The 265,764-nt window shown below is 42.2% G+C and overlaps 1 protein-coding gene, 1 long non-coding RNA gene and 1 pseudogene across 10 annotated transcripts; 2 read left to right on the forward strand and 1 right to left on the reverse strand.

Moving 5' to 3' along the window:
* Positions 1-899: 899 nt before the first annotated feature.
* Positions 900-124,929, reverse strand: C8H10orf90 (chromosome 8 C10orf90 homolog). Of its 9 annotated transcripts, XM_077350087.1 has the most exons (11): positions 90,304-90,469; positions 83,868-83,923; positions 76,863-76,940; positions 71,356-71,450; positions 65,621-66,728; positions 42,534-42,824; positions 38,159-38,355; positions 36,242-36,443; positions 9,760-9,823; positions 6,154-6,253; positions 907-2,886 (listed from the first exon to the last, which is right to left on the reverse strand). In XM_077350087.1, exons 5-11 carry the CDS (start codon positions 66,699-66,701, stop codon positions 2,848-2,850), a joined length of 1,974 nt encoding a protein of 657 aa, XP_077206202.1. In that variant the 5' UTR covers positions 66,702-66,728; positions 71,356-71,450; positions 76,863-76,940; positions 83,868-83,923; positions 90,304-90,469; the 3' UTR covers positions 907-2,847. The 9 variants fall into 9 exon arrangements, with proteins under 9 accessions (XP_077206198.1, XP_077206204.1, XP_077206196.1 ...); XM_077350085.1 differs by lacking the exon at positions 83,868-83,923; XM_077350083.1 differs by lacking the exons at positions 76,863-76,940; positions 83,868-83,923; positions 90,304-90,469 and adding an exon at positions 124,665-124,929 and having other exon boundaries at positions 900-2,886; positions 38,279-38,355.
* On the forward strand, positions 64,444-66,615 carry LOC143843649 (uncharacterized). The gene is made up of 3 exons (XR_013233630.1): positions 64,444-64,592; positions 64,998-65,048; positions 66,479-66,615. It is a non-coding gene; the product is annotated as an uncharacterized LOC143843649 (long non-coding RNA).
* A 67,522-nt stretch (positions 124,930-192,451) lies between the features above and the next one.
* LOC143844095 (U2 spliceosomal RNA) lies at positions 192,452-192,545 on the forward strand (annotated as a pseudogene).
* The last annotated feature ends 73,219 nt before the right edge of the window (positions 192,546-265,764 follow it).

Genomic DNA, 265,764 nt, shown 5'->3' on the forward strand with positions numbered 1-265,764 from the left:
GCTACATATATCTGGTGCATACCACCATGTGGGAAATCTGAAAAGACTGGGGAGCTGAGCAGAAACTAGAAGAGCACCATGTGCAGATGTTTGGAGCCCATTGACTGTTTGCTGCTCTTACACAACATTACTCATCACTGTCCTTGGACTCTTTGCAGGCAGTCCACCAAGAGTGGACAGGATAGACAGTATATAACTGTGAAGCCCCAGAGCTAGGGGCCACATTCCCAAGAGGAGGGATCAACTTTTCTCCAAGATGGCAGAGATAAGCCAATACTCCAGAACTGTGAAGCTTGTACTTTAATGGTCTGGTTCCTTCACACTGCCAACTCCAGGGGCCAACCATTGCCCCGTGGCTCAGCCAGCTCACAACTCCTCATCTGCACTTTTTTTATATCTAATGGCTAGGGATGCTTTCACCACCTGGGCTCTTTTCTTAGGCCCATAAGTCCCTGCCCTGTCCTCTGCATCCTTCCTGCAGGGCTAAATTAGAGACATCTCTCTGGGTCAGGAGTGCAGAGCTCCTCCCAGCCAGGAATGCTGACCACAAATGCTTCAGGAGGCAAAAATGTAGTCAACATGTAGTCAAAATGTGGTCAAAAATCTCAAGCCTGACTACCCACAGCCTTCAGTCAGTTTACCATTTTCAGCTGAGGCCTTCTATCTCTCTTTCCCTGACCACTCCTAGTTCCTATTTCCCCGCTTCTACTCACAAGCAAAGCCTTCCTCTCAAGGAGGCTTTTACCTCAGAGGAGTCTTGTTTCCTATTTCCTGAGAGCCAGTTTGGTGTAGTGGTTAGGAGTGCGGACTTCTAATCTGGCATGCTGGGTTTGATTCTGCGCTCCCCCACATGCAGCCAGCTGGGTGACCTTGGGCTTGCCCTGGCACTGATAAAACTGTTCTGACCGGGCAGTGATATCAGGGCTCTCTCAGCCTCACCCACCCCACAGGGTGTCTGTTGTGGGGAGAGGAATGGGAAGGCGACTGTAAGCCGCTTTGAGCCTCCTTCGGGTAGGGAAAAGCGGCATATAAGAACCAACTCTTCTTCTTCTTCTTACTTGTTACTATTCTCAAGCAATTCCTTTCTCTCAAGAAGGCTTTACCCCAGGGGAGACCTTTGCTTCCAAAGGAACCAGGACTGCAAGCCTTCCTTTTGCTTTCTCCTGCCTTGTTTTTGGTGCTACTCCTGGGTCTCCTCCCAGCTCTGCCACAGAACTGTTGCCCTCCTTAGGCCACATGCTCCTGTTGTACTGTATCTCCCCCCAAAAAGAATGGAGTCCTGGGCTGTGACAGTATCCCAGGGCTCCTGCAATTTGAGTAATAGACTTTTCTACAGAAAGTGGGTGTTTGTTCCCATCAGTTGTTGTGTTCTGTGTGTGGTTGGCAATGGTTTTAAAAGGAGGTGTGCCAGGATTGTTGCACTGTTTGGCTGTTTCCTTCTGGGTTGTCATAGAGGGGCTGCCAGCATGTCACTCCATGATGGGTTGGATTGCTTTAGACTCTGGATCTGCTTGGCTAGCATAGGATACCAGTTACCAGCAGTAGAGCCAATAACTTAGGTTTGGGCTGCCTGCCACATTACAAAAGTAACTGTGAAGCAATAATCACTCCATGTTACACGGAAGCAAGAAAGAGCACAGAAATATTTCCTCAATCAGATGTATAGCCACATTACTGTCCTGTCAGAAGGAAATTGATTTTGTTATGCTTGGTAACAACAGCTTTAAAATTAACAATATCAAATAAAGCTGACAAGATCAGGGACATTTTTCTATTTAGACTTTATTTTTTCCTTGTTCAAAACCTAGTTTTCTGTATTTCAGAATGTCCAATTTTAAATACTTTTGAAGGCAATATTACAGATGGTTTTAATTGTGTAATCTTTACACAAGCATTTTTCTTGGTGGAATCCACTGAGTAGATCTGTGTCATTTTTTAAAAAAATATGCAAGCCTGTAAATATATTATGCCATGTGAAACCAGGCAAAATTACATGGTGCAGGAAAGAACATGTTTCAAAAGCAGAATTACTACCTAGGTTCTAAAGGGTAGTTTAAAACATGTAAACCTCTTATTTGGGTTCACTATGCAAACAAGAGTGAGGTCCTTCAGAGGCTGAAATTTTGGTCCCCATTGCAATGTGAACCTTTAATTTAAAACTGCAGCTTAAATGATTAGGCGGTGGTGTTATTTTAGCTAGTTTCTAACCATAATGATATTCATTTTTCCTTACTTTTAAAAACTTTAACATGAAGCAATCAGGAATAAATAGGAATTATGGGTGGAATCCAGAGAATTATGAGTGGAGTTCCACTCAAGGAATGGATTTTTTTAATGTCTCTGTTCTGGCTGCAGGCCACGCGTGCTCTCAGGAGTCCCAGAGAAGCAAGAACCCTCACAAACTATGTACAAGGAGGTATAAGGAGCCAGTGCTGGAGCTGAGAATCTGCAGCATTTGTGGGATTCTACTCTTCAGCATCAGGGCCATCTGCTTGTGAATGGGAGCCTGGATCCAACCCAATATCTGTATACTGCAAACATACATATGTATTGGGAGTCAGGGTTAACTTACACAAACGTACCTCTATTAATAAAAATCTCTCTGTTAAAGGAAAGAAATACCTCATTAACTGCATAAAGCTATTACTCCATCGGTCATGGGCCACTATGTTCCAGTGATTTTGCACAACCACTTGAGCTTTTGTTTTAAAAAATGGAAGCTGTTTCTTGGTAGACAGGAATCGAATGAAGTCTCCATATCATGAAGTCCATGATAAGCTTGTATGGCTTTTTAATTAACAAAGGCACTCAACGGCCAAGAAACATGACCTGCCAAGGAATCTTTAGTCATTCTGTATTTCTTTGAAGAAGCTGGTCCAGTAATTGCTACAAATAAAACAAACAAATTAAAAAGAAGTTTTAATACACTGCTTTTCTCTGTTGGAAATACAGGATGAGAATCAGCAGCCAGGCTGTTTACCCATACTGACTTGAGAGCCAGACAGCCCTCAATACCCCTTTAAAAACATTATACACAAACATATTTATTAAGGAACAGAACTGTCACTTGCATGCAAATATAAGATGACCCCTCACTTTTTAAATGGCATTTCTGGGGCGGGCGACTTGTCTTGCATTTCAGTAAACACAGTAAATTATGGTCTAACCCAGTGGTCCCCAACCTTTTTATCACCAGGGACTGGTCAACGCTTGACAATTTTACTGAGGCCCGGGGCGAGGGGGGTTGTCTTTTGCCGAGGGATGTCACCGCTGCCTGAGCCCCTGCTTTGCTTGCTTTCCCGCCAGTGCCCCTGTCTTCCCACTGCCCACTGGGGGCTGCTGCAAGCAGCAGCTGCGCAGTGCCACGCTGAGGAGGAGCCCCAGCCATGGCGGCTGCTGGAGAGCACCAAAGGTGAGCCGGTGGCAGAGTGGCAGGGCAGCCCCCGAGGCAGCAGCCGGGGAGGAGGACAAGGAGGAGCTGCGGCCCAGTACCAACTGATCCACGGACCAGTACCAGTCTCTGGACAGGGGATTGGGGACCACTGGTCTAACCCATTCGCAGTCTGACCCTAATCACATGAATTCAGAAGCAAGTCCTTTGATGTAAGTGAAACCTGTTTCCAAGAAACTCTTCTTAAGATTTCAGTCTTGCTGGCATGCAGTTTATTTACTGGCCACAGTAGACAGTGGAGCTACTCGTGTCACTTCAGTTTACAAAGGGGAAGTCATTGGCACAAAAGCACATGTGAAAAATGAACCTCCGGTGAAAATGTTTAGGATCTAGCCTAATCTATGGCTTCCACATGGAAACCATGTGAAAATGGAGGAGGCAGAGACCTCAAGATGGCAGATACTTCAGATGAGACTGCACTCCCTTAGCTAAGTGCAATTGAACAAGCCTTGCAAACTGCAAGGTTCTTTGACCTCATTGGTGTAGTTTGACTCCTTAAACGTATTTATCCTTGGGAAGGACACTTCCGAGATATGCATGGTTCTGTTGATTCAGCATTTATTATTTTTTCTTTCACATACTTCTTATCCGTTCTCTCTAGAAAATATTTGGATTTTTACACATTGATACCCAACTGGGAGCAGAAATGTAAACAGGCTCACAAACCCATTTAAAGCGTAATTATTTCATAATGTCCTTTCTGCCTGGGGCAAGAGATTAAAAGGCACACATGTGGCTGCTGTTGAAAGCAGCAGCCCCATGTTGTCTCCTCCACTTTCTGCACTAATCTCAAGTAACCCTTGCACCACTTCATTGGCTGCCAGGGAAGGAGGGAGAGGGAGAGGGAGAGAGAGAGAGAGAGAGAGAGAGAAAACTTGCAATGTGGTAATACTGAGCCATGTGTTTTGTCTTACTAGATGTTATGGATGAGAGAGAAGGAGACAATAGATGTTGGCTTTTGAGTAGCAGCTGTAAATGCACACACATTCACAACATCGCTCCAGACTTAAGTCATCTGTTAAAGTGCCATTTTTAGCATCTCAATTCTACTATTTACCAACAGGAGCTCACAGAAAATTATGTGATGAATCCCTCCCTTTCCATTGCATCCAGGACCATCAGCCATTTTTGGGCGGGTTGACATGACCATATATGGACAGATTACTCATAAATGTTTATCAAATTTAGGAGGAGGAAGAGGAGGGGGAGGAGGAGGAGGAGGAAGAGGAAGATGAAGAGGAGGAGGAAGAGGAAGAAGAGGAAGAAGAGGAAGAAGAAGAAGAAGAAGAAGAAGAAGAAGAAGAAGAAGAAGAAGAAGAAGAAGAGTTGGTTCTTATATGGCACTTTTCTCTACCAGGAGTCTCAAAGCGGCTTACAATCCCCTTCCCTTAACTAACTCCCATCCATTTGGGAAACCCTTCCAGGACTTCCAAGAAACCACAGTGTTTCATAGAAGCCTGGTCTACGGAGACTGGAAGACAGTATGAGCATAGGACAAAGGTGAGTTGGAGTAATGGCAGTGCTAGTGACTGTACCTTCTTCCTTTGCTTTCTGCTGCTTTGCAGAAAGCAAAAGGAAACCTACTAGCACATAGCCATATTCCCTACAGAACTGGGCTGGGAACTGTGTTTCCTTCCACTGGTTCCTCAGAGCTTTACTATATATTACTTCCCAACATAGAAGCCCGTGATACATCTCAGGTTACACCTATGGGGGTCTCCCCTTTCTTGGAATATTGGCAGAGACAATGCTACCATTATCAGAGACAATGCTACCATCATTACCCAAGATACAGAAAATAAACTTATAATTGACCCTTAAAATATGGCTTTTTATTTCTACTTGTTCACTAAAGAGGTTGAAGAGGGATGCTGACAAACTGGAACGTGTACAGAAGAGGGCAACAAAGATGGTGAAGGGTTTGAAGACCAAGACATACGAAGAAAGGTTGGGGGAGTTTGGTCTGTTTAGTCTAGAGAGGAGATGACTAAGAGAGAATCTGATAACCATCTTCAAGTATTTAAAAGGGTGCCATATAGAGGATGGAGCAGAATTGTTCTCTCTTGCCCCAGAGGGACAGACCAGAACGAATGGGATGAAATTAATTCAAAAGAAATTCCATCTTAACATCTGGAAGAAGTTCCTGATAGTTAGAGTGGTTTCTCAGTGGAACAGGTTTCCTCAGGAGGTTGTGGGTTCTTCATCTTTGGAAATTTTTAAACAGAGGCTAGATAGCCGTCTGACAGAGAAGCTGATTCTGTGAAGGCAAAGAGGTGGCAGGTTACAGTAGATGAGTGATAGGGATGTGAGTGTCCTGCATAGTGGAGGGGGTTGGACTAGATGACCCATGAGGTCCCTTCCAACTCTATGATTCTATGAGGTATGATGGGAGATCTGAATGTGGAATGGTACAGTATAGCCCAATCTTATCAGCTAGAAGCTAAGCAGAACACCAAGGAAGACTCTGCAGAGAAAGGCAATAGCAAGCCACCCCTGATTCTCATGTGTCTTGAAAGCCCTTCTTGTGTCTTGTATTAGTTGAGACCTGATGGCAAATACCACTTGATTGGAGTAAGACTGTACAATAGGGACATGATGGAATGTTAAAATGTGAAAGGAAACCTGAGAACACAGTCCAGCTTCTCTTTTATTGAATGGTAAGATAAGATTTTGCACGATAACCATTCCTAGAGAATCATTACCTTCTTGAAGACTGCCACCCGCAGCCTGTTGCTTTGTAAGATGACCCTTTTCCGTTTCTCTTCCTGCTTCTTCTTCACTTCAGGCAGGTTATTATAAATCCTGGAAATTAAAAAAAAATCATATTTCATGTATCATTGCAGACCATCAAGCTTTACTGGCTTTTGAAAAGATGAAAACCTCTTCTGGCGATACATTTTATGGCACATTTCAATACATATTTTAATTATGTTACCATAAATGTTTCTTACATGCCCCTTCATAAAAGGGTTGGGCAAGTAAAACCATTTAAAGCAACAATAATGACACTTATAGATTGAAATATCTATGATCTCAAGAAAATTTCTGTTAAGGATGAATGGAATTTTCATTTGGGGGGAAAGTCATATTTTCAGTGTGGAAGTCTCGCTGTCACTGAAAACCCAAATTGCTTCTTTCAGCAACATCTCAGTTTACCCTTTCCATATGAAGAATGGCAGCCATAAAGCCTTCCTTTCTAGGGCCTGAGCTTCTGCCCAAGAGAACACCAGTCAATGATTGGCCAAAGCTGCTGCTTGCAATCAAGGGTGGCCCAAGACGTTTTGCTACCCCAGGGGCCCTCTGTAGTGAATTATGGGGATTTTATACAGATGCTGTGTGACCCACCATAAGCCATTTGGGAGTGGCGGGCAAACATCTAATAAACAAACAAACAAGACAATGTTGTATCTTAGCACATCTTAGGGTTACCAGGCTTGCGACAGGTGCAGCATCACATGTGATTTTTTAAAATGCAGCCTCGTGTACTTTCCAAAAATTCTAGCCAGTGACAGAACCATGTACTTCAGGCGAGCCCAACCGCTACCCTTTGTAATTTCTTGCAAGAATTTCTGGTAAGTACATAGGGTTGTGTTTCTCTGGCCTCCATTACAAGTGGTCATGGGGAATAGGAGCTAGTGTGGTGTAGTGGTTAAGAGTGGCGGCTTCTAATCTGGTGAAGCCAGGTTTGATTCCCTGCTCCCCCACATGCAGCCAACTGGGTGACCTTGGGCTCACCACAGCACTGATAAAGCTGTTCTGGCTGAGCAGTCGTGTCAGAGCTCTCCCAGCCTCTCCTACCACAAAGGGTATCTATTGTGGGGAGAGAAAGAGAAGGTGATTGTAAGCCGTTTTGAGATTCCTTCAGGCAGTGAAAAATGGGGTATAAAAAACAACTGTTCTTCTAGGACCTTGGAACAAGAGATTCTTCACACTCACTGGGGGCTTGGCAGCCCAAGTGGGACAGAAGAGGCTTGGGTGCTGAACATACTTTTCCTCTTGTGCTGTCCCTGGAGGTTCAGGCAGGTTTTAGAGGCATTGGCTCTGCCATCCATCTTGGATATCAGCTAGGTGGAATGGCAAGTATGAGAGGGACATACACTTATCCCCATGCTGCCCCTCCTCGTATGGCAGCTAAAGCATCTGAGTCACCTAAGTGTTCAGCTGGCCCTGCCTGTAACTTAACCTTTGCAGAATCGAAAATTAAAAAATACAAAAGGCAGATCAAGCATCGGCTTGTTGAAACCCCATTTCATTGTGAAGCTGCTTTGACAGGGATTCTGCATAGCCTTGCTGTGCAGCCTTGGCAAAAAATGAATAATTAAGAAGGTGTTACAATGAGAAGACAACAGGGGAGAAGATATTGTCTAAGCTGTACATACTTAAAAAGACACATTAATTTTTATGTAATACATGAAACCACATTACAGTTGTATCACTGGCATCATTCACAGAATTACCACCTATTATTAGATGTCAAAGCAGAAACATTAAGATTTGATAAGTGGTTCCTTGTCTTGATGTACTAAGTATATCATGTCAGATTATCTAAGTTTAGTCACGATAAACAAGGAGTACATGGGGAAATTAATAACACAGAGGAATTAATACATATGTGGAATACCTGAAGTAATACATGAACACATATAAAGGTACCAATAGTTCATAGCTTGTATACACTTTCTTGTTTGTGTAGGAATCTTCTGGGTTTCTCCCAGTGAATTCCAGGAAATTAAACTGAGATTGCAATAACATTTGTGTGTGGAAGTCCAAAGCTGAAATCTCTTTTCAGCTATAAAATTGAATGACTTTTAAAAGGCCCTACACTGTCAGGTAATCTTAATGTGTACATGAAATGTGCTATATACATTTTATATTGTCACAGCAGGTTTCCTAAAACTCATCAGATTTGACTATGATATGTAGATAGACAGAAATACTTTTACATACAGTAAATAATTCACTTTCAATGCACTTTGGTGATGATTTACATGTGGATTTTGCCATTTCATCTACTAAAATCCCATTGCAAAGTGCAAGGGAAGTGGACTGAAAGAACATTAATCAGCAAGTATGAAAGCACTGCTTTAGGAGAAGGCATGGTATAGACATAGAGATAGAAGCTGGTTGGATTGGTGGTGGCTCTAACGAACAATTTAGTCAGACATGAAAGAAACTGACAGTAATCAGCATGGAAGGTTCTGTGGGGGGAAAGTTTAGCCAGTCATATGTCTAAGTATGCACACTGCTTCCTCCATGATAAGTGAAAAGCTGCCAGCCACTCCTACATGGAAAAGTAAAGTAAAACACTTGGACTATTCAGAATTGGGAATGTGAAGAAGTGTGCAAGCCCACAAAAGCTTATTACCTTAGTTCCACATAATAATGGCCAGTATACGTGAGCCTGATGAACTCACTACCTGACTGGCTCTAGGGGACATCAGTCACCCCCAGGAGGATCAACCAGGTAGGGGATGCCCCATCCCTGACAGCCTCTGAACCCTGCCACTATTGCCTCGCCTAGCCTCAGCAGTGGCTGCCCGGATCAGGGGAGAGAGAAGGCCCCAGGCATGCTTCCTCCTGCCTGGGGCAGCCCTGCCACGGCCTCTGCAAGCCTTGGCAATGCCTGCTGTGGTGGGGGGGGGGGGGAGGATTAGCATCCATTGTATTTTTTCCACAATGGGCCATTATGCTAGTAACCAAAATAAATCTTTGTTGGTCTTAAAGTTGCCACTGGACTCAAACTGTGTTCTGCACTGAATTCTATTCATCCAAGTCTATGTTGTAAATTGCATGGAATTAGAAATGGCTATTTTTAACAACTTTCAGACGACGTCCCACAGAAAATTCTGGAGCAGTGTGTAGAACTGGCTCAGCTATAAAGACAAATCAAGAAACTGCCTAGAATGCCAAAATTTCAGTATTTTGGGGAAAGAAACATTTCCAGAATTTTAGAGGAGATACACAAAGGCATCTTAACAGTTTGCTGTCTGGGTGATACCCTCATCCAGAGCTTACATCAGAGAGCCTTCTAATCTCCATCAGGTACCCGGGGCATAACCACAAGAATAAAGGGGAAGAAATAAAGAACTGAAAACCATTAAAATGGGGAGGGGGACACAAAGAGCATCCTAGCCAAGTCTTGGCAATTTATTCTACTGTTCTACTGCTTGGCAAATAAACCAAGGTAGAGGGGAATTTCCATCAGCCAATAGCAGTTTTCTCAGTTTCTCCTCAATATTGGAATTCATGGTTAAGTATAGAAGGAAGATAAAAAGGTGAGATCAATGCAGAATTCAGATTTTTCTTACCTTTTTGATCGCATATGCATCTCTTTCTCTGATATGAATCTTTCTTTTGGCTTAAACAGGTTATCTAGTAACAGGAAAAGAAAATTAAAATTGCAAAGGGAAATTCCACAATAGAACGAATTACTCATTTACTTTTTGTATATGAACTAATACGCACTTAGACCAGTACCGCTAAAATGGTAACATATGCCTGCCAAGCTCTCTGACTCTGCCAGTTCAATATGCAACTGTCCCAACCCACTTCTGTGGACATCCAGTGCTTGCTTCTCTTCATGTGATTTTGTTCATCAATGTTACCTACTGGAAGGAACACACAGCATACAGCAGTTCATTCACATAATTCTTCATTGCTCAGCCTTACACAGAACTGTCCTGTAAGCATCTGTATCAGAAGTGTCAAAAGTACCTGCCTGTGATTGTTGCTTAGACTGGTTCAGTCTGGTCTTTCTTGAAGATGCTGACAAGTTACTTGCAATACTAAGAAGAACAACTGTAGTCGAAGCCCATTGATTTGGTACTGTGAAGGCCATCACATAACTGGAATCTTCACCCATCATGGCTGGTGACCTCCCACATCCAGCTGGTGCTAAAGCAGCTGCACTGGTTACCAGTTGAATTCCAGATCCAGTTCAAGGTATTGGTTTTGACCTTTAAGGCTGTCCATGGTCTGGATCCAGTATATCTGAGGGACTGACCGCCTATGCCCCCCGGATAGTACTCCACTCTTTGAATAGCAAAAGATCAGTTGTCTCCGGCTCTGTTCTGCAGGTTCTGCAAGATGGAGCACTTCCACCAGGATATGGACATAAATGTCATTTTGGGCTCCTCCTCTAAGACACTCCTCTTCTGGTCGGTTGTAAAGTGTACTCATTCATCTTTAATTCTGTAGACAATGCTGTTATTAGGGGTTTAAAATTTTTACTGTATGGTTTTAATGTCTGTATATTATGTAAACTGTTGTGAGCTGCCAAGAGCCAGCGATGCTGGGAATGGTGGGATAAAAAACAAAAATAATAAATAATAATTTTAAAATCTTCAATTAATTGGTGCTGGGTAGTTTGTCTGAATATGAAGAGGTCTTGCCTGTTCCACCCTCACTGTCTTGTATGTATCAGAGTGCCCAGAGGCTAATAGAAAGGGAGAAAAGATTTAAGCATAAGCCTCAAGATCCAGGTGTCCCCACAGATGGTCTGCTGAAGTACAGCCATACCTGGCAGCCTGAAAGGGTCACTCCCTCTAAGAATGTGACTATCAATTTAAAGTTACACCCCTTTCTCCAATCTCTTGTCTCTTAACAGAAATGGATGGAAGGATTATCATTTCCATCCCACCCATAACAAGAATTTGGGCTATAATACGGATGATTATTATATTGGATATTTCTATCAGAAAGATAGATATGTTTAAAGGGGAAAGAGTTCAGCTTATGTGTTCTAGAAGGGTGGAGAGAGCCCTGGGGGAAGATTGGCTTTGTCACAAAAATGATGCTATTGTATCCAAGAAGGTCCTAATAGACACCCTGAACTGTAGCCATTATTCATTATTCCATGAATCAACATGGCTGTGGATTCAAAACAAAGTTCTACACCACTGAAAAGTAAATAGCACGGTGATGTATTTTAGAACATTTTCTGGCTCTGGTGTTATTGAAGATTTTTTTTACTTTGGAATATTCTTAAATCCAGAGAACCATCTCCAAAAATTAGCTCTAGGGACTGTTTAACAGACAGCCAAGGTGGGGCAAGGAGATAACTGGAATCCATAGCCTCATAGTAATTCATAACAAATGAAATCTCTTTTTCCAACAGTTGTAGGAACTAATTCTATGATGTTCCCCTTTAGGAAAAGAATATGGGAGTGCACTATATACTCCTGACAGGCTGAATCAAAGTTTACTCAAAAGTAAGTCTCAGTGTTCAGTGAGCTTCCATGACAGTCTATTCAGAGTGACAACAATGTGCATGCTTCCTTTGAAGAAAATGCCACTCAGTATAATAGCACATTCTTGTGGGTAAATTCATTGTATTGCAGATATGCAATACACAAATGTGCTTGCTTGCTTGAAGTGAAAGCAAAGGGACATACTTCTAGGTTAATGGGGACATACAAAAGACTGTGAAACAAATATTGTAATTCTAAGCATAATAGTTAGGAAAAACCCTATGGAACTCAGGACAAAACTGGATGTGACATCTGCTGCAAATTGGACAATATTCCCAAGTGCTCTGGGACTAAAATCAGTGTGACAGCACAGTGCTAAGGAAGGAGGAATTTCATATTCACTCTACTGTTTTCTCAAAATGAAATGGCCAGCAAAGCAATCCCTCCCCCTCCCCCTGCCCTCCATGGCTATTTCACCTCAGGAACAGGGAGAGGTTATAGACCCAGAGTCATTAGATAAGCCCAGGAGCTGGGGAGGACCATCCGGCCATGCTCTGCAATGGTTGCACCATGCTGTTCAGTCTCCTGGGCTCAGGGAGAGCTCGGGGGGTGGAGCATCCTGTCCAAATCACTGCCTGGCCCTCCCACTCTGTAGGAGCAAGGGGAGCAGGGTGGAGGGGAAGAGTGGCAGGGCTCTTGCAAAGCACAGCAGCCCTGCCAGCAAGCTTGGGTGCCCTGCTCTATGCAGGGGCTCTCCCAATTATGAAAATAAAAGTATATATTTTAAAAGACTGTGGGGTGTGAAATTTAAGTTCCTAATTTCTAGGTATGCAAGTGGGGTGTCATCACAATACACACAGGGTCAGTTTGACAAGCAATGATCCTACGCAGACTTAAATCTGATTGAACTCCGTAACACATGTCCAGATATTTGTGCAGATCTTGTCATCCTGATCTGCCTCACTGGAAGTTCCAAACAAGTACATAAAAATGTCACACAGTTGTTTTTGCTTTCTGGTGAAGCAACATGCCTCTTAAAACTATGCTTGTAACAAGTCACAGAGCCTCTTAGTTTGATACAGACGTCTACGGAGCAGATCTGTGGCTCTGAATACAGATCTTCTCTCTGCAGATTCTGTTCCCAACTTTTAAAGACTCCACTTGTGTTTCATGGATATTTATGGAGGTTGCCCCAGGCAACCAGTGAGTACAGGCATTTAAAGGAGCCCCACCTAGTATATCAATTACATTCCATTTACTATTTTTCTGAAGGGAAAAAGACTGCTTTTTGTTTATGAACAGAGCATTTTTCACAAATCAACCCACATCTTCCTCCTCATACAGATAACATTTAATAATAAAGAAAAGGAAGTGCTAAAAATCAAACAGTTCTTCAAGTCCCTCTTTAACAATATGGAAATTCATGCTGCAAAACTTCAGAAAGTTAAAGTATACAGCATTAACCTTTTCACATTATAAATTGGATGTTTAGCCAGGTGTTACAGTTCAAATACATTTGCATAGATTTGGCAGAAATGGGAAAATGGCAAACAAATGTCCAAACACTACAAATCCCCAACATTTGTTGTCAAGATCCTCCATTTCTAAATACTTTTGTTAAGTTTTTTCAGGAACAGTGTCTGCAAATCAAACCATTGTTTTTATTCTGTTGTACCACTGGGCCATACTTGCCTGTCTCCAACACTTTGGAAGCAATCTTAAGTAGGCCTGTAGGGAAGTAAGACCCAGACAGTTCCACATAGAGGCGTTAAACTCGTGCTGCCTCCTGCTTGCAAACGAGCATTTGGAAGCTGCGCGTTTGCAAGCTTCCTTACAGGAGACCCCTCCCACGTTATCCCTCCGCTTCACTGTGTTTTTTCCCTCCTGATGAGGCACCGAGGGAAAACAAAGCAAACCTCTCCTCCCACTCCTTGGCTTGTCAATCATCGTAAGCCACCAGTACAGCAGTTGTTTCAAGGACTCAAACTTCTGTCCCTCCCAAGCCCTGAAAATTTTTTTAAAGGCCCCTTTCACGTTGCTATTCATTAACACCACAACAGAAAAGCATTTTTTTAAATTAACACTTCCATGTTGCTATAGAAAAACAGCACAACAATAAAGCATTCCCTCCTCTTTTGGGGATTCTTGGTATTATTGTCTCTATTTATGTTCGGGTAGATTTGTGAGAGGCTCAACATAGTAACTGGACCCTGATGAGTGATTGTGTGTGAACAGTAAACCTTAAAAACAAAGAGTATGGATGCCCAGCTGATTGGGAGAGGGCTGCTTCACCACACACACACCCTTTCCACATTAAAACCCAAATATCAGAAAACACAAACTGGAATGTATCTTGGCTGCCCAATTACAAAACCGCTGAGGACAATTAACAGAACATTTTATTTTAGCGTAGGGAATGTTGCTTTGCAAGCCTGCAGCAATGCGGACCATGACAATCTTTAAAAAAAATTCTAAAGCAGGAAATGGAGAGAAGAAGGCAGATGCAAGGGTGAGCAAAATGCTTTGGAGACTGTCACAAGTTTCTCCTTCTACACAGCTTGCCCCTGGCTGCTCTCCAATGTGAAGCGTGACAAGAAGTGGCAAATCCAGTTTTGGCGATTTCCCTCATTGCGAGGCAAATCTGGCCAAAACTCACACCAGCCCTGCACAGCCTTGGATTGCTGTCAATGTCATGTGGAAGCAAGCACTAAAACCTGCTAGCAATGCAAGGCTGTCCAGGGGCAAATTCCGCATGCAGAATTGGTCCCGTTTTATTCAATTTGGCATACTCCCTAGAAAATGCTATTAGGGTTGTAGACTAAATCTGTCAGCTGGCCAGAAAACAATAATAATCTGATCTGCTGTAGGTTTTAAAGGGTTAAACAGTAGACTTGAAGACCACTGATTCACGGGTGGGAGTGTTCTCTGTCCAATGGTATCATCTCTTGTGTTTGAGAAGGCCTGATATTTCTGCCTAAAGACCCTACTGAAGAATGAGCTTAACTGTGTCGATGTAGTGGTATTACAATTAGCATAATGAGAATGTTTAGGTCTAGTAGTGCACTGATTGCCAAGCTGTGCAAATTGACCGTATAATTTGACGTGAATCAATAGAAACTAGAGACAATATGACACAGGGATTTTAACTTTTCCTTAGGTAAGGAGAGCATAAAAATGGTGAAAGTGAAGGGATGGAAGTAATAATGTGAGAAAATGCCCCCAAACACACCCTACCCTTCTTTGGAATACAAAAAAAAAAACTATTCTGAGACAATTTATGCTATTGTATATATGCGATATATGCAATATAATATATGCAATATAAGTATGATAAATATGATAAAATATATGTGTGTCCTGTGCCTTCTACAATTCTTGTTCTGGTAGTATCTTAAGAAGAGATCAGTATACTATTAAGGAAAATAAAAGGACATGACAAAGGCTAAACCATGAGTGACTGTACAAGAGGAAAAGCTCAACTGTACCTCAAAAGGAAAAAGGAAAGCCGTTACTAATTCAACAGAAATTTGTTATAAGAATGTACTGCACAAATATGTGGTACCTCAGCTTCGTCTACAGCAAAGTCTAAAAACAAAAGTCATGTACAAACCTTTTATTAAGACGGACAAAAATAACACAATACAATGTTCAGGCTTTCAAGTTCACCCAGAACTCTTCATCAGTCTGGAAGGACAGGAGGAGAGAAAGAACAGATCTCTCAGACCAGTATTTTAAGACATGTTCATCATCATGTACAGCAGTGGTCCCCAACCTTTCCGAGGCTGGGGACCGGCAGGGCATCGGGCCGCGCCCCCGCGGACCGCGCCCGTGCGGGCCACGCCCGCGGATCGGGCCGCGCCCGCGGGCCGCGCCCACGCCGCGCCCGCGGATCAGGCCGCACCCGAGCCGCGCCCGCGAGCCGCGCCCGCGAGCCGCGCCCGGGCCGCGCCCACGGATCAGGCCGCGCCCACGGGCCGGGCCCGCGTGGCCCGCACAGGCGCGGCCCGGCCCTGATTCCCTCTCCCCGCCTCCCGCAGTAAGAAGCTTCCCGGGCCCCAAGCTTGCGGCCTGGGAAGTTTTTTACTGCGGGGGCGGGGCGGGGAGAGGGAGCCGCGGCCCGGTGCCATGGCCTTTGCGGCCCGGCACCGGGCTGCGGCCCGCAGGTTGGGGACCACTGATGTACAGAATGCAACTGCTGGTTTCAGTGGCACAGGGTGTGATATCAGTGTGTACCCTACACATGTTGGGATCAAAAAAAGAGGAAGCCATCTAATTGAAAAAATAACTGGTAGTTGATAAAATATCTCCCTGATGTCAAATGGAACACACAGGTTCCCTAGGGGCTGAGAGGAAAGGGAAAATGCATGTATTTACATATTAGTTACAATAATGATGATGACGATGATGACTCCGGCAAGTAAAGGTAGATCCAAATACAGATCTGCTTGTAGTGAAATTCAAGAGGAATACATATACAGAATCATAATAGGTAAGTGACCACTTGTTCAAAACTGTTAATACAAGTCTAATGTAAAAAATCAGTGAAGATTCAAGGAAGAGAATATGATTTCACAGAGGACAGGAATCATTTGGAAGAAATGGCATTAATAAGATTATCACAAGTTGGGTTCCTTGAACATAAAGTAAAAAAATAATCTGAGGGGACCAGAGGAAGATAACTCAGATGCTGACGTTTTAATAAACATTCAGAAAGAATACTTAGGCAACATGTAAACAGGAAGATGTTAGCCTGTTTTATGCAGGCTCTTTAACTCTGCAGAGATTCTGGTGTTTAACAAATACCCTGCCCATTAATAGTTTATTTCTGACGATTGACCAGTGAGGCGTGGAAGCACCACCAAGATCTTTGGCAGCAGACCAAGATAAATAGCTTTGCAATATATTTTAACAAATGCTAATGTTGGCCCTGAAGAATGGAGATGAATGAAGTGCAAAACACTTTAGCTAGTGGGGAACCCACTTAAAGCCACAGGGAAGATGGGTTGGAAAAGAGCAAAATAGGAGGAGGTAGCTGGATTCTTGCACTCAGTCAAAGTTGCTGACATGCAAGGTGAAGATTCACTGTATTTACATTCTTCAAGAAGAGCTGCAAATGTTGAAGCAAAGTATTCTTTTACCTGGAGGTTCTTACTCGTCATGTTAATTAGGTGGATGTAGGTAAAACAATCTGCATGTGCTCTTCCACAATACTTGTTATTATTTTGCATGTTTTGAGATTATGGAACTGAAGTCAGAATTGTTAAACCTTTGTCCACCTTAAGCTCTGCCAACGTCATGGCTTGCGACACTGCCCAGGTACAGTGATCATTTATTTATTTAAAATATTTGCTACTCACCCTTCTCACTTGTGGAACTCAAGGCTGCTTACAATGTGAACAAAACAGCATTCAAAACACAATAAAAACAACAATTATAAAACCTATCAAACTCCCAGTTTAAAAACAAATCAGATTAGGACTCCAATAATAAAAGCTAAATCAGTCAAAATGCAGTCCTAAATAAAACACCTTGTGACAATCATCCCGTGCTTTTCTTACATTCTATACATGGGAACACAGGCACAGAGAGGGCTTCTACAAGGGTTTTGAAGAATATGGGGATTGAAGGACGTAAGCAGCTATAGCACAGGGAATAAAGCCAGTGGGTACTCAGCCTCTGTACACACAGAAGGCTGGGGAGAAAGAGACTGAAAAGAATGGGAACAGTCACTTCCTAACTTGCACAGATCTTGCATTGGTCAGTTAAATGGTATTATAACCAAGCTTAGGGGGCAACGGTACTGTTAAACAAATCTATATGCCACTAGTAATTATTTTCTGAACAGACAGATTTTCAGATTCAGTGAGCAGGACACTATGCAGAGTACATTTTTAAAAAATGTGCCACCAGCCTGTTTCAACTGTGCTATAGCATTACAAGTTCTAGTTCATATGAAATCTGCTCCACAGTTTATGTTCTGAAATAATCAACTCAGGACCATACATTATTCAAAGTGTGTGTGTGTAAAGTGCCATCAAGTCACAGCCATCTTATGACAACCCCTTTTCCTTCAAGGCAAGTGAGAAGCAGTTTGCCATTGCCTTCCACTGCAGAGTCTCCCTTGGTGGTCTTCCTTCCAAGTATAACCCCTGTTTAGCTTCTGAGATCTGACAAGATCAGGCTATACTATGCCATCTTCCTTCCCCATTTTTTAAAATATATCCCACATAAATTAAGGGACATTAGTAAAGAGTCAAAATGTTCAGCATGACCATAATTTTTTCAGAAGGGTACTAGCAAAGCAGAAGGGCGAAGCCTTTTCTGCTATGACTTGCCACCTCACAGGTATGTTCCGAAGAGTAGCAAAGTGAGGCATCTGACAGGTCCCCAAGACCACAACAGTCCCACTGAATCCACCAGAGTCACTTTGTGTGGAGCATCAAGGATGTCCAAAGGAGCATGAAATAAATACTTGCTTGCATGTTCTGCTTCTTCCACCCTAAGGATACCAACAGTCCTCCAAAAACCAGGAGCCTAAAAACATGAACAATCTACAGAGGCATTAAATTGCTGGGGAATCTCTTCCTTAAAGGACTGTGTATAAGCTTTTCCCCAAGCTGTGTATAAGAGCTATATTTGACAATTAGATCCATGAAATATAACACAAAACACCTCCCCAAATTTCCCACAAGTAATTTATTGAATACACTAATGGGGACTGTCAATTCAGTTGCTTCTAAGTACTCAAGTAAATATGGATTCCACTCCAATAAATCCATAACAAGCCAATAGAAACTAAGAGGCATCAAATGCAGGGCTGGATAGCAGATTTATGAATCCCTATATTGCAGTTTTCAGTAAGGAAACAGACTCCCAGAGGAAAAAATGGAGGTGTATTAACATATAAAATAGCACTGACATATGCTCTTGCAAATTAAAAAAAATCTGTGCTTGTGTACACTAAGATCACAAGGCTGTTCATTATGAGGATTTAAAGTACTATAAACAGCTGGTAGCCCTGTCACTAAAGTAATTACATCATAGTTTTTGAGATTTAAATCCAGTTATTTGAACATTGTTTCTATTCAGTTCATCACACTAGGATCTCTAATTTGTTCGACGTAGTCAATGGCAAAGTAGTCTATCTTGGACTAATTAGCCTGCTTGAAATTACCCATAAAAATTATGCAATACAAAGGCTAGTAAGAGTTTCAGGTTGTTTGCCACTGGAGTGCACTTATATGATTAAATCTTCTGCTAACTAAACATGCTAATTTTTCTCAAATTACTTTTGGCATCCTCTGAAATCCTCTGCATAGATTACAACTACATTTAGAAAACAGCTTTCTTGTAGAGAAGGTAAACAGGAATTGCACAGATGTTGTTACTTACATGGAAATCGTAGTGGGTGTCAATTAGCACTCCAAACAGAGTGGACCATTAAATTAAAACATTTGCAAAATCAATTATATGATTCATGTGTTAGCCAATGATCCTATATATTTAAGAAGTGCTTTACACATTTATTTATTTAGAACATTTTATTTGCCTCTCCAATAATAATAATAATAATAATAATAATAATAATAATAATAATAATAATAATAATAACAACAACAACAACAACAAAACTTTAAAAGATATAGTTAAAATCCAGCATTTAAAAAGCCCCAGCATAGCAATAAAAACATAAAGCATAAAGCATACCTCCTCCATTTTTAATGCCCACTGGGGGAAAAGGAGAAACTGGGGGGGGGGTGTTACATCCCCAGACTCTGAGAACCTTACTTCCTGATGATCGCGTCCAGCAGTTTGAGGTAGATTTTAAACAGCATAAGGGACATAATAGAACCATGAGAGACCTCACAGCATACATGCAATGAGGCCCAGCAGTCCTCACCACATCTGAGAATTGGCCATTCAAAAAAGAGTGGAACCAACTACTGAAGTATGGTACCCCCTCCTCCCAAGTCAACCAGCCTCCCCAGAAGGATACTATAGCCCATGGTATTGAATGCCACAGAGAGCTTCAGGAGAATCAACAAGAACGCACACCCCCATCACTCTCCCTACTAAGATGACCAAGATGATCCCCCAACTAAAGGGATCAGGATAGCCAAGGCTGTTTCCATCCCAAACGCAGGCTTGAATCCTGTGTGAAATGGATCTAGAGATAATCCATCTCCTCCAAGACTGCTTGAAACTGTGTGGCCAGCAGCTTCTCAAGCACCTGTTACATAAAGAGGGACTACTCTCCTGGCACTGTTGTTTTTATAGCAGAACAACATTAATATAATTTTTTTAAAGGCTTATGTGTAAAGGTAAAGGTAAAGGTATCCCCTGTGCAAGCACCGAGTCATGTCTGACCCTTGGGGTGACGCCCTCCAGCGTTTTCATGGCAGACTCAATACGGGGTGGTTTGCCAGTGCCTTCCCCAGTCATTACCGTTTACCCCCCAGCAAGCTGGGTACTCATTTTACCGACCTCGGAAGGATGGAAGGCTGAGTCAACCTTGAGCCGGCTGCTGGGATTGAACTCCCAACCTCATGGGCAAAGTTTTCAGACGGTTGCCTTACCACTCTGCGCCACAAGAGGCTCTTAAAGGCTTATGTGTATAAACTGCTAATTTTGGCACTAGGTTGTTGCGATCCCATGCTTTGAGCTTCCAGGGGAAACAGCCTTTGCCCTCACTCTTGTGATAGGAGAAGCCCTGTAGGGACAATGCCAATGTATATATGTAATACCTATTGGTGTGCTGAGAGCATGCTGCAACATGTAATAGAGACAGGCAATAATTCGGCAAAGGTGGGCAATATGTAGCAGTGGGGCCAGCAGTCAATAGCAGGCTCTAAATGCGTTACCCTTCTTATCAATATCTTTCTTGGACCTTTATTTAAATAATCGGTTATTCCCATGACCAACGGGCTCAGAATACAATTCATGGATTATATATATACTCACAAGCCTTTCAGTCACACAAGAGTCTGACCAATGTAACAATATGATTTTGTAACAATCTCATTTTTGAAGATATGATAAAGAAACCAGAACTGCAAGGACAGGAAATAGCGAGAAACACATTTCTTATTATAAACAAACAATTAGAAAGAATGCATCCTGGAACTACAGGGCTCCATTAAAAGAGAGAGATTGCATAGTATATACTAAACGCTGGTTTCCATCACATCACCATAGGCTCCTCTGTTTTCTGAATGCTGTTTTTATAGGTATTGTTTGGAAAGAACATACAGTTCCTGACAGCCAAGAAACCTGTGGACAAATCATACTTGGCACGATCCTGGTTTTCCCCAAGCTGTTATGAAAATCAACACAAGGAAGGGATCAAATGGAGATAAGGAGCAAGTACCTTAGGAGGACATGTCATCCCTTTTTCCCAAAATCGTCCTTGTTGCCTTATTGTATTGCCTGTTTACATCTAAAATAACATGATTCAGTGGTACCAATGGGTAGTTTCTGCAGCAGGACATTCCAGAAACACTGTAGAGTGGAAGGTGGCTTCAAAGATATTTTTTTCTATTTAGCTTAGTAGGCAGAATCGCAGTGAGACCATTAAACTATTCCCTTGTATATCCCAGATGAACCTTAACAACCCAGGGGAAAGTTAGTGCATTTTTAAAAAGCAAATACCAAGTACCAAATATATCCACAGACTATATTGTCTCTCAAGACTTAAATTTTAAAAGGTTTAAATGAAAGAGAGCCAAATGGAAGAAAGATGAAATGGCCACTTGGAAGCACAGAGCTCCCCCTCCACTTCAATGGAGGTCAAAAGTTCCACACACACCTCTAGACTTCCCTCAAACAATTACTCATAGAGAGTTCTCTATATATGGAGGCCTCTTTATGAATCATGGTGTGAGTAGAACTATGGACCAGAATCATGGAAAATAAATCTTTCTGCTCTTTTTACCTATGTATATTTATAATTGTGAACAAAAAAGGTAGTTCGCATGTGGATTAGGTGCTTATTCACACACACTGATTTTTCTTTTCTTTTGTGATTCAATGTGGATTTAGAAATTTCCTCTACTTTTCTAAGATCCTTTTCACATATAAATCTGCTTTAGTGATCATGAGAGCTCTTCAGGTTAGTTAATCTGAATTAATAGCCAGTATAAGCATAGATTTGTGAAACTGCCGCCATAAGTACAGAAAATCTGCCCTCCCAATCACACTGTGAGAACACAATAGCAATTAACATGCAGCAAAAGTGGCACATAATATGGAATGGTGAATAACTGATAGACCACAAACCACTTTCATTTTTTTTAAGAATTGGGAAAGTATGATCTTGAAAGTTTCCTGAAATAATTCTAGACTCTTTGAAAGTATATATAAAAATTTAACTTGCTTATTGGTGTCAAGGTGCCCAAATCAGGTCCTGTCCCTTTCTGTCAATTAACAATCCCCTTTATTCCAGTTTTATGTATATACAGAACAGGTAACGGCCAATCAGGACCCATGAAAGGTTAAATGAGCCAAGGGGAAGAGAAATGGAAAAATCTCCTATACCAACCTGTGGGCACCACTGGAATTCCGACGCAAGGTGGTGGACATGACAATAAAATGGCTACCACAGGAGATGAGCTAACCACAAAATAGCTGTTGCAGGCAGGGTAGCCATGCATACAGAAGAAACCCAAGTGTAGGAGAGAAGAAGGCCAGAGCCTTCTTGGTCCTGGCCCCCACCTGGTGGAATGAGCTCCCTGAAGAGATCAGGGCCCTGCCTGAACTTCCGCAGTTCTGCAGAGCCTGCAAAAGGGAGGTCCTCCACCAGGCATTTGCATGAGGCCAACCGACTCAAACATCTGTTGGTTCACCCCCCTCAGACGCCTTTCCATGACTGACCAATCTGACCTGCCCAGGGATTGTCATTGTTGTTCTGTTAATATTGAGTCTGCCATGAAAACACTGGAGGGGCCTCACCCGAAGGGTCAGACATGACTAGGTGCTTGCACAGGGGATACCTTTACCTTTACCTTTATGTTATACCACCTTGCGTTATGACTGTTATTGCATTGTAAGCATTTGGCAACTTTCAATGTAAACCACCCAGAGACGTAGGGAAGGGCGGTGTAGAAATCTAAATACATAAACAAACAAATAAACAAAGCTGGCCTCACTGCTGGAGAGGTGGAGAACTAGAAGACCAGCTCCTTTATTAAACACCCCTTGTCTATGAATTTCAACTGTGGGCTTGAAAATGTTTAAACTTTAAACTTTTAACTTTAAAATGTTGTTACCCACCCTGAATGACATGAAAGGGTAGTATAAAAATAAAAATTCATTATAATTTTATTATAATGGCCAATCAGAAGCCCTGCTGGGCAAATGCCACACCTGGCCACACCTTTCTAACAATACTTGATGGGTGCCAGTTATCTCTTATCAGATAGTGTCTGAGTGTTTGGAGAATGAGACTGGAAGAGGATTTTGTCTCTTTGACTGTAAGCAGACTAGAACACTAAATCGTTCAAAATAGGGTTTGAGCTTCCAGGGAGTGAGACTAGGGTTGTGTCTCAGGAACCTTCTAAGTCCCAGGGCCTGGTTTTTGAGAGAAAAGAGGCTAAACTGAATACTAAAGAGGTCACCATGTTGTCTCAGAGCCTATTTTCTGCCAAAAGCTAGCTAAAGTAGAATTTTCAGGAGGAGGTCACAGTTCTACTGTGAGATTCCTAAGGACGGGGGAAGGCTAAAAAGTCACCTCAAAAACAGATGAGTGGCTTGTATATAGTTTCAAGACTCTTTCCTGAATTACGTTATTCCACCCCAAAATGTAAATAAGGGCTATTATTTTTCCTATTTACCTCAAGCTTCATCAGAAATAGTGGCATTTAGAAGCCATGAAGTTCAGTCTGTCAGGTGGAACTTGGGACAGAGACCATGCTGGTTAAATTTCACATCATGCTACCCCTATTCAAACATAATTTATGACCCTAGTCTTCACAGCATGCTATATCCATCTTTATTTTGTAAAATCATGTAAACTATGGCTTTCGTATTTTGGACCCCCAAATAGAGTACAGCTTGAACTTACTGTTATGAACCTTTGGCATGGTCAGGTTTTGTAACACTGGAATATTATCTGCATAGCTGTGCCTGGAACATCAGACAGTGGTGGCGGCCAGCAGTACATTTTAATAATCCCATTTCATATGAAGGCTGTGACCTTTCTATCTGATCAAGACCTGGCAACCAGTATTCATGACTGTTGTAATGCATTCTCTATGGAGCCTGGTGATTGTCCAGAAGTTTCATCTCAAGCGGAACTCAATGTTCTGCCTCAAAGAGCATATTATCTTGCAGGCACAACTTCACAATTCTATTCCTTGCAAAAATCTGTTAGCTTCAACTCCTCATCCTGAGTTCATACTGAGATAAATCGATGACTGTCTTAACATTTTTCAATCCTGTGTATGAAAAATTATGATTTGTGCGTAAGGACTCCAAGATACTAAGGGCTGATTCACAATACACAGTCAGAGATGCATTGAGTGAGTCATGGCTCTGGTGTTTTCGCACCATAGTTGTTTCAGCCTACTGTTGCTTTTTCAGACAGGTATCTTTACATTCCTGGCGGGCGAGCTGAGTGAATGATGGCACAACCAAATAACCCCTCACTGTTGAACAGGCTGCAAAATGGGAATAATAATTCCTTAACCGGTGAGGTTGTAGTGATCACTGCAAAGGTCGGACCTCTGAAAGAATGTATGTATCACCTAAGTAATATAGATTCAAATGGGTAGCTGTGTTGGTCTGAAGTAGCACAAGAGTCCAATAGCACCTTTAAGACCAACAAAGATTTATTCAGGGCGTGAGCTTTGAGTGCTTGCTAAGTAATACAGTCATTTCTGCCATTCTGACACTAGTACTTATATACAAATTTGTTTGAAGAACGAGGTGAGATAGATAAATGATGAGGAAGTTACTTGTCAGAGACATTTATCCTAACAGGAGAGAAACTACAACTGCTTGAATAATTAATACATGTATTCAATATTACATTTTTATTACTTAGGGAGATTTAAGGAGATAAACTTTATCTTCAGTAGTAGTGAACAAAAAAGGTTTAATTTTTCTGAAGAACCCTTTTCTATACCTGCAATTCAAAGGTTTTGCAACGTAATCTAAAACCAATCTTTTTTTCCTCCACAAATGATGTTTTATATTTTATTGTGTGAAAAGGATATGCATCTCAGATGCACAGGTCCTGCACATTAATGTTCTTGATTTGTATATTGTATTGCAAACTCTGCCCTCTTCTATTTCCACATTCTGTGGGGAAAAGGCTTTTACGTATTACTAGCAGCAGCTTAAGGGTTACCAAGCAGAAGTGATTTTTAATATTCATCACATGGGGCCATGAGTTCTGAAATGACATCAGTCAGATCTTGCAAGCACTTTCACAGAGATCTCTTACTGCCGTACAATTTATTCCATGTTTACCACAGACTTTTAAAAAGAAAGCAATGTAGAAAAACCTGTAATCAGCATAAGTATAGGATGGCTCATCCCATGGCAGTCACTATAAAATAGGGTATATAAATACTTGAAACAAATATTAAGTAGCAGTTTAAATTGGCCTTCATATGGCAGCCATATCATGCAGCAATGACCTTAAAAATAGTTGCCTGTTCTTGCTCTTGAACACATGGATAGATTCAGCCTTCTACCAGTCGTGGCCAAAATTATGCAACAAAGACGCTTACGCCACCTTAAAGACTAAGGTTGGTATCCTGTACCTTTTCCCCTCTTGTACTCCCTTAACAAGCCCAACACATTTATTGTGGCATATATTTTCATCCACCAGAGTCCACTTCACCAGATGGGAGAGATTTGGAATTTGCTATTTTATTTAGGTTGTAACTAAAAATGTTATTAACTATTACGCATCTTCCCACCTTTGCAGGGGCACAACTTAACATCTTATCCACAGCAAGGAACTTGGGAGTGATCCTGAACACCTCCCCTATGATGAAGGCACAGGTCAAAGGAGTGGAGTGTGCAGCATTTTATCATCTTTGCCAAACATGACTACTAGCGCCTTACCTGCCCCCAGACTGTCTGGCCACAGCAACCTCTAGACTAGATTTCTGTAACTCACTCTACACTGGCCTACCCTTGTCCTTGACCCAGAAACTATGACTGGTACAGAATGCAGCTGCTAGGGTCCTCACTGGTTCATCTTGAAGGACACACATCCAGCCAGTGCTGAGGCAGCTGCACAGGTCACCAGTTTTGGCCTAGATGAAGTTCATGATCTTAGTTCTGACCTTTAAGGCCATTCGCAACTTGGGCCCAGCCTATCTGAGAGACAACTTGTCTGCTTATATCCCCTGCTCTGTGGGTACTAATCTGTGGGTGTTTTCTGGCTCTAGAGAGATACACCTGGCCTCAACCCGGTGGACCTGGTGGAATGAGCTCCTGGTGGAATGAGCTGAGGGTCCTGACAGAGCTGACAAAGTTCCACAGGGCCTGCAAAATGGAGCTTTTCTGCCATGTTTCTGGTTCAGGCCAGGCCAGTAAGAGTGTTGGGCCCCCCTCAGGCTCTGCTATACAATCTTTAGTGCACCCCTTCTTAGATGACTATGGGAGGTATGAGAGACCTGGCCATCTTGGTATCTTGGGAGTTGTATGGGTCAGGGGTTTTTATAAGATTATATGGAATTTATATTTTTATGTAACCCACCTTCAGTCTTTGGAGGAAGGCGGGCTATGAATATAATAATAATAATAATAATAATAATAATAATGAAAGCCACCTTGAACCACAAGGAAATGCAGGCTATTGAGGTTTTAGTAAATAAATAAATGCACAAAGAAGACAGGAGTCTTTTAAGGCACCACAAAATTCTATGCTGTCTTAGGTGTAACAAAATAATACGGTCACAATTAATTTGTCAGGATAGGCAGTATTACATGGCTTGGGTGGGGAAGAGAGATGGACAGAACTATGTGCCATGTAGTGTTAAGTCTCCCAAAGAGTATTAAGATCTAGTGAACAATATTTGCTCAGGATTCCCTGGCCCTAAGGAAATTAAACTGGCCTCCACCAGGTGGTGGAACTCTGTGCTAAGATCAGAACCCTGAGGAATCTCAAACTGTTCTGCTGGGCTTGAAAGACAGAGCTGTTCCACCAGGTCTATGGTGCAGGCCTGCAATAACATCTAAATCCACTGGCCTCCCTATCACAATCCACCTCAAATAAAGCGTTATTTGTACTAACACCCCCCCCCCCGCTTTCCTATATGATAGAGCTTTGGCAATTTAGTTACTAATTCTTCTGTTTGTAATATTTTAAAACCTAATTTAACCTAATTTAAATTCCTATTTTGGTATTTGTGATTTTATATATCTAATTTATGAGCCTCTTGTGGCGCAGAAATGTTGTCTGAAAGCTCTGCCCATGAGGTTGGGAGTTCAATCCCAGCAGCTGGCTAAAGGTCAACTCAGCCTTCCATCCTTCCGAGGTTGGTAAAATGAGTACCCAGCTTGCTGGGGGGTAAACGGTAATGACTGGGGAAGGCACTGGCAAACCACCCTGTATTGAGTCTGCCATGAAAACACTGGAGGGCGTCACCCCAAGGGTCAGACATGACTCGGTGCTTGCACAGGGGATACCTTTACCTTTTTGAATATCTAATTTATTTCTGTTGTAATCCATTCTGAGTTCATGGAAAGAGGGTGGAAAATAAGTACAAATATAAAATGAATACTCCATTAGGAAAAAAAGTATTGCAGAAGGGTATTCTACAGAAGGGTATTCTACTGTATCAAAATTAACGTCCAGTGGCATCTTAAAGATTAATAACATTTTATTTAAATATGAACTTTGGGGTTTACAGCTGACTTCTTAATCCAAAAAAAAAATCTGTATTCAATTATAAAATGTAATTGAATTCATGCCATCAACCTCAGCTAGAATTATAAGGGGGGGGGGGATTCTCCCAACATCTACCTTTGCTGAGTCCAAATGTCAGTGATAACTGATTTGAGATTAAAGATATAATGTTTAGCTTTCCATTCATTTGTAACTGCTGCAGAGGGCACCTTGAAACAATATCCTTTAGGGAGTTCTCCTGCCAAATTTCATTAGTGAAGGAATGATGATTCAGTGTGTATTCTTACCCTTCTCTGCTGAATGAAAGGATGAACAAAGATTTACCACAGTAAAGCAAAGGAAAGAGGGGTTTCCTTGTCTGCTTACTGCAAGACTGTCATTTGTGTTTTTTAAAGTCCAAATTCATTTCTATTTCATTACACATCTTCATAACACGTATCTATTCCTAAACAGCCAGATCCTATTAAATTAAAAAGAAATCTGGATTGTTTTCAAAATAGGTTGTGTTATGGACAGAAAATGATTTGGCTCACAATAGGAAACAGGCCAAGTAAATATGCATGCAGGGCTTTGTATCTTCACCAGAGACTGCAGCACCAATGAGCAATCAATGTCTTTGTTTATCACAGCTGTGGCACATAGATCACTGTTCCTCCACACAACTGAGGTCAAGATACTAAAAGTTATTTAAATAAAAATCACAATAACAACGCTGTGTGGACAGGGTCAAGCGTCAGTGACCATTCAGCCAGCTGAATGAGGGTTTCATCCCATGAGTCTTCCAAACCCCCCAAAGTTAGTCACTGAGTAAATGTACATGCAATTACAGTCTCACTATGTGATCTCTTGAGTACATAATTAATTAGTTTGCAAAAGAAACATCTGCATTTTCACTACTTAAAGCTTTGTCAGCAGAATGAGTCAAGGCAAAATCCTCGTAACATACTTCTTTAATGAGGTATTTTTTCTCTAACTTGGCATATATTTTTATTTCAGAAATCAAGACCTTTTAAAATAAACTAAAAGATTAAATAGGGAAATTATAGCCAAGGTTGTAAATTCTATGCCTGATTAAAATGTGCATACTATCATGACAAATACAGATGGAATTGCCCCCCAAATCTGAATTGGGTTTGGGAAAAGTGAAATATTTCCCCAAACCCCTATCCAGTATTTGCCAGAAGCCCTATTCTGAGCTCAGTCAGAATAACTCATTCTCTTCCTCTCCATCCCTAATTTCCTCTCATCATCCCTATTTAATAGGTGGCAATTGGTATATGCTGGCAGCAGTGGACAGCAGCCAGCAGATCAACGGGCTAGCCAGCTGTTAGGTAAAAATATCATTTGTTTCCCATCTTCCCCATTCCTTTACCAGCGCATTTAACATTGTTTTGACAATCTCCCAGGCATGCTGAGGGATTGCAGTATTCCGGGTGCTAGACACCTAAGGCTAGAGGGACAGGAAGGACAAGATGGATGTAGGGAGACTTTTCCTGTATGCTAGCTTGCTAGCTGGCCAGCTTTCATCATTGACAGCTCTATTAGCATCCACTGCTATGGCATCAAGATCAATCAGGGTCAGGTCTTGACTGGATTGTTTCTGGACTGAAGCCTCCCCTTCTGCAGTCATGAGACTTGAAATCCAGTGTCTCAAGAACCCTAGAGTTCCAGGTCCACCACCCAAAAGGAAGATCCAACCTGGGGATTTAGGAACCAGAAGCCCCCAAATCAAACCTGCCTGCCTTTAGAACCACAGTGCTCATCTGTAGGACTCAGATGCTGATGCCATGTAAAAGCTTGACAGAATGCATGCCAAGAAACCCAGGGCATTAAATTGATTCAAATTAACTTCATCAGATTTAATTTAAAAAATCACTTAATCAGGTACATAAAGATTTGGTAATAATTGTTTCTTTGGGGATGTTTTCCTTTAGTTCTCGTTTTTTTTTAACGTTTCAATTAATACCAAATTTTTATGCATCTGATAAAGTCAAATCTGGCTCACAAAAGCTTATGCTACAAAAAAATTGTTAGTCTTCAAGGAGCCATAAGACTAGATTATTACAAATACAGTAATTGATTTAAACTATATGTAGAATGCTACTGGCTAGATATCGGGGGGGGGATTTCAAAGTCAGAGTAGTTCAGCAGTGGAATCAGATGCCTAAGGGAATGGTGAGCTCCTCTTTATGATGGTCTTTAAGCAGTGGCTGGACAGATACTCATCATGGATGCTTTAGGCTAATCCTACATTGAGCAGGAGGTTGGACCTGCATGGCCCCTGCAAGGTTGTGCATGAGGGGTGGGCTAACCCCCCCCATTAAAAGGCTACTAACTAAATCAATGAAAATCTGTTTAACAATGGTATGAGACAGAAAAATAATAGAAAAAGAGTTCAAAAATTCAAGAAAAAGTGAGAATCAATTAAGAAGTTTCACAAAGATTATGGACTATTCTAACTATGCCTATGATGAGTACACTTGCTGAGTTTAATAAATGAAACTTTTTTTCTCAATAAAAGTTCACTTTTATTTTCGACTCACAAAGATTCTCACAGTTAATCAGAACTAACTTTTGAGCCAAGTTATCCTACCCGTTCTACCACCATGTTGATGGAGAAAGGAGACTGGGACACCCAATCTACCGAGGCCGCTGGTGGGCAAGGCACCTCCAAAAGCAGAAAGGCAACAGGGAAGAAACTCGAGGCTCCTGAAATGCTGCGGTATACCACTTCAGTGGTGGTGGGCGACCCGGCTTGGAAGGGGGAGGATACTGGCCATTATGTTACCAAGCACTGGTGTATAACCAGGACCCAGGCAACTGGACTGGAGCCAAGGCCTGTAGCCATCCCAACATGGAAAACAATCAGTCACAATATCCTGAAGCTATGACAGGAGCTGGGCAAAGTGACAGGATTGCTTGCTGCGATCTTCACTGGGGAGAAGGAGCATGTGGGGGTTTCCAGACACCGCTTCCTTACCAGGTTCGGAACGAAGGTGCTGACGGACATGGCAAGGCCAAGTACCTAGTCCTCGGCGGCAGTGGCAGTGAACGGGGATGGGTCCCGAGAGCGGGAGCACTCCACGACAACAACAAAACCCACATGGATTCCAAGAACAGAGCAAACTCCATGCCCTTTTTGATGGATCAGCAGAGAAATTATCCTTCTTCTTGGTCCAGGTGCAGGCCTACATGGAGGGCTGTGACCATTTATTTCCAGACGGTGTGGCAAAGGTGCGTAATGTGGGAACCTTCTTGGAAAAGTGGCCAACTGGTATGTTCGGCTGTTCAACATGGAGACACCCGAGCTGTTGGATTACCACCTGTTCATGCAAGCCCTTCATGCACATTTTGAAGACCTCCTGTCTGTCCCCTTATAAATCTTGTACACAGGTCTGATTTTACGATTCTCTCTCCAAACAATAACTACTCTATTTTGTTGATTATGTTAATCTGTTTTATCAGACCACATTGGTCTGTCTAGCCCCAACTGGCACCAGTTCACCTGTGTTGCAAGACGTAAAAGGTCTTTCCTGCTACCCAAGATCTTTTAAACCATACTTTCTCAACCAGGGTTTTTTGACATCCCTGGAAGTGTTTCCTAAATGGGTGCAAATTAGTTAATTTTAAAATATATTTTTAAATATGTTAAAAATGTATCAGGTGATATGACCATATATGGTCATGCTGACCCAACCCCACATCCCAAAATGGCCAATGATAGATCTGGAGGGGGTGGGAAGGGGAAGGGACCAGATGGGCATGTACATAGCTATGCCTCCCAAACATATTCCACACGATTGCACCACTACTGTGGATTCTCGAATCCTGAAGGATGTTTCAAGGTTTTCTCAATGGTAAAAAAAGTTGAGAAAGGCTGTTTTATTCCAGGGACTGCACTGGTGATCCTCTGTGTGCAAAATAGCTGCTTTACAATGGAGTCATGCCTTTTCCTGCTACTATATTTTACAAGTGATAAAGAGCTTAGGTCTACACAATTTTATGCTTAGCTGTGTAGACTGGCTTTTAGTACACCATTAGCAAGTATTGATGTAAATGGACAATTATTGGAATCCTTTCTACTTAAAAGCAGTGTAAAACAAGCCTGTCTTCACTCTTGATATTTAATCTATGTATAAAGATACAATCTATTGCATATGGCCTGACATGAAAATTCAAGGCTTGTAAAAAAACAATGCAACTGAGAACAAGAATGCTGGTGATGTTTTTCTGAGAAATTCTGGCACATTCAAAGAAAGAATGATAGGAGTATTGATCAAAGAAACCAGACCTGTTAGGATTCCATATAGATTTAGTGAATAAAGAAGAAATTAAAATAATGCACAGTGTAATGTGGAAAGACAGAGATTAAATATGTAAGTTAAATTTATGGCATTAATTAAGTGGTTAAAGTTTATATTGATCTACTAACAAAAAAGCCAAGGCAAAAGTTAACTCAATGGTCAGAATTAAAGTTGTCATGGATGGGGAGAATTCCGATAGTAAATGAGTAACTTGGCTAATACTTTCTTCTATGTGCTGATTAGTAAATGTATTGCAAGAAAAAAAAGCTTAGCGTTATTTGATCTGTGATATATCATTTTACAGAGAACAACAAAGGTCTAACAATAAAAAGGGGCATCAGGCATTATAGGAGTTTAGGTCTACCAAATATAACAAAATATGACCATGTGATGGGAAGAGAAAGAATGGTAATCTGGCACATAGAATAATATAAAGTAAATCCAGCTAGTTTGTTCATTCAATCTCACCTATTTCCCCTCCTTATTAGTACAAGCTGTACCCAACATGGCTTTTGTCCATGCAGGTCCCATGTCCTAAGAAGAGTTGTTTTTTAATATCTTGCTTTTAACTACTGGAGAGAATCTCAAAGCGATTTACAACAGACACCCTGTTCCAGCAGTGCACTCTACCTGGCTGTACCTCCATTTTTATGCATCCTCCTGGCCTTCAGACAGTTGGGAAGGGGAGAGAAGGGCCAGGCCAGACTGGCTGTGCCATGGCTGGAGGGCCTGCCCAGGCAGCACACCTTCCCGGCTGTGCCTCCACTCTTCCACACCCTCTCAGCCTTCAGACAGCTCCAGTCATTGTGCTGGAACTTAACTGTATGCTGTGGCAAGTTAGACTCCTCAGGTTGCATTCACTGGAAGTGATTCCCTATGTGGAACAATTAATACACAAGACCTTATCTGATGAAGAATTGAATTTTGATATCAAAGAAACGGAATGTTTTTAAAATGAGAAAAGAAATGAATCTGAAGTGTTAGGATTTTACACATCCCTATTCAGAACTGTTTCCTTCTCACAAAATGGTTGAAAGTTTTGATTCAGTATGGCTTGGCTCTTTCCATTCCTTTTCAGGAATGTACATAAGATGGAGAATTAACCATATCCTCTTTTAGTGCTGAGCTAGTTCACTGTGGTAAACTATGACTTATCTTCTGTAGATTATGATTGCTTTATAAAGTGCTTCTGATAACCATTTTCATTCTGAGTGAGTAGCACTAATAGGTGATGAAACTCTCTCAGGTATCTTTTTCTCACAGAGCTTAGCACCCAAAAATCCTGTTTCACTTATTTCCATTGCGTTGATGATTCCTGAAGCCCAGTCATAATGTCATGCATGGAAACTGTAGGGAAGTCCGTGGCATCATCGATAGGCTGGCTTCTCCCCTTGCACACATTCAGGTATAGGACAAAAATCATGTTCTCTGGACAGCTCATCTATTCTACCTAGAGCAGCTGATTTGGGAGTCCTTAAGAGAAGCCAAGAAGTTGTGACACATAGAATATTTCACCACGCATTCCTAAAATGAAGCCCAAGACATCTTTAGAGTCTTCAGAATCCACAAGAATTTCATCTAGAGCTTCTCAAAAACCTTGTAGCCCAAGAAGGGTGATACTTCCTGGTCATTTTGTGATTTGGCATTCATTAACATCTCCCAAAGCAATATATGTTTCTTGAAGTAATTGCACTTGCAGTTAGGATCCTAACGGAGTATCATATTGAACTTGAAAATCAAACTTGCAAAAAAAATTTTTGAAAGACTATATCCTGGACATTAAACAGGAGCTGATATGTCCATAAATATGCTGCTCTAGCAAAATTACAGACCTAAAGCACAGTGCCCAAAGTGTCAGTGTTCTTCTTCAGTTGTAATTCTTCTTTCCTCTCACAGGAAACTTGTGGGGGAAGAAGTGTCATTAGCATCTGGGACCCTAGAACTGTGATGGGAGGTTGACCCAGAGTACTCCCATGACTTCTGTAAGGTCATTTGGGAGGCTGCAGAACCTACAAGTTACTTGAAGCTGACATATGATTTTTGCAGTCTGTGTTTAATCTTCCTTAAGTAGTTACTGGAATCTTGCTGGAAAGGAAACATGCATTGTCAGCTGTGCGGAACTTCAGAAATCCTCCAGAGAGTTGACGGGCTGTGCAGGACTGAGAGGATATTGGGCACGAGTATCCTGCTGAGGAGAGAGCTGAAGGGTGTAAGACAGTCTTGCCCAGAATTATCTCAAAGAATGCAGGGAAGTAAGTCCTTCCTGAAACTTTAGCAGGGCAAAACTGTACACACATAACTAGGAGTATGCCTCAATGAATATCATGGGATTAACTTATTTATCTATTGCATCTGTATACCACCCTCCCCTAAGGCTCAGGGCAGTTCACAAAGAACAAAAACAGAACAATACATCAAACTCAGTTTTGGTCCATCCCTCTGCAGCAAGAAAGAACAACTCTGCTCCATCTTATATGACTGCCTTTTAAATACTTGAAGATGGTTATCAGACCCCTTCTTAGTCGTCTCCTCTCCAAGCTAAACATATCAAGGTCCCCTAACCTTTCCTCATACGTCTTGGTCTCCAAACCTGTCACTATCTTTGTTACCCTCCTTTGGACACACTTCAGTTTGTCAACATCCCTCTTCAACTGGGGTGCCCAAAACTGAACACAGTACTCCAAGTGAGGCCAAACCAGAGCACAGTAAAGTGGTACCATCACCTCCCATAATCTGGACACAATACTCCATTTGATACAGCCCAAAACATCATTTGCCCTTTAACCACCAAGTCACACTGCTGACTCATGTTCAATGTATGGTCTACTAAGACTCCTAGATCGTTTTCGCACATACTACTGCCAGGACACATCTCCCCCATCCTATATTGGTGTATATGTTTTTTCCTACCTAAATGCAGAACTTTACATTTGACCCTATTGAATTTCATTTTATTCAGTTTAGACCAGTTCTCAAGCCTATCCTGCATTCTGATTCTGTCTTCTGCTGTGTTTGCTACCCCTCACAGTTTAGCAATTTTGGTCTAGTTTTTTAAAATTAATATTCCGAGGGGGGGGGCTTGGATATGAAAAGATGGCACTGAAAGCTGATTGGGCATTGATGCCAATTGACATTGGATAGCAAGCTGAGACAGGAAAAAAACAGCGGGAATTCCTGACTTCCAGTCCATGGCTGACTTGTGTGGAGGCAAGAAAGGAGGATAAAATGGATTAAAGATTCCCATGTGGTAGTGGGAAACATCATGGCAACCTGACATGGAGCAAATACCAGGCGGCAGTGCAGCTTGCCGACACTCATGCAGAAAAAGTATGCCAACAGAATGGGAACTGAGGCTCCAACCACAAGCTTTTAAATGTCATTTTGAGACAAATATTCAAGAAAAGTGCATACAGGGGGTTGGACTAGATGACCCATGAGGTCTTATGATTCTAGAAGCATTTTCACGTTTGACTCCTTTGGTTTGTATGCATATTTTATTTTTGTTTTATTCTGAATAAAGGGAACAAGCACTTTTATTTCTTCCAGAAATAAAAGGATCTAAAAAATCTCACTAGTGGGTAATTGCTCTGTTTCCTGTAGTAAAATAGAGGAATGCTCTTACAGTATAAGAAGAGAAAAGCTAAAGAATGAATCTCTTAGAATCCTGTTGATTCCTTTTGCAGAGAAAAAATAACTTTCTAGTAAATATCAGTTTTGTTTTATAGCTATAGAAGGTCCTTCTGAATAGAATAGCTCTGACATCCTACTTTACTATGGAAGAGAGATAATTTCTTTTGGCACTATAATGATTTTACACATTTTAGAACTCTGTGTTGGTTATTTAATGTGCGCAGATATGTGTCAAAGGAAGGTATGTATGACAGAGCAGACAGTTCTCGGGTTGTCTACAAAAGTGGAATTAGTTTATAATTTTTATAAAGCACACAGCTAGGTAAATCTATGTCTCACCAGTGAGGTAAAAGAGGCTAGAATGGGCTACACGGATAGACTGGCAAAGGCTTGTAGGGAATTTATAAAATGATAAAGGAATGTATTGATTTGAATCCCTCCTACTGTTTCTGCAGTCACAAGTATATTTGCTCGCTCCTTCCTCCTACAGCAGCTTAAAATGCCTCCCCCCCCCCTACTGCTCCTGGGAGATGAGAGTCGCCTAGTAATAATTTGGGAGGATCAGAGGTCTGCTGGAGGGGAGGTTGGTGAAAATCATCTCCCCCACACTCACACCTGCAGTAACTCAAGTTTGTATGCTTACTTTTCATGACTAGCCACTAGATTATATCAGTATAAGAACTAGTAATAATGGCATTTCTCACCCTTCCTCTCCTAAACTGGATAATTCTCACACAAAGCTAACATAAAAAATATGGTATACAAGCCATCACTTCAAATTCTGTGACAGCCCTGGTGAACTTACCACTGAGTGGATGAGGAACTGTGTATTGCTTCTTCTTGCTTGTAATTGAAGATGAAGAAAGGTTGCGGGAAAGAGTAGCTTCTTGTTTCTTTCCGGAAGCATCTCCCTGCAGGGTTTTCCTCAGCTGTACCAGTTGTTCAAGTTTCTTCAACCGTTCTTGTGAACGAGAAATAAAATCAGGTTTGTGAACTTCCAAAGCCTCCTAAAAGAAATGGAGGGAATAGTTTTAATTTAGGTTGTTGAAGAGGGCATTGTCTACCCCATGGCTCTGCCAGGACTGAGTGAAAGGACTGTTTCTCGGGCATTAGGGTAGCATCCAGAGTTTACAGTAAATACCAGCAACTTCTCTTACAGCCTGAATACAGGGGGGGGAAACCCTGCTGGAATAAGCAAGAATTATATTTTTGCAAAATCTGAGGGGAATAAAATGTCTTGCGTTTACAATTATCAGCTCATATGCATTGTCCACACAGAGAAACAACAGGACATAATCAATGGATTCCTTAGACAATTCTGGTATTTGGGTTCAGTAAAAGGGATCTGTTGTGCTTTATCAGAGTGGTTAAGAAAGCAGCAAAATCCCTTTATTGTTACAAGGAGAGAAAGCCAAAAAGCAATATATTGTTCATTAAAAGTTTTTACTACTTTTGCCTGTCTTCCACGATCTGCACTAGTTTCCTCATTGCCACTATTAAAACAGGACTTAGAGCTTTGGTGTGTGATTCGTAATATTAAAAAAGGAGAATGAATGTTTTTAATGCTAGTTTAGAATAGTCTGATTTCAAAGCAAAGCCCTGTCCAGATTTGGTTCATATAGTTATCCAGCCTTTTATTATGCAACAATTCCATAAACTATTCTTACTATTAGTGGTACGCTGTCCCTTCCTTCAAGCCATCTCAATAGCACATTATAAAAGGGCTTGCCTTCAGCTGTGAAGGACACCTGACAATAATGAGGTAAATTATTTCAGGGGTTGCACCTGGCAGATTAAGAGGCAGTTGAACAATCTGCTACCTTTTAATGCAGACATGAACAAACCAAGATCTTAAATTTACTTCATTCTTTCATTTATGTTCTGAATAGAGATGAGCTGTATTAAACCTACAAGCATAACCTAGTAATTATGTTTGCTGTGAAGAATCAAAACAGTATCAAGCTTTCATCTACATCAATTTTGCATTTCTCTTAGGAAGCTGATGTCTGTCCCGTGTTTTCTGGAATCCATTCCAAACTCCAAGGGAAACGCTAGCTGTTCATTATATAGTGAGTAGCACTACTCTCTTGCGTAGGCAGGTTTTCAGAGAAAAGCCTCCAGAAGCTGAATCATCCATACAGATGTTCATTTGCCAACATTTGGTATCCCACATGTAATAAACTGGCAGGGCCTTTGTGAATAGTACATTAAAAATGAATCCTGTCTTCTTGGATTTTAATGTTTTAATCTTTATTGATTTCTGAAAGGATTTATTTTTGCGAGTGCTGTGAACCGCCCCGACATGATCATTCATGCGGGTGCAGTATAAAAATCTCAAAATAAAATAAAAAAAATAAATGCCAACAGTTTCTTAAAATGAGTGGATGGCCTAATGTGATGATCCCAACTTCTCCAATAATTGGGCTGAAGGTGACAGGTTAACAATTTGGTTTATAAATGGGAAAGTAATATAGGATTAGTAAAGGATGGCCAAGAAAGGAGGGCTAACAGGAACATTCAGGAGACTTGATATATCAATTGCTCCTCTTCTCAGTAATCAAAATGATTTGGAAACAATGAAGAGCAAATCTAAGTGACTTCATTCTGTTACTGATTTTAAAAAGTTAAAAGAGGAAATGTGACTTTCTGACTCCAATATATTCCCAGGAAAATGGCCATTACAATATTGAGAGTTAGCAGAGAAAACATTTTGATATTGTACCCTGAGAGTCAGTGGGTTTGAAGGAATGTTCTCAGGCTCAGAGCTGAGCCCTGGCTGCTGGAAGGCTTCATGTTTCTCATGATTAACATCTGGTACATGAACTGTGGAGGTTGCTGTTACCTCCCTGGTCGTCACTTTCTTCTCACTTGCATTATGTTCTCTCAGCTTGTCAGCAGCGTCAAAGAATTTGCAATCACCTTGAATGAGATAAATGTATTTATTAATAAAATACTATTCTTAATATCTTTGGATACAGAGTTTAGTTTCTTCAACAAAAAATGTACAGGGATTAATTAAGTTGAAGAGGTCAGGCCATGTCAGATATGACTCATGCTTCTATGACCCAAGAACGGTTTCATGTCAAACAAGGTCTCATGATGAAAAACAATGACTTTGACTCCTCCACCATCTGGTGAGGGTTTGTATGCTGAAAGCTAAAATTGTTGCTTAATATATTGCTTTGCAAGAGAAAACCAGATATTGTTCTTGTTAAATCCATAGGTTTGAAGAAAGCCAAGATCAGGGGTAGTCAAACTGCGGCCCTCCAGATGTCCATGGAATACAATTCCCATGAGCCCCTGCCAGCATTCTCTTGCTTTGCAATCTGGCGGGCCGCAGTTTGACTACCCCGGACAAGATACTGGGAGTTCAATCAGCTCTTTATTAGGATCTCAGCACGGTGATACAAGAGGCAGAACTGAACCAAGAAACCCCTCAAGAGCCCCAACATATATGCACACACGAACAATGGATCTTCCCGCCAGTGTGCACCATTGTTCAGTTTAAATTTAAACTAACTGGATCCCAATATGGGAATCTAGCAACGCATTGGTCAGGTATATTGCCCGCACCAATCCTACCTCAGACCTCAAGCGTGGTCCTCAGTAGAGTCGTTAACAGAACCACATACATAACAGTTCAAGTTGTTAAGAACAAATTCTGATTGTGTTTTTTACAGAAAGAAGGCATTTCTGCCTACTGAAAACAAGGAGAACCATTTATATCAGTTTCCTCTTCTCTTTATAGACTCCCAAAATGCTTCTTATGCTGTTCTCAGAAATTCTGGAGGCAGGGTTTTAGGGAAAGAGAAAACAAGAAGTTCCTTCGTGTGACTGTTATGCTCATGGATCATAGGATCCAATTCACCATTTTGCATTTACATAGCACTTTTTAAATATTCAAAGCTGTTTGCTCACATTAGCACAAGAATTCTTATATCACCTCTGGAATTTAGGGACATGGGGGAGTCATGATTGTTGGTCCCAATACGATGCTGCAATTTGAATATGCTATAAACCTATTTTTGTGGCATTACTATTCTATTAAAAATTAATAAAATGGTAATAACACAATTAATTACAAAAAGAATCCATCTAGTATGTTTTCTTTATTAATCATGCTTGATTGTTCAGTTATGATCAATATTTCTTGCATAATTTATAACCCAAATGAGGAGTAGCTGTCCAAAATGCAAATAGCCATCTGCAAAATATTTTCCAAACCACTCACTAAAAATGCAGGATTAATCCAGACTAGCAAATTAAAATCAGTACACTCATAAGCACCACTTTAACAAGGTGACAATAAGGATGGGCTCTCCTGCCAAACAGCATGATTTGAAGCATAAAACATCTGGGAAGAAAGCCTACTTCAGATTGTTTCCAATGACCAGTCGCAGTAAAGAGAGAAGACTTTCCCTCTCGTATCATGCTAGAAACTTGATATTGTTCTCCAGAAAAACAAACCAACAAACGAGAATGGAAAGTCGGGTTCTGCACCTGCTTTACAAAGCCATCAACTCTCCCTTATATTAATTGTTTGCCTTTCTTTAGCACATTTGTACCAAGCCAAGAAACTTGTTCTCCCTGAAGGGAGGCTTGCAAAGCAAATTGAAAACCTGTCACTTTATATTAAACAGTTCCCCAAAGACAAAGCTCCATGGACACTGAAGTTTGCATCAGTGAGCACTTTTGTCCATATGCATGTAATTCCACTGTGCGTACAGGTCTGCTCCAGAGTTTTATGCTTCAGAGCCCTCATCTGTATGCAGAGTGTCTGGATGCAGAGTGTGGGCATGGCTGCCTGTGTCATTCAAGGAAGGAAAAGGGCAGCAAGGATGCGTGGGGAAACAGTTCAAGAAAGAAGTTGAGTAGGCAAGTAGTAAGGTGTCCTGCTCAAGACTAAAGTTGAGAAGTCTGGGTCAGAAGACAGGGATATATCCCAGGATTAGAAGGCTGGCTCAGCCTCCTGGGGCTCCACTTACGCCTCAAAAGAGGTACCTCAGTGGCAACTCCTCTTGCACACCAAAGGAGGTCTCTCAACTGCCTCATATGGTGTAATCAGGTGCTCAGTTCCCACATTGTCCACGTCTTTTGTCTCTTTGTCTGACAAGGAGGAATCTGTGCACCAATCCATGTCATGAGGCAGTGGCAAGAGAAAGAGGCCAGCTGATGAACCTGGGTGCTAAGAGTACCAGATATTTAGACAGGGAGAACATCCATGGGACTACTGGCTCCTTTGGAGCTCAAACATCACTACTGTGCAGTGCCTGCTTCCCCAGAAAGTCCTATTTCCTAGTAAAAAAGGAGGGAGGGGAGGAAAAGGACAGGTAAAGAGAGGGTAAGTAATCAGCCACTTAAGGGAACAGGGAAGTACCTAAGCAAAGGATGGACCCTAAAAAGTAACACACCCTCTGCATCCTACCCATTGTGCAGTTCTTTTTGGGATGGAGAGTCAGTAGTATGACTTGGTGACTAAAAAGGCAAATGGGATTTTGAGCTGTATGCGAGATGATGTTACCACTTTACTCCACTCTGGTAAGACCTCACTTGAAGTACTGTGTTCAGTTTTGAGCACCACAATGGAAGAAAGATGTAGAAAAACTGGAGACCAGGTCACATGAGGAAAGGTTGAAGAAGCTTGGTCCATTTAGCCAGGAGAGAAGGCAACTAAGAGGTGATATGATCACCATCTTCAAATACTTGAAGGGCTGTCATATAGAAGATGGAGTAAAGTTGTTTTCTGATGTCCCAGAGTGTCGGACCAGAACCAATGGGTTTAAATTAATTCAAAAGAATTTTCGACTTAACACCCAGAAGAACCGCAGAGCAGTTCCTCAATAGAACAGGCTTCCTTGAGAAGTGATGAATTCTCCTTCTTTCGAAGTTTTTAAGAAGAGGCTAGATAGTCGTCTCACTGAAATGTTGGTTTTATGAATATAGGCAGATTGTAAGTGGGTGGGCAGGAAGGAATGTTTCAGTGTTTTTCTTTTGTGGCCCTTCCTTGCATACCCAGGGAATTGCTAATTGCCACTGTAGGTAGTTAAATTTCCTCCTGGCCAGACTGGGTTCTGAAGATTTTTTGGTGGAAGGATCACTTGGCATGAAACTGGGATTACCGTGGGTGGACAGGTAGTTGTGAGTTCCTGCATTGTGCAGGGGATTGGACTAGAGGACCCTGGAGGTACCTTCCAGCTCTATGATTTTGAGGCTTAATTAATTAATTAATTGACTGATATTATAGGCTGTTCCTCTCAGACCTGCCATTTCACGGCAGCTACCAACAATAAAATATACACAACAGATCTAACGCCACAAACAGATCTAGCAGCATGAGAAGTGCCAACCCATCTCTATCCAGCTGGTGCCAGAGATTATTTGTCAGGATTACCAGCACTGTCTCCACCCCATAGCCAGTTTAGAAGCCAGTCCCATTATTTCACCTCACCAAAGAGCCAAGGTGATCCAATCTCCCGGGGAGGAGTTATATTCCCTAGATGCAGCTTCTCTCTCCCTCTCCCCCAAATGTGTGTCTCTAGACAGTTCTAGGGCTGGAACTCACAAAGATTTTAACCTACCCCAGCCAATCCCATAACTAAGCACCATGGAAGATTTGTCCATACAATAAAAGAACAGGTAAAAAGGAAAAATAGACCAATTCCTTCACTCTTACGTGAAGGACAAAGTAACAAGCAAGAATGCCAGAAGAGAAAGGAGGTCAGGGAGTAATTTCCCTGTTAGTTTTTCATGCAAATGGGGCAGATTAAAAAAATAATATGTTGTTTCTAAGATTGCTGTATTTCTATTTCTTATTTGGTCTTGCAGGCTATGATCAATATCTACAATTTATGCCCAAGCATTTCTGTGAAACATGATGCAGTCCTAAAGATGCTTACTTAGAAGTAAATTCCATTGAGTTCAATGGGTCTTACTTCCAAGTAGGTGTGCTTAGCACTGCAGCCTGATCCTGTCTCTGAACTGCTTTTCAGCAGCATTTAAAAGAAGACATGCTCCTCATTAAATCTCTTGTACCTCTTGGTCTGATCTCATTTTAACATTCAAAAAACTGCTCGCTAAAAGCTAAGGATGCAGCTTACCTTTTGAAAAATGATCATTCCCGTGGATATCATTCTCATCCAGTGCAGTTTTTAATAAAGCCTTTCCATGACACTCATAATCAGAAACAGATATTTTTGGTTTTAGAAAGCTTATGGCCTGAATCTCTTTGGACTTCAAAGTGCCTTTGAATGGATATTGGTCTTTCAAATAACTCCCACCTTCTACAGGGAGCTCGTGCTTGGATGACTGGTCCAGAAACAAGGCAGGTGCTTCATGGCATTTGTCTCTCTTGCACTGCTTTCTATTGCTTCTCGAGAATGCCTGTGAGTCTATTAAAAATTCAGGAGGGAAAAATCAAAGCAAGACATAGGTAGCAATGTTTAAAATACCCCCTTCGCAGTCAGGGTTCCTTATGCAGACTTTCTTCTAATGTTATTTGTAGCACTGCTGGTATCGTTTTTATTAAAAGTTTTAATTCATTAATATATCCTCATGTATTCGAAGTGCTGATGCTGTGTCATTGCCACCAGAAAGCAGCGTGAGATCATTAGCCTCTTCCCTTTCCTGTTCCCTAAACTGCTTTTAATCATGTTATCCCCTTCTCTAACAAGACAACCTGTGATTACAAATTAATAGCTTCCTAACCAGCATATATACCAATGCCTTGCTGCCACAGTACCAGATTGCACGCTATACAACTTTAAGAAACCCACTGGGAAAAATAATTGTCAAGAACATAGGACACGCTTCATAAAAGGCACACTGACAGTATAAGTCCAGATTTATTTTGTGAGCACATTCCAGTGGTTCACTGTAGGTTTGATCCAGGCATTCAGCTGCAATTTGGCTTTCTCCAGCAAATTTCCTAACAGAAATTTGCCACACATAAACTTTGACATGTAAAGTTGTCATGTAGGTGTTAGGAAGGTTAGGCGAACAATATTTACATATTTTAAAATGTGTAGTCTAAATTTAGATCCCCCCACCAATATTTTGAAGTGGCTTATAAAAATTCACACCATAAATCACATTGAAGTTGGCTTTCAGCAATAGAAACAAGATGGTTTCCACAGGATGCTAGTGTCATAGGATCGCAGAATCATAAAATCAGAGTCAGAAAGGACCTCCAGGGTCACCTAGTCCAACCCCCTGCACAATGCAGGAACTCACAACTACCTGCCTATCCACAGTGACCTCAATTTCATGCCCAAATGATCCCCCTTCCAAAAAATACTCCAGAATCCAGCCTGACCTGGAGGGAATTCACCTACCATCCCACGGTGGTGACCAGCACTCGCCTGGGTATGCAAGGAAGAGCCACAAGAGATATGCACTGGGACATCCCTTCCTGCCCACTCACTCACAATCTGCCTAAATTCATAAAGTCAGCATTTCTGTGAGATGACTATCTAGCGTCTGATTAAAAAGGTGCTGCCTTTTTGGGAAAGAGTTTCCAGACCTTCCCCTTAATCTTCCTGCTTGACACTTTGGCTTAGAACACAGTTTACCAGGCAAGAACCAGAACTTGTTCAGCCAATCCTCCCTTGTTAGCAACTGAAAGAAGGCAGCACCTTTGAAGACTTCTAAGGCAAAGAATTTGATACAGAATGTAAAGGTAAAGGTATCCCCTGTGCAAGCACCGAGTCATGTCTGACCCCTGGGGTGATGACCTCCAGCGTTTTCATGGCAGACTCAATATGGGGTGGTTTGCTAGTGCCTTCCCCAGTCATTACCGTTTACCCCCCAGCAAGCTGGGTACTCATTTTACCGACCTTGGAAGGATGGAAGGCTGAGTCAACCTTGAGCCGGCTGCTGGGATTGAACTCCCAGCCTCATGGGCAGACAGCTTCAGACAGCATTTCTTTTGCCTTAGCATGCTGCGCCACAAGAGGCTCATGTAATCAGAATGTAATCAAGCAATTAAAAGGAAAACTCTCAATGGTGACTGTCTTGGCTGCCAAGAAAGAGGATTACTGGGATTCTCAGGAATGACAGTTGTCTAGTTCAAGGGTAGTCAACCTGTGGTCCTCCAGATGTTCATGGACTACAATTCCCATGAGCCCCTGCCAGTGAATGCTGGCAGGGGCTCATGGGAATTGTAGTCCATGAACATCTGGAGGACCACAGGTTGACTACCCCTGGTCTAGTTCATGAAACACTGCTGAGGTACCCAAATCTCATGATTTGCTTCCCTTGATATACTTGAAGGGAAACTTGAATCAAAGATCCAAGACAACAGAATGCCTCTTCTTCGAACAATTCAGTGTGCCTACTTCTGCATATTGTAACTAAAGATGTCCCACTGCATAGGACTACAAGGAACATAAGACAGCATCAATGGCAACTCCAGCTGGATACTTTTGAAGGGCCACTTTAGGGCGCAGTTCAGTCAATTAATTGTACAATTAATTGCACTGTACATTAACATTAAGCACTACAACTCAGAAGTCCTGCATGCAATGTAGTCCCTTTCTAGAACCAATTACCACATTTCCATCTCACGCATTTCTGTATCCAGCTAAAGTGCTATCATGTGGCTCCCTCACCCCTCTTCTAAGCCAGGCTTCTCAGTATGTATCTGGGTGCAATACTAGGAATCAAAAACATATCAGAAGGTATTGATCAGGGGGTACATTGGTGATTTGTAAATGCAACAGCAGATGCATATAACATCTTCTCTAGTAATAGTGGCTTTAACAGCAACGTTGAGGGTTGCAACCTTAATTTATGGAGCTGGATAGGAGCTGTACCAACACTCAATGGTGTTTTCTCCACATTCACAAACTACATTTTAAAATCCTTTGCCTAAGCTTTAGAAGACAAGTTTGGAGGTACAGTGAAAAAGACAGTTCCTTCCTCCCACGTATAGCATTAGTTAATATGTATGGGGGTGGCTGATTCCACAGGGTTCAATTAGGCATTTTTTGGTGTCTTATGGTCCTAAGGGGTTCACATATATCTTGATGTCTTGTACATGGAATTGAAGAGACACAGAAGGAGCCAGGCTAAAAAAGGAATATTTCGCTAGATATAAAGTTAGTCTGAACTAGGCAGCAGCCTTAAATTTCTGTTAGTTTACTTGGAAGAGAAAGATACAGGTTTCCTCTAGGGGTGTACAAAAAAATTGTTGGATTCAGGTTGTTTTTCTCTTCCTGTAGTCGTTGTTTAAACATTATTGGATTAAAGTAATAGCTCTCCTTGTCAAGATAATATACTACTCTCTTGGAGACAGGGATTTTCAAAAGGCTTTAGAAGAAGGTAATTATTTGGTCTGTACGGAAAAAGTTGGCTTTGGCAAAAAGTGAACATGGAAATCAAAGGCCTGTCTCAACCTTCCATTATTGGACAAGGTGGCAAAGCTACTCCTGGGATTTCTAGATGATTCATCCTACCATGACCCATTTCAATGTTTTATTCCTTTCACCCTTGTGGCATCTATGAATATTATTCCAGCAAGAGCCACAAGAAGTCAGTGGCTGGTTCAATAGCCTCCTTTCTTAACGGGATTAGAGTAAGTTGCCCCTTAATTACAGAAGCTAAGCAGAAATAAACCTTAAAAAAAACATGAAGAGGCTCAGTTTGCTTGGCAATAAGAATTCTCTCATGCTGTGATTTCTATTAAATTGTAATGGTTTCGCAGCACATTCTTTCTATAAGAGAGCTAGTTCAGGTTCTCTGGAGCCTCTCAGCTGGAGCTTCATTCCATGTAATCATTCACTTCCCTGTCTACTATGTTAAGACTAGTTCTGTAATTTTGCCTGCACATTCCACATGAGAGGATGTGGAATGTGCAGGCAAAATGTGTACATGAGAGGATGAATATACCCAGTTAGAGGGTATATTGGAATCGGATGAATGAAGCAATGGTAAATGGAAAGCTGAAACAGACAAATATACGATTTCTAAATTTCTTTCAGCTTTTATATGTATTCATAACCACTATTGTATTTCCACTTATTTTTCTTGCTAGTTTTCCAGTTTCATTTGTTTCTTTTGCAACATTTTGCAACATTTTTGTGGCACTATAACTTTTATGCCTTTAGACCACTTATACACAAGAAGAAAAGGCATCAATTTTAATGTCAGTTTTACGACTAATTTTCATTTGTTTGGTCAGGACTGCGATGACCAGGATTCTTTGCCAAATGCTACAAAATCATAAATGAAACTTCCAGGGTTTGGATCAAATCAGAGGAGTCATGAAATTAGATAAGAGCCACAAGATACTCCCAGAATGTGGAGAAAGCATATTTCTTTAAAAGTTTTAGATGTTCCAATCAGGAAAATATGGCAGAGAAACAGACTTGATAATCCACACCTGCTTGTAGAAATGGCACAATACTACAGCTTGTAACATTGTGCTAATACAGCAATCAAGTATATTCCAACCAGGAGTGCCCCCACAAAAAAATCATTTTTTCCCTGTCTGAGTCTACCTGACACCCACAAAATTCATTTTTTTCTGAAAAATCCCAGGTCTGAATAACGGTATAATATTCTGACCTGGGATTTTTCTGAAATACCTTTTCCCCCCAGGTCCATAGACAACAAGAAGAAAAACCTGTTTTTTTTTTAAGCTAGCCTGTCTCTGGGGCTGACTTGGCTTCTCCTGCTGCATAGTATAAACTGCACTGCAGGAAAAGGGGTCTGCAGGATCTGCATGCAGCAAGGAGGTCTCTCACGGCCACATACAGACCTGAGAGGATCAGCTGGGACGTACACTCCTGTTCTCAATCTCAGAATTTATTAGCTGGTTTGGTATGAATCTAAAGCAGATGGTAACGCTAAGATGGGTTGCTATGTTGGTCTCAAATTAATGTTCAAATGGTTAACATAATAACACCAGGGTCAGCCAGATCTTCAACCAGACATTTCTGATTGGTGTATTGAAGTTTGTCACAATGAGACACTTGAGGCTTTAGAGTGGGAAGGGATAATATTTTCTCCAGTATGACTTCACTTCCATAGAATCTGTCGGTTATCCCTAACTCGGCTTGACTATACGGCTTCCAGGTTAGACATCTCATCTTATGTCTTTGTAAATGCTTTTGCTTCTCTACTTGCCTTTTCTCACCTTTATTGGTCTCCTTTCTGCCTTTTGTTTCCCAGAATTCCTTCCCAAGTTCCTTTGGACAGAATCCTATGATTAGGGCCAACCTGCTTATGAATTGATTTTTATTCTGCTAAATTATATGGAACCACTTCATGGTTCTGCCTAGTACATTCTGTGGAACTTGAACTTGTACTCCCTCTTGAGTCTAATTCCATGTTGCCAGGCATCAACAGTGTGCACAGCTGCTTTTCACTGAAGCATCGGTAGGGTGACAGGTGTTTGAGCTGCACTAAACATTTCTTCATGGAGAATTGAAGACAGGCCTCTTAAACAGAATAAACAAATGAGATTAACTTCACTATCTACAGGTGCAAAGACTGCACACCTTTCTTGCATTCCTGCCCCTTCCCCAAACTCCTTCCTAATCCCAGAAAAGTTTATTCTAATAGTCATGCAGGTTGGGAGGGGGAAAGGGATGAAATTGCCCTCTCCTTCCTCCTTCCCTTCCTCTTTGCCAATGCATCCACCTACCCTATGGGACTGTTAGTCAATGCAGGTCCCATAGCTCCAGGTAAGAACTTACCTGGGGTCAGAAAGGATTGCTGGAATGTGGGAAAAGATGAACAACGAATAGCAATTTCTGTTGATGGATAATGGGATAGAAGCCAGTGTTTTTTTAAACTAGTTCTGCATTGATTTTGCTGAAGCCTTGTCCAATTGATCCAAGTTACAGTCTGATATACTTGCAGAACAGGGATGGGAGAAAACCCAGTGCCCAAGCCCACTGAATAACTGAGGAGAAGGGCCCCAGGTGGTTTACACCTGTTGTATACCTCTTTGAATAATTCTGGCAGTAATGTTACTTAGGTCTGCTGTTCAAAACCATTCCTCCAGATAATCCATCTATGTTTAGGAGCAGATTATCAAACATGGACAAAAACCTCCTCAATATTAAGCTATCAAAATGTATATCTTACTTTATTTGTACATATTTATGATGTATTTTACCTGTTGCTTTTGAAACCATACTGTCAGGATTGTTAGAAAACCCTGTCATAAATTAGCCTGAGTTTCTCCATGACAGTTAGATTGACCTTTGCCGCTTGATGCCTGGGAGCTCCAGGCCCCTATATCATGCATGCTTGTTAGAAGTGAAACTATGTTGATGTAGTCATTATCTCTGAATGTTCCTTTCCTTGAGGCCTCTCGGCTGGGCCAGCTTCTGCTAACCATAACACCTTATCTAAGCCTGAAGACAGCCAAGGACATGTGAAAGTAACACTGTTTTTAATTGTATCTGTCTCCTCTTTCTTGCTCCCCTCCCTTGGGAACTTTCAAGTTTTGGGCGGGAGAATTGTATTGATAAGGAGTAGCAAATCTGTCCTCAGGCAGATTTGACTTCTCTAGTCTAGGTGTATGAAGTACTTCTCAATAAAACTTTCTATTTCTAAGAAGTTGGTTGTGAGTCCTTGTGACGTCTGACACATACTGCATAAGATCTAGGACCATCCATTTATATTTTAGGTCTTTGATATTTCCCAGCAGCTCTTAGATCTCCATATTTTCACCGCTCTCTACATTAATATTTTCCCCTGAAAATAACCAATGTAGCTTGTGGCCCCCTGTAAATGGTGAGACTTGCAGGATTTTCAATAGTTCTCATATGGCACAGAAAGGCCTCATGCTCTCTGATTTCCCATTGATTTAAAAAATTCTTTCCCTCATGTTATTCAATATATAAATTACCTCCCACAGTGACTAGTAATCTAACAAGGGAAATCATGCATGTATTTGTAATACCACCTAGCAGGCAGGGGAGTACAAGAACAAAGTGTTAAATAAACACCCCCTCTCAGCATCACTCTTTGATCTGATTTCCAGCTCCCAGAAGTTCAAATCCAAAGGATCTTCTGCATTTTACCTCAGAATGAGAGTGAAATATGTAGATGTGTCTCTTGCCCAACTACTAGTACAATTCTAAACAGTTACACCCTTCTGAATCCATTTAGAAGGATAACTGTAAAGGTTGCAATGAAAGTCTTTACCAGGGCTGCCAACATGGGGCCCCTGGAACCACAGGGCCCACAGATTGTGCTACATGTGCTACTAGGATAAACTGCTTCTTATCTCCATGTATTTTGAATTATTTATTTAAAATATTTATTCCACTTCTCCTTTAGAAAAGTGTCACTTTGAATGGTGAAATGCATGGCTTTATACCTTACCAGGGTCTTTCCCCTCCCTAAATTCTACTCTTCCAGACTCCACCTACAAATCTGGGACCAGGTGTTTCCAAACTCGGAGGTAGCAACCCTGGTCTTTACTGCTGTAAGCAGTCTTACCATTATAGTATTACTGTAGTAAAACTGCTGATGCTAATTTGATTCATGCAATGGTGGATGCAAACAAGAACACAAACTTAAGCAAAACTAATGTAACAATGAATCACTTTAAAAAAACCCCAAGAAACACATTGCCTAAGAGATAAATGAATCAGTAATAGAAAGTGCTGAAATACCAGAGGTAGGAAACCAGACAGGGAGGCAATGGGACATAAGATTGCAAAAGACCAAAGTGAATATTGGAGGAGAACTGGGATTTTCAGATAGATTAACAATTCCCAAACCATGTGCTACAAGAGATGCTGTTGTGACTTGAAAGATTAAGCCACCATGTTGGATGTGCTATTCTAATCCCCTAGAGGGAGGAGACTCTGTGAAGCATTGATTTTTTTCCCATCACTCTGCCAAAGTACAGACGATGATATCACTCTGATGGTGGCAATATAAATGTACTGGGATTCCCTGCTACACTCTGCACTATGGTTGACAGTTGGGAAGGGACTCCCAGTCCCAGAAGCATTACCACTGGTTTGCCAGAAAAGAATGCAAGAAGTGAGAGACCAGAAGGTAGCACTTAACTGGGGCTTTCTGGCCGTTGCAAGGAAGATGCCTGGTCATCATCCCAACTGTTGATTAAGAATATCTGTCAAGTTTTTATGACTGCCTGATGGCTGAAGTGTTTCTGAAAGTGTGCCTCCACTTTTAACCGAAAGAAAACCTGTTCCTAAGTACCTAAAAGTCTGTGAAATGAAACGGTTCTAAAATTTCATCTGGCTATTAATATAAATGCACTCAACATTTAAATTTAGTGAGGAAAGGTTTACATTTTCAGTCTTTAGCAGACTGTAGCTCTCCCCCTCTGGCAAGAATTAAATTTAACAGATCCATGAGGAATTGACCCGGACAAGAGATAAACAACATGCATTCATTGATAGCTACAAAATGAAGCAAACTATCCAGTGGCTTTTTAGCTCTCAAGTAGTAATGCTACAGTGGTGACACTTGGAAATATCCCAGTTAGTGTCACATACCTGGCAAACACAAGAGTAATTTGTGCAGTTGCATTGGGTAAATATTTTATTTTACTGATTAATGACCAAAACCTGGCTCTTCCCTTCCTATATAGTAGAAATAAAGCAAAATGGCTGTCAATTAGTTATGTTATGATAAAGCATGCAGATGCAAATAATGTACAGGAAACAAAAGAGCAGAAAGCTGCTCAGGAAGCTGAGAATCATAACATTCACTTTTACATATTCTGGGAACATTTTCAGTCTGTTCTTTGGGGAATAAGGAATGTTTAGGGAATAAAGAAAGTATCTCTCATTAGGACTATCTAGAGTGGTATTTCTAGCTCTCCAAGCAACAAACTGGAAATATATGCAACCCGCAGAGAACAGCTAGAAGTGCAATTGGATGGAGATAGGCTTTTGCTATTATCCTAGTTTCAGAAAGGCTTTCAAGCTAATGAAAAAAGACATGACAGTCTAATGCAGCAGGAAATGTATGAGAACAAAACAGCTAAGAGAAAAGGCAGGATGCTTCCATTAATAAGAGGTTGAGATTATATATATATATATATATATATATATATATATATATATATATGTATATGTATATGTATATGTATATGTATATGTATATGTATATGTATATGTATATGTATATGTATATGTATATGTATATGTATATGTATATGTATATGTATATGTATATGTATATGTATATATGTATGTATGTATGTATGTATGTATGTATGTATGTATGTATGTATGTATGTATGTATGTATAAAGAAAAACAAAATTTATAAACTGTATGACCTATACAGTTTCTTAGTGCACTCTGATTTTCAAGTTATTTAGAGTTCTCAAACTGTTATTCTAAACATCCTGGGTTGGGGCCAAATATCTCTGGACTGGATCTTTCCCATGTTTTCCTTCATTTAGCAGTAACTGCTAAGAAAAGCTGAAGCTGAATCTTCCTGAGCAAGCACTATATGGCAGTAGTCCCCAACCTTTTTATCACCGGGGACCGGTCAACGCTTGACAAATTTTTTTGCTGAGGGACATTGCCACTGCTCGAGCCACTGCTCCACTTCCTTACCTGACTTCCTGCCACCCGCTGGGGGGTGCTGCCAGCAGCAGGGGGAGCCCCAACCATGGCGGCCACCAGAGAGCACCAAAGGTGAGCCAGCAGCAGAGTGACAGTGCAGCCCCCGAGGCAGCAGCCGGGGAGGTGGACGAGCAGCAGCAGTGGCCCGGTACCGACTGATCCACAGACCGGTACCGGTACCAGTCCCCGGACCGGGGGTTGGGGGCAGCTGCTATATGGCATGGGTAACTGACAGATGGTGAGACCTGGGCAACATCAAATGCCCTCTCTCTTGTCTTAGCAATGTGAGTTTGGATTCTACACTTGCTTCCCTATCATCCTGAAACTCTCCACCCAATGTTGCATGGCTTTCTGTTCAAAATGGACCCCTTCAGCAGATTTTCATGGGGGCACAAGAGAGCTGCAAGAAAAATGTGGAGGAGATATGTTTCCACCAAGCCCTTCAATTTTGTAGAAATTTAGTTCTATCCCTTTGTTTCTTTTGGAAACACAAAAGCTCTCCCACCAATTAATTCTCCCAAGTTTATGTATCTCAAATAAACACAAGCTATTTTTTTTCTTTTTCAAGATAACTAGTCATAACCTGGACTATCTTTGTGGCCTTCCCCAAAATGGCGTTTTGATCATGCAGTAGAATAGAAACCTCTTTTATAATGCAGCCAACATAATCTTTTACAAAAGCAGACATTTTCAGGCAGCTAGTCCTTAGGTTATGAAGGTTTTTGCTGAATTTTTTTGAAGAAAAATTCTTGTTAAGCAAAAAGGGTATCACTGACGACTCATTTATAGATCTACATTGAAAAGTTTGAAGTGAAGTTAGATTATTCACATACCGATAGCTTTACTGGAATCTATCAAACTGCTGGACATGACAGAAGTGTATATAGAGCCATTAAGAGAAACCTTATTTTCAAACCTGCAAAGGAAGTGCTGTTGTTCTGTAGGATAAACAAGATTACTTCAAGTAGGCGTACTGGCAATTAAATAACAGTTTGCAGGAATAAGAAATTTCTGAAGATCCCATTGTTAAGATTAAGAGACAGATGACCAGTATTCTTGATTAACTTTACTTACAGGATATCTGTTTAGATTTACTTTTTTAAAAAACCACAAACTGAAAATAGGACTCCACAATTTTATCTTTTACACAAAATTCAAGGGAGGCGCGCTTCCAGCTCTTCTCTAGTGGCGGGAAAAGTGGGTGTAGCACAAGACGCACCACACATAGAGGCAACATGGGGCAGGCTCAAGGCACCCTTATAAAAGGATCACATGCGTGATCTCAGCCTCTTTCCCCCAGAGCAGCCAAGCGGAGCACTTCCCACCACCCATCCTGTTATGTATTGATTGCTGTTGAGGTGTTTCAGAAAAAAATATGTTGGCCTGCTTGTATGAATCGGTCACAGATGAGGGGTGGTGGTTCCAGCATGGGATGGAGCCTGTTGGGGGGGTTCAGTCGGGGGTATCGAACACCCCATGGTTAGGGCCGACCTGGCGGGGGGAGGCAAATGGGCTCGCAGGGCCAAGTGGCCTGGGGTTGGTCCAGAGGAGAAATTGCAGCAGGATAAGTGTTAGGGATAACTTGTAACATATCCATTATTTTTGTTGCATGTTCTTTGTATTCATTGTGTCATTTTATTCAACTTTGATGCCTTTTAATCCTAATTTTACTGTGTTAGTTTTATATGCCAATAAACAATTTATGATTCTGATTCTACTATTAAAATTTGGACATTTTACTAGCATTATACATGAGATGAAAGCTTATCCTATATAATAAAATGTGCAGAGTCCCTCTCACAACATGTTGGCCCTCTGATTGCCCTTGGGGAGGAGGGCCCTCTCTCCAAGAGCCACTCAGAGAAGCTGGTGCGCTGTCAGTCATCACTCTGCAGCCTGATTCTCCTTCTGCTATCTCCCTATCACACTGTTTATTGGATGAGCCTTCCTGTTTGTGGTAGCGCTTTTATGCTGCGTGATCCGCCTTGAGTCTCAGTGAGAAAGGCCTTTTATAAATAAAATGGAACAAAATGAGTAAACACCAAGTCTTCTTCAGCACCACTGCCTTCAATGGTACCCGGTCAGCAGATATCAACTGAAATATACGTCAATGCTGCTATGAATTAGAAAAACCTAGGCCCATTTTCTGTATTGCATTGGTGAAGTGAGGTGCAGTGATTGAATCCTCCTGTCAAAAGAAAATTATTCTGATTATAATCTCCAAGCTAGTTTGTACTCTATTTCCTTCCACTCAAGTAGCAGTATATCCTTGCCCAGTATCATCACTTCCAAATTGCCCATTTATAAATTCACTCCCTTGATAAAATGCAGGGCTTATTTCTCTCTCCCTCTCTCTCTCTCTAACTCTTTGATTCCCCCCCCCCCACTTCCTAGGCCACATTACCTGGTTGATAATTCATGGGTAGCCAGCTTATCTGAGCAGCTGCTCACAGGCTATAAAGCAGCTAATTTAAAGCTATCAAGAAGAAGAACTGATGCCAAAATAAGCCCCATGTTCATGGCAGAACTTAACCAGTTAAGCAACAAATGACTGAAAGGACCTTAGGGCTGCCTGCTGCCTCACAGTGTTGCTTTTATATCTTGAGGACTGAACAACTATGGAATGCATTTGGAATAATGAAAATTATTACAGTATGGAAAGCTAAGTGTGTTCATATATGCATTTTTGTCATTTACTGCTTATAACATTAAGAATAACATACACATGTGCAGGGCAAGTGCCCAGTGCACCATTCTCCCTCTGATATAGGATGGTGGGATTAGCTGGCCATATTACCCTGCTCCCAACCCATGAATGGCAATATGGCACCACAGTAAGTAGCAAACTCCAGGCACTGTGCCTGCTCCACTACAGCTATGAGCAGGCCAGGGCCAAAGCCTTCCATCGGGGCCTAGAGGATGGCTGTGGCCCAAGAAGCAGCCATATGGCCAACACACTGCTGTGCCTGGGTCAGGGCTTTCTTTCTCAGGCCCTGGAAGCTAGTTGAACCAGCAGTTCTGGGCTGCTGTGTGCCACAACAAGAGGCATGAGTGCAGGCTAGATAGAGGGGTGGGCCAGCGTATCAGTGTGTATCCCTTGGAATCTGGCTTAGGGCACGAAAAGCACTTGAGCCAGCCCTACAAATGTGAATGAAAATTCAGTCTACCAATAAAACACAACTTTTCTATGCTGCCTAATGTTAAGTCCTTTCTGTGGAGTAATTTCATATAGTATGGAGTAGTGGTTAAATAAGTAAGACCCAGATTTGTATCCCAATTTGTGAGATGGAAGCTCACTGGGTGAAGTTGGGCCAGCCATACTCTCGCAGCCTAATTTACCTGACAGGGAAGTTGTGAGCATCAAATGGAGGTGAAGAGAATGATGTAAGCCACTTTGTGTCCTCCTTGAGGAAAAAGTTGGGGTCTAAATGAATTAAATAAATAAAAAATAAAATCAGTCAAGTATTGTGTAATCAAGTGATTAGAAATCAAGTGATTACATAGGCATGTATGAACTGACCTTTCGTTTCTAAGATTCCAATTTTGCATACAAAGCAGCCTAAATTCAGTCCTGCTCATAATTATATCACTCTGGTTAGTACTAAACTGGCTGGCCACTATATGAGTGAAAAAGCAGTCACACAACAGATAAAGCTGGGGTCTACATACTCCTCAGCTATGCAGAAAAAATTGTCACTTTCTGTACTGGAGGCTTCACACCAGGCTGCAGGCTGGAGTTTGAGCAGGTTACCCCACCTCTTCCTGTTCCCACATGGGAAGCACTTGGCCCAGTACACCTCATACACCTCGTATTTGTGCTCCTACACAGGAGCTGGGGCAGCGAAGTTCCTAGTGCAGAAAATTAAACTGAACGGGGGGAAGCTTAATGAGGACTAAATATGCTATGGAAGAGATGGAATGTTGACAGCAGATGGAATGTTAACTGCTGCTATCAAAGCTATCTGCAACCTCATCTAGGCAGTAACCTGAATAAAAAAACACCTTAATTTATAGCCAACAAGAGTTTCATCTTGTTTGGATTTTCATCTTGCCCAAATGCAGTCCTTCACAATCTCCTTGCTCCCTAGAGTTTGATGGAAAGGAAAAATAGAGTGATGTGTGCCATCCCTGAGCCTCTGGGGATGGTGGTATATAAATATAAATATAAAATATAATAAATAAATAAATCCATGTATTGAGAGCATTCTACCCCCAAACCTTCTGGAAGATTTCTCCAAATAGCTCCAGAAGCCTCTTACCTGACTCCCTTCCAAATTCCATAATGATTGGTCCACTTCTAGGGGCTCCCAAAGAGGGTGCCCCATCCCTCCATTTGCTGGCAGTGGCTCATGGAAATTGTAGTCCATGGACATCTGGAGGACCACAGGTTGACTACCCCTGCTTTAGCATATAATGGAGGGATGAGGGCATCCTCTTCAGGAGCCCCTAGACATGGACCCCTTGGACCAATCATTCTGAAATTTGGAGGAGAGTCAGGGAAGAACCCCCCAGAGCTACCCTGAAAGTTTGGAGGCTCTACCTCAAACCCCAACCCTACCCAGGTCCCAGGAAAGGCAGAAATGCCAAAATTCCCATTATAGAATATGGAGGAAGGAGATTGGATGCCTGGTGGAAGACAGTCACATATAAGGTGCGTTGCTCTCATCTGCAATTTCCAGCAGCACACATGGAGTGTAAGAAGTGTAAAACGGCGACAGACAAGGTGAGACAGCAGAAAAGCTGAGGAATGGCTGGGAAGTAAGATAACATTTAGTGCTTTGCCATTTAACTGGCAAAACGCCAATTTTACTGATGTGCAGATATGCCCTTGTTTTGTTTTGCAGAGGTCTTATAACCATCTCCTTTAAATATTAAACGTTCTCAAAATAAGAGTTATCTGAGCAATCCACTGAGTCAACCCCTCTTTAGCAGATTTAATTAGCCAGGCAAGAATAATATAGACCATTCAATGTTTCCACATTTACAAACTGCAAACACTGAAAGTATCCATCTCAAACTGACTAGCAAGAAACATCTGGATAATTTGTTGATTTCTGAAATGCCAGCTTTCTTTGAATAGTCTGGTTAAGGAGAGTTAGATACAACATCCAGATATTTATGTAGATGCTGCATGTAATGTATTCATCAACCTGTTAAAAGGGGAGGGGAACAGTCCATATTAATCCTTCCAACTTCCAAGAATAAAGCTAGTGTGGAAGATATCAGTAGGGTATCTTTAGAAGTCACAACAGGGCAACAAAAACAAATAGAACTTGATCTAGGCATGATGAAAAGTAAATAAAGACCAAAGAAAATAGCAACAAGTGAATGGGACAACTACAAGCCTGGGAAAAACCAAAGCATAGCATAAGTAGAACAGCATCTGTTCATTTTAAACCAAAGAGATAAGAATTATATCATATATTGAACAAACTATGATTTCTATGGGAAAGGAATCCTACTGGCAGTGAAAGCATTAAGAATCTATTAACTCTAAACGCTGCTTATCTGCACACATAATGCTAATTTGTGCCAAGAGTGTGAATCAGCAATTTAGCACTGGACAGCTGGTAGAGAAGATGACACAACCTTATTATAATTATTATCCTCAGTGCATTCTGGTTTTACTGTTTTTGGTCAGGTAAAATGAAGTCAACCCATTGCTTCAAGGATGAGGATATCAGATTATTAGGAGGCTAATCAGAAATATCCAAAACATTAACAAGTGATTGTTAAACATGTAATTCCATTTTAAAAGCAGCTAATTCCAAATTGCAAAAACTGAACTATCAAGTTATAAGACAGTCAGGGCAGACCCAGATTATCATGGCCACAAAGAATTCAAGTTGGGATTTCCTGTTGAGAAGCTGACTTTTTTGTGGTGCACTTTTTACTCTTTCCCTTTTAAATGAGTGGTGGTGCCAGCAGCAGGAGCATATGGAGTAGGGGAATACATGGAAGTAGGAGGGAGGACAACCCAAGTGAAGGGAACGGAGCCAATTTACGGTTGCCCAGTAAAAGTTATCTCTAGAAAGCAGAAACTACCGTCAGACCTATAACACAGTATAGGATCAAATAACCCTATCTCAGATCTTCAATTAATGCGATCAGACCCATAAGCATTAAGACTACAGAACTCCCTCTACCACGAGTCAAGTAATATATGGTCCAGCAGAACTGTGACTGATGCTGAAAAGAGCAGCTTCATCTCTCCTCTTGCTCTCCCTGCCCCATAAGAAACACAATGTGATTTCTCACTCTGGTAGGATGGAATGCAGACCCCATTTGATCTATCCACCGATATAATGCCTTTCATGGTTATCTCATGTTTCTTCTACTACTGTTGCCATCCTGTTTCCGTGGCTTCTGCTGGCCATCCTATGCTGCTAGTCTTCTGGAAGTTAAATTATGCACATACATGCACAATGCAATCAGCCAAGTGTCAACAACATACTGCAATGAAAAGGGCATTAGGACTCGGGATTCGGACCCGAAGTAAAACATCATCAGGACCTCCTCTCCACCCGCTAGTAGTGGGAGGGGGGGGGAGTTGAGTTGCCGTTCTTTGCCATGTCAGTAATATTGGTAACGTTATTATTGTTTTAATTGGGTTTTAATGGGGATTTTGGGACGCTGTTACCCGCCACGAGCCGCAAGGGACCGGATCTGAAACCTGAAGCAGGCACTGAAACACAATCAGTGCTTTCCTGAAGCTCCTCCCCTAATTTTCTAACCTGGAGTTGGCAACCTGACCTAAAGACAGGCTCACAGACAGACTGATTTCAGGTTTACAAGTGTACCCAAAGGAAAATATTTTCAGTTCACATTTTTCTCTTTCATACTTAATTTTACTTGCATGCATTCAGCTACAGTTAATGAATTATAATAAATCCAAATGGCCACTAAATAGGATCTAATGTTTTCATAGGTGACCAGAAGCATTTCTTTTTCATTCTTTCCTTTGCCCTTGCCAGTGAAGTCATAGGATTTTAAATTGTAGGGTTCTGTAAAGCCAGGAGATAAAAGTAAAGCTAAAGAGACTTTCTCATTCTGTACACCACAGCCTTTAAAGTCGTGGCTAGAAAAGAATGCTAGCAATTCTTCCCAGCTGTTGAAGGGAGAGGGAGAGGACATCCCTACTAAATAGGGGTGTGCAAAACAAAGACACACCCATTTTTTTTTTAGTTTGGGTGTATTGAACCCGATAAATATCAGTATTTCCCAATATTCCAGAATTCCAATACCAGCAGGAGTGTGAAAAGCTAGGCACCCCAAGTCATTCCCTGAGACTGGTACAAATCCCCCAAGGCAGAGTGGGTGCAGGGGGACAGGCTAACTCACACAGACCGCTCCCCAAGGAGAAGCAAGTCTGTGCATGTACATGGGGGGGAACCACCAAGGAAGCAGACAAAAGGAAAATCCTGCTAAACACAAATACTGTGAAAGAAGAATTCAATCCTGATTTTTCCACCCTTCACAGCAAATAAACCAAAACCGAATTAACAACTTAGAGGAACCCAGAACAAAGCAAACCTCTGGCCCCTGACTGAGTAAACTAGATAAGCAATCCTCCTCAAGCCCACCAGCAAAGCTCTTTTGCAAGTATACCCTCTTCTTCTAAAGCTGCAATGCTAACAAAAAGAATGTGCACTTATCCTACCCTTATATAGATATGTCCCACAATGAACGGGAACTTTGTTATTGGCAGGAAGCAGTACCTATAGAACTTTGGAGGGTCCCTATTTGTGTTTGCAAGGCTGGAAACTGCCCCCCCCCCACATACACAAACAGTTTTTGGTCATTTTAGAGCCAGTTTTTTTTTTGGGGGGGAGGGGGGAGCTTTCATTTTCCAAACAGCCCTGAACCACAACCAAAACCATATAACCTCCCCTTCCCTCCTATCCAGCCTCTGCTTAAAAACTTCCAAAGAAGGAGAACTCACCACCTCACAAGGAAGCCTGTTCTACTGAGGAATTTTCGGCTAAACATCTGGAAGAAGTTCCTGACAGTTAGAGTGGATCTTCAGTGGAACAGGCTTCCTTGGGAGGTGGTGAGTTCTCCTTCTTTGGAAGTGTTTAAGCAGAGTCTAGACAACCATCAGACAGAAATGCTGATTTTATGAACTTAGGCAGATTGTGAGTGGGTGGGCAGGTAGTTATGAGTTCTTGTATTGTGCAGGGGGTTGGACTAAATTACCCTGGAGGTCCCTTCCAACTCTATGATTCTATGATTCTTAAAAGAAAAAAAAGATTAAAGATATGGAACAGCAACCAGAAGAAATATCAAATTAAACTTTGCAATTATTCAATGTTCAGCTAATTTATATTTATAGCAACATTATTATGAAATTCAAGAAGCTAGCAGAACTATCCAGGTGCATATAGTAATTACATTCTAAAAGCAATCTTCATTATATAATTAAAAAGTACATGAAAAATGTTTTCTTAGTTCTTTTTACTTCACTTTAAAATACAATCTGTAAAACAATATGTAAAATAAAAAACTGCTATAAGCTCTCATGTTCTTATTCTATTGAAACAACCCCCCCCAAAAAAACTCACTAAATTATCCTTATCACCTTATCCTGATTGTTAATTGTCCTTAACAATTATTCTCATAGATCTGGTATAGCTGACCCTGTATTTCCTAGACTCTGGGTAAGCAACACTTCAGTACCCAGATTTTAACTCTTATCTATAGCAAATCTGTGCTTATTTAGGGAAGGACAATGATAGACACTAGACAGAGAAGTAAACATTATTCATTTGGAGCAAAGCATAAAAAGAAGCTGATGTCAATGTAGTCTCCATAATAATGAATCATAGAGTTGTAAAGGGACATAGAGGCCATCTAGACCAACCAACTGCTCGATGAAAGATCAACCGAAAGCATGAAGATGAAAGCATTTGTATTATCATCCCTACATGACCAAGTGATGGCTTTGTGGTCAAATCTTTGGCTTGGAAATGTTCTACTGAAGTACAAGTCAAGCTTCCTCTGTCTAAGTGTCTTCCTTGTTTTACAAAGTTCACATTCATGATTATGTCTTTTACATGATGATGTATTCAAATATGCCATTTTGTATTTTGTTGAATGTAGGAATAACAAGCTAAATGGAAACATTTACAGAAACTGAACCCTGATACAAATGATATCTGAGGCAATAATTGCTCAGCTAACAGTTGTGACGACAGGTACTTACTTGGCAGAGATATCTGCAGTGATAAAATTGTGATGTTGGCATGAATATGGAAATAATTTCCTCCAGCCCATAACAATAGTCTTCTTCTAGATGTAGCCCACCTGGTAAGAATTTCATCATCCAAATGGCAATGTGGCCAATACAGAACTCAAGTTATAAATACTGTGATAATAACTCTGGTGTAGATTACCTCCTTTATACTTCAAATACACCAGGTTCAATCTCTGACATCTCTGAGTGAAGTAGATGAGCCAACACAGGTGCCTAGGGAAATAGTGAGGATGCAGGAATGGGTCGTAACCCTAAGTGTTAACTCAAACTGGTCTGAATAGCATTGACAATTAAGATATATCTTAAACTGTCATTGAAATTTTCTGTTTTGTTTTGGACTAGAAATACTGAGTGGAATGGTACTGCCACAGGTTTGCTGGCTGACACCCACTGGGGTGGAGGTGGCCCTCAGGACTGTATTGCCCATATAGTTGCAGGAGATGGGGGGGGGAAGGGGGGTAAAGGTTTGCTCTAGGTTTGCTCTAATCAAGGACAGAATCTGGAAGCAATTTGATAGGTAAGGATTTATGGAAGAGTTTCTGGGCACATAAAGGTGGTGATCCCTTAAAACACGAGTGTAAAAAAGCAAAGCTCACTCTCCAAGCCCTCCAAAGAAAAGCAGACTCTAGATTTTTAAGAACAATCTGTGTTCCAATCCAATATGTCAGCATTTCCCTCCACTTCAGTTGCCTCCAAGTTTCAGATAAACAAAAGTTACTATTCATTCTTTAAACTCTCAGGAACCAAAATTCAGACTTTCTGGTGTTTTTGCTTGTAAGAAAAGATATTTTTCAATAACCCTGACTCTCTGATTAAATGGGGCTTTTCCATTAACACTTTTGAGTTCTATATTTGCTTCTCACAGTTACATGCCAGCAAAATCTATCTATCAATACTATACAAAAATGATCAGGCCTTGGCGATCAGTCACTTTATATCTTCTGCAAAAGCACAAGATGTGTTCCTAATTGACAGATCTTCAGCTGCCACCTGCTATTAAGCTCCACTGTTCAATTGTAAGTCAAGCTCCATTTGCAACCTGCGCAGTCTACTGTCAAGAAATGTGACAATAAAAATTAAATGGAGAGCACTGGATGAAAAGCAATTGTATAAATTCCCCACTTGTGTATAAATATCTGCATATTCAATAGTTTAATACTTCTCACTCAGAAAACACATAAGGTAGTTTCTGAAGCTACTAAGCTCTGCATTATTAATTCTAAGGAGTTTCAACCAGATCTTTGCTAAACAGGTCACTGTTTTGTACCTTAGCAGCACATTGGCCTATTATGCACGGCCGCTGAAACGGTGGCATGGAGAACGAGGAGGAGGAAGAAGCGAAGCAAACCGATTATGCACGGGACGGAACACAACGGCGGCAAAACCCAGAGTATCCGATTATGCACGCAGATACTCCAGAGTCGCTTCTGGTTTCGCCCTGGTCCCAGGAAGCTCCACTTTCTTCCGCATCTCGCTAATGTGGCTTTTTCGGCGGCATACGTTGACTCTGCACCAGGTTGCCGCCTGCAGCGTGCATAATTGGTGATTTTAGCCGCCGCCATTCCACCCCAAATGCAGACTTTCCACTTCGTGCATAATGGGCCATTCAGATGCATTGGATCTAAACCTCCTGGAAAGCTGTGTATCTTCTTAAAGAATTTGATCTCTGCTTTTAAATGGTTAACATTATGTTTAAGTGTCTCCATAAATATCTTCCAACACTTCTTTCCTCTCTTCTTATCCATAACTAATTATCACCTAGCTGTAAGCACATCAGCTTTCATGTTTCACATTTTTCCCTCCCCAAACCTCAACCGTGATAACAATATATGAAACAGCAGTGTTACTTTGGGGACAAATATTCAAACATGCTGTATCGCAGGGAATGCGTTCATCTCTTACAATCAACATTAGTCTACATTGTCTAAGTTATTAGACAGTAGAACCATGCTGCATTTTATATGCAATTAGATTAGATCTTTCCTGTCTTTCATTCAAAGGTATAACTCAGAACTAATTTTAATGAAGTCTCATGAATATTAACTCATTTCCTATCATCTATCACTGCTAAATGGCTGACAAGTAATTGAGTACTCATTAATTTTTTTGATCCTAACAAGAAAGACCACAATCTTTTGGGTCATTATTAATTAGTTCTATTTATAACTTTCAGATATGAAAGAATGTAATAAGGTTGCAAAAAAGAAGTTACCAGATGAAAATCATTCAAGAGGCACATCCACATTTCTGAAACTTATAAAATTGTCTTATAGTGCACAATGACTATTGGTCCATATGGTCTAATATTGTTTCTTCTCCAATGTCTCTGGTATATATCTTTCTTACTCTTGATACCCAGGGTTCTTTCACTGGGGATGCCAGGGCTGAATCGGCAAACCTCTGCAGGAAAAGCACGAGATCTCTCACTGAGCTACAACCACGCCATTGTTTAAAGGAGGATTTAATAGGTCCACAACTAAAAATGAATGTAAACTAGATACATTTTATCCCTGCTTACCACAATTATTCCAAAGCGCAATACAGTGGCAAGGTAAGAAGGTATCAAAGGCAGTCAACTAATTCACCCTCTTATCTTTGATGCAGCACTAAAGGTACCTTTACTATGGCATATAATGTAGAGATCTTGCTGATCTTTATTGTTTATTTAAAAGCAGCTATAAGAGGGGACCCTCCATGGCAATTTCCCTTCTGGTTTTCCTGTTCCATGGAAGAAATGTGTATTTTTCCATTCTCATGATTGCTTTGTCAGGAAGTCTGACCACAAATTTACCATACCTTATGCAGTCTTAGTTCCATTTCACTGATCTCCATCTTTGTACATTACCCAAATATCCTTACGTCTAAGAAACAGTTTTCAGCAATCAAAAAGCCTACCTTTATATAACTGTATGCAAATCCTAAATTTCTTTTCTTTAAATAGCAAGCTGTCAAAGTAGAATTACTTGAAGATTTTTTCTCCATTACAACCCTTTTTAATTGCACCAAATAACAAATCTGTGACATGTCAGAAGAAGTCCCGCAGCCACACAGTCTTCTCTTAATAATGTTTAACATTAGGGGGCTAAAGTGTGCAGCTACTGAGATCTGAGCTCAGCAGCGCAAGTTGGACCGCAGCCAGTATTCATGCTCACAACCGCGTATCAACATTATTAAAAGGAACAACACTTCAAGTCTACTTTCACATACGTCCATTAAGGAAGCCATGGCAAGGCCAGAACAAGTTGACACTGAGCCGTATGGAGGATCTGCTGATATGGTGTTCTCCAGCCTGACTGGACATGACCCAAATTAATTCCAGGTCACTCAAGCAAGAACGTGAGTTGTCTTTTCATTTCTCCTGTACATGTTTCTTTTCCACCTCCTAAAATTCAGGCTATCTATATGTTCCCTGTACTTCTTCCTAGCAGACTACTCTCTACACCTATTGCCATGTACTGCAGACCATGTACTACATTCCATACCAGCTAGTGGAAGGTTGTAGGGTGAGCTGAAAGCAATAGGAAGCTATCAGAAGCAATGATTGGGCTTCTACAGGATACCTTTTACTTCCCTATATCACAGGCATACTGTGGATTACTTCATGCCAGTCTTCTAGGGATGCCCCAACTTCAATGAGTGCCTAAACATTCAATTTCATTGTAATGATAGCTCTCTAATGTCATGAACTATAAATAAAATGGTAAATGTAGAAAAGTAAAATACATTTTTGGCTTTTCCTAGGAAAAAGAACTACAGGAGATATGAGCCAATGAAAGATTTCAAGCCAGAAAGGTAGGCTTCACCCTGTGGTTCTGTATTGTGCAGGGCAAGGGCCCAAATATCCTGTCAACCCAGCTCTCTACATTGGTGGGATGCCTGCATTTGTTGCCCAGCTGCCTGTTTCATCAGCATAGCCCTGCACTTCATCAATAAAGATCCTACAATCCTAGTAATAATTTCCTTTCCCGGGTCAAAAGCAATTGCAGGGGAGAGAGGAATGTCAGGGAAATCAAGTATGATCTGCTGCCATTTGTAGGATACAAACTCTGACAGCTGGACATTTACATATGCTTTCACAGCTATTTCCTATGTTTTGTCCTTGGGAAGCAAATTATAGTCCTTTTAAGGCACATTTTGCAGGCCAAAAAAATCATGTTTTTGTTTGGGCACCGTGCAGAAATGCGGTGTTTATGTGTGTGCCGTTGTACTTGGAAACTGGCTTTCAAATACAAAGTGTCTATATTATTTTTTTACAATACCATGTTTTCTAATTACCTGCTAGTACAGTCATAAAAGGGTGATGATGGATATACTCTGGCCTGGATATCTGATCCAACAAGCTTGAGTTGATTTAAGGTACTCACCTTCATCATCAGTCCAGTGAGGAATGAGGAGAGACAACGTACTGCAATTGTCACTTGAATTTTTGTCATTACTCTTTGTTAGTTTTAAATTACAACGTCCTTGAAGGCTATCTGGAACGGACAGAGTTTTAGTGGGAGAGGTACATTTCCAGAGATATTCAGTCCCCAAAGATTCCGTTTCCAAGGTCTGTTTTCTATCCAAGTAGATCTCCTTCGGCTCTGCATTCCAAATTGCTCTGAGCGGAGTCTTGCTATCCTCTGGGAGCTCTGTCTTAAGTACTTCTGTGATTAGTTTTCCATTAGCTAAACCATCTACTCCATCTGGCGTTAAACCGGGAGAACTGCAATTTATATTGAAAGACACTACTGACCTATGCATTTTTTGGCTGTTATTCTGAGTTTGGTTGATGGGCACTGAGAGTGACCTGTCTACATAATATATTGTATTTGGACTCTGTTGGGAAACATGAAGGTGAACACTTGAAATAAAGGACGATGGTGCCTTTTGGTTATGGCTCCTTTCTGGGGAGACCATCCTGTTCTCCTTGTTATCAGAGCGAGAAAGCCGATCAGAAGGCCCCCTGGATAGCTGTGGACAGAGTTCAGGAGGCTTCATAAGGGCAGTCTGGTTTTGAGATCTCTGATTGTGCAAAGGTCTAGATTCCTGGTCGAGCCCAGACACAGCTAAAGCAGTAGCCTTGCTCATTAGCAGCTTGTCGCCCTGGCATTGTAAAGAAGAAGGGTCAGAAGCACCCGCCTGTGTTGTCTGGTAATACGGCGGAACAACTCGTCTTGCAGTGATTGTGATAGAGGTAAAGCCCTTCTGGTTGTGACATTGTCTCTCCTCTTTGGTTTCAGAGTCTGCTCCAAATACACTGCCATCCGAAGTCATCTGAAGTCCTAATCTTCTGGGAAGCAATATGAATGCACTATTAATGTTGACTGAGCTATGATTAACCAAAGATTGGTTCATGTGATAAGCATCTGACTGGGTGATTACAGACTGCATAGGGAAAGCCGCCTTATTTTCTTCTGATTTATTCTCATCAATCATCTGTGAAATGACTATAGATGAACTCATTTTCGTGTTTTGTGCCAGCAGAGCATCCTGCAAAGAAAAGATCCAAATAATTATTAAAGTGCTCCACAGTAATACATTATTAATTATATCTAAGGAGTTTGTGATGACATCTAATAGGCTTACAGGAGCCTTTTTGTTACATCTCCATGCAGCCTCACATTAGGCCATTTCTAAAAGATGGATAAAGCAAACTCAGAAATGCTTACAGGCGTACGAATGAATATATGGCCAATTACATGCACCAATGATACAGTCATAACACTGTTTGTTTGAATGATTAATTGATTTGCTCTGTTGGGGTACATGATCTTGTGTTTGTTTAACAATGTCCGTGCCAATGGCAACTGTCAATTTCAGATTATAACCTACGCCACACTGTGCTTCCATGCCGATCTGCTGAAATATTAAAGTGCTTTAAGCACTTACTGCCTCCAAATGCATTGCAAAAGGAATTACGTAGGTGGGCTGTGATTTTTTGTGAAGTGTTTATGTGGGAGTTGGGTCAGTGCTGTTGCACAAAAACATCAAGAATGATGGGGGGGGAGGGGTGCTACTCTAGTCTCCCTCAATCTGCATGGAAATTCTCCTGTAATCATTTCGGGTGCCATTTATTTCATTCTATCTGCATTGTTGAATACCCCTTAACTGAAAAAAGAAATAAAAAACGGCAATAGGCATATACCTAATACTTATTAATGGTGACTATATATATTACACACACACACACACACACACACAGCTATCACAGTCATCATCACTCTTGGCAAACAGACAGGGTTTCTTACAGACAATGTAGATATCCTAAGACTGCTTGCTGGATACATATACAACAATGAACCATACAGCCAAATTGTCCAGAAGAGGCAAACAAAGCTGAGCAATTCGATGGCTGCAGTTAAGACTGTATTATCAGTGACTGCAGCCATATGTTTTCATATCCCTCCCTCAATGCTACGTTTGAAATGCAGCATACATCTTGTTATAACCTGGGATGTGAATCAGGAAGTGCACCTTTATTTAACTGCACGTTCTATATTGAGCTGTGATCTTGACTTTAGCTCTGATTTTTCTGTCTAGGCAAATCACCTCACATGTACCTGCGTGCTCACTCCCCCTTCCCCCAACTTTATGTTCCTTTTACAGGTTCCAGTCACCACAGAGCAAAAAAGATTATGCTATGAAGATGGCATCAAATGGAGAATTACTACTCTTTGTGACATACATCAGATTTAATGGCAAACCATTAAATGTGCCTGGGGAATCCCAAAATTACTACTCCTTCCATCTACATCGTCCCCTCATGCACAGCAATGTAATTAAAGACTTCTGATAACATGGCAAACTATGGTTTCTTTGCAAAATAAGTTCCCAGTCATAGTAACCAAAATGCAGTCTGAGGTGTGGACATAATGAAAGCTATAGTTTGCCACCACAGGCAAAGTCTTTAATTAGACAGCTGAATGTGAAAGGGACAGGGAATGGGAGAGAGTGGATAAGTAGGACATTTAAGCAGATGACGTTTTACCCATAATTCAGAGCCATGACAGAAAAATGTTTCCTCACTTAACATTCGTATGTCATGATACTGTGAAGGGCAGAGGAACGGGGTCAAGAAAAAGTGGCAACTCTATTACATGTACAAGAAGGCTATAAGGCTAGAAATAGTCAAGACCTCCTTCATATAAAAGTAGCTTTCTTGTTGGCCTTCTTGTAAAACAGTAAACAATTCTTAGCAATATGTTTCCCCCCTTGGTGTTTATGATTTCTGCCTAAACTAAGCCAAAGCAGATGATATTCTTTCTAAGTTTGTTAGGTGGGTAGTTGGTCTTCATTAAAAATCTTTGTACAACACAGAATTCATATCTTTGAAGACGCTGCATTGCTTTCACCTGCCTTTTAGTGTGGCTGCAATGACAAAAATATTGCATTCTCCACTAAGTGTAACATACATGTGTTGCTATTGGGGGAAATCACATAATTTTGAAAATATTTGTGTTCTAAACAGGCAGAATGAACAAAGAGAAGAACAAGGTGGATTTCAATGAAATATGGGCAGCAAAGCCCCCTGTGGTTTTCTAAAAAGTGGGTGGCTGTTCAAGTTAGTTATAAAGTTGATCTATTATCAAGGTGTTGGACCTGTTGCATTCCTAGAAATTAATGATATCTCCAAATTTGTTGCCTTACACTGTTTCCTTTGTGTGTGTGCACCGGCCGGTGTGCCGGTACCCCCGCCTCCCTGCAATGCTGGCTGCTTCGGGCGCAAACGGTCATTTGGGATACCAAATGGCCCACCCCTAGTTACCACTGATATAAACTCTGTGGTATGCAAGTGTTTTGTGTGAAGTTTTGTATAGTCCATAGTTTTACTGATGTAACATCTGTGTGATATTGTAGGTGGATGTTATCATTTGAATGCTGATTGCTGTTGTTGTTAGGTGCAAAGTCATGTCTGACCCATCGCAACCCCATGGACAATGATCCTTCAGGCCTTCCCGTCCTCTACCATTCCCCGGAGTCCATTTAAGTTTGCACCGAGCTGATTGTTGACATAGGCTAATTTTATTTATATTCCCATTTTTCTTTTGAACATCTCAGGACCCACTGTGGTTAATGATAGTGTCATGACAAACTTGGAGTAATATGTGTCAAACAATCCTATGATTAGGGATGGGCAGAAGCTGCATTTTTGTGGTTTGCTTTGTGGTTTATGGCTGAACCACAAGCCATTATACCAGTTTGTTGAACGAACAGGTTCACAAACCATATAAAGTTTAAACCCCTGGTTTCTGCGGGGAGCAGAAAGCAGGGGTTTCCAAACAACTGAATGGCAGGGACTGCTGTTCAGCTATTTGGTTTAAATGGCTATGAACCATCTGTCCTGCTTTCCACTCCCCATGAAAAGACAAAGGGAGCAGAAAGCAGGGTTTTCCAAAAAAGGACCGTTGCTCAGCTGTTTGGTTTAAATGGCTCCAAGCCATTTAGGCCACCAGCACTTAATGCATATTATCAACATCATTTTTACTGCCAGCACAGAGGGTACTTCTTACCAATCAACACAGTCATGAGCCAGTTGCTGGTACAGTAAGTAAAATCCATGCAAGGGAGGGAATGTATAAGAGTTATTTTAGTATAGTGCCACTTGCCTGGGGTGAATTAAAATTCTTTTACAGTGAATCAATAAGAGGCAAATTCATCATCCATCTACCCACTGGCATTGTTGCACTACCTAAGGAATGTGCCTTAGCCATTAAAAACAGGCCTGGAAACATAATCACTCTTCTCTGAGCATCCATTTAAAGCAAAAGGATATAGAATTGCATAGAATTACATCAGGACTGCCTGGCATGCTAGAATTAAGTCCCACTGTATTCAGTAAAGCTCAATTCTACAAATATGTATATAGAATTGCAGCTGATGTCAGCTAGGTCCACAGATCTGTCTCAAAAGGTTTCAGGAAAGTCCTTTCACACTGGAGCTCTTCCAGTAAAGGTAAAGGTAAAGGTATCCCCTGTGCAAGCACCGAGTCATGTCTGACCCTTGGGGTGACGCCCTCCAGCGTTTTCATGGCAGACTCAATACGGGGTGGTTTGCCAGTGCCTTCCCCAGTCATTACCGTTTACCCCCCAGCAAGCTGGGTACTCATTTTACCGACCTCGGAAGGATGGAAGGCTGAGTCAACCTTGAGCCGGCTGCTGGGATTGAACTCCCAGCCTCATGGGCAAAGCTTTCAGACCGCTGCCTTACCACTCTGCGCCACAAGAGGCTCTTTTGCGCCACAAGAGGCTCTTTTGCTCTTCCAGTATTCACTATCTAATTGCTGGTCACCTTCTGGTCGCCAGTTTGGTGTAGTGGTTAGGAGTGCGGACTTCTAATGTGGCATGCCAGGTTCGATTCTGCGCTCCCCCACATGCAGCCAGCTGGGTGACCTTGGGCTCACCACGGCACCGATAAAACTGTTCTGACCGAGCAGTGATATCAGGGCTCTCTCAGCCTCACCCACCTCACAGGGTGTCTGTTGTGGGGACAGGAAAGGGAAGGCGACTGTAAGCTGCTTTGAGCCTCCTTTGGGTAGGGAAAAGCGGCATATAAGAACCGACTCTTCTTCTGTGTTTAGCTGAAACAATATAATGGCAATGCAGTGGCAACCCTAATATATGATGCTATAAGGGTGCAAAGAATCAATGATTGTGTGTGTGTGTGGGGGGGGGGAACTCTTACATTTTCTATAGGATTGGTATTTTGATTACATAACAAAACAAGACCCCAGGAAAGGAGAAGCATTTGGAATTTGCAAGCTTCACTTTTGAGCAAGACAGGGAGCCCTTAGGCTACTTTTTCTGGGATGTAATCCACAGTTTGGAAAATCTGCCAAATTCATTGACTTGTAACATTGGACCAGTGATTTTTATATTTTTGAGATCATGTTTTTCTTTAAACCTTGCATGTTGCTTAGTCTTCCACAAGAATGTGACAAGTCTATGAATTAATAAATATACTGCCACTTTATTTACTCTTTCGCTGAGTAAGTAAAGTCTGACTAAACTACAAACAAATGGTGACACGCTGAATTCAGACAAATGATCATTTTTAAAGCTCAGTGCATTCTGCTGACTACTGTGGAAGCTCAATGGAATCCCTTTTTTTTTTTTGGTACCTTTGGGAAGCTTGCCTCATATTGTGCTGCATTATTATACTGAATGCTTCTGCATGGTTTCCAAGCATTAATTCCATGAAGATTTTCTCTTCTTCCTAAAGAAAAAAGATGAAAGATAACAAGTAACTTGCAATCACATGAAAGTCTAGCTTAAAAGTGAGATAAAGTTCAAGCCTAGCAAAAGCCTGAGAATATCCCTGGTTGATTAATATTATCTAGGCGTTATGTGAGAAAACATGGGGATCTCTGTGCTCACAGTCGCAGTAGCTAAAATCGTGCTGGGAAGCCATTGTCAGCATTTTGAAGTCTCGCCTTCCTCCTCATGGGCCAAGAAGAACTTCAGATTTACATACTTTGTTCCAGTAATTTAATATATGTAGCTTCTTAAGAATAATGGTCCACCTTTCATTATTTCAAACATGTTTAGCTAAATCCTACTAGGAAGCTATTGTTGCCATTTTGAAGCCTGGTACCAAAGCCCACCCCCTCAGGATGGCCCAAGAAGAGTTATGGAATCTCCCTGGATGAAATTTATTTTGAATTTACAACCTAAATAATTACCATACCTTGGACCAGTAATTTAATATATGTAGCTTCCTCATAATGTTGGTCCATCCCTCTTTATTTAAAACATTTTTTTATTCTGCACACTCAATTAAAAGCTCACAAAGCACTTCAAAAATTAAAACACTAAAACCATGATAGAATTAAATGTAGCAGGATAAAATCAGCAGCATATAACAAAGAATATGTCACTACATAAAAACAACGATCCAAAGTTGAGGAAGAAAAAAATGGCTCTCATTTTCCCTTTGAAAGTAGAAGCACAGAGAGCAGAGACTTTAAAGATTTTTGAGCAGAGGCTAGATAGCCGTCTTACAGAAATGGTGACTTTATGAACTTAGGCAGCTCATGAGTGGGTGGGCAGGGAGGGATGTGCCTCTTGTGACCCTTCCTTGTATACCCAGGGAACTGCTGATCACCACTGTGAGATGGTAGGTGAATTTCCTCCATACCAGGCTTGATTCTGGAGATTTTGGGTGGGGGAATCACTTGGTCATGAAATTGGGGTCTCTGTTGGTGGGCTGGTAGTTGCAAGATCCTGCATTGTGCAGGGGATTGGACTAGATGATCCTGGAGATGCCATCCAACTCTATGATTCTATTATTCTATGAGGTCCATATGGGTGAAAGAGACCATTTAGATAGCCACTCCCATACTAGTTTTGAAGGTAAAGATACTTTGACCTGTGTCCAGAAACAACATGACAGCCAGTTTTCTTACAGCTTCAGAAATATACTGTTCCCTACACCATCCAGTAATCTTGTTGCTGTATTTTGAATCAACTGAAGCTTGTGAAACAGAGCTACTAAGGCCCACTGCAGGTTCCAAATATTCGCTATTAAGACCCCCTTTAACCATTCAGAACAAATCTCGCTCACTTCTACAAGCCCTACATTGAAAGGAGCCAGATAATTACATCCACCTATTTCTGCTGTCTCAGTGGCCCTATCAACAGCAATCTTCCATGGTTATCTCATACAAAGTTCGAGAAGGAGTTTACCGGGGCCCTAGCCTATAATGTCTAATGCGACTGTCAGCAGCTCAGTAAGGTCTCAGGTAGAGGCTCTTTCTGCCCTGCTACCTGAAATTCTTTTAACTGGAGATGCCAGAGAGTGACCTTGGGATCTACAGCATGCAAAACATACCCCAGACCATCTGAGCTGAAGGCCTTCCTGAAACTGAACATTCTTCCCCGGTCACATTGCTTTACAATCATGGAAGTTATTGTTGTTGCTTGTCCCCTGTAATACAGAGCACAGCTCACTTGCTTGAACTTTTTATCATTTTACTACTTTTCGTACAACATAATATTCCTTTCATGCCAGTCGTATGCTACAGAGCACGATTCCCGGCTGTGCCTGGTCCACACATGCTGTAGGACAGAGTCATTTTAGATTACATTCTTGAATGTTCTGCTATATAATAAAATCCTTGCAAATAAGAAACAGAACAATAAACAAAGGCTAGACAAAACTAGCCTGTATGCTAGTTTTTTCTTTCTGTTTGTTTTTTGCAAGGTGATTGTCTAAAACTATAGAAATTTCAGAAGGGTTCATACCTGTAGTATGAAATAGCAGGGTCCAATCTACCTCTTCAGCATTTTACGATGTCATGAAGACCAAGCCTGTCTTCTAAAGAGGATGTGGGTAGAATGAACAGATGAACAGGGCAGGGCTGGCTTTGATGATCATTCAGATCCTTCAGGCCTTATGACTCTGAATATATATATTTATAATTTCTATATTTATAATTTCACCCTCTGTCAGAGCCTGAAACTGGAGAGCCCAAGGGTAAATTGCAAGGAGCAGAAATTTGACTGTGATTCATAAACTATTTAAAGAGCACGAAGAGCTTGAGTGTGAATTTAAACATCTTTCCCTAAATCCTTCTCTTAAATTCTTGGTTTGCAGTCTACAACCCACTAAAGTCAACTGCAGAACTATACTTGTTTTATAATACCTGGAGCAAATTGATTCAGTATAACAATAGAGTTTCCAAGGAAGACATACATCTGGCAATGGGATTAATGGGAGCACTGACAATGTGCTCCAGGGTGCAACCATCAGAAATACTCTTTTTAAATAAGGTACACAACTATTTTATGTGCCTAAAAGTACACCTCCCCACACACACACCCATGATACACCCATGCACAATAACAAGCCAAAATAAACTTTTCAGTCTGGATTACTAGCTTGCCACGTGCACAAAGCAAAACCTAAATTTTATATACTTCAAGCAGGAAAGAAAGCTGCAGTTTAAATTTTTACTTACAAAGACACCATGTTATTAAGCACTTCCTATTAACAGTTAAGAACATGTTCTGGAAAATAATCCATTTTCATGGACACGGAACTCAGTGTTTCAAACTTAATGAATAAACCCACAGTAGAGAAATCAAAAATCATGCATGGCAGATCTTAAGAAAATGCTGCATGGCAGACTATCAGAACTCAGCAAAGTAGCACATCACTCAAGAAAGTAAGCCAAAACACAGAGCTAGTGAGGTCACAGCGCAGGAAACTCAAAACCGATGAAAAGCACATCTCTCAAGAAAGATCTGTATTTTATGGTTTTAATGTCAGGGGTTCTAATGGGTTTTTTAAATATTTTATCTGACACTTGTAACCCACCACAAGCCTTCAGGGAGTGGCGGGAAATAAATAAATAAATAAATAAATAAATAAATAAATAAAGAAAGAAAGAAAGAAAGAAAGAAAGAAAGAAAGAAAGAAAGAAAGAAAGAAAGAAAGAAAGAAAGAAAGAAAGAAAGAAAGAAAGAAAGACATTATGCACGAATACCAAAACAATATTCAAAACCATTGCAAAGCAGCTAATCATTTAAGCAAGTGAGCAAAAGAATCTGCATGGCAGCGTCTGTAACTATTAACTTATAAATAAAAATGGTAAGGTGTCCTGGGAGGAGTTGGTGTGAGGGTTATGGTAAGGTGACCAGATTTTAACATTGGTAAAATGGGACACCATTGACCAGGGTGGGGGGGGGGTTCTTGATTAAAAATTTGGTCCATGAGTTAGCACACATTGTATTACAGCATACAATGGGCTTTACTACTTGTTCATAAATAAAGACCTCCACCACCACCACCACCACCCTATCTCTCCCTCTGAGCATTTGATGGATGCTTCTGGAGGGTAGTTGTGTCTTATATTTTAGCATAGTCATGCCATGGTATTGCCAGGGTGGTACTGCCCCAGGCTCCATGTTGCGGGTGTTGCCCCAGGCCACTGTCAAAGGGGAAAAGAAGAAAAATGGGAGGATCCCATGACCACTACTCACAATCATCCTGTCCAAAGCTCAAGTCATCTGTTTGCAATGACTACCATTCATGCTACCCCACCTGATGTTGAGCAGTTGTCTTGGGAACTTGCCCCCATTCTCATTCTAAGGCTCAGGCAGCCAAATTCCAATGTCAGCTCCCATCTGCTTCCACAGCCCTTTCTGGGAGTGGGACCACAAGGGGAAATGATTCTGGAGCTCCATCCTGGGCTTTTGTTGAGGGCCCCAGAATCACTAAGACAGCCTCTTATGCTTGTGCTACTATTCCATTCATTTGAAGCAACAATATAATCCCAATCAGCCCAGTTACTATTAGCATAACACCATGAATAGCTGGACCACAAGCCTGTAAGTGGTGGATGGGCTTGATAGCCAGCCTTTGTTTTCTACTAGCTAGCTTTAAAGTCCAATCACATCACAAGATACTTAACAATAAAATAATTCAATTCTTTAACAAATCAGATTACGATTCTGGTACAAATACAAAGAATGAAATAAAAAAGTGAACTTCAATCTTATCTAAATTAATGCACACTTGAAGTTGATTTTACATAAAAGCTGTGATTAATTTTAAAAACCCTTTTTACAGCAAGTTCAAGTGCTGTACAACATGTACATTTTCTGCTAAAGAAATTTTCTTTCAAAAGAGGGAGGACATTTTCAAGCAATCCATAGCTTCTTTATTTTGATGGGTTTTGCCGGTTCTACAAATACACCTTCTATATAGTCTTTGAGTTTATTATGAACTCTCTCTATACTCACTGTTACAAAGATTAAATTCATATCTAAAATAATGTATTATAGAAATAAATAGAACCGAGAGGTTTCCTATGAACTGGGAATTGTGTGACACTTAAAGAGAAACATATTTTCTGACGGCATGGTCCACTTTTTCAAATACAGTTTTTACAGTCTGAGTTGGAAGGAACAGTTCAGTGGTAGAACATATACCGGTACTTTGAATCTAGAGAGAAAGTTCAGATATGGGCACTTACAAATAAAATCATAGGAATGACCTGTAGCTGAGACCTACTGCTAATCAGAGTACACAATTTAGGGCTATATCATAGATCTCAAATCTTGTTGTACCTGTGGGCATGTCTGGAATTCTGAGAACAGGAAATGGTACCATGACAAAATGATTTGGGCCAAGGAACATGAAGGAACAGGACCAAGCATAAAATGGCTGCTTTAGGGTACATACGGCAATCACAAAATGTTGGGTAGTTGCAAGGCTAGTGTCATCCAACTAGAAATGAGTCATTTATGAGTTCTCCTGCTCTGATGATGCAAAGGAAAGCCAGGACTGGTTCTTTGCTTTTGGAAAGCAGTGTTTTTGGGAAGAAGCAAATGGGCACCAGACAATTAATAACAAAGTGCCAGGGGGGCTGCATCTTGCTACTGGGGATGATGAAACAAAAGTCTGAGCAATCATAAAGTAGCTTCATCTTTTTAATTAATCCTATACATAGTTATATAGAAATAAGCACCATTAAACCCAGTGGGACTTACCTCTAAGTATGTGTATAGTTAGACAAACACTTTTGGAATTCATTGGCTACTGAATTTGGAAACACTTTGAAATCATAATAAAACTGCTAACTGCAAATAGCAGTTTTAACAAAGAACAACAGTTGATTCTTACCTGTCAAACAGGTACACAACAATAGTGCTGTTCTCTGTCCCTCCAAGCAATTTCTCACTCCTTCCTCTTTCTTTCAGGCTGAAGAGATATCAGGAGAAGTTTGTTTGTGAGGCACAGAAAAGCATCCATTGAAAATGAAACTAAAAATTGCTGCAAGTACTAATCTGCAAAGCTCCTGAAGCACACTGTAGTGAATTCTTTTTGAAGCGTTTCTGGATTTTTATACAATTTTTTTTCTGGAACCAGAGACTATTACTATTCATACAGCATTCAGTTTCACTCTGTACCAGTAACTAAAATATGTGCAAGGTAAAATAAAAATATGATTCCATGAAGAAATGCATTTTTTTTTCTTTAGAGGTTTGTAATGAGCAAAGCCTTCACTCTGAGTTTTAAAATGTTCTTTCCCCGTCTCCCTTTCTGGGCAGAGAACAGGCAGGAAGGGGGGAAGAGTGCAACTACTTTCCAGACTTACTTCAGCACATCTTCATACAAATTTTTACTGTTGAGAAATCCCTGAAGTTTTCTTCTAGAGCAGTGGTCCCCAACTGCTGGTCCGGAGACCGGGACTGGTCCGTGGATCAGTCGGTACCGGGTCTCGGCTCGTCCTCCTCAGGGGTTGCCCTGCCACTCTGCCGCCGGCTCACCTTTGGTGCTCTCCGGCGGCCGCCATGGCTGGGGCTCCCCCTCAGCGTGGCACTGCGCAGCTGCTGCTGGTAGTGCCCCCTAGTGGGCGGCGGAAAGTCAGGGGCACTGGCGGGAAAGCAAACAGAGTAGGAACTCAGGTGGTGGCAGCTATGTCCCTCGGCAAAAGACTACCCCCCCCCCGGGCCTGAGTAAAATTGTCAAGCGTTGACTGGTCCCCGGTGATAAAAAGGTTGGGGACCATTGCTCTAGAGGTCTTACAATCATGCAGAATAGGCTTGGGAAGCATAGCTGTGAATGTGTCTGTCTGAAGCCCCTCCCTTTTCACCCCCTCCAAGCCCATCATTGGCTATTTTGGGAGGGGGGCAGGTTGACATGATCATATAAGATCATATCACCCAATAAATGTTTAACAAATTTAAAAAATATATATAAATTAATTAACTCCCACCCATTCATGGAACTCTTCTGGGGTTGTCAAGAAACCTCAGGGTTTCATGAAACCCTGTTTGAGAAAGCCTGCTTTAGACAATGAGATGGTCTCCCCTGCCCCCCCCCCCAAGTAAGGAACAAACATTTGGAGGAATTAAATACTGGAGAGACTATAGGAAGTTTCCAGAGACTTCCGGAAAAGCCTCTGTGACCTATCCTGTGTGCCTCTGTGACCTATTCCCCACCTGTTCAGTGGGTGGGGAAAAGAGAGGTGATAAGAAGGAGGAAGGTCTCTTTAATGCTGAGGCCATCAAAGCAGACAGAACTAAGGTCTGGCCATGTGTTGGCCTGGACATCTGAAAGGGGTTTCAAGGTAACACAAACTCTGTAGAGATCTGTAACTTCCTAAGATAAGAAGCTTGTCCTATATATTTACATCTGAAAGGGCATGTAATGTGAGAGGGACAGAGAAATGGCATTTTACCCATATCTTTTGAACCCCTTGCTCCATTTGGTGCTGTGCTAAAAGAATGCTTGTGAACATTTTCTTTTTATAAATACTTTATAACTTTGAATGCTGGTAGTGTTTTCTGTACCACAAAGATCTCCCTCATCTTGGAGATGCTGTTTTTAATGGAGCACATGGCTATTTCTCTAAGGGCATACAAAACAGGAAAAATTCTTGTGGTAACCAGGCAATGAGCAGCAGGAGACACAAAGGCAAGGCCTCCGATCAGAGAAGGGAAGCTGGAAGTTTTGCCCATCTCAGCAAGCAATCCTTCACAAAAGTCAAGTGGTAGCAGTGGATCATCCAAGAGAAAAATAAAAGAATCTCCACTTATCAGAAGAACCTTGGAAAGCACAGTGGTATAGGGCCTGCAGGCCATTCAACCACAGATGCATTGTACTAAGCAATAGAGATCATTTCTGAGACAAATATGGGAATGAAAAAAGCAATGCCATTAAGGACCCTATCAAAATTTTCTGTCCCAGCCAGCATCTGATGTGAACTCATGATTAGTTGTGCACCCAATTGTAAGCAGAAGCATGATGGGAGCCAGGTGTCCCCTTAAAGGTAAAGGTAAAGGTATCCCCTGTGCAAGCACCGAGTCATGTCTGATCCTTGGGGTGACGCCCTCTAGCGTTTTCATGGCAGACTCAATACGGGGTGGTTTGCCAGTGCCTTCCCCAGTCATTACCGTTTACCCCCCAGCAAGCTGGGTACTCATTTTACCGACCTCAGAAGGATGGAAGGCTGAGTCAACCTTGAGTCGACTGCTGGGATTGAACTCCCAGCCTCATGGGCAAAGCTTTCAGACGGCTGCCTTACCACTCTGCGCCACAAGAGGCCCTAGGTGTCCCCTTACTCATAGGCTAACAGGAAAAACAGTGGGGGTGGAAATAATGTCACATTACACACCAGCATCAGAGGTCAGACAACACTCTATGTGTATTGGCATACAGTATGATGTCATGTCTGCTCCTTACCCCCCCCCCCAAAAAAAAAGCTTCTACAGTGTGCAACCCTGGTAACCCTGAACGACAGATGAACGACAGATCCTGGCAGCCAGTAGGAATTAAAAAGCCTGAGCAAACAGACAGTTGTGAGACACAGGTCTGAATCTATTCCCCACTCTGCCATGGAAACTGTGGAGGACCTTTGGCCAGACTTTTTCTGTCAATCTAACCTACCTCATGGGGGGAGGGATGTAAGAATAAATTGGATGAGGGGCTAACAATGTTGTAAGCAGCTCTAAGTCACCTCTGTGGAGAAAAGCAGTGTATAAATAAATACCTTAAAAATAAATCAGAAATCATGACTCAGTATGGCTCTAACAGTTTACCCGGTGCTGGTTATTATTATAGGCACAGCATATTGTAACTGCACCAAGTTGTCGCAAGAGGAAAGCAGACTCCAAGTATACTGAGGAGGAATATTTCTTCTTCAGCTATGCCAAAATACAGAAAGTTGATATGAAACCGTTCAGCTGGTGAAAAGGGGACTGACTTTTATTGGCAACAGTCCCATATTGTGGGAATTGACCCTAACGCTCAGTAGACGGGAGAGATCGAATGAACAGCCCCTACTGAGGCACAATCTAACCTGAAAGTACCCCAAGACACACAGATCCCAATGAGTTTGAAATAGGAACAGGCACCATCAATGCAATCATACTTAAAAAAAATTCTTACAGGAAAGAAAAATATAAGAAGGAGATCAACAATAAGCTGCTGCAGTAAATATAACCCTGAGTTTCTTACATATCAGGAAAGAGCTTTTGTTGACAGATTTTTCACAGACGTATTCCTTACTCCACTCTCAGCAGAAATTATTGGTTTGTAGCTTCCTTCGTTTAAAAGTAAACAAACTACAGATCAGGCATGCTGTGCAAAAGACTTTCTGATTTGGCTCACGTAATGAAAAGCACTTCCAGCTTCAAAACACTGATCCATTTGTAGGCAATAGTCACAATTCACCCCAAAATTCTTCTGCAAAAACTTCAGTGAATAGATGTTTTTTTTGTGAAACTCCAAAGTTGCCACAAGAGGAAAGCACGTATTCAGAGTCTAGGAGGAAGGTTTCTTCTGCAGTCTTGCCAAATACAAAAGGTGGATAATATACAAAACACTCTGGGTGGTGAGCAGGTGATCATTTAAAAGGGCACATACGTGTCCATGGACAAGAAGGAAAATTATCTCAGTATTGGATTCTTCATGTTTACCTCACTTGATAGCAGTCTGTTTTATGGTAAAAAGCCCCCAAAACCTAAAGACCTCAGCTTCATTCTGTGGAATGGGGTATCTGCCTGTCAATCCTTAGTGCATGCTAGGATGTCCATTTGGATATAACTAAGCCAGATGTTATGCCTATTGGAACTGTCCATAGAGTTTTCATGGCAAAGATACTGGAGTGGTTTGCCATTTCCTTCTCCAGTGGCAGAAACCACTCTAATGGCAGAAAGTGAAGAGGAACTAAAGAGCCTATTGATGCGGGTGAAGGAGGAGAGTGCAAAAGTTGGCTTGAAACTCAACATCAAGAAAACAAAGATCATGGCATCCGGCCCTCTCAATTCATGGCAAATAGATGGGGAAGAAATGGAGATAGTGACAGATTTTATTTTCCTGGGCTCCAAGATCACTGCAGATGGGGACTGCAGCAAAGAAATTAAAAGACGCTTGCTCCTGGGGAGGAAAGCTATGGCAAATCTAGACAGCATCCTAAAAAGCAGAGACATCACCCTGCCAACAAAAGTGCGTTTAGTCAAGGCTATGGTATTCCCAGTTGCAATGTATGGCTGCGAAAGTTGGACCATAAGGAAGGCCGAGCGTCAAAGAATTGAGGCTTTTGAACTCTGGTGCTGGAGAAGACTCTTGCGAGTCCCTTGGACTGCAAGGCGAACAAACCGGTCAGTCCTAGAGGAGATCAACCCTGACTGCTCTTTAGAAGGCCAGATCCTGAAGATGAAACTCAAATACTTTGGCCACCTCATGAGAAGGAAGGACTCCCTGGAGAAGAGCCTAATGCTGGGAGCGATCGAGGGCAAAAGATGAAGGGGACGACAGAGAATGAGGTGGCTGGATGGAGTCACTGAAGCAGTAGGTGCAAACTTAAATGGACTCCGGGGAATGGTAGAGGACAGGAAGGCCTGGAGGATCATTGTCCATGGGGTCGCGATGGGTCGGACACGACTTCGCACATAACAACAACAAAGCCAGATGTATATCTGAAAAATACCTTATTGCTATTTTCTGAAAAGAATCAGGTCTCCTAAATATATATACAGATTTGGACCCCTTGGTTCAGTTGACTTGAAATTTCAAGGATATTTAAAGGACAGGAGCCAACAACTCTCCTGCAGTTTGGGTGCCAGCGTCTTTAAAAACACCCCCTAGCCCCCCATGAAAGATTTCCCATAGAGAATAATGGAGTAAAAAAGTATCAGAAATCCAAAACAAACCAACAAACCAACCAACACTGGGTCTGAATACTATATCAGTATTTGGAAACCTGGAAACCAGGAATGCCAACATTTTTACTCCAATATATCCAGCTCTGAAAATAAGAACAATTTTGCTCCATGCCACTAGTAGCTAAGAAGCTATTTGATTTATGGACAGTTGTGTAATATGATTTCAGCAGTGGCTTCTTAGAAGTTATAGCAAACCTGTCATCAAATTCTACATATCTGGATAATTCTGTATTATCCCTTTATGACCTGTGGGGAAAAAGTCAGACAAACAGTGACCTTATAAAGGGGAGTTTGTAGCTTCTTGTTTAAGAGGAATCTGGTGTAACACTGGAATAAGCATTTTATTATGTTATGGGGCAAATGTCAGAGGATCAGCTATGGGTCAATCTTGGTGATAACATGTGTGTTGTCATAACAAATAATGTGCCTCTATCAGTTTTTGGAGACTAATGGCAAAGAAACACACTCCTCCTGGTCTTTCTCCACTGTCACTGCTGTTCATTGGGCTGTTGCTAGGCAACCTTGGGCTCCCATTCCCTCCCCCCCCCTACTCCCAAACAGGAAGTTATCAAGCTTGAAGACTTTCATGCATTGAAGAGACTGTCACTCTGAACAATTTATTCTTAGAAATGGCTGGTAGCTGATTACAAGGCTTCCCAGTGGGGGCCCAAATGGCTGCTTTACTTCTATTAGTCTTGCATTTAAAAACCTGCTTAGTTGATATCCTACCTGGAACCCTGTTATTCTTGAATATATTTTTTTCACTTGGACACCTTCACTCTCCTTGTCAAAACAGCATGCAATACCAGAAGTTCACATACAAAGAATTGGCAGGCTATATCAGACTGATTTGGGAAAATTTTACCTACCACCACTACCACTGGTACTTCTTGATCTATGTTTCACCCTTTAGGGTGGCCAGATCATAATACTGAAGAGATGGTAGTAACCACATCTGACAGAACTCCCCCTTCCTTATGCACTAAAAATGTATCCTACACCTCCTAAACTTCTTCCCTTGTTTTCCCTCTTCTTTCACGTATGTATATCTTTAAGCCAGCTTACTTCTTTATTTAAGACTTAGGAACTCGTATGTGAGACCTCAAAAAAGCCTGAACAAAAATCAAGAAATGCCTCCCAGTTCACCATCATTGGGAGAATATTTTGGATAAAGTGTGAGAAGGATATAATTACTCATTTTATGTCCCTTTTCTAGGGTTGCCAACACTGAATTAGTAATATCTGGAGGCTTTGGGGAGTGAAGTCAGGAGTGGGTGGAATTTGGGGTGGTACGGGATCTCAGTGGAGTAAAATACTATGGAGTCCACCCACCAAAGCAGCCATTTTCTCCAGGGGAACTGATCTCTGTCGCCTGGAGAAGAGCTATGATTCCAGGGGATCCCCAGGTCCTCCCTGGGGACCAGCACCCCTACCCTTTGCTCAGTAGCTCAGTTACACATTTTCCCTTTTCATATTGATTTATGGAATACAACAGCAAAGCTTTTTTCCCGTAATGGGCATTAGTGTTGTTTGTATTTTGTTAAAACCATCCATACCATGATATAAACAGAAAACAGAATTATGCTAGTAAGTCTGATTTCAAAGGTCTTTCTTTACATCTATGGTGGTTTAGAATAATAATGTGATGTTTAATTTGAAGAGAAGTCTCTTAAGAGACATAAACAAGAGCATCTTAGTTGCAGGTTATTAGTGTAGCATCAATAAAATTTAGCAGCAAGCCAGGGCAAATAAGTTTTGAGGCAAATGGGGAAGACATTTCAGGGTTGGCACTTCTATTATCAGCCCTGGTGGGTTCCAGCAACCATAGACATGTCGGTAATAGCAAAAAACAAACAAACTTTAATGTTAAGTAATGAGGGAAGCTTCAACTGAGAAAGGGTGGGAGGTAACAACTGGGTTCCAAAGGTAAGTCTTTAACACAGCCTTTTATGCTTACCACTTAAGCTGCAGGAATGCCCTTCCGAGTTCCACCCCCTTCCTCCAAAGGCTCTCCTGGTACAGTAAATATAACAAGTCTTTGCTGTTACTCAAAGAGGATGCCTCCTAATTAGTTTGGGGAATTTAGCTTAAGGAAACAGGAAGAGAGGGCTATTCAGGATTTCCAGCAATGTTTACAGGGATTGTTCCCTTAGATAAACTCAAAATAACCAGTCAGATGTTAAACTGAAAGCTTTTATTAAGGAATTAAAGTGGTACAGCAAAAACACAGCAAACACACAAAACTACCTTAGAAAATAAATATTGAAAGGGGATTAAATATTTTCAAGAAGGTGATATTTACCAATCTAGAAGATGAGAGGTCCATAGCAATTCACAGAAGAAGGAAGAAGGGGTCAACTTGTTGGTTGTATGTAGGGGTCTAAGAACACACATACACAGCTCTGGTGGCTGGGTGCTCTTGATACAGAGAAAAAGTTCCCTGGGGCCATGATGAAATGTTTGCCCCCATTACAATGGCCTGATGGGATCTCCAGAGTTGGACAATGATCTGGGAGAAATACTGCTAGGTTCCTAGGACACAGACAATGGTTGTGATAGCTTTACCTGAGGTGCTGCCCTGCACCTACTCATCCAGGTGGTTGTGCTGAGACAGAGAGCTAACCAGAGACCAAAGTCCAGCCAAGGGAGACAGAGTACACAGCAGGCAGGGCAAGAGCTGAGTCTCTCCTTATCCTTTCCCTACTAGTGCTAAAGTATTGCCCCAGTGCAATGCCAGTACTTCTGGGTGACACTGAAAATAATATCACATAGTGATAATAACCTTCTCCCCATTTGGCCAGCCAACTTCCACACACTGACCACATGAGAACTGGCAGGAATTGGCAACAATTACCAGGAGTTTGCCTACCATTAGCAAGTACCTGCTAAGCCTGTTTCCCTCCTTTTTCTCTCCTCCGGGAAAAGACAACTATTACTTAGGACAGGGCTGTTGGCAAATGTAGTTCTTCAGTAATTTCATTATGCTAGACATTATATTTGGTTTGTTTCTACAGTTTTTAAATAGGGACACATGTCCAGCTGTAACATGTTTTTTTTTTTAGATCCTGTTTGGGCAACCATTTTAAGGAGTTGTACTCGATGATAAATACATCATTACTGATATATATCAGGGAAACAGTGAAAAGGATTCCAGTTCTTAGGTAATTAAAATAAAAGTTTGGGAATTTAAACAAAATCAGACCTTGTAGTAACTTTAAAAATTTACAGAGAATGTGGTCAGATACATGTACCCCAAAGGGATTTTCATATAAATTGGAAACAATTAAAGGATAGAATAATCAATAATTAAAGTATAAATCAATGAAGACATAAAAGGAAAGAATAATCAATCATCATCAGAAAGAAATCCATCATAAGAAAGCATTTTGTTAGTCATCAGAGTAATGCAAATCTGTGCTCAGAAGGAAAAAGACAGAGGAGTGATAAAGAGGTATGAAACTGACATCTACAAAGCAGTCATTCAATCAATACATCCTAACAAGATTTCTGGTATACAATAGGACCATTTCTCCTCAGTTCCTGAAATTTGGCATACAAGGTCCTTTTTGTAAAATCCAAAATGGATAGGGAAAAATGAGGTTACAACCATGTGGTCTATAAAGTTTCAGTCTGAAATTTGATGGGCATAATCCTTTCTGGAAGGGGTACAATTCTCTATCTTTAACCGCTCCTAGCGGAGCGGAAGAAATAAAACAGTAAGGGCCCCGAGGGCGGGCCCTGTCCGGGATGAGGAAGGGTGCCAATAGGCCCCTTCCTCTGGACTGACAAGCGGAGGGCCCAATCGGGAGGCGCGAAGCGCCGCCCGATTGGGCCCTCCGCTTGTCAGTCCAGCCCCAAACTGTCAATCAGCAGCCGCGCACAACGCGGCTGCTGATTGGCTGTTTGCCTGGACTACAGCCAATAGGGAGGCGCGAAGCGCCTCCCAACCCGCCCCATCCCCGACGAGGGCTACCCTTCCCTGCACGGCGGCCATTACTCTGCGGGCCGCCGAAAGGGAAGGTAGGCCTGCGGCTCGCTGTGCCTTCCCCCAACTGGGGGAGTACAAAGGATTCTGCGGGCTCGGAGACGGCGCTGGGAGGCTTGCTGAGCCGCCCTGTGCCGTTCCCGGGCTCTCAGAAGCCTTTGCCGCTGGGGGGTGGGAGGGGAGAATGGCTTCTGCGAGCCCAGGAACGTCGCAGGGCAGCCGAGCCGCCCTGTGCCGTTCCCGGCCTCTCAGAAGCCTTTGCCGCTGGGGGGTGGGAGGGGAGAATGGCTTCTGCGAGCCCAGGAACGTCGCAGGGCAGCCGAGCCGCCCTGTGCCGTTCCCGGCCTCTCAGAAGCCTTTGCCGCTGGGGGATGGGAGGGGAGAATGGCTTCTGTGAGCCCAGGAATGTCGCAGGGCAGCCGAGCCGCCCTGTGCCGTTCCCGGCCTCTCAGAAGCCTTTGCCGCTGGGGGATGGGAGGGGAGAATGGCTTCTGTGAGCCCAGGAATGTCGCAGGGCAGCCGAGCCGCCCTGTGCCGTTCCCGGGCTCTCAGAAGCCTTTGCCGCTGGGGGGTGGGAGGGGAGAATGGCTTCTGCGAGCCCAGGAACGTCGCAGGGCAGCCGAGCCGCCCTGTGCCGTTCCCGGGCTCTCAGAAGCCTTTGCCGCTGGGGGGTGGGAGGGGAGAATGGCTTCTGCGAGCCCAGGAACGTCGCAGGGCGGCCGAGCCGCCCTGTGCCGTTCCCGGGCTCTCAGAAGCCTTTGCCGCTGGGGGGTGGGAGGGGAGAATGGCTTCTGCGAGCCCAGGAACGTCGCAGGGCAGCCGAGCCGCCCTGTGCCGTTCCCGGGCTCTCAGAAGCCTTTGCCGCTGGGGGGTGGGAGGGGAGAATGGCTTCTGCGAGCCCAGGAACGTCGCAGGGCGGGCGAGCCGCCCTGTGCCGTTCCCGGCCTCTCAGAAGCCTTTGCCGCTGGGGGGTGGGAGGGGAGAATGGCTTCTGCGAGCCCAGGAACGTCGCAGGGCAGCCGAGCCGCCCTGTGCCGTTCCCGGCCTCTCAGAAGCCTTTGCCGCTGGGGGATGGGAGGGGAGAATGGCTTCTGCGAGCCCAGGAACGTCGCAGGGCAGCCGAGCCGCCCTGTGCCGTTCCCGGGCTCTCAGAAGCCTTTGCCGCTGGGGGGTGGGAGGGGAGAATGGCTTCTGCGAGCCCAGGAACGTCGCAGGGCAGCCGAGCCGCCCTGTGCCGTTCCCGGGCTCTCAGAAGCCTTTACCCCTGGGGGGTGGGAGGGGAGAATGGCTTCTGCGAGCCCAGGAACGTCGCAGGCCAGCCGAGCCGCCCTGTGCCGTTCCCGGGCTCTCAGAAGCCTTTGCCGCTGGGGGGTGGGAGGGGAGAATGGCTTCTGCGAGCCCAGGAACGTCGCAGGGCGGCCGAGCCGCCCTGTGCCGTTCCCGGGCTCTCAGAAGCCTTTGCCGCTGGGGGGTGGGAGGGGAGAATGGCTTCTGCGAGCCCAGGAACGTCGCAGGGCGGCCGAGCCGCCCTGTGCCGTTCCCGGCCTCTCAGAAGCCTTTGCCGCTGGGGGGTGGGAGGGGAGAATGGCTTCTGCGAGCCCAGGAACGTCGCAGGGCGGCCGAGCCGCCCTGTGCCGTTCCCGGGCTCTCAGAAGCCTTTGCCGCTGGGGGGTGGGAGGGGAGAATGGCTTCTGCGAGCCCAGGAACGTCGCAGGGCAGCCGAGCCGCCCTGTGCCGTTCCCGGGCTCTCAGAAGCCTTTACCCCTGGGGGGTGGGAGGGGAGAATGGCTTCTGCGAGCCCAGGAACGTCGCAGGCCAGCCGAGCCGCCCTGTGCCGTTCCCGGGCTCTCAGAAGCCTTTGCCGCTGGGGGGTGGGAGGGGAGAATGGCTTCTGCGAGCCCAGGAACGTCGCAGGGCGGCCGAGCCGCCCTGTGCCGTTCCCGGGCTCTCAGAAGCCTTTGCCGCTGGGGGGTGGGAGGGGAGAATGGCTTCTGCGAGCCCAGGAACGTCGCAGGGCAGCCGAGCCGCCCTGTGCCGTTCCCGGGCTCTCAGAAGCCTTTGCCGCTGGGGGGTGGGAGGGGAGAATGGCTTCTGCGAGCCCAGGAACGTCACAGGCCAGCCGAGCCGCCCTGTGCCGTTCCCGGGCTCTCAGAAGCCTTTGCCGCTGGGGGGTGGGAGGGGAGAATGGCTTCTGCGAGCCCAGGAACGTCGCAGGGCGGCCGAGCCGCCCTGTGCCGTTCCCGGGCTCTCAGAAGCCTTTGCCGCTGGGGGGTGGGAGGGGAGAATGGCTTCTGCGAGCCCAGGAACGTCGCAGGGCAGCCGAGCCGCCCTGTGCCGTTCCCGGGCTCTCAGAAGCCTTTGCCGCTGGGGGGTGGGAGGGGAGAATGGCTTCTGCGAGCCCAGGAACGTCGCAGGGCGGGCGAGCCGCCCTGTGCCGTTCCCGGGCTCTCAGAAGCCTTTGCCGCTGGGGGGTGGGAGGGGAGAATGGCTTCTGCGAGCCCAGGAACGTCGCAGGGCAGCCGAGCCGCCCTGTGCCGTTCCCGGGCTCTCAGAAGCCTTTGCCGCTGGGGGGTGGGAGGGGAGAATGGCTTCTGCGAGCCCAGGAACGTCACAGGCCAGCCGAGCCGCCCTGTGCCGTTCCCGGGCTCTCAGAAGCCTTTGCCGCTGGGGGGTGGGAGGGGAGAATGGCTTCTGCGAGCCCAGGAACGTCGCAGGGCGGCCGAGCCGCCCTGTGCCGTTCCCGGGCTCTCAGAAGCCTTTGCCGCTGGGGGGTGGGAGGGGAGAATGGCTTCTGCGAGCCCAGGAACGTCGCAGGGCAGCCGAGCCGCCCTGTGCCGTTCCCGGGCTCTCAGAAGCCTTTGCCGCTGGGGGGTGGGAGGGGAGAATGGCTTCTGCGAGCCCAGGAACGTCACAGGCCAGCCGAGCCGCCCTGTGCCGTTCCCGGGCTCTCAGAAGCCTTTGCCGCTGGGGGGTGGGAGGGGAGAATGGCTTCTGCGAGCCCAGGAACGTCGCAGGGCGGCCGAGCCGCCCTGTGCCGTTCCCGGGCTCTCAGAAGCCTTTGCCGCTGGGGGGTGGGAGGGGAGAATGGCTTCTGCGAGCCCAGGAACGTCGCAGGCCAGCCGAGCCGCCCTGTGCCGTTCCCGGGCTCTCAGAAGCCTTTGCCGCTGGGGGGTGGGAGGGGAGAATGGCTTCTGCGCGCCCGGGGAGGGCGCAGGGCGGCCGAGCCGCCCTGTGCCGTTCCCGGGCTCTCAGAAGCCTTTGCCGCTGGGGGGTGGGAGGGGAGAATGGCTTCTGCGAGCCCAGGAACGACGCAGGGCGGCCGAGCCGCCCTGCGCCGTTCCCGGGCGCTCAGAAGCCTTTGCCGTTGGGGGGGTGGGAGGGGAGAACAGCTTCTGGGCGCCCGGGGAGGGGTTCCCGGCTGCCCAGAAGCCTTTGCCGTCTTCTCCCGCCCTTGCCAGCCACCAAGCGCTGTCCCCAGGGACAGCAGCTAGCGCCCATTTTATTCTAATATAAAATGGGCTTAAAATCTAGTAAGTATATAAGAATAGCAGCCCTGCTGGATCAGAACAGTGGTCCATCTAGTCCACCAACCTGTCTCTCACACAGCGGCCAACCAATTCCTCTGGAAAGTGGACAGTTTGACCCAGATTGGACATGGAAAATTATATCACAAATTTATTTTTAGTTTGAAATCAACATAAAGCAAATCAGATGCAAAAAAAGAAAAAAGAATGAATATGGAAACACAGGCGAAATGAATTTATAAAATGGGGAGTCAAGTACAACATAGAAGGGGGGAGTGATGTACACGCTGAACTCTTAACCCTACTTATGTATTCTATCCATAGACATTTGTCTGCCAATCAGCATAATTTTCCCCTTTAGGGATTTATTAAATCCTGCCAGGGAAAATGGAGAGAAGCAATTTCACAAGTGGGACATGTGCTAAGTTCAACTTGCCTTCTGTCACTTAAATCATGGTCCAAGTCCCTGTTTGTAGTTTCAGGGATGAGATTCATGGATCTGCTGCTAATTTGTCCACTTCAGCCTTGGTGTTGGTTCAGCAGTGAGAGGCTGAAAGCCATGAAGATTATTCTTCAGAAAAGAAGAATCGTGTGAATTTTGCCACCTCTCATATGCTCAGGACACACATGGCTTCCAGAAAAAAGAGATTATTTTTATTATATTATGGCCTTCTGCTTTTGTTCCTCATCACTGAAATGGTGAAGTTCTTTCAAGAGCAGATCGCATGCCTCACCTCTACAAAGTCCTTAAAGAAGTTGCATTAATGGTAAGCAATCCTAACAACCCTCAATCTAGAGTCCAAGAAAAATTATTCCTTTCCTAGTCTGTCAAGTATTTCAAAGATAGTGGGAAATTAATAATTAATTGAAGAAAAAAATCTCACCTTTGCATATTTCACGGATCATATTTCACTAAAGATTTAGATGCAGAAGGAAAATAAATGGTACATTCAATAGATGTAGTCACAGTTAAAGATCTGAAACGTCACCAAGACAATTCAATTTTTCAGCCTTTCACCACTATGGCAGTAGTATACCAGTGAGGGCAAGCTTGTCCTGGAATGTTTACAGTATTACGTTGCCATGACATTCAAGCTAAGATTCCATCTTTAGAACTTCCATGAACACAAAGGATAATAATTTTAGGTCCACTTTTAAGTCCAATGGAACTTTTAAAATGGACAATCATTCTTCATCATAGACCAGTCATGAAAGGGTTGCCCCCAAACAAACAAGGCAGAGGGTTTTTATTATTTATTATTATTATATAGCCTAACTGCTACATGTAGTCATGTTGTTTAATAATAGTTTAATAGTCTAAAAACAGCATTTTTTCTACAGAACAAATGCTTTGATTCACAATTATTAAATGTATATAAATACAATTGATTACTATTAATCAACTAAGTTTTCTCCAACTGGATAGCAGTCTCACTTTTTCTAAACTTGGAACAGAGCTTGAACCACTATTTGAAAGCCAACACAAAACCAGAACAGAACAAAGCAACAAAAATCCAGGTTGCCAATTCAAAAATCATTTTCTCAAATAATGGATGTACTGGTAAATTCACTGGTTTCTTCCAGAATTAATCAGAAATACATTAGACCAATATTTGAGAGTGTTTGGAGATAATTTTTAGATACTGATTCATCACTTTCATAACCCATTCTCAATCTTCCCAAAGGAAGAGGCCAGCTTGCCTCAGCATTGCTGGAGGAAGTTTTACCTATCGCACATCCGATCCAGGCCTCCACTATGTGATTCCTGTTGGTCATTTAAGCTGGCCTTCTTCAAACTCTCTCCTACTCATCCCTTGCTGGATCAGAAGAATGTGCACTGCTCATCATGGGGCCAGGGATCTTCTGGATCCTGGCATTACACCCCAGAGGTACTGGAAATGGTATCACAGTCAATGAGGCACTTTGCTGGCAAGTACCTGCAACTAGTGTATGTATGGACAGTAAGCAGGTGAATTCTTGATCTGTGGCAAGTGGCTATGACTGACTAGAAAGGGGATTTGAGCAAACTGAGTATTTGGATGGGAGCTGCAAACAAAAAGCCAAAATGCTAAAAAGAAATTTTATATAGAGAGGAAGATTAGATCCAGATGTAAATAAAGCAATGCAGAGCTAAAAATCTGGCTATCGTCTTCAGTGGGGCACATCACTTCATAGAGACATAGCGGAGACAAGGATGTGTGTTTGTGTGTGTGTGATTTTTTGAATAGATCTAGGAGGCCAAATCATGCCCTGCAAGCCTTTTCAAACAGCACCTAAGAGGGACCATCACAACAGGTACAGTCAAACAATCCCTATGGATTGGTTGAAGTTGTAAAAAAGCAAAGCACAGGAATTAACTGGGTGAGCTAGGCCTTACAAGAGAATGAAAATACTGTCAAATAACCGGAGCCACAGATAATAGGAAAAAAAAAAACGGAGTCCCCAGTACCTAATTTTTTTTTTAATAAGAGGTTCCAGACATCATGCTTCAATGTGTGGTGTGTGTGTGTGTGTATGAAATCTTCCTCCTCAATCTCAGACTGAAGTAGATGCAGAATGACTTGTGGATGTTTAATGGGGAAGGCAACCTGCACCTATTCAGAAGTACCCTGGACTTTTATTGTGTTGGAAAGTGCCACCAAGTCACCGCTTGCATATGACAACCCCTGGTGCTGGTGGGGTTCTTAAAACAAGAGATGTTCAGATGTAGTTTGCTATTGCCTGCCTCTGTGTCATGACCCTGGTATTCCTTGGAGGTCTCCCATCTACATGCTAGCCAGGGCCATCCCTGCTTAGCTTCCAAGACCTGATGAAATCAGGGTAGCCTGGGCTGTCCAGGTTCCACAACTAGCAACGAATGTAAGAGGTGATGCAGTGTGAGTTGCACAAAAGGGAAATCTACACACTTCAGCTCAGTCGGGAACTCACCATTGGCCTTCCGCAAACAACCTCGGGGCCTCTCCCTGCTCCGTTGACAATATTAGATTAATACTGTAGGATGATGAAAGGCTTAGCGAGATGGGATAAATGAAGTACTTTGAATATTCTAAACGGGTTATGTAAATAATAAGTGTTGTTATTGCTTCATAAATTCCAGGACTAAATCCTGGTACTGAAAACAAGTTATGGGCTAAATCTTCACGAGGCTAGAGAAATCATTTTCGTGTTACAGGAAATGAAGCAACCTGAAATGAGCTCTGCATATTAACAAACTCATCATATAAAAGAAAGCAGAGGCATGTTTCTCTGAGGAAGATGTGTAGCAGATGAGCTTGTTTCTATTCTAAAGAACATCATGAGATCTGTTAATGGGGCTTGTGCAACTTGAAGCAATAGCTGACTGCCTGCAGAGATGATTATAGGATCCACTGTGAAACAGACGAATGAGCTCTGTTCAGCTATCAAAAAGCCAGGCATTGTAAATCTCTTAATATAGGCACCATTAGAAGACAAGCTCTTATCAGGGGGCTACCAAAAATGTTATTGGTCTAGGTCCCATTTCTAGAAGGCCCTGGGCAGAAAGAAGCATCTCATCTTCCTCTACAAAGCCATTCTCTTTTATGCCTATTTAGTAAGATGAACAGCGCTCTTTACAAAAAGCACTAGCAAAATGTCTGACTACCCAGAACATTCAAACAAGGTAGCAACTCGTTTTTCCATCTCAATGTGTTTTGCTTAATAATCACTCGTTTTAAAAATCCTATTCCTAGTCTATTAACTAAACTGGTTTAATTCTAAAATACAGAGAATAAAATGATTTCAGACCAAGGAAATAGGATGTTTGTTCAGTAGTGAAAGTTCTGTTAGATGCCCAACTTGTGGAAGAAGAAAGGTATTAGGGGCATTAAACCAATATGCACTAATTTTCAGGCCATGCATATGATGAAGAAGAACTGGTTTTCATACCCACTTTTCTCGACCTGAATCAGTCTCAAAGTGGCTTATAATCACCTTCCCTTTCTCTCTCCCCCCCCCCACAACAGACACCTTGTGAGCTACATAGAGCTGAGAGAGCTCTGAAAGAACTTCATCTGGCTTAAGGTGATTCAGTAGGCTTCATGCAGAGGAGTGAGGAATCAAACTCAGTTCTCCAGATTAAAAGCCACTATTCTTAACCACTACATCATGCTGGTTCTCTGGAAATGTTCTAAAGATACTTTTTACAACTATAAGGACAGAGGGCTTAAAGCAGGAAAAACAGACACATATCAAACTGAAGCACCACCAAGGCCCCCTGAATGCTTTCTGGTTCTTCCCCTCTCTGGTTTCTGAGCCGGAGTACTAGATACAAGCCTCACATGAATGTGTTTTCTACACAACACAAAAAAACATAAAAGATGCCACTGTATCATTTACTTACTTATTTGAGGAATTTATATGCTGCCTCTCCTGAGTCTTGCTCAAGCTAGCTTACAAGTCAAAACAATACCATAAAACTATTGAAAATCATGCAATCAATAAAAAATACCAAAACCCAGTACCAGCAATACTGCTTGTAATGCTTGTGCACATTCAGAAAGACTACCTATGGAAATTATGTGTGAATGTAGTTAAGCCATTTTGAAAACCATTAAAGGTGTTATGCTTTCCTCAGTCTCCACTTAGCACAAATAAAAGCCCTGAGCAAACATTCTGGCTGCATTCTCACTCACCACACAGGGAGGAAAAGCAGGCATGAGCGTGCTGCCCACCTAACTACAGTCACTGAGTGGTCTGTGCAGGGCAAATGTTGCAGAAGAAATGCCTACAAGCACACACACCCTTTCCAGGGGATCAGCGGTGTTCCAAAACCAGAGTCTTTGATCACAGGAAAGGGGCACAGGGTTACTCTTCCTTAGCTCATCAGCTCTCAATTGGATTTGAATCGTGCAGCTGCAGAGTAGAATTCCAGCCTAGGCATATCTTTTGGAGAACTGAGCAAATGACAGGACACCCATTTCTTTTCAAGGTTCCTTTGCAGGTATGTTTTATTTTTAATATATGCAACATGCAGTTCTGGATCGGTTTTATCTCGGAAAGCATCTATCCCCCCCCCCTTTCACTGCAACAGGTTAGGAAGCACAGATGATCTCCCAAGATTAAACAAAGCACAATTGTATAAAAGTAAAGTAGAATGTAAGCAGATTTTGTGCTTATCTGCAGTTTCAACAAAAGATAACTGGTAATTGCTTTTTTTATCACTTGAGCTTTACATCTAGAAGTGGAGAGTACTGCAAAGCTTGATATCAGCTTAAATACTAGGGCCCCCAGATCCTTCACTTTCTGTTCTAGTAAAGAGACAAATCATCAACCAAGCTTAATTTAAAAAATCATGAGTGACAAAAGAAGCAGCAAAGGATAATGTTTCAATCTTCAGAAAACATGTTTGGCTTTGGATCTGCAACAGAAAGTTCTAAATTGTTAGCCATACTGTCCATGTTTGAGCAGGACATCTCAAGTTAGCCAGCAATGCTAGCCTTTCCCAGACCAGCCCCCCCCCGTTGCTTAGCAACAAACAAAAACCTCATGACTGTATGTTTCTCACAAACCAAAGTATCCAGAACTCAGAATCATTGCCTACAAATGTAAGGAAGAAAAGGACTAATGCAGAGAGAGAAATAATTTATCCATTTGCCTTCTTGCATATTTACATTGTGCACAAGCTGATATGACGCTGAGGGACTGAATACATGCTATATTAAATTAAGCTCCCAGGTTTGGTTGCAATGTCAGACCCAGACAGCAAAACTACAGATGCAATGTACAAATGGCTTCTTGGTTCGGAATGGAACTATGACAAAACTGGGACATTTTGGACAATTGCTCACCTGCTGGCTGTGGAAGCAGGGATACCATCCTCCTGATGGCAGCAGCCAAAAATAATTGGCAAAGTTTTGCCCAAATGCTAGAGCATCGCCAGGGTCCCCCAGCAACCTCCTGATGTCATTTCCATAAGCAAAGGGGTTTATAGTCAGCCTATTGCCAATGATGTCATAATGTTGCTAGTGGCCCCTTTCCCATTAAGTCCCCTCGCTAGTTGCCAGGCTAGTCTTTGCAATACTAAGTGGCAGAATTCAGTCTCTCTGTCAGTCCAGTCCTATGTCTCAGAAACACCTATCATGTTCACGAGACTTATTTCCTGTTAAATATGCTTTGGATAAGCAAACTTAAGGAGTGTCATGGTGCAAACATCAAGGGGAAACATGCATAACACATGCTGGGGAAAACTGCCTGTAAGCCTCTGTTTTACTTCAATGCTAACCTTTTGAGATGTATACTCTCAAGAAGCCCATGGCATTTTTGCCTGTACCTAAAAGTTGCTGTTGAACCTGGAGTGCCTTTTTCGACCATGAAAAACCACTAAAATATATTTCAGGCGTCAAGGAACCCCAGAGGTTGTGTCAAACCCATTCAGAGAAGTGGGCACAGAAGTAAGATGTGGGAGCCAGCCAATCAATCATCAATCAATCACTCATTTATCATTTGCATTGTCGGGAAAAAGACTAGAGCAACAGGGGATGTGGACTCCAATAATGTGAGGTAGGTGAGGCTGAGAGAGCCCTGATATTACTGCTTGGTCAGAACAGCTTTATCAGTGCTGTGATGTCAGTGGCCTGAGAAAGGCCTTGTAGCCCCTGGGGAGCTCTTGCATAACCCCAGAGTGCCTTGGGAACCCAGGTTGGGAATCCCTGACCTAGAGGCTGTAGTAAATATGAAGGCCTTTCACAAGAATTCACAGTACAAAGTAAAGTCACTCATATCCACAAACACTGAAAGTATTTCCTTCACCAAAAAAAGTATCTTAATAAACAGAAGACTAATTTAAAAGCGATGTAGCAAAAACGCCCTGACAAATACGTATAAGAAACTCCTTAAAAGGCAAATGTTGATCAGAAATGTACAGCAAATACACGCCCTGGTTATGGCTGAGCCAAGCATTAACTACCATAACAGCCAATGAAGCAGTGTTAATAAGCCAATAGTGCCTTAAGGCAGCTGCCTATTGGTTTTTGACCCATTTCTGCAGAGGCTCGCAGAGCCTTGGGCTGGAATAACTTTATTAATCATGGACACATTCTAGAGTTTTGTGAGGCAGGAGGGTCACTTAACTGAAGTGCAAAGTTTCTTTCCTATGTAAAATTGTTTGGAATCAAATGCAGAACAGCAGATTTCAAAATAATGATGCTTAGACTCCATTTGATGGACAAATGTCTCAGTGTAAATAAACGTGAAAACGTTTGAATCAGCTGTACTAGATACAGCACTTTCTCCAGTTGCATTTCTGTTCACGGGGATTGTCCATATTGGGATAGGAGGATCTAACTTGTGTCATGACGTACATGAAGAAACTCAGGTCGTGTCCTAGGCTTAAAGCAAGTGGTATCTATGTAGCTTGGACAGTGTTCTGTGGATCATGATGGTCTCTGTGTGTTCTTATAGTGCACAAGCGGGAGACCAGCAAGGAAGGGGGGGCATTTCATTTCCCCCCCTTCCTCACCATTTTCTCTTGCCCTTCCCTGAAAGACCCCACAAACTCTCCCTCTTTTCCAGTTTCCTCCTTGCCTTCCCACCAAACAGCCAACCTACCTTTATTTGTCCTTATGTCTTTAGCTTTCCGTCCCCCACAGCAGCCTGTACCTAGGAAAACTATGGCACAGCCATGTGGTTACAGCCACTGGGCAAATCCTGCTTGTATGGCAGGGCCCACTCAATGATCTATGGGAGGGGCACACCACATTCCCTGCATCCTCCCTCCCACAATATTTCCCCTTTCCCTCCTGCTGGCAGCCCCCATATCCCTGCCTCATTCTATCCTTTTCAACCTTTCACTAACCTATCTTTTAATTTCCCTGCTATCTTTGCTTATATTTGCTTTGCTTATATGTATTATTTACTTACTTCATTTATACCCTGCCTTTCTCCACTGTGGGGACCAAAGGAGCTTACATCATGACCCTCTCCTCCTTTTTATCATCAGATCCCCGTGAGGAAGGTTATGCTGAAAAAAAGTGAGTGCCCCAAAATCACCTAGACCTTATCCAGGAGCTGTAATTAGGCATGTGCAATTTCTTTTGGATAGCCTGAAAAGTACCTGAATTGATGTTGATTCAGATACTTTTTGGACAAATCCAGTCCAAGTCACACTTCCCCTAAACTGTCTAAAGCTGCCCTGGCTGAATCGCTGAACCGCGATTCAGGCACGATTCAGCCATATGGAAATTGGGCAGTTTAAAGGGACCAAACTTTCCCTTTTCCATCTATTCTGTGTGTGCGTGTGGGGGGGGGGGGGAGTTGAGGTACAGGCACCAAAGTTGCAATGAGGAATATTTCTTCCCTTGCCATGGGAAACAGTGGAGATGGGATGGGCACCCATTTTGGATGCCTGTATAATTGGACCCCGTGGTCCACTCTTCCTGAAACTTGGGGTTGTTTTGAGGAAAGGCTCCCAAAGCTACGCTGCAAATTTGGTGCCTCTGCCTCTAACCCTCCCCCCCCCACCAGGTCTTGGAATAGACGGAAAGGAAAAAATTCCCATTGACTTTAATGGTACCATATGTTATTATGGTGCCAAACTGATTCGGATTGGGCTGAATTCATACCAGGAAAGGGTGCTTTGGGAAAGGAGGCTTTGAATTAAGCCTGAATTGATTCTTCCTAAATCTGAAACAGTACAATTTTTCTTTTTTTGCTTGTCTAGCTGTAACAGCTACACTACACTGGTTTTCATAGGATGCTGCTGCTGAACAGTAGCAACCAACCACGCTGAGGTTGAGTCATGTTGTTGGGTGGTATCAAGTCACCCAGTGGTTGCTGTAAGGCCTGGCCCTGATGAATCCTCCCACAAAGGCCAAAGCAGCCCTGGAAATGGCTCTCCCCCTCCCCAGTCTTTTACTCGTAGATATCAAGCCTAGGATACTGTGGTTGCCTAGGAATTGCCACTGAAAACTTTTAATTTCTTATAATCATAGATGTTCCTTTTATAAGTTGGGTTTTTAAAAATCCCTTCATAGTTGGGGTTGTTTTTTCAAAGGAGGTGGATAAGATTTTTCCACTAATCTGGGGCATTATTTTTTAATGTTTTGTGATTTTTCTGAAAACTGGAAATTCCCTCAAATTTGTAGAAAAATATTTCCCTCAGTGTGGTCCCAATATGAGGACTTAAATATCCATAGATCTACTCACACTTGAGAAATATATAAATTATGATGTGACAGTCCCTATTTAAGGTGTGCATTGGGCAAGAAATACAATTCCAGTGGTCTTGGGTAATGATCCCTAGCACACCTATAGGTGTGACAGGGACCACCAATGTGATTCCTGGTGCCCACTAGCTTCTTGAGATTCTGTTGATGGTGTTTAAGAGATAGTATAACTTTCTAAATAACTGATAAGCTATAGTGCACTTCTGCAAGTTTTTTTTAATCACAAGATGAGACAGACTCAGTGCTAGGGGATTGTGCTTTTTTAATGCAATAGTTTCTTTCTTAAATTCCAGAATAATAGAATCATAAAATCATAGAATCATAGAGTTAGAAGGGATATCATGGGTCATCTAGTCCAGTGGTCCCCAACCTGCGGGCCGCAGCCCGGTGCCGGGCCGCAAAGGCCATGGTGCCGGGCGGCGGCTCCCTCTCCCCGCCCCCCCCCCCCGCAGTAAAAAACTTCCCGGGCCACAAGCTTGCGGCCTGGGAAGCTTCTTACTTCGGGAGGGCGGGGAGAGGGAATCAGGGCCGGGCCGCGCATCGCGCATGCGTGGCCCGTGCGGGCGTGGTCTGCATGGGCGTGGCCCGATGCCCTGCCAGTTCCCAGCCTCAGAAAGGTTGGGTACCACTGATCTAGTCCAACCCCCTGCACATGCAGGACACTCACAACCCCATCGCTCATCCACTGTAACCTGCCACCCCCTTAAGTCTTCACAGAATCATCCTCTCTGTCAGATGGCTATCCAGCCTCTGTTTAAAAAATTCCAAAGATGGAGAACCCACCACCTCCTGAGGAAGCCTCTTCCACTGAGAAACCGCTCTAACTGTCAGGAACTTCTTCCAGATGTTGAGACGGAATTTCTTTTGAATTAATTTCATCCCATTTTAATCATTCCAGTATCTTTATTTCACAAGGAAAATTAAACATTCTAGAAAAATATTTACATTTCTAACTTAAATGTATATAACCCAATATGATTTGCCCCTATGCATATTTTCATGCCACATACATGTCATGGTCTTAGCGGCCATTTTGACATGATCTGACCAAACAGCTACTAAGATGAGTTCACAGTTCTGGCAAAAAAAGCAGAAGGAATAGGATTAAGCTGGGAGATGTTACTAAAGTCGGGCTGTCGTTTTCCCATTAGGGGCAGGGCAGATCCTGTTTACCACCACCACTCCTACAGCCAGTGGAATTATAAAGTTAAAAAAAAAACACCATTGTGATGGTGGGATGTGACTTTGGAGGGAAACCTGAAGGGATGTCCATGTGCTCAAGGAACCACTGGACACTACTGTAACAATTCCTAGATGGGTGTGATGTCACATTGTCACCAATGATACCCCACATTTCCCCTCCACTCCAGACAACCAGTTGGCAATCCTATGCTAAGATGGTCTTCCTCTCAGAGCTTTAGGCCGATTTTACCTTCTGACTACAAACTAACAACACCGATGCATATGTAAAATATTTACCCCCCTCTTCCCAGTGAAGCCCAAATGTGTGTAGACAGGTTTGTAGATGTTGGTAGTTTGCATTTCTTTATTTTATTTTCCTCCCTCCTTACAGAAGATCTGCATATGATGATGACCACTGAGTCATAAAACCCTTTTGCATGAATACATGGCTGCCTGGTAGTGAATCAGGCCATTGGTCAGTTGAAGCAGTATTGTGTATTCTGATTGGCAGCAGTTCTCAGGTTCTCCCAAGTCTTCATTTTATATCATGTTTTGTAAAATAAATAAATAGGCTATTTAGCAATGAGGACATGGTGATCACAGGAAGTAAGCTTCAGTTCCTAGTGATGTCACATGGATTTAGGAGACTTTCAGATAAAACAGGCTCTTGAGTAGGGACACTAGAGATTATAGTATGTCCATGCCGCTTTTCAAATTTGTAAATCTGAAAAATATTACCTTCACAATTTTCATGCTGATTTCAGGTTTCTTTTGGAAACCATAGTGTTACAAAATGTACTCTCTCTTGGACTTGTAAATAAAGCTCAAATTCCCTTGCAAAATCTCACTGACAAATTTGTTTCTCTCTCATTTTATTGAATTGATATTATCTCTGCTGCCACCCTCAGTAGAATCATAAATATATCACTGAACATACCCTCATACTGTCTCTTATAACAACACAGTATAGAATATTCCAAACCTTTGCTTTCTTGTGTACCTAGAAAATGGACTTTATATATCTTTGGAACAACTATGTATATATCATGCTGGTCTTTTGAAACAGTAATTTCCAAATCGTGACCTACCTCTATAACCGCATCTTCAGAAGTCTTATAATTTAAGTGAGCCACCACTGGACTGGCTGCTGATGTTCTAGTATTAGAATCATTACAGTGAGTAAGCCTACCTTGTAAGATATTTTCAAGAGCAGCATGAATATCCCAAGTAATTACAAATCATTTTTTTCATTCAATGTGACATTGAATCCAGAGACGTATATAATCTTAAGGGTCCTATTCATCCAGCAGGGGTAATGATTTATCATGAACTGTAGTCTTAAGAGTCTGGAAAAGAGACATGGTATCCCTGTGGATTAGAACAATGAATGTCAATCACATCTCCTTGTAAGAGCTAACTTTTTCAAAATGATTTGCTAAAGGCACTGTCTGTGTTCACTTATGGATATCTTTTGATGATGTCACATTTGATCCTTCACCCTTCTCTTTCTGTGCCCAATTTTTGGTCTGTTTAATCCGACACTGGCCACATACATTTCAAAAGCCATTGCAAAATTCATAAGACTTTAATTAGACCCTTCTGAAGTCATCAAATTCAAATCTTGGGGTGGATTCCAACAGTTTAGAAGTTATTTGGGGTTGAGGATATAACTATTTCTATTACAAATATTATTACTGTGTTCAAGATCAATTACATGGAACCATAATTTAAAATTCCTATGCCTTACAATATTTTCATTATGCTTATTTTAATTATCTGTACACCGCCCGTGGCGCCGCGGGCGCCACGGACTAAATAAAACAGTAAGGGGTTCTGAGGCGGGATGTGTCCGGGATGAGGAAGGGTCCGGATTGGACCCTTCCTCATGACAGACAATCGGAGGGACCAAACGGCAGGCGCGAAGCGCCTGCCAATTGGTCTCTCTGATTCCCAGCAACTGCGAGCCGCGCGCAGCGCGGCTCGCTGTTGCTCCCGGCCTGACGCGGTGAGAGGCGCGAAGCGCCTCTCACCGCGTCAAGCCGCCGCCTGAGGTAGCCCCCACCACAACAAGAAGATGGCCGCCGCAAAGAAAACGCCGCTCTGGAGCCGCCTGCCTTCGCTCAAGGGAGACCCTGGCAGTCGCGCGAAGCGCGGCTGCCGGGGACTCCCTGGCCGGCGGCTTGACGCGGCGAGAGGCGCAAAGCGCCTCTCGCCGCGTCAAGCCGCCGGCCAGGGAGTCCCCGCCGCCGAAGGACACACCGCCGCGTCCCACAAGGCAGCCTACAGCCAAACATCTCAACGGGAAAGCCTCGGGGAAGGGGCTGGGCAGCGTCTGGGGAAGGGCCTGGCCGCCGTCCTCGGCCATGGACTTCCACCTCCACCCCCAGCGCGCAGAGAGCCCGCCCGCGACTAAGTCCGTGCTGCCTTCCCGCAGCCGGACCCCCGAGCCCAAGCAGCAGCGGCAGCAGCGGCAGCAGCAGCAGAGGCAGCGCCGTCCCCCAAGCCAGCCAAACGACGCCTGCGACGAAGTCCAAGCTGCCTTCCCGCAGCCGGACCCCCGAGCCCAAGCAGCAGCGGCAGCGCCGTCCCCCAAGCCGAGCTGCCTTCCCGCAGCCGGACCTCCAAGCCCAAGCAGCAGCAGCAGCAGCAGCAGCAGCGGCAGCGCCGTCCCACAAGCCAACCAACAGAGCAACAAAAAGCCTCGGAGAACGGCCTGGCCAGCAGCCACCTCTACGGGGCCGCGTCTCCTCTCTGCTGCCCGCCCAACTCGCTCCTACTCCTCCACCAACGGCGCGCCGAGAGGGGCGCGCAATACCAACACCCACAACAACACTCACCTTCCGCTGGTCCTCCTGCTCCCTGTCCCTCTCTTCCCTGGGCCCTTGCATACACACTGCCGACCTGCGCGCCCTGCGCGCAGCCCGGTATGCCAGCCAAATGAACCAGGCATGCGCGGACTCACGCGCATGCCTGGTTACTCATGCTGACGCCCCCCCAACACCCCGCCCCTCTGCTCCACCACGCATGCCCGGACTCCTTAGCATGCGTCCTTCCCTTCCCTTACCCAACGCCCCCCCCTCCAAGCCGAGCGTCTTCACTGCCTGCCTCCAGGAGCTTCCTCCCAACGTCTCAGGTAGGATGCACTCGCCCTATGCCCCTTTTTACGCCCATTTTTATAAATGGGCTTATTTACTAGTTAATGCATATTTCTGTGAAATGGGGGGAGATATGTGCTTGCTTCTGGTTTTCATTTTTTAAATGTACATTAAAATATTAGCAATGGGTATTTTTTACTTTCTTTCTTTTCCAATAGTTTTACTTCCTATCACTTCTACCTCCACACTTCAGCTTCCCCCTTTTCAGTTGTTGTTGGGTGTTAAAATCGCCTCAGGTTTTTTCCGATGTTTAATTAAGCATTTCAAATATGACTGGTTTGAGCTGAATGGTGAAGAGAAGAGGGCAGAACCTTCTCCTGTCTGTCCAACATCTCTCCTGCTCAAACTAGGAGGACAGAACCACTGCAAAAATGGAGAGATCAGTTTGCTTCTCCCCCCTCAAGATGGGCAGAGACAGATAAAATGTTTTTAATCTTTGCACTGCAAAAAGGGAGCGTTCATTTCTTCCCCTCTCCCAACTAGGCAGAGTCTGATAGAATGTTTTAATGTCTACATTGCAACAGTGAGAACAACCCAAGTTCACAGGATGACATAGAGAAAAGTGACAGGTGGCTCATTACTGCCCCCCTTCCCTAAATTTACTACATCTCATCAAGTCTGGGTGGCAGGAGAACGAAATTTCCAGGATGGGAGATCTTAGTTGTGAATCCACTTCTGAAAAACACTTTCCAAAAAACACTTTGCTGGGTATGGAGCAAAATTTTTCCAAGCAGGAGATCCCTCAACAGCTAGGAGTTGGCTTCTAGTAGATGCAAGTAGCTGTTTCTGTGAATATTCACAAATAGACTGTGAACAGTTGAATGACCTGTCAACTCCAGACTGTGAACAGTTGAACAACCTGTCAACTCACTGGTCCGCTCTCCAGGGATGAATGAGAAGTGAGCTGACTTGGCAGGTGTTTTCAGAATCCCTAGGTATAATACCGTTAGTGAGACACACAACAGACAGGAAATTACTATAGCTTGCACATGTACAAAGATGTATGTATCATTTTTATTGCTTCATTATTTACAGAGGTGAGTCTTGAATTGACACACTGAGAGCCAGTGCAGTGTAGTCGTTAAGAATGATGGAGCCTAATCTGGAGAACTGGGTTTGATTCCCCATCCCTGCAAATGAAGCTTGCTGGGTACCCTTCGGTCAATCACAGTTCTCCCACCTACCTCACAAAGTACCTGTGGTGGGAAGAGGAAGGAGACTGTAAGCTTCTTTGAGACTCCTTAGGGTAGAGACATCCTGGAATGTGAAGTCAAATGGGCCTCAGGAAGTCTGAGCAACAATAAAGCTAGCGGTGGTGACAGCATTCCAGTTGAACTATTCAAAATCTTAAAAGACGATGCAGTAAAAGTGCTACACTCAATATGCCAGCAAATTTGGAAAACTCAACAATGGCCATAGGATTGGAAAAGGTCAGTTTACATTCCAATCCCAAAGAAGGGCAATGCCAGAGAATGTTCAAACTACCGCACCATTGCACTCATTTCTCATGCTAGCAAAGTTATGTTCAAAATCTTACAAGCTAGGCTCCAACAATATGTGGACAGGCAGGATTTCAAAGAGGCAGAGGAACTAGAGATCAAATTGCCAACATACGCTGGATCATGGAGAAAGCTAGGGAGTTCCAGAAGAACATCTACTTCTGCTTCATTGACTATGCGAAAGCCTTTGATTGTGTGGAGCACAACAAATTGTGGCAAGTTCTTGAAGAGATGGGAATACCAGAGCATCTTTTTTGTCTCTTGAGAAACTTCTATGCAGGTCAAGAAGCAACAGTGAGAACTGAACATGGAATCACTGATTGGTTCAAAATTGAGAAGGAAGTTCGGCAAGGCTGTATACTGTCGCCTTGCCTATTTAACTTGTATGCGGAGCACATCATGAGAAAGGTGGAATTAGAGGAGTCACAAATTGGGATCAAGATTGCAGGGAGAAATATCAACAACCTCAGATATGCAGATGATACCACTCTAATGGCAGAAAGTGAAGAGGAACTGAAGAACCTGTTGATGCGGGTGAAGGAGGAGGGTGCAAAAGCTGGCTTGAAACTCAACATCAAAGAACATGGCATCTGGCTCTCTCATTTCCTGGCAAATAGATGGGGAAGAAATGGAGATAGTGACAGATTTTATTTTCCTGGGCTCCAAGATCACTGCAGATGGAGACTGCAGCAAAGAAATTAAAAGACGCTTGCTCCTAGGGAGGAAAGCTATGGCAAATCTAGACAGCATCCTAAAAAGCAGAGACATCACCCTGCCAACAAAAGTGTGTTAAGGCTATGGTATTCCCAGTTGCAATGTATGGCTGCGAAAGTTGGACCATAAGGAAGGCCGAGCGTCAAAAAATTGAGGCTTTTGAACTCTGGTGCTGGAGAAGACTCTTGTGAGTCCCATGGACTTCAAGGCAAACAAACCGGTCAGTCCTAGAGGATATCAGCCCTGACTGCTCCTTAGAAGGCCAGATCCTGAAGATGAAACTCAAATACTTTGGCCACCTCATGAGAAGGAAGGACACCCTAGAGAAGAGCCTAATGCTGGGAGCGATTGAGGGCAAAAGAAGAAGGGGACGACAGAGAATGAGGTGGCTGGATGGAGTCACTGAAGCAGTAGGTGCAAACTTAAATGGACTCCAGGGAATGGTAGAGGACAGGAAGGCCTGGAGGATCATTGTCCATGGGGTTGCGATGGGTCGAACATGACTTCGCACCTAACAACAACAACAAGGGTAGAGAAAGTGGGGTATAACAAACAATTGTTCTTGAATTTCAAAAGTGGATTTGAGATTGAGCCATGGCTCATATTAAATTTTGAACTGAATCAGCAGAAATGATGTCCCTCTTGATTCTCAACTACCACACTCTAATGTTTAGGAACTCTTGCCATATGGACAGCTCCCATACAGTAATCACATAGAAACTATTCTTGATTTTTTATCCAGAATGACTTCTGGTGGAGATCCTTATTAAATGGTCAAACCAATCAATTCTAAAAGGTGAGTAATATGCAGTTTTCTACAGAATCCATATGGCAAGTCATCTATGCCCCGACTCTAAGCGTGTTCAGGGCCTGACACAAACCTTTCTCTCTCCAGTGCAGTCCTCTTTGATCTGAGTTGTGGGACTGGTATGGATAGAAAATATATTCCAGAAGTGATGGTTGTAAAGAACTCCATTGCTCAGAAGAGCTGAAAATTAAGCATTGTGTTTTGCAGTGGCAATATTTATAGTAAATCAAAAGCCCACTAATTAAAGCCATCTTGAGTGGATTAACCTGAAGTTCAGGCATTACTTGGGTTTTAATTAATCATAAAGACTGAGTTCAAATAATGTGACTAGCCTGACAGATACAGAAGAACAGGAAAATCTAAAGGTTGCTGTGTGTTGTTCAGGCCTTAATGCATTCTCCTCTTCCTAGACTTGACAGCACATAATAATGTTATGTAAGGTCACATATTCCTCGGCTACAGCTATAATAGGAGATACAACAGGCTGAACCTCAGCGATACAGGAATTCCTTTGCTTTTAAAAGTGCATTACCTCCATAAGTAAACATATACAATTTTTCCATGAATGAAAAAGTGCTCTATAAAATATGTGTTTAGAATGTTTGTGTGATATATGCATGTTCTCATAGATGCAGATGTTCTGCAACATATTCCCTCCCACAGCTAAATCATTTGAGGTACATGAATGAACTCTCAAATCCAAGCTCTGTCTACCCAGATAGAGATAAATAGAAGCTGGTCTCACTGCTTTGGAAACAAATCACCAGCATACTGTGGTATGAAGCAAGTGGTTTGATGGGCAAGCCAGCATCCCCCCCCCCCCCCGGGATCACTTCTAATTAGTACAATTCACTAGTTGTAGAAATATGTTGACAACCATCAACCTCATGCTGTAGTATATTCTGGACCACTTCCTGGGCTGCTGGCTACCCTGGTAGGAAACTGAACTTCACGTTGTTTATATTACAACTCTGAGAAGAAATTATGCTCTGGCAGACTGACATGGTGTCTGAATCTTTTGTAAAGCCAATGAAATACCTAGACGGTTCCTAGTCTCTTACTACTAATGAACTAGCAGAAGGCATTAGTAAATCATAGTATTAAAGCCCGCAGGAATGAGCCTGAGAAGTCAATAGAGATACGCGGTGTCAGCAGTAAAGGCAACAGTCATGGTAGAAACCTTGAGAGCCAGTATTGCTTAGGAGTGCGGACTTCCAATCTGGCAAGCCGGGTTTGATTCCCCGCTCCTCCTCCATATGCAACCAGTCGGGTGACCTTGGACTTGCCACAGCACTGATAAAGCTGTTCTGACCGAGCAGTAATATCAGGCCTCTCTCAGCCTCATCTCCCTCACAGGGTGGCTGTTGTGGGGAAAGGGAAGGGAAGGCAAATGTAGGCCACTTTGAGACTCCTTCGGGTAGAGAAAAGCAGCATATAAGAACTAGCTCTATTTCTTTTGGGTTCTCTCTCAAGGATTCCCAACCAGATGTCTGTAGGAGCTCTGAAGTGGCTTGATCTGGGGGGGGGGGAGGTCTGGGCTGACTTCTCACCTGTTATTCACAGCTTACATGAGGCAGAGTTGCCATCATAGTAGTAACGGTGGTGGAAGGGAGCAAAAGGGGGGCCGAAGGCGTGGGTAGTAATGTCACGAGGCATGGCCATCTGACATCACTTCCGGGGCTCCTCAAAATCTAAAAAATTTCAGGGACTCCTCCACAGTCCAAAGGTTGAAAAAGGTTGCTCTAAGCATTCAAATTAGAAAAGATTTTACACAATGCTAGATTCCATTCACATATCCAGGAGGATTCTGTACCTCTCATCAATCATATGACCACCAATTTATATTGCTAGTATTCTAGTTCAGATTTTAGATATTTCAATATTTCTATTCATTCCCTGATGTTAAAGCTAAAAATGAGACAATTTGGATAATATATTTCTCCTGACTGAAAGGCTAATCAACAACCTCCTGCAAATTTAAGCTCGCTTTCCCAAACAGGCACTCACTCAAGAACCCTGATTTGATGGTTCAGCTCCTGAAGGGTGAACTGAAATGCCTCCTTAGGTAGATTAGGGTTAGCAGCACACTAGTCTGGCAACTAGTCTGGCCCAAAAATGATGTGCTTATCATCATGGGGGATTGGAATGCTAAAGTAGGAAGCCAAAAGATAACCGGGATAACAGGCAAGTTTGGCCTTGGAGTACAAAATGAAGCAGGGCACAGGCTGGTAGAATTTTGTCAAGAGAATACCATGGTCATAGCAAACACTCTTTTCCAGCAACCCAAGAGACGACTCTACACATGGACATCACCAGACGGTCAACACAGAAATCAGATTGACTATGTGCTCTGCAGCCAAAGATGGAAAAGTTCTATCCAGTCAATAAAAACAAGACCAGGAGCTGATTGTGGTTCAGATCATGAGCTTCTTGTTGCAAAATTTAGGCTTAAATTGAAGAAAGTAGGGAAAAGCACTAGGCCACTCAGGTATGAACTAAATCATATCCCTGACGAATACACAGTGGAGGTGACAAATAGATTTAAGGAATTAGATCTGATAGACAGAGTGCCTGAAGAACTATGGACGGAGGTTCGCAACATTGTACAAGAGGTAGCAACTAAAACCATCCCAAAGAAAAAGAAATGCAAGAAATCAAAATGGCTGTCTGAGGAAGCTTTACAAATAGCTAAGGAGAGAAGGGAAGTGAAAGGCAAGGGAGAAAGAGAAAGATACACCCAATTGAATGCAGAATTCCAGAGAAAAGCTAGAAGAGATAAGAATGCCTTCTTAAATGAACAGTGCAAACAAATAGAAGAAAACAATAGAATGGGGAGGACCAGAGATCTTTTCAAGAAAATTGGAGATATGAAGAGAACGTTTCATGCAAAGATGGGTATGATAAGGGACCAAAATGGTAGGGACCTCACAGAAGCAGAAGAGATCAAACAAAGGTGGCAAAATTATACAGAAGAACTATACAAGAGCGAGCTTAACATCCCTGATGACCACAATGGGGTAGTTACTGACCTGGAGCCAGACATCCTGGAATGTGAAGTCAAATGGGCCTTAGGAAGTCTGAGCAACAATAAAGCTAGTGGTAGTGACAGCATTCCAGTTGAACTATTCAAAATCTTAAAGGACGATGCAGTAAAAGTGCTACACTCAATATGCCAGCAAATTTGGAAAACTCAACAATGGCCACAGGATTGGAAAAGGTCAGTTTACATTCCAATCCCAAAGAAGGGCAATGCCAAAGAATGTTCAAACTACCGCACCATCGCACTAATGTCTCATGCTAGCAAAGTTATGCTCAAAATCCTACAAGCTAGGCTCCAGCAATATGTGGACCGAGAACTTCCAGAAGTACAGGCAGGATTTCGAAGAGGCAGAGGAACTAGAGATCAAATTGCCAACATACGCTGGATCATGGAGAAAGCTAGGGAGTACCAGAAGAACGTCTACTTCTGCTTCATTGACTATGCTAAAGCCTTTGATTGTGTGGAGCACAACAAATTGTGGCAAGTTCTTAAAGAGATGGGAATACCAGAGCATCTTATTTGTCTCTTGAGAAATTTATATGCAGGTCAAGAAGCAACAGTGAGAACTGAACATGGAATCACTGACTGGTTCAAAATTGAGAAAGGAGTTCGGCAAGGCTGTATACTGTCGCCTTGCCTATTTAACTTGTATGCAGAGCACATCATGAGAAATGCGGGATTAGAGGAGTCACAAATTGGGATCAAGATTGCAGGGAGAAATATCAACAACCTCAGATATGCAGATGATACCACTCTAATGGCAGAAAGTGAAGAGGAACTAAAGAGCCTGTTGATGCGGGTGAAGGAGGAGAGTGCCAAAGTTGGCTTGAAACTCAACATCAAGAAAACAAAGATCATGGCATCCGGCCCTCTCAATTCCTGGCAAATAGAAGGGGAAGAAATGGAGATAGTGACAGATTTTATTTTCCTGGGCTCCAAGATCACTGCAGATGGGGACTGCAGCAAAGAAATTAAAAGACGCTTGCTCCTGGGGAGGAAAGCTATGGCAAATCTAGACAGCATCCTAAAAAGCAGAGACATCACCCTGCCAACAAAAGTGCGTTTAGTCAAGGCTATGGTCTTCCCAGTTGCAATTTATGGCTGCGAAAGTTGGACCATAAGGAAGGCCGAGCGTCAAAGAATTGAGGCTTTTGAACTCTGGTGCTGGAGAAGACTCTTGCGAGTCTCTTGGACTGCAAGGCGAACAAACCAGTCAGTCCTAGAGGAGATCAGCCCTGACTGCTCTTTAGAAGGCCAGATCCTGAAGATGAAGCTCAAATATTTTGGCCACCTCATGAGAAGGAAGGACTCCCTGGAGAAGAGCCTAATGCTGGGAGAGATCGAGGGCAAAAGAAGAAGGGGACGACAGAGAATGAGGTGGATGGATGGAGTCACTGAAGCAGTAGGTGCAAACTTAAATGGACTCCGGGGAATGGTAGAGGACAGGAAGGCCTGGAGGATTATTGTCCATGGGGTCGCGATGGGTCGGACACGACTTCGCACATAACAACAACAACAAGTCTGGCAACCTTGGAATATCAAAATCAAACTATGAAAGAGGGTGTATGGGATCATGTGAAAAGAATTATTCCCATACCAACTTCATGTCACAACTTCTGGCACTGGTATAGTTCTTCCTTCTTTCCCACAATGCTCGTGCAGTCCTGCATTACTGAAGCAGCATGGAATAGAGGCACAGGCATTGCAGTCACGCTGCTTCTATAACATAACAAGTGTCCAGAACACTGCTTAGGATATTTAATGGCAAAATAAACCCTCACTTTGAATAAAACTAATAATCACAAAACAAAATAAAAGGATGCAGAGCAGACTCTAAAGCTGTAGGGAGGCCAATCAGCACTCAAACAATTGGGGTCCAGGCCCCTCCCTGGGCAAAAGGGGAGTTTATTAGCAAACCACCATTTGGGCAATGGTACCTGCATCTCACAAATATAGCATTGCTTGGCCAAAAATGTACACATAATTGTCAGTTTCACCCAGGAAACTGACACAGCCATATTTAGGCTCTTGCAGAAAATGAAATGTACATTTTTAAAGTTGGAAGCCAGATCCTTTTGGGAGATGCCTGGAGTATACAAGGTGACATTATTATACTCACAAAGAACATTCTTACTGACCTTTTTTCTCACCCCAGACTGTTAACACTGCTTATTGATAGGCAGATTCGGCTAATCTGTTGATTGCCTAAAGTGCCTAACGTGCTTTCCTCCTTTTTCAAACCCATGGTCATTCCCTAATTAATTGGGTCATCAGTCCTTAGTCATTTCCCACCTTCGATCACCAGATCACCAAGCCCTCCTTAACATTTTGCCCATCAGACTCTAGCAACTATTCAGGTGAGAATGCAAATCTTGCAATTCCTTAAGAAACCTTTCCATGATCTCCTTCACCCTGAAGTTCACTGGTAACGCAAAGATCTTTGTTTTCAACCATGCCAGGACCTTCTGTCATCCGCTGGCGGGAGGAGGATTAAGGCTTCTGTGGCCCCACGAACCCAGTCCAGGCCTATGTAGAAGCCTTTGGGAGTCGGGCCCGGGTCCTATGGCATCTAGCGCCCATTTTATTTTCAATTAAAATGGGCTTTAAATCTAGTTAGCAAATGTTTTCGTAGTATCAGTATCAGTGGCTACAGGAATCCATTGATTCTTCTTTTTATGATATTATTTTGCTTTATATGTATGCTACTGGGTGCATGTGACCTAATGACCTAGTGTTAATCTTATAATTTAAGGGGCTTTCATACTGAAGGACTGTACTCCTAGAATAAACAGCTATCTCCTACATTAGTAGAGTTGCCAGGTCCTTCCTGGTAACTGGCAGGGAATGGGGTACTTACAAGGAGAAACAAAAAGGCCTAAGCCTCATTGCCAGCATCACATAGGAAGTGATGTCAGCACCCCGATGCTGTCTGGACAACACTCTGGTATATGTGCCAGAACTCTATGGCAGCGGTTCTCAACCTTCCTAATGCTGCGACACTTCAATACAGTTCCTCATGTTGTGGTGACCCCCAACCATAAAATTATGCAAGTGTTCTTTCACAGAAATTAAACCGAAACTGACCAATGGTATGAAGATCTATTGTTCATGATTGTATATAAAATGTTTTTTCCCCTGGGGTTTCTCAGTTCAGTTCTGCCTCTTGTCCCACCATGCCGATCTTGCTCTTTTCCACTGCTCCAGACAGACGAACGCTCTATCTCGATCTACCCCGCAAGGCTGTTTGAATGGCAACACCCCCCCCCCCGGCCAAGCTGCTTGCCCTGCCACGACCCCTGTAAAAGGGTCTTTCAACCCCCAAAGGGGTCCTGACCCCCAGGTTGAGAACCACTGCTCTATGGTAAAACTGGCATCTACTATCGAGTTGTTGCCCAAATACCAGAGTGTCATCCAGAAGTTGCTGTCATGATTACATCAGATCCTGTGCAATGTAGGCAATGAGACTTTGATCTCTTTTTTCCTGGTAAGTCCCCCCTGCTGGCCAGCTGATTGGTGGCTAGGGTTAGGACCTGGTGGCAGGAAAACCCTGCCTCCATGGGGGGGGGGGGGTTGGCAAACCTAATCTTGAATCATTTTTCAGCAATTTATTACAGAATACTAGGATGGAATCTTTAGTCAAAATGATTTTAATGATAGATAAGAGAAAGTTAAACCAACCTGTTAAGTAATCTTAAAGATAAAGATGTGTTGCTATTTTTTTAAAAATCTTCATAGTTCAGTGCATTTTATTTCAGAAAAAACACCTTATAAAGCAACACAGGCTGCATTTAGATGATGTTCTAAAAGGTATGCTTGTCAAATACAGGATGATAAAAAACTGGAAGACACTAAAAGATTCTTTTGGCCATGGTACATTCTACATTATTCAGATATGCAAAAGATCTGCACTTCTTTCTCCTTTCATTTTTGTTAACAAACTGATACGCTGCTGCTTGAATAGAATGGAATATCATATTAGGTGGTGCTGATTACATTACAGACCTCATAAATAGCGTGAGAGAAGAGACTGCATAAAACTTCAAACCTTTGGTGGGGAGGCTTGCAAAAGAAAAACAACTTACAGTTCCTGAAAGTAGAACTCTCAGAGCTTTTACAAGAAATCACTGCACACGTCTCTCTTTAAAAGCATTAGGCATTTTCTTCATCCTTTGTAGTAGGACAAGAGACAAGCAAATGAGCAGTGATTGGCCTGCCTTGTGTGTTACCTCCTTTGTCCGGGGAGTACTATGGAGGACAATTCCAGATGAATAGCTGTGTCACAGCAAAATAAAACAGAATTCCAGTGGCACCTTAATGACTAACAATTTATTCCAGCATAAGTTTCCTTGAATCAGAGCTCACTTTGACAGTTGCATGAGCCGTCCATCCATAAGCAGACCCATTTTGGAAAAGCTGCCAACAGAAAGGCAATGCAATGTGCATGAGAGGTGTTAACTTATCTCACCCCTTACAGATGTTCAGCTATATCACGCAGAGGTCAGGGGATGAGAGAACATGTGGGTCAGTCTTACTAGGCAACATTTTACTTTGTTAACAAGCTGACTTCATCAGGATTGATCATTAAATTGTCAGCTGGAGTAACCCTCACAGACAGAATCTGAAATAATGCAGCAGCAATCCAAAAGCACATGACATTCAGATTAGCGCAGTGTCCAAATGAAACGCATGGTCTGATACCCTTGCTGAACTTAAACAACCTGAACAGCTTCAAAAAGGTAGGTGTGCTGAGGTGCAATGAAATTAGCATCAAGTCAAAATGGTGATTATTTTTCTATTCCTACTTGGGAAGTGTCTAACGTCACAGAAGATACTTGTCATGCATCATAAATGTGAGCGAGGGAAATTGCAATAGAAATAACTCTTCATCTATACTCAAGTCAATTTCACATTCTAATCTACCATAAAACTGCTATGAAATTACACAATATTTGTGAATGCCTATACAGTTGTAAAAGAAGAGATCCATATTTCACCCAGAACTGGTAAAAGGACACCACGCTCAGCCTCTAGCTAGGAATAAATCTCCATAGCATTATCCCTTACAATACCTGTAAACCAATAGTATAGTAGCTCTCTCTGCAGTATGGCCAAAAGCTTATTGAAGGGGGAGTGCATTGTATCTCACTGTGTATGGATTTCTTATTTTACATAAGAAACCTTAGAGCAACAACCCACACTTTTGCCAGAAGCTTCTTTTCACTCTGCAACTCTGACATTTAATTCCTTTCACATTAGCTCCCTGTGATGTGCGTTCCAATAGTCATTTTTGTAAAAATCCATCAGAGTGAATTTAAAGTAGCAACGTTCTTTAGAACAGTACACATAGTTGTAACATTTTAGACAAAGAGGTAAAGATAACTTCCCCACTTCATTCATGTGTCTCTGTTCTCTAATTAATATACCCATCAGTCTCATGTAATGTACATATGTATTTATTTCATGGACACCATGTAAATACAAGTGGCCCTTCTTTCAAAAGAAATCCTGACCCAAAATCTATTAAAACAGAACTCTATAGTATAGCAGTTTCCCCCCAAAATATGCATTATATTCAAACTTTGCTAAATTATTTACTAATTTAAAAAATGCTAGCAGCATGGGATAGCTTTCAGTCAGTACTAAGAAATACCTTACAATATGACCAGTCTCAAAGCAATAGTCTTATTTGTGTTGTGGATTTGGACCTTGGACCACAGGATACTAGCAATATGGCACTCATGAGATTTTGGCTATGTTTTCTTCTAAGATATGGTAGGAACCAATGGTGGGGCTACACATTAAGAGAAATATGGGGCTGCCGGCAAAGAAGTACCCCATTTTAAGTTTCCCTCTTCATAATGTACTCAAAATATTAATATTTCTCTTCTTCTGCTAGCAACACTGCTGTGGAATGTGGGCAGGACAAGTGAATTTTAATATCAAGAAATAGGTTAAACTTCGCTATACATGGTAGAGACTCTTGACCTGAACATCCTGTTCACTGACAACATTCATGTGTTTCTTCTAATGTACAGAAAGGGTTCCCAACCTTGTTGAGTCTGTGGGCACTTTTGGAATTTTGAGAATGGGGAGTGGGCATCACCTAAAATGGCTGCTATGAGGGCCAGGACCAATGATAAAAATGTCAGGAGAACCAATCAACCCATCATGACAGAGACAGTTTTTCCTGAAAGCTTACTGCAAGGAACAAAGGGATGCCTCTTGGAGTCCTCTCCAATAAGGTGGAGTAAAGCCAGTGGCTATTTGCTTTGGGGAAAAGAAATGTGTCAAAAACCTGTCAGGCAACACAGGATCCATGGTACAAACGTTAAGGGATCAGCGATGTATGCTTTCATCCTGAAGTGAGGACTGAAAGCCTATTTCTTACTGAGTAATACACAGCACATAATCCTGACTTTGCTAGTGTACCAAGCCTACCCTCCCATTGCTTCTGGCAAACTTAGCCTTCTGGCTGGACTGTTCTCTTCTGGAACATGCCTGGCTGGATCTGCCCCACAAACCCAGACTTGCTGCAAACCTTGTTAGGGAAGGACATTCTTAGCTGTTTTGACCTCTGCTGCCCCCTCCCCAACTCCAGGAATGACATGTCCAGGTAAGGCTTCAGGAGTGCGAGAGGAGTAGGCAGCCTTCAGTCCAGAGCTGTCTCCAGACAACATCCCACTATTTGGGGAGAACGGCAGGCTTACACATGTTTAAAATCAATAACTACAACTGCAGACTTCTTGAAGGGAATACTACTGGTGCACACAAGTACAAAAGCAAAATAAACCTTAATGTATTGGTCATGGAGTCTGCTGCTAGTAAGGTAAAGGTATTCCCTGTGCAAGCACCGAGTCATGTCTGACCCTTGGGGTGACGCCCTCCAGCGTTTTCTTGGCAGACTCAATACGGGGTGGTTTGCCAGTACCTTCCCCAGTCATTACCGTTTACCCCCCAGCAAGCTGGGTACTCATTTTACCGACCTCGGAAGGATGGAAGGCTGAGTCAACCTTGAACCGGCTGCTGGGATTGAACTCCCAGCCTCATGGGCAGAGCTTCAGACTGCATGTCTGCTGCCTTACCACTCTGCGCCACAAGAGGCTCTTGACCTGCTGCTAGTAACAGTGCCCCCCCAAAAAAAGGGTTGATACAAATCCCCACCCTCCATTTTTTTTTCTGCTGCTAGTAACAGTGCCCCAAAAAAAAAATGGAGGGTGGGGATTTGTATCAACACTTTTAAAAAACAAACCTGGTTCTAACTGCAGGTGGCCAAGTCAATCCACTTGCAAAAGAACACGTACACACAGTAGAAAAATAAGAACTGTGCATAGCTCGTCAGGACAGTTCAGCCCTGCACCTGCATTGCACTGACACTGGCCATTGGAAATGCTAGCTCAGACTCCTTTGAACTCTGGCTCTGAGAGTCCATTGGCACCTTTATGGACAACAAAGTTTTATTCAAGGTATGAGTTCCTGTGTGCAAGCACACTTCCCCAGACACAGTCATGGAATGGAAGTAATCAGATCATGCATATAGGCAAAGTGTGAGAGTAAATTAACATACAGCATGACTAAAATGGTTAACAGATTCCAGAGATAAATAGGGGGGAGGGGGAGCAATTTGTTTGTATTCACTTGAGAGTGAATTGCATGGGGAATGTTCTGTGTGCAATAAATATGTCCGCATTAAGAGACTAATGAGCAAATAGAGCAAATCCATTGCAGACAGCAGTTAGCGGAGACCCTGCCCTTTTGCCCCCTTCCTGTCCTCTCAATATGGAAGCATTTGGCTGTTCATAGACCAGTGCAAAGCATATATATATACATATATACATATATACATATATACATATATACATATATACATATACATATACATATACATATACATATACACACCATTCCAAACTGCATTGCATTATACTAGTAATAGGCATTGCAATCTACTTGTTCAAATCAATTATTCCAATTAAGATATGCTGTATATCAATTTACTCTCACACTTTGCCTATGAACTGATTACTTCCATGACATTAGATCTGAAGAAGTATGTATGCACACAAAAGCTCATATATCTTGAATTGTTGGTCTTAAAGGTGCCACTGGGCTCTAACTTTGTTCTGTTGCTTCAGATCAACACGGCTACCCACTAGAATCTGTTTCTCAGGAAGATAATGTAGTTCTTCTGTCTTGCAGCCAGATACATGCTGGTACGGATAATCCAAATCTTGGTTTGGATCCAATGGTAATCTATGCTGACGGAAGGCATTTCCATCAGTGGAGCACAATTTCTTCCCCCTAGAACGGCATAGGGAGCCTGCAGCAGGAAGGGGAAATTCATAAATTCATAAAAACTGCTACTCCTTCCATTCATGGAAATGTATTACTAGATCCGACTCCTTAGTTCAAGTAGTTTCTCAGGCTCTCTCACTGCCTCAGACTTTGACCTAGCGAATTAGATAAAAGCTATTGAAGTCCACTGCTCACATGGTCAGAACTTAAATGCAGGACTCTGTAAGAAATTGGGCTGAGTCCAAATGTCCTTCAAGACTTCCTTCAGCCTCAGCTGACTTCGTCCAATGTAAATGACTCTTCCTCCAACAGAAAAGCCAGTTCTGGTAGAAGAAAGCCCTGTAGGCTTGAGTAAGGCTTCAGACTTTGCTTGAGTCTTGACAGGACTGCCACAATCCATTTTGGTTCCCAGGGGTTTTGCAAATTTTACTAGTCTAGCATAGAATCCAAAAAGGTGCTCCACCATAATTATAATTTTTATTATTTGAACTGTCATGCCTTGAAACTCATGAACAGAGGAAGATGCCTTATACTAAGTCTCTCCAGTTCAGTATTTACTATGGCTGCTAGTGACTCCCCAGGGTCTTCATGGGTGCCCACTATCTGAAACATTGATAGGACAAATGCACAGGTAGGTTCAGATTTCTAATGAGGTCTGAAGATTCCTTCTTTAAACAACTTATCACTTTGCTAACTCTTCAATCCACTATATTTGCATTTCTAGGATATTTCGAATGGCTTGAGAAATGCAATAGGAAGTTCCCCCTAATTGTTATTATTTGTCCTCCATACCTGATGACTAAATCTGAATAAAAGTAAAGGTAAAGGTATCCCCTGTGCAAGCACCGAGTCATGTCTGACCCTTGGGGTGACGCCCTCTAGCGTTTTCATGGCAGACTCAATACGGGGTGGTTTGCCAGTGCCTTCCCCAGTCATGACCGTTTACCCCCCAGCAGCAAGCTGGGTACTCATTTTACCGACCTCGGAAGGATGGAAGGCTGAGTCAACCTTGAGCCGGCTGCTGGGATCGAACTCCCAACCTCATGAGCAAAGCTTTCAGGCGGCTGCCTTACCACTCTGCGCCACAAGAGGCTCAGTTGTTCAAATGCCTGGTTTGAAAGTGCTACATTCTCAAACTTTGTTTGTAATAACAAGTCACCAAAAAACTACAGTGGTCATTATATTGATAGCCAAATATCACATATCAGATCTACTGATTCAATGTACTAATAATCCTCCTTGGCATTTAACAAGGTATCTTTTGAGTCAGCTAGAATGTTTCAAAGTACATTGTACAAGCCATGCCAAATGAGCTGAAACATAGAAGAATGTAGCACTTTCAAAAACCAAAATATAAAAATTGTTTCATACAGTAATACCCTGTGACATCAGTTTCCTGTTTTGTTTCCTTGTCTTTATATCCATTTATCCTCAACCCACAGGGTGATCAAAGCCACTGACTGCCATTTTTGCACACAACTTAACTGCCAGTTACCTTTTCCCCAGTAACTGAAGACCACGGGACTGCCAACTCCTGCTGCTTCACCAGAAGAACTTTGTTATCATTGCACTCTGGCGCGCACAACCAGATCCTTACTCAGTTGTGCTTTGGAAGCGGCACTGCAGGGAAAGCACTTATGCTTCGAAACTCAGCACTAATAAACTTCTGCCACAGCTGCCAGCCTGGTTCAAAGACAGGCTTAGGAGAAGAAAGAGCCGGAGAAAAGAAATAAACAGAAGGAAAAGATCCCAAGAAGTTTAAGGCACTGGATGGAAAATAATGGGTGAGAAGACATCTGAAGGAAAAGACCAGCACAGGAAGGATGAGGGACAAACAAATAAGGAACATATTCTGACTTCCTTTCCTCTAGAGTTTATTCATACTTTCTGCCATCACAGTAGAAACGTGTTATGATATTTTTTCAGGCGGTCCCACTAATGAAGGCTTCTGAACAGCTAAGGCTTTTATAGAGGTTAATTATTGGAGGTATGATATCGTGAATGAACAATATAATCTTGGGTTGGCTGACAAGGATATGGAAACTTATATTTCTTATGTCATTATCTCCTGCTCACTTTGGGGTTACTGTCATGTTTATCTCCCCCTCTGCTCAACAAAACAAGGCTGCATGGCTGAATCTCTATACATTATGCTAAATCCTACAGTACATACAAGTGCCTTAAAAGCCTGGAGTGCCACTATAAGAGAAGGATTCCATAGTGATGAAATTGTGAAAAGCCAGAGTAACAGGAATTTTGCAGTCAACTAAAGATCTTGTGGGTGTGAAATTGCAGGCAATTACACTTGATCACTGTGTCAGACATTGCTACTGAATTTATTCAAATTTGCTGTAGAAATTGTTCCGGAGTACTTCAGAATACCAAGGGCCTTGATTAAAGCAAATTGTGTCTACAATACACAGTGCTGCAGAAAGAGAATCTAGTCCAACAAGAGTTGTACATGATTAGAAAATGTCAAACATCACAACAACAACAACAAATTAACAAAATGAAATGTCTCAAAAATATTACTTAGGAGTTCCAAAGTCTTCCCAGAAACCAGTTACTAGCAATGAAAGCAAAAGAGAAAAGCAAGAGCTGTTTTTTTGCATCCCGCTTTTTACTACCCGAATAAGCCTCAAAGTGGCTTATAAATACCTTTCCCTTCATCTCCCCACAACAGACACCCTGTGAAGTAGGTGAAGCAGAGAGAGTTGAGAGAAACTGTGACTAGGCCAAGGAGATTGTGAGGGAGCTTGGTCTGTTTAGCCTGGCTAGAAGACAACTAAGAAGTGAGATAACAGCCATCTTCAAGTACTTGAAGGACAATCAAGAGGATGGAGCAGAGTTATTTTCTGTTGCCCTAGCAGGTTGGACCAGAACCAATGGGATTAAATGAATTCAAAAGAAATTTCGGCTTAACATCTGGAAGAAGTTCCTAACAGAGCAGTTTCTCAGTGGAACAGGCTTTCTCGGGAAGTGGTGGGTTCACTTTTAGAAGTTTTTAAGCAGAGGCTAGATAGGCATCACACAGAAATGCTGATTCTGTGAACTTAGGCAGATTGTAAGTGGGTGGGCAGAAGGGGTTGTATCTGAGCTTGGCTCTTGTGGCCCTTTTTCGCAAGCCCAGTGAAAAGCTGATTGCCACTTTGGGGTCAGAAGGGGAATTTCCTCCAGACCAAACTGACCAGGGATTCTGGCTTTGGAGGGGAGGCATCATCTGGGCATGGAATTGGGGTCACTGTGGGTGGGCAGGTAGTTGTGAATTTCCTCCATTCTGCATGGTGTTGGACTAGTTGACCTTGCAGGTCCCTTCCAACTCTTATGGTTCTATGATCTAATAACAGGAGTCCAATCCAGCTAAGGTTTCCCATAAACCCTGCATATTCAGTGGCCTAGTTCAGGTGCTGAGCCCAATTATGAGCAAATGAAGGGAGTAAGCCAACAACACAGATTAATTTTTTTGACAATTAGTCCTCATACCATCTATAACAAGCCTTGATTATTGACTGGCCATCTCCACAAATGTCCATATCAGGAAAAATATGCATTGAAAGAACTAACAGATTCAGGAGAAAGAAATTCTACAGTCTTCCTTGATATCATTTTTGCCCCATAATTCTATGTAGTTTGCTTGTTCTTTAGAAAAACCTGAACAAGAAAATTTCTTAAAAAGAAAATGTTTGTAAGCATACTTGTAGCACAGCACCAGATTGAACAGAGAATCCAAAATAATTGGATAGAATGCAAATGCTCTGTCCCTCTTGCTGTATATGCCCCATCAGATGTTAAAATATAGGACCAGCTCCTCAGTTTCAGAAGTTACAGATTTTTAAAGTTTCCATTATCATAAAACCTTCTATAGAGTTCCTATTACTAAAAAGTTTTCCAGGCAACTGCATGGCCAGTGGCTGCCTGCCCCAAACTTCAGTTAAGTGAGCTGACTGCCCTGATGCTCCACACCAAAAAGAGTTCTTCCTTTCTGACAGGAGTTTTTATTACATCTCTTTCTCCACTCACTAACCAAGTCAAACTAGGTCAAAGAAGCACTTCCCAGACATTATTCCTGGAGGCTGTTTAAAGTCCTCCAAGCCTCCTTTCCCTGCTTGGAGGGAAGAGCTTGACCCACTCATTGTCTCTGGTCAGACCTATAAGCATTTGTATGAAGGTGAGCTGAGGTACATTTGGAAAGCAATTGACTGACCTCTCCTCCCTGCCTGGTCTCAGCCCACAGGGGAAATAACCTGTTAAACACTCAATTCAAAACCTCTACAGAAAAAATGCCTTTCTCCACAGGGTGCTGTATAAAAACAAAGCTCAACATTAACAGTAAGTTTTATATCAGAGGAAAGGAATAATGCCAGTCTTTCCACGTTAGCAATTTTCCTGCATACAATATGTGGACAGGTTAGGTCATCCACATATTTATAGACACATGTATCAAGATCATTCATTTTAAGCAGGTGAAAGCCATATTCAACAGACGCTAAATGTAGCTTGCCTTTATCAGGATGGGAAATTGCTCATTGCACCTACCAGAAAAGAATCAAGAGCAGCTTCATTATCTTTTGCTAGGACCCACAGGCATTTCAATAAAACCTCATGATCAGCCCTATGAAAGAATGCTAAAATATCTAATAAAATCAGCATGGATAGTTGACCTCTGCCCACTGCCAGAAGGCTAGCATTAAACAAAGATCGGAAAGAATTCAATATCCATAATGCAATTACAATGGAATGAACCTACAGCTGTGCCATCTTCCCTGACAGCCCTCCAGCCACAGCATGATTACAGCTCACCAAGCAGGGAAACAAGTTGTCCAAGAATGAGGGAGACTTTGCAGTGCTGAAAGACCATGGGTTGATTAGGATGCCATGATGCAAAGTTACATGTACATTCATGGGACCCGGGACCTGGGATTGAGATTGGGGATTAGTACCATCAGTATCCCCTCTCCACCTGCTTGTAGTAGGAGGGGGAGGTTGATTAGCCTATCTTGCCAGGTTAGCTTGCTAACCGATAATGTTATATTGTAATTGTTGTTGAGGGATTTTAATGGATTTTATTGGGGGTTTTAAAATGTTGTAACCCGCCACGAGCCGTAAGGGAGTGGCGGACAATAAATCAAAAGATAATAATAATAATAATAATAATAATAATAATAATAATAATATTTTTAAAAATGCCAAATTATTTCCAGGTCCATTTCTTTTTTGCTTTCCAGGTTCAGAAATAATTTCTGGTTCAGTTGCAATCACTTCGTAGATACCCCAAAGTTTACCAAGGGACATGCGGCTTCACTGAAAAAAATGTATATATATAAGCTCTTCCAGTCCAACCCACATTGTCTCATTGGTACCTTAAAGACTAACATTTTGTTAGTCTTTAAGGTGTCACTAGACTCCTATTTTGTGTAGCCGCTACAAACAACTACTCATATGGAACTGCCACTGGATATCGACTCACTTATCCATATATTGTAACACTAATGGCCAAAGTGGTTTCTCCTCTCACACTGTTTTCATGTCACTGGATGGATAGGGATGTAGCCTCCCGGGAATTCAAGCAAAATAATTACTTTAGATATTACAGCATCAGCATGTGTATGTGCATGTGTAAACACACATGTGTGCAAAGTGAAATCAAATCACAGCAACCTCATAGGGTTTTCAAGGCAAGAGACTAAAAGAGGTGATGTTCCGTTTCCTTCCTCTGCAAAGTGTTCCTTGGTGGTCTTCCATCCAAGAACTGATCCTGCTTAGCTTCCGAGATCTGATGAGATTGGGCTATGCTATACCACATCACTGACACATTCTCAGATTTCATACTGTTATTTTCCACCCTCACTCCCACTTGACAGAAACCCTAAAGCACAGGGTTATCTTCATACTGATTGGTGAGTGCTAACTCCCAACCCATGATCACGTATATAGTTGTTTATTATCACCACCAAAGGTCCCTTTCGCAGCAGCCACTGACAGAGCTTATGTCCTAGAAAGTCTGTGTTATGCTTTACACCAGGGGTAGTCAACCTGTGGTCCTCCAGATGTCCATGGATTACAATTCCCATGAGCCCCTGCCAGCATTTGCTGGCAGGGGCTCATGGGACTAGTAGTCCATGAACATCTGGAGGACCATAGGTTGACTACCCCTGCTTTACACAGTAAAGGGGGCACTTTGGCAAAGACCTACTAAATCCACTCAAGTCTCAAGTTTAGAACGCTAATAAACTGCTTCCAGCTACCATGAGTAGATGCCAGTTTTCTTCCAGTCCCACATTTCTAGCCACAACCCACATCCATGCTACCCAGTAGCAATGTGCAATGACTTAGTGTTGCTTTACTATACTATTAGCAGCATTTGTAGTCTATACATGTGCTTTTGTAAAAAAAAAAAAATCATACTGCCTTTCAACACGAAGATTGCTGTAGAACAGAAATTTGAAGGAAAAGCCAGTAAATTTGAAGCAAGGGATATGCTAATACTATTTTCATATAAGAAGATTAAGCCCATTTTGATTTGTCTTCTTGTCTCGGGAGTTGTTTATTTCAGTCTATTTTTTTTAGTGTTGTAATGGGATAAAAATCTATTTTGCAAGTTGGCATGTGAGTTGTTCCAAATTAATGCAAACCCATTATTTACATTTTGAGATGCTTGTCTTTGCTGTAGCAAGGCATATGGGAAAATGTTAACAATTTCACTGATGTTGACTAACAAATCAAAACTTTCGGGAGTTTTTTATACCCTGACTAATGGAGATAGATGCCTAACACCGCCCTCCCACTGTTTTGTGTCTCACAGACACAGCATCTGTCTTTTTTGCCATTGGAAAAACAAGATTCATTAATAACGTTGCTTTCAAATGATGTATAGCAGAACATACTTCCTAGAAGACAATCGTTCTAGAAAGCAGTATTAGACTACACAACAAACTAACAAATTCAAAAAATGTTTAATGGCTTTCTCCTTGTACTATTACATGTTAAACAAAACATTGCACAGATATATCTGGGCACAAAGAAAAGCAAAACGAGTACCTGAATTGTTTTGTTTTCTCTTACAAGAGTTTCCTTTATCTATAACAATGGCCAGAATCTGGTACACTTTTGGCTTTCCAGAAATTTCCTTTACTTCTTTTGTTAAGACCCTGTTAGCCTCTGATTGACCAGGGAAAATATTTAAGATTTAAGAATCTGCTATTATACTCCTATTCCATGTTATCCAGTACCAAAGTGCTTTAAGTACTAATCCTCAGTATTTGCTTTTTAAATTGCTCTGTAGACACAAAACTAGCCATCCAGGTTTTCAAAAGTTGATCAGACACAAAATGGTATTCGCAGCTTCCAAACTCGAAAAACCCTGCGAGACTTACCGAGGCCATGCGTTCCCCTCCAGCAGCAGTGGTTAATGATGAAGTAAATTTGTGATACGAAGGACTTCCTTTCCTGGTTCCAGGCTACCAGGGGCTTTGCTTTTAAATCCAGCTGGCTGTGTGTGATGCAGAACATGGGCTTCCTTTCCTGAGAAGGCATCTTGTCTCTGCGAGAGTTCTGAATGTTTCCCCGTCTTGCCCTCGGTAGGCCGGCGGCCACTTGTTGCAATGGTAACAGGCAAAGCCAGGAGCTGCTGCCTTCTCAGGCTGCTGGCATGAACAATTAACTTCCCCTCCGCCTCCCCTCCCCTCATTAGCATTCCATTCAAGCGACACAAATGAAGCAATTCATTTCTTTCTTTTGTCCTTCGAAGCTCACTGGATTAATGAGGGTTATCTATGAAGATAAGGCTTGGGCCTGCAGATTCATTTAGCCTGATTGGTTTGAATTGGGATAGGGTAAAAGCTGGAAAGGCCCAGAACTGCCCTGAATAGGCATTAAACAAACAAGGGTACCACAAAAAAACAGTGGGATGTATTATAGACATTTAGGAACAATATTTTAGAAATGAAAAGGCAGAAATCCTGCACCTTTATTCACCCTTACCAGGCCAAATGACTTCTGGACACATGGAACAGGCATTAAACAAATGAGAGTATCACAAAAACAGTGGGATACATTACAGACACTTGAGAACACTATTTTAGAAATGAAAAAGTGGAACCATAACCTCTTTATTAACCCCTTCCAGGCCAAAATGCCCCTGGAGCCCCCGGGAATGGGCATTAAGGAAACAAGAATACCACACACACAAAACAGCAGGGGTAGCGAATGCTGGCAGGGGCTTCTGGGAATTGTAGTCCATGGACATCTGGAGGGCCGCAGTTTGACTACCCCTGCATTAGAGGCACTCAAGAACAATATTTAGAATAATAGAATCATAGAGTACGAAGGTACCTCCAGGGTCATCTAGTCCAACATCCTGCACAATGCAGGAATTCACAACTACAAGGGAAAAAAAGGAAAAATGAAAAAGAAGAACTCTCACCCCTTTATTAGCCCATTTAGGACCAAAATGCCTCTGGAACATGCCATAACAGGTATTAAACAAGCAAGAATACCACAAAAAATAGGGGGATGCATTAAAGACACACAAGGAAAATATTTTCAAAATGAAAAAAATTGAGCTCCCACAGCTTTATTAATCCTTTCCACGCCAAAGTCCCACTGGAACACCCTGGAACAGGCATTAAGCAAATAATAGTACCTCAAATAGCAGTTGGATATATTTAAGGCATGTCAAAATAATATTTTGGAAATCCAAATGCAAAAATATTGTGCAGGTAACCTGTTCGGGGTTGAAATACCTCCAGAACACCCCAGAACAGGCTGGAATGAGCATTAAACAAATCATGTTATCTTAAAAAGTAGTGGGATGCATTCAAGGCATTCCAGAATAATATTTTGGAAATCAAAACACAGAAATATTGGGCACAGTTTAACCCTTTTCAGGCCAAAATGCCTCCAGAACAGAGGGAAGGGGAGGAAATATTCCACAGTTAAGTGGCTGCATTCCATACTGAACAGAGGTTTCAAGAGAGGTGCTGGATAGTTGTTGCTCATGAGTTCAGGAGTGGACAGAACACATCCTGGGCCAACTAGAGGTGTCAGATTTGCAGTTGTTGTCTCCAAGGCCAAGTTGTTGCCTATTAAAAGTGGAACACCAGTTCACCCCAAAGTCTCACTGTCTACTTTCCTGTAAAGTTAACTCCACTTGACATTCTGGGTCATTAATGCCTTTGATTTTGTAGGACACTCCTGATATGCCCATAAAAGAAATATGCTGAGCCAACATTCCAATTAACATGACTCTGAGATTCGTTGTTCCAGGCAGTTTGCTTTAAAAAAGAAAAGAAAAGAAAACCCTCCATCCTCAGGAGGTGGTTATGAGGGCAGGCGCTAGAGGCAGAGATAGCGCTACTTCTGGAGGCGGAGATAGTGCTACTTCACCTCCACAACGTTCCTTAGCATGTGTTTGCTGGTTGCTCTCCTCTCGCTTATGCTACATGATTATAGCGCTTTAAAATGGAGGATGTAGCTGCCGGTTTACTGCTGGGATGCTAGATGTTGACGACGTCATGTAAAACGCCAAAAATATGGTGTCAGCAATTTATTGACTGGGTGTGGAATGGCCCTCAGATCCCACCTGGAGGCTGGCATCCCTAAACTTCAATGGGGTACAATGCTACAGAGTCACCCTCCAAAGCAGCCATTTTTGCCTTGGGAGCTGATCTTTATAGTGTGGATATGAGCTGTAATTTCAGGAGGTTGATATGAGCTGTAACACCTGGAGGCTGGCTACCCTTGGGTTGGAAATATTCCTTGAGGTTTAAAAGTGGGGCTTCAAAACAGCATAATGCCCTGTAATCACCCAACCCCTGGCCTATTTTCGGGTCAAGAAAACATTGCAGAGAGGAGGTAAGGTTGCCAGATAGGTGTAGGTTCATGTTCTGGAATTTAGATGTGCTTGAACCTGACTAGGGACAGTTGTGCACAGAGAGACTTCCTCTTAGAGTTGCCACCTTCCAAGTGAGGCACTAAACCCACACCAAATCATGAGCTAGCAGCCATTGCGTTAGAGAAAACAATGGGCTTTACTACTAGTTTAATAATAACAGACAGACAACCTTCCTTTGCCCGCCACAGGCTTCCTGTGACATAGATGATTCTAAGACAGCTTTAAGAGAACTATGAGTGGCTTTGGTCACCCTGTGGACTATAGGGGGAACAGGTGAAGGCAAAGACAAAGACAGCTGGCCACCGCCTGCAGCCAGTCATTAAACAGGAGTGCCACAAAAACCTGTGGGATGTGTTATAGACACACACCTTGCAGAGGCATTCTGGCCCAGAACAGATTGTTAAATGTGACAGTTACACTTCTTTGTTTCTAAAATATTGTCCTCAGGTCTATAATGCATCCTACTGTTGTTGTTTTGTTTGTTTTTTTGCAGTACTCTTGTTTGTTTCAAACCCGTTCCAGCTGTTTCAGCTTTTATCCTGTCCTCTTTGAATCTGTGTCTCTAAATGCTGGGCCCTCTTTGCCCACATATCAATTTTGGCACCTGCATTTTTCAGTCTTCTGATGGCAGGAGATCTCACATTCAGCTGGCAAGAATATCTCTCTGGCTGAAACACATGAATCTTTCATTCCTTCAGCTCCAATACTTAAGCTGGTGGTATGCTTTGTTTCTGTGTGATTTGCAGAGCAAAGGCAAGGATTGATGAAGCACTAGAATGCTTGTTTCATACTTTATGTAACTTGCTTTTGACCTGGCAGCTTGGAGATAAGGCATAGGGATAAGGTACAAACTATCTGTCCGGATCTTTTGTGCAAACTCAGTGAAATAATCAGAAACTTCCCAAGAAGCTATCTGTGCCTCAATGTATGCCAGTAGAGTTTCCTGCTTTGTGCTGCTGGCTTGTCCACAATGCACATGGAAGCACAGCAGATGGCAGGAAACAGAGTGGGATCTGGCAGTTCAAGAGAAAGTTCCTGGTATCTTAGGGATGGAGACTGAGAGGAATTTGATACACCATGGGTGGCACCTGCAAAATTTAGCTGGATATCTATATATCACTTCCACATGTGGGGCAAAATTGCATGATATTAAATTCAGCCATTTCTTTGCTCCACACTCTGCCACGGCGTTTTGCGTTTCCCCCCTCTCACTGGTGGTGAAAAGGCACTAGCGAGAGCAACGCACTCCTTTAGTCACTGCTCCTCAGCCTGTCAATCAACCGAGGCAACCAATCAGAGGTTTGGGTGCCTCCAAAGTTATCCCAAGCATGATTTTTAAAAATTGAAAGCTATGCATGGCAACAAATATGCATTGCCATGCAAGACAAAGCACACACACACAAGAAATACAGTAGGGCGAGGGAAACGGATTCATCCCCGTGTAGTAGTTCAACTGCCATCTTTAATTAAGTAAATGCCGCCACCACCTCACTGCCCAAGTTGTCAAACCCCCATCCCTTCCACTCCTCACCCCCAACGCACCCCACCCGCTGGTCTGTGTGCCTGCCACTTAGCCTTTCCCACTTGCCTTGGCCTATGCCTCCACAAACACTTCTGAAGCATGGGCTCCGCTACTACCATCTCCCCCCTGCATATGCACACAAACTCGTACATGCTTACCCATGAGGCCTCACTGCTGCTACTGCCACCACCCCACATGCACACATACTTCCTAGCAAGGCCTTGCCACCCCTGCGCGCACACTCACACTTTGTGGGGAAGTGTGTGTGCATGCATGGGAGGGGGCGGCAGCAGCAGCAGCAGCAAGGTCTCATGGGGAAGCGTGTGTGCATGTGCATGAGCAGGGGAGAGGCAGCAGCAGTGCCACATGCTTCAGAAGTGTTCAGGGAGGAAGAGGCCAAGGCAAGTGGGGAAGGCGAGTGGCAGGGTCACGGACCAGCAGAGTGGGGTGGGTTGGGAGTGAGAAGAAGAGCAGAAGGAACAGGGGTTTGACAGCTTGGACAGTGAGATGGCCATGGTAGTGGCAGTTACTTAAAGATGGCTGCTGAACAGGAAATTGTGAGAAAGCAGAGAGGACAGGACAGCGCCCAACAGACTAAAAAGTCTTTTCCCCTCCATGTGTTCCTATTCTTGGCTGCTGGCTGCTTGCTCCCCCCTGGGGCATGTGATAGAGGGTGGTAAATCCACTTTCCAGGATTTACCACATCAAGCTTTAAAAATGGCAGCATCGGCAAACAGCCTCCCAGTGTTGTTGACGTCATTTGGAGGGGGCTCAATAAGCTGTCAACACGAGGTGGCTGTGACACAAAAGATTCCTTGTGCTGAAATTGTTGCAGATTTGGGGTTTGGGTTGCCACCCTCTAGGTGGGGCCTGGCAGTCTCTTTGAGTTAGCAACCGTATTCAAAATGGACCTTAGTGGAACCAGACAGGGGCAATTGAACTGGTCTGGCAAGATACGAGCAAAGGCTAACAAAAACGTGAATTTGCTAGTTTCTCAGAACCAAGCAACTGTTACCTGCCAAATTCATTCTGCTTCAGTTTCACGAGACCAATAAAATACAGGCTGGTTAGCAACTCTGTCTGTGCCCAAAGACATGTGAAGAAAAGAAATGAAACAGCAAGACTTCTAAAATTATGGGTAACAAATCATTTGGTTTTTTATTATCATTTTACTAGGATGTGTTACTTAGGCTGTCATTGGTATATAGAACACAGTTTAATCTCATTGTCACTGTGTTATTCTGACCACATTGTTTACTTTAAAAAATCTTCTTGGGAAAGTGGTAACAATTAAATTGGGATATTTCATTTTGTTCCATTTTTTGTGCCACTTTATTTAGTTGTGTCTGCAGGACTTCTAGTTTTTGAATAATCAAAACAATCTGTCATTGTGTCATGTGAATGCAAAAATGGATACATGGCATTAAATGGCAAACTCAGCTTTTAAATGGAAGTTTCTAACCCTTAATCTCAGAAATCAAGCAAAATTTCTAGAATTAGTGTTACCAAATCCTTCCAGCCTCTGGCAAGGATTTCAGGGGGGGGGGTCTAGAACCTCAGTGAGCCACAACGCTGTAGAATCCACCTTACAAATAACCAATGTCTTCAGGAAAACTGATTACTATAGTCTAGACATGAGCTATAATTCCAGGGGATCCTCCAGTCCCACCTGGAGACTGGAATCCTTCTCTATAATAAAGGAGATGTACCCTCCTACTTGGTCAGGAAAAACAGAATTCATTACATAAATAAACAGCCTGCTTAATAGTCACTACTGATACAGCTTGCAGAATTCAGGTTACTATTTACAATTTTTAAAAGATCAGATACAGTATATGCACAGCTCTGTATTTCCCTGTGTTCTCTCATATGCTCTAAGGCTAAGCAACAGCCAAATTCTATTAAAGGGCAGAAAGCCACCTGTAGCCTACCTTGCCAAATGGAAACCACTCTGCAGAATGCATGTGTTTGTTTACATCAGAAAAGCCACTTCCGTCTCCCACGTGTCCACTGTCTAGACATGGATTTGACTAAACTGATCCATGTGTTTATCACTACCCCAGCATTAATAGCGTGTGGTAATTATTTTCCTGTTAGGCACACATGAGAATCAAATGTTTTCAGTATGAAGCCACAACGTCTTTTAAAGGGAAAAAAAGAGGTTAAAATATAATAAGCTATATTGACACCTGAAAGATTTATTGTGTTGTAAGTCCAAATCTTCACTTCAGATCTTCCAAACCATGAGTGACGTACTAACACCTATAGGTATAACATCTATTCACACACACCCTATACCTGGTGCTTCTCCCCCACATAAAAAACTGAACCTAGGTTTTTCTTACCTATAAATGACACACTGTTGACAAATTTCAGTGGCATATTGCCATAAGCATGTAGCCCTATGCTGTTGTGGTAAATATCACACCTGACCCCTCCAAAATATAGTCTCTTAGATGAGTGCCCCGCAGGGCCTTGCACTCTATGGGTTCCAACTTCTTGGTCATTCCTGGCCCCAAGGAAGCTCACCTGCCCTCAAACAGGGACAAGGGCTTTTCAGTCCTGGCCCTTACCTGGTGGAATGAGCTCTCGGAAGAGCTATGGGCCCTGCTGGAGCTGTTGGTTTTCCGTAGGACCTGTAAGATGGAGCTCTTCCACCAGGTCTCTGGTTGAGGACAGTGCAGGAACATATGGTGCCCCCCCCCTTTAGGACATGCCATCTGTCAGGATATGTGTGGGAGGTTTTATTGATATAGCCGGCTGCTGCCCCAGGAGCAGATCTACCAGTATAGGGAGTATTTTTGCCACCATGTGATGCTTTGTAATACTTTTATTGAGATTTTAATGGGATTTTATTGTTGTGGGTTTTTATGTTGTTGCCTGCCAGGAGCCAGGTCACCAGGAGTGGTGGGATATAAATTTAAATATAAACAAATAGGTGCATTTTTAAACAACACAATGCAGAAAATGTGTGATCCAAAGAAACAAACATTGTTCAGTTATACCTTTTGTTTAATGTTCACAGCTGTATTTCCCCATACTTTGGCAAAGCTGAATCCTGCATTATGAATTTTTCTTTTAAGCCTTTGGGATTGTGCTCTTTAATCAGGAGAGTCATGATTGAACAGGCCATACTCTCAAAGCTAGTCACAATGAGCTCTGTGATTGCATCTGTTGTTATAAGTCACCAGCAGTCCTGCTCATGAGTCCCTGTTCACAGTCTGTCAGGGCTAGTTGCCTTGTGCTGCCAACACAGGGCCACCCATTTTCCAGTCCTTCCTATTTGGCTGGTTTTAAGCACAATAATTGTGCAGTTGATAGGTTGTGGTAAGAATACAGATATTGCTCATGTTGTGGGGGAAACAGCAGTCAAATTGCTCATGTTGTGGGTTTCCAGTGGTCATATTACCATATACACTTTTTCACCAGAAAAAAATGCAGTATTCTTTCCAGTGAACGCATTTACTATGCCCAGGAGTATTATGAAGAATCTGGGGCTACTGCGAGATACAGAAAGCATTTAAATCTTGCCAGTGTTTGATATACATAATGTTGGATAGTGTAAAGTGACCAGAAATCTGGGGCCACGCAGTGTCACCCCCGCAGTGGTGGAGGCAGTGGCAGGCGGGCCATCCCCCTCCCCCCTTCCCCCCAAAGGCGGAACATCTGGCCACCTTAGGATAGTGGCTCATATATTCTGTGTATTCAGGGCTGGTTTATCCATGTAGCACAGGTAGTACATGCTACAGGCCCCATGCTTCCCAGGTGTCTCCCCCTCATGGCTCAGGGCTTTTCCCTCTTTAAGGACACTTGAAGTGACACCCCTTTTCACTGTGGGGGCCTCTCTGTCCCCAGTCTGGCTCCTGCCACAATTGTACTCTGCTAAAGGGAAAGGGAAAGGTATCTCCTGTGCAAGCACTGGGTCATGTCTGACCCTCTAGTGTTTTCATGGCAGACTCAATAGGGGGTGGTTTGCCAGTGCCTTCCCCAGTCATTACCGTTTACCCCCCAGCAAACTGCATACTCATTTTACTGACCTCGGAAGGATGGAAGGCTGAGTCAACCTTGAGCCTGCTGCTGGGATTGAACTCCCTGCCTCATGGGCAGAGCTTTCAGACTGCATGTCTGCTGCCTTACCACTCTGTGCCACAAGAGGCTCTTTCTGTACTCTGCTAGGGCCCCACAAATCCTTAAACTGGCTGTGATACTGCAAAACCATAAACCACTCTTGTGCAGGTGGAGCCTCACAGAATTAGTTAAGAAGAGTTTGATAAAATCCAAAAGATTATGAGTAGAACCAGGAGACAGAATTTTATAGATCATAGATGTAGTATTTTGGGTCAGGTAGTAAAGGCTCAGGGATTCTAGCCCAAAATTATGAAGGCCTGTCTACTCACAGCAAATAACAACAAAGTACAAGTTGTTTTCAAATAAATGGTTTTTCCCCTCAGAGCTAGCACAGTTCCTCAGGCAGTAGTGTTGGGTATTCAAAATGACAGGAAGGAGTTATGTTTGCTCTTGCACCCATAAATCCTCGCTGCAATCCAGCTTCCTTTGTTCTACCATCACATAGTTGAAGCATAGTTGGCAGTCAAGCTGGCACATGCCTTTCATGCATGTGGATGCTACCACTTTTTCATCTTGCTTACATTCTAAAGACATTGAAGATGAATACGAAATACACACCAGATACAAAAGTATTTTGAACAATAATAATGCAATATCCCAATAGATTTCAGCATAACTGCTCTTTTTTTAGCAGTACCCAGTTACATACACGTTGTACTAATTGTATTCTTTTGATAAAGGGAAATGATAACTTTGATTTACTGCTGATAAAATAAATACTTTTCTACCTTCTGCCTTTGTTTTCTTGATGTTGAGTTTTCTTGATGTTGAGTCAACATCAAGAAAACAAAGATCATGGCATCCGGCCCTCTCAATTCCTGGCAAATAGAAGGGGAAGAAATGGAGATAGTGACAGATTTTATTTTCCTGGGCTCCAAGATCACTGCAGATGGGGACTGCAGCAAAGAAATTAAAAGACGCTTGCTCCTGGGGAGGAAAGCTATGGCAAATCTAGACAGCATCCTAAAAAGCAGAGACATCACCCTGCCAACAAAAGTGCGTTTAGTCAAGGCTATGGTCTTCCCAGTTGCAATGTATGGCTGCGAAAGTTGGACCATAATGAAGGCCGAGCGTCAAAGAATTGAGGCTTTTGAACTCTGGTGCTGGAGAAGACTCTTGCGAGTCCCTTGGACTGCAAGGCGAACAAACCGGTCAGTCCTAGAGGAGATCAGCCCTGACTGCTCTTTAGAAGGCCAGATCCTGAAGATGAAACTCAAATATTTTGGCCACCTCATGAGAAGGAAGGACTCCCTGGAGAAGAGCCTAATGCTGGGAGCGATCGAGGGCAAAAGAAGAAGGGGACGACAGAGAATGAGGTGGCTGGATGGAGTCACTGAAGCAGTAGGTGCAAACTTAAATGGACTCCGGGGAATGGTTGAGGACAGGAAGGCCTGGAGGATCATTGTCCATGGGGTCGCGATGGGTCGGACACGACTTCGCACATAACAACAACCTTCTGCCAGTTTTCACTATGTTGTCTACAGGTGATGGGTCCCTTTTTTGGATCACATCCAAGTTGTCTACTACTCAGGATCTGACCCAAGTCGGCCGGTCCTGTCATTAATTGGAGACATTGTCCAAATTCATATATTCCTCAGAAGCCAAGAGCTCTTTGTTAACAGCTGATTGGATGGAGGTTCTGTTGGGTGATATATTCCCCCCAAGAAATTTGAAGGACCTATCAAAATAGAACATTTGGCTGATTGATCTATTTAGGCAAAAGTCCCAGATCACATCCAAGTTACCAGTTTGGTAGACAAAAGGGCTCAGTTATACCACTTATACTATGTTATTTCCTCACCAGCTCCAAAATCTGGCTCCTAATTCACTGCTTAGGGTTAAAGCCATGATAGGAAACTCTTCTACCAGATGTGAATGTAATCCTATATGGGCTGGTACAGGATACTGGTAAGAAAATGGCAGAAGTGGTATCTCTCCTCTTCTGCTTTGAGACTCTTGAGAGACCCAATCTCTCCGGTAAGAAATTCAGAAGAGAAGAAGAGCTGTTTTGTACCCCACTTTTTACTACTCAAAGGAGTATCAAAGCAGCTTATAATCACCTGCCTTTCTCCACTCAAAAGTTGTTTCCCTCCCCACAGACACCCTGTGAGGTAGGTAGGCTGAGAAAGCTCTGAGAGAAATGTGGTCACTCAGATGTCTGTATGGGAAGGAGTGGGGAATTAAACCCGGCTCTTCAGATTGGAGGCCACCATTCTGAACCACTACACCAAACTGGCTGCCCATTTACTTTCACCCTTGCTCTTTTCCAAGAGCTCTGTCATGCTGAGAACCCTCTTCTTTTATATCCACAACCATTATGGAATATAAATAACTGCAGCTGATTAGAAAAAACAAAAACTCTGAACTTTAATTTAATCAAAGAGTGCATTTATAAAGCCGTTTGCAACCTCCCAGAAGACTGTGACATAGAAAGTGGGCTAAATCAAATTAGCATTCTATATAAAGAGACATGTGCCTGCCTACCACTTAATGATTATGCTCATAAGCCATTTGTACAAAAGAGGATAATAATTTCCTTTTTGTCTTGTTATAATTCTCTATAATAAATAGGAAAAACATAAATCAAGTGAACATTTATTGTCTGAAAAGATAAGGCACCTGAAATCGCCTCCATTTATTAATTTATTTTTTCTCCTGAAAACGTTTAAATTTAATACAAGCCATTTAATTGTCCAGTAAACATTTCCATTCTAATTTGTTCACAGCTATTTAACAGAAATATCTACTGCAGGTAAAAAACAGAACAAATGCCAAACTCTATGAGCACAGAACACAATAGCTTGGCTTCAGAGGTGGTTTCCCCACCCCCCCTAACAGATTAACTCTTTGTTGTTCTTGTTATTGTTGTTGTTTATTAGATTTTTATACTGCCATTCTCCCATGGTTGGCTCAAGTTTTAATGACATAGGTGGTTAATGTTTCTGCATTTTACATCTAGAAACATGGTACGGCAGACTTGCATAATCGTAACATGTTTAAGGAAAAATTATGTGTGATGGGTTTTCTTTTTCTCAATTGTGTATTTACTGTTTTGGTTATTTTGTATGTTTGAAGAAGGGTATGCTACATACACAAAAAGAATCTGAACCATATATGTACAGGGCTGTCATGTATAACTGTGAGATCATATGGCAGCCTGGAAGAAATAAAATATCACCCAAAGTTTGCTGGAATGCTCAAAGTATGCTGGAAGCTATCAATGTTAAGCACAGGCGAAAGATGTTGGACACATCTTCTGGCATGGCCCTTGGATGAAAATGGGTATGGACATGACGTCCATAGCCCAGCTCCAGGGAGCACACCACAAGAGGCTGGGTCAGCTGTAGGGGGCTGCGGCAGAAGGTTGGCTGGGAAAGTGTGAGTCATTGCAGGAGGAGGCTGGGCCACCGCTGCACTGCCCAAGAAGGGGGGGAGGGAGAGGGAGGGGGCATTACTTCTAGCATTACCTCAGGGAAGTGTTCACCTGTCCCATGTATTTCCAGTATTTGTTTATGGCATTGTCCCCTCAGAAGGCCTGTAAATGCATCCTCAAAGCGAGACTTCCTGAGAAAGAAGTCACTTCCACAACACTCTTCCAATCCCTTCATTCTGATGTTTTACATCTACTGACCTCCATTTATGAAGCAGCAGAAGAAAAAGAGTTGGTTTTTATATATCCTTTATCACTACTGGAGGAGTCTCAAAGCACCTTACGATCACCTTCTCTTCCTTTCCCCACAACAAACCCCTTGTGAGGTAAGTGGGGGAGATAAACAAGACTGCTCTGTGAGAATAGAACTATCAGGACTGTAACTAGCCCAAGGTCACCCAGCTGGCTGCATGTGGAGGAGCAAGGAATCCAGATTAGAAACTGCTGCTCTTAACCAGTACACCAAGCCAAAAGCCTTAGACCTGTCCTGTGAAGCAATACCTGATCAGATGGCTCTTACAACTTTCCACCGTTTCAAGCAACTCCTGCCAACTAATGCTTTCAGATAACTCAAGCTATCTCATCACTGGTTACAACAACAAAAGCAGCTAACATGGGCCTATCTTATATTACATGAACACACTTATTATGAACCTTTTGCTTTTTACTGGTAGTGAATCAGAGCAACCCTCTCAGATTGCCCCCATCTAAGATATCTTAGAGGTGTTGCCACTATCCACACTTTGCACTGCAGCTTTGATGGTTACTGATAGTCTGCATTAAGGCAAGCAAGGTACGGCGAGATGGAGCCTCTGAACACTTTATTATTTCTGAGATCAGATTCCATTGGTTGTCAACGACCCAGAGGAAAGAAGATCCTATCCCTTTGGTAGAAGCTTAAAATGAAGAAATCTTCAGCTGAAGCATTTCAGGCTTTGGAGCTAAATAACATCACCTGGTAATTGCTGCAGATCAATGTGATGTTAAAGGGATTGCAAGAGGGATCAGTTTTTAAAGTTTGCAGTCCTGCTCAGAATTCTGTCTTACAAAATAACTCTTGCTTTCTGACCTGAAAAACTGCTAACCTGTAGCATAAACTGCAGGGGCGGGTTGGAGAGACAACCCAGGGCTTACCACGTCTCAGCCGAAACTGTTGCTAGGCAGGGCAAAACTTCCCAGGGAGCTTAGATGTCTGGAAGGCCTATTGTAAATTAAAAACTTAAAACAGGTCAATTAGGCTGACTGTTAGGATTATGTGCTGAGATGCATAAAAACAAAACAACAATTTGGAGGATAACGCATACATTTCCCACTCTCATTGGAAGTTAATTTGAGAATTTCACAACTTTCCTGATATTATTTTTATAGTGCCTCTGATGTACATGGAACTTTACAAGGAAGGTGCCTGCCAACCTTTTTCTTCTTACTGAAAGGCAGCCAATTTGATCAAAGCAGCAAAACAGGAGTAGAGGAAGATTAACCCTTTCCCCGGAGGCTATTTTTCTAATCAACCTCTGCTCGCAATTTTCTCTCTGGGAGAGCAGAAAAGGTATTGGTATATTTTAATTCATGGAGAGAAAAACAGGTATGGATGTGAGGGAGGGTAGGGATCAGCCCTGACTCCCCTCCCCCAACATGCTTGGTGGGGTGACATATCTGTGGGCCGTGACTCGTGAAAACTAATATTGAAATAAATACTTCTAGCCAAAATTGCAGCTAGATTTTGTTTTGATGAAGAAATAGCCATTGTTAAGCAGGCTTTTCTTTCCACAGTGCCTACCAAACTCTACAGCTGCATTTCATCATGAGAAAAAAAACCCAAGAGACTGTTAATGGAGCTGATACATTAACTTGACCCTAAATTTGGAGAAAGCAGAAGCCACGGTAAAAGTGGAAGAAGGTGTACACATAGATGTACACATACTCAAACTCAGGAGTTTTTAAGGGATAGGAGTTCAAAATCAAAGCTTTATAGCTTTGTTGACAAGATGGATTTCACAGCATATTGCTGTAATATCTTTTTTTACAAACCCATTTTAGTTTATAAATGACAGAAGGATATACAAGTTGAGAACAGACATCATGATCAAACTGCTTTTCTTCATTGGGTGAGCTCAATGTTAGAGCTATCTCAGGGCTGATGCTGAAAATGGCAGCCTCTGTTTTCAGCTACCTGGCTAACTTTTAGGCACGCTGACTCTAAAATTCTGGTAGGTTAGCTGTTGTGCACAGTAGTGTATAGTGGTTAGGGTGCCCCAGTGAGATCAGGGTGTCCTAGGTCTCAAGACCTCATCCATCATAACAGAATCACTGATTCACTTTGGGTCAAGGTGACATCAAGCTGCCAGCTCCAGGCTGGGAAATACCTGGAGGTTTTGGGTGTAGCACCTGAGGAGGGAAGGGACTTTAGTGTGGTATGATGCCACAAAGTCCACTTTCCAATGCAACTATTTTCTCCAGGTGAACTGATCTCTGTCATCTAGAGATAAATTGGAATCCCAGAAAATCTCCAGACAACACCTGGAGATTCGCAACCCTAAAATGGCACATATCTTTCTGTTTCAGTGCACATAATGAACTCCAAATGCTTAAAATTGCTTTTATCATTTCTTAAAAGGGAAGTATAGTTAGCATGGTGACCTTGGTTGGGTGGGAATTTTGTAACAATAATAGGCAGGACTGAGATTTTGGGAAGCAGGTAGGAAACTAAGATGATAAGGAGAGCAATCCTAAATAAACTCCACTCAAAGCCATACTTAGTTATTTCCAGGAAAGTGGGGGGGGGTCTTTTAAAAGTGGGGGGGACTGAGAACAAAAGCTTTGTGCAACTAAGTTTTTTTAATTAAAAAAAACATAAATAAAAAGACAAATATCTAAAAACACAATTACCATCTGTATGCCATGTGCTCAAATGCTAATAAGATTTTCAAGTCCTCAATCCATCGATTTACCAGAAGTGGGCTTTTATTTTTCCAATGTTATGAATCTTTTAGCTGTAGTAAGGTCATCGATGTGCCGCTTCCATTGACTATCAGTGTGGCTCCAATAAATGGGCAAATAGTTTTAAATTACCTAAGAATCTTCAAAAAATCAATGAACGTTCTAATATGAAATTGATATGAATAATAATTTCTTCCCAGAAGAACCAAATGACTGGACACACCAAATGCACATGTTTAAAGGATATATGCTGTAAGTTACAATGCCAACAATTAGACAGTTTGCTCTGTCCTTTGCTGAAAAGTTGCTGTGTTGTCCAGTACATTTTAAACATAATTTTTGTTGAATAATTCTCAACGTAAGATCCATAGAGAGAGTAGACCACAGCTACAGCCCATTGTTTGGTAAAACAGGGTGATCTAACTCCTTATTCCATTATCTTCTAAAACTGTACATCATATATGTTAATTGACAGCAAATATTGTGGGTTTCATTTTCTGTCCTTATTCAATAGAATTTCCAGGAATAAATGGGGTTTTTAGGATTGCACAGAAAGTGTCCTAACCAGGTCTCCAGACTGAAGATACAGGCCATTGCAGTCAGCTAATCCAATAGACAGATAGATAACAATGCTCCTATCCCAATCATGTTCATGCAATAGGATGAACTTTAGGATACTTTAGGATGCTTAGGGCTGATCCTGCGTAGAGGAGGGGGTTGGACTAGATGGCCTGAATGGCCCCTTCCAACTCTATGATTCTATGATTCTATAATAGTAAAATTAACAGATTTCAGAGGATTTATTTCCAAGCCATGTTTTACCTGTGATGTTGTATCCATCACTTTTCCTTTAGTTCCCATTTATTTCAATAGGATTAAAGCTCAAGTGATTTGTGTTCATTTATAAGGACATCTTGTATCAGACATCACTGTACATATAAACTTCCAGATCCATTTGTATTATCACTCACTTAAACATCATGCTGATTTGCTAACATCATTTTCAAAAACACATTTTAGTATTACCTTCTTTTCAAAGAGTTATTTAATTAAGTGACTCTCTTCAGCATACTGTCTCAGTTGATGCTGGCATGTGAGTTAGTCTATTGGAAGGAAGCAATCATAACCTCTAATATGGGTTTATTCAGCTGTGGCATTTCTAAGCTGATTTAAGCACTGTGTCAAAAGTGAGGGGAATTAATTAGTTTACTACATGATTTTACCATCTCTAACAGCAAAATCTGATGCAAACTTAGGTCTTACCAACCTAGAGTTACATGATTCAATTCTTTTCCCCTTCCTCAAATTAAATACTTCTTTTTATGGTGGTGGGTTAACTTCAATTTTATACTCAGTCTATGAATAGGATGCTTATGTACACATATGATGGCCCCCTCCATACTTCTCCACCCTGAGACAAGTTTTCCCTCCAAAATAAAATCCAGTTCCCTCACTGTACTCACATCCCCCCCCCCACTGTCGATCCTGCAGAATTCTGATCAATCTAAATTGAATCTTGCCACAGATCTGCAATATTCTTTTATCCCGACTGGAAACAGTTTTTACTACGATACTATATTCTGCACTTGAATCATTACAATTGTCAGCTTCCTATCTTCTTCCTGCTTTATTGGGGGGGGGCAGCCATGTGCACTTTCATCTCCTTTCCTGGCCAGCTATGAAGCTGGGGAGAGGGGAGCACCAGCCAGCATTGAAGGAACACAAAAATGCAGGCATCTACACTTGTAATACTGGGCTCTCAGAATGCATTTCTCAGATTTAACAGATAATATCCACTCCCAGATAGCCTGGAATAAAGGTGGTGCCACCATGGAGTCAATCACAGATGCTACAGATGGAAAATTTAAAGCGATCAAAATAGAAATCAGAAAAGCTGCAGTTTGCTTTTTAAAATCTGGGTTGATAGAGGATAAAAATCCCACTGCAGATAAGACCCTGAGACTGTTTTCACAGTACAGACTTTTTTTTTTGTCACTTGTTTCACTATAGGACTTCTGTATCAGGATCAGACCTGCCACATATGTTTCTCCATTTATCCCATTCACTTCAGCATGATGCCATTTTAATTTTAATGTGCATGCATTGGAAGAAGGAAGAGGAGGAGTCAGAGGTGGTTGTGGCTTTTCACTACCTAAAGGAATCTCAGCAGCTTACTATCACCTTCCCTTTCCTCTCATAACAGACACCCTGTGAAGTAGGCGAGGCTGAGAGAACTCAGGACTGCTTGGTCAGAACAGCATTCATACCTAGTCCTGGAGAGGGGATATGTTTTGTGGAACTTGTGACATGTTTTTATCATTAAGAAAGCAGAATTGGGGGTTTAATGTACTGCATAAACGGTCTTACTGAACTGCCCAAGTAACATGGCTTTTTTTTATTGAGATTAATAAAGCTGGCTATCCAACCCTGCTACTGAAAGATAATTCGGCTTTTAACACAGTCCTGGAACATCAAAGGAAGGTGCAGAAGGAAAGTGCAGGAACCCTTTCAGAATGGCACTTGAGGCACTGTTAAACAAAATAAAGCATTTTATTTAACACAGAGGGAAAGGTCAGGTGGAATGAGAAGTTGGAAACGTTGTGATTTTTAAATCCAGGCTATTGAAAGTTATAGAAGCTTGTTTCTTTAGTTTCTGAATAGTGACAGGCTTTTGTATCTGTTTTCCAAAAACATTACAGCTTTCTTCTTTGAGTTTCCTTAAACTCAACTGGTTTTCTGAAAGCTGGTACCATCTGTCAGTAGTATACAATCTTCCTTTCTTTGAAATACCAGTTTCTCTCTTACTCCTGGGGTGTCTGAAGCAGTATCGTTTCACACCAGACCAGGGCAATCCTCAGAACTAATTTCCCTGTTTAACTGGGTAAGGATTTTTCTTCTGTCCCTAGAAGATACATCTACTTTCATTAGGCCTGACTGGGAGTCTCAGTCTATTACCCAAATCACTATTATTCCCAGTTCTCCTGTCTGTGTAGACCTTCAAACCCTGCATCTTGCTGGCACTTCACGCAGTCTAGTTTCAAAATGCAGTGTGGCAACATTTCAAATATTGGAGTAGGACTTGAGTAGCTTGTGATACCCCTCTTTAAATGCCTATACTGGAATTTTCTCAGTTTCTGTGTACAAATATATATCATCCCCTTGAACCTCCTTATGTCTATGCATCATATTCTGATAGCTGCCTGTTACCTTCGCTTTTTCAGCTATGTGCTACCTTTACCTGTCTGAAACTTCCTCTTCCTTACTACCCATTATGCTAAGGATTCCTCCTAAGAACATCTACACTGTCTCTTCTCCTTTCAAACTGCAGCTCAAAGCCTACTTATTGGCTGAAGATGATTATTTAGGTCCTTTATTTGCAGCCCCTGATGAAACAAAATGCATATGCCTGCATTTTTTAATCATTAGTTCCATCTTGCTTCTGTTGTTCTGTAGTCTGGTGTGATTTTCTTTACTGAAATTCACATTGCAAGCTCATTTGGCTAATTTAATGTTTGTTTTTTATCCTGGATAAATTTCCCTGCATGAATGGTGCTAAATAAACAAGCTAACCAACAGAGTTTGAAACTGAGAGATTGACTTGAACAAATCATGGGCTGCAATACTAGGTGGCTTTAGAAACAACCTGTTAACATCAGTCCCAGCAGGCATTGCTTCTTGCAGTTCCACTGATTCCATATCAGCCTGGAACCAGATTCACAAACAGATCATAAATCATAACGGGAAGACCAGGCTACCGAGGAATATGTGGCATATAAAATATGGAAGACAGGTATTGTCATGGATGAAAGCAGGAAAAACTGTTTCATCTTAGAAAGGGATGAGATTTATGGAGATGAGCCAGTGAAGAAGGAGACCACTAGGCTTGCAAATCTTGGTCTTGGTTCAGGCTGTTCTCGCATCCTACAGAGAAAATAATGAATGCCTGTGTTGTGAGTAATACCAGCCCATTTGTTGCTGTGTGCTCGTGGGCTTCTGCAAGCAGGTACTCAGAGCTCACGGCCATTGCCATACCTGGGAGGGAGAAAGCGATATTGCCAAAGAACTCTTTGTTTCTCTGTGTGTGAGAGTGCATCTCTGTGCGAGAGAACATCATTTACCATGCACTAATTTGCTCCAGCCAAAGGGAAAGGACAGCAATAGTTTCCGCGCTAAGTTAGAAATCTTTTTCTGTTTTCATTTTCTTTCTAAAGAGCATAAGAGAAACCCCACTGTATCACTGTCTAGTCCAGTATTCAGTCTCATACAGTGGCCAACCAGACATACATATGTCATGTAAAAAGGAGTTTATCTGCGTTTGTGCGCCCTCCTTCTCTCTCTCTCCTCCCTTCCTTTTCTGCCTTTCTTTTTCTGCCTTGTTATTCTGCTCCATTGAGTACCTTTTTGTTATATATATGGAGATTTGAATGTGCATGATGTGTGGCTGAAGAAGAGTTGTTTTTTTTGTACCCGCTTTTCTCTACCCGAAGGAGTCTCAAAGCAGTTTACAATCATCTACCCTTCCTCTTCCCACAATAGCCACCCTATGAGGTAGATCGGGCTGAGAAGGCTCTGAGAGAACTGTGATCACCCAATTGGCTACATGTGGAGGAGTGAGGAATCAAATCTGGTTCTCCAGATGAGATACTGAATTTATGAAAAAGTCACAAGATCCATGGCACGTAATTGGAAGGAACTTTTAGGGAAAATTGCATTTCAATGGATAAGCTGAAGGGGGAAGGGGGGATACCCATGTAATTGAGCTACCTTTTGCTGATATATTCAAATAGATAGCCATGTTGGTCTGAAGCAGCACAATAAAATCAGAGTCCAGTAGCACCTTTAAGACCAACAAAGATTTATTCAAGGCGTGAGCTTTCAAGTACATGGACTCTTCCTCAAACTAAGAACTGCCTGCCCAGGCCCAGACACACAGCTGATTTTATTCTGATTTTATTTTGCTGATATGTTCATAATAATAAAATATAAAGGGGTGGATCCCTGCTTTCTCCAGGGCCAAAATTATCCATTTGAATGTCTTTATATGAAAGACTAGAGACTGCTGACATTTTGGTAGCATCTGCTTCATTTAAATATACGCTGATAGCAGCACAGTGTATTGTTTGTTTGTTTAAGACTGCAGACCAGCTTTCCTACACCAGAACCTCAGAGACTTAACAAGATTTGTCGTATGACTACACATCTTGATCCAGAACTTCAGAAAAAGAGAGATTGAGCCTGCTCGTCCTGTGATGCCCATCCCTTCCATGCTTAAGGAAACTGCTGCTTCAAATAAATGCTCACTTGCCGTCTTCCCTCAGCTGGGAGGGGTCACCTTCCGTGAGGTATAACTAAGAGCCTTGTCACACCTTAAAGATCAGCAGATTTATTGAGGCATAAACTTTTATGAGCCAGGGCCACTTTGTCAGAGCATGAAGGTGAAGTGGGTCCTGGCTCATGAAAACTTATACCACAATAAATTCACTAATTTTTCAAGTACCACACGACTCATTATTTTTGTTGCAATAGATTCATGGGGTTACCCTTGTGGAATCTGTCTTATCCAAACTCTCATTCAAGAACAGAGCAATCAGCAGACTATTGCCTAGTGATTAGCATCTGTTCAGGAACTTTAACATCAGTTTCTTAAAGGTCCAGCCTTTAGTCCCTTTAGGACAAACCCATTCAGCACAGCACTGCATAACAAGGTTTGTGGTGTTAACTTTAAGATTAGAGTTGCCACCTCTTGTCTACCAAGTCTCCAGGGCAATTAACACCTACCAGATGAGAAGGACTGAAATGGGCTATGCTTTCTCCAGCAGCAGGTGAAAGAAAGTCTTACCTGCTGATTTTATTTTTTAGGTACAGAGGCTTTCCCGGAACAGAGACTAGCAGGTTGTGTGTGTGTAATTGTGCTTGTCTTACAGAACATCTTTTTTTCCAATGTGTTTGTTTTTTGCTTTGAACATCTGAAAACTTAATCACAATTATATGTGACTCAAAACTTGTTTCCTAGATTTTTAAAGAGTAGTTGAACCAAATAACACGATTGTCTCATTTGCTCTTTGTATGTGGATATCTGTTCATGAGATAAGAGTTCATACATCTGAGCTTGTTCCAGGATCTGGTTCCTTGGTCCTCAACTGCGATTCACTAGAATGTTTCAAATGGCCAAACAGCAGAGTGTAGCCAATCGTAAGGATGTATTAACAGCTGATAAAAAGGTAAAGGTAAAAGTATCCCCTGTGCAAGCACCGAGTCATGTCTGACCCTTGGGGTGACACCCTCTAGCGTTTTCATGGCAGACTCAATATGGGGTGGTTTGCCAGTGCCTTCCCCAGTCATTACCGTTTACCCCCCAGCAAGCAAGCTGGGTACTCATTTTACCGACCTCGGAAGGATGGAAGGCTGAGTCAACCTTGAGCCGGCTGCTGGGATTGAACTCCCAGCCTCATGGGCAAAGCTTTCAGACGGCTGCCTTACCACTCTGCACCACAAGAGGCTCATTTAACAGCTGATAATACAATTTAATTATATCAGTCAGTTCATCCTTTTTGTTGGTGCTCAGGGCTATGTATTGACTTACACAAAGAGTCAAATAGGAAGCCTAAACATACACTAATGAACACTATCGATTTATTTGAGGGCCCTATGATCTCTGGTGAATGGGCCCTGTAGCACCAACTCCTTTTGAAAAGCCTTCTTTTGTATCATTGAGAAAAACAGTAAAAGAACAATCGGTATTATTTAGTCGTGAGTGTTTCACTGAAGCAACTGTATGGAATGGCAGGACTTTAAAATACTATCTTCTTCTTACGAACTTCTTATGAATGTTCAGGGGCTGTCATGTATGGGGCAGCATGAGCAATTTCCCAGGATCCTGTGCTGGGGGAGCAGCAGGGGCGATATAATATATCACTTACTAAAGAAACCATCAAGTATATACAGTGTATACAATGCAAAATCTGAACATGTATGTCGCATTTTCTCTGGTAGCACAATAAATAAAATAAAATCCGACAAGTACTTACAGAGGTCCATCTGACCATCATAAATTATTTACTTTACCCACATTCATAGGTGAGGTTTTTTAAAATAAATGACACCCACGTGCAATTGATCTAGCAAGATCTCTTCATTGGCTGGAATAGTTTCCTCAGTAATGATGCACGATGTCATCAGCTGGCTAAAGTTATGTTATAGCCTAGTTTGAAAAAGTTAGCCAGAAGAAATGAAACTAAAGTATGGGGGGGGGGGGAGAGAGACATGAAGAAGAAATGGCATGAACCTTATGTTCAGGGTCCCAGATTCACTAGGGTTACCAGGCCCCCTGGCCACCTTTTGCCAGTTCCTGGAGATTTGGGGATGAAGCTTGAAGAGGATAGGAACTGCAGTGAGGTACAAATATCACGGAATCCACCCTCCAAAGCATCCATTTTCTCCAGGGGAACTGATCTCCGTAGTCTGGAGAGATGAACTGAAATTCCACAGGATTTCCAGGTCCCAACTGGAGGGTGATACCCCTACGATGCCTTCTACCCATATTCACATTATTTGAATCTCCTAATAATCATAAAAATAATTGCCATTATAAAAAATATTGGCCATGGACTCACCTGGGATTACTTTGTAGCCAAAGGGTGTATAGCCAAGTTATCTCTTATCTCTGGTTTATTAAAGAGGATTTGAGCATAGCAACAGGTTGGGATTAGTAAGGCTGCTCCAGAAAGTGTTCCACATGTGCTAGGGATATTGTGAGGGATACCCTCCCCCATTAAATGCTGATGATACCAAGTATATATTCAGCAACCATTCAGCCCAGGATTGTGCCTGTAGATCTCTTAACTGCAGTTACTATATATGTGAACAAGAGACATGTTGTAGACTTCACAGGGCCACCCACAAATCCCAGGGACCAATGCCTTCCACTCGCCATAGTCAACAATTCTACTCTGATTTACTTGACGGTTCATTCCAGGTGAAATGGGTAAGTAAGAAACCCTAATGTAGTTACTGCATGCTAATACTTTTATAACTCACTCAATTTTCTGAATGTATAAGCCAATTAAAGATTGATGGGAGGCCAGCAGGTGTCATCCAGGGAAAGTGATTTTATTTCTAGCCCAGGTGTGAAAGGTTTGGGAAAACACAGAGAAGTCAGAGTGACCTTTTGAACTGTATGGAGGATATAGCAAGTTTGAGAGATCATATTTGGTCCTTTTGGATCGCCTGACCATTCTGCTAAAGCTCCATACGGTTATGTGTGTTTTTCTCCCTGAGAGAGTCAGTGCAAGATATCCAGTATATTAAAAGTATTATTTTTAAGAAGTCATTCACATGTATTGCATAATGAAGGGGGAAAGCACACTTTAATTAATATTAACAATTGAAAGAAGATTAGAGCAAAAATCCCCCATTAGCAGTTTCTCTAATCCACCTATAATTGTGTACCAAGCTATCGCTGAAGCACTTAAAATCTTTAAAAGCTTTAGTCAGAGCCAGAAGGCAGTTGTCTGTTCTAACATCTCAGAAGAATGGGTAGGAACCTTGTAAAGCTACCAGCCATTATTTTTTTCCTTGTATGTTTTCCAAACCATTTGGCAATCAAGTCATTTGGCAACCATACTATTTCAACAAACAATTGGGATAAATGTAAACCCAGCTTTTAACCCGCAGTACAAAAAAGATTGCTTTGCATTCCAGCTCTTATATTGAACAGCAACAGTAATTGAAATCAATGGCTGTTTACTGTGATTGGACGGGAACAGGGTCACAAGGAAGGGATGTGTATTATTGGGATCTCACCACCATCCCCCAAGTCAGAGTATTAGACTCAGTCAGGACGCACGCACTTCAGCTCCAACACAGAAAGTGCTTTTATTAACAAGTTAATAAAGATCAAATTATTTATTTTACTTTTGTTGTTGTTTTGATAGATTTAGTGGGGAGCAAGAACTTCATTAAGGTGATAGGATGGGATTAGAGGGCTATGGCCTCCATATGTACCATGTTTAACAAAGGTATTGATCTAAAACAGAACCTCAGCTCTGCTTCCCAATCTTTCTCCCACAGGTAAGTGTAACTAATCAGTTATTTTAAAAGCATGTTTGTGGTTTTTCTCAATAAGAAGTAAATTGTTGACTGAACTCCATTCTTGAAAAAATATATAGATTTTACCCTCTGGCAGGGCAAGCAAGCAATACTATTTGCCTTTGAAATTGGTAATATCCACAATGGTATGGTATTCCCTTATCATCTTGTCCTAGCTGAAGTATATAACAACAAAAAGAAAAATCCAGAAAACAACTACAAAAAATATATATACTGTTGTAGGCCTAATTATTATATTGCAGGCCACTTACACAATAGTGAATGAGTTATGAAAATACATTTTTCACAGTCTGAAATCCTATGCTTATTTATTTGGGAATAACTTGCTGAGAGCCAAATGCGCCCAAGGTCAGTACGTGGCAAATGGGTTGTATTTTTTCTGCACAGGCAATCTTATTTGAAAACCTTGCTTGGGGCAAAAGTTTCCATTCTATCAGCCTGTTGAGATCCAAGACCATTCTCAGAGCTGAGGGTTGCCAACTGACAAGAAAATCAAATCTGATCTACTCCTTTGAAATTAGGGTTGCCAACTGGCTTGCAGATAATCCTTCTAGTAAAGATGTAATGTGTGGAAGCTTTACAATGCATGAAGATCAATAATATTGCCTAGGAAATAACATCCAATGAAGCCTCTAATAAAGGGGCAGGACATTTTTCTCCCAGCCAGTTGGCAACCTTATCTGAAATAGAAGCACAATCGCTAAGCTGGAACACAGAGCAAAGCAGGGGATAAAAACATAATTGAATCACACTCAGGGAAATTCCTCTTCTTTGCAAGTGAAGTTCTCTGTCTCACCTTGCCACTCTGCCTTCAAGGCAAGACACAGAATCATAGAGTTAGAAGGTACCTAATGGGTCATCTAGTCCAACCCCCTGCACTATGCAGGACGCTCACATCTCAATCGGTCATCTACTGTAACCTGCCACCCCTTTACGCCTTCACAGAATCAGCCTCACCGTCAGGTGGCTATCTAGCCTCTGTTTAAAAATTTCCAAAGATGGAGAACCCACCACCTCCTGAGGAAGCCTGTTGTTGTTGCTGTTGCTGTTCTTAGTTGCGAAGTCGTGTCCGACCCATCGCGACCCCATGGACAATGATCCTCCAGGCCTTCCTGTCCTCTACCATTCCCTGGAGTCCATTTAAGCTCACAGTGCCTCCATCCAGCCACCTCATTCTCTGTCATCCCCTTCTTTTCCTCCGCAGGAGCAAGCATCTTTTAATTTCTTTGCTGCAGTCCCCATCTGCAGTGATCTTGGAGCCCAGGAAAATAAAATCTGTCACTATCTCCATTTCCTCCCCATCTATTTGCCAGGAATTGAGAGGGCCAGATACCATGATCTTTGTTTTCTTGATGTTGAGTTTCAAGCCAACTTTTGCACTTTCCTCCTTCACCTGCATCAAAAGACTCTTTAGTTCCTCTTCACTTTCTGCCATTAGAGTGATGTCGTCTGCATGACATGTTATTAGTTACTATTAATTAAAAAATCATTGTATTTATATACTTGTTTATTGTATATGATGCGTTTTGAAATGATGTGTCTATCTCAGCATTCTTTACAACAACCCCATAAGGTGGGCCCATACTTTAGTGATACAGATCTTTGCCCTAAGGACCACAAGCTGAATCACAATAAAATCCCCTGAGATGAAACCACTCAATCATTTTCTAGCTAACATTACCCTGGAAAACATTCTTGTATCTGATAGGGTTACATTCGGATCTGACCCAACCCAGCCAGTGGAAATTTCAATTTGTCACCCATGGGCGAACTAGACCAGCAATATTACTATTATCTTACTTTATTTATTTACTATTATCCTGGGCTGCATATTTGGGTGAGAGAAAGAGCTGAGGCCAAGAGATGTTGACATCTTATGCCACCTAGAAAGCATGTGGCCAAGACAATATTGCCGCTGGGGAACCTCATTGCTTTGAAGCTCAGTCTTTTAGCCATTGCCTATGCTGCATTACCTATGGCTGTGGGGAATTCGTTCTGCCGTAGTGTTTTACATAAGTGTGACATTTGGAAGTTAACAGGGAAACAAGCATGCATAGAATCCAGCTTCCATTTTATAAGAGCAAATGAAAGCATTACGTTGGACAGGCTCCTACAGCAGTTCATCACCCTAGCATTGCTCAGTGGCTTTAACAACTGCATAGCAGGTCAGTGCTTAACAGCATCTGCCAACCAGGGAATGGGGGGAAGGCACCTGCTGAACTTTTCTATTGCATGGACCAGCTCATGGCACAGAAAGAGTAGCGCTTCAGTTGCTATTGTGGCATACACTGTCCATCTCTTCCGAAAGCTCAACTGTGGCCCACACAACAACACTGCACATCGTCAGTGCAGTGACGATGCATCCACATCCACATTCCATTGAAGAGCGGAGTTCTTTTTCCTTTCCTTTTTTGCCTTCCTACATAGACAGTGGCACACAGGTATTTTTAATTAAAAGAACATATCCCTTCTGGTTGATGGATCACTAATATTTTAAGAGAGACATATTCTCCTTCCCAACCAGTCTTCTCAAGGGCCTGGTGTTCTGCTTGCTCTGAGGGGCTTCTCCTTATTACAAGAATAATTAAAGTTGGATTTATAGAGAGCTCTTCTCTGCTAAGTGAAAGAGAGAGAGAACGCTTCATGAGAGAGGGCAGTGTGCAGAAAAGGTGGGTAGGTTTCCAATGACTGATTTTCATACAATAACATTTGTTGGCTCATGTTGTGCCCAGTTAATTGTAGGAGATTCATTACATCTGGAAGAATTTGGTGGCTTGATTGCTGTTGAATAGGCTTATCTAAAGGCAACTAATGGCTGAGCAGGGACTGTAACACACGAATGTTAATGTCCATTGATGACTAGAAATGGAACCTTTGGAAGGCAACACCCTTCAACATATGAGGGAAGAGGAGAAGTAGTGAAGAGTAGTTTGGTTTTAGGACAAAGGGACAAAGTAAAGTCTTTGCTGAGGCATTCTTAATTCTCTTTGCTGAAAAGTTTGTTTTGACAGGGGGAGGGGTACATGCCTCCAGGAGGTTCTGTTTGTATATTTGTAAATAATTCAAAATACCATAACTTTCCTGGGTGTAAACTCCACTGAATATACCTGAGTAGTACCATGAGTAGACCTACTTAGGCTTCCTCTTGGTAGTTACAATCTTGAGGACACTTTCCTGGAAATAAACCCCATTGCTAGGATGCCTCCCTAAGCCTTCCAGGCCGTTGCTGTCATCCAAAAAGAAAAATACATTTTGCAACATTTCTTCTGCATTTCTTGCTACTCAAGGTAGTGATGAGCACCTAGTAGTATCAAATGTAGGCTTTGTCTTGTGTATCTTAGAAGATATGGTCAGATATCCCTAAAATGAGCAATTCTCAAACCCTAAGTTGTAAGTACTGGTTGGGGATGGGCGCAAACTGGCTGACAAACTAAGGTTCATTACAAATTTTGGCTGGTCCATGCTTTGTGAAGTCAAGTTCATGGCAGGGTGACTAGCATGAACTTTCTATGAATTTTCAAGCTGTTCATGGAGGTTCAAGTTAGTCCATGAGCAGATACATTCCCAGACATTGTCTCTGCTCAATCAGAATGTTTTTCCTATCTTCAGGCTTCAACCGTTAACTTATTTACTATGGACAAAGTCCCATTTGACCTCAGTGATACTTCTGAGAATACACCCTTAGGATTGAGCTGTCAGTGTGGAACTACCACTGTTAGCTCAAGTCTTTTGCATATTCACACTTGGAATGTCTCTGCCCTAGGAAATCTGGGGTAAATAGTCATGTAGAAGAGACCCATTGCCACTAGTCGAGAAGCTGATGCCCAAAGCATGCTTTTGCTATTAGAAATAGTTACCATTGATTGAGTATACAAGATGGGAAACAAACAGTGCTACTAATTTCCAGCATGACCTTACCTGCGGCATAGTTTTAACACAGAAATTTGTTCAGCAGTAATTTCAGTGTCAGATGAAGTGCTTGTTAGCATGCAAATGGATCACTTGATTCCGGTTGTACTTTTAATCCAAGCTTTCAAGTCAAGTGAACTATTGCATTATTTTATGAATCCGTTAAATGGTTAAAAGCACCCTTCTTTATTCTCTCACTGTTTGATTGGCTCTTCTGTCTGTACTAGCCTATCGGCATCTGACTTTCCTAACCCCTGGAAGATATTTTTACTGCTTAGCCTTGTGTGAATCTTTCCATGAAGGGGCTGGTGGCCCTCTCAAACTGACAGGTGTGCCTGATGCACAGATCTTCCCCCATTCAACAGGCCTGACATTCATTGTCAAGGTTAGGCCTTCATCTCCATTTAAAAGCATTTCAGGACATTCAGAGTTTTAGATCATTTTTCATGGAGGAGGGAAAAAACAGTTTTCAGGGGAAACTAATATATTTCCTCTCCCGCCCCAACCCGCCCCTTTCTCTTTTTCTATTTGCTTGCTTTCATCAATCACGGCAATTGTGCCAGTCAACCTCTTCTCATTGTGCCTTCTCTTTTGTTTGTTTGTTTGTGGGGGGTTTTGTACACCGTTATCTTTCAAGTCCCCTGACCTCTTCTGTCAGATAGTGGCTGTGTGCAGCATGACCTCATTTCACTGTCGGGCTGACACAAGATCACCTAATCTTGCCTGCCTGCTGTCCAAACACCTGCTGCATGTTTCTTTCCCACTGAATCAGCGGTTTGTCTCCCTGGCCTTTGTGCCAAGCCCATCTTCCTTTTTGGCTTAAATTCTGTCACTCTGTCACTTTCTAGGCCCATCACACCAGCAACTTTGATATTCCAGGAGGGCCTGTTTGAAGCTGATGTTAATATGAGCATCAGGATTCTGCAACAGTGCCTGATTTCAGTCAATATATAATTTATCAAATATGCTCAAGCAATTAATTTTAAGTCCATGAAAGATTACAGATTAATTTAGTTTACCCTTTTTAAAAAATAGCTGTTTTTGGAGTAGCAAAGGAAGGGCTTATCGGAGATTTGTGAGAGTGGAACAAACAAGAAAATCATCTATTTCTATCTCTTCTTTAAGTCAGAGTCCTTCATTTAAAACATTACAAAGTAGTGTCATTGTAAAACTAGATTTGGCATTCCTATGAGACTTCCAGGCTAGGCACATCTCCCAGTCTTATTTCTCTAAGGACCTAATGCATACTTGGAAAACAATGTTACTTGAAATTTCACTGCAAAATACACATGCTGTTGTAAATGTGAGGAAAGCATTTAAATAGCCTCATATACAGTATGAAAATAAAAGGTGCAACCAGACAAGAGCAAGGCTCCTGACTGTGTATTTTCTTGTGGGAAAAGTAACAGTATCCACTAGAAAGTTTGGCAGAAGCACCACTAAAATAAAGACAGACAAGAGCACCACAGGATTATTGTACACTGTGCACAGCAGCACTGATGCATATTCCTGAATGGGCACTTACTTGTGAACTGGAAGCTGGAAATGCAGGTAGAGGGTGAAGGGCCCTCTGCACTTCCTAAACAGCATCTTTGAGCAAGAACAACCTGGGATGTAATTATGAATGAACATGAACTGGAAAAATGCAGTTCCATTCAGTTTGTGGCATGCCTCGTTCATGATATTTATTACATAAAGTGCATTAATTCAACATATTAAAAACATAGTCATCATAATTTTAAAATTTCACATTTCTAACTGCACATGGAATCAACCAATATAGGATGGACCAAAAGTGTTTTGACCCTGAGGGAAGTGTAGCTATCAGCCTTTGAAATGGGGCAAAAATTTCCGAAGAAATATGGGAAAAGCCATTGAGAAGCAAAATTGAAATGTGAGAAAGCCCCAGGAAAATACAGGGCCATTGGCCTACATTTAACTATACTATTAATTCATGGTTCCTCTGACTGAGTCCAGTGAGAGTAGGTCTGTGTTAAATTATATGTGTAGCTGTTTACTCTCAAGATTGGAAACTAGAACCACTTTTGAAGAAATACATTATTGGACATACCAGTCATTCTAACTTCAACCTCTGTTCCAATGGATAATTAATATATCACATAACTGATATATTAAATTCTCTGAGGTATAGAGATGGACATTGGCTTTCAAAAGACAAATGTATGGAGGGTAGGCATTTATCTATAGCTTTTAGCCTTGGTAGCTAAATGGAACTTGCAGGTCAGAGACAGTGTTCTCCTCAATAACAGTTGCTAGGATGATAGGTAATGGCAGGGTATATCTATTGCCTTGAAGTTATGCGAATGAGTTTCTTGGAATTTCCTGGAAACATTGTGGAAAATAGAATGACAGAATAGATGCGACCCTTGGTCTGGGCTGCCCTGGCTGTTCTTCTGTTCTTAATGGAAACTATGGGATAAAGTGTTCTTGGTTGCTAAGAAAAAAAATATACATGAAGACAAATGCACAAATGCCATGGGGCAAACTTAGAAGAATAGCTACATTCCCAGAATGTAGCAAATGCTCTTAATGTTTATTCTGTCTTGCAGATATTACTCACTGAAACATGATTTCAGAGAGGTTATCTTTGAAACATTTCAGCAGTGCAGCAGTATGAAGTCTATCTGGGTTCATATCAGATCCAGTAACATTAGCACTTGGCGTCAATGCAGGTATGTCAAAGGCTAGAATCTTAATCTGATCACTTCTCTTGATGCCCTCTGTCCTGTGGAGAAAGTTTGCCCTTGTTTTCTGACCCTGCTCTGTCAGAAGGATGAGGAGACCAAACTATTTTTGTGTATTAAGTTGCTTGCTTGCATTAGGTGCACAGACAGTTTGCAGCATTATGGCAACTGCTTAGTTTCAGGTTTGTTTGTGGGATTTCATTTTCCCATTAGATTTTCCTTGCTTTTTCTTCTCTGAACCTAAGTAAAAATCACTTCATCTTTATTGCAATTAAAATGGATCAGGAAGAAGAAATGCCGAGTGATCCTTGAACCAGTGTGCTGAGTTGTTAAATGTGTTTTGTGCCTGGAAGCAAAAACCCTGAATCACTGGGATCAATAAACTTATCTGGAGTCATGCAATGACTACAGAATGCAGTTGTAGGTTGGTGCAAGCAATTAATAAAGTTGGTTGATTCTGCAGGTCTTTGAGCAGAAACCTTCCTTCATCCTGTTGCTGTTAGTACTATGGTGTGAAAACCACTCATCTCTAGCAAGTGCTTTAAATGGCACAGGTATCTTCACCATGAAGCAGAGGTATGTAAAGCAATTTCTTGAATGTCCAGCCACTCAGATACATTGACCAATTCCACATAGAGGCATAAAACTTGTGCCACCTCCTGGTGCAAACATGCAACAGGAAATGACGGGTTGCATGCTTCCTGATGGGAGATCCCTCCTGTGTTATTCCACTGCCTCGTCATGGCTTGTTGCCTCCCAATGAGGCAGCAGAGAAGCAGGAAGTGTGGACAACCCAAACGTCTCCCCCTGCTCCTCGGGTTATCAATAAATGGAAGCCACCAGTCCCTTCACAGCGATCATTTTGGGGACTCAAACTTCCTTCCCCCCTGAGTCCTGAAATTAATTTAAAAAAAAACATTTCAGTGTTTCTATGATGAAATTCCACAACAGTAAAACATTTTTTAAATAAAAACGTGCACTTCCTAGATTCTTTGTATAATAGTCTCTCTTTATGTTCGGGTAGATTTGTGATAGGCTGGCCATGGTAACTGGACCCTGATGATTGTGTGTTTACAATAAAGATTTAAAACACAGATCATGGAGGCTAAGCTAATAGGGAGAGGGCATCTTCATTAAAAAAATAAAAAATAACAAAACATAGTTGCCCCTTTAGTGCTTATGAGTATTATAAGTAATTTCTGTATTTGTTTCAGTCAAGATATCATATCAGGGATGGGTTTTCCAATGATGTTTAATTTCTAAATAGAGGATCTACATTTGTTTAGCATGGTAAAATTAGCACCCATATATTAGGAGAATATGTAGGGGCTACCTTTAATTATAAGTAACACCTAAAGTACATTAATTAGTATGCAGATTTGTAAGTTTTGTTTTATTTGAGAGTGGCATAAGGGAGCCCTGCTGGATCAGACCAGGGCAGAGTCTGCACTTACTTTGTTTATTCCATTGTCAATCCTGTTGAATTCAGATCGCTTTGAACTCGGGTCTTCCTCTCCCCCCACCCCATTGAAACAGGAAAGTCTTCTACACGGTTAGGGTAGTTCAGAAGGGGGGGGGGGAGACCAAGCCTCTTTCTTTCTTTTCTTGAAGGGGGGGGGAGAAGAGCCAAGCAGGGAGCCTCTTTCTTTTCTTGGAGGGGGGGGGGAGAGAGGATCGAAGAAGGCAGAGGAGGGAGAAAAAAATCCAAGACCGACAGAAGTTGAGATAAATTAGGGGCTTCTCTTTTAAGGCAAGCTTATCTAGAAAGTTAGCAGAGTGCCTTGGTATGGCAATTAATGCAGTGGGAGGCAGAGTGCATGTAAGAAAAAGGCAGTCTAAGGGATCTGCCCAGCAACTGCCAAAACCAGATTGCCTTTTTCCTGTTGGTCAAATATCCCCCACTCAGACATCACTGAGACTGGGCTGGCTACAAAGTTGCTCCAAATCCAGCACGAGTCCCCACTCCATTCCAGACCTTGGCAGGAGCTCCTTCCTTCCTTCCCCCATGGGCAGCTCTGGGTTCCAGGCCCCACTGGGCCTTCCTGCCTCTGTGCCTCTTGGCTGGCCAGCCTAGATCACACCTGGACTGAAAGCCTTAACTGAGCCTCTGCAGGCCAGTGGAACTGAGGTCAGCCCCTTCTGGGCTGGAGATAGAAGCTGTGGCCAGCTCCCTGTGCAGATGAAAGCCTGTGCCTGCTGTAGGTCCAGCAAGCAGGAGCCACTCACTGGAAGATGCATGTTGTTGGGGTAAGTTGGGAACGCTCAACAGCTCACTGACTCACCTCCTTAAGCCCAGCCAGGAAAGCCCAGCCTGCCCATCCAGCTCTGGACAACAGCTCAGAATTCCTAGCCCTGTGCATGTGGCCCAGTCCAGGAAGGAGTGTGGAAAGGCCCTTGGCTACCCTCCAGTGGTGGCCAAGGGCCAATGTGGGACAAGCTGATTCAGCTTCATTCTTCAAAGGGCAGAGGAACAGAGAGGAACCTGGCCTTCAGGGTGAAGGATATTAAGCATTAAAAAAAGGTAAAGGTATCCCCTGTGCAAGCACCGGGTCATGTCTGACCCTTGGGGTGATGCCCTCCAGCGTTTTCATGGCAGACTCAATACGGGGTGGTTTGCCAGTGCCTTCCCATATTAAGCATTAGTAAAGTGTTAATATCTAGAAAGTTAGCAGAGTGCCTTGGTAGGATAATTAATGAATGTGGTGAAAAAAACAACAAATAAAGAAAGACACATTTACAAACATGGTACTTAACTAATATAACAACTATTTGATAAGGAACATAATACTACAGGTAAAGATAAGGTTCCTATTCTAAATAGTTGGATGGAGAGAGATGCTTCAAGCATCTCCCTTCCATCATGTTGCAGGTTTGAGAGATGGGAGGAGAAAGAGGAAGGAAACTGGGGAAACAGGAAATTACTCTCTAGGGGCAGGTCAGTGAAATCAAAGGTGAGTGGTCAGTGCCCTTGTATCTCACTAACTCTATGGTAAAGAGAGTTCCTGTTCCTCACAAGTCAGGAGACATCATAAAGAGAGCTGTTATCAACACAGGAGATAAGTGGGAGTCTCCCTCGTGCAATACGAGGGAACAGCATCCAGGCCAGGGGGAAGGGGGAGGACTGCCTGGGAGGGACCTTGGAGTTCCCAGCAGGCTTGGGCAGATGCAACAGTTGTGACTCAAGAGTAGTACACTTTCTTTGCTAGGGAGCATCAATGGCTTGCCATGGGCCAAGAGACATGGGGGGGAGCATGTGCAGATGTTGGGATGCCCCCTCTCCCATCTTGCTATGACTTCCAATGGCAGCAAAGGAGACATGTGTTTTATAGGGTGCCCCCTGTCCAAGGATGACAAGTATTGAGTGTAGGTCCATCCACCGTCACCCACTTTTTGACTAGGGAAAACTGTTCTGCCCTCCTTGCTGATCTGGCTGATGAAGAAGCACCTTTCCCACAGGTGCTATGCGGCTGAGGGGAATAGTAGGCAGGTCTGGGGAACCCCACCCTACTTGGGTAGGTGTTGGTAGAACCCAAGGACACTCCATGCCCCCTGCCCACACCATTCTTTTTGATGGTTCAGATCCTATCCCCAAGCAGTTTGCTAGAACCAATTGTATTTTTTCACACAACTATTGCTAGTTGCTAGTACTATAATCTGAACACCGCCCGTGGCGCCACGGGCGCCACGGACTAAATAAAAGAGTAAGGCGTTCTGGGGCGGGATGTGTCCGGGATGAGGAAGGGTCCGGATTGGACCCTTCCTCATGACAGACAATCGGAGGGAACAATCGGCAGGCGCGAAGCGCCTGCCGATTGCTCCCTCTGATTCCCAGCCCCAGCAACTGCGAGCCGCGCGCAGCGCGGCTCGCAGTTGCTCCTGGCCTGACGCCCGAGGGAACCCACGCAGGCCGCAGCCCCCGCGCACCACCCCCTCGCCCCCAACTTACAATGGTCTCCGCCGTCCTCGCAGCCGCTCCCGGTTCCAGGAAGAAACACTCCACCAGCGGCCCTGCCAGCAAGCGGCCCGATGTGCGGGCGCGGCTCGCGGGCGCGGCTCGGGCGCGGCTCGCGGGCGCGGCCCGGGCGCGGCTCGCGGGCGCGGCCCGGGCGCGGCCCGGGCGCGGCTCGCGGGCGCGGCCCGGGCGCGGCTCGCGGGCGCGGCCCGGGCGCGGCTCGCGGGCGCGGCCCGGGCGCGGCTCGCGGGCGCGGCCCGGGCGCGGCCCGTGCCGGTCCCCAGCCTCAGAAAGGTTGGGGACCACTACTTAGGCAGAGAGCCGCCGCCCGACAAGGTCAGTTTCTAGCGCCCGCTGTATTCGGCATACAGCGGGCTTAATTACTAGTATAGTAATAATATATAAAATACAAAGCGTACTACCCGATGACTTCTTAAAACAGGAAGTGATTTGTTCAGAGCTCTGGAGGAGACACTGGACTTTGGCGTATGATTGCCAAGCGTTCTAGTGGCTATTTTTTCTGGTAGTGGCTGGGTTAACAGCTTCTGGGCTGCTGCATTTTTCTGCCATAACATTTGGGGGACAGTTTGCTAGAACCTGTTAGATTCCTTCACACAATGGGCATTATTGTTAGTGTGTGTGTGTGTGTGTGTGTGTGTGTGTGTGTGCGTGTATTAGAAAACAAAGTAGTAGTATAGAGGGGCTACAAAAGGATAGGGATACTATAACATGATTGTATATATCCGGGATAGTTATATATTACAGAGTGTATAAAAATGGTATTGCCTGTTTATCTGATTGTTCTGAGGGATAAAAAGTTGCAACAATATTCTTAGCATTTATGATGACGAAAAATTGCAGAACAGATAATTCTGATAATTCATTTTTTCCTTAGGTGACGAGTGAAATAAAAACAGTTTCTTTACTGAAAATTGCTACTCTTCTAGGTTTCTTGGTTCAGTTATTCGGTAGGAGTCTTGTTGATTTTTAGTAAGAGCTCTGTAGGCATAATTCTGTGTAGGGCTGCAATATAAAACTCTGATCCTAAACACTTCATGCAGGGGAGGGGCAGTCCAATTTATTTGGGAGAATTACTTCTACATACTATGATACGGTGTACACGGGTTTTGCAATCCTATTGGATGCTTGGTTGCACCGAATCTCCAAAAGCAATTCCAAGAAGTGGGAGAAGACAGATCCTTCTCAAAGTGTTAGTTCCACTCCTTTGCACACACAAACTCCTGATGCAGTGACCGCCTCTAGGCTCATTATCCTGCCTCACTGGTGCTCCTTAGAACAGGGGTAGACAAACTGCGGCCCTTCAGATGTCCATGGACTACAATTCCCAGGAGCCCCTGCCAGCGAATGCATTCGCTGGCAGGGGCTCCTGGGAATTGTAGTCCATGGACATCTGGAGGGCCGCAGTTTGACTACCCCTGCCTTAGAAGGATGTCAGAATTCACAATTAGTTTTTCAGTCATTCCTTCCTTCATTCAATATTTAATTATTTACCAGTTTCAGAGAGTTGACAATTCTGTTTACTTTGCTGCCCCCTTAAGTAAAGTAATACAGACACTTTGCCTTAAAGATGGGTGGATGTTAATTAAGAAGAGCTATTTTTTGTATCCCATTTTTCACTACCCAACAGAGTCACAAAACAGCTTACAATTGCCTACCCTTCCTCTCCCCACAACAGACACCTCATGAGGTAGGTGAGACAGAAAGAGTTGTAAGGGAACTCTGACTGACCCATGGTCACCCAGCTGGCTGCATGTAAAGGAGTGGGGAATCAATCCTGGTTCTCCAGATTAGAGGTTGCTGCTCTTAACCACTACACCAAGCCAGTTCTCAACAACAAGCTGGATTAGAATCAATGTGGTAGACTGTGAGTCATCAAACCCCTTCTAAGAATCTTGTGCTTCCCTTTCAACCTACTAACCTCTTCATTACCTCTGCACTCTTTGTCTAACCCCACTTTTCTTTATTTAATTGTATGACATCTGTGGAGACAATTGACCAGTTTTTGCTTGTCATGCATTTGTTAAAAGCATAAGAACCTAACTGTGTTGCATCTATATAGTCTATATCATTGCATTTACATGGTTCTCTTGGTATGTAGTTGGCTGGATCTGCAATGCAGCTAAGATATTTTAAAAAATCTATGCAGTCAAAGTAAATAAAATTAGTCCAGTAGGCAGCAGTAGAACAGACTGAAGCAGTATTAAAATGAAGGGGCTATGGTTCAGTGACAGACCATCTGCAAGGCATACAGAAGGTCATAGGTTCAATCCAGTGGGGGTGCTCTTACTTGCATACAGAAATCCCCAGATTCAATCCCTGTATCTCAAGTTAAAAGGGTCAGGTAGCAGGTGATGTGAAAGATCTCCTCCTGAGGCCATGAAGTGCTTCTGGCAGTCAAATTGGACAACATTGACCTTGAAAGATCAATTGACTAGTTCAGCTGAAAGCAGCCTCATGAAATCATGTGTTCATGCACGTAGTGCGACATAAAAACATACACAGTCTTCAGCCTACTTCTGTATCTGACATTTTACTGCCATCAGAACTCACTGGCTCAGGATCCTTTATGATTCATTTAGTATTTCATTGAAATAAGAATACTGCCTCCTCACTTTCAGAGCTGGATGTGATGTTAAATGCCTCTGGGGCTGCCTATAACTCATCAACCAATTTAAATGGATACCTTTCAGGAGTACAGCAGCCTCCCCGGAAAATCAAGGAAAGACAATGAGAAAAGACATTTCGCTGGAAATCCAGAGCAACATTATTTTGTGTCAGTTGTAGAATGAGGGATGAGCAAGATGCATACATTTACTCTCTCTTTGTAGTACTTTTGTTTCTGATCTGAGGCCAAACTGACTCCAGGGCTTAGTTCAGTAAGGCTTGATTCAAATTAAGCTAAGTATAGCCTTTAATTCCTGTTTACCTGATCTTACTGTTCTGCCATTTACCCATTCCACTTATATTAATAGTTTAGGTTCTGCTGACTACTGGTACAAATATATTCTGAATGTTAAATCCCTAATTGTACGGTGTTTGCATACAGATTTATGTTTACTCCATTTATTCTCTACTTTTCTCCCCAGTGGCTAGTAGGGATGGGCATGACCTAGAAAATAAAACAAACAACCCCACAAAAATAGCCCAGGTCATGGAAAACCACAAACCCTGAACCAAATTGGAATTTTCCAGTTTGTGCCCACTGGTGGCCTTGAGTTGCTAACATTATTACAAAAGAATGAATAGAGTGGAGTAGGTATGTGGGCCTTTCTTCCCCGACTACACATTTAGGGACTTGCTAATCAAAATTCAGCACATGGCATCCCGTTGATCTGAATGGGAGAGTTTATTTAATTGAATGTTATATCTGAACATATAAATAAAATGGGAAGGGGTAGTGGGAGGAATTGGGACTCATTGCCTACTTGCCAATCAGATAGGCTGTCCCATCCCTGATTGGCCATCCATCCAACAAACTGCCAAACAGGTAGGATGTCCTGCCTCTGGCCACATCCCCCTCCAACATCTTCTGTGTGGAAGACATGCCAGCCTGTGGTAAGCTAGAGCAGCGGGAGCTGGGAGGTAGGGGGAGGGCCTGGGACTCTGGCCCTGGTGGGGGGGGAAGGAGAGAGCCCTTACCCCAAGAAGCCCCAGCTGTGGCCTCACCAGGCTTTAGTGGGGCTGCAGGAGAAGAGGGGAGGGAGCCAGTCCCCACCAGTTCTCCTACTACCTGAGCAGTCCCAGCTGTGGCCTTGCCAGACCTCAGCAGGGTTGATGGGTGAGGGGAGGGAGGGAGGGAGTCTCTTCAAGCACTCCCTCCTGGTCTGAAAAGGCCTGCCAAGGCCTCTCTAGGCCTTGGCAGGCCTGCCTGGGGCAGGGGCAGGGGGAAGGAAGGCTATTGCCTCTTGCATTTTTAAGTACCATGGGCTTTTTTGCTAGTATTTACAATATTTATAGTTTGCGTTACTCACTGATACTCATGAAAGATTACACTGCAAGTCACTGCAATCCACAGAAGCAATATAATTGTGGAACTATAAAACCAAGCAGAAAACAGAAACAACATTGAAACAAAGCACAAGAATGAAGCTGACGTGTTAAATAATAAAGAAGTGTCATAGTGGAATAACACAAGCATGTATACATACAGAGGTGCTAATAATGGGTTGCGGGGGGGGGGGGGAGATTTGGCCCAGGAAATAGAATATCTCCTGTTCTGAATGAGTTGAACTCCCCTAAAGGTACAGGTTTGTAGCTTGGAGATGCTGCTAGACCTGGGCCTCCTGTAGAATAAACAAGTGGCCGCGGTGACCAGGAGTGCCTTTCACAACTTTCAGCTGGTAAGCCGGCTAGGGCACTTCCTGGAAAGCAAAGATTTTGCCACTGTGGTGCAGATTCTTGGCAACATCTAGATTATATTACTGCCCTTCAAGACTGTTTGAAAGCTACAATTTGTACAGAAGAATGTGGCCACTGGAGCTATTGGGACCATATCATTCCCGTCCTGTTCCATTTTGGGGTCAGCATAACTTAAGGACTTCCTTCTCCCATATGAACCTACTTGTCTACTCTGGTCATCTTCAGAGGCCCGACTTTGGTTGCACCCAACAATTGAGGCTAGATGGGAAGAAACCTAAGAAAGGTTATTCCAAGTCATGGTGCCAAAATTTAAGAACTCCCTCTCCTGGATGATTAGTCTGTTTCCCTCTATCATTGTCTTCCACCAGTGGGTAAAGTCCTTTTAGTCTGGTTTGGTATATCACCAGGAACTGGTTCAAGTGGGTAGCTATGTTGGCCTGAAGTAGCACAACAAAAGTCCCATAGCACCTTTAAGACTAACAAAGATTTATTCAAGGTGTGAGCTTTCGAATGCATGCACTCTTCCTCATACTAAATGAATAACCTTCCTAACTGTGGCGATATAAGGCAAAAGCAAATTGTGACAAATTAGTAAACTGTGTCATAATATCCAAATTAAGTCATATGATGCCATATGATAATTCTTTGCTAAAACAGCTAATCAGTCCTCTTGAGTTCAGTTGTAGTTCACAAAAACAGTATCTGTTGTTGGCCTTCCTCAGTTATCACAGTGCTATGTTTGTACACCACCCTGAGCCATATTGGGAGAGGAGTATAGCAATTTAATAAATAATATGGTTTAATTGAATTATATATATATATATGTGTGTGTGTGTGTGTGTGTTTTAAATAGTGAAATGTTTCAGTGTTTTGATGTTTGTCCCCATTTTGGGGACTCTTTTTGGGTGGAAAGAGAACACAGAAATGTTTTAAATGAAATAAAAACGGCACTAGATAGTACATGCTATACACAGCATTATAGTCCATAGGCTCTTTCCCTATATTAAAGCAGCTTCCTGAGCCATTCAGTTGTAGTAAAGCCCTATTAATTTTGTAAAAATGTCTACCTGAATCATTCAGATTTGCACAGTTTGCAAAATGCCAGGAGGGTTAAGAGCCTTCATGACTTCTTCAGGCAGACCATTCTATCAGGTTGGGCCCACAACAGAGAATGCACTTGCACAGGTACTTGCTCTTGCCAATGTGAAGGTAGTACCTACAGAAGGCCATGATCAGATGAGCAGAGTTGCCATGGCTGAGCATAGGAAGAGAGGTGGTCCAGAAGATATCAGGGTTCAAGGCCATGAAGAGCTCTGTATATGATAGCCAGTACCTTGAACTGAACTGAAAGGCAACTAACAGAATGGCTATCAATTGTAAGTATGCTTCGTCTAGATCCCTGAGTTATGGCCATCTGCGTCAAGTGGAGTCTCCAGGGTGACTATGAGCGGAGACTTGTGTAGAGTACATTACAATATGGAAGATGTGGCTCAGTGGTGGAGCATCTGATTGGCATTTAGAAGGGCCCAGGTTAAATCCATGGCATTTCTGGTTAAAGGATCTGGCAGTAGGTTATGTGGAAAAAAATCTACCTGAGACCCCAGAAAGCTGCTGTCAGTCTATTTTGATGGTCAGTTTTTATATCCACTTTTCTCTACCCTAAGAAGTCTCAAAGCCGCTTATAATTACCTTCCTTTCCTCTCCCCCTAACAATTACCTTGTGAGGTAGGTGGGGCTAAGAGAGTTTTGAGGGAGCACCCAGCAGATCATGTGGAGGAGTGGGGAATCAAACCTGGTCCTCCATATTAGTGTCTGCAGCTCTTAACCACTACAACACGATGGTTGTCAAGAATCCAGGTGCCCAGACAAAGTTAGGTAAAGGTAGGGACCATCATACAAGTTAAACTAAGCTGGAAGAAAGGTTTGTGTGTGTATTCATGCACACATTTTTATTATTTTGCTTTTCTTCCAATGTTGGACCCAGTATAACCTCAAAGCTCTTATCCAAGTCAGAAAAGGTGAACTGAAAACAATCAGAAGTGAGAATCTCTCCCATTGAAATCAACAGGGCTGTATCAAAGTGTTTCCATACTGCATCCATTGGACATATATTCTGATTTATATTCTACATATTATAGGTAAAGGTAAAGGTATCCCCTGTGCAAGCACCGAGTCATGTCTGACCCTTGGGGTGACGCTCTCTAGCGTTTTCATGGCAGACTCAATGCGGGGTGGTTTGCCAGTGCCTTCCCCAGTCATTACCGTTTACCCCCCAGCAAGCTGGGTACTCATTTTACCGACCTCGGAAGGATGGAAGGCTGAGTCAACCTTGAGCCGGCTGCTGGGATTGAACTCCCAGCCTCATGGGCAAAGCTTTCAGATAGCTGCCTTACCACTCTGCGCCACAAGAGGTTCAGCCATAAACCCATGGATGAACAAAAGTGTAGATTGTAATGAAAAAAATGGCTATATAGGCATATGCTCTTATTTATTCATTCATTTAATTTATATATCACCCCTCACTGCAAAACAACACATGTACAGCCACTGCCCCACTACATAATGTATGTATATCTCCCTATGCTGGCCTGGATCTGTCACTCTTCATTGCTTTGAAGCAAGCATACTCCCACTTTCCTTTTAGCTGGGGCCCATTATATAACAGTAAGCCAAATTATTCACCCCAAACAATTTCACAACCATTTACCCATGTGACTAACTGGCATCATGATCCTACCAGCAAGGCAGGATGTCATCGCTGTTTTTTTCACAAACTGCTACCACATACACAAATTTTGCCATTTTTTTCTTACACTGTACTGTAGAAGCTATCACACCATCTGCCAAGATGAATACGCTGCTTCTAGGCTGCAGCATCCATATTTTTGTAGAAGGAAAGTAGAGGCAACAAAGCAGCATCTTTAGTTCATTGGTTTGCATCCTATGAACCTCTGATGAGGTTATGCTTGTTTTGGAATAAGCATTCACAAAATGATCATTTTGGGTTATGGATCCCAGAAATATACAACATGAGCTCATCAGTGGCTCTTTCCAAGCAGTGCGATATTATTAACATTTCATTAAAGCAAGCAATCGAGCTGTAAATAACAGGAGACTTTTTAATGACTCGTGTATAATAATTCCTTCGCTCTTCCCCTCAAAATGTTTGAGAATGAATCAGCTACTTCTGAAGCTTCATCTCTGCAAGTAAGGATTTTTCCCCTCCCCCACCCTGGCTTTTTTTTTTCCTTTTCACACTTTAACAGCTCTTGTTCAGCCTGTGGGGAATGAGTCAGAGTATTTTTATAAAGGTAAAAAGATCAGTTCCGTACAACTCAATAATAATTGTCTTCCAATGAACTAAAGTCACCTACACCCTTTAATTAAACCCTGCAATGCTCTGGAGGAACTAGGACAAGGGAATCTTTGAAATTTACAAAAGGGTAATTTGAGAGAGGATTAAGGCCCTAATACTAAGCATACTTCTTGATTGGCACTTAGAATTTACATGACTGTCTTTAGGTAATAGCTGCTTAGTGAAACCTGTGGCAGAATACTAGTTACATGGTGACTAGTTTTGTGAGTGCTTCAGTGTCTTCGGGAACCACAGCCAGACTGTGACATTAGGATACATTATTGTATCTATAATATCTGGAATGCACAGAAGAATAGCCCCCCCCCCAACTCCCTCTGTATTCCTTTAATTCAGGCATATTCTAGGCAGTATGTCTGATGGAATAAACATCATTGTTCCACTAAGATCTTGGTGCATTTGCTTCATCCCATACTCTCAGGGAAAATGTTTGGGGACCTAAATGATAAAAGTGGCATGGATCCCACCCCTGTCCAGCTGTTCCATTGAGAAAAGTCTACAGCCTTCCTCCAGCAGAAGACTTCTTCCAACCTCAGTAGCTCTTCCATTTAGGCTACAGGAGGGTTCCTTGGTGGATGGGTTGAATTCACCCCAGTATGTATGCCCCTGAATGATCTAATATAGTTCAAGAAGTAGCCCTCTTACCTTATTGAAGGCCAGACCAGATATTTTGCACCATTGTCTTTGGACTTTGTTATCTTCATCACTCATAGGTCCAACTGGGGGGGGGGGTTGTAACAAGGTTGCCTAGTATTGTTGCACTGCAGGCCGAGCTCATTCCTGAAATGGTGTGTGAGTCCACAGGTTGACCCCGTGGACCCTGTAACATCCATTTTGGTCCTAAGTCAACAGCCATCAAAGTCTGCAGATCCTACTGACTGCAACCACCAGCAGGAGTGTGCTAAACTGAGAACCTGGGAACCTTGAGAAGATAGAAGCAGAAGTTTCCCATCTACCAAAAGAAATTGTCAACATTGAAAATTGCTGTTATGCTCAATTGTGCTGGAAAGATAGTTTAGAAATGTAGAACAATATGGGGAACATCTGTGCAAATCCTGAAAATTAAACCCTTGCAGAAATTCTAAAAACACTCAAGAGATATTTGTGAACCAAGGAAGAACCAGTTTAAGCCTCAAGGTAGAGAAAAGTTTCACCATGAAGCAGGAGTAGATAATTTCAGCTTTGTGCTAAAGGTTTTTTGTTTTGTTTTTTACAAAGCAACAGATTGCAAAATTGGCTCTATAGAAGGCTTCCCCATTTTGTATGCCTTTATTCTTCATTGATCATTTCCCTGGATTACTCACACAACATACTGCCAGCATCTTTCCTTAGCCTCCATCCTCTGAATGAAGACTGAGTCTTCATTGTCTGAGAAGGTATAAAGCCCTCATTTGTTCCACCATCAAGACTCTGATCGCTGGCAAGTAGGTTGCCTCTTCTTAAACCTAGTGCCTATCCAATCTCCCCCTTCCAATCTCTTTCAAAGCTGAGAGAGAGGTTCAACTCCCTGGAACAAGGAAGTTCTGTACACATTTTGTACAGGGTTCAAGCAGAAGCACTGGGTGCTGTCTGTGCAACATATCACTTCATTAGGCAAGCAAGGGGCGACCTGTCATGATTACTGGAAAACTAAGTCTAGAACCACTAGCTAAGGTAGATCTAGTCACATTGGGGGGGGGGGGGGTCCTCTATTTGTTTGCTACTTGACCCCATCTGGTCATTCCCTGTACCAAACCCCTGATCCTCAGTCTATTTGTCACAGTCCTCTACATGCCTTTACATAATTTATGCACCTCTATCTGAGAGAGAGGAGTCGGTTTTTATACCTCATTTTTCTCTATCTCAAGGAGTCTCAAAGTGGCTTACAATCGCTTCCCTTCCTCTCCATGCAACAGACACCTTGTGAGGTAGGTGGGGTTGAAAGAGTTCTGAGAGAACTATGACTGGCGTAAGGTCGCCCAGCAGGCTTCATGTGAGGTGGTAGGGAACCCAACCTGGTGCTCCAAATGAGAGGACGCTGCTCCTAACCAATATGCCACTAGGGCTCTCTGGTAACAAAAGGCTAATGGAGGACATCTCTGGCTTGCTGCTCTGTATGGGTGCTAACAATTTACTTGCCAGAGTAATAGCTGTGGATTATCATAATTGCAGCTGTGTTTGTGTAGCAGAAATAGGAGAGGCAGACAGCAATGGAGGCTGGAAGAGAAGTGGAAGAATGGGCAACTGGGGTAGTAACTAATACTGCCCTAGGAAGTCTCTGGGGATATTTTTTCTACTTCTTGTCCACTACAGCACTGCTAAAGAATGATATTAGTGGGCATTAGGAACCACAACATCTGGCTCAAGCAACAATTTTCATCCCGGCAGTGCAAACTGAAACTTCCTACTATAATATAGATCTATTTTTACTGATAGGACACCCTAACCCCTTGCAGCTCCTCAAAAGGCCAACCTGTTAACCTGGAGGAAACATTTTGCCTATGGAACTTTGTGTAGCATTACTATGCCCTCATGCTGGTAACTTACCTACCACATTTTCATTATGTGCAGGGTAGAGGGTGAAAATCATGTGGAAATCATGGCTATCCAAAAACTTTGTCAACTACTGTGGTGATACTAACTGACAGCTTGTCAGAGTCACTACATGCATCATGGATAAGCATGCATGGACAGATGGAACAAATGCAACTGTGTATTTCATCAAGTTTGTCCCTATATTTGAGATGATTTTATGAAACAGAAAACTGAACTTTGTTTAGAATTAAGAGAGAAGAGTTGAGTTGTTTATACCCCACTTTTCATTACCCAAATGAGTCTCAAAGTGGCTTACAATCGCTTTCCCTTCCTCTCCCTGCAACAGACATCCTGTGAAGTAGGTGGGGCTGAGAGAGCTTTGACAGGACTGCTCTGTGAAAACAGAACTATCAGGACTGTGACTAGCCCAAGGTCACCCTGCAGGCTGCATATGGAGGAGTGGGGAATCATACCCGACTCACCAGATTAACCACTGCACGAAGTAACCCCAATGATGTCATCTTGTTAAAATGGGGGCTCCCAGCATCCTTATTGCCACTGGAGACAAGGGTTCCTAACAACCGTTGAATGGTTTTCCATGACCATTTAGGTGTGTCTGTCTGTGACCCTACCCATACCCCATATGCCCAGATATTTTGTACATTTTATGCCCAAGAATTCCAGCCTCAAGTAATTAAATAGAGTATGGAGTGCATCTTAACTGTATGCCAAAGATAGATTCAAGTGGGTAGCTGCATTGGTCAGAAGCAGCAGAAAAAAGTCTGAGTGGACTGAGTGCAATGGCACCTTTAAGACCAACAAAGTTTTATTCAAGGTGTAAGCTTTGGTGTGCATGCACACTAAACTCCAACTGTATGTCAAGTTTTGTGACATAGGACCAAAGAATCAACTCCCCTTGGGCAGGCTTATCTGTAAACAGTATATAGAAATGGTTGTAGAGCAGTGGTATAGTTAATATATCCAAACCCCTTTTGCCATATGCTGCAAAGAAATGGGGAAAGCTCTCCGTCTCACCACTCACAATAGCATGAGGCAAAAAAAAAAATCCCTTCCCTCTGCCTAATAGAGCAATCTGTTATGATTCACTGACATAAAAGGAACAGTAGATGTGAGTCTCATTACTGCTCATAGAAATGAATGGCATAAAGCTTTCCTACCTGTGTGGTACCAGATTTTAAAGGCAGATGCACGTCACTATGTTCAGGGGAGCCAAAGGAATCTAGATTATATAATGAGCCTCTTCTTTAAAATAAAAATTGTAGGACCAATCCATGCTATAATGGCTTACTTTGCATATTGGGTGCATAATAACTGAGAATGTGCAAGGGAAATGACCGAACAGAATCCGAATACAGCATTCAAAACTATTCAACGGGAGCAACGTTCCTCAAGATGTTAACGCAATCTGTGCAATATGTTATATAATTACGAAAAGTAGGCCAGAAATTATATCCACTCTTCTGAGCACTGTGCTGGCCTTTGTCTTTGGGGATTTACTAAATGGAAAGGGGGCACAAAGCAAACTGCTCTTCCAAAGTCAGAATAATGCAGACTCTGGATTTTACTGGCACTAGAATACTTCTGAAGTTCAAGGATGTCAAAACCATGTTTGGAATTAATGTGAGGTATTATTGGCACCAGAGCAACCCACGTCTTCTGGGATTTCCTCACAAAAAGAACTGATAGAATGCTTCGTAAGGGAACTGGGATTTTCTCAGATCTCAGATCTATAGCAGGTACTGGGGCATTTCTATAGCACCATCTATTGTATACTGTTACATATTCCAAAGGCAATGCTGTTACCTAGGTTGCTTCCATTAAGATGAAAAAGGACTATAGATGCAAGGTATTGTAATATTTACCTTAGTTACAAATATAGAATTATAGCACGAGGGTATGTAGGGAGATTTCCTACTCTACATCATATCCCCAGGAGACAAAAGAGTAAAAAGCAACAACATAGTTATATGTAAGTTTTCCTTCGGGGAGGTGGTCATAATGATGGGAGATGGCCATAATGATGTGTGGGTTTTTGATGTGGGTCACATCTTTTGGCGTGGCCCCTGGAATGGAAATGAATATGGATGTGATGTCCGTAGCCCCACCCCAGGGAGCATGCCAGAAGAAGCTGGGGCAGCTGTGGGGTGCAGCACAGGTCATTGTGGGAGGAGGCCAGGCCAGCGCTGCCCCACCCAAGGCCAGGGGACATTGTGAGGTGGTGCAGAGGAGAGGGGAGTGGGAGGGAACAGGGAGGCTGGGTGGTGGGGAGGCCTCTGGGGTCCAAGGTGGAAGCTGTGCAGATGGTAGAGGCCAAGGTGCCAACTTGTAGGCCTCTGGGGTATAGGGCACAGGCTGCAACACCAGCACATGCCCAGGCACTACCCTCCAGGCTGGAGAAAGCCAGGGCCCTCCTGGGAGAAGATATAAGGGGGGAGGACTCTTTGTGTGCATGTTTGTGTGGGTATGTCTGAGGGGGAAGGAACCGGGAAGTAGGTTGGGGAAGGAGAAGGGAAGGAGCGAGAGGGCAGAGGGAAGTGGGGAAGGCAGGGGTTTGTGTGTGTGTGTGTTTGTGTGTGTGTTTGTGAGAGAGGGAAGGAGGGAAGGGGGATGGATTAAAGAGCTCTGTCCCACATACCTGAGAGAGCCTGGATGTCACTCCTTTTGTTTCTAGCAGAAAAATGGCAGAGGAGGAAAGGGTAAAAGTGTTCTTCTCTACACCATTCTTGTATTCAAAACCAAGCAAGCAAGAAAGAATTGTTTCATTTGGGAGGGAGAATAAGTGCTTTTTAAAATGACCTCAGAACGTATGTAACATAGCACAGTCCAAGAGATAATACTGTCAAGATTGCTGGGGGGTAGACTGCCATATGTTTTGTATATTTACCTCTGCTGCTTTATGTATGTGTTTGTTTATTTTTAAAGACTTGTATTGTCAGGAAGCACAGCAGGCACAGACGGGTCCACAGTTAATGCTAGCATCTGTATGGTATTATGCCGCACAATTTTAAGCCAACCTCTTTACAGGAAATGAAAGTGATATGGCAACAAGAAAGCGCAGACACCTCTGTCCTACCTACAAGAAAGGTAGGGCAAAGCAAAGACCAGTAGAAACACTGGTTCCCAAGGAGGCCTATAGTTCTCTAAGGTCCAGAATGCATGAATACATCTATGACTCATGACTTCGGCACAATTTTAGCATAGCTCTTAATAGGTGATGGTTTAGTTCATCAGAAGCAACTTCAGATAAGTGGTTTTCAGGCAGACATGTTTTAGTAACTTATTTACTTTGGAATTCTTAGAAGACATCATCAAGCATTTGCATTAGCATCAACAGCAACCATTGCATGATAACCAGGTCCCATGAAACAGCAAACAAGGACAAAATCTCCACACTGTTTTCCCAATGAAATGGGAAGGTGATGTGTAAAAAGTTTAACATTCCATAATGATCACTTCAACTTGTATGATAACTGGCTGTAGGTAGTCCTCACCAGAAGGAAAAGAGGAATACCCAACATGAGATGGATTGACTCAATCAGGAAGCCATGGCCCTCAGTTTGCAAGGCCTGAGCAGGGCTGTTAACAATCATATGTCTGGGAAATCATTGATTCATGGGATCAGCATAAGTCAGAAGTGATTTGATGGCACTTCACAGAAACACATTTACACAGAAGCCTCCCAGGACATGAATACAAGTGAAAGCTGAACTTTACTGAATTCAAATACCATAGATGTAACATGAGAAAACATTAGGGGTGCCATGAAAACTGGATTGGTAAATGATATAAGAGTCCAGGGCTTTAACTGTCAGATCAGGGTTTAGAACTAATAGATGTGTCCTGAATACGGGCCTGGCTATATTGAAAAATATTCTTGCTAAAATTCTAAGGGCCATTCCGCACCGGGATCAATGTTGCAAATTGTTTGCGGAACGGAAAATCGCCATTTTAAATAGTGGAATTCGTTGTTATGCATACCTGCCTTTGTAGTGGAATCCAGTTGCGTTTCTATCGTTTCCCACAGGGTTCTGGTCTCTGCAAAAATCGCTAGCCAGGAAGTGCTATTGCTAAGCTGTGTCCCACCCCTGGCCATCAAGTAGCCAATGGGCGGCTGTTATCATGCTCCCAAACAGCCCCTTTCCCTTTAAAGAAGGTTTAAAAAAAACACACCCGTTGCAACGAATATGCATTGATTCGTTGCAACGGAGAGACCCATCCAGCTAGCAGGTGGTGTTTGAGCCGCCGTTTCATCGTTGCCACGCTCCCCCCGAGTGAAAAAAAAATCCCCTCCCTCACGGGCGCAATTTTCGGCCGAAAACAATGTGAAAAATAAAGGGAAAATAAACCAGCAAACGGGCCTCTGTGTTGCTTGTGCTTGGTGACTTTAAACAGAGGGACTGCAGCTGGGGAAGCTTCACTGGGTAAACAAAGGCTTGCTGGTGCGTTGATCTCCACTCGCTCGGAGGAAAAAAAAATGGCGATCGCTTCGCCAGAAGATCAGAGGAGAGAGCCAGGGGGCGGGACTTTGCAGAAACCGCAACAATGGTAACGCACAGAACTTTCCCGCTAGTGTTGCAGATTGGTTGCAGGAGTGTAGCGCTTTCCGGAGGGTGAATCCACTTTTTGGGATTTCCCTGAAAGTGCTACAACGAAGCGCTTTTTGCGGATCGGTTTCAGGAGTGTTGCAGATTGTCAACGACGTTGTGCATAACGGCAAAACTGTAGCAATTTCATTTAGTAACCATTGTGCTATTTTGGACGAATGCGGAACGGCCCTAAGGATTACTGTGGAAATTTATTCCAATGCCCTGTTGATCTAAAGCAGGCTTTCTCAATCAGGGTACTGTGAAACCCTGGGGTTTCTTGATGGCCCTAGGAGAGTTTCCCAAATGGGTGGAAGTTAATTAATGTTTAATATAATTTTTAAATTTGTTAAACATTCACCAGGTGATATGGCCATAAATTGTCAGGTCAATCCACACCCCTGTCGAAATGTCGAATGATGGGCCTGGGGAAGGGGATAGGAAGGGGAGAGCCTCAGGTGACCATGTACATAGTTATATTTCCCAACCATATTCTGCATGATTGTGCCACTTCTGGGGTTTCTTGAAGCTTGAAGAATGTTTTAGGGGGTTCTTAACTATTAATACCAAGGGTTAAAGCTGCACATCAAAAAATAATTCTTGATCCTAGGATGAATTCCATAGTTCATTCACCTCATCCCCATTCCAGATGCATCCCTATTATTTTGGCTTTATATCCCACTTTCCAGATATGGCTCCCAAAGTATCTTATAATTAAAAGAAAGCACTAACCAATAGAAACTATAACAAAAACTCCAAAATAAAATCAGGAAGGATGATATTTAATGATGACAGAAAATGTAGTCATTGAGACATTCCTTTCTTAACAGATAAGGCATACAGAATTAAGCAAAACAAAATATTTCATCATACCAGGCGATTCCCCACACATATTTTCCAAACTGGATAGGGTCTAGGTAGATAAAAGATTTATGGTGTACTCCTAAATATACTTAATCTCCTCAGTCTGTAGGGCTTAAAAGGGTTTAGGATTGCCTGTTGGTGCAGCCAGACAGGAGCATGACAAATGGAAGAGGAAGTATGAGGTGGAAGATGATAGAAAAACAATGCTGATTCAGTCAGAGAGTAAGATCTGCATAGAAACGTGACACCAAAGCGATCAGGGAAATTGCATCAACTGAAAGCTATGATTTACTGGGGTTCAGGCATCATTTTAGAACAAGGCGATCTGCTTGATCAGATTTCTATTGATGTCCAGGTTATCAAGCTATATAAAAGAAGGAAGCAGGCAGTGGAGAAGCCAGAGGGAGAGCCAAATCAGCATTTATTTGAGTGTTCCTGTCCTCAAAGGTTTGCACAATTTTACAATCAGCCAGCTAATCAGCTGTCTATACAATCTCTTCCCCTCTGTTATGTGTTTCTTTTTTCATTTATTTAATAATGCAGTTCTGCAAGGATAGAAAATTACTGCACCCAAGTGTTAACTAGTGCCCATTCCACAGGATACTGCATTGTCACAGCAGCTATTCAGTCTGGGTTTACTATTCCCAGTTACGGCGTACAGGCCTAAGCAGTGCTTTGTGCCAGTGCAAATACAACAGCAACCATCAACGTTGATGATCTAGAGACTGCATCGCCTACTGTCATGTATAAATGCTCCTTAAGTGGTCTAGCCCAACAGGGCAAGATGGAGTGAGAAAAGGGTAAAAGCCCACAGCAAAGTCATGCAGAATATTTTGCAATGGTCATGACAAATTGATTCCTCTGATTGCACTAGGACTTCCGAAGATCTAACTATGCATCATTTTCACTTAAGAAAAGCAATTTGGGAAGGGTGTGTTTGAGACCTGAGAGAGGATGGTCATCATGTCTTCGTTCCATTTCCCTCTTTCACATACATGTGACTTTTCCCCTAGTGATGGGTTCAAATACAGCACAAATCTCTCCTCTGCCCTCAGTTGTACCATACTAAAGTTGCTTTTTGAAACATTTATTTTAATATTTTATACCCCACTTTTCTCCCCCAAGCAGCTTCCAGCATTATTCTTCTTTCCTCCACAGTGACAGCTCCGTCAGCTAGACTGAGAGAAAGTTGTTTCCATGGTGTACTATGGATTCATACCATGATCTCCTAATCACTACACCACCCTGGATGTCTAGAAAAAAGTTTAGTTCCCAAATTTCTGTGGTTTGAAGATACAGCCTGTTTGTTTTAAAAAGAGACTTGGCCAACTGGGATAAATTAGAATTTATATCAACCTAGATTAATACTTTTATATGAATTAGATCTTAATATTTTTGTTCTCCAGTCTTCAAAATACCCTTTTTGATCCTTTGACCTGAAAATTGCATTTAAAGTATAAAATCTTTGGGCTTTTGATGTTAATAGCTGGTCTAAATCCACCACATGGGTAATTAGTTGCCATTAATTCCTCTAAATGAAAGCTCAGAAAATGCTAGCTATGCCTACCCTATTCAATCTGTCTTACAGATGTAGGAATCTTCTTTCAAAAGACCTAAATATGTTCCCTAGTTGGAGCAAGTTGTCTCAAGATGACTGTCTTGTGGAACAAAGTTTAATTCTAGTGGCACCTTTAAGACCAACAAAGTTTTATTCAAAGTGTAAACTTTCATTTATACATGAAAGCTTACATATCTTTAATAAAATTTCATTGGTCTTAATTGTGCCACTGGGCTCAAATTTTGTTCTGCTGCTTCAGACCAACACAGCTATCCACCTGAATTTGTTTGTTTTGTGTAAATATGCGCATATGCAGACAGACACATACACATTAAAGGACAGTTCTCATAGCAGACCTTAATCTGTCACCTTAAGCAGTCACGAAATGGAAATGCTTCATAAATCCATCACCTCCCTGTCCTGCTGATGTGCTTCTTCCACATTTATTCTATCAGGAATCCCTGAACTGAGAGATTTCATTAATGTAATAGCAACACATGAGTGCGTATAAGACGGTATGGCTCACACACCCTGGGTACACATCTCATTAAAGGCAGGAATCTTAATTTGCAAACAAACTGACACAATCCATGTATGTTATTAATAGTTATAATTCCGCTTGTGTTGCTTGTGCTTCAAGAGATTAAACTGGCATCTTGACTTTGCCAATTTGTAAAATAAGGAGACTTTGGTTATGATCCATACGATGTGTGTAGTAAAGATGGAACTGGAATTCCATCACCTTGTGTAACAAATAGCAACCTTGATATGTACTGACATGTAAAAAGTGCCTCCTTGTTACAGGTTATCTATTTTGGTTCTAACATGATATAGGACAAAGCGGTTAGTGACAATGTAGCGTACATCCATATCCTAATGCTACTACTGCCATGAATAATATTAATATTTCAACAGCATTTTGAAAGTGCAAAGTACTTCATATACATCAGTCCTAATCATACTGTTTGCATCATTTATATAATTCTAATATATTGAACAAATTATTTTGGTAATATAAATGGTCTCCAGGGTTCAATGTTTAGTTTTTGTCTATTCTTTACTCTCTTAGCAGAATGGAGATGGAAAGTGCCTATAGAGTTACATAAACGTCTAGTCAACTCTGCAGACAGAATGCTAGATCTACCTCAAACCTTTTTAGAACTATAGTATACATCAGATGACCCCCTTCAAGGATCGCTGCCTTGTTGTGGCGAGGGGGCTTGCGTAGTTCAGTGAAGCTATGAGCTATGCCGTGCAGGGCCACCCAAGACGGACAGGTCATAGCTGAGAGCTCTGACAAAAGGTGATCCACTGGAGAAGGCAATGGCAAACCACTCCAGTATCTTTGCCATGAAAACTCTATGGACAGTTCCAATAGGCATAACGATATGACGCTGGAAGATGAGCCCCTCAGGTCGGAAGGTGTCCAATATGCTACTGGGGATGAGCAGACGGCTAGTACGAGTAGCGCCAGAATGAATGAAGCAGCTGGGCCAAAGCCGAAAGGACGCTCAGTTGTGGAAGTAACTGGTGGCGAAAAGACAGTCCGATGCTGTAAAGATTTTTATTCCATAGGAACCTGGAACGTCAGATCCATGAATCAAGGCAAGCTGAACGTGGTTAAACAAGAAATGAGAAGACTGAACATCGACATTTTAGGAATCAGTGAACTAAAATGGACAGGAATGGGTGAATTTAATTCAGATGACCATCAGGTATACTACTGTGGACAAGAATCTCGCAGAAGAAATGGAGTAGCATTCATAATCAATAAGAGAGTAGGAAAAGCAGTCTTGGGATACAATCCCCAAAATGACAGAATGATCTCAGTTCGAATCCAAGGCAAACCATTCAACATCACAGTGATCCAGGTCTACGCCCCAACCACTGCTGCTGAAGAGGATGAAGTTGATCAGTTCTATGAAGCCCTACAACACCTTCTAGAAGCAACGCCCAAAAATGATGTGCTTATCATCATGGGGGATTGGAATGCTAAAGTAGGAAGCCAAAAGATAACCGGGATAACAGGCAAGTTTGGCCTTGGAGTACAAAATGAAGCAGGGCACAGGCTGGTAGAATTTTGTCAAGAGAATACAATGGTCATAGCAAACACTCTTTTCCAGCAACCCAAGAGACGACTCTACACATGGACATCACCAGACGGTCAACACAGAAATCAGATAGACTATGTGCTCTGCAGCCAAAGATGGAAAAGTTCTATCCAGTCAATAAAAACAAGACCAGGAGCTGATTGTGGTTCAGATCATGAGCTTCTTGTTGCAAAATTTAGGCTTAAATTGAAGAAAGTAGGGAAAAGCACTAGGCCACTCAGGTATGAACTAAATCATATCCCTGACGAATACACAGTGGAGGTGACAAATAGATTTAAGGAATTAGATCTGATAGACAGAGTGCCTGAAGAACTATGGACGGAGGTTCGCAACATTGTACAAGAGGTAGCAACTAAAACCATCCCAAAGAAAAAGAAATGCAAGAAATCAAAATGGCTGTCTGAGGAAGCTTTACAAATAGCTAAGGAGAGAAGGGAAGTGAAAGGCAGAAAGAGAAAGATACACCCAATTGAATGCAGAATTCCAGAGAAAAGCTAGAAGAGATAAGAATGCCTTCTTAAATGAACAGTGCAAACAAATAGAAGAAAACAATAGAATGGGGAGGACCAGAGATCTTTTCAAGAAAATTGGAGATATGAAGAGAACGTTTCATGCAAAGATGGGTATGATAAGGGACCAAAATGGTAGGGACCTCACAGAAGCAGAAGAGATCAAACAAAGGTGGCAAAATTATACAGAAGAACTATACAAGAGCGAGCTTAACATCCCTGATGACCACAATGGGGTAGTTACTGACCTGGAGCCAGACATCCTGGAATGTGAAGTCAAATGGGCCTTAGGAAGTCTGAGCAACAATAAAGCTAGTGGTAGTGACAGCATTCCAGTTGAACTATTCAAAATCTTAAAGGACGATGCAGTAAAAGTGCTACACTCAATATGCCAGCAAATTTGGAAAACTCAACAATGGCCACAGGATTGGAAAAGGTCAGTTTACATTCCAATCCCAAAGAAGGGCAATGCCAAAGAATGTTCAAACTACCGCACCATTGCACTAATTTCTCATGCTAGCAAAGTTATGCTCAAAATCCTACAAGCTAGGCTCCAGCAATATGTGGACCGAGAACTTCCAGAAGTACAGGCAGGATTTCGAAGAGGCAGAGGAACTAGAGATCAAATTGCCAACATACGCTGGATCATGGAGAAAGCTAGGGAGTACCAGAAGAACGTCTACTTCTGCTTCATTGACTATGCTAAAGCCTTTGATTGTGTGGAGCACAACAAATTGTGGCAAGTTCTTAAAGAGATGGGAATACCAGAGCATCTTATTTGTCTCTTGAGAAATTTATATGCAGGTCAAGAAGCAACAGTGAGAACTGAACATGGAATCACTGACTGGTTCAAAATTGAGAAAGGAGTTCGGCAAGGCTGTATACTGTCGCCTTGCCTATTTAACTTGTATGCAGAGCACATCATGAGAAATGCGGGATTAGAGGAGTCACAAATTGGGATCAAGATTGCAGGGAGAAATATCAACAACCTCAGATATGCAGATGATACCACTCTAATGGCAGAAAGTGAAGAGGAACTAAAGAGCCTGTTGATGCGGGTGAAGGAGGAGAGTGCCAAAGTTGGCTTGAAACTCAACATCAAGAAAACAAAGATCATGGCATCCGGCCCTCTCAATTTCTGGCAAATAGAAGGGGAAGAAATGGAGATAGTGACAGATTTTATTTTCCTGGGCTCCAAGATCACTGCAGATGGGGACTGCAGCAAAGAAATTAAAAGACGCTTGCTCCTGGGGAGGAAAGCTATGGCAAATCTAGACAGCATCCTAAAAAGCAGAGACATCACCCTGCCAACAAAAGTGCGTTTAGTCAAGGCTATGGTCTTCCCAGTTGCAATGTATGGCTGCGAAAGTTGGACCATAAGGAAGGCGGAGCGTCAAAGAATTGAGGCTTTTGAACTCTGGTGCTGGAGAAGACTCTTGCGAGTCTCTTGGACTGCAAGGCGAACAAACCAGTCAGTCCTAGAGGAGATCAGCCCTGACTGCTCTTTAGAAGGCCAGATCCTGAAGATGAAACTCAAATATTTTGGCCACCTCATGAGAAGGAAGGACTCCCTGGAGAAGAGCCTAATGCTGGGAGAGATCGAGGGCAAAAGAAGAAGGGGACGACAGAGAATGAGGTGGATGGATGGAGTCACTGAAGCAGTAGGTGCAAACTTAAATGGACTCCGGGGAATGGTAGAGGACAGGAAGGCCTGGAGGATCATTGTCCATGGGGTCGCGATGGGTCGGACACGACTTCGCACATAACAAATACATCAGATGAAGTCAAAACAGATCAACAAAGCCAGAATGATACCCAAAGAAAACTGACTATAAGACAGACCCAAAAGAGACAATACTAGTAGTTGTATACAAACAGCCAATGGCTCTTGACAGTACTGAAGGTTTAAAAACAAGCTGTTGAATAGTGCTCCATTGAATTAAGAAAATTGACTAATTGGAGGACTTCCCACTGAGGAAGGTTGTTTTCCATTGAAAATGGACATTACCAGGAAGTTGTTCTGGTAGAAGTACTGACAAATAAAGAACAAGTGAAGAAAGAATACAGAAGAAGAGTCTGCTCTAATTTTTTTATTTCATAACATTTATTGTTTGCCTTTAGGATAGACTTCTTGTTCTGTTCTAGTATTCACCTTGAGACCACCCTGTTTTGTTCTTGTTATACCGAAAGAGACAATGACAGAACACCACTAGCGGTCACATACAACTCTCAACTCAAAACAGTTCAACACATCATCAAAAGCTTTCAACTTCTACTGAAAAATGGCAGTTCTCTTTCACAAGCACACCTTTTCTTGCACACAGACAGCCCCCCTAGTCTTAGACAACTCTTCACCCACAATAACACAGCATCCAACTTGAACATTGACACTGGTACCAGAAATTGCAATAAGCCCAGATTAGAACTTAGCTCTCACATACATACAGACAACATGATCACTGGATCTAACAACATTGAATATATTGTTATTCACTTGTACATCTTCAAAATTACATTATGCCATTAAGTGCCAACACTGCCCTTCAGTTCTCTACGTGGGCAAACAGCTCAAACCATATGCCAAAAGAACACTTCCAGGACACTCTGTGGGTGACTCCAACATAGCTGTTTTATTGCTTCAGGAACAGACTAGAAAGGGAATTTTTTGAGTTGCAAGTTGTTATAACACTCAGAACAATGAAAACCCCAGGACTTAACACAGATATTGATTTCTTATCTCATTACATATGCTAACATTATCCAGACATCTATATTCTCACCAAGAAGGGCTTTTTATTTAATTTTATTTGAAATAGTAAATTGGAATAGTAATTATAATGTAATGTAATGAATTACTATTGTGATTCAATGTAATTGTGATTCAATGTCATGTAATATAATTTGGAAGGGTAGATTGGAATGTATTTCTTTGGTCTGGGGACAGAGGAGATATGCACTGCATAGCCAATCATCCCACCTCAAAGAAAAGGATGCTGTAAAATTAACCTCCATGCCTGAGAGGAGATGGGTGTAACATAAGAGAATCTCAGTTAATTACTCTCAGTATTCCACAATTAAGGATAGATTTGCCCATCTACCCATAATTTTGATATAGTTATTTCAATCACTATGTTTTCCTTGGAATTAAAGCCAAACAGAAGGGTGAACATATAAACATACTTATTTCAGTTTGATCTTTGCACCTGTTAAATACCATTTTTATGCTTATGCTGATTTTCTGATCACCTGTTGCCTATATATATGGACTGGTAACTTCAATTTCAATATATCTAAAGAAGTGTGTATGTACACAAAAGCTTAGACGTTGAATACAACTTTGTTGGGCTTGAGGGTGCCACTGGACTTTGTTGTTTTAGCTGTTAGGCCTCATTTTAAGCAGCAGTTGATCCAAGAGGAGAATAGATATGGTTCAGGAAAAGGTTCAGAATGTGGTTCAGAATGTGGACTGTGTCGTGTCTCCCACCCCCCTCCCCCACTTTGCTCATCTTACTCTCACTAGGATAGTTCACCTTGGCTATAGATCAAGCTTTCAGAGCAGAGCACCATGCACATGAGCCCTGAGACAGATGTAGAAGGGAAAATGCTCTCCTAACCCATCCTGGCTGGGGAGAAGACAAAGTCTTTGCATGAGGAACCAACCAACCCCAGCCTCTGACAAGATAAGTAACATGGCAGCGTTGGAGGACAGGGCATAGAAGGAGAAGCACTACTTGAACCAATTTGCTTCCTTCCCCACCCTTTGCTGGATTTTGAGAATTCCAATAAATGCCAGACCTAGGTTTTCAATTCTTAAAATTTGTATCTGGGAGTAAAAAATTCAGGTGACAATCCTAACTCCTGTTGTTCATTTGTATATCTAAAATAACGGAACTCATTTAGATTGCACTCACATTCTTGAACAATGGGTAAGATTTATATTCTACCGCTCACCTTGGAGAAATACATGGGAGTCCTGTGGACCAGATCTGTTCCTATGTAACTTCTTCTGTGACTATATAGCATCATGTAATATTCAGCAGTACCCAAGACCTAAAATTAAGTAAGTAAAAAGAATCTCCCCCCTCCCCCAACAATCAAAGTGTTCCATACACTGGGCTGGATCCAGCACACAATTTCTGCTTGCTCTAGAGCTTGCAGTTGCAGAAACAACTGCGGCAACAGACAAATGTATTTTACTCCCACTTGTGAGTCTGCTTCTGCAATCAACTTATGGATACTCTAATATATAGGGAGGACAATGTCTTCAGCAAGTGAAACTACATTAAGACCTGTTTGTTTTCTTCATCAGTGGCTCCAAGACATTAAATCTGCAGTTCATCTAGAAGCACTGTATAGGACTAAATGAATCTCTGCATATTACAGATGGAGAGATGAGTCTAACATGCCATCTATTGTTAAGTCTAACATGCCATCTATTGAACAAATGGGTGAGCTGAGATTTCATCTAAGGGTATCCAAGCTCACAGCCCATTTTCTTAACTTCTGTAGTACATCATAGCTGCAGTAGTGAATAAACGACTGCATGAAAACCAGAGAAGGTGGGCTGAATTCACCAGAGCAACACCAGGCCAACTCCTTACAGGCTGCTCTGAATAAATTACATGGAAGGAAGTAGTTTATTACTGGTGTTACTGGCCAGCAGAACCATTTCCTTCTTCCACCATACCTTCCACCAGCAAGACCTTTCATCTCCACCTATGCCTTGTTATGAATGTGGTGGAGGGAATGGGGAACAGGAATGTGCTCCCAAGAGAAGAAGAAGAAGAAGAGTTGGTTCTTATATGCCGCTTTTCCCTACCCGAAGGAGGCTCAAAGCGGCTTACAGTCGCCTTCCCTCTCCCCACAACAGACACCCTGTGAGGTGGGTGAGGCTGAGAGAGCCCTGATATCACTGTCTGGCCAGAACAGTTTTATCAGCGCCGTGGTGAGCCCAAGGTCACCCAGCTGGTTGCATGTGGGGGAGCGCAGAATCAAACCTGGCATGCCAGATTAGAAGTCCGCACTCCTAACCACTACACCAAACTGGCTCACTACACCAAAGAGAGAAAGGCTTGAGACCATTCTTATGTGACACTGAAGAACTTCATGAGGTACAAGCAGTATAGTCAAAGAGATGTGAGAGGAAATGGTCTTACTGAAATCAGATACCACTATCTGTGGCAAGAATATATTTTGGAGGTTTTACTTAATTATTTGATTCCGCTTACCATTCTTTTTATCCATCATATTTAGCCCACTTCTCCTATAATGTTATTGCTACTTGTTTTCCTAATAATCATTCATGGATGACTCTCTGAGCAACTTGAACATGATAATAAGTTATTATTATGAAGGTATTTCCATGAGCATTTGGATAAATGTTCAAACAAGACGTTTGAACAAGTATGAAATGGCCCTGATTTCTTTGGATCCCCCCTCCCGCCTTTAATTTCCTTCTCTTTTGAAAGCTTTTATTTTGACTTAGAAATTCTAATCTGCCTCACACCTTGCTATTACAACAGCATTGCCTTTGGACTGCTTCAAAGAGTGCATCTCATTATTAATAGTTAAAAAGAGAAGAAGTAAATAAATGTTTCAGGAAATATTTTCCCCCACAGACAGAAAGTTATTATTTTTACCTGAATAAGAAAAGCTTTCTTTTCTTCTCCACAGAGAGTGATCTTTCAGTGATGAGAAAAATCTGCTGTGTATCCATATAACCTCCCCCCCCCACAGATTCTCCCTTTCTGTCTACTAGCTTGCTAGAAACTGCTTGAATTATGATGCTCACTCTTAAAACCAAATGCTGTCCTAGAGCACTTTAGCACTGGGAAACTAAGAATGACAGGATCACACCCAATGAAAGCATTTTGTTGAGAAATAAAATGCATCATGTACTTCTTCTTTCTCCCCTGAGCTAATGCTCCCGGAAAATGAAACTGGAATTCTGATGAGTTCAAAGGAATGGTGAAGACTAAATAACAAGTTGCAATCAACCAATACATTTAAATACCCTGTAATGGATCTTATTCTATTACAGTCAAAGCAGAAAACGGTTTAAGTGCTTGGCAATTTTTTACAAGGTATAATGAAGATAGTAACCACATACAGATCTGTGTAATGCTCTGCAGACCGCAACAGCAGTATGGTGGGACAGTTTGGTCCCATTTTTCACTGGATGAAATTATTACCACAGAAATTGCTATTCTGATCTAGCCACTAGAGCACTGTGGATTGTTGCTGAGGAGAAATTTAAATTATAGATTACAATGAATCCCAGGTAGCAGGACTGGTAAACACTCTTTTCTGCTTGAGATCCTAGAGGCCTGCCAGAGCAAACACTAAATGAACAAATGGCTTCTTTCTGGTGTCTTCCCATCTAGTTTGGGTGCAATGTGAAGTCCCTCCCCCCTTATAACACTGTGGTACATTTGGGCAGCTTTTATTTATTTATTATATTTCTATACTGCCCTTCCCTCATGGCTCATGGCAGTTAACAAAATATATAATAAAACATAGTAACAATCCTAAAAATGGTACGTTGCAATTATAAAACTTATTACAATTTTAGAATCCTGTATTGTAATTTGAATTCCAGGTGCTGATTCGCATTCGATTAGGAGTGTGTGCCTACCTCCGGAGTGTGTGGGGGGCAGATGGTAAGATTTTGGTGGGTGTTAGATCCATGTGTTAAGGAATGCAGAGGTACTGGAATTAGGGTTGTGCGCAGCGGCGTCCAAATCGGCCGTTCCAGGCCGACGCAGCCAGCGCCACGCCGAAGGGAAGCACGGGCGCCAGTGCATAACTTGGCGCACGCACTCTGTGTCGGCAGAGAACGGCCGAGTTGGACATCGCTGCGCACAGCCCTAAATGGAATCTTTCAGCTCTTTATTAGCGATCAGCTCATGGTACAAAACTGTACTGGAAAACCCCTAAAGAAACCCCCCACATATATACAGATTGGACAAAAAGGATCTACCTGTAGTTGCAGGTGGTTGGTTAACAGCTAGACTTAAAGCAGATCCCTGGTGGATCTGGCCGTGAGCTTCCCAATCAGGAGCAAACACCTTTTGAATTAACTGGCTCCTGCAGGGAGATCAGTCAGCATAAGTGTCTCTGAATTACGATCGGTCCTCAGCAGATCTGCATATACAACAGTGGCATATAGTGTTATGTCTACTAATATGAAGTTAAGTATATGTAGGGAGGCCAGTATCTTTGGTGTTTTAAGAGCCCCAGGTTTTGGCTTTTCCCAGGTTTTCTGCAATCTAAACCTGCTTTGCTACAATGTTTTTGGAAATTTCACAGTAAAACCTTTCTTGGCTTGCCTGCATTGGCACCATTTCCTCCTGCCCATTTCCTTGTGGTGGTCATCCCTTTTACATCATGAAGCTGTTCTCTGTGTTGTTGTTTTTTTAAAAAACAGTGATATTCATATTGCTGTAGTATTATGATGCATTATAACTGGTTTTTTTTTTTAAAGTACAAGAGGAAAAGTACAAGTGAGCCTGGAGCAGGGACATAGTAGGGAAACCCACCATAGGGCAGCCCTGTTTCAGTAGCCACAGCAACAACATTACCTCAAAATGCATTCTGGTAGACCCTTCAAAATTCAACACTACCTCCAAAATTAATTTTGGAAGACTCTCCCAGTACAAGTCACTTCCAGTGTAGTCTTGAACCATTATACTTTTAAAATTTACTGGTCAATGGTCTAGGAAGGGATTAACTTTCTTTGGGATCTCACTGTAAATACATTGGGCTTAGTCTAGGTTATGGTCTCTATGAGTAGGAGCTTACCTACTCATTTGCCACACATCATCTGCTTTTCATATTTCTATGTCTCGTGTATTTGCATGGCTGGGCTACTGGACTGTCTGGAGCCCTTTACCTTCCAGAAAGACTGTGTCTTTTCTTAATAGAAAGCCTGAAGTTCCTATCCCAACCTGAATATTTCTCTGCCTTCTTCTTTCCCTACCCAAACAGCTGTGTTATAAATTACCTTGTTAAAAATAATAAAGCTCCTTGTCTTCTAAGAGTCCCTACATGCCTCTCTTGATTGTTGACCATGTCAATAGCTCTTGTGGAAGCTCAGTTGTGAAAATATATGACTTTTGTATCCACAAGCAAGTAAGCAAGAATATTGTTGGCAGGCAATTATATAGTCTATCATCCTTGCTGATTAGCTGCTGTCCCCCCCCCCCCCCGCTGGCCTTTGTTTTCGGATTTCTCTTCAGAGTTTGATGTGTGTAGATGTAGATATTGGAACAACTCCAAATTTTATACCAGTACAAATAAAAATAAGAAGGAGGGTGAGGTAAGAAATTGAGGTACAATGGGAGGTTATCCAGAACACATTGGACAGGACAATACTAGACAAGAGACAGCAACAAAAGAACACTGTCACAGCTGGTTCCACCCATGAATAATAGCTGTAATGTCAAACTTCGAGCAAGATTTCTGTTTCATATTGTGACCTAAAATAGTATACATGAAAATATACCTAAATGAATGGATGTTGTTATCATACAATATTATTTGTGCTTCCATTCTACCTTCAGTCTCTTGCATGCTCAAAACCTGAACAATGATAATTTAAATTGAAGGTGCTTGGTGGATGCTACTGTGCAGCTGTAGTAGGGCAACTGCGTGTTTTTTTTAAAAATTGGACTCCACTTTCACACATGTCACAAGTGACATTTCACATCGATTTAGAAAAGTGTGGTTTTTAAAAATTATAGCTGCAGAATAAATGCACCAGAGGGGAAAGAATGGTGCATAAGGTGGGCACAGAATTGAAAGTCAAGATTAAAGACTTACTGCTCTGAAAATCTACAGTAAGATGTGGGTGCATAACGGACCGTGGTGATGGAAAGCAGAGCAGATATACATGGCATAAGCTTGCAGTGTATATGAATACCCTTCCCCTTACTCACTAGCTGTTCTATTGACTGCAATATAACTATAGAAATAACCTACAGGAAACAGATGGGAGAAATGGCAAATCCAAGTTCCATAGGAGGTGAATTTGCTGGAAGTTATGTACTCCATGCAATATTGCTTCTCGGATCTAGGAGAATTTGTTTTGTATAACCTGATGAAGCTACCAAGGCTTTTTGAAAGTTTATTAACCTGTGAGAATGGCTTATCCTTACATAATTAACACATTACAATTGATTCCTCATTTCTCCTTTCAGAATCCATCCAATCAGCCTGTGCTTAACTATACTAGTATCGCAGACTGTGTCATTGCCCAGTTCATTTATCACTTAAATCAGTCTAATTTGGCTCCCAAGGAAAAAGAATGCTTACTTTTAAAACATTATCACACGCTCTTTGCTTTCACTCAGCAATGGTATGTTGGTATGTTGCATAATAAGGGAACATTAACATCTAATCAGACATCTCTGTTGCTGGCTTTGCTAGTTCCGTAGCTCACAAGCTATAGGTTGTGAAATGACAACCTCAATGGAATGGGATGTCACCAAACTCCCATGGAAGTAAAGCCCTCTCATCTTCTCTGTGATTCCCCTTCTGAGTGCCATCTAACCACGCTTACATCAGCTTTAAATTTTGCCAATCTAAAGTAAGCAAGCGTGCAAAAAGCATTAGATTTTTCATTTCCATTTTCCGTTGCTTTTTATCATCCAGATGATATTCCTTGTTTGAAATTAAATGGCAGAATTATTCCCTTGTTTGTATATGAATAAAGATGCTATGGTCCTTTCACCCATGTAGCTATCCTTATCTTTGTTTGTAGTTCTTTATAGAAGTGTTGTGACTTTCCTTTATAAGTAAAAAACTTGCAAAACATAAAACATAATGCAAATTACAACCACAATCCTGGCGGTATTTCACACATATACAGACTGTCCCAGCTTGTTTTGATGTGCCGAAAGTGGGTACTTTAAAAAATGTTGCTGCTAGACTGTGATGAATTGTATTACATAATCTGTATTTTCCATAAGTTTTGCAGACCTCGATAGCTGTTCACCTCAATTTGACACAAAATGTACTTTCCTTTGAGGTGAAATGAAGCCTTTGCAGCAGATTTTTCACTTTCCCAAAGAGCCAAGATGTCTTACACCACTTTAAATTATTCAAATAGGCTTCCTTCTCACAAAGATCTAAACCAAGGAGCTGAAATTCACCCAATATGCAATATAAGCAATCAAGGGCAACTCTTTTGTTAGTTTGCCGTCTTACCTTGGCAATATGCCAAGAGATATATTAGTTCTTAAATATTATGCATAATTTGCTAAATGAATAAGTGGGTTGTTAAAAGATAACCCTCAGAAGGCTTCTAAGCAGCCGGGGACTAAGGCTGTATTCTTCTGCACATTTAGGCTGCTTTAAACCCCTCTGCCCTCAGTGAGATGTATACCGCCAAATGGTGTACAGGACTGCAGTCTACATTCACAGTCATGCATTGGCATGCAAAATAAACACTTGGTGCCTTTTATCTTCTCTTCCTTGACAGAATTAGTCCTAATTTCAATAATACATTCTCTGCATCAGTGGTGCATGAGCAAACCCAAAGCTGTGTAGCAAATATCCCTACAAAAACAGCACAGTGAGGAAGATATTGTTTTTCATGATTTGCCTAGGATTCTGCTACACAATTAAGCAGACCAGATTTCTCTTTTGATACTTTTTACCTCCAACAGATACAAACATAATTCGATAATCGTCTAGCCATCTCTCTCATATCAGATGAGTGAAGTGGGGTGTGAAGTGGGATTTAGAGATGGCCAGATGATTATTCCACGTGATGAAGTGGGATCTAGAGGTGGCTCCTCTTCTTTAAACAATACTCGTGGAACCCCCATGGAAAACCAAGGATAGCATAGGCAATGCAAAGCTTACTGTTTCCTTTGAGCTCTTGCTCAGGCTGTCCAACTCATCCATTACAATAGAAGCAGCAGGTCCACCTGTGCAAAGAATAGGCATATATTGTGGATATGTTGCCTCCCTTGAAATGAGCACAGCAACCTTTGAAAGGAGATGGGATGCGCATCGGTTCAAGCAACCATAAGAAATGAAATTACTAGGTAAGGGCAACTCTTTTCCCTTTTGCAACTTTTAAGTCATACTGCGATCCTTTTAAAATCATTGTGAAGGAGCTAGGAGCACCTTTCCTATAACAACATATGCTCAAGGTGAAGTAACATTTGTGAGTAAAGACAGGTGACAAGACTTCTTTTTACTGGATGAGTGATTATTTTCTCCCTTGCAAGGCAACCGTCATCATGGTGCAATCATGATCTGCTCCAAGACATTTTGATCGAGAGGCTTACTTGACAGCTGCAGTGGAGGAAATAATATGCTCTTGTAATTCAGCTTGGACTCCTGACCCAGAAGAGTTTGCCATCTCCCACCTGCAATGATTCCTTGCTTTGTGCTACATTTAACTTTGTTTTCGAAATAGGAATATATTTTCTAACATAACACAGGTTTTATGAAATAATGCCTTCTCCTTTAAGTATTATTTGTCCTCCCCATTAAAGGATGGTTTTAAAGCTGAGGGACTTATACAGTGATTCAATGATGAACTATGATTGTTGAATGATAACAGTGCAACCCCCCCCCCCCCCCCAATATTCTACATTTGTTAAGCAGGCAGCTTAAGCACTGTACAGCTGGAAAAGTATCCATCCTAACAGTAAATTATAAAACACGAAATTTTGTAATATTTCCATTTTCCATAAAATTATTAGGGGAAAAGGTTAGATATGTCTCTCCAAAAAGCAGCAGCCTTGCAGAGAGAAAATATGAAAATGTAAGAAGAGACTTGATAGATCATCCCACTGACCTATCTAATCCAGCATCCTGTTTCACTTGGTAGCCAACCAGCTACTCACAAGGCATACAGCCCAGGGCTTGCCCCAGATTCAACGTGTCAAGACTATCACATGTCTCATGAAGCTGAAATATTGATAAGCAGCATACAGGGGTACCATCAGATAGGAGCAAGGGGTTTTTATTATTCAGGAAGATCTTTTCCTCCCTTTATTCCTATAACCGCTCTAGCATGGCCTCTGGATCTGATTCTGCCACCCCCCCCCCAAAAAAAAACATTTTCATTATTTAAGGGATTGTAAAGCACTCTAAGGGAACATGAATCCTTAGCACTTTCAGTTTTCTATCACTGGACTGAAGAATACTCTTTGTCCCTCAGACCAGATCTCTTCCATAGTATACTTATGCTTTTGATATTGTAATTAGATGATATGATGAAGAATTACCATAATGAACTATATAATTTGGCGCTGATTAAATTTCTTTCTGGTTCTGTCTAATGTAAGGTCCTTGAATTTCATAGTAAAGATATCAAAATGCATCACAAAATACTAAAACCCTGTCTATTACTTTGTTCAGGGGAGGTGAGCAAACCACATAAGAGTCTATCAGATTGCAAAGCTTTGCATAATTTAGTCCATGTACAACGGAGAGCTGATCAGATTTCATACATGTTTACTCTCTAGAAGATAACTGCCTGTCTGTTTGAATTAGCTGTAGAGTACAAATATGGTTGAGACTAATGTGTTTATTTCCTCAACATTTTAATCTTTAAAATTTCTCCATTCTTGTTGTTTTTTAGAATGCTTTTTGGATGTCTACAATAATAGCTTCCTTCAGACATGAAGGAAATTGCACTACCTAAGAATACTGTACTTATAAAAAATACAGTGTTTATATATGCTTTAGAACTTCCACATGACTCCTGAAAGCATTAAAGGAATTCATGAAACCTTTAGCAACCATGGGCTGTCGATGCTGCTTTGGTTTCCTTAAAATCAATTTCACAGGATGCTGGAAAATCTGTGGCTGATCTCATGATTTTTATTTATTTATCTACTAAATGCTGCAGGGGAAATGGGGGCAAGGGGAGTACAGCTGGGGGAGGCAGCAGTACAAATGGTAGAAGGTTTTAACCTACCCTTTTCCTGATCTGTGCAATCTTGCACAGGGCTACACACTCCTAAGTCCTTTGAAGTCAGTGAGCTTAATACAGTGTAACTCTTCAGGACTGAAAATCACCTGATAATAAGCAGGAATTTGTGGAAGGAGGGTATTAATGCCTCTATCCCTTCCCACCATAGAGCAAAGAGCAGAGTTAGAACAAGTATATGGAAAGGGTAGAGTTAGAACAAGTAAATGGTACAGAGAAAGAGATTAGGACTGATTCCATATGGAAGAGTAAAACTCTTTCCCCCCCCCTGCTTGCAAATGCGCAGTTGGAAGCCACACACTGGCAAGCTTCCTGACAGGAGACCCCTCCCTCATTTTCCCGCTGCCTCATCGCAGCTTTTTGCCTCCCAACGAGGCAGCAAGGGAGAACAACCCACACTTCTCCCCCTGCTCCTCAGCTTGTCAATCAAAGCAAGCCACCAATCCCATCACAGCAGTTGTTTCGTGGACTCAAACTTCCCCCCCAACCCCCCCTTTTTTTTTAAGTGCACTGTGGCACTGCTGAGGGGAAACGCTACAACACCAAAACATCTTTTTTAAAAAACTAACATTTTGCGGGATCACGCCACAACAATGAAACATCCCCCCCCCCTTAGTTCTCTTTTTAGGATTCTCATAATGGTCTCTCTTTATTTTCAGGTACATTTTTGATAGGCTGGCCATGGTAAATGGACCCCAATTGTGTGTTCATCGCTTCTCGGCCTTTTGGCTAAGATCAAGTGTAGTATCAGTAGAAATTGTGTGTTCACAGTAAAAATTTAAAACACAGAGCACGGACGCCAAGCTAATAAGGAGAGGACAGCTTTACCACATGGCCCCCTACCCTGTTCATACCCCATCACCAGAAAGCACAGAAAGGAATGTGTTTCGGTTGCCTGATCATAAAATTAACGAGCACAATGATGATGATGATGTTGATGATGTTATCCATTCAGTCAGGTCCAACCCTCGGCTATTCTATAGGAAAGTTTTTGCCGTGCACCCTGTCTCTGACTGCTTCTTTTAAGAGAACATTTTATTTTTATGGAGGGCATGTAGCTTTGCAGTCCCACAGCAATGCGGACCATGGCAATTTTTTTTAAATACTTGATCCGGAAAAAGAGAGGGGAGGGCGGGTGCAAGGGCAGGCAAAATGTTTCAGAGACTGTTATGCGTTTATTCCTCCACCCAGACTTGCCCCTGTTTGCAGTGCAGTGCAGCAAGAAGTGGCAAATTATGATTTTGCGATTTCCCTCATCTCGAAGCAAACCTTTGGAAACTCGCACCAGACGCTTGAGAAATCTGGTTGCTGCTGAAGTCATGTGGAAGCAGCACTAAAACCCGTGAGCAAAGAGAGGCTGTCTAGGGGCAAATTCCTTGTGTGGAATCGATCTAAATGTCAACAGCCTGTCCCCACTGTGCATGTTAAATGCAGTCAGATCACTTTTGACAAGGTGACTTCCAAAATGTTTTGTGAACGGTCGTCCCCTGATCTTGCCAACTGAGGACCATAGCTTCCTTGATTGAATCAATCCATCTCATGCTGGATCTTCCCCTTTTCCTGCTGCCTTCAGCTGTTCCTAGTATTATTGTCTTTTCCTTCTCATCATGTGACCAAAGTACAATAGCATCAGTTTAGTCAATTTAGCTTCTGGAGAAAGTTTAGACTTGATTTGATCTAGAATCTACTTATACCTCTTAGGCAGTCCATGGTATCTGTAAAACTCTCTTCTAACACCACATTTTAAATTAATCAACTTCCTTCCTGTCAGCTTTCTTCATTGTCCAATTCTCTAAGTGGTAATGGTGAATACTATAGTATGAAGTATCTTGATCTTGGTCACCAGAGACACATCCTAACCCTTAAAGATCTTTTCAAGCTCCTTCATGGCTGCCTTTCCCAGTCTCAATCGCCTTCTGATTGCTTGGTTGTAGCCTCCCTTTGAGTTGATGATTGGGCCAAATTATGGGATTTGGGGGGGGGGGCTTCTTGCAGCTGGCAAGTCAGGAGATCAGTCATGGATTTTCTAATATATAACATATAATTTGCCTATTAATTTAGGTATATTTTACCTTATTGCTAACTCTAATGCATACCTAGTTTTCACTGAGAAGGTAAACATTGCACTATTTCATGCAATATCATGTACCATATTCATGCAGTCATGTGAGACTTCACCTACAACCTGAAGGGCTAAAGTCCATACAACAGGTTTACCACCTTAGCAAGCAATTGGCCTTAGAGTTACACATTACTGGTACAAGGCCCTGTATCCTTTACCTTTTGGACAGACAAGCAGCTAGGGGAGATAAATCTGTGCTTCTAAGCAGACCAATGACTGAGTTGGAAAGAGTGAAACTTCCCCCTGTCAGTTGTCGATTCAGTCTGATGCCACCCACAGCTGCTTTACCTGATTAATGAGAGCCCTCAGGGGAAAGAATAATGAAGTAAGTATAACACGTCTTTGTACTCTTACAGCATCACCCTAAGGAACATTAGGAGTCTACTGAAGTCAGTGTGCTAAGGATGCTTAGGGTGGTACTATTAGTCATACTTACATCAAAAAAGTGATTTGCAGTTTGCATCCTGAAGTGTACCATTGTAACTTCCTTTGAATTCCTCTGAGATTAGCATTCCAGATCCAATTTGGAAGATCTGAATGGTTGATTTGAACAAACCTTTGTTCCAACAACTGTATTTCATGCAGAGGAGAAAAAAAACCCTATTTCCCTCTGCAGTAAAATATGTACATTTTAATTTATTCCAGTTAGAAACCTCACTCTTGCTTAAGATGCTGTGCACCTTGATCACAAGTATACTATTTGTTGATTATACACTGAATGACAATAGACTGTAGTTCAATAAGATACAAAAATGAACAAAGGGGGAGAGAAGGAAATGGCAACACAAAAAGCAGCAATGCCCAGCATTTCAGTATTCAATAGCAATTATTTAGTGTCTTAGACAGACTAATTAGATATAAAGCTAACAGCTTTATGATCTGTCTAAAGCCAGAACAAAGCAAGTCACTCATGGGAGAGCTTTCCAGAACTGGAGAGTGGTAACTGTTCTCTTCTCCATACCCATAGGTCTCCTGAATTATAACAATCTTACGGACTAGGACATTTCATAAAGGAGCAATCTTTTTCTTTGAGTATGCTGGACCCAGATATTCTAAGAGCCTTATAAATAATAGCAAAATTTGTTTCCTGCACAAGCCTTGCTACTGCGTATCTATCTATCTATCTATCTATCTATCTATCTATCTATCTATCTATCTATCTATCTATCTATCTATCTATCTATCTATCTATCTATCTATCTATCTGATTTATTACCCACCACAAAAGAATAAAAGCACAATTTAACAGTAACCAAAAATAAACCCCCTAAGCCACACCCTCTCCCACAACACCCCATGCAGTTTGATTAACCCAACCAGATTCTGTTCCACAAAATAGATGTTAGATGTAATTTAATATGATGTTCAAAATTTGGAGTTTTGGAGGAGGATCCATATAAATCACCTATGCCCTCAACCAACTGCCTGTCAGAAGAGTTCCATCTTGCAGGCCCTGAAGAATTGTAGTAGCTCTGTAACGGCCCTTCCAGGAGCTCATTCCACCAGGTAGGGGCCAGGACCAAAGAGGCCCAGGCCATGTCAAGGCCAGGCATACCTCACATGGGCTGGGGATCACCAACCTGTTTAAACTCGCAGAGTGAAGAGCTCTATGAAGGGCACAGAGAGTAAAGTGGTCCCTCAGATATGCTGGGCCCAGACCATGGATGGCCTTTAAGGTCAAAAACAGAACTTGAACTTGATCTGGAATTCCACTGGTAACCAATGCAACTGCCTCAGCACTGGCTGGATATAGGCTCTCCAACCTGTTCCTGTGAGAACCTTTGCAGTTACATTTTGCACCAGCTGCAGTTTCCAGTTACTACTTCCAATCAGTTTTCAAAGGCAACCCATCTTAAAGCAAATTACCCTGATCTATCTGAGAGATTACAAAAAAAGAAAATGAAAGTTGATGACTATACGAGCCCTGTCCGCCAGCAGAAGGTATAATCCATAAAGATACCGACAGAAAACTATACTCCTACCAATGACCACAATTTGCCCAGGCAGAAAGATAGTCAGATCCAGAAATACTCATAGAAACATGGAGGAGAAAAAGTGATCTATTCCAGCCTCTTGCACAACACAGGAAATTCACAGCTCCTCCCATCCCCACATTCCCCCAGCAACCCCTTGTCTATGCCTAGAGGAAGCCAAAAAAGCTCAAAGCCCATCCAGGATCCTTGGCCAATCTGGCTTGGAGGAAAATTCCTTCCTGACCCCATAGTGGCAATTGCCATTACTCTAGGCATGTAAGACACAAAAGCTGAGCACTTGGTCATCCCCTCCTGCCGTCCCTCTCATGAACTGCTACTATGACTCTCTTTGCTTTGAGACCTCCAAAGAAGGAAAGTCCACCACCTCCCAAGGAAGCCATTCAAACTGTTGTTCCTCAGGCTACATTCTTCTCAAAGGACTGCGTGATTCTGAACAGCCGTCAAGCCCACCTTCTCATGCCCTTGCTATCATTACTGCCATCTTTTTGAGCTTGAAACTCAGGTTGCTGTTTCTTTGCCAGCCCATTAAAACCTTCAAACACTGGTTCAAAGCCCCAACAGCTGTCCCTAGATCAGTCGGAAAGGAAGCAGCATTGGACGTACTGCTGATGAGCATGCACACGAGATAGATATTCATGCCCGTAGCATTCCGCGGGATAAATTCCATAGAGAGAGGGAGCAATCACATAAAACTACTCTGTGCTGCCATTCTGTAAGATAGGAAACGGAACGGCTGCAAAGCAGTGCCTTGAATTGTCAAGCTCTGTTAGATGATCCAGCACCATTTGACAGTCGATCGTATCAAACAGCTAGAAATGGATATGGTCATGTTCCCTTTGTCCATTTGCCGATTGCTGATTTATGTCTTCCGCTCCTGAAACCTGATTGAATTATGTTCTGAGCTGCCCTGGTAGTAGCAGCAGCTTCAGTTTAATACTTATGTCAGGTTTTCTCTCTCTTTTATTTTCATTCAACTTCACACCCCCACCCACTCCTATGCAAGCATGGATGAAATATGGTTAGGCTGGGTTGTGCCTGGGAAACTAGTTCCTTCCCCCAGCATCCTCTATCATGACATGCTCTGTCACTCTTGTGCTCAAGATTTTTGATCTGGCATTTCTTGACCACATCACATGACAGGTATTCTCGTCACAGACGCAGGTTCAGGGACGGTCCCTGCTGCTATGAATCTCGCTGTTGAGAGGTCTGCCAGCTGAACAGGAGCCCCATTGTTCTCACGTTGGGAGGCGGAAAGCTGCTTGAAAAGCGGCTGCTGCTGCTGCTGCTGAAACTTCTGTTCTCTGAAATATTTCCAACCTGTGAAGCTCTGTGCGCTGTTAAAATCCAAAGCCATGAAAGTGAATATGTAATATAAAAGCCTCCACTGCAGCATTATTAAACTGTTCTAGGAAGCTCCTTCAGATCATGAGACAGGCTCTGTTTCATCTGCTCGCTTGCAGGCTGGCCTCATTGTGCAGCAGCTCTCAGGTAACTGAAAAAACTAATCTCCAGTTTCAAAGAAGCTGTTTTATTCCATGTAACGGCAACATGTTTTCTTTTTTGTCACGCCGTTACCAGATGCTACAATTCATGAAGACTTTTGAAGCCCTTGAATCCAACTGTAACAGAATCCTGACCAGTCATGTAAAAGTACAAAGATTTTTAAAAAAAATGCAAACTAATTGAGAAGGTGGACTCTAGTCACAGCTGATGTTTGTCATGATGAACAAACTACAGCAATTGTAGCATAGTACTGAGTTCAGGGATCCACAAACCTAGTGCTGGAATTGCAATCGGCAAGTAATTTGGTGAAGTCAGCCTTGAAGGGCTGTTGTTAGGCTGTTTAAGTAGCTAAGCTGCACCTGGGTGCTAACTTGTGGTGCCGGGTGGTCAGAGGCTTGCAAGTGTGCTGCTTTTGGAACAACTCTTTAAGCTTTTGTACTCTGCTTCAGAAAGGAAATAATCTTTCCGGTAAAGATTCTCTCTTTTAAACATCAAAGCACTTTGAGTCTCAATATGTGCCTTATCCAAAAAGCTAACTAATATCTCTATATTTTCAAATGTTCTGTAATTCTACAGCTCTAATTTCTCTGGAGGGACTCAGGACTGAGCCAAATCCAAAAGCTCCAACACCTAACCATGGGTGACAGAGATTCCATGTAGCCAAACCCTGCATGACCCACATCTGTGCTGCTTAGCTAGATTTTTAATATGGAGCCAATTTAGACAGTTTGACCTTGAGTAAAATGTATGATTGTTAAACTTAGGCTAATACGCATGATCCCTGCCACCCTGACCAAAATACAGTCTTGCATTCCACTGGCCATAGCACTTTCAGAAGATTCTTTCAGCAAAATATAATCCCATAGCCTTTTGCAGAATCCCATGCAATCACTTTTCTTTATCCCAAAGTGAACCCTGAGGCATGCAGGAAGGAATGGTTATTTAAGAAGAAGACCTGTGTTTTTACCCCGTCCCAGTCTGCCAGTATCTGCTTATGTCTGACACATCCCTTATTTATCAAATGGGTGGACATATAGCTAATTTGTAATAAAACTATGATGCCAGATCCTTCACTTTGATTTGAATTAAATGGCTCATAAACTACATACATTATGAATTTTCGCTTTGCTGCTACATTTACAGAATAAGGAAAATGATAATTCAGTTTTTACAAAGAAACCATTTGAAACTTGAACTTACCTTGTTCACAAGGATCAGTTTCTCTAAAATGTGGCTTTGTGGTAGAGCATCTGCTTGGCATGCAGAAAGTCCCAGGTTCAATCCTTGATCTCTCCAGTGAGGAGATCTGGCAGCAGGTGATGGAAAAGACCTCTGCCCAGGACCCTGAAGAGCTGCTGACAGTCTGAGTAGACACTGTTGACTTTGATGGGCCAGGAGTCTGATCCAGTATAAGGCAGTTCCGAGTATTCATGCTGTGGAAGTCTCCACTATTGAGAATAAACAGTTGTTCAGAGTAGTTTCATGTTTGCATAATTGGCATCACACAGCATGGCAGAGATCCAGCAGCCACTGCTGGCACATACTCATCATTCACCAGTTTGGATTCCATATGTCCCAATGATAGCCAAATGACCTAATTAGGGTTCTTTTGCTCAGCCCCAATTAATCACACTGATAGAAAAACCTTTTTTTATATTTTTACTGCAGAAGAAATATAGACACAGAGGAGTTCCAAAATCTGTGCAGAGGGCAATAGGATTAGGTAAAGGTAAAGGTATCCCCTGTGTAAACACTGAGTCACGTCTGACCCTTGAAAATGCCCTCCAGCGTTTTCATGGCAGACTCAATACGGGGTGGTTTGCCATTCCCTTCCCCAGTCATTACCGTTTACCCCCCAGCAAGCTGGGTACTCATTTTGCCAACCTCGGAAGGATGGAAGGCTGAGTCAACCTTGAGCCGGCTGCTGGGATTGAACTCCCAGCCTCATGGGCAAAGCTTTCAGATGGCTGCATTACCACTCTGTGCCACAAGAGGATTACATAGTGTTAAATACCCTGTTCTTGGAGGTTGGGAAAGATGATGCCCTTGCAGGATGATCCAATAGCCTGGTGTCTCTACCTCCCCACTCAACCTCCCGGGAACACTCTACAGCCATTACACCTGTCCTCCAGGAACTGCTGACACATCCAAAAAGCTGCTTGCATGCTTCTCCCCCCCCCCCACAACCACCAATTGTTTACATAAACATTAGTGACACACTCTTCTTCCAGGACTATCTCAGTTATAAAATAAAGTTTGGTTTTGTGAGAGAGCTTATTAAAAACTACATTCCAGAGAGGAACAGGCCATTTTCCCTGCCGGGTAAGAACCAAAGACTTAAACCAGGACAGACCAGGATGTAGAATTATAGTCAATCCCTAATAACTGTATGATCAATCAGAAGGTTGCAGTCATTTCCTTTACCACCAGGCTTTCACCAAAGTCATCATGAGTAAATGCATCATTCAAAATCAGCTCCATTTCCATTGTATGTTGCTTTTGCATGTGTGCAATTGATGGCATTCATCAGCCAGCAGCATTCATCATAAAACCGTAGCTCAGAGCTTTACTGTCCTTAACTACAGCTCCCAGGTATCAGTGTAAGAATGCACAAATTATGTATGACTCAGTGTAGAACACCAGATGAACACATCTAGTGTGAGAGTCAAGTGGGCAAAATGAATAGCATTTGCATTAATTTTTTTTAAATATTAAATATATAATATTTATAACAATTTCATGGAAAATTCATTTTAGTGGTTATTGCAATTGTTTTTCATTCTAAGGAACTAAAAGGAGGGTTGTGGTACTTCAGATAGCAAAAGATCTATTGTAGTATGCATAAATAATTTGCTGAATCAGAATTTTGTGTTAGATTTAATCGTATTGTCCAGGGTTTCAAATGTTTAGCTATTGTGAATAATCATTATGTTTATCTTATTAAAAGTACATACAGTTTTGCACAGAAAAATCACAAATTTAACTTCCAGCATTTTTATGTTGTTTTAACATCATTGTTAGCAACCCGGCCTGCGGCACCCACTGTGCCAGGCAAAGGAACGCCGGCAAACAAAAGAATGAGGCAACCTTGTTATACCACACTTTACACTACCTGAAGGAGTCCCCCAGTGGCTTAAAATCACCTTCCCTTCCTCTCCTCACAAGGCACTTTGTGAGGTTGGTGGGGCTGGGAGAGATCTGAGAGAACTGCGATTGAGTCAAAGCCACCCAGCTGGATGTATGTAATGAGTGGGGAATCAAACCTGGTTCCAGATTTATCTTTTTACTTTATTTTCCTCTACTTTAATCTATTTGTTTACTTCATCTATACGCGGCCTTTCTCCCCAATGAGCACTCAAAGGGGCTTACAATTTTTCTCCATTTTCTCCTCATCCTCACAAGCCCCTTATTTCTCTTCTGCTCCCTACAAGAGGCCACCGCATTGCAAAAGAGAAACACAGCGCATTACTTCTGCTGTCAGTCCTGTTTCTTACTGAAGGCCAAATGGAACTTGAACTTGCTCACCTGCAAAGTCATCCAAATAAAGGAAAATGCCCAGAAGAAAAAGAAAACCTATCAAACATTCCCTCTAAGGAAACCAAATTACCAATTCATGAATTCATCGTAATCTGTTTTATTGCTGCTTAATGCTTTATTGGATCTGTGCAACCCCCTGCAGATAAGCTCAGAAACACTGTGTAACTTACAGTAGAACATTTTTCATGGCTGTAAATGTTAATCTCATTATAAAACAGATTAAAAATTCACAGACATGAATTTCTGGCGTCTTGTAGCTATGGTTCCTTTTCTTTCCATAGAGCACATCCCTTAAATACCTAAATGCACATCATCTATGGCATATCTAAGTGCACCACACACAAGGAAAGTCAATTAATTCCTTAGGCACTAGAAGAGAATGATTGGAGCTCATTTAGGTTGATTATCTACCATACAGCTACAATTGCAACAATACAATACAATTGTTTTATGGTAGCATTAAACATCCAGTTTCTGGGAAATTTAGGGCCAAGCTAAACAGGCACTATAAAGTGTTCGTTTTCTACATACACAGACTTCTTCCTATATATTTGTCTTGGGACTGACTCATCTTGATGCTAACCACCACTGACAATAAAAACAGGCCGTTTGCTAAGGTGAGGTGATGGTGATGTTGTCATGAAAAGAAAAGCTTGGGGCGAAATTCCTAAGCATGTTTACTTGGTAAATAAGTTTCTCTAAACTCAATAGAACATATTTGGAATCTAAGATTCAGGACAGCTGGCCATGATCTTTTACTTCCGTTTGCTGATCTTTTTAGCTTTAGAGGGGGGGGGTGCTAAAATAAGAAAGCTCATAAAATAAGAGCTATGTCAAGGCGAAATTACAGCATCATGAGGACTGTTCTTGCTTTCAGTATCTTCTGCAAGACAGAGATGAGGTGAGAAAAGAAAATAATTTCCTCCTCTTCCTTCCTGTCCTGCTGCTCTTTAATGACACTTACTCTCCATTTCTCTACAGGTGACCCTATCATCTGAGGTGTACAATCTATTTCAGTCATCTTACTTCTGATTCTCAGAGCTTGGCTTAAAATGATTGCCTGGTTTCTTTCTTTCTTTTTTTTTTTTGGGAGGGGAGGAATGACTTTTACCAGCCAAATCTGAATTGCACCAAGTAATTTGGTAGAGCCGAAGCCAGAGCTTTAAAGTACAGGACTAATACAACAGGTGACTTTGTTGGGGTTTTTCACTTTAAGGCCCAAGCTGGTTCTCAGAGAGGCCACTGATACCTTTTCCACACAGCAGAAGCTGTGCCATGCTGCCGCCTGGAATTTGTGATGGGGCTGTTTGCCCTGCTGCTTCCTGTGTCTCCATGGGGGACAGATTTCAGCTGCGGACTCCATCCGCCCCAGATTTCTGCCTTCACGTGAAGCAACTGGGGCGGAGTTACTTCAATAGGCAGTGAGATACTGGCTCATCTAGGAAAGGATTAAGTGGTGGTATTAGGAAAGAGTAGTTCGGTGAAGCTATCAAAGGAACAAAGAGGACTACTAAAGCTAATGTGTTTTGGAATAAACAAAATAAGGAAACCTCTCAGCTTAAAGAAATGATAATATTTGTAAGAAAAGCTTAAGAACATTCAGAAAAGCCTGTAACTAAGAATTAGAAGCTGTGTGAGCCACCTGATTTGTATAGATAAGACAGATTCCTCATTCCAACATCCCTTTCCCTCCATTCTAAATTAAATCTTTTATTTGTTTGTTTGACCAAAAGCCTCAGTGCCATTCTGACACAGGGTTTTTTAAAAAAGAAAAGGCCTCTCTACACCTTCCTATAAACTCCCAGGGCTGAATAAAGCCAAAAAGACAGGGTGGGGTAGCTAGCTTCATTTTTATAACAAGGAAAATCATGCTAACAGGCTAACTCAGTATCTGAGGGAAACAACACTTATCCCAGTGTGGGAAAGGATATAGAGAGGTATTCATCATACCATCACTCAAACCTCTTCCAATTGCCCTGGCTCTAAATTGTATTTCCTGCAGAAAAGAGACCATTGGGCTAACATTACCTCATGTAATTTAGAAGAAGTTAATTAGAAGAAATTAATCCAGGAAATGTAGCAGTCCCTTCTAACAAGGAATGTTTAATCAAAAGGATTTAACTGTGCATCCCATTCTTGTTCACAGGAACAGGTTCAAATACTTTTTACCTTTCTTATATATGTTTTGTTCTTCATAGAGGCTTTTTTGTGTGTGTTGCCATTGATTAGAAAAATGAATACAAATCTACACCACTCCCTCCTCGAAAAATTTTCCCCCTCTCAAACTTTTCTATTGCAACCCATTCCCTCCTCAATTTTTAGTTAGTTTCAATACACGTTTATAAGCTTCTTTCCTCTTTCTGTAGAACTATACCCCTCCTATTTATTTTCCTCTGTTTGCTCATGTTCTACCTTTTAAAAGTGTATATAAGAAAGGGAGTCTTGGAGACTTCTTGTACTGCCACTTCCCAGAAAATTATCTTTGTAAGCATAAAATAGAGGGATAAAGATATTTATCACATAGGCTGCTTTCAGATGTCACACCAAGATGAAATTACAATCCACTTTGCTGCAATGGACACAAGTACAGCTTGTTTGTCGTATTCTGGCTCCCCCATCCATCCCTGTCGCTTTGTGGGGGCAGCGCCACAGAAGTGATCTAGCTTTACAAACAAATTCAGTTTATGATATCTAAATACAGGTGCCTGAACAAAATGGAGCCTGGTTATCACTCAAAAACTGGGAATCTATAATTTCAGTGGGTGGGGGGGGGAGGGGAGGCTTTATAAGGAGAACAGCCTGGAAGCAGGAGCTCATCCTGTTTTCTGTCTCCTCCACTCCAAACAACCTCAAAATATGAATACCACATCAGGGAACAGTTTATGATTTACTGAATGAATGCTGTAGACACATAAGAACCATGTCAAATAGCTAAGTAAAATAGACATTCAAATATGTGTTGAACTATTATTTTTCAGCTGGAGACTGGAAAAAATTGAGGGGCTTTTCGCACACCTTCAAAATCGCACAATGGTTGCCAATTGAAAACGCTACTGATTTGCCATTATGCACAACGTCGTTGACAATCTGCCACACACCTGAAACCGATCCGCAAAAAGCGCTTCCTTGTAGCGCTTTCAGGGAAATCCCCAAAAGTGGATTCACCATCCGGAAAGCGCTACACTCCTGCAACCAATCTGCAACACTAGCGGGAAAGTTCTGTGCGTTACCATTGTTGTGGTTTCTACAAAGTCCCTCCCCCTGGCTCTCTCCTCTGATCTTCCGGCGAAGCGATCGCCATTTTTTTTTCTCCGAGCGAGCGAAGTTCAACCCACCAGCAAGCCTGTTTAGAGGCTTCCCCGGCTTCAGTCCCTCCCCAGAGCTGTTTAGTCACTAAGCACAAACAACAGAGAAGCCCGTTTGCTGATGTATTTTCCCTTTATTTTTTACACTGTTTTCGGCCGAAAATCGGGCCCGTGAGGGGGGGGGATTTTTTTTTTCACTTGGGGGGAGCGTGGCAACGATGAAACGACAGCTCAAACACACCTGCCAGCTGATGGGTCTTTCCGTTGCAACGAATCAACACATATTCGTTGCAATGGGTGTGTTTTAAAAAAAAAAACCTTTCTTAAAGGGAAAGGGGCTGTTTGGGAGCATGCTAACGGCTGCCCATTGGCTGCTTGACGGCCAGGGGCGGGACGAGCTCGGCAATAGCGCTTCCTTTCTAGCGATTTTTGCTGAGACCAGAAGCTTGTGGGAAACGATAGAAACGCAACTGGATTCCACTACAAAGTCAGGTATGCATAATGACGAATTGCACTATTTTAAATGGCTTTTCGTTCAGCAAACAATTTGCTACAAGGATCCCGGTGCGGAAAGCCCCTGAGTCTCCTGTGACAATAGTGGGCTAGTGTCTCCAAAGGCAGCGGGTGGAGACGCAGAGCCAGTTTTGTTAATATTTTTCAGTACCTGGAAGCCAAGTCTAGTGTCTTAGTGATTGCAATTTTAAAAATTAAAACCCCCACACACTTGACTACTTTCCATACTATTTAATGTGCATGGATAATCATGTAATTGTTAAAAGAAAATAAGGTGCAAAGAAGACGGAAAATGACAAATGTCTCCAGGAAATAATGTGGGGAGGAATAAACTACTCTCTGTAGCCTGCCTTATTTCAAACAACTTAATTGATAGGAAAAAAGTGGGAGTTAGACAAGACAATACAAATGTGTAACTTGAACCCATTAATCAGATTAAACAATAAAAGATGCACAGTGGGCCTCATGGAGTGAAATAAGACCCCATGAGGACAAAGTATAGGGAAATCAGATAGGAAACTGGAAAAAGGAATTGTGGATTCATTCAATATTGATGATTCAAGAAGAGACTCATGGAAGCAATGCTGATAGCACAAGATGGTGTGAAATTTTAGCTAACCAGAGTTTTTGTAAACCTATCTGCCACATGAGGAAAATTCAGGCCAGACAAACATATTTCAGTCTCTCAGCACATACAGTAAAAGCAGTTTCCTTGGTGGCGGACTCTAAATATCCTGACTAAGCTCTGAATTGTGTTGCTTGTGGAACAGCAGGGAACAATCTACCTTGTCAGACATGCATATTCTCTAAGTAGGCAGGCTGCCCAGAAAAGGGGGCTGTGATTACAGCCTTTATAAGTGTCTTGTGTATGAAGCAACAACCACAGACCCACTAATGAAACAAGGAGAATTAACTAAATTCCACAAAGCCAAATTGGCTTCTGGGGTAGTTTTTTCTCACCAGAGTTTCTTCATACCCTATCAAAGCAACTGCAATGGGCATTACATATTTTGCTTTCAGCAGCATAAACAGAATCATACGACCCCCTGTGAAAACACAGAGAAACAGTATCCCATCCTATAGCTAGGATGTTATGGATAGAGACTAGTGGGTTTGCGGTACCAACAAAGAGAAGCCTTCTGTCACTAATTTTTTTATTTAATACATTTTCTATACTCAAAAGACAATCAAGGTGTTTGTCACTAAATAGAATAAAATATAACTAAATAGTCAATAACTATTATGGCATAAAGCTTTACATGGCAGAAGTTACACCAAAGTGTTTTATTATTGGACTCTGTATAGGCTCGGAAAACACAAATGACTCCTTATTGATTGACAAAGGAAAGACACAGGACAAGCATCTTGTCAAGTGCAGAGTACTTCAGTGCTAAGGAATTAAAGGTAGCTCTGGCCTGAGGAGAATAAAGAACTACGAGCTCACACTTCAGTCAGAGAGTCACAGCTAGGATAAAGAGCACAAGATGCCAGTGAATAGGAAAAAAACTCATCCTTCAAGACAGGGTCTGCCAGAGTGGACAGGATAGAAGTGATAAACCCACCTGGACATGAGGAACAGATATCTGTTTTTGACAAGGTCTCCTGAGAGGCGCTCCCATGAATCCAACATCCATCCTGGTACAGGAAAACAACTGTGACCATGCTAAAGCATCAGGGAAACTCAAAAACATTATTTAGTTAGTACATTTCTGTTTCACCTTTCTGTCCAATGGGGACCAAAAAAACTTTCTCCTTCCCCCAAAATTATTTTTAATGACACTTCTGCATTGCAATGCAGTAATGCCACAACACAGAAGCATTAAAAAAATTAACACTTCTGCATTACTATAGAGTAACACCAGAACAATAAAGCATTTACACCACCCCTTTTTGGGATTTGTGATGTGTCAGACTCTATTTATGTCTGGGTAGGTTTGTGAGATGCTAGAAATGGTAACTAGACCCTGAAGAGTGATTTTGTGCAAACAGGGGCTTAAAAACAAGGAGCACGGATGCCTGGCTGATCAGGAGAGGACTGCTTCATCATGCGCTCCCCCTCTTACCTTGTTTATTCCCCACTGCCAAAAAACACAAATGGGACTCTGTTTTGCCTGCCTGATCCCCAAAAGACTTTACATTAGATTTTATTTTACCTTTGACAAAGTAGCTTTGCGGTCACGCAGCAATGCAGACCACACCATTTTTAAATTCTTAGGGTAGGAAATGGTGAGGGGAGGGCAGGTGTGCGGGCAGAACAATGCTACAGAAATGGCAAATCCAGACCATTTCCACATAAGGAATCTTCCCCTGGACAGCCTTTGAATTTTGGCAGTTTTTAGAGCACCCTCCACATGATGTCACCTGCATCCTGAGGCTGTCAAGGAGTCCAGTTTTGGACATTTTAAAATCACAATTAGGGGAATCACCAAAACTGGACTTACAACTTTAAATCATTTGTCCCAACGGTGAGCAACCAGGAAAAAGCCTGTATGGAGGGGGAAAGCTGTGATAGTCTCTACAGCGTTGTCCTGCCCTTGCACCTGCCCTCCCCTCTCCATCTCCTGCTCTGAGTAATTTTTTTAAATGACATGGTCCATGTTGCAGTGCAACCACAAACCTAGGTTATCAAAGGTAAAATAAAATCTTCTTTAAAGTGTCCATGGCTGGCAAAACACAGCCCCTCTTTTGTTTTCTGGAGGTAGGGAATGAGCTGGGACAGAGGGGGGGGGCAAGTGATCTAGCACCCTTCTACCAATCATACAGGGGTCTGAGCACTATGTTTTAAAGCCACATTAACACAAAATGTCATTTTGGGCTCCAGCCTTCTCACAATTCAAGCAGGCAAAACAGCCCGTTTCTGTTTTCTGGAGGTGGGAAATGAACTGGGAAAGAAGGGGGGGGGTTAATCTAGCATTCTTCTCCCACTCAAACTCCTGTATGATCTATGTTTTTAAGCCAACAAAATGACTTTCTGGGCTCCAGGGACCATGTTCAGCATCTCAAAAATCCACCCAGACAGAAATAAAGGCCCAAAAAATATGAATCCCAAAAAGGGGAGAAGGAATCTGTATCAGTCTGGTGTTTTTCCATAGCAATGTGGCCATGTTGATTTTTATTAAAAATGTATCTGTGCTGTGGCATTGCCACATGGCAACGTGGAAGTGCCTTTAAAAAAAATAATTTCAGGGCTGGGGGGGGGGATTTCAGTCCATGAGAGCACTGTGATTGGTGGCTTGCTGTGATTGACAAGCCAAGGAGCAGAGGGAGAAGTTCATTTTGCTTTCCCTTGCAGCCTTGTCAGGAGGCAGAAAGCTGCGATGGGGCAGAGGAAAATGGGAGGGGGCTGCCATGAGGTGGCTGCAAATGCAAGATTTATCATCCTGTGTTTGCAAGCAGGAAGCCACTCGTGTTTTACATCTCCATCAGGAATAGTCCCAGTTTTGGAGATTTCCCTCATCTCAAGGCAAATCTGGCCAAAACTCGAGCCAGCCCCTGCACAGCCTTGGGATGCAGACCATGTCATGTGGAGGGGGCTCTAAAATCTGCCAGCAGCCAGGGACTGTCCAGGGGCAGATTCATCATGTGGGAATGGTCTATGATGCAGTAGCCTATCCTATTTTATCATAACTTAGGGTATTAAATGGTAAAGAAAGAGAATTATTCCCAATTTCTTTTATCTTCGCTCTTTTAAAGGTTGTTCATGATTTTTATTCCCTTGTTAAGCTTCTTTTCAAGCTGACTATGCCTGGTCTCCATGATCCACAAAGTTTCAATTGATCACATTTACCAAGAAAAAGTGGAAGGGGCAGCTATGAGCCCTGTTCCAACTGCAAGTGCAAGGGGGGATACCTAATCCCCTCAACAACAAGGTAAGAGAAGTAGGAGACATGTAAGAGCCTCCAATGAGTTACCAGAGGAAGCTATTTAGGTGGAAATTTCTCTTTGTTCATTGTCTCTGCTGGCAGCAGACTTTAACAGTGCAGAACACTGGAGCACAGAAAGGGGAGTAGTGGGGTTGGGTGAGAGACCTGGGAAGGCTGAGTAACTTTTTCCCTTCCATGTGGCATGGAGCAGACCTTGCAAGACCATTTTTTCACAGCTATCATTGCAACCTATGGAATAATCATTAATTTACCAACTAAAGAAGCAGCATAAAGCGTTAAAAAAAAACAGATAACTTAATTCAAACTTAATAAACCCTTCTTGATGATCAACCCTCCACCCCCCCCCAAAAAAAAAACCCTCCCACTGAGCTACCAAAATCATGGTCAAACTTGGGCAGATTTTGCTGAAAAGCTGTCAAGGATGATGCTGGACATATATCTCTTAGGAGGGAGTCCCATAAAAGAAACTAACCTCTGTTAAGTAAACACTACCTGCTTTCTCATCTTTGAGAAGATCCTCTGATTATGATTTTAAATAGTGGGCAGGTTCATGCTGGTCATACTTCATATACCCTGGTCCCAGACCAGTTTGGGGCTAATACTGATTACTTGTCTTTGATTTTTCTGGACAACAAGGCAATGGTTTGGCTGACAACCATATTAAATAGCACCAATTTTTATTCACTATAACTCACATATTACATGTCACTGTAGCATGTAGATTTCCTTAAAAATCAAGAACTATACACTGAAAACACAAATTACTCTTTCTGCTCAGGAAGTACCACTGAGGACTTTGCCAGCAATCCAGGACAAAGGGTCTCTGCCAAATGAAGTCCCTGTTTACTCAGCGGGGCTTATTCCCAAGAAAGAAACTTTAGGATTACAACCAAATTAATTTTGAAGCACAGTAATTTTTCATACAGGCAAATACCAGGGTTGGAGGGTAGTGGTGGAAATTGCTCCGCTTCTTGAATGAACAAGGCAGATGGCATGCTAAACATTAAACCTCCAGTCATATAGCTCTTAATTAAAACAAGGAGACCATCACAAGGTTAACCTAATTCACTAGCTACTTAATAAAGCTCCAGTTCAATGTAATTAATAGTAATACTTCACAGTCCTATGATGCTTTCCCTGATCAGCCTGCTTCACATACCTTTTTTCAGGGGCCTTATAAGGATACAACTCAGGATTCAATGTACATTTGTATGCAAGTGCCAGATCTGGCTTTAGGCTTTTAAAGCAAATGGTTTGTCATTGCCTTCCTTTGCAAAGTGTCCCTTGTGTCAAGAGCAGACAAAACTCAGAGAGCAGGGACTGATCCTGACACTGTGATGGTCTCTCATCCAAGTACCAACCATGCTTAGTTTCCAAGCTCTGATGAGGTCCAACTATTCTATGCTGCCTTACTTCTCCATGTTCAGAGTAGTACTTCTGTATTTCCCATTACAGCAGGAAACAGGTGCTCTAGCCCATTCTTGGCCATCTCCAGTCTAATTACTCACTTCTTCAATCAACTTTAACATGCAGGATCCCAAGAATCACATTGGCAAAATGCTCATAATCGTCTGGGGATTTCATAAAGTGCCCCAAGGGGATACTACGACTACTACTGTGACAGTATATTGGAAGAGCAACCACTGACGAAGATAAAACAGAAAGTGGGTCACTTAACCTAGGATCCCATTTTGGTTGACTCTTTATGTTTGATCATATGTTTGACCATTTAGACTTTATGTTATAACCTTTTCACCTATAAACATAGAGAAGACTACTATGTGCCTTGTGATTTCCTTCTGGGACCAAGAACATGCCTGTGGATAATAAAACCAAGAGAAGAGAGGACCCAAATGCCTGTACATTGTAACATTGGCAAATTGGCAAATTGGCAACCCAGGATCCCAATAACCCTTACAAAAATCACACGAATTAAGGAAAGCATTATTATCTCTGTATAACAGAAGGCAGTCAGGGAAGATAGAAACTTGCCTTTAGCCGCATGCTGAATTGATTGATTAGCGAAAATGTTAACTGGGTGTTAACTAGCATTTGTTTGTTTGTTCATTTATAATACCTGTAGATCTCTTTTCTCTTAAAAAATGGACTCAAAGAAGCTATAAATCAGAACAAGAGCATACCTAATACCATAAAAAGACATTAAAAATACAAGAATTGTTACCAAAGTACTGCTAGCTGCTCTCAAATGCCTTCCTGTTCCACACATCTTTCTGAATGCCTTTTGAACACACTCGGAGAAGCTGTGCCATAGCTTAGGGGCCTGAAACAATGTAGTGACCATTCTTTGCTGAACAAGATGGAGAAAGGAAATAAGTATCTTCATGGACTGGATATCATTCATTGGAAACAATGGATCTTAAAGTATTGACACATTAATATGCTATAGATGCAGGTTTAATTAATAACTATATCCTGGAAAATATATTGACTATTTCTACAATATTCATATGAAATACCATGCATCTAATTCTGAACAATGGCTCCAGAGTGTGGATTAGAAGAGCTGGGTTTTGGTACCCTACTTTTTACTACTCAATGGAGCCTCAAAGTGGCTTACAATCACTTACCCTTCCTATCCTCATAACAGACACCCTGTGAGTAGGTGAGGCTGAGTAAGCTTTGAGAAAACTGTGACTAGCCCCAGGTCAACCAATTGACTGCATGTGAAGGCGTGGGGAATCAAATGTGGTCCTTCAGATTAGAGGCCACTTACGCACTACACCATGGGGGAGGGCAGGAAGATTCATTGGTCCAGGTTCAGATCAATGTGCTTTTTCTGCAATCCTGGGAGGACGCCAAGTTCATGGGGGAGGGGGATTTAAAAGTTTTTTTTTAAGTTTCAAAACCTCCTCAGACAGGAGAAGCAAGGTCTGCACTTGCACCAACTTAGCAAGTCAAATGTAGGAAAAAAGGCCTGCCAAGATCACAGCTTGCTTTTTGATGATCTTTTAAGAAACTCTTCTGAGGGGAGATTGAATGAGGAGGAGGAGGAGAAGAGAAAGGAGCGGACAGCAGAAGGTGGCGAGAGAGGAGGGGGAGGCAGTGGCAGCAGCAGTGTTGACTGCAGGGGGTGAAGGAGGACTAAAGCAGAAAGGACATCCTGTTTGCCTGTTGCTGACATTAGCAAGAGGGATGATAGGGAGATCTCCAGCAAGCAGGCAGAAGCTTAGAACATAAAGTATCCAGGATACTCTTTCAATTTCAATTCTTCTTCTTCCTTTTGCTGCTCAATTCTTCTTACTTTTGCTGCTCAGTAAGTTGGGGGTCTGGCTGGTGAGGGAAAGGGGTAAACAGAGAGTGGGGAGAATGACATCTTCCTCCTTTGCACATCTCACAGGTCTCCTTGTCATTATCAAATGCTCTAGACCAGTGGTCCTCAACCTTTTTATCACCGGGGACTGGTCAACCCTTGACAATTTGACTGAGGCCTGGAGGGGTGTAGTCTTTTGCCGAGGGGCATCGCCACCTGAGCCCCTGCTCCACTTGCTTTCCCACTGGCATCCCTGACTTCCCGCCGCCCACTGGGGGGCGCTGCCAGCAGCAGCTGTGCAGTGCCACGCTGAGGGGGAGCCCCAGCCATGGCGGCCGCTGGAGAACACCAAATGTGAGCCAGCGGCAGAGTGAAAAGGCAGCCCCCGAGGCAGCAGCCGGGGAGGAGGACGAGGAGGAGCCGCGGCCCAGTACCGACTGGTACTGGCCCCCGGCCCAGGGGTTGGGGACCACTGCTCTAGACTGTTGTATATAAAAAGGTTCACTTTTTGAGTGAGTAAAACCTCTGTAAAAGCATTTCACTAATTCCAAGAGACATCTATTTCACAGCTTCTCCCTACCCCCCAAAATGCTTCTCCAATTTCCTAATTTTTCCATTGTAAAAATGGAGGGAAGTCATTAAGAGACTGTATCTCAGCCACTTTATTACAGCATCCAGACATAAACCAAGGCAGAGATGGTTGTTTCCCAGACTTATTTCAAGAAGCACTGTGCTCATAGTTCACACATCAATCCAGGACTGGTTTCATCTTTATTTTTGAAATAAATGTACTAGCAGGAAGAAAGGTGCTAATTTCATCAGCAAATACTGTGAGGTAGTATTTCACTTTCACCCCATGCTATTTTCATAAGATAAATCACTCCCCCCTCTTGAGATCCCATTTGCTCTGCCTATATTATGCCCATATTTTCCCCCTCCCACAGAGAATTTAGGCCTTAAGAATGGCATGACAGAAATGATTCCCACTCCCTAGTTCTCATGCCACTTCCCTGGTCAAATTATCAGCTGTATTCTGGTTTCATCATTTAAAAAAAACTAAAGTTAAAAGATAAATCACATCACAGTTTTCTTGGCATTGTGGGTACTTTGGTGTTTAATCCTATACAAGAAAACAGTTCAGTTAAGTGCTCATATTATACTATTCCAAAAGCATTAGGAAATAAAATTTAACTTCTCATCCCGCATTTGGAAAGTACAAGGCTTCCTATATACCAAATTAGGGATGCCATCTGAATGTCATTAAATGTTTTATTATAATAATCTAGACATATACAAGATAAAATGTGAGGTTGCCATTTTCATTTATAAAAGAGTAAAGGGAAAGTAGAAACCTATTAATCAGACTAACAACTTAATGTATAATGGCTTTCATAAATACCTTTGGGATAACAGATCATAAAAATATGGTATATAGATTTACCAATACCTAGTAATATATACTTCACTGAGGCAAGGCAGAGAGCCACACATTAGGATCAATGGGCAATTAAAAGCAAGACCAGTGTTTAAAGAGCATTAAATATTCCCATATCACATTTTCAATGACCAGGCAAAAATGAAGATAAAGAGACTGGAATGAAAGTGATCCACTATGTTCTCATTAGGTATCAGGTTTAACGTTCTGCAAAAGGAAAATGAAGCTACAATTCTTCATGCTCTAGATATGTGAAGATGAAGACATTAGGTCAGACAATTCTTTAAGTGCTGGAATCTGTTTGGTTTAATATAAGTATGGGCTGCTCCGACTCCTACTATATCAGGTTAATATAGAAGGCTAAATCAGGCCTACTTAATTTGTGGACCACGACGCCAAATTCAGACTACCAGCCAGGTATAGTGGTATACTAGGGACTGAAAAGAACTCTGGTTTATGATTCATGCCAAACATTTGGCAGGGTATAATACATCGCTGGCAGGCTACATTCAGCGGAAAACCTAGGCTAACGCTCTGTTCCCCGAGAGCTCTAGAATTGTCCTCCAAATGACCAATTATCAAACCGAGAAGGAAGCCATGATGATTTATTAATATGGTTGTTCAGTTCATAGAAAACAGACAAAATGGTTTACCACCCTAAAACAAAAAGAAGCAAACCAGTAATGCACCACAATAAAACTCTAGTACAAAACAGGGATGCCAGGACCTGAGGACCCCCCTGGAATTAGAACATGTCTCCAGACCACAGAGATCAGTTCCATGGGGAAAAATAGATGCTTGGCAAGGTGGACTTTAAGGCATCATACACCACCAAGGTCTCTGTACTTCCCAGGCTCAGGCCACAAATCTTCAGGAGTTCCTCAGCCTGGACCTGGCAACCGTATCCCCCTACCCCCTCAGGTGATCAGGGGAGACCTGGCAACCCTATGTACAAAACACACAAGGCTACCCCTTAGCCCATTCTACACATGTTGGATAATGTATTTTCAATGTGCCTTTGCAGCTGGATTTCTAAAGTGCATTGAAAGTGCATTATCCAACATGTGCTGATGTATCTTGTTTGAAATTACACCTGCCTCTAGCCACAACTTTATAATCCAGCCACTGGTTTCCAGGATATCAGAAGTGGAGGGTGGGAGCTGGGGGGGGGGGGGAGAAAGAGAAAGCTACATGTATGTACAAAGAGGGAAGGGTGGCTTTCTAGGGACCTAAATTGTAACTTTCCTGACCTAAATAGCCTGGGCCAGACCCCTCTTGTCAGCTCTCAAAAACTAAGCATTTTTGGCCCTCATTATTTAGATGGGGCACCTCCAAGGAGTCCAGGGTCATTTTGTAGAGGCTGGTAATGATTTAAAAAAAAAAACTCCTGACACTCTTTTACCTTGAAAACTGAATGGTAAAAAAGTTTTTAAAAACCATAACTGTCATGGTCTTGGCATATCTCAAATGAGAGTGTGGGGAGCTTTTTCTCATGGAAGAATGTCTCAGGCCATATTGAGGATGTCACAGCAATGACTCAAAGCACAGAAAATTCCATGAAGAAGGGAATCACTTCTGCTTTGTAATTTGTTTGTCATGCTCTGCAAGCAATCATAAAAACTCATTATAGAGAAAGGAAAAATTAACACTTAAAAGGTGTCCTTTTCCAAATCAATCCAGGATTTGGAGTATTGTCTTTTTAGTATTTCCCCCTTTAAATTGTATCTTTGTATTTTGTAAGCTACTTTGAGCCCCTATTGGGTAAAGATGTTTAAATAAAAGCTAAGTATCCCCAGGGATAATGTACAAAGCAGAAGCATCCATTTTTTCATAGCAACAGCTGGATTTAGTATTACTTTCCTTTTTTAAAAAAAATACATGTTATAAATTACATTAGTGCAAGAGTTCTTGTACAGCTCCCTGTCTTTGGAATTGATGCTTTGTGACAACACATATTTATAATGCAATATGTCAGATGTTTGTAATCTTGGCAGAGAATCATGCCTTCTGTGGCAACTTCTCCCAGAATAAGGTGGCAGGGGGCTTTGGCCTCTGAGCCCTGCTTATGAGTCTTCAGGTAGGGTTGCCAGCTCCAGTTTGGGACAAACCTGGAGACTTTGGGGATGAAGCCTCCAGAAGATGGAGTTTGAGAAGGGAAGAGACTTCAGTGGGGTACAATGTCATACAATTCACCTTCTAAGTGGCCATTTTCTCCAGGGGAACTGCTTCTGTTGCCTGCAGATTAGCTGTTAAGATTAGAGGAACTAGAGCAGAGGTGGGCAAACTGTGGCCCCTCCAGATGTTTGTGGACTACAATTCCCATGAGCCTCTGCCAGCAAATGCTGGCAGGGGCTCATGGGAATTGTAGTCTACAAACATCTGGAGGGCCACAGTTTGCCCACCCCTGAACTAGAGAGTGACAACTCACAACAGAGCAGCGACAAGCTGTCTGCTTGGCCAATGCAGCTGTGGGTTCTTGTTTAGCTTCGGCAGATGTTTGGCACAGCTGTGTGAATGGAATCCATGCTCACCTTTACCCCTGCTAGTTGTGTCTTGGCAGTTCAGTGGGAAGGGCAAGGAGAAAACCAAGAGCAGAGTATCCAGCCTCCGTGAAGCCAGTCATGACACAATAGCCTCACACTCGCAATAGTAGCTTGCCAACAGCTCTGTCACTTTAAGATCTTAGGCAGAATCTATGGTTCCCAAGCTCAAGACAGGACCTGGAGATTTTATGGAATTGCCACAGATCTCCAGAGATCAGCCCCCTTGTATGAAATGGCAGCATTAGAGGAGGCATCACATCCCTTGTGAGCTTCCTCCACTCCCCAAACTCCATCCCTCTCAGTCTCTGACTCCCAAACCTGCAAGAGTTTTCCAAGCCACTGTCAGCAATCCTAATACAACCTGGCTTAAACTGGTTCCCTTGCTTAATGGCTGATAGTTCTTTGAAGATTCTGAGCCATGTCTGCCCAACATGGGCCTATTCTATTAGAATTTTTTCTGCCCTTGTTTACTCTTGGAAAAAAGAAGAGCTGTTTCCTTATACTACCTGAAGGAGTCCCAAAGCAGCTTCCGATCAATCTCCCTTACTTCCTCTCCCCACCACAGACACCCTGTGAGGTAGCTGGGGCTGAGAGAGCTCTAAGAGAACTGATTTACAAAAAAACTGTGACTAGTCCAAGGTCACCCAGCTGGCTGCATGTGGAAGAGTGGAGAATCAAACCTGGCTGTCCTGATTAGAGTCTGCCACTCTTTAACCACTGAACCATGCTTGCTCTCAGGGCAATAGTAGTTTTCCCTCAAGTCTTTATCAGTTTTGTCACAATCACTCTTCCTTGCGTGGATAGGTGCTCTTTTCCTGCTCTGCCTGGTCCTAAGCAAATTGCTTGATTTCATTTGGAAGAGAGACTTTGGGGCTTTATGATTTGCTGTCCTGTTTCTTGTCAAGCCAAAGACTCTGCCTGAAGGGACAGCCCAGCTTAAGTAGGAACAAGAAAACTACAGTTACCGGGATAGAATTCATGACAGGATAGAATTCATGACAGGATAGAATTCATGACAGGATACAAAGAGTTAGAGAGAGTGCTTGCTTTGGCAGTACATATACTAAAAAGATTGGGGTTACTGTTAGAGAGAACAGATATGAGTAACATGCTGCAACAGCAACAAAAAGTACAATATTTCACTGTACCACATGGATGTTTTCACAGGATATCTTCTGTCAGCGTATTGCCTTCCCACATTGTGCACTCTTCCTTCCTTCTGGCAACTGCTGAATGAGATACACTTGTTAAGGATAGACACAAATTAGCAGCGGTCACAGACAACAGGTAAGGGATCCCCTTTCCTTGCTTATTTGTGTGGGGTGAAGCATCCTTGCACCTTCAGTTGGAGGAGGGGAGTTCCTGCCTGGTGTTTAGATCCTGAGTTGAAGAAGTGCCTTTAAGTGCTCCAAACAAAGCCTTGTTAGAAAGGTGACACAATCAGATTTCTTCTCTTCCTCCGCTGGTTCTTCTCTTCCTATGCAGGCATTCTTTTCTCCAGTTACCAAAGCCCTCATATATGTTCTAAATATGCCCAACATACAGGAGGAATGTCAGCATTCCCACCTTTGCACCATGCACACTTTTGCCAGAAAGAATGGCTGGGGGAGGAGGCTATTTGTCCTATTCCTAGGCAGATATGTGAAACTAGCAGTGGGACAAACTGCCCCACTCCATAGTCATGTTTGTCTAGTGAAAGCACATGGTGTGGAATAATGGAAAACAGAAGCCCCTGCTGCCACACTGCACACCAGTGCCCCCCTTCACTATTTCTAAAGTGAGTCACATGTTTCATGTTTCCTGTGATCAGATCTTTATGCAAATCAAAGGCTCCCCCCTCCCAAGTATGTGAGTCAGCAATGCAACTGGTGTAAACAGTTTGGGTAAGGTTAACTCATTAATGGAGGTCTGACTGTTGTATGAGCTGCCTGTGGACTGGTAAATATCCCTGTCATGTACTTCTCTGTTGAGTCCATCATTTTACCTTTTTTTACATATACATCCAGGCCCAAGAATTAGGGTCAAAGTTAAATGTCCCCCAATCTGACCATCTGTACATTTCCCCATTCGTATTCGTTGCAATAATAATGTTAAAAGAATTAGATTTTAATCCAATGGTGTACCCATGCTTAGAAGTTACATTTCTGAACCTCATTGAAGACAAAAACATCAGAGACCTGTTTCTAGCTCTGCCGCTATTCTGTTTGCGGATTTAGAAGTAAGGGGAAAGGTGCAACATGTGTATCATGCAAGAATTATGCAAGCACTTTTCATAATGAAACAGAGATGCCTTCAAAAAGCTCCTAATTGAATCTCACACATAATTGCACGTTCACTGAACCTCACGCTCATGTACTGCAGACACACATCTGCGGAACAATTCAATTTTCTTTCCTCAGACATGGGAGAGTCGTAGTGATGATACACTGGGCTTGCATAAATACAAATGTAAGATCTTCTGTGAAGCAAGAAACAGAACTGCCACACTGCCAGATGATCTGAACTGTCACGCAGGCTCTTTGCCTTCCCTTTGGAGTGCCAGGATCTTTTCTGCTGCCAGCTGTGAAATCCAGCACAGCTGCCCTCCTTAGAATTTTATTCCACACTAGCCATTTTGTATCCTTCTCCCTTCCACCTTTTCTCATATATACAGTGTGTGTGTGTGTGTGTGGTGGGGATTATATACAAAATAAATAGATGAGAACAGCAGCTAAACCTTGTCTGTGGCTTTCAAATTTATGAATTCAGGAGTAATCATTTAACACACAAAATAATTAAATTCATACAGCAAGATGGATGTAAACTGAAATGCCTAACTAGGGATGGGCTTTTCAGCCACACCTTGCAAACTGGCACTGCCCATCAGAAGCAAATAAGGTTGCCAACGCTCCAGAGAAAAAAACATCTTGCCCTCTTTAAGGGAGGCTTGATGGGTGGAAATGAGCCCTTGAAGGTTTTCATAGTATGGAGGGTAAGTAACATCACCTGGTAAAGGTTAAGGGCACTTTTTTCTCCAGGTTGTTGGCAACCCTGTGAGCAGCCATTTATTGTCTGAATAGAGCCTCAAATGAGTCACCTCATCCAGGCTATTACTGAACACCAAACAACCATTCAAGGATAAAATGGCTATAACTGGATCAAATTAAATAAAGCTGTGTTATTATCACCACACTGATGATCACCCACTCCAAAACTTTAGATGACTGGGCCACTAGAAGAAGAAGGAAGAAGAAAGAAGAAGAGTTGGTTCCTATATGCTGCTTTTCCCTACCTGAAGGCGGCTCAAAGGGGCTTACAGTCACCTTCCCATTCCTCTCCACTAAGGTACAGGGGCTTTAAAAAGTGGGCAAGCCCATCAATGGCTATTAAGCAGAGCAGTGCCCCTTGGTATATGAGATACAGGGAAACAAATAGAGAAAAAGGCTATTGCCTTCATGTCCTGCAGAACTTTCTCTTCCTTGTTTTTTTTTAATGGTTTTGAAGGCACTGGCAAACCACCCCGTATTGAGTCTGCCATGAAAACGCTGGAGGGCGTCACCCCAAGGGTCAGACATGACTCGGTGCTTGCACAGGGGATACCTTTACCTTTACCTTTATATGAGGTGCTAGAACAGATACAAGGCTGTAGCCTGGACATCTTGTCTTTATAACCAGAAACCTTACCTCCAACCAGTTATTTAGGGAAACTACTACAGCATAGAGCCTCTTGTGGTGCAGAGTGGTAAGGCAGCAGAAATGCAGTCTGAAAGCTCTGCCCATGAGGCTGGGAGTTCAATCCCAGCAGCCGGCTCAAGGTTGACTCAGCCTTCCATCTTTACGAGGTCGGTAAAATGAGTACCCAACTTGTTGGGGGGTAAACGGTAATGACTGGGGAAGGCACTGGCAAACCACCCCGTATTGAGTCTGCCATGAAAACGCTGGAGGGCGTCACCCCAAGGGTCAGACATGACTCGGTGCTTGCACAGGGGATACCTTTACCTTTACTACAGCATAACACTGAATAGTCAAGAAAGAGAACTCTGCATGAGCTCAAAGACATTCCTGATTATTGCTGTTTCATCTTTCCAAGGTGAGCTTTTAGGTTTAGGAAATAATTCAGTGTTGAGCCCTTGCAAAACCCAAAATCTAAACGAGAGTTCCCTGTGATTTTAGCCATCATTGTAACTAACCTCCTGTTGTTGGAACTGATTCTTTAGTATAATTAGTGCAACCACTGATTCTTCAGCAAAATCCTGCTGCCATCCCCATGTGCATAGAGAAGAAAAATCATGTAAAGGTGGTTGTGATGTAAAATGAATATTGCAATTGCATATGTGTAATGAGATTTTTTTAATTAAATGAAATTAACTATACAAAACACCAATATAAAAACCCAATAAATAATGTTAAATAAATCCTAAAAAGTAATCAAAGCAAGCCTATGATTCTTTTCTCCTTTCTTCTCCCATGTTGAAGTGGCTGCTTAGAGCCCAGGGTTGCCAAGGCTGACCTGGGAGATTTGTGGACACTACCTGTGGAGTGGAGGGTTCAGGGGGAATTTCATTAGAATCCATGGTATAGAGGTTTCCCTATGAGGCTGTAATTTTCTCCAATGGAATTGATCTCTACTAGCAATTAAGCTTATTGTGCAAAAAAAATGCAATGGGTTCTAGAAAATTCTTGATGCTCAGGAGAAAGGTGGACACATAAGCATTATATTCCTAAAAGCAAATAAATTAAATAAATCTTTCCCATCATATGTAGCACAATTCTGTTTCACACTTCTTCCAAGGATCTCAAAACAGGATATATGGTTTTATCTTCCCCCATACACACCCACCCCTAAACTGTGTCGGGCTGAAAGAGGGAGGGAGAGAGAGACCAACTGGCTCAAGGCCACTTAGCCAGCTTCAAAACAAAGGATCTGAACCCACTTCTCTAGAAGAGGCTTGCTCATCCATAGAGCAGGGCAAGGCATGTGATTTATTCTGATAGGTCAGCTGAGATGGCTCAGATGGTAAAAAGGACATCACGGAGTCTCTTAAGAAGTGACTGGATCATGATGGCCTTGCCAGGGAATAAGGCTGATTATTTCAGGTTGGGAAATTCCTGAAGATGTGGGGATGGAGCCAGGGGAGGGCAAGGACCTCAGTGTTCACCCTTCCAAAAGAGCCATGTCTTCCAAGGAAACTTATTTCTATTTTCTGGAGAGGAGTTTGAAGTCTGGGAAATTGCTAACCCTTACTCTCTGGTTGGGATGACAACCTTAGGCTTCCTCCCCCCCCCCCCCAAAAAAAAATCTCATCAAGCAAGCTGTTAAAGCCTTCATCTGCTCTCTGGGATCTCCATCTCATGCATGTTAGATGGGCCTCCTGCTTTGGGTGGGGATCTATTCCCCCCATTGGCAAGTGGTAGGACAGATAGCAAGTGGTAGAGTCTGATGGCAGGAGAGTCTTGCCTCCAGCAGGAGGTTCCTGCTCCTACCAGGGTATCTCACAACACTAGTCATGAATAACCAAGCAGATTCTGGGACAGTCTAATTAGGACATCACAAACACAGCAGGAACATGCCTTGTGTTTCTAAAGTTTCATAGTTACTAAAACCATCATTCTCTGTCTCATAGAAGCATAGAGTTGGAAAGTACCTCCAGGGTCATCTAGTCAAACCCCCTGCAGAATTTAGGAAATTTACAACACCTGCCTACCACAGTGATCCCAATTCCATGTCCAGATGATGCCCCCCCCCCAAAAAAAGAATCCATGGCCAGTCTGGCCAGGACAAAATTTGCCTCCCGACTACAAAGTGGTGATTGGCATCTCCCTGGGCATGCAATAAAGGTCCGCAAGAGCCATGCATGGACACCTTCTTCCTAAGGTGTCTTTCAATCTGCTTAAATTCACAGAAAACTGCTTTATGTAGAGAAGCCTGAATTCTGATGTCCCTTCAGCAGGTGTCCTAGTTGCTGATTCATGCACATACTTACATCATTCAGATCAGTTTAGTCATAATGCAAACCCAATGGAACGGAGGGCCATTAATTAAGTTTGGAGGGCCATTAATTAACTATGGCCATCACAGCAACTGTGGCTTTTTGAGGCATCTCAAACCAGGATCTGAAGCTGGGGTGACGCTGGCTTATTAACCAGAATTAATGCATCTAGTCAGACACAGATATTGTAAACAATTTTTTATGGAATTCATACTTTGTTGCTGTATTTAGCTGGGGAAAGTTCAAAGCCAGCTTTTAATAGTTTCCTACCAGATGTGGTAGACTTAAATACTGCCTTCAGAATATATATTTTAAAAGCCTTAATTGTCCATCCACTCCTGGACATTAAAAAAATAACAGTGACCTCTGGTGGTAAATTATCCATCATTGATTCATTTAGTTAGTGGTGCAACAGTGATAGAATTTGGTCCAGTCAAGAAACCTCATTTTGCCACTTTTGTTATTGTATTCCTAGGCCAACATCATTCTTTCATTTTAAATCTAGCAAATAAACTTGTATAGAATGTACTATGACATAGTTACATATCTGGTTTACCTAGCTGGTTTAATCTGTATAGTAGAGAAAAACACTTGGGTTAAAAATCAAATGCTAGCTGGATATTTCTACTATAATTTTGCTGTGAAGAAAAATAAGTCAACTGATACACTAAAAAAAAGAGCTTGATAAATTATACACCATGAAAGATTGTACTAGCATACCATCAAGGGCCCTGGTGACTTTTAAAAGGTACAAACCTATAACTACAAGAAGCTGAACAAATAAAGCAATGTAAAGCAAAAACCTCAAACAAAGAAAAATGGCTTATAGGCTTCACTTTCTTTTCTCAGATGGAGAGAAGAACCATGATGTCTTCTTAAATCAGCTTGGACATAATGATACAATTCACTCAAAACTTTGGGTAATTAGAATTGTGAGATTTATTAAACATAGACAGAGTGAATTTACCATTTCAAACACTGGAAACAATCTACAGGGAATTCCTTCCTGTCATACACCACTGAAATGAATGGAAGTGGCATAATAGCATTTCTCTGCTCTTCCCTTGGGTAAGTTCCTTGTGGCTAAAGCATCGTTTATCTATGTTATTGTAGAATGAATAACAGGTACCCGGAGTGGTGCATACAGTAATGGACATACACAGTGATGGGCAAGGCTGTATGTTTGTCACAATTCTGTCCCCACAATGTTCAAGGATTTATTTAGGATAGGGCACTGAGTAAATTGTCATGTACAACTCTGGTTTAATTTTTGAAAGCCACATTTCTGATTTTTCAGACTATTTAGGTAAGTTTGAAAGAGGCTACAAAATGCCTGGTAAAAATGACTGTTGAAATATCAGAATCCAGTGAACTGGTGCAGTTTTTCAAGGGGCTGAGAAAATTCATTGACCACTCTGTCTTTGGTGCTGTGTCTTTGGTGCTTTAATTCTTAAAGAATTACGGAAAATAAATATTTGCTCATTCTGGTTGAGATGCATCCTACCAGGTGATCCCTTGGAGGAAAGCTATGCTGGGGACTGTGAGACAAAACACCACATAGGATGAGGCAGGCAACAAGGCACAATCAAGAGGGAAGGCTGGTAGGGATCCAGGCCATCATGCTTTGGGGACCACAAATCAGTTAAGTCACAGCAATTGTGCTGGTTGCTTTATTCTTACTGAAGCCATCCAGATTAAAGTACCCTAAATCAAATTCCAGTACTCTGATTTATTTGTTCTTTGCATTAGACTTGTACTGTACGTCCTGCAAGTCAATGAGAACAAACTAGTTTTCAAATACAAATGTTCCACTTTTACTTGTTGCTGAATTACAATATGAAGAACACTCAATAAATCCTAAATTTAATTTATGACTCCCCTTTTAGCTCAAGCAACAAATAATATCTCCTTGTTCTGACCTGAACTTTTGAAAACATCTGGAATGCTGTTAAGAATACTTCTTAGGCATCAGGATCATAAGGGTGTGAAGAGGGGCATTGTCTGTAGTAGACACCAGATTTGAAATTTTCCTAACTTAGAAAATAACCTGAGTCTGAGTCTGGTGCATGTTCTGGAAGCAGTTAAAAATAAGATGTTTTTATTTAAACAGATTTTGTTATATAGAGAGAGATGATAGAATGAGTAGCATTGTATGAGTAGCTCTGCTTCTGAGATGCAGTGGATTTGATGCCCACACAGTACTCCAATTGAGGTCTAACCAGAGTCGAGTAGTAACATCACTTCACATGATCTTGACACTATACTTTTTTTTAATACAGCCCAAAATCCCATATGCTTTTTTAGCCACTGAGTCACACTGCTGACTCATGTTCAGTATATGGTCTACTATGACCCCCAGATCCTTTTCACATTTACTACTGCCAAGGCAAGCCTCACCCATCCTATAGCATTTGATTTTTCCTACCTAAATGAAGAACTTTACATTTGTCACTATTAAAATTTATTGTATTCATTTTAGCCCAGTTTCCAGCCTGTCAGGATCATCCTGTATCCTGATTCTGTCTTCTGGTGAGTTTGCTACCCCTCCCAGTTTAGGATTATCTGCAAATTTAATAAACACCCTCTCTATTCCTTCATCCAAATCTTTAAACAGCCCCGTGGCGCGGAGCGCCATGGACTGAATAAAGGAGTAAGGGCACTGTGGGAGGAGTTAGGGCGGGCCCTGTCCGGGATAAAAACTCGGAGGGGCCAATCAGGAGCCGCGAAGCGGCTCCTGATTGGCCTCTCCAAGAGTCCATCCCGGCCCAAGCAGGCAATGGCAGCTCCCCATTCCCTGCTTCACCCGCACAGACAGCCACGGGTGAGTGGTGGGCCGCGCCGCCTTCTCCCGGCCGGCGGAGCAGCCTCGCCGGGAGAAGGCTCGAGAGAGCCTCGGGGGCGGGGGGGCCTGGAAGCCTTCTCCTGGCCGCTCCGACGGCTGGGAGAAGGCTCGACAGAGCCTCGGGTGGGGGGTGGCCCCGCTCCCACGCAATCTAGCGCCCATTTCATTCCTGAGTGAAATGGGCTTTAGATCTAGTAATTAATAAACATGTTGAACAACATACGGCACAGGACAGTTTCCTGAGGCACTCCACTCATCACTCCTCTTCAAGAAGATGATGAACCATTTACAAGCACCCTTTGAGTGTGATCTGTTAACCAGTTCTTGATCCACCTAATAGTAATAGGATCCATATCGCATTTTACCAACTTGCCAATAAGAATATCATGCGGAACCTTATGAAAAGCCTTACTGAAATCAAGGTAAACAATGGTCGCAGCATTCTGATGATCTAGCAAAGTGCTACCTTTCTCAAAAAAAAAGAGATGTTAGTCTCACAAGACTGGTTCTTGAGAAAGCCATGCTGACTCTTCGTTATTACAGCCATCCGTTCTAGCTGCTCAAGAACTGAATGTTTGATAGTTTGTTCTACAAATGTTGCTAGCTATAGATGTCAAACTGACAGATTGGTAGTTACCTGGTTCCTCCTTTTTCCCCTTCTTGAAGATGGGGACAACATTTGCCCACCTATAATCTTCTGGCACTTCACCTGTTCTCCAAAACTTGTCAAAAATAATGGACAGAGGCTAAGAAATTATATCTGCAAATTCTTTTAGTACCCTTTGATGCAATTAATCTGGCCCAGAGGATTTGCTTATGTTGACCATGATTCCCCTAGCAAGAGAAGACTGAGTAAAGAGTAAAGAGTAAAGAGAAGACTGAGAAGAAGTAAAAATTCAGCAAGTCAGCCCCTCTCTTCATCACCTGTTACAATGTCACTTTCTGGTCCCTGCAGTGGTCCTGTTGTTGTTAGTTGCGAAATCGTGTCCAACCCATCGCAACCCCGTGGACAATGATCCTCCAGGCCTTCTTATCCTCAACCATTCCCCGGAGTCCATTTAGGAGTAGGAGTGGTAGGAGTCCAATGGTCCTACCATGTCCCTATTCTTTTTGTTTTGTTTTGTTTTTTCTTTGCTTTGAATATAACTAAAGAATCCTTTTTTGTTTCTAGCTAGCCTAACCTCATACTGAACTTTAGCTTTTCTAACACTTTCCCTACAAGCATTGGTTATTTGTTTTTTATTCCTCCTTTGTTATCAGGTTCTCCTTCCATTTCCTAAATTAGTCTTTTTTATTATTCAATTCTTTTGAAAGCTGTTTATGGAGCCATCCTGGTTTCTTTATGTTTCTCCTTGTTTTCCTTCTCAAGGGAATTGTCTGTGATTGTGCCTTCAGTATTTCACTTTTGAGAAACTCCCAACCTCTTGGACTTCCATCTCCTCAAGTTTTTCTGACCATGGGATTCTACCCAACATAAATTTAAGTTTGTTAAAATTTACTCTCCTGAAGTCCAGTCTGTATGTGACTACATACAGCTTTTCTCTTACCCAAGATCATAAAATCTAAAATCACACGGTCACTACTACCAAAGGCGCCCACAACTTTTTCCTCTTCAAATAGAGTAGATACATATAATAAACATTAGTGAAGTAATTGTTTAGAATCTAAGCATATTAAAACCCGCTCCTTTCCCCATCTGATTTACCTTTTTAGGTAGTTCAGATAAGGACCCCATTGTTCCTGAAAGACTTCTTCTGATTTTCCATTAAACATTAATGTCAATTTAGCCATCTGGGCAAGATCCGCCAATTTGCTCAACCAGTCTTCTATTGACGGTAGCTCATGTGTTTTCCATGTTCTAGCCAGCACTAATCTTGCTGCCATCGTCGCACAGAAGGATAGACTTCTTGTGTGTGTTGGGAGGCAAAGTATATATATTCTTAATATATAGTTCTACTTCTCCCCTCTTCTTTATTTGTCTGACCCTTTTAAACAAGTTTTCCCTCTCAATCCTATTATTCCAGTTGTGAGAATTATCCTAATCACATTCACTGGGATTAGTGGAAAAACCAGGGTTGCCTCTGTCATTTAGCAGTAGAAAATTTGCCTTGGGAGTGAGTGAGTCTGTAGCTGGGAGACAAGAGCAAAAAAAGAAGTCAGTTTTCCTCTTTTTGGTATCACATTATTATGATAAACTACAAGCCACCTTGCTGTGATGTCTAAAAGAATGGGAGGCTCTGATCTTATGCAGGATGCCTTTTTACTCACCAATGAGCATTGACAATGTAAAGCTCCTGACCTCCTTCCCTGAATCTGAAACTAAGCGTAAAGGACTGGAAAGGCATTATGCTTAGGATCACAATGTTTAAAATACTTTATAGCAGAAAGTCAAAGGGATGAAAAGTCCAGGGAGTCTTAAGCCGTATTACCACTTGCTACAGAAAGTATATGGTATTTGAGGGAGTCTAAATTGATCTGCATCAAGAATAATCAATTGTTTGAATACCAAGACTTCAGAAGCTCTGCACATATGTAGAGTGGTTTTCCCGCCCATTATGCTGTAATCATACATGTTTACCTACCTGGTATTAGGGGATAATAGGTTGGAGGAATGGATTGGTAGCCAGCTATAGCAGGGGAACCTCCAATGTTAGTAATCAAAGCTATGATTAATTGCCATCTCTTCCATTCAAGTTTCCCAAGACAATTTTAAATCTTAATTCCCCTCCCCCTAGGCATTATGCCTGGCAGCATCTCTTGATTGAAAAATGTAGTATCCAAATTAAATAACAACGGTCTACTAGTATGAGCTCAGGTAAATCATTTTAGCCTAGCTAACTGGTGGTATGTTATATTACACATATATAGCTTCTTCTATGCATTTGTATTTGGAATAATTGCACATGTAAATTAGATATGGGAGACAATAATTGGCATTGAAAGCTTAACTGCATTTTACATTTAAAATATAGATTATCTCCATGCTATCTGTGTCTTTTAGTATGGTAAATAGGCCATCTATTTAAAGTGTCAGAATTGTTGACCACTGATACCAATGGTGCATGCCTAGTGGTGTGTGCAACAACTACTATTAGTACAATTATTCAATATGACATCACCAGGTCCCACCCCATGACATAACTGGACCCCTACCCATGATATCATCAGGTCCTGCCCAATAAGTCCCAGGGTTTAGGATGATGGAAACCCTAGTCCCCTCCTTCAAAGCACTGATGCCCTCTCACTGTAAAATTTCAGGCTACAGTTCTACCTATAAGTACCCCTTGTCTACGGGGCCACATCATAAGTGAGGGTCAGTTATAAATACAGTAGAAGCTTTGGGTTTAAAATATATTCTCACAATGAAACTTGCCTATGTGCTTATTCCAATGATAAGACTTTAGATAAGAGTAAAGAAAGCTGCAAGCTAGCAATCCAAATTGGAATTCCATTGGATAAATATTCCGTAAAGTCTCCCTCTGGGCTCAGTAGAATTTTTGCTGCAGGCTTTTATCTACTTTGTTGCTGGCTTCACACTACACAATAGAAACAAATCTGTCCTAACTATTGAAGAATGTTGAGTGGTTTCTCTTTTGCTTGATCTGCATTCTCCACCTTGCAGGGGGTGAAGCAGAAGGGAAATTATAGTGAGCTATATTTTAACAAACCAACCTTACCATATGCTTATGTTTTATCCCAGCTCTTGAGTTATTTTCAGAAACACCAGTGAGCCCAACTGAACATAATCTACAAACGTAGTCTGCAACTTGCTTTTTATGCCTAAGTGTATAGCTACGAAAAGTCTGAAGAAATTGTTACAGCATTTAGTACATCGCATTTGCAACATGTACTTATAATCACACTAAATAATACCAAGAGCTTAATTCAGAAGACCCATGTCTCTCAAAGCCTTCAGTTACATCTGTTTCCTAGCAACCTGACATCACCCCTCTGTGGGTTTTTGTTGTTGCTGTTCTGGAAGAATTTGGAGAGCATTTATTCTCTTTTAAATTTCTCTTTAATGCTCATGGAATACATATTCTATTGGGAGCCAAAATATGCATTGAAACACATGCCTGTTCCCCTCCCTGCTTTACAAGAATGTGATCCAGCATTCTAAAAGAAATGAACTTGTGATCTTTTACTTGAATAATCAGAAATTCATTTATAACAAATTAAAATACACCTTACAGCCAGTTATTGTTCATTGTGGGAGCATGTTATCTCAGTCCTAAGGACTCCAGTATTTGAATCATAACATAACTAACCTTACATTATGGCATTTTTGCATCTGCTCATATCTTTTTGTCCTTATGCAAAATCTACACAAGCCTATTAGATAACTGGTATCACTTGAAAAACATAGGATGCTATTTGATTTAAATAGTTGAGTCAGTGGTTGGTACTGCTGTAGATAAAGCAGACTTATTGTACTAGGCCACCCATTACAAATTATTTCTACATACACATGGTTCTTAAGAGAGATGAGGGAAATACCCTTAAAAGGTTTATCTATTTTCATGTGTGCCCAAAATCTTGGGCCTTGAATTTGTATCTGTAATTGGAAATTTTAACATGGATAAAATCAAGATAAGAAACATTTATTTCTTTGTACAGTAATACATCTCTAGCAGTGCTTCAGTATTTCTCAGGGCTGCGTTGAACATTAGCTTTCACAGGTATTGCTGATGTGAGCATCACTTACAGCTTTGTGTGCCTGCTGAATATGTAATTTGCAAATCACAGATGCAGGGATCTTAGCAATGATTAGAGCCTTGCAAAGTTACAATCAGTCCCAAGTTGGGGAAACAAACGTTTGAGTCTCAGCATTTTCATTAATCAAGAGCTCACAAAAGCAGGGATAACATTGTTAGACAAAGCACAAATGGATCTGTTCTTGCTCTCCCACATCCTGTTGCAGGGAGTGAGAAACATAATCCCAGATCACAGAACTGCAGAACTTGAATATCTTCTCAAAGAGAAGGAAGGGTCAAAGGAAAACATGTAGGGGTGTATTTGAAGAAAGGTGGTTCCTTTTACAGAGTTCTGATACACAGAAAGCGATAGGTAATATTTTTCATGACATGAAATTAAACATTATCACCTGCTTACTGGTACACATCTAACTGCTGTTAAAAGAACAGCTAACAAGCGTGGACAAAATTTGGTTGCTCTTGATAATAAGAAACAACCTGACCCGCAGAAAGAAATTTCATTTTAGCCTCATATGTGGCATCATTTTCTATAACTTCACATTAACAAATTCAAGGTTGAATTTTTGTTACCTATTACAATTGCTTAAAATACAGGTTTAAGGAGTTAGCCAACAGCAATATTAGGTAATTCATGATGAAAACTAATTTCTCAGTAAACAAAACCCTATCACTGTATGTTGCAGAGTCCAAAATCCATTCTGGCACATCTCATCAGTAACAGGCAAATATTCTCATTTCCCTTGTAATAAGAGACCAGGAAAAGTGTGAAATCCACCAACCTCCCAGTGTGAGAATCTAAATTATTTTTCACTACCTTGGGGGAAGGAAGGATGAGAGTGAACACTGTGACAAAGTTACAGAAATGAATTTTGAGGTCCTTCCACATGGTTTAAAATTGTCGAGTGATGGGGTACATGTTTTAATGATAACTTCTATTTCTGCAAAGTCTGCTTTGAGATAATTGAATCATCATGTTAAACTAATGGATCCTTGCAACAGCAATGGATGCATGAAGACAGTCTATAATCTAATAATGTGGTTACATATTTTTTTTAAAAATATTTCATTTTGGAAATGTTCTGCTATTGCTGTACTAAGTGCACATTTCAAACTTCCCATTTTATACCATTCGAGTAATGTCTAGGCTGGTGGATCTTAACCTTTTAATCTACCTCAGCCTACTAAGTATGCAAAATCATCATTGAATCCCACCCCCAAGATGTATATAAGAAATTGGGACATCCAGCTCTCCAGACAACATAATATTATTTATATTATATCTAAAGTTGAACCTGGCACCCATGGATGCCTGATAACATTTTCTACAGAAGCACAAACAACTTACCATAAGTGGTAGAGGCAGAGGCATTGCAGAAAAGTAGGCTGACGAATGATTAGCCAGCCTGTGCGCGGCAGGAGGTAGATGGGATTCTCCCAGCAAATCTTGTGGGTCCCCCGTTTGTAAGAGTATATTTTGATATAGGCATAAGCACATAAATGTAGAGTCCATGGGACGCTTGATTTTCATGATCATAGCCAACTCATGAATAACCCTCCTGTGCCCCACCACCAAGTTCAGAATGCAACACCAAAATTTATATAGTCTCCTTGGAGGAGAGACATGATCTTGGATAAGAATATCTGGTATAGCTATATATCACTTTCATGAATATATTCCATGATTTTAAAATGAGCATAACTTTCAGTTTATGCTAAGGATAGTGAAAATTGGCTTACCACTTGCCAGAATAACAAGAGGACAGGTGAGGTCCTTCAGCAGGTTTATTATGTTCTAGGGATAAGATAACACAGAAATTAAACTTCAGGTCAAATGAGGAATGAACATTATGCTAAAGAGCTGTAAAGTATGGGAAAGGAGTTGTGCGGATAGCAGACAAGGAAAATCCCTAAAATCTCAGATAAAAAGAAGAGTTGATTCTTATATGCCACTTCTTCTGTACCCAAAGGAGTCTCAAAGTGGTTTACAATTTCCTTCCCTTTCCTCTCCCCACAACAGACACCATGTGAGGGAGGTGAGCTGAGAGAGCCATGATATTACTGCTCAGCCAGAACAGCTTTATCGGTCCAGTGGCGAGTACAAGGCCACCCAGGTGGCTGCATGTGGAGGAGCGAGGAACCAAACCAGCTTGCCAGATTAGAAGTCAGCGCTATTAACTACTACACCAAGCTGGTGTAAGGGAGGCAACCTGTTGATAATGTAGATAAAATGAACAGACCAACTCCCTCTTTACCTATTTTACTGCCAAAGGAGCTTAGCAACTAGTTCTGTTTGAGTATCATATGCTCTGTCATTCTCACATTGACTTAAGCCAAACTGAAAGAGACATTGGTATGTTAATTGGTATGTTTCACAGACATTCCCACACATGTACACACTCAAAATGAGTTGTCACAAATGAGTGGTTGCAACTGCCCAACTAAGCAATGGTAGGAAGATTTCAACATTTCCCATTGGTTATTTTACACAAGCAGAAAAGCTTGTGAAACTATTTCTAAAATAACAATAAATAAGAATAATGACTCAGCGAGACTTTACAAACACTCATAGCTATTAGGTTAAGCTTGTCCTGTGATAGGCTCCTTCCATCAGATTAGGCCAAATAAACTCTCCTTGCAAAGAAACTTAATCAACACAAGTACAGAACCTTCAGATCTCTGGCAATTAGAAACCAGAAGGAAGATCCTTCTCAGCTAAGAATATAGAGTTGTATTCCATGGAGGATTAACACAGATAGAAGGGATTTCCCTGACCTGAATGTGACTTTCGTGCCACCTCCTCCTCCCTACATTCTGTTTCTTGGACAAGTGAATACATGGAACAACATGATGGAGAAAGTCAGAAGCCTCTTGCAGTCTTGCAGAAGGGGAGGAATTGACTAACATGGTATTTTAATTTATCTGTGGATATCCTCCACTGAATCCAACATATAAAATCCATACTATCTTTCCAATGATGTGTTGAGCCCCTGATTGGCCCTTACTGGGTGGCATGCCCCAAATATAGTGACAACACTTCTCTGCTGCCCTTATCCTCCTCCTCCTCCCCCTCCATGCCACTTCTTGGTACTTGCCAAGAGGAAGAAGAGCCAGCAAGAGGCAAGATGGGAAGACAGCCATCCCAGTTCTGCTCGGCTTCCTGGCCTCTGGAAGTGTGGGCAGAGCCATCCAGCCATGTTCCACTGTACCTGTTCTGTGTTCCCAAGTCTCTAAGCTGCTGAGAAAGCTGGCAGGGCATCCAACCTCAATCCACCATGCTGGCCTGGAGGGGCCACTTTGCTGGCATGCCCACTCTGACCTGAAGGAGGCCCTTCTGCCCTCCCATTTTCAGAACACGCTTTCCTACTAGTGATACATAAAATATAAAACATACTTTGACATGGTATCAGCTTTTGTCGACATTAATGCTTCAGGGATAGGCTGCATGATTTAATCTCACCTTAACCAGAATGGAACACCCAAGCACTAGCCAGGCAAATATAAAAGAATAGTAGATGTGTGTGTGTGTGAAATATTACTTCCTTTTTTGAGGCCTTCCCTTATACAAACACCCAGTTTTTCCTCGGATCTTTCCTCTCTTTTCCATGTGTCCTCCTGCCCAGCCAATTGCATACCCAATCATTTCTCCCTACCTTTCTATCCCCTATAGCCCCTGAGACGTACAATTTTCTCCTAATTCCCACTCACTCTCATTCCCTTACTTCTGGAATGTTGAAAGGCTGTTATTGCTGCTGACATTGTGGGCATCACAGTTATTTTAGTCTGTATCAGTCTTACCACTTTCTTTGGAGGTAAACAGGGTCAGTCTGTCTAGTTTGATTTCACCTGAAGCTTCACAGGAGAAAGTACTGGTATCACATACAAGATTAAGTCAGGTGCATGGGGGTGATATAGTCACCTGGACAGCCCAGGCTAACCCAATATCTCTAAATCTCATAAATTAGTAGAGTCTGCTCTGGCTAATACTTTGATGGGAGCCCACTGAGAAAATCTAAGTCTGTTATGTAAAGGCAGCTAATGGCAAAACACCTCTGAATGTCTCTTGCCTTGAAAAGAAGAAGAGTTGGTTCTTATATGCCACTTTTCTCTACCCAAAGGAGTCTCAAAGTGGCTTACATTTGCCTTCCCTTTCCTCTCCCCTGTGAGGTGGGTGAGGCTGAGAGAGCCTTAATATTACTGCCCGGTCAGGACAGCTTTATCAGTGCTGTGGCAAGTGCAAGGTCACCCAGCTGGCTGCATTGCCAGATTAGAAGTCCACACTCATAACTACTACACCCCTACGCTACACTATACCCTATGGGATCACTATAAACTAGCAGTGACTTGATGGCAAAGAAAATGAGGGCAGCCAGCATATACATTGATGCTGTTCTGAGAGTGGAGAAAACAGTACCTTACTTGGCCTCATGGAAAGCAAATGACTAGCTTTCATACTTAATGAATTGTGCAATGGGAATGTCTGGCAGAGCGGTACTTCTGCTCTTCTGATATTCTTATTCAGCGTCAACGGGAATTCTCTTGCATTTTCTTAACATGGTATGGATTGAATGCTTAGATAAAAGGGCAATTTTGACTGGATGGTGGGGACTAGGAACAAGAGTTTATTGAAAAGTATCTGCTCACACAACTATCATGGCCTGAAGTCCATATCTAAAGAATGTGAATGTGACATTGTTAGTCCCCCTGCTCTACTTCTTTCCCAATATCTAAACCTCATTCCCAAAGGAATTGATATTAATATGACTGGAAAAGCAGCCAGCTGCTTTTAATCTATATTTCAGAAATCATGTATAAGACATGAATAAACTAGCTCTGACCCACTGCCTTTGCACAAGGGTTTAAGAATAGCAATGTCCTTGTTTACATTCATGTCCTTTTCCTTGTATATGAGTTTTGTATATACAGGTATTTTTGCCCCAGGGACTCAACACAAGCATAAGTGATCATTTAAAAAAATACCTTTTTAATGTCAATTTAGACAATAATAAGGGTTTCTTTCCATTTTAAATATATCACTTGAAATAAACAGCACATTTGTCTAAATATCAACCTTGGGGGAAATTAAATTATTTATGTTCAGGCAATGTTTCCAGGTAGATGCTGAACATATACATGCCCTGCTAAAATACTGTTTCTATGGCCTGTTATAAGTACTGTTTCTGCTAGAGAACCTATTTGGTGTAGTGTTTAGGAGTGCAGGCTTCTAATTTGGTGAGCCAGGTTCGATTCTGCACTCCCCCACCTGCAGCCAGCTGGGTGACCTTGGACTCACCATGGCACTGATAAAACTGTTCTGACTGACCAGTGATATCAGGGCTCTCTCAGCCTCACCCACCTCACAGGGTGTCCGTTGTGGGGAGAGGAAAGGGAAGGCGACTGTAAGCTGCTTTGAGCCTCCTTTGGGTAGAGAAAAGCAGCATATGAGAACCAACTCTTCTTCTTCTTCTTAATCACAATATAGTGTTGGTACTAGGACTGCAGAGCTGGATTTATGCACAAGCGCCATTATCAGTTTGGGGTAATGCTATGTGGGTATAAATTTGATATAGCTTCAGTCCTCAAAATGTCTTTATTTGGCCCTTTAGGGCAGTATCCCCCAGGGCTATTAAGATGTGGTGTGCTATAGCTTGGATTTCTGTCCAATTACTCCCACAAAACTCTGAGAGCTGCTTTATGCATCAAAAGTGGTAACACAAGATCCATGAGTGAGTTGGGCTTGTACTGAGGTGAACAAGAAGTTACATTGCTTTCCATGGTGGGAGATGGAAACACCATTTAAGAAAAGGATAGCTGAGGGAAACTGATTTGCCTAGACTCATTCTTATGCAGAGTCTGAACATTCTAGAAAAGTTACCGTGGAGGGTTTCAGCATTAACATCAGAATGTAATCCACTTATTCCAGGACAGACTATCAAAGCAAGACATTCTGCAAAATAATGTGGAATCGTCCTTCCCTATCTATGTTTCTTCATAATAAAGGAAATCTAAAGATTGCTATCTTGAATGATTTCTCAAGTATGCATATTTGCTTACCTTCCACTTGATATGAGCCTGCACATATTAAAAACTCATCCAAGAACTAATTTATGTGAAACTAATTAAAGTATTGCTATGTACTTCTTCTAAGATGTGAGATGATATGGAACAGAACAATCTAGTTTAGTTTTTCCTAGTGGGCTTCTAGTGGATGGAACTCTCGTGGGTTACCAGCAGAGCTCAGTAGAGGCTTTAGGCTTCTGATCTTTTAGGAGACAGCAGATTTCAGGAGTCAGTTTCTACAAATCCCTTGCCTAAGGTCACACCCCAGTTTCTAGCATTGGCCCTGATCTCAACAATTACCTATTTCTTCCATACCTACTTAAAAGAACTCTAGTCTTATTCCACCCCTTCATTGGAACATTCCTTACAGGAAATACCCACGGTTGTTAAAAGAACATTAAGGTTATTTAGTTAAGTCCTTGACTGTAGCCCTGTGCTATTTATAGGGATTAGATGGCCAAATGCATGACATTCTATTACCAAAATATATACATGCGCACAAACACCTACTTTTTTATTTGGATTTTTGGTTTAAAAGTCATGTCAGTTTCAGAAAGTACATAAATATTATTCAACATGCCCACCAACAGATATAGGATGTAATAGTAGCATTTAATTTGGAACAAGCTTTTGGCAGAATCATCTAATAAACCAAATGACAAGTGAACTTCTCATTAAACCTGCACATTCATTTTCTCCCTGACTAGTATTTTATAGTAGGCTAATTTTAATATTAGCTAGTGTAATTTAAGTTTTACAATAAAAAGAGATCTAGTTAGTGTGGGACTCTGCAAAGGTGATATTAAGCCTGAGGCCGATTTTAAGTTAATTCTTGAATTACATAGAACAATTTGGGTGCTCTGTAAGTATAATAGGAAATTACTACCTATTCACTTTTCATACAAATAATATGGGTAAATAACTATTTTAGTGCATTAGCAAGCTACGTAAGAAACGTGTGCTCCAAGAATGATGATTCCCTATAGTACAATCCTAGAGACTTCGAAGAACCATATTACTTATGTGGGACAGCCCAAATTAGGTCAATACTAATTTGGATGGTTACTAGTGAGCTTCCAATTATTGCAGAACTGGGACTAATAACAGGCTCCTGATTTACAGGCCAGCATTATTTAAATATTGATTTACAATTGGATGTGTTAAATAATTCATGAGGTTCTCCAATTAAAAAGCTGCCCATTTAAGCCTGGTCTCTTTCAGCTCCTCTGTTTTTGATTCACCTCCAGAAAAAGTAAGTGTCAGAGACTGGAGCAGATTCAGGGATGGTTAGAGAGTTGCCAGTTCTGGCTTGGGATATTCCTGGAAATTTGGGAGCAGAGCCTCAGGACGGCAGAACTTGGGGAGGAAAGCAAGCTCCATGGGAATAGATTCTGCCTTCCAAAGCTGACATTTTCTCCAGAGCAATTGATTATAGTAGTCTAGGATAGAACTCCGGGACTCACCCAGATGTTGGCAACCCTAGCATGGTTAATCCAGTTTATATAGATGATTATGATATGATATATGATTATAGATGATCCAGGGGTAGTCAAACTGCGGCCCTCCAGATGTCCATGGACTACAATTCCCATGAGCTCCTGCCAGTGTTTGCTGACAGGGGCTCATGGGAACTGTAGTCCATGGACATCTGGAGGTCTGCAGTTTGACTACCCCTGATATAGATGATCACAGTCCCTTTCTGTCCTCAACATATGCTAGGCTTCATGTCTACCCAGGCAGCTGTAGTCAAATCCAATATCACACTTCCATATAAACAAATCAGTTAATTTATTGAAAGTACAATTTGAACATTAATGTTTTTGTTGTTTCCTCAATGTCTAAGTTGCTTATTTTTTTTGTATTTGTAAGACAAAAAACGTTAACAGCTTCATATAACGAAATGTTGAACCAGCTGAAGTGAACTATGATAGATGACTTTACCCTCTGAGGAGAACTAGTTTGTAAACCGCCATGAGCCGGCATGGTCCAGGAGTGGCAGTCAATAAATCAAAATATAAATAACAAATAAATACTAATAACGACTCAGTTCAGGAGCAATAATACATGGTAACAAACAATATAACCTGATAAATTACTTAAAAGTTCCCAAAAGTAGATTAAGTGGTTCTAAATGCAGAAACTAGGGGGCAATGTAACAGCTAACACAATGGCCATTATGAGCAGGTAATTCCTGAATTCACTATAGTGGATGTTTTCACTGGATAATATGACAGTGATATGAAGTGGAGTCTTGTATAAATGGGGAAGTCACTAAACTCTGAATTATTTGTATCATGGCAGGGCCTGCTAGAACTTTTCCTGTTGTCTTAACTCCGAAGTTTGCAAATGTTGTCATTTTCTTTCTATTGTATGTAGTTAAAAAAAATAAAAGACCTATCTCTTCCAGTTCCCTTACAAGGTAGATGTATGAATAATGAGCAGATGAAATTACTGACTCAGCGCTGAGTGTGAGGGCAACCAACTGCATTCTTAAGGCAGTCATAAGCATCTTATGTAACAGATTTATTCCTTACATACCATTAAAAGGGATTGATTTCTATATATATATTGATGTATAAGGGAAAGAGATTCAAAGAATAAGTCAGTTGAATGTATGATTTATATTTCTAAGAACTTCACTAGAATTTCTCCTCGGTCATTTTTTTGTACTTGAAAAAAAACTATAACAACAGATGATAAAAATGGATATGCCTAGAATTGTACATAGCAATTATTAAGAAAAGATCAATTGGGATCACTGTGTTGGGCAGGTAGTTGTGAATTTCCACATTCTGCAGGGGGTTGGACTAGATGATCCTGTTGGTCCCCTCCAGCTCTATGATTCTGAGAGGACAGACAACAACCAAATTACTTCTTCCAAATTAAAGGCACAGAGTGATCATTCTTAGACAACTTTACAATAGAGGTATTATCTGAATCTATCCGTATTTTCCATTTCTATAGACCACAGCACCTATTCCTGAACATGTAAAAATATATAAGTTCCAGCTTTTGACAGCTGGAATTTGTCTTATTATCTAAGGTCCAAGGATGCTAACACAGCATGCAATTTTCTTCCTATGGAAGCGCAAATGCAGAAACAAGCATACTGCTGAGTAAGAAACAATTCCATTCTAACCAAACTATCTTTAAAGTGAAGCAGACCATTTCCACCAGAGGAATTCTCTGCGGCCCAGCCACTCATTGTTAGCGGGTTTAAATCCTGCTTCCAGATGACATCGGCACCATCCTGTGGCTATCTGAGAGCTGTTGCAATTTTGGCTGTCAGTTGCCCTGTGACAAGGCAATAAGGATAAATTCTCAGAACCTTTTTTGCTGTGGGGGACAACAAGCTGAAAGTTGTGACAGAACTGTCAGGAAGGGAAAACTTTGGCCGTCCCTTTCCCCCCTTCCCAATCACCAATCCCACTGGCTTCTGCTTGCTACCTCACTCACAAGACCGCCAACACATCCTTGCCTGGCTTCTCCCTGCCCTTGCCTGGGTCTTCTTAAAGACTTTTAAAAATGCTTCCTGGCTCTGCAGTGCTGTAAAGCAGGGGTAGTTAAACTGCGGGCCTCCAGATGTCCATGGACTACAATTCCCATGAGCCCCTGACAGCAGCTCATGGGAATTGTAGTCCATGGACATCTGGAGGTCTGCAGTTTGACTACCCCTGCTGAAGAGCCTCAGGAAGCAGCTTTTTAAAAGTTGTTATTGCATTGCAACATAAGAACACCTAAAAATGATTTATGGTGGCTCCATTTACTTGTGATCCATGTTACTCATGAGTAAGCATTAACAAGAAGAAGTTGCCTGCAAAGGAAGCCAGAGTGGCATGGGGGGGGGGAGAGAAGGATAAGTTACTGCTTGCTTAGCCCCTTCCAGCTGTGCAGCTGGCATGGGAGCTGCAGAGCTGTGCAGAGAGATATGTTTATTCATGAGTACAGCCCCCTCCACACTCTCCTGCCAGGGCTTATTCCTGAGTAAACAGTAACTCACTCTCCTCACACTTCAGCATCCTCCAACTTGCTACTAGTACATGGCTAAAACAGAGGTATCTGTTACACCTGTTTCAAGATTGCATTTTTGTGCTTAAACTTTGTGAAATGAGGTATTCAGTAGTGAATGCTACTAAATAGTTACAGTCCAACAGCAGCTCACCACACATGACCTTATTATTGTAAAATGTATTATTATATTTGTTATCTGCACGCTCTCAGCCAGCTGACTCACAGCAGTGTACAACACTGAAATAAACAATAAAAACCCATACATAAAGCAATACAACAATTGCTCTGCAACCCCAATATCCCTTAAAATTCAGTAGTCCCCTTTGACCCAGCACCTCGAGGGTAGACAGATGAGGAAGGGCCCAAAATATCTTCCTCGGCCTGGCCTCAACCAAATGCCTGGTAAGGCTCTAGAGAACTGAGACAGCTCCATCAGGGCCCTTAGGTCTTCCAGGAGCTCATTCCACCAGCTACGGGTCAGGACTGAAAAGGCCCTGGCTGAGGCCAGGTGCACTTCACATGGGCCAGGGATCACCAGCCAGGGATCACCAGCCCTCAGAGTGAAGAGTCCTGTGAGGGGCATAGGGAGTTAGATGGTCCTCAGGTACACTTGGCTCACACTGTGAATGCCCTTAAAGTTCAAAAACAGTACTTAACCCGGTAAACAATGGACAACCAATGCAGCAACCACAGGACTGTGTAGAAAGCAACATGCATAAGCATACTGGCCCCAAACCCTGTAATTTCTTATCATTAACACAAAGTTATAATTAGGAAGCGTATTTGCATAGTTTCCCTCCCCTTAATTGGAAACATTCCAAAAAAGAAGTGTGCCGAGTCATGGGAAGGGACCTTAAGTGCATACAATGTATACATATGTAGATTCCAGACTTGTGAGCTGGCAACTGTGTATAGGCAGGGGTGAGAATTCTTGCCTGTTCTCTCTCTACATGTGTTGATTTCAAGGCATGTCAAGTCATATGTATAGAGCTAGTATACTTCAACTATTTGTTCTCTGACTCTTGTAATCCTGGTTTTTTATGACATCTCCATTCAACCAGCACGACAGTTTTCTGTCCTGACTGGATAGTAGCTGTAAGCCCTGAAGGCTACTTTCTATAAAGAAATAGTGGCCGTATTTTCACTCTGAAGAAACAAAAGTTCTTCTGTGCTGAGATAGTGTTGCACTGATGGCAAAAATGGACCTGCTGACTTTATAGTTCTTGAACACACTAATCCATTATTAATTATGACTTCAAAATGAAATTCATAGTGGGCAAAGGTTGGAAACTGTTCTATGAAAGACTGAAGTCCAGGAATCAAGGCAGGAATAAACAGCACTCAAAAACTCTTTCAGGAAGTTAGGGAATGAGATATGGGCCTCTCCTCCAGGACTAAGCTGTTGGGGTTTTGTTGGGGAGAGGGTCGCTGTCAAGTCACAGCTGACTTATCTAATAGGGTTTTCAAGGCAAGCCACATTCAGAGATGGCTGGCCATTGCCTGCCACTTTCATAGCAACCATAGACTTTCTTTGGTGATCTCCCATCCAAATATTAACCAGGGCGGATCCTGCTTGGCTTCTGAAATCTGATGAGATCAGGCTAGCCAGGTCAGGAGCAAGCTACCATGTCCCGTACAGAGTACTGTGTTGGGATTGTGGTAGTTCAGTGCTTTGAGAGGGTGGAGGGGTTACTTCAGGAGAGACCTCAGGTGCTGCAGTGAGCTCTGGAATGGAGGGTTCAGTGTCCAAGTTCTAAAGTACAGCTATACTTCGGGGTGAACAGGCTGAGTCAGTCTGGAAGCTCTTTTAGGCACTCCCTGGAGGTATCTGAAATGCTGCCTCCTTTTAACAGGAACGTCCTGCCCATTATATCTGGAGCCCCTCTAGTTGACAGCTCCGCTCCCTCCAGTTTCCAGTTATCAATGAAAAGGCATTAAGCCAGGAGGGCAGGAAGCAGCAGATACCATCACGTCTGAACCCTGTTCAATTGCATATTTCCCTCTAGAGGAACATTTATTTTTTAATGAATGGTAATGATCTTTTATAGTGTCTTTTAATTCTTGTGGGAGCTGAACATTGAGATTAAAATAGACCAACAATCCAATGGGAAATGTGTGGCAGCATGGGAAGCGCTGAGCTGAAATCAGTAAAAGAAAGTCTGCGAGAAGTCAACTGAACTTGACAGTGTTCCCTATGTGCTGTTATGTAATTCTCTGTAATTTCAACAAGGGAGACTTTCCTAGTAAAAGGTGCCCAAATACTCAACAGGTATCTATTAGGGATGCTTTCAGGCTGTGGGTTATTGGTTAACAGGACAATCCCACATTTAGCCCTGTCTATGGCATTTGATTACAGTGAGCTTAGACTGAGTAACTCTGATTAGGATAGTACTGTAAGTCAGTGGTCCCCGACCCCCGGTCCGGGGACCGGGACTGATCCACGGATCAGTTGGTACCGGGCCACGGCTCCTCCTCATCCTCCTCCCCAGCTGCTTGCCTCAGGGGCTGCCCTGCCACTCTGCCGCTGGTTCACCTTTGCTGCTCTCTAGCAGCTGCCATGGCTAGGGTTCCACCTCGCCGTGGCACTGTGCAGGAAGTCAGGGGCGTCGGCAGGAAAGCAAGTGGAGCAGGGGCTCAGGCGGTGGCAACGTCCCTCGGCAAAAGACTACCCCCCCCCGGGCCTCAGTAAAATTGTCAAGCATTGACCGGTCCCCATTGATAAAAAGATTGGGGACCACTGCTGTAAGTGATTACTGGTACATGCATTTCTTTCAGCCATGAGTCACTGTGTGGGAGTGGTGGTATACAAACTGAAACATACATGATAAATAAATAATTTGATAAGTATGTGCAGAAAAATATATTTTTTAAAGTTGTTGACAAGGAAAGGTATGCCTTCCAGGAAGTCAGCAAAACTGTAGGAACAATATAATCGTGCTCAACAAATGATAGCGTTTTGCTATAATGTTCAAACTTGTTAAACATTAAAACAATTAGTTGGTGCAGGGGAAAAAAGATTTATGGATAAAAAAAGATGAGCAAATAAATGTAGTTAATTTGAAAGTCTCGGTTAGAACCAAATACTTAAACAAGATTTATACATTATTGAAAATGATAATGAAATTTACTAGATAAATTATATCACTATTACATTATTAATGATTTCATTCTCATCCCAGCATCCTTTTCTGCATATGCTGTAGCTACTGAAAAATTAATACACTTCTTGAAAAGATTTGAGATAATAATGATCTATAGAATCATTAATAGCAACACATTCTAATAGTTTTAAAATATATTGCTGCCCTTTATGGAAACTGTGTTAGAAGCAGAATCATTTATTTGTATCTACCCTTTGGTCATTATAAGGTATAAAAGGTAGGTTTATGAGAAAATAACCAAAACCATAAAAGACATAAAATTTACAACCATAGAATTGTAAAACAGCATACAAAATACAAACGCCTACCTTAAGAATGGCAGCACTAGCCCTTATGTGTTATATCTGTGTTAAAATTGTCCAGTAGAATAGAATCCTGGAAACATCCAGTGGAAACACTGGATCCACCTGCTGCACCACCTGGAACTGTTACTTTCTGCAATGTTAATACCCACAAAGTTTATCTGGCTTTCTCCTTCCATTGAGCGGTGCTTAGAAAGAGAAGAACAAGCATTACCCTGAAAGCCCTTGGTATCTTCTAGTGCTGTCTTTGACATTAACCAAGAATATCCCTTGCTTTACATTTCCCAGTTTCCATTCTTGTCCTGATTTCTTTGTATCCTAATCCTATCCTGACTGTTTTCGCTTTCTCATATATAAACTTCACATTTCTCCTGCCATACATTTCCATGCCTAATGTCTTACATTTCTTCATCCATTTGCCCTTGGGCATTGAATTCCTAAATGACTTCTTCTCTTGTTGTACTCAGAACAGGTCCATATTTTTTGGCCTGCTTAGCATGATCTAGGCAACTTCTTCCAAAGAACAGGAATGTCTAATTCTGCTAGGTAACACAGGTTGTTTACATCCCTCAGATGCCTGCGGGAGGGGAAGTTGGTGCTTTAATGGCCCTATGAAAGGTGAGCCAGCTAGCTTGTGAGTGCCTGAGAGGGACCCACAATGTCTCTTCATGTGAAAAACGTATAAGGGTATATCAGACTTTTTGTGATTTCAGCAGACATTATCCAATCTCTACCATCCCCTGAAGCCTGGTTCATGTCTAATTGCCAATGAACAATGACTGCCATGCTTAAAAATCCAGGGACTTATGAATAAATAAGAGATAAGCAACTATAGCCCATCTTTATATCCACATTTTCATATGCATCTCTACCATCCAATCATTTTTGTATTAATCTTAAACACTTCTGATAGATTTCAAGTTTCAGGGTATGTTCCTTGGATTAACTATGGCAACTGAGGAAGACTAAACAGCATTTCATAAAGTTTCCTTCTTGTTCAGAGAATCCTGAGTCAGATGTCAGTGAAGTATGCTTGCTAACGGAGGCTATCATGAGGTTGAGAAGTTAGTTAAGGGCATGGATGAAAAGAATCATACAGTGTCTGAAAACAACCAGAAAAGTTACCATGGACATCTTTATTTTGGTTAAAAGGCTCCTTTTAAATTAATTTTCTTTATAAATGTACCTGAATGGGTTAGATTCTGTGCTTTCTGATATGGAAAAAATTGTCCTTTCCATGGACAATAAACTTTGGATAGATGCCTTAGATACCTTGGCATTAATCTCAGATTAATTAAAGGTATCTAGTATACCTTAAAGAAAACAATGAATTTTGCCTATCTTTTTCAATCTGGTTAAGGAACATGAAGCTATTGATCATTTTACCTTGTGTTACCATTAGAAACATTATACTCCTTAAAGCACTGTTGTGCTCTGTTTATTTGATGTATGAATTTTTTTGGCCATAGTGAATATTAAATAAATGTTTTATGTTTCCTTTTGTGTTTCATTGTTAAATTATGTTTGAAAAGCACATCAAATAAATGAATTACTTATGTAGTCATTACGCTCATTTCCTCTCAAGATAAGTCAAATAGATATAAATTATATAAAATAAACATCAATGATATTTATTTTTGATTAATTACATGCCCTCTTTATGCCTTCCACTGGTTCATAACATATACCAACAAGCATGCAATCTAAATAAATTTTCAAGTGACACTGCTTAAGGGTTACTTTTATAAAGTTACCATATAACTGAAGATGGATGCTTTCAATGAAACATTAACGCAGATATCTAACCATAACCCCAAGATAGCATATGAAAAGACAGCCAAAAGCTGGGTTTCTGCCAATAAGATTTTGATGTTCACAAAGCAATCATCCCTAAATTATGCTTGATTTTACACCCTGCAGGGTTAAACAAAGAAGATAATTAAACAGATCCTTCAAAGCAAAGACCAACTGGTGTGAATGAAGTTGATAGCTATGCACGATTTTAATCTCAAAACTGCAACTTCCCACTCAACGGAGGATTTCTCTACTTTCCCTGGCTGGTCTTTATGCTACTGAAATTATGATGTGATAATCACTGCAAATTTAATTTGTAACATCAGATTTACAAGTCACCATGGTCTAGAAGAACATTATCAAGAATGTCTATGTCTGTAGAATGTTTGCAGAACTAAGGAAGTCCAAGGTAGAGATAAAGCTTGCTAATATCTCTCTGTGAGGTTAGACTGACTGTACCTATGGTAGTGTTAAAACCAGAATCTACTCTGTATACCTGCTTTTCCCTTGGTATAACAAAGGTTGAGTCCAGTGACACCTTTGAAGACCAATAAAGTTTTACTGAAAGTATAAGCTTTGTTGTGCATGCGCATTTCTTCAGATAATGTCACATCTGATGAAGTGTGCATGCCACAAATGTTTATACCTTGAATATAACCTCGTTGGTCTTAAAGATGCTACTGGATTCAAACTAGAGGTGACCATGAACCTGGAAAATGAAACATTGTGGGATTTGTGTGTTGGGGGGTCACAAGTTAGGGGGACATCATGAACCTCAAACCCCGAACTTGCAAGGACCAACCCCTGTTCATTAACCTTTGGGTTCATTTGAATTTGTTAACTGTTTAGCTGTTTCCTGGGGTGCTATATATGTGAAATTCACTGTAGAGCCTCCTGACTATAATGCCTCATTGTGGACATGGTTTCTGGGTCTTGGCTACGTGAGGTGATCATCCACCCATATACCTTCCCATGTCATAGTTTTAGAGAAGAACATGGTTTCTTGTGGACTTAATGGATAATGACTGAAATGGGTGCTGGGAGACCCCATGGTGGCCAAGTGGTGCACTCACATATGACCATAAGGTTCCACAAGCTTGGAGGGGCCTAGATGGGGTGTAGCTCCCAACATGATCCTTGGGTCAGGTGCTCTAACTTCCCACCGATCTACCTACCAACCTAGCCAACTTTATACCTACCTATCTATCCAACTATCTACCTACCTACCTAACCAACTTTCTATCAGCCTACCTAAAGAGCTTACTACCTACCTACCTCTCTACCTATCCAACTGCCTACCTGCCCACCTATACCACCATCTACCCACCTAACACTTGCTGAGCACAAGTAACTAGAGCACTGGACCCAGGGCCCAGGGAGTGCAGTAACAGCAACAGCACATCATGTCCCCTCCAAGCTTCTGGACCCTCCTAGTCACCCCCCACTGCACAGACATACCCTTTGGATCCATCATGTGGAGGACACAGCAACCCTCCTATCCCCAGGAAACACTGAAATTAATTCCGTGGCATGACCTGCAACTGGGTAAGTCAAGCAAAGACAGGGCTGTCTGATCATCTCCAGGTGCTGAGGTGTGGCTGGGTATGTTTTTGGCCTCTCCCTCCTGTGAGAAGGGGTAGCTATGGTCTAACACCACCCTGCCACTCCATGATCTCCAGAAGTTCAATCCCCAGTAACAGAGGTCACAAACCATCATTCATGGGTGTTTGTGCCCAAACTTCCCATTGCAGCCTACAACTCCACTCTTCTGTCCCAACACTCTACCATGAATAAAACCACTGTAGACTTATTTCTCCATTGGGAATGTTGGATAGGGAAGTATACTCTTCCCATCAGAGGCCTTCTGTGGGGCACACTGGATTCCGTGGGAGGGATCAGGGCCCCTTAACAGGACCATGTTTCTACTCCCCACTGTTAATCCCACCTGGATTGTAGATATCCAGGCAGATCACTGAGCCTCTGTCTGGATTACCACAGCTGCCTGTCAACGCTACCTGTACCCACCTACCCAGATGGGTTCACACCTGCCAGAATATGCAGCACCTCTAGTGGAGGCTCCATCCATGGTGAGTCCCAAGCTTTGATGGGTTAACAGGACAATTTCTGTCCCGTGTCCCAAGACATTTGAGCTCCAAAGGTGGACCATTTCCACCAGCCTCCCAGCCCTTCACCCATTTCATACAAAAGCAGAATACCAAGGCACCCTGAAGGCCAGAGAACACGAGAAGCAGCCAACAGGAATGTAGGGTAGATCATAGGGCAGTGTGAGACGAGATCTGTAAGGACACCCCTTGGCAGATGACTACTGAAGACTTATTTCTAAGGAATTTATGTAAAGGAAGACATTGGACTTCAACATAGGGAGGCATGGAAAAAGACAGACATTAAGAAGTATTTGGCATGAGGGCCAGAAGAGCAATAAGCCTCTTGGTGGGGGGACTTGAATTCCAGCCAGAAATGAGCAGCTGAAGATCCACAAGTAATCCTCCACCTATCCTGCACAATTCTCTCCCTCCAAATAACTACACATGTATCACTCTCTCTTTCACCTACTCCCACCAAGAACAGAAGAAGTCAGTAAGCTCTCATGTGCCCCCAGGGAGTATATATGCTAGCTAAGGCATTCCCATTGAAACCGAAGGGAGCAGTACTTTTGGCTTACAAGGATGCCAATCAACCTAAACCAGTAATCATTGGAGTAGCTACAGAAACCAAAAGACAACCCTCCCAAGCTCCATCTATGCTGAAAGAGAGATTTTCACGTGCTTCAAACACATGTGCCAAGGAAAGAAACTGCCCCATAAAAAGCCCACGAACATACACAGTAGGGTAAGACCCATATGTGGTTGTGCATGGTTGTTAGGGGTGTAGCCATACAAGCCTGGTTCATGACTCATGAACTACTCCATTTCATGGGTTTGCAGAGATCCATGGGTTTGCAGATGGGTTGGCACATGCCCATCTTTAATTCAAACTTTGTTCTGCTGCTTCAGACCAACATTGCTACCCACCTGAATCTATTTTCCCTGATATACATGTTAGGATTGCAGCCCTAATTAATGTAATCAGTAGATTAATAAATGATGCCAATTAATCACTGGCAGCCAATTTGGAAAGCAAATAACATTCAATGAGGCCACAAGTTGAAAACAGATTTGTTTATTTTTGAGGTAGTTTGGATTTAGATGTATTATTATTATTAGTATTATTAGTATTAGTATTAGTATTATTGAAAATGAAAATGAAAAAGGAAGAAAATATCTGATATGACCTTTTTTTCTAATGAAATGCAGTCTCTATCAGTTAACCGGTTGTCATAGACTTCCTTCAGTATCTCAGTACTGCAGCTGTATTGAAGTGATTGTAATAATGTGATTTTATTTAAATGTAATGGATGATTAATAAATTAAAATGCAGATACAATTCTGCAAGCAATTCTATTTATTCCACATACTCATCCATACTCCCCTGTAGCTTGGTGTTGGAATTTGATTTCCTCTAGAAGAAGAAGAAGAGTTGATTCTTATATGCTGCTTTTCTTTTCCCGAAGGAGGCTCAAAGCGGCTTACAGTCGCCTTCCCTTTCCTCTCCCCACAACAGACACCCTGTGAGGTGGGTGAGGCTGAGAGAGCCCTGATATTACTGCTCGGTCAGAACAGTTTTATCAGTGCCGTGGTGAGCCCAAGGTCACCCAGCTGGCTGCATGTGGGGGAGTCCAGAATTGAACCCAGCATGCCAGATTAGAAGTCCGCACTCCTAACCACTACACCAAACTGGCTGTCTCTATAGTTTGCATCTTTGCGAACAAGTCTCTGGATGTCACAAGACAAAAGGCAGAAAGCCAGCACAGGAAGGAAGATCACACCTAATTCACTTGGTTTAACTGGACTAGAAGAAGCCTAATCTTGCCTAGTGCCTGGAACTCAGATTGTTAATAAGTAACCCCCTGATAATTAAACAGTCATATGACCTGTGATCATTAGCATTGCCATATAGGGTCAGTGAATAAGCTTCCATTTCAATTTTTGCCTTGAACTATTTGATCAATGTTACAATTATACTGCTTGAATTGCTCACTTAACCCCCCAGTTTGATATTCAGGCTTAAATCTGCCCAGACACATACCATTCCTCACCTTGAATCTCTCCATCCCTTACTTTATTTGGAATTATTCTCAGAAACCTCCTCCCTTGTCACTAGTCAGGACGTCGTTCTGATGCACAACATTCTAATGAGTAATAAACATTCTGAAGAAGGATACAATATGAAAAATAACAAGTGGAAAACCTTAACCGATCTTGGCAAAGGCACCCATTAATTAAACATTTAAGCCACTTAGAAGTTCAAAGTGTTCTTTTGAGTTTAGGAAGTAGCATTTGGTGTGAAACCTGAAGTGTACTGTTCTATTTTAAATATGCTTATGATTTATTGCGTTGCTGCAATAGTAGTTTAAAACTCTATGAACACCTGAAATTACAAATGAGGAAATGAGCCATTTGATCCAGTCTTAAGAACAGAATATTAAGATTAACAGATCTAATTCAACTCTACACAATGCAAGTGTTGGAGTTGTAATTTATCTTCTGCACATACATTATACATCTTTTGGTCATGTTGGTTCATCTGGTTGTTTTGGAAAGCTATGGTTCAGTTTCTTAATTAAATGTTATTTTGCAATAAAACCTTTGAACCTCAGATAATTTTATTTGAAAGGTTATGTTGATTTTTCAGATATGAGGTTAATTTTGAGTTTATTTACCACAGCTAAAATGCTTATAGCAGCCAGTTGGAAGATATCCATACACAAATGGTTTAACAAAATCTGGAACATTGCTTTATTGGTGAAACTGACATACTACCAGAGACCTCAAGGATTTATGTCCTGATAATTGATAAATGTAATGAACATTGAATATTGTTTATTATGTTTCTGAATGAGAAAATAAATGGTAAAATCTATCCAGTCTATTTTTTATAATTTATTTGTATTTTTAATAATTTATTTTTTAATCTATTGCATTTATGTGGTTTTTGTATATATGTTAGTTTTAAAAGGCCTTTATATACCTAGCAAAAGCTGCAAACTTCAGTTAAATATCAGAAATAAGGGGGGAAAGCTATGAGTAACCTGCACATACACAGCAACAACTTATTTGCTTAAAATCAATAATTTTTTAAAAGGAAAAATGACTACAAACTTTAGTCCATCTGGCACCAACCTGTTCAGGAATAATTTAATGTTTATAAAGGTTGTACTTACCTTGTTCACAGTGCCCATTTCTCTAGCTGACAACCCCATTGGAACACAACCTGAACCTGAAAATATCAGAAGAGGCCAGCAGTGGCCTTGGCCTTCAGAGCCCAGCAGAACAACCTTAGGAGAGGTTGGGGAAGGCCCAACTTGTGGGGCCATTGACCCACATTCAATCATGGCAGGCCCACCCCTGGGAAGATGGCATTACCCTCACACAATCCTTTATTAGGCTAGCCAAGGGAGACCTGAAAAGGAAGATCTAGGTTAGGACATTCCTTTGTAGCAAAAGGACCAGTGCAAGCTCAGAAATAGAAGGCTCAGGGTGCAGAAGAATCCCCTCTTCTCCCTGAACTGAGGCCCAAATGAAGAACCAATGCTTGTCTGAAAATAACTTGACATTCTGATCTAGTCAGGCAGCATCACATCTGACAAATCCATATGCGGCATGTGACCTGGCATTGATCTGCCCAGCAGGTCAGGACACACCCCCGTGCCAAGAAGCAGGACTCACCTGGGTTGAGCAAGCTGGGACTAAGGGCAGTAGCGTCCAGGATAGCCTTAGTAGCAGAGCAGCTTTGGCAGGCTTCTGCATGGAGTGAGAGGGTCAGTCAGTTGTAATAACTTGCATTTCTGCCATCTCCCTTTCTCGTCTGTTCTTGAATTTCCTTTACAATAAAACACGGGAAGGGGAGAGAGAGAGAGTTTCTTTCCCAAGACAAAAAGCCCACAAGGTTAAACAAATAAGGAGAAAACTTTTATTTGTTATTTGGACATAACACTGAAGAAAGTAAGGTAGATGTTAACAATGTTTGTTTGCAGTTGAACTTTTGAATTGCTTCTCTATTCCAGCAAATGGGATTCTTTGTTACAAATTTACTCTTTTTCAGCCAGCTCTAAGCAGTTGTTCTCCACAGTTTCACTCAATCAGACATTGTCCTTTCCCTCTCAACTCCCCAGTTGCCAACTCGTAACAGCCTTCCCAACAGCTGTATTTCAACTTTCTTTCCCCAACTTTCCATTCACTCCCATTGGTCACTCTTAAGGCCTGCTCATCACACTCACCCATGTAGGTGCCTATTAACAGAACCCTAAGAAACCTGTTTTTTATTCCAAATTCATGACACTTCCCCTATGTAGCACTAAAGCATTTAAAACCTGAAGCAAGAAGGTTGCAGAGCTCTCTTTAGCGTTTTTAATTGGTGTTTAATTCAGGCCCAACCAGCACACAACCAGCAGTTTAAATACAAAGCGCTCTCACACGTCCTGCATCTTTGGGGTTGGATCTGTTCTTGTAAATATATCTGCTTATATAATGTTCTTGTTAGCGTTTGATCTGTAAAATACTAATAGAACAATTTCTGCCCCAGAAACACGAAAGCTACCATTTACTGTGTTTATGTTTACTAGCTATATCAAAGCATGAAGTACAAGTTTAGAAGCCTTGATGTCTTGCAATATCTTGAATGGGGCGGGGAGGCGTATTTTCTTTCAGTAACAGTTCTTGTCAGCAGCCCTTTTATATAAGGAAAATACCTTAATGAGAAAGAACATCCCCTAATCGTCCATTGTAAGGATTAAATGATGGAAACCCCCCCCCCCACCAATATCACTGTTCTGGTAGTGATTTCCAGAACACAGCTGAGTTCAATAATGAAATGAACATATATTCTAACAATCACTGTACAGAAATTTGCATCCTGGTGGGGAAGGACTCCAACTTTGTCTATTGTAAAATTATTAATAATTAAGACTATGAATTCTTTTAAACTTATCCATTATCAAAAATCAGAGTGTGTGTAGGGGTGGGAAGGGTAAAGTATAAAAACAAAAACTTCCACTTCCAAATATTCTTTTTGTGTTCAGTGTTAAAAGTCTTCGGCTTCCACAACAGCGTTTCTTCCATCTTTGATGGAACATCTAATTTGTTTTAACAGTCTCTTTAGGAGAAATTGGGGGGGGGGGGCATGGTTGTTCTTGCCAGGGGTGAAATGTGATGATCCATGAAGCAAATTAGAGACTTCTTCAAAGATAAAAAAGATGAAGTAGCCAAAGAGTTGGGCACAATCTTTGGAAGTGATCAAGGAGGTTTTCCCCAACATGTAACCCACTGTGCTATTTTGAAGAAAGTATCAAGGCAAAAACAAGTTATTTTAATTCAGACATGAAAAGCCAAAGTACAGTATTTTGCTAGTAGGCAGCTTATGGCTTTTTGAGGTGAACAATGGGCCATGAAACAGCTTACATCTATTGCTGTGTCATGCATATTCATGAAGGCATGCCAAAGAGATATTGCTACAAAAAATGATTTAATTAAAAAGTCAGCTCATGAGAACAGTGCTTTTTTCTCATAACAGTTTGGGGTAAGAATGACCTACTAAAAGATACTGCTTTGCGAAGGGAACTTCAGTCAATTTATGCTGCAGCAGAAAGAGCTGCCACAGAGAAAAAAGAAAACAAGATGGGAAATGTGCCTGTCAGAAAATAAAAATGGCACAATCTAGCAAATGTTAAGTATGCCCAAGTCCCATTGAAATCAATGGAATTAATGGGCACACATAAATACTGAAATGTCGATTGTTCACAATATGTATTTTTAGTGGAAGATTTCTTTTTGTTTTAATGAGTCTGTTTCCTTAGACTCCAGCTGAGATTAACAATGCAATCCTCTGCAGTTACTCAAGTCTAAACCCATTTATTCTTAGAGGGCTTGGGGAGAAATGACTTTGTATAAGATTGTACTGTTCAAATAGCAGCTTCTGTATACAGTGTATGCAGGACAGCTAGGCAGCCATGTAACAGCCTTTCCTTTGCAGAGCTGATAAATTGAAATTTGCATTAAGACTGGTTACAACCTTGCAGCAATCAGACACATTTACAGGGAAGTAGCATCTATCCGGTCCTTTCTGCAAGATCAAGGCAACATACACATTTGCCATTCTCCATTTTATTCCCATGAGGTAGGCTGTGAGACAGACCCCCTGGTTTAAAATCAGTTTGAACCTCACTCCACCACTCCACTTCATGAGAGTGGATTTCATGTTCTCCTGGAGCCATTACTTCTCTCTCTAATTGCAGCTCAGGCAGGGATAATAATACCAGTCAAGGGTGTTAGAACTGATTGTCCTTTAGACACAACAAAATGAGGATTTGCAAGATAATTTTATGGTGAGGAATGCACGCATTATGTCAGGCAGACTGGAAGGTTAAAGCACACCTGGGGAAGGCATGGGAGTGGCCCTTGTGCATGATTAGGTTGTCAGAAACAAGTGGAGTCAGCAGCACTGGTGGTGACAATATAGGACTCACTCAGCCTGGGCCTGGGAAGTAGCAATGAAGGAAGGCTCACCTGTTGCCTACACCCATGCCATTGATCATCATATTGCAGGGACAGCTCAGCTTATATCTGACAGATAACAGCAATGACAGTGGTAATACCTGTCTCTTCCTTGGTGCAAGCCAAGTCCCAGTAGTACTGCCATTCAACAGGGTCCATGGAAGCCCAAATTCAGCCTCCTACAGGCTCCAGTTCTGCTGGCGACCTGACTCAGCTCAATGGCAACAGCCAGGACCACACAGACACGGCCACCAGCTTGCTCCCTCCCCCTTAAGCCACCAGGAATGATGCTGAGGAAGTTAAGAATGAGGGCCTTTTCGCACGGGGATCTTTGTTGCAAATTGTTTGCGGAAAGAAAAATCGCCATTTAAAATAGTGGAATTCGTCGTTATGCATACCTGCCTTTGTAGTGGAATCAGTTGCGTTTTTTAGCGTTTCCCACAAGCTTCCGGTCTCGGCAGAAATCGCTAGAAAGGAAGCGCTATTGCCAAGCTCGTCCCGCCCCTGGCCGTCAAGCAGCCAATGGGCAGCCGTTAGCATGCTCCCAAACAGCCCCTTTCCCTTTAAGAAAGTTTAAAAAAAAAAAAACAGACCCATAGCAACGAATGTAGGTAGATTCGTTGCTACGGAGAGACCCATCCAGCTGCCTAATGTGAGCTGTCGTTTGATTGTATGATCGTTTGCACGCTGCCTCGAGTGATAAAAAAAAAATCCCCCCCCCTCTCACGGGCCCGATTTTCGGCTGAATTTATGTGTAAAAAATAAAGGGACTTTATTTCAGCAAACGGGCTTTTATGTGGTTTGTGCTTAGTGACTAAAGGTGAAGGACTGAAGCCAGGGAAGCCTCTAAACAGAAAGAGGCTCGCTGGTGCGTTTATCCCCGCTCGCTTGGAGAAAAAAAAATGGCGATCGCTTCGCCGGAAGTTTGGAGGAGAGAGCCAGGGGGAGGGACTTTGAAGAACCAGCAACAATGGTAACGCACAGGTCTTTAGCGCTACTGTTGCAGATTGGTTGCAGGAGTGTATCGCTATCCGGAGGGTGAATCCACTTTTCTGGATTCCCCTGAAAGCGCCACAACGAAGCGCTTTTTACGGGTCGGTTTTAGGATTGTTGCAGATTGTCTACGACGTCGTGGGTTATGGCAAATTAGTAGCGTTTCCAATTAGCAACCATTGTGCTATTTTGAAGCCGTGCGAAATGGCCCTGAGTCTGCCCATGAAGTAGGTAGTAAGGTAGAATCTGCATGAATGCACAGGTTTTAGCAAATATTTTTAAAGACTTGATATAAGTGGAGGTAGAGGGCAGGTCAACAGCTCTGTGAAAGGATGTCCTATAGAGTTTATACAAATTACAAGGGATGTTCTAGCAAAACTAGTACTCCTTGTAATTTCTGCTCTAAAAATCATGCAAAAGACCAACTGATGCACACCTATCCCAAAGGTAACTGTGACAATGAACCTTTACAAATCCAAAGACATTAGTTAAAAATTGGCTTTCAAGGAAGAAAGTTGTGCTATATTCAAAGTGTTTCTTTGTATTTGAAAACTTTTGAAAGCTATGACTAAGATCCAAAGAAGGATGCAATGATTTCCACACTCTTGAGAAAGCTTTGGATTTGTATATCTTGAACTGCAGTTCCCTTGCCACAAATGAAAAGGGCTTTTGAAATTAGGTAGCTATATTTTCCCCTTATAAGCTATTGAGAGTGTAGTTTTTATTAGGGAAATGAGATAGAGAAAAGGTTTAACTATTTCCTATGCCCCCAATCTCCATTGCTGCTGCAAACAAATTCACAACTCAGGAAGGTGATATTGGGAGATGCAGTCAAGCCACCTTGGTGTAGCAGTTAATGTCCTCATTCTTCCACATGCAGCCAGCTGGGTGACCTTGGGCCAGTCACTGTTCTCTCAGAGCTATCACAGCCTCACATACCTCACAGGGCAACTGTTGTGGGAAGAGGAAGGGTAAGTGATTGTATGTTGCTTTGAGACTCCTTTGGGTAGTAAAATGGGAGGGAGGTACAAAAAAACAGCTCTTCTTCAGCTCTTTTAACCTGGCGCTTAAAATCCATTTTTTTTTTTTGCAGAAGCAGAATGCTTTATTCTGAGCCAAACTGGCTCTTTCTTAACTACTGAGGTATTGTAAACAAAGATATAACACACATGCTGGTTTGTCATGACCTTGTCTAACTAAATAAGCATAAGGTTTCTTATCTGAATAAACACTAACATTAAAATTGCACATATATGGCCATTTTAGCCACCAAACCAGAAAAATAGAAGCTTGCTTAATGTTCTAATCTAAGTAATCTACATAGTGCATTTTTGCATATTCTTATTAGTGCAACGTGATTGGTGCATGTCAACATTTTCCATGAATGTTTAATAGGCTGTGTTGCTGCTGTCCCTAAAATGTATTTAAGCAATGTGAAAGATCTTTAAGTATTCCTCCGCAAATCCCATTTTGCAGGAAGGTTAAAGGACAACTGACATCTAGAGCAAATGATCTAGATGCTAATATAGATGAATAGATATATAAATTGGCAAATGCTTCAAAAAATAACAAAGTTTTTACTTTGAGCAAAAGATAAACTAAATAATTCCTGAGGATAAACAAAGATTAAAATGCAAACTTCAAGCCAGGGCTAGTTTCAGAATACCCGAGGTGGGGCAGCTGCCAAGGCTCAAAGCTTTTAGTGGGGCCCATTGTCGCCAGCACTCCTTGTTCATTCACTTGCTAGCTGCATGTACTGTCTAGTGTCCATGGGGAAAAGTTTGCAGGCACTGACAGTGCTTATGACCTGAAAAGGAAAGAGCATCAAGCAGGTGGGAGACGTGTATGGGTAGGAGGGAAGAATGTAGAGTTCACACACCCTCCAGGTGGTGACTGGAGATCTCCTGGGATTACAATTGATCTCCAGGTGTCAGAGATCAGGTCACCTGGAGAAAATTGAGGGTGGTCTCTACGGGTTTATACTCCACTGAAGTCCACTGAAGTCCCTTCCGTCCTCAAAACCACTGTCCTCAGGCAATGCCCCCAAAATCTCCAGGTATCTCCCAACCCAGAACTGGCAACTTAAAAATGATGGCAGGAATGCCTGATGGTGAGCAGAGGATGGGAGGGAGGCCCTAAATATTCCAAGCGAGCCCCCAAAACCCAGAACCAGCCCTGTTTCAAGCTTAATTCCTTAATTCCATATTGCACTGTAATATTCTTTAGTTGCCCATTTCTAGGTAACAAATAAGCCTCCTGCCACTTAGGCCTGGTTTACACATGAAAGAGAATATAGTAGAATGGAACATACTATTGCAGATGGTGGATTCCGGTTCTGAATGTTCCTCTGTATTTGAGGGGAAAAGCTCAGCATGCAAATAGAATGCTAGATTAGAACCCCCCCCCCCTTTTGATTGCTGTAAGAAGATCAGATCAGGGATGCCTTAGTCCAAATCTCAACTCAGTTTTGAAGCTCTGGTATAGCTCACCTTGATGTAGCTATGACATCATGCTGGTTCTCCTGTCAATCACTAGTCACTAGACCCTATATACTTTTTCATACTCCCATTTCTTTGTGCACCTTGACTCAATGGTTTCATTTAATCTGCCAGAGAGTAATTACTTTAACCACTTTCTTTTTGTTCATTCTGAAAGTTTGATTAAGTCTGGATGAGTAATGAGTACTGAGACTGAATGATATGAAATTATATGAAATGCCCCCTCCCCATGAAGGTACAATATTCAATATTGATGTTGCATGTCTACAATTTATGAACTGTAGGTCTTTATTATCATATACTTTCTGATAATAAAGACGACAATAATGCGTAATTGATTTTTGCTGAGCCCCTAAAGCATATTATTTATACAGATTTTTTGTGGGCAAATCTCTTAGATGCTATTGAGATGCTGCATCTTTAAAATCTTGAACCAGAGTCATGTACACAATAAACAATAATGTATACATTGGTTTATGAAAAATAGACTTGAAAGTTCAATTATTATAATTATCTTCAGATGGTCTAACTATAGAGCATTAGTGCTATAATTGAAATTAAGAAGATCAAACCGGTAAAAGGTTGGGATTGGACTTGGGAAACTTAAACTGAAGTCCTTATTTTCAAGGGGTTGTATTAGGTAGATTTCTTGGTACAATGATTAAATCTTGCTTCTCTCCTTGCTCTTACCCTGCTCCCATAAGGCACCCAACAAGTGTGGTGGGCATGGCATAGAGATGCACCACTGGAACCCAGACATCTCCCAGATCGACAAATAATCTCTAGATGATAGACATTAGTTCCTCTGAAGAAAATGGCAGCTTTGAAGGATGGACTCTGATATTGTTGTTAGTTAATTAATTTTAATCCACCTTGTCTCAGCTGACTCACAGCCAACCCCACTGAGATCCCTTCGTTCCCCAAACTCTGTCCTCTCCATAATAAAAATAATAATCTGTAAACCGCTCCTGCGGAGCGGTATTAAATAAAAGGCTAAGGGCTAAGTGGGAGGAGAGTGGGTGGGCGCTGTCTGGGATAAAAACTCGGAGGAGCGAATCAGGAGCTGCGAAGCTCCTCCGAGTGGCACTCCAGGGCCAAGTGGCCAATTGGGAGGCACGCGAAGCATGCCTCTTCATTGGCTACTTGGCCCGTCTTCTGAACACTATGCCGCTGACTCTCCACTCCAAAGCGGCCATCCTCGACGCCACACCCTCCAGACGGTGAGTCTGCCGAGGACGCAGATGGCCGCCGGGGAGGAGGCTGCCCCACGCCGCGACAGGCAGGGAAACCAGCTTTCCCTATGCCCACCAACAGCCCTTGCCGCCCCAGAGACCTGCCCGCTACCACCCCCCCATCTGCTAAGCCGACTCGCCCACCACCGCTGTCTGACCGCTTCGCACCCCCACCCCGTGCACCACCCCCTGCGCGTCCCTTGCCGACCCACCAACCCTTCTCCCCGCCCCTACTTGCTCTCTCTCCCTTGGCCCCGGTTGCTGCCCTCGCCGCCGCCACTGCAACGCGAACCGCATCCACGCAGGTGCCAGTTTTGTGCTTGCGTGGTTGTGCCCACCATCACACCTCCGGCCGCGACACCCCCTGGGCCTGGACATGGCCCGCTGCCGCTCCATGCCACCACCGATGAACCCACGCTGCTGCCCTGATCACGCTGCCGCGACCCCTTAATGGCTGTGCGGCCACCACCGAGACCGGAGCCACAACCACACATGCGTGCCCTTCCGCACCTGCGTGCTTACCTCCACCGTCATGCCCCCACCTGCATGGGCTGCCATGGACCACTGATGGCCGCCGAGACGGCACCCCGCCCGCCAACCCGCAAGACTGCCTCCGGCAACAACGCTTCCTCCGCTCGCCCCGCCATGCTTCCACCCACCATTGCCCTGCCGCCCACACAAACGCTGCCCACGCCGGCTGCCCAGACACCCTGCAAACGGTATGTACGGCCCTGCACGCTGTGATGCTTCCAAGGGCCCAGCCATGCCCTGCCCATTTTTATAAATGGGCTTTACCTCTAGTAATAATAATTCCCAAATCTCCAGGAATTTCTCAGCTCTTTGTCAAATATATAGCTCCTATGTCAATGAAGATGAATGAGGTGTTAGGGTGCAAAGAGCTAAATTCCTTCCTCTTCATCCTGCCTTACCTTGGTGCAATTGTTATTGCAGTTGCTTTCAGCACTTTTCTTACAATCCAGTTCACTTTTGATTCTGAAACCTGGCTGAAAGAAAAAGCTGAGAGCAAATGAGTGCAGTGAGGGAAGGGGCAAGAGATTGGCTTTCCACATACTATATACTCCATTATATAAACCTCCCACCCTCATAACATATGGATCTCCTCTAGTTTAGTTTCAGTAGGTAGGCCCGGGTATAAACCCATGCAAAGTTCCATGAGACAGTATCATATAAAAACATGAAACTGATTCAGATCATTGATCAATTAAACTCTGAACTGACCACTGTTACCCTTTTCCCATTTTGCTTACCTACTACTTAAAGAGAAGATGGTACGAGATTAACCTGGGACATTCTGCATACAAAGCAGGTGCTCCATGAAAAAAACCTCTATAGATATTTTATATGCAGGCCATTTCCTTCATCTGTTAATTTTATAATTCAATTAAAAAAGCAATCAATTTTGTCTGGCATGAGTTCGTCTTTAAAAACCCATGCAAAGACACATTCATTTTCAAATTAAATATCATTTTTGAAGTGTACCACTGTTTGCCACTGTTGTCCCTCATATGACTTCATATAACCATGTTTACTCAGAGACAGCATAGCATTTTAGATGAATCTGTGGAATACAGTTTTCCTCCTGTGAGTACAATGTAATTCATACCTACAAAAAGCCAATATAATATTTGTATGGTTGAGTGTTCTTTGTGTTCCATACCACATTGCTTGTTTGTTTAAAACTGTGGAGACAAAGCTGACACCAGTAAAGGCAATCTAATTCTTGCTCTAATGTGTTCTTTCAGTGAATTTTTTGCATAGTTTTGATGTGCAGGTGTCTACCTGTATGTCTAAACATCAGAAGAATATTACTGTTTTCATTCTACTTTTAAGTATTGTCATAGATCTGTAACCCATGTGGGAACAAAAGGTCATAGAGAATGGACATTTAGTAAAGTTGCACATGCATTACCCACTGCAAGAGCCCCACCCCCTCAGTCACTGTTGCCTGTAGCAGGAGAAAGAAGACTTAGAGTAGGGAACATCAACCTTTTTGAGGCTGTGGGCACCTTTGGAATTCTGACACAGGGCTGTGAGCACAATCACAAAATGGCTGCCACAGTAGGTTGCTGCCACAGCAGGTGAAGCTAGAATTGCCAGGTCCTCTCTGGTCACTGGGCGGTTGAGAAACTACTGGAGATTTTGAGATTCAGCCTGTGGAGATCAGGGAACTCAGTGGCACACAATGCCAAAGAGTCCACCATCAAAAGCTTCCATTTTCTCTTTGTAATGTGGAGGAAGACTCTTGCGAGTCCCTTGGACTGCAAGGCGAACAAACCGGTCAGTCCTAGAGGAGATCAACCCTGACTGCTCTTTAGAAGGCCAGATCCTGAAGATGAAACTCAAATACTTTGGCCACCTCATGAGAAGGAAGGACTCCCTGGAGAAGAGCCTAATGCTGGGAGCGATCGAGGGCAAAAGAAGAAGGGGACGACAGAGAATGAGGTGGCTGGATGGAGTCACTGAAGCAGTAGGTGCAAACTTAAAAGGACTCCAGGGAATGGTAGAGGACAGGAAGGCCTGGAGGATCATTGTCCATGGGGTCGCGATGGGTCGGACACGACTTCGCACATAACAACAACAACAATGTGGAGGAAAGATGTAATTCCAGGTCTCACCTGGAAGCAGGCATCCCTAGATGGAGCCTGTCACAAAATAGATGCTGCAGGAGGTGGAACCAATCACAAAATATCAGGAATTATAAGGCTGAGAGAGCCCTGTTATTATTGCTCGGTCAGAACAGCTCTATCAGGCTGTGATGAGCCCAATATCACCCAGCTGGCTGCATGAGGAAGAGCAAGGAATCAAACCTGGCTTGCCAGATTAGAAACTGCTGCTTTTAACCACTACACCAAGCTGGTTCTTCAATATTTCAGTCAGGAACTCTGTTTAACAGGATGTCTAATTAATCCACAACCAGTCAGAAGCCCGGCTGGGCATAAGCTCCACCTACTTTCTAAAAGCATGTGACAGGCATTAAAAAAAAGTCTTGATGGGTGTTATGGCACTGACAGGAACCACACTAGGGACCTGTGGCTTAGAGTTTAAATTCTTTTTGCCATCTTATAGTCCCTATTGGGGGGGAGGGGAGATTCCAGGGAGGACTGCTCATTTCTTTGCAGGTACATGATGGACCCAAACAGGGAGAAATTGCATTAGAATTTCCATTTTAAGAGATAGGATAAGGAAAATGTTTGTTAATTGAGTTGTGGTTGAGATATTGTTTAAAACTTTTGCCCTTCAGTCTGTCTGGCCTGCAGCAGAAGAAACAAGATTTAGAGCTTGACTGAAGGAACTGCTAATTTACTTGTACTCTCAAACAAATAAAGAGGGAAGATGAGCCACTGAAGAGCATAATGGAAGAAAAAAACCATGCACTTTTGAGGGAAACATCTGAAATGTGTGTGAACTAAAGCATCAAACTTGTTGTGGATGTCCCTGGAATCTCTCCCCCCCCCACACACACAATAGGGACTATAAGATGGCAAAAAGAATTCAAGGAAGAGGCTCCTACTAGAGAGATATATCTGGACACATTTTATAGGAGAAGCCCTTTATTTGAATTCTTTGTACCACCTTATAGTTCCTATTACAACATTGTATTAGTGCATTTTAATATCTGAACACTAAGGAAGATCCCAAAGGGGGTTGAAACATGTTTGGTCTTTTGTATTAGGTCATTTTATCCATGCCTCAATACTTATTGGATCTGTGTATGATTAAATGTGCACATGAATAGTAATAAATATTTGTATTTTTACACTTAGCATACTCTGCTGCTCAGCCTCTAAGTTTCCCAGCTTGTATATACAGGTTGGGCTATTTTGTTCCCTCTTTTAAAAAATGATCAACTGTCACTCACTTGATTCATGTCACCTGAAATTTGTAATGCTGTTCATTGTACAGCATGGTCTGTTTAGTGCCACTTTCCTATTGTAAGCTGCCTTAAGCCCTACTTTGTAGATGAAGGGATAAAATAAGTTTAATAAATTTAAAGAATAATATTCTTTTGAATATTAGTACTTAAAAACAAAACACCACATTAATGTAAAAGAAGTGTCTCCCTCTCTGTCCCCTTTGCCTTCCACTCTGGAGAAATGCATCTTCTGAGATGATTCTTAATCTATAAATAAAACACCTATGTGTTCTGCTTCAGAACTAGCCTTACACAAATGGAAATCTATGTAAGCTTCATTTAGTAATTAATTGACTAAGACTGCTTATACTCTAATCCACCCTTTCTCTACTTTTTTACCATTGAGAAACCTCTGAAACATTCTTTGAGCTTAAAGAAACGCCAGAAGTAGCATGATCATGTAGATTACGATTGGGAAGCATAGTTGCGTACATGGCCATTTCAGGGCCCTTCCCCTTCCCAACCTGTCCAGGCCCATAATTGGCCATTTTGGGCAGTGGGACAGGTTGATATGACCATATATGGTCCTATCACCCAATAAGTGTTTAACAAATTTAAAAAATATATACAGAATTAATTAACTCCCATTCAGGAAACCCTTCCAGGACTAGGAAGAAACCCTAGAGTTTCACAATACCCTGGTTGAGAAAGCCTGCTCTAGCCATTTTTCACACTGGGCTTTATTCACTCATTCAGTTTTTACAGAGAATCTAGGTAAACCAGCATGGTACAGTGATCAGAGCACCTGATGAGGATCTGGGATATCCAGATGCTAATCCTTGCTCTACCATGGAACCTTGCTGGTGACTTTGGGCCTGTCACCCTCTCCCAACCGAATGTACCTCACAGGACTATTGTGTAGATAAAATGGAGGAAGGGATGATGTTGTAAGATGCTGTGGGTCTATAATGGTAAAGAAAAGTGAGTATTGGTATCTGAATACAAAAGTAAATGATGTTGCTAGTGTACACAATGTTCACCCATTTTTTAGACCTAATTTGTAATTGACCCTCTATCTATATGCCTATAAAAACTCTTAAATCAATCCATAGATTGATCATGATTCACCTGTCTGTTGGTTGCCACAAGCATCTATGGGTCTATTCACAAAAATTCTTTTGAAAGTCAACTCCATGCTAAAAAAAATAGTATTTGTAAGATGTAATCTGTTGTGGATTCATGACTCAGTAGTTGAGAATCTAGGATCAACATTCATGTATCTGACTCATTAGAAGAAGATAAATAAAGGGCTTCCTACATAAGGCAAGTGATTTCAAGAACCATATATTCCCCTGAACAAAAACTGTTAATTCAGGAGGCAAGCCTGTCTGTATGGCATCTCTTCAGCAAGCATAGGTAAAGGTAAAGGTATCCCCTGTGCAAGCACCGAGTCAGAGTTGTTCCACCAGAGTTGGTCTGACCCTTGGGGTGACGCCCTCTAGCGTTTTCATGGCAGACTCAATACGGGGTGGTTTGACAGTGCCTTCCCCAGTCATTACCGCTTACCCCCCAGCAAGCTGGGTACTCATTTTACCGACCTCGGAAGGATGGAAGGCTGAGTCAACCTTGAGCCGGCTGCTGGGATTGAACTCCCAGCCTCATGGGCAAAGCTTTCAGACGGCTGCCTTACCACTCTGCGCCACAAGAGGCTCAGCAAGCATACCTTTTGGCTATTTGGCTTTATGTTTTATTTTACCTATTTTTATACTTAGTAGCCAAATGTTTCTTGTAGTGTTTTTAATGGTATAAGTTTGATATGTGCATGGAAATTTGTTCAGGTTTATTATTTATTTATTGTTATATACTTTGGCTCAATACAATACATTTATTGACTAATCGCAATTGCAGAATTCTTATTTTACCTTTCTATTATTGTTACTTTTAAAGTAACATCTCTTTGCTGTCATCTCTTTGCTGCAGCTCTGCAACTTCTCTAAACCCCACCAATACAGAATTAGAGAAAATACGAGAAATTGCATTGACCACAGATCTGTATACAGCTCTATACATGTGCTTCAAAACCCTATTGAAATCAGGTGAAAGTACAAAATAATTTTAACATGGAATGTAAATTAAAATTATTAAATATGCTTCTGAATCAGCCTAATTTTCCAGAAATATCTTGCATTGCCCCCATGACATCTTAAGTTTGGGAACTTAACTATCATATCTGTGTCCTTCTCTTTGGAAAGGTAACTATGATGGTCCCTTCCTCAGAGGCAATGCTTTCCTTCTGTTTTTCTTTCCGTTTACTGACTCAGCTGCCCTAGTAATGTGTTTTCTTCTTTACTGAAGAACACTGGCTGTTGCAACCCATCACAGTAGATAATTTTCCTGTTGTCTGAGCCATGGAACCTGAGGGAAGGATCAGGAGCGTAACTTAAACAATTGAAATGGTGCTCAAGGCATTTTGAAATTAAAAACTAACAAAATATTGTATTTAATATAGAGGGGATAGGTCAGGTGAAATCAGGAGTTAAACGTTTCTGAGGTAAAATCAGTCCATGCACATACTTTAATTCTTATGTTTCAGGTTAGTGAGAGTTTAAGTTTTTCAGAGTGACCTACATCTTTATGTTGAAAGGTTTTTGTTCCTGTGTTTTCCCCAGACACTTTAGTACACTTTCTTTGATTCTAGAAGACTGGTACATCCTGGAAAGCCAGTGTGGTGTAATTATTAAGAGTGGCGGACTCTAATCTGGAAAACTGGGTTTGATTCCCCAGTCCTCCACATGCAGCTAGAAGGGTGACCTTGGGCCCATTTCAGTTCCTCTAGAGATCATCTCACAGAGCAGTTACCTTAGAGCTCTCTCAGCCCCACCTACCTCACAATGTGTCTGTTGTGGAGAAAGAAAGAGAAAGATGTTTGTAAGTTGTTTTGGGATGCCTTCATATCTGCAAGATCACTTCCTCCATTATACCCCCCCCCCAAAAAAAGAAATTTAAGATCTAGTGAGAAAAACTTGCTCAAGATCCATAAGCCACAAATACTTGCAACTGGCCTCAACCTTTTCAGCCCTCACTCCAGCCTGATGGAATGCTATACTCAAGGAGATCAAGATCTTGTAGGACCTTAGAGAGTTCTATATGGCCTGTAAGTCAGAGTTATTCCACCAATCTTACAGTTGATGCCTAGAAATATCCCCATATTAAGTGCCCCAAACATCATCCAATACCCACCTACCAACTACTAAGGATGTACTTTATGTGGCCCCTTCTCTAGAGAGAAAAGGTGGTGGCCTTACTGAAATTGCTAGATTTTAATTTTAAATTAAAAACAAGACCAGGATACGACTCTACACATGGACAATACCAGACAGTCAACACAGAAATCAGATTGACTATTTGCTCTGCAGCCAAAGATGAAGAAGTTCTATACAGTCAGTAAAAACAAGACCAGGAGCTGATTGTGGTTCAGATCATCAGCTTCTTGTTGCAAAATTTAGGCTTAAATTGAAGAAAGTAGGGGAAAGCACTAGGCCACTCAGGTATGAACTAAATCATATCCCCGACGAATATACAGTAGAGGTGACAAATAGATTTAAGGAATTAGATCAGATAGACAGAGTGCCTGAAGAACTATGGACGGAGGTTCGCAACATTGTACAAGAGGTAGCAACTAAAACCATCCCAAAGAAAAAGAAATACAAGAAATCAAAATGGCTGTCTGAGGAAGCTTTACAAATAGCTAAGGAGAGAAGGGAAGTGAAAGGCAAGGGAGAAAGAGAAAGATACACCCAATTGAATGCTGAATTCCAGAGAAAAGCTAGAAGAGATAAATGAACAGTGCAAACAAAT

This window comes from Paroedura picta, chromosome 8 (genome assembly GCF_049243985.1).
Source record: "Paroedura picta isolate Pp20150507F chromosome 8, Ppicta_v3.0, whole genome shotgun sequence".
Lineage (NCBI taxonomy): Eukaryota > Metazoa > Chordata > Lepidosauria > Squamata > Gekkonidae > Paroedura > Paroedura picta.

Excerpts from the sequence above, each read along its gene's own strand:
- C8H10orf90 (XM_077350081.1), bottom strand. The coding sequence starts at position 124,824 with ATGCCTTCTCAGGAAAGGAAGCCCATGTTCTGCATCACACACAGCCAG. Across the intron at positions 9,824-36,241 it reads AGTTCCTCATCCACTCAGTG|ATAACCTGTTTAAGCCAAAA; the intron begins GTAAGTTCACCA and ends TCCTGTTACTAG. Across the intron at positions 2,887-6,153 it reads GGGTGGCAGTCTTCAAGAAG|CAATTACTGGACCAGCTTCT; the intron begins GTAATGATTCTC and ends TTTTATTTGTAG.